This window comes from Haemaphysalis longicornis, unplaced genomic scaffold (assembly GCF_048455015.1).
Source record: "Haemaphysalis longicornis isolate Haplotype H1 unplaced genomic scaffold, Haemaphysalis longicornis Haplotype H1 scaffold_4, whole genome shotgun sequence".
In the NCBI taxonomy this organism is placed as follows: Eukaryota; Metazoa; Arthropoda; class Arachnida; order Ixodida; family Ixodidae; genus Haemaphysalis; species Haemaphysalis longicornis.
In genome coordinates this window covers 37,145,434-37,399,345 of record NW_027526361.1, presented here as the reverse complement: position 1 = coordinate 37,399,345, position 253,912 = coordinate 37,145,434, and the positions used below count along the sequence as shown (strand labels likewise).

Genomic DNA, 253,912 nt, shown 5'->3' with positions numbered 1-253,912 from the left:
TCAGAAGGAGATTGCTAGCTGCGGCGGACGCCAGATAGTATCAAGGGTGTGCACATTAGTTAGGTGGGTAATTAAACTCTACTAATGAACTTCTTAATTAGTGGAGTTTGGTGGTTGTTGTCAATGGTAATTTTGTGGCCCCAGAGAAGGTGATTTCATATCAGTTTTTAAAACAACGAAAAAGTCGGTGTTTAAAGCCCTGTAGCGTGAGGAAACCTGCCGTTGATTTCCGCTCAAAAACGAAACTCGGCGCTGAAGGAGCGCTAAAAGTCTTGAGCGAACGCGACGTCGGCTGGTGACGTGTTTCAATGAATGTGGCGGCGCATTCGAAATGTAAGTGCAATTTTCCCTAGCTAGGAAGCCTCAGCAAGCAGCCACAGCCGCGAAAGCCCTCCTCGCCCAGCAAACAAACCTTTCCTTTGTCTGATGCGCTTTCTAACACGCAGCGATAATAAACGAACAGCAAATAAACCTAACGAAAAAAAAAAGGAACGGATGGTGACGTTTCACATCTTCCACGTCTGGTAGCCGCGTCAGATGTGGTTGAGACAATAAAAAAAGAAAAGCACAACTGTCGCCAACGCCCACTAGGACTCCCGAAACGGGCGACCGTGTTGTGGGCAATGGCTAGCCTCTTTCTTGCGCCTACCAACGAAACAAAAGATAACGCTAGCCGTGGTATAAGGTGAGCGTTGATCATTGAAAAAATACAAGAGGCGATGGAGTTGATATCAGCTGATTCCCTAGCGTGGGGAATCACCAGAGCCTTTTTGAATTGGGCGACACAGTCACTGCAACACGTCATCAGCGGATGTTGCGTTTGCACTAGACTTCTGGCGCACCATGTGCGCTGCGTTTCGGTTTCATGGGGGAAAAAACTTGATTTTTGCGGGCTGCAGGGCTCTACAGAGTGCATTTTTCTTTGCTTTAAAAACTGGTCCGTTATCGTCGTCTCCGTGGCTACAAACTCGCCACTGGCAATAACCGCCAATCTTCGCTAATTAAAAAATTCATTACAGAGTTTTAGTTAATTAGCTATGTAATTCGCATGTTTCTCATAACTGCTGACGTCCGCCGAACCTGATAGCTTGTTCCTTAAGATAATTCCTATTTTTCTTGAAAAGCCTACCTTCAGGAATTTTTGAAAGTGTTCACTGAAACACCCTGTATATGTTGCACCGTGTGTCCTTCCGCTTGCACGCTTTGCAATCCTTGCAAAAACAGAAAGCGAAAAAAGAACAATGAAAATGATTTTATCACACGCAACAAAAAATTTCAATGTTACGAAGGGAAACAAAAGAGCGTGATCCAGCGTACAAAAATTTATTTTTTCGCGCTGCGATGTGCAGCACACGGAGGAAACAGAATATTGCCACGTAGCCAAGAACGACGCAAAGCTTTTCTGAACGCAGCGAACTAGCGATCTCCTGCACTACAAAAGACTAGAATGAAACACAAACGTCGAAGAAGCAGTCCGCAGTGTGACGTGAACAGATGAACGTCGATAAAGTGAGTTGCGCGGCGTTTGCTATGCATGCATTACTCTTGGAGCGTTATTAATTTCAGATCCATGGAAATGGGATCGAGTACATTGTCGGAGAAACAAAAAAAAAATCAAGTTAGCGACAAGGTGGCACCCTTTCCATATCAAACAATATTGCCCGACGGGACGTACGACAAAAAGAGCAAACGGGCACTCTGGTTGAAACTGCAGATAAGAAACCGGAATCGGCCACGCGCGGTTACAAAACAAACAAAACGAACCCTAAGGGATAATTCGCGGAAATATGAAAAGTAAAACCACAAGGACGTCCCAAAGCTTTTTTACACGCGAGCCTGAGCGCAATGTAATACAAGTTTGCAAACAGGCAATGAAGCACCGCTGCAACCTGACTGATATGACACAAATCCGGCTTTAAGTTAGCCTTGTACAATTCTAGGTCCACGATGCTCTCAAAAGGGTACATTGCTTTTTTCATTCTCACACGCAGTGCATTTGCACACACTGTCGCACACTTATAATCGAAGCTGAAATCTCCCGTTGCTTGCCTTGGAATGGCGCCACTCCATTTGTCACACAGCTGCCCGTCGCTCGGTCAAAAGAACAAGGAAACATTTTCTGTGGTATCTTTGTACAAGGAACGACACCCCGGGACGCAACTCATGTTCAACATCGCCGTTGCACTACTTAAGTCGCATCACAAAAGCGCGATATGCACGTTACATTTTTTTCCCGCACAAAACAAACACAACTCGTCGCGGCTCCGCCGTTCGAGCCAGCGCAACGCCGCCCGAGGAGTGACCTCAGTGAGAGGGTGGCGCCACCGCGCGGCGGCCAAACGCAGCATATAAAGCTCTCCCATTGAGTTACGGAGCAGTTTCGTGACCAGTAAAGCATTGAAGGACTCTGGTATTACTAAGCAGCGGCTAGAGTACTGGTGGAAAAAAAGCAGGGAAGTCGATAAAATGTCATCCCAGTCAGGGGTAGCGGCAGGACAGAATCAAAAAGAAATCCGAGTTGAGGGACTAAATTTAAATTCAAACTACTAAGAGAGGCTAGATGGCGCACGCCGTCACCCCGATTCAAATGGGAGGCCTTTAATCATCATCATCATCATCATCGAAACAGGCTACGCAGATCTCGTGGTCACACTGATCGCTAAATAAAGTTCCACATGCGAGAAAGGGGATGATAGTGTGGTGAAAAGTGGTGTTACGGATTGTCATTCGCAGTTACACAGATAGCGGCGATTAAATATCCGCCAGTATGCTACGCCTAAAGTTCCAAACACCCGAGCCGACCCGAACAACGCAAGCCGGTTGCGGGCGGTTGGGGCTCAGCGGACTCTCATTGGCTGTGGCCTCACGACGATCGCAACGATGGCACGACTGCATCTGGCTTGCCAGTCGCACGTCGTGAGCCTCCTCCGACCAGCGAACGACGCCAAAACCGGTCCTAATAATCAATCGCAACAATCAGTCGCATGCGAATCGCGTGCACCAGTCGCACATGTGTCCAGCGCTTTAAGATCCCCAGGTGGTCAAAATTAATCCGGAGCCCTCCACTACGGCGCGCCTCATCGCCTGCGTTGGCACGTTAAACCCTACAATCAATCATACTGGCGCCTCCTGCAAACGAACACCTTTCCCCATCCGAGCAAGCTGCACTTCATCTCGACCCGCAGTGTCGATTCTGCAAAGCGCCCTGCACTCTATACAACATGGTGTGGGAGTGCCAGCTCAACCCCTCACTTACCGCGATTTTTAACCCCTCGTTTGAGCAGTGGGAGGGAGAACTGGCCAGCTCGAGCGTCGAAGAACAGCTTCGGCTGATTCACTGGGCAGAGACGGCTGGGCGCTCCAACGGGGTCCTGGACTGAAGAAACGGACCACTTGATTCTTTTTTTTTTAATAAAGTTTACTCTCTCTCCCTCTCTCTCATTAGAGGGTTTTAGCAGTCCGTCTGTTCCGTCATGTACGTCGTTACCGTGTTGATCGGGACCGGACTGCGCCTGCGCGCGCAGAAGGGCGAGGAGGCGCACCCCACCGTGACGAATGCGCGGACATGGCGAAGGCCGGCCCGCGGAACTAATCCCTCCATCGCGACGAATGCGCAAGTGCCCAGACGGGTCCCGGTCAACACGGTAACTACGTGCACGACGGAACAGACGGACTGCTAAAACTCTCATGCCCTTTTGTGGCGTGTCTGACGGCGTGTCAACGAGCCACCCGACGAATATTGCGAGAGAGGAACGCAAGACATCTTCCATCTTCCCGGCGGATCAACATCGAAAGGAAAAGGGGGCTCCGACCCCGGACGGATTGCCACGGCGGAGGCAACCTAACGTTCACCTGCGCAAGAGAGGAGCGCGTCGCTCGGTATGTGTGTGTATGTGTGTGCGTGTGTGGACATCACTCTCAGCGCCATGAATTTTGTTATTGGTGCATCCTGACGTCAGCCGAGAGAAAAGGTGAAGGGGGAGAGACCCTTGCAACGTGCGTATTTAATCTCTCGCGCGCAGGGGCGCACTGCCTGTTCCCTGAGAACGAGATGTAAATACTTATACATAAAGTTTTCTTCTCCTTCAACTTCGTCATCATGGCTGCCCTGGGACGACGCCAACCACGGTCCACTTCAACCACGCTGCCCCGGTTCGCAACAACGGTGAGAGGTTTCCTTTTTTGGGTAGGTGGAAGTTTTATTGTTAACATCGCTCCAAACGGACTCACGTCGTAAGAAGAAATATGAATTGCGGAGAGGAATGAGAAACCACCTTGGAACGGCGATGCTGTCTGGGATGTACCCATAACGAAACTCCTTACCCCGGTTCCTTGAAGAGGCGTGTTCATTGTATACTAATAGCAAAGGAAGATGAGGAAATGGCACATTTTTTCTACTAATATAAAGTCGCGAATATCAAAAAAAAAAAGAAGAAAGAAAGAAGGAAGCCCACATTAACGCGCAAACTTGAAGGTAGCGAAGCTGTACACAATTTTCACGGCCATCACGACGGATTTAAGTCCACAATTGCAGCCGGTTTGCTTCTTCGCGGCCGCAACTACTTCACTCCATCATTGTCGCTATAAGTGTGAGCTTTCAGCTTTTTGGAAATAATAATCACTGGACATTACCTTGGACATTGGACGTGTCTTTCTTGTTCCGAGCAAGTCTTGCCACAATATTGCGAACGATGGAGTTTTTTTGGGGGGAAGGGGAAGGGGGGGTTGCAGTCTTTGCAAATCTTCCTAAGTGGCTATGCTTGGCTTGACAAACGTGTGCTGGGGACGCTGGGCTGTTGCCGCGAGGCACTCACGCACGGTGCTCGGCATTTTCTTGTTTCTTTTTAACTGCCGGGCAGTCGCCGCGAGGGACGCGCTCACATGCGTGCGCTCACGTGCGCTCGACATGTTCTTGCCATTTTTATCTGCGGGTAAGCAAAATAACAATTTGATAAACAACTTAGCGGTTAAAAGGTTAGTCTATATGGTCCAGAAAATGAGAAAGTGTCAGTTAAGTTGGTGCATGTCATTGATGTATGTTACCTTGTTGTGGTGTACGTTTTGCGAGTAGGGGTCAGCGTACGTCTTTCCTGTGTCCCGAGCCGCTTTGCAACGCGACGGCAGTGTGCATTGTTCGCCTCCCACCGCTGTCACTCGGACGGGGGCTGCTTGAGAGGAAAATTGCCCGGGAGTTGTGCCCGGCGCCTAAAGCCGGCGGCGGCGGCGGCGGCGGCGCAATGCTTTGCTGTTTCCCTCACTGTTGTTGTTGTCGGCTGAGGACGGTACCGGGGGCGCGGGGCGGCGAGATACACCGAGTGCTTCCGTCGTTAGCAGGACGAGACGTCGCCGTGTTGATCTATGCTCGACGCCGTTTGACAGCGGACGCGGCGCGCGTTTGTGGCGGATGATCTGAGGAGCCGGCCTTGTCTAGCAGTACTTAGCCTCAGTAAGCCAGGCGCCGGCGATGGCGTCGCGGTAACGTTTAGTGGCTGTCAGGGCGTTGACTCTTCCTTTCCCGTGAGAACGTCTTTCCTCCACCTAAAGGGGCAGTAGGGTGAGGAGGTGACGGGATTCAGGCAGGACCAATGGCGAGGATGAATAGTCGGGGCGAATGGAGAGTACCTGTGTTCTTGGCTGTGATTGGGCAGCATATGAAGTTGTGATTTGTGTATGCTGTGTTTGATGTTGATCGGGGGATTCTGAGGGAGACGGCGGTGGGACGACACGAGGGACGGTTGTGTTGGTGCACGCCGGGGTGAATGCCGTCGTCTCACGCACTGTTTACATCCCTGACTCTCCGGACATTAAACTCTACTGCCACTGGAATAGGCCTCGTTGTCTTCGACTGCACCACCGGTTCTCGGATCATCGAGGGGGCGCCAATCCAAGAACAACGGAATTACCAACAATCCGTCTATCTACATTTAACTGGCGCAGCCGACAGGATTGGCTAGCCCCGCAGTTCGAAGACAGGGGAGCCGAAGATCAGCAAGGCAAGTCGACGGCGGAGAGATTGGGAGGCGTCATAACGTCGGTGCCTGTCACGAAAGGTGCAAGTGTTGGTGCACTGCACGCGTAAACCTCGACGTTGGTGCGTCAAGGAGCCGGGTGGTAGAGGAGCGTCGGAAGGAGGAGATTCCTCGGAAATCGTCAGACGTTGGTGCGTCTGACGGATGGCTGCAGCTGTTGGTGCACTGCATGCGTAAACCTCGACGTTGGTGCGTCAAGGAGCCGGCTGGTAGAGGAGCGGCGGAAGGAGGAGATTCCTCGGAAATCGTCAGACGTTGGTGCGTCTGACGGATGGCTGCAGCTGTTGGTGCACTGCATGCGTAAACTTCGACGTTGGTGCTTCAAGGAGCCGGCTGGTAGAGGAGCGTCGGAAGGAGGGGATACCTCGGAAATTATCAGGCGTTGGTGCGTCTAACGGGTAACGACAGCCGTTGGTGCACTGCACGCGTAAACCTCGACGTGGAGACTTCAAGAAGACGCCTTGCGGCACAAAACTGGACTGTGTCTTCTTCGTGGGGGTGTAAAAAAAAAAAAAAAACTGCTCGTGGCGGACGAGTGAACCTGGGAGCGACCTCGACGTAGCGGTACTTCTTGGGATGCCAGAAGAGGAGTGCTTTGCAGCAGTTGTTGCTCTGCAGAGGAGGTGACTGGAGTTATCGTGTGCGTCGAGAGAGCAGCGGAGCCCAATTCCAAAGATTCACGGCTGTGGGACTGGAGTCGTGGCCTTTCGTCAGTGTTGGCGGTGGACCAGTGTTTGCTAGGACGACTATCAGGTGAACGTTTCGTCGACGAGATCAGCTGGACGGAGCGTTGCTGTCGTCTTCCTGAATCACAAACTGGCGTGTGTTACTATGTGCGGACAACCGGGCGCTACGCATCGCACGTTTTCTGGGTGAGGCCACACATTTTTTTTTTTTGCATCTCCTGAGGTCCTTTTGTGCATGCAGTTGCGTTCGGGAGCGCGTACGGAGTCAGAGAAAATGGATATCGAGGTTGTCGAGTCACCTGCCGGTACGGCAACAGACCTTAGTTCTGATAGCGTGCAAACAGAAATGAAGCTATTGAAGCTGCAGCTCGAGATGATGACGCTCAAAGCCGCACAGATGTCACAGCGGAACAGCGAGCTCGAAAGTGAGAGAACTGGCATCGCGCGGCACGCAAAAGATCTAAAGACCGCTCTCGCCCCGATGCCGACCGAGAACGCTCTTATTCCCGCGTGGTTTAAGACGGTGGACGCCCTTTTTAGTTCCCTAAACATTCCTGAAGAAATTCAGGGCACTATACTTCTCCCGTACCTGAACGAAAAAATTGGCGCATTCATCGCTAACCAGGCCAACGGTAAAATCATGCCGTACAAACAACTGAAGGAGGTAGTCCTCGGAGAGCTTCGTATGACCGCACACGAATACCGCAGAATGTTTTTAGCGGTTGCCAGGCAGGAGGGCGAGTCGTGGAGCCAGGTGGCCACGAGACTTGAAACAATGTTTTCGTGCTACCTGCGGAGCAGGAACGTTGAGACGTTTGAGCGGCTTCAGAAACTTCTGGTTGCTGATAGGCTAAAGCAGCTAATGCCAGAGAATCTCAGAGCCTATGTCACCCAAAGCGAGCTGAAGGGATGGATGCCGGCAAAAGAAATAGCCGAGATCGCGGCAAACTTTGAAGAGAGTGTCTCGTATTCCACACAGGGAGCGTCACCACCGGTCGGCGGCGGGCAGCAACCGAGTGGAATTGGACAGGTCTCCCCGCGGGCCAGATACGCGTGCGAACTCAGTTCGTTGTTTTGGGTGCGGCCAGCACGGGCATTACAAGAGAAACTGCAGGTCGGGCTGGAACCCAGACGCGGATGTTTTAAGAGTGGTGGCCGGAAACTTTGACAACCGGCGAGAGAAAGTCAAACGAGTGAGTCGCGACAGCAACTTCAGGCTCCCAAAGAATGGCCCGTGGGTAGAGGTACTCATTGGTGACAAATTGTGCACCGCTCGTGTTGACTCTGGTGCTGACATCACAGTAATCAAAGCTGGTGACGTGCCCACTGAAATTTTGGGGCAGAGTAGCGGGAAGGTGAAGCTCACGGGTGCCTTTGGCAAGTCAGTCACGGCAGACCTTATGTATATTCCTCTTGGGGTCCCCGACGCATCGGGAAGCGCAACTCAGCGGATGGAGGTGCTCTGTGCAGTGACAGAGGAACTTGACAGTAACGTGGGGGCCCTAATCACTCCCGATGTTTTTGGAGACCTGTGTGCGAATGCGCGGGATCTGGAAACGGAGCTAAGGGAGCAGGTGCGATTGGAAGAAGAAATTGTAGCAGAGCAGACGATGCAGGAAGCTGCCGAAGGCGTGAGTGGGAAAGATAACGCGAGCTCACTTCTGTCGGGACCGGTCGGCGATACCCCGTTGGGGGATGGAAGATTGTAGTACCACAAGTGCGTCGGCGGCTAGTGGCGGCTCAGGGACGCATGCGGATTCGTACAAGCCAACTTTTCAGCGGCCAGCTGACGGGCTTAGCTGCATGCCTAATGGAAGTGCCGCCGCTGTGACTTCTGAGGCGACGACCCCTAAAGAACCGTTGCCCGCCACTGTTGAAGAGAGAGGAGATGTGGTTCGAACGCGCCCGGGGAATGTTTTGACGGCCGGGAACGGTGAGCCACTGACGGGCGAGGGAAGCGATACGGGTTACAGCGAGGCCGAGGGTTTCCTCCCCGAAACTGAAAGGTCGTTCGCGGCGGAGCAGAGGAGCGACGAGTCCCTCGCAGAGTCCTGGCGCCAAGCCAGGGAGGGGACGCACGGTATGATAATTCAAGAAGGGCTGCTCTACCACAAGGACGTGGTAGAGGGCAAAACTTGTTTACAACTCGTGGTTCCCAAATTGCGGCGCGCGGAAGTGCTTGGGTTAGCACATGATAGCCCATGTGCCGGCCACTTCTCCCAGAAGAAGACGAAGGGGCGTATAAAAAACTCCTTTTTCTGGCCGGGGGTGGCTTCCGACGTCCGACGGCACTGCCAAACTTGTCATGGCTGTCAGGTTCATTCGCGTAAACTCGTGACAGACCGAGTCCCTATTACGCCACTCACGAGACCGAGTACACCATTCGAAGTGGTATACCTGGATTGCATAGGGCCGCTCGAGCCAGGTTCAGCGCGGGGTCATAAGTACGCACTTAGCGTGGTCGACCTCTGCACCAGGTGGGCGGAGGTGATTCCGCTGAGGTCCTTAACAGCAAAAGCCACTTGCCAGGGCTTGATCGAGATTTTTTCACGATGTGGCACGCCGCAGCTAATATGTAGCGACCAAGGCACCAACTTCACCGCCAAGTTGACTGCAGAACTCATGGAGAGGTTGGGCGTAAGTGTGCGTTTTGCGACTCCAGAGCACCCTCAAAGCAATGGGATTGTCGAGAGGTGGAATGGTACCTTCAAGGCGATGCTTCGCCACGTGATAGATGAACACGGCGGTGACTGGGATCGCTATGTTCCATGCCTACTCTGGGCCTACCGGGAAGTGCCGCATGATGTAACAGGTGTGTCACCTTTTGAATTAATGTACGGCCGAGTTCCCCAAGGGCCTCTGAGCATTCTGCGCAAGTCATGGACCGGCGAATGGGCTCCCCCATCGGGTCTGAATAAGCCAGCGGCTGGCTATCTCATGGAACTGAGGGAGAGAATGAGCGCTGCGGCTGAGGTGGTCAACGAACGAAGCTCGAGACTTCAACAGGCCTATACGCAGAAGTATAACCTGCGAGCCAGGAAGAAGGAATTTAGGGTAGGGGATGAGGTTCTGGTTGTGCAGATGGATGCCGGTGGAAAGATGCAACCAAAGTGGACGGGTCCTGTCACAATAAAAGAGAGGCAGCGTAACGATAGCTATGTAGTACGTGATGAAGAAGGTAACGAGAGACTTGTCCACGCGAACAAGTTGCGACCGTACTACGTCCGAGCTAGCAACGTAGGCGTGGTGTTTGAGACAGACGCAGAGTTTGGTGACATAGAAACGGCCCCGCATATAGAAGAGTCGGCTAAAGCAGAGAAAACCGACTTCCAGGTGACTAGTCTGGACGCCATGCAGGCAAGGCAACTTAAGGAAGTCCTGGTGCAGTTCGGTGATGTTTTTTCGGATAGACCAGGGAAGTGCATTGTAGGCGAACACCGCGTTACGCTAATTCCCGGAACCACCCGGGCGCGCCCGCCCATGTATGTACAAGGTTCCCATGGCGATGAGAGAGGAGGTTGAGAGACAGATAACCGAACTTTTGGAATGGGATTTTATATATCCTGTGCACAGCCCGGGGGCGCACCCGATTGTGTGTGCACTGAAGAAGGATGGCTCCATAAGGATCTGTGTGGATTACCGAAGCCTTAACGCCATAACGGTAGCAGATAGCTTCCCAATGGGGAACGTGACTGAGCTTCTGTATAGCATAGCTGGGGCTAGGTATATTTCCGTGCTTGATATGACCCGTGGGTATTGGCAAATTCCCCTTGAGGAGGAATCTCAGAGCCTAACCGCGCTTTTGCCACTCATAATGGCCTGTATGCGTGGAAGGTCATGCCTTATGGGCTCCGAAACTCCGCGGCAACATTCCAGAGAGTAGTTAACGGACTCCTCGCTGGCCACCGCCAGTATGCGTGCGCCTACATCGACGATGTGGCGGTGTTTTCGGAGACTTGGGAGGACCATATTTCCCACTTGACTTGAAGTCTGTGTTACAGACGATACGGGACGCAAAGCTTACGGTGAACCCTTCCAAGTGCCGATTCGCGCAGTCGCATGTTAAGTATCTGGGTCACGTGGTGGGATCTGGTACGCATGCCCCTGATCCGGACCTAATTGCGGCGATCGAGCAGCTGAAGCCACCGAGGACGAAGCGCGAGTTGAGAAGCATACTCGGGCTCCTCAATTATTACCGTGAGTACGTTCCCACCTGGTGCTTCCGCTGACAGCGCTTACGGGCAAGCGGGTCCCGAATGTTTTGCCTTGGAACGGGGAGGCACAAGCTGCCTTCGAATCAGTTAAGGAAGCACTAACGGCCGTCCCGGGAATCACTGCGCCAGACCCCCGCAAGGATTTCTGTCTTGCGACAGACGCGTCAGAGGTGGCGATCGGGGCATGCCTCTCGCAGGAAGAGAGCGGAGTTAACCGGGCAATAGCTTTTCTGAGTAAGAAGCTTACCCCAGCTCAGCGGAAATGGTCCGCCATAGAAAGAGAGGCGTACGCTATCGTGTGGGCTCTGGGCTGCCTTGACACGTGGTTGTTTGGTAATAAGGTGAAGATTTTGACGGACCAGGATCCGCTTACCTTTCTAACCCGTTCCGCGCCTTCTAGTGCAAGGCTCATGCGCTGGTCCCTCGCACTTCAGAAGTACAATTTGGAAATCGCCCATGTAAAGGGTGCCTTGAACAAGGCAGCGGATGCCCTATCGCGGCTAGGGTATGACGAATAGCTCTACGCGATTAACCCAGGCCCATTTGGGTGGTTATTAAACACATGCGATTGCAGTAACGGGTTCTGTTGGGCTGATGATAGAATTGTTGACCTAAAGAGTTTTGATTCCCTTGATGCGGGGTTTGTGTTGTGGTGTTATAGGAGTGTAAGGTGTTTTTGGGTGATGTGTGTGTGTGTACGTTGGTGTGCAGTGAAGCAGTATCGTCTGTTTTGAGGGGTGCTATGCGATTCCCAAATAGACCTCAGGAGCATGCCGTGTGGGCCTCTCCAATGGTGCACGCTGCATGGTTGCATGTTCGGGTTGTTGCGGTGTGTTGTATATGAGGCGTATTTGTGTTTATCTTACTTCACGTGTACTTTCCTAAAAGTATGTTTTATGTTATCTTGATTATTAGGGGAACAGTGTAGAGTGATGCTTTTGTTTGTCCAACGGTTATGGAGGGCTGGAGTTTGACAGATGTAATGGTATTGCAACAGAATGAGTAGATTTATTTTTTTTCTTGTCATGTTACACGGACAGCAAGTGTCCGGTAACATTCTTGAGGGGGGAGGAGTTAAGTTGGTGTATGTCATTGATGTATGTTACCTTGTTGTGGTGTACGTTTTGCGAGTAGGGGTCAGCGTACGTCTTTCCTGTGTCCCGAGCCGCTTTGCAACGCGACGGCAGTGTGCATTGTTCGCCTCCCACCGCTGTCACTCGGACGGGGGCTGCTTGAGAGGAAAATTGCCCGGGAGTTGTGCCCGGCGCCTAAAGCCGGCGGCGGCGGCGGCGGCGGCGCAATGCTTTGCTGTTTCCCTCACTGTTGTTGTTGTCGGCTGAGGACGGTACCGGGGGCGCGGGGCGGCGAGATACACCGAGTGCTTCCGTCGTTAGCAGGACGAGACGTCGCCGTGTTGATCTATGCTCGACGCCGTTTGACAGCGGACGCGGCGCGCGTTTGTGGCGGATGATCTGAGGAGCCGGCCTTGTCTAGCAGTACTTAGCCTCAGTAAGCCAGGCGCCGGCGATGGCGCCGCGGTAACGTTTAGTGGCTGTCAGGGCGTTGACTCTTCCTTTCCCGTGAGAACGTCTTTCCTCCACCTAAAGGGGCAGTAGGGTGAGGAGGTGACGGGATTCAGGCAGGACCAATGGCGAGGATGAATAGTCGGGGCGAATGGAGAGTACCTGTGTTCTTGGCTGTGATTGGGCAGCATATGAAGTTGTGATTTGTGTATGCTGTGTTTGATGTTGATCGGGGGATTCTGAGGGAGACGGCGGTGGGACGACACGAGGGACGGTTGTGTTGGTGCACGCCGGGGTGAACGCCGTCGTCTCACGCACTGTTTACATCCCTGACTCTCCGGACATTAAACTCTACTGCCACTGGAATAGGCCTCGTTGTCTTCGACTGCACCACCGGTTCTCGGATCATCGAGGGGGCGCCAATCCAAGAACAACGGAATTACCAACAATCCGTCTATCTACATTTAACTGTGTCCATGCACGCCGTTGAGGCGTTGCACAGAGAAATATAATTAACCGACGACTACTGGAACCCCCTTGCAATGCAGTCCGTCATTCCAGAGATGTGCGAAGGATGAAAGTTGTTCTGAGGTGTCCAGACCACATGAACGCCACGCGGTGGTGTGCTACATCATCTTGAGCCAAAAGCTCATACGCAGTGCTGCCTGAAAATGTGAACTTTCTCGTGTGTGGAGCTGGGTGAACTTGCTATGAACATCGGTCACTCCACCATGTCAGTCGGATTGCAGTGAAAACCCCCGCGAATCGTAAAATAATATTTTAGCTGCTGTTTAAAGCCGATGAAGCCGATTGGCCGATCAATGAATCGATTAAAGCTTGCCGATTAATACGCTTAATTTTTAAAATCGACACTCATCTCAATGGGACGATCGACACGGCAAAAGTAGCGGCGCAGGACATCGCCGCACAAATGTTCGAACAGTGTCCGATAGCGGGACGGGCTATTATTGCACGCTACTGACGCTAGTAATAAATTTAATGCCAAATGGGAGGTGGCTAAACATACTAACGTTACTCAAATTACGATCGTAGCGAACACTCACCTTGGGGATTTAAACGGGAGGGCTGGTGGGGTGTGACGACTGTCACCTCGCTTTGCGCAATGCGTGGAGCCACTAGATCAGGTTTCCTTATTATGGCTCTGCTTGTGCGTAAATCGGAATCTGGGATTACAAAAATAGTAATTTCGGCATTCACATGATAGTAAAAATGTGTTACGGTTGCTTAGTTTTTCAATAAGATATTTTCAACGGCAATCCACGCTATCTATATGGGGCCTGAGAATTTAAAAAAATGGTTTGTAAAAAGGTAATGGAGTTCGTACCTTGTGATACTCTGGTAGAAAAAAAAAAGCTATATTGAAAGGCTGTTTCAGTGTTATGTAGGTTCAAAACCGATTAAAAAGTGCTCTTCGCCCCCCCCCCCCCCCTGCTGAAAATTTAATTTTTTAGGCTCCAAAAATGACATAATAAATGTCGTTCTGCTCCAAATCAAGGTTCTTCTTCTGCTTCAAAATCGAGACTTCACTGCTCCAAAAACTTTTCCCAAATCCGATTCAGCTATCTCACCCCTGTTAATAGTATAGTCTCGTATGAATTTACATTTCTGGACAAAATAAATTTGACGTTGCAACACATGCGTGGTCTGAGCTTGAGCCCATATCAAGTTCATTGAGCCGGTGCACACTCTTCAGCAATGTCTAAAATAATTTCAGCTGATTACACAGCAAGGGAAATATAGCGCCTGGACGACATGTCGCAGCTGAAAGAAAAAAAAAACGCTGCAGGGGATCATTAAGCATACTCATCAGATTGGTGTGCGAAAACTTAAGCGTTTTTTCTGGCTAGGTTCATCGACAAGCCTTCTGCCGACCTTGACATCGGACTCACTGTATCTCCTTGTTGCAGAATCACTGAACACGCTGCTGCAACACTGCACGATTCCCATCACAAACCCACATGTTGTGGAAGAGGTAGCCTTAGCCCTGGCACTTGGACACCGGCCACCCCACGATTGTGCGATTAACGGCCATCGGAAAATGTTGCTATGTGGCAACATTTCCTGATGGCCGTTCATTAAGCCGCGCCGTCTAGCCTCACACGTGACTAGACTGCACAGAGTAAGCTCACAAAGCAGCAAAAGCACTCTTCACCCGCGCGCCTGGCGAGACCTCTTCCTGCCACGAAGCTCACACCGCGAGGGACACTTATCGGAAGGTCATTGAGCACTGCTGTCTCTCCAGCAGCACGCTATCCCCGGCTCACCCATTTCTAACCACTTCAGAGGAACGACTCTGGCGCCTCCTCCAAACGAAATCACTTCGCAAGCGAGCCCGCCTCCATAGCACCCACCCATCGTGATACCCCTCTGCTCGCGCTGGGGCGCTAAATCCACGCCTGCCCCTCTGTCCCCAGTCCCACTATAACCTCCCATGACTCTTGGGCGGAGGCCCTGGGCAGCTCGGAGAAAGACCCCTAGCGCCCAGTGGTCGCCCGAGCTCAGGCGGACGTGACGTCCCTGCTGGCCACCATGGTGGCCCCCCTCGCAGATGGAGTCCCTAGGATCTCAACGTTTCATGGAACGCATTTTGAGGTACAGAAAATTGGTGGCACAAAAAATAGGAGCACGAGCCGGAAGAGCGTGCCGTGAAAGGAAAGCAACACCACCGGAGGATGGTTCCGGGAAGAGGCGACGAACTGGGCTCGGAGCTGCATTCTACATTGCTTTGCTAGGGGTGACGACGGGTATATGGATTATGAATGCGCCACCAGGGCAGCTAGTCACGGTTGCGGAAGATTGAAAAAGTACGCCACGGCGGAACAGGATATAGAGCAACTCAAAGGGCCTCTCATCGTAACATCGGATCAACAAAGGGTCCAACTAGACTTTTGCCTTCTCATTCTTAGAAAGTTCTAAGCATCCCCCGTAATTTTGTATCTCCCTCTCCCACAGAAGCTGAAGGCCAACCGAGACTGCTGCTGAGATGTCTGATCCAATTAAGAGCTTTCTTTGTGCTTTAGTTTTTTTATATTCATGCGCTATAGAACGCGTCGCAACCAATAAAAATTGAGCGCGCGCCGAGTGTTTCTTCGTGCTTATTTTGTCTACTGCACGCTATGGAACAGTGCGCTCCAAATAAAAGTGCCCCCTCTCTCTTTGATTGTTGCTTTTACAGCGCAGCTTTTAAGCGCTCGCTTCTGTGGTTTCGCGTCGCCGTCGGCCTCGTTGTAACCGAGCAAAGAGGACACCGAGGCATGGAGGACCTTCTATTCCCGAAGGCGCACCCGGCGACCCAACGTGAAAACTTCGCCCATGTGATCCATTACCTGGAGACGACTGACCTCACAGCGGCTGTAGCCCGGACTGCCTTAATGCTTGATGTGCCCTGACTTCATGAATTGGCCTTATCTTTTATTATTTCTTCTTGCTTTCTCTATCTCTTTAACTCTCTGCTCTATCCTTGCACTCCCCTCTACTTCCCTTGCACCGCACTGGGTTGTAAGCAGGTGAGCTCCCTGCCGAGGTCAAAGATATCCTCAGTGCACTTCCTTTCCTTTTTCCTCAAACCACAAACCAACCACGATAAACGAGATAGAGCGAGCAGGAAAGTGGAGGATGAAAGTATGGCGAAAGTGTAAGGGGGAGGGTGGTATGCTCAGGCCGCGCGAGGCATGCTCGGCGGCGGCGACGCGCTGCGAGGTAACGCTGGAGTAGCGCGCGGCGTCGTGCGTTCGCCGATGACGCGATCACTTCCTGAGGCGCAGCAGCCATGCGCTGTCACCGAGAAGACTGCAGATCGCGCTGGGCTCAAATTTCGCATTAGGGAGTATCATGATCGTTAGCCAATTATTATTATTATTATTTTTTTACCTGTACCCAGGCTCCGCCTGTGCTTTATTTCTGTCATTTTCACTACTTCAATTTGTGTGTGTCTTGTCCTTGTTTGTTTCTTGCTATATGTTTCTTGTATTTTGTTTTCATGTAACTACCCGTGCGCCAGCACTCAGGCCTCCGGCTGTTCCTGGGCACGTAAATAAACATGATTGATTGATTGATTGATTGATTGATTATGCGCGCGATTTGTTACGGCTGACTTGTGAGGCCTTTCCCAATCCTTATTCTTTCCCCCACCCTCCTCTGTATTGAAGCCATTCATTCATTCATGGCGCACAGACTGCTACGTGTCTCAGAGCGCACGCCGAGGGTTAGCTGCTGTGGGCGTTTTTTGTGTGCACCTTCTGCGGACGCCGGTAAGCGCACGCTCGGCCGGCGTCCGCAGAAATTTCGCCAACCTAGTCGTCAAGTCACATCCTCACATTAAAAAAAAGGAAGGAAGAAAGGATGTGATGACTGACGGTGACCGTGACGTGGCCTTGGCCTAGCGCGAGTACGCCTATATATCTTCGTTTACCTTTTGGCACAACCTTTATAAACGGGTTGTAAATGCAGACTTCCTTGACCGTCGCAGCCTTGCCAGACCGGCATCGGCTTCGCGATCCTTCGGAACAAAGAGCTTGCGCACAACAAAGCGGTGCGGGTTTCCATAGTCTTCGCGCCGACGCTTAAATTGTGCGGTGCATGTTGTGGACTGCGTAATGGAGCGAAGCAGCGTTCTCGTGGTTTGGTGGTTACTGGTGTCCGCGGGCAGGAGTGGCCCGCAAGATTTGAGCCCAAGCGAAGAGGCGGCTGAATTGTATTTGCTGCGTGAGCTGGAGTCTGTCCAGAACGCGATGTGCGGTGAGAGCGCGTCTGCGCTTTGGAATGCCAGCGTGGAGTCAAGCGCACGCAACACACGTCGTCTGGTAAGCTCATCGATAAGCAGGGACGTAGCCAGGGGAGGAAAGAGGGTTGGAATCCCTGAAATTTTTATCAGGCAGCGTGTATACGCGAGAGCCAAAGTTCATTTTGCCATAATATTTTTTCGATCGGATTATTGAACTAGAAATTTCTTCTAGCTAAAAATAGGCAGAATTTCCAGGTGGAAATTCCGTTTCTAGCTTATTTCTAGCTGGATTGAGATTTCGTTCCGGCTGGAAGCTATCACTTCCAGTTAGCATTTGTCAGTGCAGCTGGAAGGAAAAAAAAACCTGCAAGCTTGAAATAGTCGTCTCTAGCTAGACTAAGAATTTTTCTAGTTAGAAGCTGTCGATTTCAGAGCCGGAAATTATGAGTTTTGCTATAAATGCCCTTTCCATTTTCACGGAACTTCCCAAAATTCATCGCGCCTGCCCCCCCCCCCCCCCCCTTTTCCAAAAAAATCGTCTGCAAGCAGCGTGCCAGTCACTTCAATTCTTCGGCAGTGTTTTCCTCAAAGGTTTTTGAAAGCCTGTCTCGGATAGGCCTTAGAAGGCGAGTAAAAGGGGTGAGTAAGAGTGTGCCATTCATGGTTGTTCTCTACAGTTGCAATCATTTCCCCAATAGTAAAAAAGACTTATGGCTAATTGTTGCACTATTATGGCAAGTTGTGTGCGCAAGGGGCAGGGGTAAAATGTGTCATCGTTCAAAAAGAGCCCAAGAATGCCCATGAGCATGACCACTGCCACTGAGTAAATACATATGCACGAGCTGCAGCTTGCTGTATTGGATATGAGAGGCACGTAGCGTGGCGTGAACATGATTCAGAACTTAGCAACTGCAGGCTGCAGTACGTACAGTCCCTCATCTGCATGCGAAACAGCTGAGCAGTTTTTTTTTTTTTGCGAAGAAAAACGTGACTCACGCGTTAATAATGAACACGGAGCAATAACAAGATAGGAGGGGAAACGAGGCTTCCTAGCGCGGCCAGATAATGTGACAGGCACTCGTCATATGTTAGTTTATAGGAACTCGAAGTTCTGATTTAGAGTTCCTCTATATAGCTCCTTGCGGGAGCTATATAGAGGAACTCTATTATGACTTATAAGCTAGCGGAGTCTGCCACGGGTGAAGGTTCTGCGCGGCCTCCACGATTGGCGTTTCACTGCGCAGCCACGGAATGAATTGCGGCCGCTATCATTTCGTCCGTCAGGTACCGCCACCCCCTTCGACGTCGCAGCTACGAAGCTTTGTGGTCCGCCTGGGTGTTCATTGTGACATTCACTCGCTCGCGCTTGCCGCAATGGACCGTTTCCCCTCCTACATATTCTTGCTCCGTGATTATGACAGATAGTGCGTGAGGGCTAGGTCGCTCGTATTGCTTGTATGATATCACAAAGTGTTTAGTGACGAAATCAGCAGGGCAGAATTGAGAGTGGCATCTTGGAGGAGGGGGAGGGGAAATACCAGGGGGGGGGGGGGGGGGGGGCACTGTGTTATGATTCCGCCGAGAAAGAATAGAGAGGGTGCATGCATTGCATACTTACCAGTGCAAGATAGGATGGTACTCCGACCCCTCTCTCGACTGGATATGCCATTAGAAAAAGGTAAGCACAAAGTATAGATGTATTGCAACTCACGCTTCTGCTTATCTGCTACTCAGACTGTAATGGAATCTCCTTTATCACAGAAGAGACATCACGTTATTATTCTGCCCTCCAAAAAGGAGATGCTACAATTTGTACTTTATTTCGTTCCAAGGCTGAAACCTTGCAACGCTACTCGGCGCTCTCTTTGGAGATTCTGGAAAACGTGAGCCGATGTGCCTGGCCCACGTTCACGAATTCCACTCTTCGTCGTGCGTTTAGCAAGCTGTCTAGACCCGGCAAGTATGCGTTGGACGATGAAAGCCTCGCAAGGGTGAGTAGTTCTTCATTGTCTGCTGCCGCAGCATTCTGGGCTTGTTGGAAGTCTCAGGGGAGACGTAATGGGGTGTGCACAAGGTGCGGCAGCGCTCACTAAATCTCGTTGCTGAATATATGTACTTGGACATTGGCCTAGAAATCGAATTTTCTCTATTATGGGACCTATAGCTCCTCTTTTTGCATCACCTCTCGACTGATTGATTTTCTCGTTCGTCCATTTATTTATTTATTTATTTATTTATTTATTTATTTATTTATTTATTTATTTATTTATTTATTTATTGTGCCTCTAAATGTCATGAATAAACTGCAAGCAGTCCGAGGACTTCCCCCATCAGAAGTCGTCAGAAATACCATGAAAAACAAATTAAGGATCGCGTCCAATCCGTGGTGCATCCAGGACTTTTAACCAATAAGGCCCAGTAATATTCATCAGTCTGCCATCGTACAGTTTCTCCTGTCCGGCTAATAAAAATAAAAATACACGGGAACGGCTCGGAGCGAAAAGAGCGCTCATCAGTGCAGTTCCTGAGCCTGCCACAACAGCCGCAGCTTTGTTTCCTGAGTTGGTTGCCGATGCATATTTCTGTTCGCACTCGCAAGCCCGACGGAATTCTGCGAAGCGCCTGACTATATAACCTGAGAGCGCATCCGCGAGTGGAGATAAAAGCGTAATTATTTTATACCACCGATCGACTATAAAAATAAATATTAAAGACCCGAAAAGTTAATGATATGCTGTTTTAATAAGCCAAAAATAGTTTTTTTTTAATTTAAAGTTTCCAGCTTTACTTTTACGCCCTGGGTAGTCGAGGTAAATATCTTCTATTTTTAGCAGTGTGGTGTATGCTATATTGCCTAAAAAATTTTGCATAAAAGGCAATTTTTTGTTTTTTTCCGCATTCAATTTTTGTCGAGAAGGAAAGCACGATGAACAGGGAAAAGCACGGTTTATCCAATGGACTAATTTGTGCTTGCTGCCGACGCAAAAACTCCGATGTCTTCATGAGCGTAACGTGAAGTGCCGCAATGCCTTTTTGCTTGTTTCTTGTTTCGCTTGATTGATCAGACGTAAACTTACAATACAGGTTGTCGATGTTATGCTAAGGTAATTTCTTGCAGATACGTAGCATGGCGCAACTACTCCTATTACTCACTGTTCTCAACAACGAAAAAATAAAAATAGAAAAGCAAAACGGCAAGCTGCACGTAATTATCTGCTTTCAAAGTACCTTCATTTAGAGGCCGAGCTTTCAAGTGGCCTGCCAAGCGTCAGAGTTTGCCAGTACAAGGGTGTCTTTAAGGATCCTGCCACGGACTGTCATCTTACGCACTCAGGTAGCTATCAAACTCTAGTGAACTCATTTAAATACGAAGTCTTTGGCCGAGTCCCACGAATAGCTGACGTCACTGCTTTTTGTTCGCAAGATATTAGACGCATCTACCGCATGTCGAAAAACTATGTGGAACGCCTGCATTACTTCAAGGAATGGACAAAAAGGACGCGCCGCTTCGTCCTACCCTTCCTCGAAATAGTAAACGTCTTCACTGTGGAAAGCCAGACCAACGGTAATATGACATCATGCTCGATCGACTAAAGCATGATTGTAATAGCTGCCTACCTTTTCAGGTTTCAGCAAGCCGGCTGGTTACATGATGAGCTCTTACGAATGGTCGAGCTTCAGGGAAGACACCGAACGTTTGTGGAATGCCCTGCTACCGCTTTACGAGCACGTTCACGCCTTTGCGCGCGCTCAACTTGTCGATAGGTACGGCGAAAATCACGTGTCCCGGACAGGGCCAATACAAGTTCATCTCTTAGGTACGCTTCATTTCTTTTACGTGCAGAGCACTTTAGGGGCTGGCCTTGTCGTAGCTTGATCGCTGGACCCAAGTAGAGGCACAGGTTCAGTGGACTTCCTCAAGTTCGGAAAGCTCGCAAGTTTGACGTACCGAAGGCATACTTCACGAGGGAAAAGAAGCAGTTAGTTAGAACAGTGCAGTAGCTAGCATTCGATTTCGAGATGGGCGGTCTGCAGCCTTTTCAGCGCCAAAGTCTGACCGATTTCCTGCCTGAGCTATACCAGAGTCCTTCAATACTGAAAAGCATTGAAGGACTCCGGCTATACTGAGTTAAGTTGTGTCAGCGCTAGGTCACCGCGTTTTATTCTATTTTCCGTGATCGATAGAGCGTTTTGAGGCTGGATCTGGTTTTAAGGCTTCCAGTTCTGAACCCCTCAAAATTAAACTTGTCGCCTTCCTCTAGGCACGCAGGGTCACCTGACAGCTGCAGATATGACAGGGGAGATGACCACATCGCCTCTGGGTGAACACACCCTCATAAATCCCGAGGTATGCATGGCTAGCTATTAATCTGCGTAGTGCTAACGTGTTATTGGCGTTGAAACTGATATCTTTGGGATAGGGCTTTTGCTACCATTGTTTTTTTTTACACAGATGACAAGCGTCAACGAAATACAGGCGATGTCTTGACCCCTCGTTTTATTTCAGTTGGCCAACTCTACTGCGCTCAGTACGTTTAAATTGGCAGAGTCCTTCTATGTTTCCCTCGGCTTCCCCAAGCTGCCTTCAAGTTTTTGGGAGAAATCTATATTAGAGCGCCCATCATCCAGCAACACCAATTTTTCATGCGAACCGTCTGCGTGGGACTTCTGCGATGGACGGGACTTCAGGTTAGAATAGGTAGTGCGGCTGGGCGCGCGGGAAGGGCGAGGGGGCGCACCACACCGTGGCGAATGCGCGGGCATGTCGAGGGCCGGCCCGCAAAACTAAACCGCGACGAATGCGCAAGTGTCCAGTTGGGTTTCGGTCAACACGGTACGGACGGATGACACGGAACATAAGGAGTGCTAAAACTTTCTAATAGAGAGTTTTAGCGTACGCTGACCGCGACCCCACTGGGCACTTGCGCATTCGTTGCGGTAGGGTGGATTAGTTCGGCGGGCCGAACCTCGCCATGCCCGCGTGCGCGGCGCAGTCGGGTACCGGTCAACACGGTACGAGCGGAACAGACGAAGTGCTAAAACTCTTTAATACCTGATTTGTGCGCAGTAAAGGTGCGCCGCGAAATGCTTGTCTTCTATGCCCCACCGAAAAAATTGCTCATACAAAATAGGCAAACGCGCAGCTGTAAAAACACTAGCTTTGAGAGCGTACCCATAAACTCTTATCAGTTTGTATGCTGTCAAGCTATTATAATCTCTCAATTCTAAGCACCCCCTTTTCTCCGAACCCGTGATGCTTACATTTTTCGGGAAGGACGTTTACATTCGAAGAGCATCAACTTTTATAGTGCATCTGTCAGTGGATCGAATTGGTCGAAATTTTTTGTGTCGTCCGTCAGCGTCTCGTGGACAACACCATGCACTCATCAGCTTCCTCAAAGGTGGGTGGACATGGTGTTGTGTACTAGTGTTCCCCTCTCCATCACGAGACACAGCCCCCGGACGAGGGCGACGGCCTCGGCTGCGGCAAAGTGGCGAGTGCTGCAGTTCAAATTGTAATTGATTGATTGATTGTTTATATAGGGTTTAACGCGCCGACGCAACGCTGGCGATGAGGCGCGCCGTAGTGGAGGGCTCCGTATTAATTTTGACCACCTGGGGATCTTTAACGTGCGCCGAAGTCTCGTACACACGGGCGTATTTGCTTTTCGCCTCCATCAGAAAAGCGGCCGCCGCGGCCGGGAATCGAACCCGCGTCCTCATGCTCAGCAGCACAACGCCTTAGTTACTGAGCCACCGCGGCGGGTCAGTTCAAATTGTAATGCAGCGGCGGGGCAAATGAACGGACCATGCGATGACTTAATGAACAGCCATGAGAGCAGGAACAAGAAGCTATAGGCGACACACTATCATTCGTCTTCTTCAGTTCCGGTTGAATATGGCGCAGTGAACTGGCGCAGTGTGCCAGTTCACACCTCCACTTCGCGTAGTGACCCAGGCCGAGCCACAGCTATAAAAGGGCGCAATGACCGATGGGATGAAAACAATGAATGAAGGAGTCTTTACCGCAGGCGATAGAGATATGATGAGCTGGGTGAATGAACACTAGTATATAGTCCCAGAACAGCCACACCCGCCATGACCGCAAAGACATGTTGAAGCGATGGAAGTTACCTGCAGTACATGAAGTCAGGGCCAGGATGTCACGGTAAAGTGCTCTAGTCTGTCGCGGTTGGTCTCGTCTTGGCTTGGTACTCGGGTCACGGCCGGGTGACAGCGACTTTTCCACATCTTCACTTGCCAGTCATGTCAGCAGGGCTGAGCGTCGAGGGGAGGGTGCTTAGAATAGGAAGTAGATGGTGACAGGACTTCTTGGACGAAAAAAACAACAACATTGAGTTAAAAAAAATAGTTTGCAGAGTTTATGCAACATTTGTGAGATTAGAAATATATGACGCATGTTTACTGCTATGTAGAATTAAGCTTGCTCGGGCGCCGCTACAACTTTCTCACGCCGTGCAAGAATACACGACTCCAAGACACGCGGGTTGCTCATTTGTGAATTTGTTTGCAGCGCGGTTAATAGAAATCCAAACGCGCACTTCAACATTCCGCACGCGCGCCCCACTGACAGCTGCGTTCTGGTTCGTGTGCATTTCGCGTCCATCGCGAAGGATCAGGATGTGCGGAGGGGCCACGGCTGGCGATCTTCAGACGGCGCTTCACGAGATGGGACACGTTTACTACTTCATGCAATACTCGCACCTGCCACACGTCTTTCGAACGGGGGCAAACCCAGGTGAGCGAAGACAGAGCCTTACGCCTGGTTTTGTTAGGATAATTATTGCCGTAGCAACTGGACAAGCTCCGTGCATCACCCGGCGCTGACTCACAGGTTATAGAGTTGCATTGTACTGGGCATTAGGCCCCGGGTTCTATAGTCGAACACGGATATATCGAACTCCAAGGGGATCGCGAAATAGTTCGCTATATGAAAAATTCGATATAAAAAATATGGGCTCTGAGACGTCACCTATGACGGACGATCACTTACCGATTCCGCACTCACGACGCAACGGGACGCTTTATTTCCGTGAAAAAAAAAAATCGCTGATCTTGGCCTGCTTCTTCGACCTGGAAATGAAATTAAAGACGCTGGTCTCGATCTTCTCGAGGCTGCACAACTAGAAAATTCCAGCAGTACGCTGCGCCTTCGCACACCATGCACAACACGCACGCAAAAGAAGAACAGCGCGCACGTACCACAAGAACTTTGAAGGTAACAATTCCAAGGCTCTCTGAACGGACTCCAACAAAGCGCTCGCGATGGTCATCTCCGAGAGAAACAGTGATCTCCGAAAGGTGCGGGACAACTCGCCGAACAGCAGCAACAGCAGCAAAATGCAAAAGAAGCAGGAGGCTGCCAGCGCCTTCGTTCCCTCTTCCCTTTCCCGTTCCCTCTTCCCTTTCCCGAGACGACATCGGGGGAAGACAGACCCAAAGAGAGAGAAAACAAAACTCTTTCGGCAAGCCTGGTAACGTACGCAGCCGCAAAAAAAAAAAAAAAAAAAAAAAAAAGAAAGGACGTGCGCATTCGGGGCATCCCTACCTCGCACTGTCACATTTTCCGAGCGTTCGGGCTTGTGTGCCTAGGGAGATTTAGCATACCGGGCTCCGTCCGCTAACGCTACGGCGGCCGGTAGCGGGGCACGACTGGGCAAGCGCTAATTCGTTCCGGTAGGGGGGATTATTCCCGCGAGCCAGTCTTCGCCATGTCCGCGCATTCCTGCACATCCTCCCCAACCACAATATACCCAATTCGGGAAAAATGCGGTTCGATATAGACGTACGAATTCCCATACTTTTACACAGAATTTTCAAGGGTATAATTTATGAGTTCGATATAGACAATAATTCGATATACCCGTGTTTGATATATCCGTGTTCGACGTATTCCAGATCGCTGCATTTGTTTGTTTGTTTGTTTGTTTGCTTGCTTGCTTGCTTGCTTGGTTGCTTGGCTTTATACGGCATTTTTTTAAACGTTTGCCTCTCCGCTAGCGAGCAATGCGGCTACATGTACAAAAACATACATTCAAAAAAGAAATACCAATGAATTTTGCTTCAGTGCCATTTTCTCTTGTTGCGTATTTCCCTGTGTCCTCCCGGTCTATTTATTCTTTGTCAAGATGTCGCTGCGTGGCACAATTTTGCAATGAATACTGGCATGGGTAATTCTTTGTGGTCCTCCTATTAAAAATCCGGAACGTTTGATTTCACAAATCTAATAACTGTAAAGAAAAGCTTTAAGGACGTCTTCAATGTTGCTTCAGCCTGCCGTTGTAACTATTGATATTACTAAATTAATTGTACATTCCGTTATTCTTTCCTCCTAAAAGCATTTCACGAAGCTGTTGCAGACGCCCTATCTTGGTTAGCCATGCGTTCACCAACATTTCAAAGACTTGTTGGTCTCAGACTGTCAACCAACGGTAAGTAAGAAAAGAGTCCTCGTGAACCTGTAAAATTACTTTCATGGATCATTTTTCTACTACAGACATGTACGCTCTCCCTCTATTTAGATTGTTGACTCTTTTGCTTTCACTGGCTCCTGGTGGATAAGTATTTCGAAAATTGCAGATGCCGCGATGCAGCGCTTTTTCGAACTGGCCACCGGCCACGTCGGAACACTTTTCCACGAAATCGCAACCAGCACTTGGTTATGGAAAGTGCTGGACGAGCCGAGCGTGCACGATCAAGTTGACTCGCTTTACTGGGACATGAGGCACGTACCGAGCGCATTCTGTACGACGAGTGCACGAAGTTTAGGGTTCAGGATGGTCTTCCCTAATGTCATATATTGGTGTTCTAGGCTTAAATACGAAGGAATATCTCCACCGGCAGAGCACAAGAAGGATCACACTTATCCTCCTGCAGACTACGATTTCGTGGCTCACGTGGGCCGAATGAAGTAAGTACGAGGAAAAGCCTGAAATATAAAACTTAAAATTCGATCCAACGAGTGAAAACCTATGCTAAGTCAGTCGTGCGTTTTAGGGGCGAAGCTCCGTAAGTCATGGGTCTGTCCATCCCTTGTGTCTCGTGGTACGTGACCGCCGCATGCTTTCGGAGATGTCGCAAAGTGGGCCGCGTTGCACGCGCAAGAACCGGCTGCAACCGGCAGCGCAAACTCGGCACCGGGAGCGCGAGCTTGTCTGTGTTCGCCAACGGAGGCGCGAGCGCACGTGCACTGCGAGGGGGAGATCACGCAAGAGATCACGCCACGAACGCAGGCAGTCGTTCTCGGAGATCGAACGAGACGCAAGGACCTTTGCTCGTTTCCTCTCGTCTTGTTCGGGCACAAGTTCGCCCTAAATGAAAGTTCTTTCTTTACCGTTGTGTCCCATCCTACGTGACAAATTGTGGTGGAGGTGCGGGGTAGTCCTCGATGGCGCGGGGTCTTTCACCAGGTCTGGGCCTGGGAGCATTGACTCCGAAAATAAACGTTGATTTGTACAATGTATGCACACAGTCTTACGTCTTTCTTAATGATGTAATGGGCGAACTTTCACGGGAGAGTTACGGTTACCGATGATCTCCCCCTCTGGAGCTTCGCCCCACTTATCATCATTCATTCCGTGGATATGGTGTGATTTTTTTAACGTGATTATTTTACTTGATGGGGAAGGGGGGGGGGGGGGGCAGGCAATCTAGAAGAAACTAAAAATTAGCTAATATCAGAACAAAGAAACAGTCATAACAGGGCTCGATCTGAGACCCACACGTGAGAGAGAGATGCGATAGCGATTAAGGCAATCAACAATATTTATGTCTTTGTTGAATGCTTTCGCGCGTATTTAAGAAGCGCAGATAGGTGATATGAAGTAGAGAAAAATGAACAGAGTCAAATCTCTGTGGAAATGTTGTTTCAAATTTGTTCCAAGTGTGATATTCCAAGTTTCAAAGAAGCATGACATAAAATCGGAAGTGTAGAGCCTCTCCGCTAAAAAATTAAGGAAACTCACGTACATGTTAGATTTTTCTTAAATTTTAAGCGAAGTACTCAAGCAAAGACGCTGCAATATTTTGCCTTCTCTATGTACAACTGAAGAAATGAGTGCCTCCACAAAATAGAACCGCGTATTCTCGTTTTCTACGCATGCATGCTCTCAGCGGTAACATGTAAAGAACACTTGAAAAAGAAAATATGAACGCGGGCTTGTCTTTGTTAGTAACGTCGTGAAGTATGTTGCTGCTGAACATTTTTATTATCTATGTGACGTAAATAAGCAACCTGTCTCATTTAATTTGACAGTGCGCAGGTCGGACTGCATACCGGTTTCAGCATTTCGCATACAGATTGGCTATTAGGGGCGAAGCCTCTTAGGGGCTCAGGATGTCGTCGTCTCCTGTCGTCGTCGTTTCATGTAGCACCGCCACTAAAACACCGGGACACTCGTTTTCCAACGCCTCGCGCTAGAACACTTCGTGCTTCAAGCGAAACTGTATACCTCTACCCCTACAAAGGTTTCATCTCCGTGGGCAAAAGCGCCAAGGTGCCAAGAATACACTTTTACACTGCATGCTTCGCCCCTCAACAGGTTTCACGTTAGTGGAGATGTTTGATTGTTTTGGACGGTGGCGCCCATGCCATTGAATGTGAAAGCAGGAATGTGCTGGACCCGCCGCGGTGGCTCAGTGGCTAAGGTGTTGCGCTGCTAAGCACGAGGTCGCGGGTTCGATTCCCGACCGCGGCGGCCGCCTTTCTGATGGATGGCGCACGTTAAAGATCCCCAGGTGGTCAAAATTAATCCGGAGCCCTCCACTACGGCGCGCCTCATCGCCTGCGTTGCATCGGCGCGTTGAACCCTATCATAAATCAAGGAAGGTGCTGGATTTTTTTCATGACGCAATTTCCCCCCCCCCCCCCTGTCCTAAGACACGAACTCCCAGTCAATAGCCAAATTAGATTTTTCTCTGCATAGCAAACCAGCAAATATAACTATGATCAACTGCTTCCTTGTGCCTAGCTAGATACAAACGAACTCCTTCGTGCGTAAATGCACCCATACCATAGGTAAATATGCCTTCCTCAGACTTACAATTCATTTTTAGAGAAAACGTTGGTGTCAATCCTGTTAATAGGCACGGCCTACATTCTATTATATAAACAAACTCACTAAAATATTAGGTGTCATTTGCAGCTACATACCAAAATGGTAGTGTTCGTGGAGCGCGAGAAACGTACAACCGACACGTTTGGCGTTCAGTCTGAGATTGCCTTTATTTTTCGGTTCCCCTCCCCGGGTTGCGCCCTCGTAATTCCTTCGTCGGGCGGGCCGAGCCGCCGGCTGCGTGCCGTCGGCTCAGGTTTCCCTTCCGTCTGGGCATAAACACACAGCACATCTTCCCATCTCAGCCTTCCCTTTTACAAGCGCTGGACAGGCTTGACTACGCGTCCACCCCGTGTCTTGTAGCCTTGTGGAGCGGATGAACTCTCCTGGGGTTCATTTTTTTCTGGTGGCTTTTGGTCGTCTTGAACCGGCGCTTCGCCCACCTCACGTCTCCTTGCATCTTGCGAAGCTGGCGGGTTATTCGCAGGCGTTGATTCATGCGACGAGTGTGGAACCTCAACTTCAGGGACTGGGGCTAAGTGGATTCCGTTCCTTCTCAATGACCATTCCAGAACACCATTCTGTTGGCTCCTCAACTGGCTCGATAACATCAAGCTCAACCATCTCCTGAAGTTTTGCTTTGGCTTTCGACATTAATGGTATGGCAACGTTTCGAGGAGTGGCCAACGGTAACGGTACAGCATCTTCTTTAAGCTTGATCTTGTATGCGAGCTTAATTTTACCAAGACCGGAGAACAGCTTGGGAAACTCACCCTGTGGGTTGACAGCTTCGCTTTTCTGAATGATGACTTGATCAAGACGTTTTACAATGCCTAGTTCTTCGCTAGCTTTCCTTGACAGGAGAGGCACCTGAAGACCATCCACAACGTAGATGCTTCCTTTCGTCGACGTGTCGCGGTATGACATGGCCGTTATCATGCGGGAAACAGAAAATTCTCGCTCATTGGGTCCCTTCAAAACCTTTTTGGTTTCTGGAGATAAAGATCCCTGAAATATCTCCGGTACATTTTCACAGGAATCACAGTCACATCAGCTCCAGTGCCCACTTTGAAGGTTACGGGCGACCCATTGATGTCCACACAGTAGCCATCCACTTGTCGTCGCAGCTGGATGAGACGGCTCCGAGAAATGCATCGTTGCTACCTACGATCTCGCCGACTGATGCTCTTCCTTTGCAGACACGGGGAAAATGTCCCTTTTTGCGGCATTTGTTGCACGTCGCGTTTTGTGCAGGGCACTTCCTTGTAGTGTGCTGCGAGTAGCCACAGAACATACACTGCTTTGCTTCAGATTCAGGCGGCTTCTTGTCTCGTGTTGCAGACCCCTTTCGATTTCTTGGAGGTAGAGTCGTTTTACGAGTCTGGCCGACTCTGTCCACGTTTCCTTCCTTGTGTCCGTGGAGTGTAGCAGCTTGTTCTTTTACGACTTCAGACTGTCGCGCCATGTCGGTGGCCTTTTGGAGGGTCAGCTCCGCGTCCAGCTGCATTCGTTCAGACAGCTTGCGGTCCCTGATGCCCACTACTATCCGGACCCGGATCATCTCGTCATGCAGTTCGCCGAAACTGCCCAACCTGGCCAGTCGGTGTAGCTCAATGACGAACTCTTCGACACCTTCTCCTTCTCGCTGTTCTCTTCTGAAGAATGTCACTCTTTCGTACACGACATTTCTTCGAACTACGAAGTGGTTCTCGAACGCCTGCAAAACATCGTTGTGGCTGTTATTCTTCTCCTCTGTCAACTTGAATGAGGCAAGGATGTCTTCTGCCTTGTCTCCCATAAAGTAGGCCAATGCGTACACTTGTTCCACCGCGCATTTCGAGGCGAGGCCACTCAAGATGCGAAAACGTTCAAAACGCCGCTTCCATTGCGGCCACTCACTTGGGCTTGCGAAAGTAAATTCCTCCAGAGGCTTGCATTGAAAACTGGACATAGCCATTTTTCTCTCCTGGGCTTGCGACCCCTTCATCGGTGCCTTCGTAGCAGGTTCGAACGTACGCTGCCACCATTTAGTGTTCGCGGAGCGCGAGAAACGTGCAACCGACACGTTTGGCGTTCAGTCTGAGAGTGCCTTTAGTTTTCAGTTCCCCTCCCCGGGTCGCGCCCTCGTAATTCCTTCGTCGGACGGGCCGAGCCGCCGGCTGCTCGCGGTCGGCTCAGGTTTCCCTTCCGTCTGGGCATTGACACACAGCACATAAATGTTCCACTATTTTCTCGCAATTGGTGTTCGCACTGTTTTTCTGGCTCACCCCATTAACAGTTTGAATCTGATTTCAAAATTTACGAACATAGGTATACCAATAACATTTTTGGAACCGTTGCTCTGATCCCTTGTTCATTTATATTATACTAATAAGCACCCCACATAGAGCGTTAACTTACAGTCGTCGGAGCCATTTTACAGGCTTTTTTTACTTGTGCTAACCATCCATAGTAATGTTGTTTTCATGAAGCGGATTGCGCAATCGTATCTGCCACGAACCTTTCAAGGTATAATCAGTACATTTCGAACTTACAAACACTTCTGAAAGCAATTTCTGGCGTCCGTATCGGAAAAAAAAATCTGTTCATTTCCACTCCGCTAAGAAAAATGACCAGAGAAGCTCGGTGCAATGCAAAACAAAAACAAAACAAAACAAAAATAAGTTACAAGTTACAAAACATAAAGTTACAAAACAAAACACGTTTTGTTTCGATTGGGCATAATTCCAGGCTATTTAGCTGAATGAAACTTGGAAGAATTACAGTTTTACTCTATGGGACAAACGTGAGGCTGTCCGTTGAAATCGCCCCCCCAGCAGAACGGGGATGTCAACGGTGAGGTGGAGGTGGAGGAGGAGGAGGAGGAGTCCGTATGAAGCAGTTCGCCTTGGGGAACGGTCCTTATTCCAGGACCTAACGGTGAGCGCATGAAGCCTGCCTGCGCGTAAAACCACCCCGCCTACCTCCCCCCGCCCCCCCCCCCCTTCAAAAAAAAAAAAAGAATAATGCATATATAAAAAAATTAAAAGCCGTTCCACTCAATGTGAAATCCGCCGGAAGTGCAGAGCAGTGATTTGCCATACTGGGCTGCAGCGCCGTTATCCTCTTACTGCTGCGACCTAATGCATTTCAAATTTCCCGCCTTCGCAGTGTTCGCGCTCCCGCTGCATGAAACTGCGCCAGTGGAAGTTATGTTCTTTTAGTGCTTGCTTTAATTTCGTATGCTGTACATGTTTTGCGTCATTTCGAACGCGTCATTTTTTTTCTTGCGCGGCCTATTTTTTCGCTTGCTATCGTGAAAACCAACCCAACGAGCGTTCCTAACAAAATGAACGCGGGGGCTGCCGGTTATATACGTAGATTTTGCCTGAAATCTTTGTGCTAAACAATGGGTAGATGTATGACAAGCGCCAGCGGTTCACGAAACTCGAACCGTTATGACTATTTAAACCGCGTGGCTTTTGAAGCCTCAGCGTGATCCCTGACGGCGGTACATCAGGCTCTACTTGGGTCTGTTATCTCGCTGCGCCGCCTGATTCCGGCAGTCGCTTGACCGTCTGTTAGCGAGTTACGACGACAAGGCGAGCCCATAAAGTGCTCTGCACTTAAAAGGCAAGAGTGAGATATACGCCGCCCGTGACGAGCAGTATACACGACTAGGAGAGAAGCGGCGGCGATGGAAAGAAGTACGAAGTGGGGCTGTAACCCTACTCCTTCCGTAGATGGGCATACAACTAATATGGGAAAGCCAGCTTAGAAAGACCAAGCTCACACCGATTTTCTTAAAGTCAGCTTCGCCTCTAAACACAGATGCTTTGCTGGGAAGATATTTTTCAGAGGCAGTATACGCCTCGAGCGCGGCCTGTAGGGGCGCCACTGAAATCCCCCTAGCGGTCCGTTTCGAAAGCAGCCGCGGGAGTCGCCGGCCCGCTCCCCACTGTCACCGTTGCTTTCAGGACCCGTTCACGACTGAGATTTACCGGTTGTAGGCATCGGAAATACATATTTATGTGCAGCAGTCACTCTGTTCGCAAATGTGGTGTGTTTACGAGAGTGTAACTGTGTGTGACGCGATCTTAGTCTAGCACATTCGGTCTGTACAAGCGCCAAGTGGGCGTCATACGTCGGCGTCGCGAAACCGGGATATGCATATGGAGATGATTGTGATTCCACTGCCCTGAAATTTACTAACAGTGTCTCCGTAAGCATAATATCCCCAGATGGTCATGCCATGACTATACACTACGATGTAAATAAGTTTTGTGCGCTTGTATAATCTAGTGGAGCGCTCATACCTGACAGCACGCCAGTTATGCTTTCCAATATCATACCTCAGATATTGATCACTACCCTGGACATAAATTTCACGAACATTCTACGAAATAAGTACGTTGGATAATCCAAAATTATACCCGGGATCAGCGCATGACAAAAAAAAAATAATGCTGGGGCGTCTTGTCGTGAGCTGAGCGCCCGCAAACATTCATATATGTTACATATATCCTCCGCGAGCAGGCCGGAGAAGAGCTTCTACAGTAATGCCCGTTCGCGACTACACGTTTCTTCGAAGCGTGGTCATATGACGCAGGGAGCCTGCAGAATCTAGCACAAACGGAAATCAGAAGGCCTTATCAGATATCCCACTCTTCTAACGACACCTTTTATCAGTTTTGAACTTGTATACCTCAAAAAATGCGTTCGCCGAGGGATCAGCTGCTAGTGGAAGTCTAAAAACTAGAGTGACGTGAACGTGTAGCTTGTGTGTGTGATTACTAAAACGTTCTTTCCTTGATTTCGCTCCGCAATCGTACACAACGATACGTAAGCGTCCCCCTCCCCTCCCCCCTCCCCATGTCTCGCGAAATAGCAGTGTATTTCGCACTCTAGTTGGTCTCGTAAGTCCTACTCGGCTTAAGTTTATACGAACGTCTTTAGCATTTCAGAAGCTGCACTGAGTTTTTTTTTTTCGTTTTTGTACGGGCTATTTTGTTTCTTCCGGACTTGCAGGCCATTAATTTTTCAGTGGTTTAATTCACTTTTCTTGGTTCTTGCTATAAGGCATGAGTGCACATCTTTCACGACGCAGAGCCTTGGAATATACTTAACATTTTCGCGTGGCTTATATTCTTATAAAAGGCACAAGTTGTTATCAGGTATTGGGTAATCACATCCCCGAAATATATTTTTCTTCGACGCATATATTCGTAATGAGGCCGCATTCGTTGTCCGCGCTATAAAACAAAACACACCTCTCACTGTGCCAGTATCAGGTTTAAACGAGGCGACAATAAAATTCACTTGTGCCGAACGTATTCGGAGGTGACAGTGGTGGTATGCTGCTGCCGTCGCCGACGCCAGTAACAGCGGCCGAGGAGGACGCAGAGCCGCGTTCATGGATACCTATTGTTGGTGTTTGAGCACCCTACCAAGACGCAGCGACTTTTGAAGTGACCTAAACGTACTGTTTACTTACAGACGTCACCATAACAAGTTTTTTTAGCGCTTGGAAGGGCAAAAAGAAGCGAAAGAGAATCAAAACACTGCATGAGCCCCTATGGGCCGCGCAGCGCTAATCCCGTCAACTGCGCGGAGAAGCGGCGGCAGGCGGCGCAGCGATCGCAAAGCTCGAGGCGTATAATACATCAAAATATGAAGGCCCTAAGAAATACCTTTTAAATGCAGAGCATTTGTATAACTCACGATGTCACCCGTGCGTCGGCGTCCGCAGCAGCCAGCCTCCCCCTACACTATAAAAAGAAATAACAGTTACCGGCGCCTGGTTTCGATCCCACGACCCTGAGGGCGAAACGCAAGGTACATGGTGCTCTACCCACTGCGCCACAAAGCCGACACAGAATGAAAGGCTACGAACGCGCCTTATATCCTTGACTCATTCAAACTACGTCAAGAAGCTTCTGATACAACGCATTCACTACCTGTGGGCGGAACGCGAGGTACATGGTGCTCTTCCCACTGCGCCACAAAACCGACACAGAATCAAAGGCTACGAACGCGCCTTATATCCTTGACTCATTCAAACTACGTCGTCAGCGGCGTGCGTTGGCGACTCAGCGGCGTGCTAGCGGCGTGATAGCTGCGTGGTGTACACGTGATAGCACCAACCCTCCAAACACTAAACGTTAACGCAATACACCCACCCCCTATGCGACGCATGTACTCGAGTCCCCCTCGCGGGGAGATGGGCCAATTTTTTCATTTTTAATGCGTCGCATTCTTTGCCGTACCCCCACAGCCAGGACCGTGTAACGCCCTGCATTCCCACAGAAATGAAGACATCGCGGAAGTTCCACCTGTAATCGCTATAACAGCGTAAATGGGGATAATTCGGTCGAACGAAATTTTGAAAAACTGAAAATAAAAAAGAAGGTATACAAAAATTTCGGAAAATGGCGGAACGTGTAACGCCCTGCATTCCTACGGTAATGCAGATTTCGCGAAAGTTCCACCTGTAATCGGTATAATAGCGTAAACGCTGATAATTGGTCGAACTAAACTTTGAGAAACTAAACAAAATGAGAAAAATGTAAAAAAGCACGGCAAATTGCGAACCGTAACGCCCTGCATTTCCACAACAATGCAGATTTCGCGAATTCTCTACCTGCAATCGTTAAAATAGCGTAAATGGAGATAATTGGTCGGACAGGATTTAAAAAAAAACAAGAAAAAAAAGGCTGTAAAAAACTCACAGTCAAGACAAGCGTCATAAGCATGCTTCGCATTAGTAGACAATTCTCTGAATTTCTGTAGAATTTTTTTACTCCTCCTCCTTATGAACTTTTCCATACTCTGGACACGAGCGCCCAGTTTTCGTTCCACACGGGCGCGAAAACAAGGGATTAGACATGTACAGCGTCGCTGTGCAAAAAATGCATCTGTATCAGGCTGCGCTGTGACTGAAGTGCGGCTGTGTTGACAGTTGATCAACCCGTGTACCGAACTCCGCGCGTTTCGATGCAGGTCCATGTCCAGCTCCGTCATACAAATGCAGATCATCAAGTTTCTGTGCAGGGCGGCAAACCACACTGGCCGACTGCACGAATGCGACATCTTTGGCTCTAAGGAAGCAGGGAAGCGCCTCACGTAAGCTCGCCTTAGTCTAGTAACATGTCCTGTTTGTCTCATAACGTTTCTCTCTTTTTTCAGTGAGGTACTCAAGCTGGGGTCTTCCAAGCCTTTCGCAGACGTAGTGATGATGATCACCGAAGATGGAGGAAAAATGGTCGATCCGTCGGCAATCCTGGAGTACTTCGAGCCCGTCTTTGAGTGGCTCAAACACAAGAATCATCACCGTCACGTTGGATGGACGGACAGTGCGAAAACTGTTTAATGCCTATTCCTGTAGTCGCTAAGATTGCAGCGATGTTATTTCTGAAAGTTACTGTCACCTGATCATAGATAAGCCGATCAGGAGAAAGGCGAGGACAATTTTGATACCTTAATTCACCTGCATGCACAGCAGTTTTTGTAATAAAATGTGGAAAGTATGCGATGAGAGAGAGAGAGAGAAAGCTCTTTATTAGAGGAGAAAGCCGAGAGTTTTGCCGGAATCGTACCACCGACATGCTACTCGGCGGGGGAATGGGTAGGGGAGGGTAGAAAAGGCCCTATAGATACAGGGCAGAAGAAAGAGAAGAGAAGAAGTAAAAAAAAAAAAAAGAAACGGGCATCATGTAGTTTGTGTGAACAGTTCGACGAACGTCATGTTCTGAGTAGTTTAAATCAGTTCAGTGACGCCGATCTCGTCCAGGTATTCAAACAACGCCTTTAGTGCTTTGCGTTGTGCTGAAGGAGTGTGCCAGGGGCCAAGGAGCACTTGTAGGCTGATTGGTCCTGGGCGTAGGTGTTCGATCTTCTGCTCCAAACGGCACCTTGCGAGCATGTAAGCGGGGCACTCTAACAGTACGTGTTCCACGGTTTCTGGCGATCCGCAGTTATCGCAGTAAGGATTCGAGGTGGCGCCAAGTCGAAACAGGTAAGTTTTTGTAAGCGCTGCATTGAGTCGTAATCGGTGATACAAAGTTTCTAGTCGGCGCGGAAGTCGCTCTGGCAGCTTAATCCTCAGCTCGGGGTCTATGTATTGCAAGAACGGATAGTGGTGCTCTGGAAGAGACCAGAGACGGTTCCGCTCCATTAAAACAAGTGCCTTCGTCATAGCTGAGGCATCATGTTTGGTGAAGAAGACCTTCCTCATATTATGCATTTGAAGGCCCCTGCGAGCTGCTTCATCTGCCTTTTCATTACCTGGAACACCACAGTGGCCTGGTAGCCACTGAAATGTCACTTGGTGCCCAGTGTCTTTGGCCTGGTGGTGCAAGTAAGTTATTTCACGAGAGGCGTGTTCGTGAATGCTGAAGCAGTCGTTGCGCAGTAGACTTTGGAGGGCTGCCTTGGCATCTGTGAAGATGGTCCATTGCCCCGGCGGTTGGCGGAGAATGTACCGGATGGCTTCCTTGATGGCGTGAAGCTCGGCTGACATAGATGACGTTGCCCGCTCGAGACGATAAGAGAACGTCTGTCCAGTGGACGAGATGAAGATCCCGGAGGAACTGCGGTCAGGCGTACACGACCCGTCAGTAAAAATTTGTTTTGTGCCTGAGTATAGTCGGCAAATGTGGCAGAGTGTCAACTGTAACAAGCCGCTTTGATTCATATTCTTTTTAGAGTCGATTCCCGGGATGTTGCATCTAATATGCAATGGCGATAGGGTCCAGGGCGGGAAATGAGACGGCATTGAATTTGGTGCCTGGGTGGGAATCGAAAGGTGCAACGACTTCAATGTTCGACCGAAACTTGAGTTCCCATTTTCTATCAGTCGGGTTATTGTACGGGTTTTGGCGTGCATCCGATGTCGCAGGTGTATCCGCACGGTTTCTTGGAGCCTAATCACGTCCAAGGGCAGACAGCCAGCTTCAGCGACAGTACCCAAGCACGACGACCCTCTGGGAAGTCCGAGGCAGATACGGAGGCAATTGTTTCTTGCCGCGTCTAGCTGTTTCCTGCTTGTTGGTGACAGATTTTGGAGGACAGGGAGACTGTAGCGCAGTATGCCGTCGACATAGGCTTTACAGAGTAGTATCATGGAGCGGCAGTCACTGCCCCATCGACTACCGGCAAGATACCCGACGATCTTTGACATCGCAGATATTCTCGTACGGAGCCTTTTAACCTCCGCAGCCCACGAAATACTGCGGTCTATTAAGATTCCGAGGAATCTTTGAGTACGTACATATTGCAGGGTACGGCCTCCGAGGACTAATGGATATTGCTTCATGTTCTTGCGAGTAAAAGCCATCGAAACACTTTTCTCAGAGGATAAATGCAGTCCTATTGGCGAAAGGTATGCTGATATTTTCGCAAGAGCTTTCTGCAGTCTTTGTTGTGTGGTGCGACGTGACCGCGCCGCACTCCAAATGCAGATGTCGTCCGCATAGAGTGTGATATGTACGCCACGTGGGAGGACTCGCTTTAGGTGGATGAGTGTCAGGTTGAACAGGAGAGGGCTCAAAACGGCCCCTTGAGGCACTCCTTTTTGTATAGCGTAGTAGGACGTTGGGCCTTCTGGAGTGCACATGAAGAGTTCTCGTCCCTGTAGGTAGTTTGCTATCCACGCATAAAGTTTTCCCCCGAAGCCAAGAGCAGCAAGAGATGTTAGGATTGCATCATGGAAAACGGAATCGAATGCCGATTTTATGTCCAAGAATACTGCAATGGGGATGTATCCGTTATGTAATTCGTCTTCTAGAGACGAAACCAGGGAAATTACGTTGTCGATGGCAGCTCTATTCTCGCGAAAACCGTTCATCTCAGGTGGATAAAGTTTTTTGCTTTCAAGGAACCAGGTCATTCTCCTGTGTATCATTTTTTCCATAATTTTACCGACACAGCTTAGCAAAGCTATCGGTCTGAAAGAATCATACCTCGTGGGTGATTTTCCAGGCTTCAGGATGGCCACGAGCTTTGCTAGTTTCCATTCTGAAGGTACGGTGCCAGTGAGCCAGAGTGAATTGTAGTATTCCAAGAGACGTAATCGAGAGTGGTGAGACAGGTGAGATATGGCCTCGTAGGTGATTTCGTCTTGCCCAGGCGAAGAACGTTTGTTGGCACGGGAAATGGCTGCGTTGAGTTCTTGCACGGTAAAGGGGAGGTCGATGGCGGGGCAAGCAGCTGGCGGTACTTCGGAGGAGCCACTTCTAGGGCATGTCGGAGGTACTGATTTTGTGGTCAGGATTCTACAGTACTCTTCAGCCGCCTCTTTTGGGGAAATGCCAATGTGCAACGATAGCGCTCTGAATGGGTATAGCTGCTGAACATTGCTGCGCATTCCCTTAACAACGCGCCAGATGCGTGACAGAGGTTCGTGGAAGTCTAATTTTGAGCAGAAATCACGCCACCGCTGCGTTCTCAACTTTTCCAAGTGACGCCTCACCTTCCTCTGTGTTCTTCGAGCCTCTCGTACATCTTCTAATGCCTTAGTGCGTCGTGCCTTTCGTTCTGCTCGCCTGCGAACGGCTCGTAATTTTTCGTAGTCTTGGTCGGTCTTTACATGTAAATGTTTCTTCATGGTTCGGGAGGATTCCTGAAGGCAGTTGGTTAAAATTGGTATAAGGTCTTCGTCCGGAGTTGCTGCTGTGATTCTGAGGTCTGCAGACGCCCTGTAGCCTTCCCAATCTGTGCATTTGACCCTCAGTTCACGTCGAAACATAGCTGCACTGGGAGAGGATATAAGGATGGGGTAGTGATCACTCCCTCTTGTTTCGAAGTCTGTGCACCAAGCAAATTTTCGGATGTAATGGCTTGAAACGAACGAAATATCAATGCAGCTGGTGACCTTTGGGTTTTTTAAGAACGTCACACTGCCGTCATTGAGCGGTTCAATAGAATATTTTACCATCAGCTCGGCGAGTCTTGCTCCGCGAGAATTCGTAGAAGCACTCCCCCAAAGTTCGTTGTGTGCGTTAAAATCACCGCAGATAATGTGAGGCGCGGGCGTGCTGACGATGATTTTTTCGAGTCTTGAAGCATCAAAGGCAGTCCCTGGCTCCAGGTAAGCACCAATGAGTGTAAATGGTTGTTTTCCGATAACAGTCTTGGCGCAGACGTATTCTTCAGTGTGATGAGGTGGCACGGCCACGGCTGCAGCCGACACGTCGTTGCGGAAACCTATAAACAGCCGGCTTACGCCATTTAAACGTTCCGAATGATAGATGTGGTAGTTTTTTAGACGAAAGAGATCCCCAACACGTGATTCAGATATCACTATGAATGGGAACTGATATAAATGTACGAGTTCACGAAAGTCTGCAAGTTTCGAACGCAGGCCACGGGCGTTCCATTGAAAGATGGTACAACCTCTGAGGTGGGCGTTTAGAGACACTTTCGGAGATGTCGATGATTGCTGAGTCATCATTGTTGCGATCGGCCGGCACGCTGTTGCACCCTGAAAGTAGATGCTATGAGGGGTTCTAAGGCTAGAACAGCCTCGACTTCAGGGAAGCGCTGAGAGGAGGAGTTGGCACGTAGCAATGCCTTGATCGCCGCAAAGAGCATCGGAACAAGCATATTCACAATGTCTGTCTGGCCGGTCTGATTTGCTGATTCATCATGGTCCTTATGGGAGCGCCGTTTCGAGGGGGAAGATGCGTCCTTAGAACCAGCATCAGAAGGGACTTTTGAATTTTTGGTCGACGATTGTTCTAGGACGACTCCCGCATAAGACTTGTTCGGGGGCGCGCTACTCTGAGCAGGTGATTCATGCGACGATTGTAACGCAGTTGTAAAGACGAGGTCTGGGTTATGCGAAGGTTCGCGCCGACTAGGAACTTTGCCCTGGATTTGCTCCACATTGCGAGCAAGAGTTGCGGCCTTTTTCTTCGGGCAAGCTCCAAACGACGCTGGATGTGGGCCATTGCAGTTTGCGCATCGTGGTTGGGCGCGTGAGGTGCAGTCTCTGTATGAGTGAGGCCCAGAGCAAACTTTACATCGTATTGGCCCTCTGCAATTTTTTGCGATATGGCCATGCCTCTGGCATTTGTAACACTGCGTGGCTGCACCAATGTATTCTGTAACGGGAAAGCTATAGAAGCCAAGAAATACTCGCCCAGGAAGTGGTGTGCCCGCCTTGAATTCAAGAATGACTGATCGCCGGCGGGTTTCAGCAACGACACTGTCCTCGTTGCGCGAGTAGGAGACTTGCCTGCGGGCAGATAGGACGCCTTGGTCACGTAGGTAGCTCCCAAGTTCCTCATCCGTGTATTCGAGAGGGACCGCTTGAATCCTTCCGTAGGTAGCCATGTAGGATTGTGGAACCCGAGCTTCAACCGCAATCCCAGCAAGGGTTGACACATGGAGGAGACGATTGGCCGCAGAGAGAGAAGGCACGCTGACAACTAGGCTGCCATCCTTGTTCAAGCGATGAGTTAGAACTTTTTCTTGTGCCGCGGCCACAACCTCCGCTGCGACGACGTTGGGGTTGGCTCTCCAGAGACTGCATCCTGCTTCTGTCGGTTGAAACACTACAGGGATTCCCGTGGTTCGCTTTTTCTTGTACGATACAAGAGTGTATGTCTGATCCATTTCTTCCACGTTGGCATCAGGAGCGTCAGCATCACCTGGAGTTCGGTCGATCGCACGCTTTTTAGTGGCTGGTGGGCTCTCTGTGGTTGATGTCGAGGCAGGTGTGTCGCACGACACAACTGAAGGTGGCTCGTTTGGTCCGGACGGTGCGACCATGATGTGGCCTAGAGAGTCCATCACGGCAGCATAGAGAGCAGGCAACGGCGGCACCCTGCCGAGCAGCAGGGTGCGCTCGCTGGTCTCAGCAAGCCGTTTTACACGGGGTTTTCGATGAAGTGTGCCAGCATTCGGGGTGCAGCATTAATTGCTGCTGTTAAGTGAAGTTCATTATATATGCCATCCACGTGATCATAAGCTAAATCCATATATAACCATATATAATTTTAGGCAGCCATATTTGGTTTACCCATGTATGGTTTCACCCATTTGTGGCCACATCAGGAATTGGGCATATAAGGCCATATATGGCCATACATGGCACATCCATATATTGCCACGTCAGGAATTGGGCATATAAGGCCATATATGGCATGTCCATGAATTGACACATGCCCAATTCCTAATTTGGCCATATATGGTAATGTTTATATATGGTCATATATGGCATTTTCGAGAAGGCGTCGCCTTCGCTTCCATTTCCTCACTGCCGCTACCGCTTTGCAAGAGAGATGACGTTTCAGAATGCTTACACAATTAAAGCCGCTTTGGAGTCGCCAAACAGTGTTCGTTTTTCTTTCCTCAGATGAATCTGAAGCAGAACGTCACGAACGGCTCACGAGTAGGGCGGTGATGATGCGCTCGTGACGTGATTCCTTCGGAGCAGCTGCCGCGCGTCTTGTTCCCACGAAGCAGCTGGAGACCAGCTGGTTGCTCGGGGTCATCAGGCGTCCCACTAAGTGCGCCCTGGGGCCTTTCTTTTTTAATCGTCCATCGCGTACTCCGTGAAAAGGCGCGTACGCTCAGGTGCGCGTCTCCTGACACACGATGGGAAACGAACCGTAGCAAGCTTCTTTCAGAGGGCTCTCTCGCTGCTGCTCACCTTACGTTTGCTTCTGCTTACACGTTCTGGCTGTGCCGCGCCTTCCACGCCTACCCTGTAGCGTCGCTTGATGAGAACGCCCCCCTGTCAGCTCTAAATCGACGGGGAGGAAAAAATGCAGGTATATTCGGCAGCGACGAAGGCGTAAGTGATTTGGTTCAAACTGTTTTTGTAAAGGATATGTGGCGGGTCAAATACTAGGCTACTAATTTAGGTACGCCCACAGGAAGTGTGGCCTCAGGCAAGTAGTAAATGTATAAACTACGTATGCGGCGGAAAGGATGGTGCAAGCGAAATGGGAGCTTCACGCGACCTAATGTGGGATTTTGTTCGAGGAATGACAACACCGACTGTACAATTCATTGTCGTCAAGGGGTTGATTGATTGTTTCCGCGTCAGACGTCGTTCGTTAATAAAAGCATGGACGAGCACCGTTTATTTACTCTGCAAGGTGTCCACTGGGCGACTACACGGATCAGGTGAGTAGTTCGCATTCAGCAAAAAACAGAATAGGGTGGAAAGGTGAGGGTGGCAGCAATCGAAAGTTGTAGATCTGATTCACTTGCACATTTTACACGTAAAGACAGGACTTGCCTATACGGGTTGTAACTTGATAATGTAATAGCTTTTTCTAGCTACTTTTGTCAAGAAGGGCCCAGGATATTGTAACGTAGTATTTTGGTCACATACTGCCGCTACTATAGCATGAAGATCGGAAGGAAGAAGTCGAGACGTCGAAGAAGTTTTAAGGTTAACTTGTTTACTTTACTGATGACATTGATGAAATTTGGCACATACAAACTTGAAACAATTACACTTATTACATAGATGAAAAAGACAGTCAAAGATTCAGAGTACTTAGCGGGACATAGTTGGCGGGCGAATGGCTCCCGGCGGGAGGGCACGACGACGAGCGGCAGAGTGCGGCTCTCCTGGTGTTGCTCGCTCTCTCCCCCTCAATCGCCAGAGGGGCCGCGTTATATTTGCTTTGGGGGGACGCATTGGGGGAAAAAGCGCATCCTAGCGTGTGCGGACCGGGTGGGAAAAGGCTAAGGCCCACCCGCAGCCAATCAGGAGGACGCTTCTTAGCTCCAATCAGACATGTCCCCGCCAAAGTGAAAAGGACCAAAAACACAGACACAAGGTTCCGACTCGAAAACGCGCGCTTGGAGAATTACGGGCGTAGAGCAAGTAGTTAGACAAAACACACTAAAGTAAACAGGGGAAAAGGGAAGGTCGTCGGAAGTACACAGCGGCCCGCGTAGGCGCGCAACGGGGGTCGGAGACGCCAGTGCGCGCGGTAATACAAGACGAGGCGAGGGCCCGCTTCCCCCAACAGCCGTCGTCTCCCGGTCGGCCGACGGGCAGATACACGCGCCGGAGCCGATTCTCAGAAATAAGGGCGCCAGGGCCCAGCCGCGTCCGAAGCGCTTTCACACTAACACTTGGGAGGAAGAGCCCCGGCGGCCGCACAGAACTAAAAAACAACCAGAAAACATCAAGGGATCTCCTCTTCGCGACACCTTCCCCGACGGAAAAAAGAGTGCCCTCACTCTTGCACAAAGTTTAAAACATAAGAAAACATTTTCGCCAACTCAAAGAGATACTGAAATGACATGGTATGCGGACTCGGGAAGAAGAAACATACTTTCTAACATAAGAGTCAACAAACTATGTCCGTCGAATCAGTCAACGCACACACGGTCACTTGATGGAGTTCCGTTTTCAGTTCACGCACGCATAGTCTCTTGTGCAGCACAGGCGAAAAACATTCCATTCATACGACACAAGAAAATAACAAGGACCCCATGAATAACATCGAAATAACATGTGCATTCTAAAAGCCACATCAAGACACCGTGAAGCTCTCCGGCATTCATGCCATATACAAAGTTCTGAGGAGCTTGACGCGAAACAAAATCTCTCCTTAGACAACAGGTCGCATAGACCAGAACACAAAATAAATCAAATCGCTAGCCAACGAAAAGTAATCCTCAAATAAAACTCAGAAAAACTGTGACGACAATCGCTACTCCAGTAAATGCCTTACAGAAACGATTACAAACAATTCATAAGAAGGCACTACAAGACAGAAATAAAATTATGTACAGGAGCTCACTCTATTGAAGTTATATCTCACGCACACGCGGAAATATGCGTACATCCGCCACTGTTGGGCACTTCACTCGACACTACATATCTGTATTCGACTCTGCTCTTTCTGTAACCATCCTTACTTGTATCACTTGAAGTAAATCCGCACATTCCTTCCAAAATGGAAGGCAACAAAAAGAAACCGCCAAAAACTTGTTAGGAGAAAACTGCAAACCATCGAAACATAGCAGCTACAAAATGTAAAACTTGCCGGTCGCGCATATAAGTGTGATACCAAATAAACATTGGTGCCTGACGAAGCCCTTCAGAACAGTTCAAACGCTCCTAACCGCTCAATACTCCGATACAAACAATAAAAGCGAAAAAAAAACATTCATACTTGTTCATTAACGCGAGCGGAAATGATACTGGTAAAACATGATAAAATATTTGCACACAAGACTTTAAAAGTATACGTATCGGCTACCCTACATGCTAACAAAATAAGAACAGAGACTGCCGAATATCAGCAGTGGTGAGAAACTTTAGCCAACCCGACGCATTCGCAGAACTGCATACCCGCTAGCTCCTCCCGTCCGCGGCATCCCGGGCACCCCTGCTGGTGTCTTTGTTTGTACTTCGAGCAGCGGCGTGCTGCGGAAACATCTCTCAACTCCTCGTTTCCCTCAGACCCCCAACCCCGAAGTGGCTGCCGTATTTGATTCAAGACAAAACCTAACTTCGGTGGAAAGGAGCCGAGGAAACGGATATCAGCAATCTCTAATATAGCGAGATTTGCGCGAAAATAAGCCTATTCATAGGCGCGTGGGGGCTTATTCTTCGGGGCTCCTTCGCCGGGAGAGCCGAACGCCTGTGCCGTTAAGATTCTGACTACAAAGCTGTCCAACTCCCGCGCGAAGAGCCCACATACCCCACGAAAAAACGGCTGCACGCTCATAAATTATTGCTTCAGCATCCACAGCGGCTAGTTACATAAGCAGGCTGGTGCTGGCAAAACAAATGAACCAAAGACAACCAATCAGTGGGCGCCCCGGACACGCGGAGAAGAAAAGCCTACAGGCCCACAGTCATGCGGTGCGCCGAGAGGCAAAAATCTTTCACCTTACTGCGTGCGCGGAAAGCTCGCCGCCCCGATGGAGGGTGGCGGTCGCGGCGACGCTCGGTCCGCGTCGGGGCTGGGTGGTCTTCCTCGCAGGAGCCGGTGGCGAGCCTGACGGGCCCGGCTTGCCTCGGGCTGGTAGCGCGGGGACGGCCGTGAAGCCGCAAAGTCTCTTCTGCCGTCGCACATGTCGCTTGCCTGTTGTGCCCGCGATGAACGGGCGGATGGCGCGAAAACTGAAGATTCTTGCCAGGTCCAGTAGAAGGAGAACTTGAAGATGAGCAGTAGGAAGCCGAGCGATGAGAAGGGGGAGCCCATGATGGCAGAGGGGGTCTTCGCTACCCCGCACCTATCACCACTTTTGTAACGTAGTATTTTGGTCACATACTGCCGCTACTATAGCATGAAGATCGGAAGGAAGAAGTCGAGACGTCGAAGAAGTTTTAAGGTTAACTTGTTTACTTTACTGATGACATTGATGAAATTTGGCACATACAAACTTGAAACAATTACACTTATTACATAGATGAAAAAGACAGTCAAAGATTCAGAGTACTTAGCGGGACATAGTTGGCGGGCGAATGGCTCCCGGCGGGAGGGCACGACGACGAGCGGCAGAGTGCGGCTCTCCTGGTGTTGCTCGCTCTCTCCCCCTCAATCGCCAGAGGGGCCGCGTTATATTTGCTTTGGGGGGACGCATTGGGGGAAAAAGCGCATCCTAGCGTGTGCGGACCGGGTGGGAAAAGGCTAAGGCCCACCCGCAGCCAATCAGGAGGACGCTTCTTAGCTCCAATCAGACATGTCCCCGCCAAAGTGAAAAGGACCAAAAACACAGACACAAGGTTCCGACTCGAAAACGCGCGCTTGGAGAATTACGGGCGTAGAGCAAGTAGTTAGACAAAACACACTAAAGTAAACAGGGGAAAAGGGAAGGTCGTCGGAAGTACACAGCGGCCCGCGTAGGCGCGCAACGGGGGTCGGAGACGCCAGTGCGCGCGGTAATACAAGACGAGGCGAGGGCCCGCTTCCCCCAACAGCCGTCGTCTCCCGGTCGGCCGACGGGCAGATACACGCGCCGGAGCCGATTCTCAGAAATAAGGGCGCCAGGGCCCAGCCGCGTCCGAAGCGCTTTCACACTAACACTTGGGAGGAAGAGCCCCGGCGGCCGCACAGAACTAAAAAACAACCAGAAAACATCAAGGGATCTCCTCTTCGCGACAATATATCGCTTTTTATGTTCTGTGAAGAACATTATTTTTTTCTGTGCATTAAGACGTTCTGAAATAGGATAAAATTAAACTTAAAAAAGAACGATAGCTTCAATAAACCATAAGCATGCTCGGTCTGGGCAGAGTAAAAACTACTTATAACCAGGGTGTCGAACCGGAACCGAACCGAAAACCGGAAACGAACCAGTATTCTTGCCGGAACTGAACCCGAACCGGATTTGAACCGAAAAAAGAAATAACGGTTACCCGTTCACGACGAAACGGTTCGACATCGGTTCGACGAAACGGTTCGAAACGGTAGACGAAACTGTTCTTTGATACAGCGCAGTCATTTCCATCCAGGCCTGTTTTCGTTCACTTATCACCAACTTCGTACCCTCTCGCGCACTTCCCACTCAGACCAATTAAAACAGTATCAACAATCTCTTCGTGGCAACAGGAGAAAGGAAATAATGCGCACCATTGTAGCAATGGTATGTTGCTGCTGGTATAGCGCGAGCAGAGCGCAAGGCTGACCAAACGAAATGTCTAGCTCGGCAGTTTTCAGGTGATATGAAAAGACTTTACCTTTCCTTCGCTTCCACTTTATAGGGGCAATCAGGCTGCAAGAGTGTTCCACTGTGCAACGGCGAAAACTCACGCCCGATGTATACAAACTCCCTGCATTTCATAATTTCTTTAAAAAGGTTCCACACCTTGAAAGGGTAAATACGTATAAGTGTGACCGCAGGAGGTGCTCAGCGGTTAAGCAGTTGGCTGCTGACCACAAGTATGCGGGTTCGACCGCCGTTCCCCGCGACCGTTTTTCTTAAGTAGCCCTAAAACGAAAACGTCCATATGCCGAAATTTCCACCCACGTTAAACATCCCCAGGTGGTTTAAATTACTTTGCCGCCCTGCAACATAAACTGCGCCTCTGAGCAAAGGGGCAACACGGGGCATCAAACACTCCAATGTTTACAAAATGTGTTTACACGGAAAAATAACAAAAAAGAAAATGCACATCACGTGGTTTTAAATTATTATGAGCCAAATAAGTAAAATTGAATAAGCAAAACACCAAAAGGTGGATATTGCTTTATACTTTTTATTTGCTCCGACCTTTCTAAACCAAACGCGACATCGTTGCAAAGAAACACGTGTCGTGGTGCTTTAAGTAAAGTAGAGCTGGCAAGTTCGGTTTTGTACAGATGCAAATAACAAGATATAGCAGGGAAAACTGTTAGCGTTTAAGCTAGGGCACCCCACGCCGGACAGTTTCGGGCCCTTTTCACCAATCTCTCTCTCTCTCTCTCTCTCTCTCTCTCTCTCTCTCTCTCTCTCTCCCTTAAAGGGGCACTGACACAAAAATTTTACATCTTGTTTTTTTTGTTGCGATAAGTAGCTAGTGACCTACTTATAACCTGTAGAAACTTCATTTGCTTCAGCGTGCGACGGTTGTTTAATTAGAGGCATTTTCAATGCGGCCAGTCGCAGTTTCGGTTTCAGCGAGTGCCGCGAAACGATGGATTTTGTGGATTTTGTGTGAACAAAGCTGACCACGTGACCGTGGGAGGGATATCACAGTTACAGAGCAGAGCCGCCGTAGCACTGTCGAATCCGCATCGACGGCAGTTTCTGCGAATGCCCCCCCGTACTGATCTCGTGAGGCGCCTAATTAAAAAGCGACCGTGGATGTGACGCAGGCGCTGCGAGTGCAAATGCTACCGCGGCTAACGAACGACGCGCGACGCTCGAGGCGGTGGGTGGCAAGACGCGCGCTGGGAGCAGCCGGCCGGTCTGCCTACAGGTCCGCCTACAGATGTGTTCGGCTTAGCAGTGCGGCGGATATTCGAGTGCCGCTCTCGTAAGCGGTGCAGATGCAACCCGCCATGGCATCATTAACTCCTTTCTCATGTAAGCCACCATGGTCGGGACTTGGGGACAATTTCGTGCAGCGGTAACAAGCTATCACTCGAGCTACCTGCGCCGGCGTGGGCCACTTCGCGGCCGTGGCCGCCGCCTGCACAGCGACCGTGCGGCTTGCTCAGTGGCCTTTTCGTGCCTCCGGCGCGTTTCCGCATCCAATGGTAATAAACAGTAATAGAAACAGAGTGCCTGGAATCGCTGTAGAACTTTGGTCGCGGCCAGCTGCCCGATGAGCTGACGAAATCACGGCGCCTCCGCCGCCAACGATCGGGTCGTTCGTTCTCGAGAGCAGAAGCTCCGCCCTCCGGCCCTCCGATTGGAGCGGCGAGCCGGCAGTGCGGAAGCGGCAAACACAAACTCGTGACGTGTTTGGATGTTGTTTATTTACACTTGCGCGTGGTCCTCTGCTGGCCGCTCGGTTGCGTTTCGCACACTTCAAAATTGATTTTAAATATGTTCTAGGCTGTATTCACCGCTGATATTTTGCAGATGATGTATATGTGTTCCCACCAATCTATCTCCGAAGTTATCTCGCCTTCAAAATTTTGTGTCAGTGCCCCTTTAAAACCTCATAGCATAGCTTAGCTATGCTCCGACTACTGGCGAAAAAGCCATATCGGGATCTATGGGCGTAAAAAAACGGCGTGTCACACAGTTCGGTTGGCTGAGACGTGAAATGACGTCACTCTTTAAAGTTATTACTACAGTTGCGGCAATAGTCTGAATCCGACCTAAGGTGCACACTTATACCTTTTGCAAACAACTGCATCGCAGTTGTTTGCAAACAACTGCATCCTTCGTTCGTCTTGGAAGGAAAAACAGCACTAAAGCAGATGGAACACGCAGAGAGGCAGACCGATCCCACATTGTCCCGTTCTCCCAGCGCTCATTCTTTCTGCTTGTTCAGCAGTTTTCAGCCCTGACTTGTTTTCGGGGGTGCACTTTCACTGATTGCCCAACTCGCTACTCAACTTCTATAGCAATTCGTTCCGATGGGGGAATACTGCTGTCGACGAATTAAAGAGCGGCTGCCCAAAAAAGTTTAATCTCGTGTTTCGCGCGTCAAAATACCCTTTCAGTTTGCAATGGCATAATCTCTTATAAGATTCCGCAATTTAGCGGATGGAACGATGGCCGTGGGTCAGGCGCTACGATGACATATTCCCTGAGACACACACATCCGTGATAGCTATTGCAAAACGCATCACAGTGGCGAGAATAACAATGCAGTCACTGAGCGTCAAGTAACGCTTACTTGTAACAAAATTGTGGCTTACAACCTCGAGAAGGGGACAGCTAACAAATTAATCTAGGGGGCCAAATAATCGAATTTACGTGGCTGTTGTAGGATTTCTTTCTTATGCTACAACTGACAAAAAGTGTGCGGCACTGGTATTAAACGGTGGTATTTAAACGCGCCAGTACACAGAACGAACATTAGGGTTTGGCGGCTTGGGTGATGTGCGGTTTCAAAGCGAGGATTGCGATTTCAACAAGAAAGGAAACGGAAGAAAATATATTCTACCGTCACATCTCTTGGCGGTCGGGCGTTATGTATAAGTAGCTAGGACAACACAAAGTCTGGGCTGGAACGAAGCTGGTAAATCGTCACTACTTCATCTGTTTCCTAACATCTCGTCCAATTGCTTAAACTAGATAAATCTTTTTTTCTCACTAACCTGATAATTCAACTCATCGAACCGGTTCGCGAACCGGTTAGGTACGTGATTTTGTCGAACCGGACCTGAACCGGAACGAAATGAATTCGTCTGAACCCGAAACGTAATCGAACAGGCATTTTTTCCGGTTCGACACACTGCTTATAACCCACCGTTGAAACAACGTGAGTTATAACCAGTAGGTTATAAGCTTGGGTTATACCGTGGGCCATACCGTTGAAAACCCACTGTCTTAATGAGCATTTAAGCGTTTTCGGCATAGTGCGTCAGAATAGTAAATAGAAGGATAAAAAAACTCTCATTTCTCGGAATTTTCCTACCTTGCGGCAAACTACTGGCACCATTAATTCATAATTATTAGGGGCAGACATCTAAATTTGCAAATGTATTCAAAGTACGCCCATAACTTACCTTCGTTAATTTAAATTTAGGTATTTCGAAATTTTAGGGCTCGGCCTTAAAATGTTGCTGACCGGATGTGCGTTTGCTGTTTGTGGCTTTCGGACCGGCGGGGTGGCGCCAGAACGCCTGAACTGAAGGGGATTAGGGGGTTACGACAAGCAGGCAGGATTAGTACAGCTGGCAATACACGTGTTTACATTATTTGCCGTTCGTGCATAGTACTCTCGCACGAGCCGATAAATGGGCGCCAGTTGCTAAACTCCTCCCATCCGCATGGCAGACCTGTCGGAACCCTTTCACCATATTTTAGTTTGTCTTTGGCGATTATTAATGGAAGAATTGGCATAGGCGACCAGTTTAGGGGAAGCCCCTTTGGTGGAGGAAGTTTCTGCGAAGAGATCTAGCTGACATCCACATGAAATGCAGTTCTTTTTTTCTTCAACAAACTTTTCTTCAACTGTGAAATTTTTAGCAAACTGTATAGCTTTCCTTTGTAGCCGTCTGATTGCATTTTAGGTGGATGTTGAATTTTTCCTCCGCACGCGATTTCAGAAGATATTTTAGAAGAGAAGTGAGAGAAAAGGGAAGGGGGAGATTTTTAAAGGGGTAGCAACTGTAAAGAACTTGGGAAAAGTATTTGGGAGTTACAAACGTGAAACATCATGTTCGTTTATCTATTTAGTTATTTACGGTGAACTGGCTCTTCCAGAGAAAAAACCAGACTCAGGCGGAGTTCCTACGGACTGAGTGTCGTCACTAGTCAGTATCCTATATCACTAGCCGTCTCCTTTAATCTCTATCACGCAATCTTGAGGCTTCTTGCATGCTCCGCGTCGGTTTTTACCTGCTCGCTCAACTGATATATTGAAGGAATATTTATTCTGTTATCGTTGAAAAAATATGCCCCGTTCAATGAAAACATTCCATCGTCCACGAAGCAAAGCTACTTTATTTCGCAGGAGACGCAGTACAAAAATTCCAGTGACCGACGAATGGCGTGAATTGACCATTTAAGAACAGACTAACATAACACTAAGTACAACATAATTTTGTGGGTTCGTTTGCGTGACGCAAAGTGCGCAATTTCAAAGCGGGCTCTAACTACGTGGAAAAGTCAAGCAGTTTTGTGCAGTCCTTTCTGTCTAACGGCGGGCACCGAAATGCCTCCCTGAAGTCGGGCGCACGTTCCGCCAACGACAGCTTTATGCGCGCTTTGCGTCGGTCGTCGACATCAGCGGCGACGTCTGGCGCACAGCCGCGGTGGTACGCGTAGCGCAAGTAAAAAAGCTCGCTCTTGGACGCTCTCCCAAGGCCCCGGACCGGTCGCCGATCGTGCCAGTCGCCTCCCTTGGCCGCCAACGCAGCAGTCTGGACAGCAAGCGTCGCGATGAACGAGCCGTTATCGCGGTCGGTGCCTTCGAGGCAGGAGCGCAGCCTGTCGCCGAGACGAGGATCTGAGTTTTCACCCAGTGCGACCCTCCATATCGCCTCCGCGACGTCCACTCCCAGCGCCGCCATATGCTCGAAGCCTGCCTCACGGCTCGTCGAACCGATACGACCGATCGCGACCGGTGGAATTAAGATGTAGCCGCCGGCGATTCGGACTGAGGCATCGAACGGTTCTCTCGGTACAATTTCTTCGATCCTCAAGTCGTTGGTGCTGTCGTTATCTCCGAGCCTCGTAAGCCACGCTGTGTGACGCAGTATGTTAGCGAAGAAGTTTTCGGATACGTTAGGAAAATGCGAGATTGTTAGGGCGGCTCTCTTTGGAGCGAGTGGCTTTAATTCGGACATGATCGTCTTGAGCCTCAATACGTCGCTCTCTTCGAGAAGAAGTGCGGCTTCGCGAGCCAAGGCCTTCTTAACGCTGCTGACAGTAGACAGCGCCACCTCATCTTTCGCGTCGTTTGTGTATCCAGCAGTGTTCGCAAGAAACAACAGGACAGTAGATGAGGTTACATAAAGCGCGCATCCCTGCATCCCTCTAGCCACGGTGAAATGTGTCCGTTGAGAATCAAAATTCTTATACAAGTACAGAGCCGTTTCAACGACCGCGAATACTACCCCTATTGGCTGCGACTCTGGCTTCGTTAAAATACCGAGTCGGTTTTTCACGACGTCGACCGATGTTACTATAACCGCACTGACGTCCGTTAAGCGACGGTGGCCGTCTAGAACACTTTTCAGTGTTCCCGACGGCGCTTCCGGAAGCAAGCTGTCCAGGACAGACATGTCTCCGGATGTAGTGACGTAGTTGGCTGACGCTGCAGGAATGTTACTCAACAGGGTCGAAATATCTTTTCTCTTAATCTCCAAAGACATCAGCTTATTTATAGCCTGTAGTATGTGATCAATTACGGCGCCGCTTGATTCGTACTGCGCACGTGGCGGACGTGCCGATATACGTAGGGTTCGCTTGTTACTGTCCAGTGACATATCCACGAAGGGAAAGGCTCTGTAACTGTAAGACAAAAGGGCCACGATCCGCAGGCTATCTTCAGAATTAAAGGGTGGCTTCGTGGGTGCGATCGCCTCCAGGACCCCTTCGGTGATGACCTCCTCGATGGGGCCTTTACGTTTCGCAAAGGTGGACATACAGGACGCGTGAATTCGGTGCAGGATTTTGGCGGCTCCGCTACGCGCGGTACCTTGAATGATGGAAGCAATAGTTCGCTCTGCGATGCTTTGTGGTGGAGCAGTGCGCCGGCCACCGCGGTCTTGCTTGCGGTAGCAGGCGTAGTCGTAAAAATGGAGGCACGGATTCGCAGCGTGGTTCACTACTGATGAGAGCGGTTTTGCCAGCTCGGGACAACAGAAGTCGTCTTCAGCAGACACGGGGTGCGCTGTTAGGTCCGGAGAAAGATCCGAGTGAAGTCGAGTAGCACCCAAGAAGAACACGGCGGCGCCGATGGACGCGAAGAGGCGCATTTTGAAGCTGAAGACGTGGCGGGGCATAGTGTAGGTGCTGGATGGTTGGTTGGTTGGTTGCTACTGGAAGACTGCTGTCCCACTGCTGCTGCTGATGATGATGTTCCTTGGTGAATGGCACATACCCAAACAGTGGATCGGCCAAACCTTAGGGGTGTGAAAAAAAATGTTATCTATTTACAGGCTCCTGTAAATTGTAAATTTAGATATGTTGAAAATTCTTTTTGAAAGGAAAATCCAAGATAAAAAATAAAGAATTGGGAAGACCTCAAACCAATTATGCCAGTTGCCAGCGCAAAGGAATCCAATCACAGCGGGAATCGATTTGACATCATCTACAACTGCGGAGTGTATAGCGATTGAGGCGGCCTTGAAAAAAATCAAATCGCTTCGGGTGCGGCGTGCCGTAATTCTTACGGATTCCAAGTCAGCCCTACAACTTTTGCAGCTTGGATTTCCCGCAGGTCAAACTTGCCAACGCTTCGTACGTATCCTTAAGCAGCTAAATGAAAACGGGATTAGCGTTCGCTTCCACTGGGTTCCTTCCCATGTCGGAGTTTTTGGAAACGAAGCCGCGGACAAGTTGGCCCGTGAAGCGACATCTTGTACTCGTTTTCTGAAAGTTGCTCCAGACGAACGGCGAATTGTAAAAACCATCATTACAGAACACTTCAGATCTTTTTGGCGACCACAACACCAACATTGTGTCACCAAAAGAATGAAGAAGACAGAGGCATCCTTACTGTTCCGCATCCGGACCAACTCAGCGCGGACACCGGCGGGGCTTCATAAGCTGAACCTTGCCTCCACACCTCTGTGTGCAACGTGTTGTGTAACAGGTGATATCGGCCATTTTCTTATGAACTGCCGAGAGCATGCGACGGAGAAGTTAGCTTTGTTTAAGGAACTTCGAAGGAGAGCCGCTCCGCATGACTCTTTGGATGGTATCATTTTTCCTATAGGACATTGGATAGCCAGGAGAGACATTTTGCGCCTGATCCTCTGGTTTTTAAGTGACACACGTCTCAGTGACTCCTGGTGATTTCCCTCGCATAGCGACAAGAAGGTGTTGATCGGGGGAGCAATTGCCGGTATATCACGCAAGGCTATGTCCACCCGTCAATAAACATCATCATCACCACCACCACCACGACCACCAGAGTTTTCTATGAATCCCAGAAGGGCTGAGCACACGTCCGGGTGGCAGAACCCCGTTTCAGACGCCCCAAGAGAAAGGAGACTCGGCACAGATAATGTAATCCCCAGGCTGCGAAGCGGCCCCTGAAGAAGCTGCAATCTGATTCTAGGGCGGCAGTCTGCTTTCTCTTCGTTCACGACAACGGCCTACAACCGACGATAATGATAGTTATTTGTAAGTTGCAGCAGATGACCGCCTTCATTTTCAAAATCAAAAGCTGTGGAGTGGTCAAAAGATCTCCTGCGATTACCAGCGTCAACTTACGAATGACGACGAGGCGGAAGGGGGGGGGGGGGGAGGTAAAGAGAATTTATTATAACCCACATGCGGTATAGCCAGGCACCTCCCGTCATCCCTTTAGGCTCTAAAAGGTTCACTTAGCTTCCTGGCCTGGCTTCCTCGCAGTTACCACGAAATAGTTGGTAACTGCGACGTTTCGTTTGCCGATACGTACAATCCCGGAACTTCTTGCACTATACGGAGCTTCATTTAAATTTAGTTTATACAGAAGTTAATATAAATTTAATTTTAAGACTTACCGAACCACCATTATCTACGAAAACAATGCATATAATTTGCTTAGGAGGACGTTTCTGCAATGACAAAATCACGGGAGTTGCCAAATTTGATTGAATGAACTTTGGTATGTGTGTTGGACAAGCTGCTGGACAAGCAGAGTATAACCGTCAAAGTCAGAGACATCACAATACTGCCCGGCGGGCTGCATGCGGTTGCAGGGGTGGGCGCTTGCCGAATCCAGTATTTTATTAAGGCGAAAGACTTATATGCCTCATTGGAAGGTGACCTTCAATGACCCCGGTGTCGACACGAACGGTACAAATACCCAATTAAGGCCAGAAGCGAGCCAACGCATGGCACCCGTGTATAATAGATGATTAAACATCAACAAAGTTCATTCACGGTTGATAGGTCATTGATAATAACGATTACTAAGGTTGTTTGAGGGGAGATTAGGGTGGATTAAGGTGTATTAGTGATTGATTAGTCATTGATAGCAAGGATTAGCAAGGTGGGATTAATGTGAATTGGGATGCATTAAGGTGGGTTGAGGTGGCTCAAGATGGATTGAGGTGGAGTTAAGGTAGATTAAGGTGGATTGAGACAGATTAAGGACGGTAAAACGGCCTGGCTGCTGTGTCGACCGGTGGACGCATGCATAAAACGTACCATCCAATAGTGCTCCAGGCTCTCGCATGCAAAGCACGTAAGCAGACTTAGGTGGCCCGAGAAACTGTTTGAGCTGATATTCATTATGCGCACAGGGCTTTACAGAGCCGAATCACGTAGCTTGCAGTATCCCCGCAGGGAGAAATTTCTCCACATGGTTATAATACATACACAAATTTGCCTCGCACGTTTCTATTCGGAACTATTCAACGCTTACGAGAATGGGCTTGATGCTCTGAGATTGAAAACGCGCTGTGTAGGAAAGAAAATGACGCCTAGAATAAAAGAAGTCTCCTTCGCGTAACCCGCGCGAAAGCCGCCGCCTCCCCAGATCGGAAAAAAAGAAGGTAGCGTACGTGTTGCTCATTTCCCGTTGCTCACGGATATCTGTCAATCACTAAGTAATTGCCCGTCAGCCATCAGAGCCTCACTGCGAATACGAGCTGGCAACGCAGTGTTCCCACTCAGTCGTAAACACGGAGTCCAGTTCCCTTCCGACGTGCGCGTACGACCAGATGCTGCAGCGATAGACGTGTGCTTTTCGGCAGCACGCGTACATCACCTGCGGCCAGGCTCGCTGTCGTCTCGCCCGCAGCACCGGACGGTCAGGTCAGTGGGGTACGCAGGATTTGATTTCGAGGGAGGCGGAATGGAAAAAAATAAATACGAGTGGGAGAACTGAGAAGTAAAAAAAAAACGTAAAAGAAAAAGCTCAACAGAGTCAAAACAAGAAACCCCGTCAAAAGTAAAAATGTAGAACATGAATACTGAAAGAATGAAAGGGGCGATAAACATACGAAGACGAATGAGTAGACACAAAGAACGCATACAGGTGCCTGGGTGTGTGCCTTGGGTCTACTTCATCTTCGCCTGTTTAGCGCCCCTTTTATTCTTTCCAGTAAACATGAACCAACTAGCTCAACAAGTTTTGTTAAAACTTGAAGATTCAGTGGACGTGCTCGGGGTAATTTTCAAGTTTTTTTTATTATTTCAAGTTTGTTTTTCTCTGGCGCTGCTGTCCAATCCTTGGATGTCCAGCTCTGGCTTATACCCTGGGCGGCGCGGGAAGCTGAAAACCACGGGTTCTTGGTCTGAAGAAGCCGACCAGAACTGCAATAACCGTTTTAAAGAAATGTTTATTCAATCAATCATCAACGGCGAAGGTAGACATCGAAGTCTTATAACCTTTGTGCATAGCTTATGACAGAAAAAATATTATCAACAGTGGTCATTTGATGGTAAGCAAAGTCAGTAGTCTCTTACACATACAAGATTCTTCGTAAGATACAAAGAAAAAATCCAGTGGCTCTTGGTCGGAACTTTGTTAACGTTTGTATGAGTGGCATTCAACATAGGTGAGTGCTCTGGTAGGAACCTATTTTCGCGGAGATCAGTATTTATGTGATTTAGTAACGTAAATAGTTATTGCTATCCTTACAACGAGCTTACCTTTGTCGAGAATTGAAGTAACACCTTCGTAATTGCCGTTATATGCATGAATGATGAATGTTAATCGTCTGCAGCTACGGATCATTTGTTCAAAGATGCAGATGATTAGAGTAGTGAATCAGACATTCGAAAAGTAATTTAAGCTATCTGTTAACTGTGACCTGTTGAATAGCATAAACTGCCGGCATTGTTGATTGCATGCATTGCAGTGACCAGCTATTTATCTTCAAGGATAAATAAAAGCCAGGAAGAAACAGCATAGACGAAGTTTCCGAATGAACAGAGGTGAAGTATTCCGAAAATTTTTAGTTGCTTTGTTAGAAATACGAGCATACAGCAGGTCACATCCACGGTGGTGATTTGCCGGTAGCTTTGTTGCTGGAATATGACTCATTCGAGCGGGTTGCTTGTAGCGCCAAATATGCTTAATGGGCGTGTATAATAAGTATGCATGTACAAAAAATGGGCATATATAACCAAAATCCAGGAACGTCTTGTCCCATTAGAGATTTCACCACCCACAGAGAAAACACAAAAGCCCTGGCACTCACAGACAGACAGACAGACAGACAGACAGACATACAGACAGACAGACAGACAGACAGACAGACAGACAGACAGACAGACAGACAGACAGACAGACAGACAGACAGACAGACAGACAGATGAAACCCAGCGCCTGTTTAAAATCGACCACCGCCTTGATTTTAAAAAGAGCCGTTTCACACTGTTCTCCTTTCACCGTACTCGATTCATGGGGCTCCTACAATATCGTTTTACTAAATTCGTCTAACGTAATTGCTCAGCCAAGCATCTGTCATAAACGACCACTAACGTCGAACACGAAATTAGGTTTGCCGCTCAGTGAAACAGCCTGGTTATTGAGTCAAAGTCGTTTGTACTCGAAGTTTGATTGATAGACACGCGTTTCTTCTCCATTCGATGACCGTTTACGTTGTTTTTAGCGTGGAACGTTATTAGGCTACTCGTCCGGAATTTTCAAAAATCAGAACAGTGAGATGACCGTTTCAAAAATATCTCTTCTTCATCTGGGTAGCTCCAAACCACGACACTCTCTATCGTCAAACGCGCATGATATCCACTGTGCCACGGAAGCGGAATATTGTTCGTATTCAAATAGTTGGGGGTGGCGGCTGCGCGTTTCCGTGGACGCCGCGGTTTCTAGGACGCACTGCATGCCGGGAAATGAGCGAATAATTTGCTGGGATGGAGTTGGATTGGATCGCAGTAGCATGTGGTATGACGTCACGGAGGAACTGCAGGAGTTACCGACGGTTTAACTCAGATGCTCTATCACAATTAGCCTGAGTTGCAAACTCTTTCCGTATGCAATACAATTGCTTAACGGCAATTTTCCTTTTTTTATAAGCTGGCCACTCATATCAGCAGACTGGCCATACAGGCAAACCATGCAGGCAAACCGTACTTTCTGTCTAAGACGTGTTTTGAACGTAAGAGCGTCTGCTACGGTACTTTGCCCGCAGGACGCACCAGCCATGATGCACAGCGCCTGGTTAAAGCTGGGCGTTCTACTAGTTCTCAATCTGCAGCCTGAGCTCGTGCGATGCGGCGCAAGAAAGCCGGCTGAAGGAACTATCGAAGACGAAGAACGCGCGAAGCATTACCTGGACGAACTGGACACCCTCTTGAATGACATGTGCTACATGGAAAATGTTGCCCAGTGGAACTACGAGACGAACCTCAACGAGGAGAACAAAATGAAAACGGTAAGAACGCAAATTCCGCCAGCCAATTCTGCCACGCAGCCACTTTGGCGACATCCAGCAGGTCGACAAACGCTACGGGAAAAAAATATCCTCGGAGCAGTACTACTACTACTACTACTACTACTACTACTACTACTACTACTACTACTACTACTACTAGTTAATAGCAGTAGTAGTAGTAGTGGTAGTAGTTAGTGGTAGTAGTAGTTAGTAGTACCAGTAGTACTAGTAGTTAGTAGTACTGGTTGTGGTGGTAGTAGTACTACTACTAGTAGTAGTAGTAGTAGTAGTTAATAGTACTAGTAGTAGTAATTAATAGTACCAGTGGTAGTAGTAGTTAGTAGTATAAGTGGTACTAGTAAGTAGTACAGGCTGTGGTAGTAGTAGTAGTAGTAGTAGTAGTAGCAGTACTAGTACCAGTAGTAGCAGTATTATTAGTATTTTATAGTACCAGTGGTAGTAGTAGTAGTAGTATTAGTAGTAGTAATAGTTAATAGTACCAGTGGTAGTAGTAGTTAGTAGTATGAGTGGTACTAGTAGTTAGTAGCACTGGTTGTGGTGGTAGTAGTAGTTGTAGTAGTAGTAGTAGCAGTTAATAGTACCAGTAGTAGCAGTAGCAGTAGTAGTAGTAGTAGTATTAGTAGTAGTAGTAGTAGTTAATAGTACCAGTGGTAGTAATATTTAGTAGTATAAGTAGTACTAGTAGTTACTAGTACTGGTTGTGGTGGTAGGAGTAGTAGTAGTAGTAGTAGTAGTAGTAGCAGTTAGAGATAGTAGTAGTAGCAACGTGTTGCTTGTTGAGGCGGACTTAGCCTTGCATGAACAGGGAGTATCATACACAGAAAATTACCGCTCATAACTGAGTATCCTGATCTGTAGATGAATATCCTGTCGATCAGCGGCACCAACCATTTCACACCCTACGCTCGTTCTAGAGAAGACGTATACGACAAAGCCAAACGGATATAACAAACCTTAGTTCTGCTTTTCGCTCATTTAAATGAAGTAAGGTTCGCTTATAATGTACACCTTTCTAACCAAGGGGTGAAATTTGCATCAAACCAAGGTTAGTGCCTCTAGGAGCTGATTTCCTGTGACTGAGCTACATTTCGTCGGGCACAGAAGAAGTGGGTGCCTGAAACGCTGCCAGTGCTGTCGCAGGCAAACGCGAAGACTTACAGTCGAGTGTGTGAGCATTCAACTTTCTGTACTATTATCTTTTCGTGTGGTCGCGATCAGTCCTACTTAGTAACACGGATAAAAAATATACGAAACTAAACTCACTCGATTACTTCCCGTGGTAGATCATAAAATATTGACGCCGTGCAGAATTTTTGATGGTGGCTTGTGCTTCTATCGGGTTGTTTTGCACAGCGCAGGGTTCACATACCATGAATACGTTGTGACAACCGTAAAACAGCGTTCATAGTCTGTGGCAGAGTCAATCAATTAACAACGTAATTAATTCATTCATTATTATGACTTCATTCCCCTTCAAGTAGGACACTTTTCTCAATGAGGCCAAAAACGTGTCCGCCTCTACTGATTGACCATTTGTGCTCTTGCCGCATCTTGTAAATCAAAATTACGCACACCGATTAAACATTTTCGCTTTCGTTAACTATTACAACATAATTTTGTGCAAATAATATTATTCTGCTAGGGAATGTTATTGTGCTAGGATAATAAGTTTTTTCTTTCGTATAGAGAGCAACGGCATTGTTAACAGGCCACACTCCTGACATTGTTTCTAGGTGAAGCAAAGGTTTAGGTCCGGTGAAATGACCAAGGAAGTGTGGAAGAACATCACGCAGTTCAAGTGGACTTCGTTCAAAGACCCTAACACCAAAAGGGTCTTCAAGTTGCTCTCGGTGATCGACACTGCCATCCTACCCGAAGACAAGCAGAATGAAGTGAGTCGGCATCCCCATGCTTTTAAGTGCAGAGCACTTTAGGGTGCCACCTTGTCGTCGTAGCTCGTTCGCTGGACCCAAGTAGAGGCGGCGTTCCGTCGTAGCCGCTGTCATCGCGGCGTAACCCAGAGGCTTCAAAAGCCAAGCGGTTTATACAGTCATAAGGGTTCGAAAATCGTAAACCGCGGGCGCTTGTCATACATCTCCCCGTCGTTTAGCGCAAAGAAAACTGTAGGTACATTTGAGGCTATAAATTTACGTAATTAACCGGCAGCGCCCGCTTCATTTAGTTAGGAACGCTCGTTGGGTTGGTTTTTACGGTCGTAAGCCAAAAATTCCCCCGCATTTCCCCGAGGGGGAGAATGTACAAGTGCGAATGCACGGTTGTCGGCCCGCTTGCGGCGCTTGCGCTCGGCCCCCGCAGCCCACCGCCTCGCCGCCTTCTCTTCCATCTCTTCCATCGGGTTTGTAGTATCACGTGTACACCACGCAGTTATCAAGCCGCTATAACGCCGCTGAGTCGCCAACGCACGCCGCTGACGACGTAGTTTGAATGCGTTAAAGATATAAGGCGCGTCACTAACACTGATATCGCCGTACGCGTCCGTGGCTTGGTCGGTAGAGCGTCGCGCTGCGGCCGCAAAGTCCTCGGATCGAAACCTGGCGCCGGATGCTGTTTCTTTTTTAAATATAGAGGAGCACTGCGGACGCCGCCGCCGCCGCCGCCGCCGGCGGCGGTGGATGGTTTGGGGTCGCTTATAAAGTGCATTCGCACTTAAAAAAAAATTGGCAGTGCATGCAACGCTGGCACGTGCGGGAGGAATAGCAAGCACAAAAAGAACAGAACTCCCGCTGGCGCAGTTTCAGGCAGGGGGCGTGCGAGCACTGCGAAGGCGGGAAATTTGAAATGCATTGGGTGGTAGCAGTGAGCGGATATCGGCGCTACAGCCCATTATGGCGAATCCCTGCTCTGCACTTCCGACAGCTTTCACATTGAGTGGAACGGCTTTAATTTTTTTTTCTTGCCCAAGGTTGCACTTCATCATATGCCTGTGCTTTCTGATTGCATGAATAGGCTTTATTTGCAAGGAGGAACCAAGCCATGTGAGGGGGAGGAGATTAGCAAGAAAAGGGAAGCAAGCGGATGTGATCAAAGTTCGTTGTGACATCACAGGTCTTTCATTAACGTCTGTGACATCACAGGTTCTTCATTAACTTCTTCATTCCAGTTTCTGAAAATAGTCAGCGACATGCTCGGAAACCACGCATCAGCGAAAGCTTGTCCGTTTCCACAGAACAGTCCCAAACCGGACAGGTGTACGCTTCCCCTCGATCCAGGTACTCCTTCGGTGCTTGCGAACACGTTTCAAGTCCTGTACTCGAAAGCTACTCCTCGAAGCTACATTTGTTCTTTTTTTCTTTCGCCACAGACATCAAGGACATACTCGCGCACTCCAGAAACTATAACGAGTTGTTGCACGTATGGAACGAGTGGAGAAGGGTGGCAGGAAAGCCAATGAAGACGAAGTTCCTTCGCTACGTTGAGCTCATTAATGAAGCTGCGAGGATGAACGGTAACGTTGAAAGAAAACGCGTTTTTTGTTGTTGTTGTATTAGTTTAACTTTGAAATACTTGGCTTGGAAGACGTGCGTGCTAGCTATTTAAAAAAATGTCTTTCTAAAAAAACTGTATATCCGTCAATTTAAAAACTGTCTATCTATCTAAAAACTGTCGCTATCAGTTTTACACCTTACGCCAGTGTTCTGTGAGTTCGGAACGTTTTTTTTTTATTGCGGTGTACACAAATTACTACTACCATTACATGCTAAGACATTCTAGAAAGTATAAGTCTTTTCGTGCTGGAGAGTCCTTTTGTATGCGAACTTCCATATAATATGACACTTCAGATAGTCACATCACGCAAAAAAGGTGGGGATATAGACTACCAGATCAGGGGTTCCCCATATTTGCGGCCGTCATCCGAGTTCATCCGAGTTTGGAAAGTGCTTATAGCACGTCCCTGCCTCCAAACTCCGCGAGGGGAAGCCGCTAGAGTTCATGGTGGGAAAAGCGCTACGACGACGAGGACAAGTACGCGGGACATAAGCGCTACTAGCAACCGAAAATTTATTACGGGAAAACATAAATATATACATGGAATAAACGCCACCGCCATAACATCCAAATTCACAATCTACCATCCGACAAGATCACGACGCACCAACAATGAAACATTATATACATAATGAAACCGCACGTGTGCTGACAAGAACGAAACGCAACACATTTTATCAACTCTGATTCAAAAAGGCCTACTCAGTGTCAGACAGCAAGACCGATGGTTGGATAACAACCAAACATTCTATACATAATCAAGCCGCACGCGTGCAGACAAGAACAAAACGCAACACATTTTATCAACTCTGATTCAAAAGGGCATACTCAGTGTCAGACAGCAAGACCGATGGTTGGCTAACACATTCATTTCCTTCTTCCTTTATACGGAAGGCTTCTATTATTTCTCTTGTTAACCGTTTTTTTGTGTTTATCAGCAATTAACGTGTCACGCAGTTTTGTGCGGCACTTGCAGTCTTTGCAATGAACGGCTAAATGCGAATACGGTGACCCTTTAGCGAGCTCTGATGTTCTCGAAGGCGTACGTTCAGGCAGCGGCCGGTCTGTTCCACGTATTTCTTTCCACACGTTAAAGGGAATATTGTAAACAACGTCTTTTTTGCACTCTACAAACTTCGTGCCGTGTTTCCTACCACATCCCTTCTTCCTTGTTGCATTCTTTTCTGCCACCCTTTGCACCACTGGGCAAATTTTCGCCGACTTGTTTTGCGCTAAAAACGCCACGCGCGCCCCATATCTTGATGCTATCTTCTTTAGGCGATGAGACGTGCCATGAAGGTACGGAATCACCGCTATCTTCTCGCCCCCGGAATCTGCTTCTTTTCCCCTTCTCTGATCGGTGCTCCCTGCCCTTTTAACCTCTCGAGGATTCCTCTCGCACGCCAACAAAACACTTTCATCTGGAAACCCGGCCGCTCTTAACCGGTCTACCTGAGCGCGACACTTGTTCCACCAAATTTTCGTAGGATTTTGTATATATGTATGTTTTCCCGTAATAAATTTTCAGTTGCTAGTAGCGCTTTGTCCCGTGTACTTGCTTAATTGTCTCCGTCGTCGTAGCGCTTTTCCCACCATAAACATTTACCAACAAGCCCAGCTCACAGTTATTCTAAAGGAGAGAGAGAGAGAGAGAAATTCTTTATTAAAGAGGAAAATGCAGAGAGGTTTGCCGACATCAAATCAGCATTCGACTCAGTTTATCACGATGCCATACTAGCATTTCTTATTTCACTTGGACTAGGCGGAAGATTGTACGCATAGATTTCCAATTACCTTGAAGGACAAAAACTCTTCATGTGCACGGCAGAAGGCCCAACATCATATCATGAAATAAAAATAGGAGTACGTCAAGGAGCTGTATTAAGCCCTTTACTGTTTAATCTCACACGACTACGGATTTTAAACTTAAGCGCGCGAGCGTCCAGCACCGGTCCTTCATTAAAGCTGCGGACAGCAGCAATCAAGTAATTAAATTTAACAGTGCACATTTAGGGTGCACCATACAATTTGTAAACTTGACATTATAGCCGGCAGGCAAAGAGATGCATCACGGACTTCTGACGTCGCGTGAAAAGGCGATGAGGGATATAACGCTTCAAATTTTCGGTTTTTTTAACCTGAACGTAAATTTTCCTCCCCGGCCTTCTCCGCGAAGAGAAACCTTTGTTCGCGCAAATGTGAAACCCACCGCACGGAACACCAGCGCCTTAAAACACGTGAACATTTCACGGACAGGAAGCTGAAAACCTACCAACATGTGTTATCGGATCCTTTAAAAAATCGTTCACACCCATGAAGGGGTATACTGTACACCCCCTGAAACGGACAGCAAAACAATTCAAATCAAGGAATCATGTGTATTGTTTGTTTACATCAAATTGTGCATTTTCACAGAGCGTTTCCCCACCTCTTATGTAATTCTCTCTGGCCTTTAAGGATGCAATAAATGAAATAAATAAAATGAAACGAGTTACAATAAAATAGAAAGTTGAACAAATAAGTAAATAAATCGCAATCAATCAGTCAATTTATCAATCGGCATCCATTAACAAATAGTACCAGTCAGTAGTACCCGTACCTGACGGCAAAATTCCTGGAACCATTCCTTAAAGGCAATTTGCCTAATCTTCTTAAAATGTCTAATGAAATAAACGAGGTCAGCTAATTTGTCAGAATCACTCAATCAATCAACCAATCAACCATGAGCCCCTTCAGCATGTAGTACCTCCCGAATTATTTTTTTTTTCCTTCCAGGTTTTCATGACGCCAGTGAACTCTGGCAGAGTACGTACGAAAGCGACGATTTCGAGGATAACATGCGACAGCTGTGGGAGCAGTTGTTCCCGCTGTACAAGCAGCTGCACGCCTATGTGAGAGCCAAACTGCGCAAGATGTACGGAGCAGATAAGATAGCAGAAGACGGCCCGATACCGGCTCATCTTCTAGGTATACATACTGCCTGAGACAGCTCGTACCTCTGAGGTGTACCAGCCTACTCGCGTTCGCTGTAAATCAGGGGGAACGGCTTGTTTTCAAACAATTTGTAATACATTGAAAGCGCAGAATAGACACACACGAGTATTGAAATTCTGGCCACGGCGTACACAATGCGAGTTAAAGAAGTTACGTTCAATCTGGACATGGAACTCAAAACGTGGTTGAAGTACCGAATATCAGATAAGGAAGACAAGGCCGGAATGCGCCAGGTAGAATTCCGTTTTTCTGTTATATACTATCGTCCCGGATTCGTCAGGGTCATTCGTATGCAAATGTTGCCTTGATGCGCATAAAAAATTAGTAGGCGCTAACTCGATGGCGGGTCGAAATAACGGAATTCGGGGTGAAATAATGGACTCGAGTAGCGCAGAACAGGAACGGCTGTAGGTCATAGGGATAGGCCTTCGTCTTGCAGTGGACCTGTGTGGGCTGTTGTTGTTGTTGGTGGTGGTGATGATGATGATGATGATGATGATGATGATGATGATGCTGATGATGACGATGACGACGACGACGACGCGTTGAGGCAGTGATCAGCGACCCTGACGACAAAAATAGAAAAATTTCAGGCACCGACGTCGTTTTTGGTAGCATGAATGAAGTGCTTATTCATTTCTGATTTCAGAAAAAACGAGGGAGGGGGTACAATTCGCGGCCTTCGTAGAGAGGGCTATCAGCGGACGAAATTCGTCAGTAAATTGTCCGGCTTTTTCTCGTGGAAGCAACTAAGGGAAAGGAAGCGTTCCGCTACCATCCTAATTAGGCGACGTGGTTTTTAATACCAAGGCATTGGACGGGGCTAGTTGGTACATGTTTGATTAGATGGAAAAACCAGCGGTAAACACAGGACACAGAAGAAAACGACGGGACAAGCTGGCACTAACAACTGAACGAACAAGGCACTTGAAAGGTTAGAAATACCTTCCGGCAACAGCATTGCGCATGCGTGAGTAGCCATGCGTCGCATGAACGAAATCTTAACAAGCAACCACAGCGTTTAGAAATTAAGCTCATCTCTTTGCCAGACATGAGCACTGACGTGTCATTGACGCAATTGTTTCCGCCTTTGGAGGCTTTCTATATAAAGAAAGGGGGAAACAATTGCGTCAGTGACATGTCAGTGCCCCTGTCTAGCAAAGAGATGAGCTTCCTAAAAGCTGTGGTTACTTGTTAAGATGTCATTCATGCGGCGCATGGCTACTCACGCATGTGCAATGCTGTTGCCGGAAGGTATTTCTAAGCGTTCAAGTGCCTTGTTCGTTCAGTAGTTAGTGCCAGCTTGTACCGTCGTTTTCTTCTGTGTCCTGTGTTTACCGCTGGTTTGTCATCCAATCAGGCGTGTTTTGTCACGTGGCTGACCAAACTCTGCGCGCCCTCTCAGGCTGTGCAGAGCTAAAAATGCCGGCTACATCGCTTGTTCAGCTATAACCGACAGACTTGTAATAACTGGCTTGTTCAGCTATAACCATCTGACAAAACAAGCTGTAATTTGTTATAGCTTGTTCTGTTAGATAGTTCATTTTCGCAAATGATGCACCCGACAGCTTTCAAGTGTGTCGTTCTCATCGCATATGCGACTTCGCGCAGGTACCATTCACTCTCAACACTGGTACCCTCTGGGGAAGGAGACGCAACCCTTTCCAGACAAGGCAGCAGTTGACGTAACCGCTGCTATGGCTGAGAAGGTGAGAAAACTGTTCGGCCTTGCATCAAATACCACAGTGTTCGTTTTAACACGAAAGTGTTTTATTCCGGGACACACCAAGATTTCACTGACGTCATATCCGTCATGGAAATGACGCCAGTACAACAAAGCAAGCGGCCTGTAAAAGGTGCACCCTTGCAGACAGGGTCTTCTTATGGGGAAGCAACCTTTAGTACTTAAGAGTACGTTATACTTTGGGTTTTTTGTTTTCGCGTTTTATATTTTAACACAAAAGTGTTTTATGCCGGGATACACAAAGACTTCACCGACGTCATATCCCTCACGGAAATGACGTCAGTACAACTTTACCGAAGCGACTCGCCAGCAGAAAGTCGCTCGCCAAGCACACCCACAAGACAGCCGCCGAGCCGCAAATCATGCTCAGGTGCAGATTTCGCTGTACATTTCACTTTCGTGTTTTACCGATTACTATGACAGAAAAATCAACCACAGTTTTTTTTTTTGGCCAGTAGCAAGAACAGCAGACTAAGCGGCGAACAGTGTAAAAAATCCCAAATCAAATGAACGCAAGTACACTTATACACTTACACGAACATTTACATGATACTCCCACTACGGCGTTACAGGGTAAACATATGTTCAGACTTCCTCGTGTATTTCGTAGGAGACATTAATTGCTCCGTAGAATTTGGACCGGCGTAACACTTTCTCTTGAATACCTCCATTTAATAGGTCGAAAAGAGAGCACGAACTGCCTTACGTGCCACTGCCCCGAAACTACAGATCACGTGCCCAGTGTTTGGCTAAGCTGCAATAGCGAGCGAAAGAACCTTGGCGCAGAATTACTGCAGTGGGACACTTGCCCTCTTTCGGAAGAAAAGATTGAGGGCACTTCGACTGACGCCGGTAAAAGACATCGTACTGCGACACAGCTCTTAGTCTGCACTGGCAAAACAGATCTGCACAACATACTATATGTACTGCAGGTTTTTTTTCTTTCTTATTATTCAATTATTTTTGGTCCTGCTCATGCGCTGGGATCTGAGTATGACAAGCTATTTGCTATTTTTGTTGCCCAGTGGCTTATTGGACGTTCCTTACGTTAATAGCTCCCCGTTAAGTTCATTGTCGTCATTTGTACCATCCTCTTCACCTTTTTTTTTGTTCGCGATATCTTTGCCCAGTAGAGAGAAAGGGAGAGGGAGAACGCTAATATAGTGTAGAAGCTTCGGCCCAGGTGCCGCCGAGCACGTGCCTATGGGACTTCCTACTTCATGAGCCATGAAGAGAAAATAAAACTTCGTTTAATTTGAAAGAACTAGGATTTAGTATCTCACTCAGCTCCATTACAGCCCCAAAAGATGTTTTTTAACGAAAAAAAAGCACGAAGTATTTAAAAACTTTCATATTTTGCGCCACAGTGACGTGTTATGAGCAAGAATGACGTCATACGGGCCAACAATAAAACATAATTTTCAGTGCGTTAACTGCCATTAGCATTCAAGTGATGCGGTCAAATGGAACTCGAGGCCCCATTACAGACGTCCAGTCATGTGTCGTCGCGACAGGTCAGTTAGGCGGCCGCCAATCGCACAACCAAGGTTCCGTGACGTCATAGAAAAGTTGCGGGAAATTGGATAGGGTGTTGCGACTACTTCACACGTTTTCTTAATATATCCGTTATTTGTTCGAAGATTGCGATGATATTGGTATCATTGTTATCGGGACTAAGCAGTCTTTCTAATAAACCCAACTTGTATTTTGTCTTCATGGCTCCTTTAAAAACCATCGTCCACAAATACGAAATGCTTTACAAATACATGCAAATGTTCCTAAGGGCCTAGTTTGTTTCTTTTAGAAATACAGCCCATCTTTACTTTAAAAAATGAACAAGAAATGCACTTTAGTTTATGTAGTTTTCATTATATGGCGCTAGCGCTCTTCCATGCGAGAGTTTTATTGTTTTGATTTCATTAAAGAAGGAACATATGTCTGAAATAAGCAAACTAGGCCGTTGTTAACATGTATATGTACTTTTAAAACTTTTCGCATTCCTTCACGGTGGTTTTTTGAGACCGTGGGTTACGAAGTCGAAATTCCCATAGAAATGTTAACAGGTGAGTCCGCTTAACGTGCACGGATAAGAAATGTTTTACCAATACGTACAAATGTTCACAACAGCCTACACTCTAAGCTTTTTTTCCACCCATATACTCCCTAGAGGTTCTTTTTCGCCTGTCCTCTAGTGATCCTCCTTGTAGGAGTTTTTTTACTACATGGAACAGGGAGGTTTTGTTTACCTCCTCAAAACAGGGTGTTTTTAGGTGATAGAAAGGAGGTAGTTAGGGAGTGTTAAGAAATGTTAGGGATAATTTAAGGAAATCAAAATGGAGTATTCTTTGCTTCCTCAAGGCGTTTTTAAGTGATGTTTATGGACTTTTTAGGCGGTTGAATAGGAGCCTATTATGGCTCCCTTGGGAAGTACTTATGTTATTTTAGGGGCGTTTTGAGGAGGTTCAAGGGAAGCATTTACTTCTTTTGCATGGAGTTTTACGTTTTGTAGGCCTCGCGAGGGGAGTTTTTAGGAGGTTCAAGGGAAGCATATATTTCTTTTGAATGGAGTTTTGCAAAGTTGGGGCGGTTTTGTAGGCCTTCCGAAAGGAGTTTTTTCAAGGCCACAAGGGAGAGTTTCTAGTTCCCTGCGGGAGTACTGATTTCACACGGTTTTTCTCGGTTTCAGGTTTATTTCAAACGAACTTTCGCATACAAGTTTACATGGTACATGGTGTACACAAGGGGGCTCCGAAATAAAAACTTAGGGCGACCTCCTATAAGAAAGCAAAAATGGTAAATTGCTAAAAACACGCCAGTTAGGAATGGAAGACAGCAATAGAATGCTAGTTGAACAAACCGTAGAATTAATATTACTACAAGAACTGGAAATACGCGAAAAACATATAGGCACAAACACAACGGCATGGTAAGTGACATCATTATATAATACTAGAGGATTGAGAACGCGTGAGTACTTATCAGTACGCTTCAGTACTCAGTACACAAAGTGAAAAAAATGGTTGCAGTGGTTTAAAACAACAAAAAATGTTTTCAATTGGTGGTGAAATGAGCGAGAGCTGTGTAACGATTTGATATTGAAAGGTAACCAGAGTTTTGTAGATGGTAAAGGCACAAGAGATAAATGATGTAGGAGACAGACAGCAATGAGATGGCTATGGATAAATGAGTAATATAAAGAACGAGAAATATGCTGCGGAAAATACCAGTGCGTTTTGATAAAGACACAAATGCGCCAAGAAAAGTGACCCAGTCTGAGGGGTTAATTGCAAGGATATAGAACAGAATGGGTGGTATCGCGACAGCTTCTTCAGAGTGAGAAGAAGCAGCCATGTAAGATGTGTTTTTCCGATAATTTTGAGTTGATTCATTTGGCATCAGTTCCCAACATTATTTGTATAATTGTTTCAAGTTATATTAGTTGGTTAATATTATTGCTTCACTAAAAGATAGCTGTATTATCAGCATACAGAAGGGACCATCAAGTATCCCCTATTCAGTAAAAAAAAAGAAAACGTCAGAAACATAATACGAAATTCTTTAAACTACTATCCAATGATTACAGGATTGAAAACAAATAAAATATTGGTGAGGGATATTGATGCGATAAAAGTTAATTAGTTCTAAATCCTTCACACGTGGTTTGGTGCTGGCAAGGTCCAAAAAGGCATGTTCCACAAACGTTAGAGCTCTGTGTGCCTTCTTGGGATATTGAATGTTGAAAACCCAGAACGATGCAAACAGACTACACAGTCCTCCCAGTAAAGATGATGCAGTCAAGACACTCTGGCCATCGATGCGGAGGCTAATTTCCCCGTTCGCGGAATGCAGGCAGAAAGTCAAAGGAACATCTACCTGAAAAAGCAAAAAAGAAAAAAAAATGCGCCACATGTAAAATTCAAAACAGACACTATGGTTAAATGAACTTAATAATTCGGTACAGTAACAAAATTGTTATGCCAGGTTCCCTGCGAAGATTCAGTACTTAAATTAGGAATGCAAAGGCTTCATAAAACCAAGTGCCAGTACATTAACCATCGTAGCTTTTGCAGCAATAAAAAAGATATTACTTCCGCACAATATACTCGAGCACAACTTTAAATGACAGTGAAGTTAAAATGCAAGTCTCTAGGTTGATAGATTAGCTCACGGAGAACACTATTATACCCCTCTTACACCTGGCATTTTTTTTAAAATAAGGTTGAAACTAGCAAAAACACGTTTTCACCGGAAGGGCTTAAGTGGCCTGACGCGCACAACTTCTTTCTTGGCTGCCGCTGGATGGTGCTACTCGTCCATACTTGGGGTGGCAGTACCGCTTTCCAAGGGAGCATGCGAGCTACGCATGAGAAAATCGTTCGACGCCAAAACTTGCGGGGCCTCAAAAGGCCAATGTTTTTCTTCAGTGAAGCGTAAATACTGATCACAGGTCCAATGGAGAAACATTTTGCTTAGTGGTCTCGAACGGCAAATGACAGGGGAGTTTGGGGAAGCATGAGCGATTTGACCGGAACTGACCAAACTGCTTGGTACGTGGTAATGTTGTATTCAGTTGCTTGTATACTGCTATTAATCACCGCTGCTTCACTTGCTTCCGGTTTATCCTGATGCAAACTGCGACTGCAGTCGTGTTTGCGTCACGTTTGATGAGCAGTTGAACAGCGATTTCTCAGCACTTAAGGCATCTTGGCACTAAATCAATGCTGAAATGGCTATGCGGAGGTCCGACTTCCGTTTGAAATCAACTTGCTGGTTGTCTTCAATGACCCTTTAACAACAAGTTACCCTTATGCCTCATCACTGCAACCGATTGTTCCTCCGTGTGGTGCAAAGTGTGTTACTGTGATTATTTTCAACGTGAAACGAACCGTTTCTGTGATTTGTAGGACTGATTCTGCTATTAATTACTGCAGTGACAACAAGCTATGAAAGAAAATCCCGCCATCTCCACGAAGTGAATGATGATGAGAGGGGCGAATCTAAAATGCTTATCAGCAGACAATGTGACGCATTAAGTGCAAGCTGCTTTCATAGTGTGTGCATTGACATTAGGATATGGCCCCCTGGCAGAATGATGCGCTGCGCGAGATTTTGCCGTACCTAAAAGGTCAGGCAACTCATTTTTACGGAGTATAGGATCTGTAAAAGGATTGCGAGTTAGGCGAGTTGGTAATTATGCATTGCGAAAAATAAACTGCGCGCAAATTAACGAGGACAAGAACACATGAAGACGGCACAAGCGCACACTCGCAACTAGTTTATTATTGCACAATTCAAAGCTTTATATGCCCAAGCGCCCAATTGCCGCGCCCCCAATGCGTCACAGTTCTCGGCGCACTCAGCCGAAAATACTAAAAAACCGTAACAACAAAACCACAAAACGAACTTTGAGGCGTACGAAACGCGAAAAATCAGCAAAGATAACCGCATCATACATGGATTAAGACCCCCCTCCCACCCCCAACACGCATTCCCAGAAGAAGCACCGAAATAGCGCTCAATGTGCGTCTAAATATGCGACTTCTCGATTAAGCAGGGCGATAGAGGGATGACTGATACATTCGGAACCAGCTTTTCTGATGTGGCTGGCTTCTACAATTTCTCGCGTTTGCTGGTTCTTATGTCGCAAAAGGATGGCTGTGCGCTCAAACACAGGGACACAATCAGGTCTGCATGCGCGGTAATGAGAAGATAAGTGGCTCAGGTCACGTTGAAAAATGAAAAAAAAAAAATATACGGTACTTTTAGACGTCGTACGCTCGAGTTTGTGACAACGTACCCGTGTGCGGCTCTGTCCTGAAGTTCGGAGAAATGCAGGCGGGTTGTGTTATATTTCTCGTCTTGCATTACGCTTTCTTTTATATATTAGCGCCCTCTTTCCCGATCTCTCTACCTTCCTTCCCGCTTCCGTCTGACTGCGCTGATTTTCGCCAGCACGAAGTAACCGTCACGTTGCTTTGAAACGACGCCGCGCGCGACAAACGATTTTATCTCGAATGCCCTGTTACAAACCGGCCTACAAAAGAATGCGAACGCATACCCCAAAACCCACAAACAAGTAAAATAATACGAGTGTGCGCTTTTTTCTTTGCCCGTGCGTGTACGAGCTGTGAGCGGCACGGGTACCCGGGTACTTCGCTGTTAACCCTATCCAAACGTTTGACAAACGCATCGACTGATGAAAGACCACTTACCAGCGAGCTGTCCACACCTGTCGCCGTATCCAAATGCTGTTTGCGGCTGTTCCTCGTGTGACAGGAGCACATGAAAATCTTTTCACCAAATGGCACTACTAGTCCTTCACAAATACGAAAAAACGACGGCCCAAGGCGAGGCTTGAAGCTCCGGCCGCGCCGAGTCACCGGCCGCGCTGCGTTGATAGCACAGGGGCGGTATTCTCGTAACTGTCCCTTTTGAAAACGTCCCTTTTTAGTCCCTTTCGTCGTGACGTACTCCCGGTTAAGCAGTGGGCGTTGGCAGTAGGTTTGCCGCGCTTGCGTTACGTCACTTCCGGTAGTTTGCTTTTAGCCAATCAGGGCTCGCCAAAAGGGACACTTTTGAAAGGGACGCAAAAGGGACAAAAATCGAGAATACCGCCCCTGAACTCGTTTACATCCGGGCAGCCAGTCGTGCCGCCAGGGCAAGTTGAGTCGCTGCAGTCGGGTGCGTTGGCGCGCTGGCACGAGAATTTAAATCGTCTATGTATGCGCAAGCAAGCGAAGCAGATGAACATTGCAATTGTTTGCAACGGCGAGAACTGCCTCTTCGTTAGCAGCAGAGTTTGACAACACCTATCGCCAAAATAAACAGATTGAGACAACACGGCCGCGCTCTCTGCCTCTGATCGCGCTGGTTGAAGCATCTATACGGGTATACGTACGGTATTGGTTTTGTAGCTGCGTGCAACCGTCGCGTCCTTCTCACTCGTTCTAATTAGCATTAGGCCACGGTTGAAGTGCTGGTGCCCGGAGACAACAGAAGACTAACATGGCGACCGCCCGCTTGAGATGATTACCTCAGATAGGGCGTTTATTGTGGACGTGGTAGTATACAAGGAACGGAACGCCATCTCACAAATGGTGTTAAGTAGTTCTAAATCCTCCCTTTTGCTACCCGGATGGGCAACGGTACTACCATGGAGGTTCGTCCACTTCTTTAGATCATGCCTAGGGAGTACATTTTTTGCTATAGGTACTTTTCAGGGCACATTACTTGATTAAAACTCCATTTCCGGCTAGTTTGCGTTTACAGTGTAGTCTGCTTATTCTAGAAATGTGCTAGTTATGAACTGAAATAAATATACAAAATTTTACTTTCTACATAGCGAGTGCAATCTAGTGAAGACTATATAAACCAAAATGTTTCTTGTTTATTGTTTATCTCGTTAAAGAAGCGATATATTTCTAAAGGAAGCAAACTAGGTCATTAGGAACATTTCTATGGATTTGTAAAACTTTTTGTATTGGTACACGATGCTTTTTAAGCCCGTGAATCAGGGATTTGTTAAATCCCGTAGGAATGCGATCAGGTGTATCCCCCTTAAGTTTATAACACCGGCGGGTTCGTGTCCACGTAGCTGGCTTCGATGGTCTTCTTGGCCTGCTGATGGGGTCGCGTTGATGTCCGCTTCCGCCGGAAAAGCCAGCCTGATGCCTATTAAATAGGAAGGACCAGTCAAAGAATAATGGATTATGTCGACCTTCCCTCCTTTGAAAACATATTGCTTTCTCTCTCCCTCTTTAAGTTCCGCTATGTAGCGCTCAATTCAAAATAACTGTAGCCCAAAACGAGTTTAGTTCAAAAGCAGCTCTCAATACCGTGCATATTGGTGAAGGAAATTTGGTGTAGAATAACGGGGTCAAACCTGTCTCCAAATGTAAAACATCTACTGAGATTGCAAACATTCGCAGAAATATCATTTTTTTTTAAATCGTCACTTGTAACCTGCCTCCTACAACTGACGAAAATTGTTAGGCCTAATACACCTGGTAAAGTACACATCTGTAGTATTTTGCGGACTTCTGTTTCAAACCTCGGGTTGTACAAAAAAACGAAAAGCGTTACGAAGAGTCTGGTTGTCCTTCTTCCCTTCCTTCTTTCTTAGCTTTTTGCAACCAATGATCGAAGTTATCTTTTTCTTTTTAGCGCGGTGCTACTGAAATAGTGAGATAAAATAACCGTTATATGCCCCACCCTTTTAGCGCCAGCAACGCTAACGACCAACTTTTTCTTTAAGTTAGAATGTCATCTTGCTTGTTGTCCACGCGGGGAAACTTGGAATAAATTATGTCGTCATTCGTTCTTTTGTAAACCGATCCAGTGGCCAAGATATGTCCACCTGTTGCGGTTACGCGGAAATGTATATATTTTTTTACCAGCTGAGTTTTAGCACGGTATTGCAAAACCATGGATTCGATTTGGTAAGAACTGCACGTTTAGAGAATGTTGCATTCTACGCGCCTTCACATAAAACAATGTATTTACCACGGATCTATGGCGATGCTTATAAACTTGGACAACGTGGCTTGAATTACCAGAAAATGTCCGTGCTGGACATGTACAAGCTTGCCGAAGAGTTCTTCACGTCGATGGGGCTCCCGCAAATGCCGGAGTCTTTTTGGAAGAAGTCCCTCCTCGTGAAGCCGAAGGACCGAGAGGTTGTCTGCCATGCGTCGGCGTGGGACTTCTGCCGCGATAACGATGTCAGGTAAACGCCCGTTCCGGGCGCTTTACTGTTAGTTACCGTATTTTCTCGATTCTAAGCACCCAATTTTTTTCTTTATCGTAATGATTCCCAAAGTGAGGGCGGAGTGGCTTAGATTCGAAAACTAGATTACCCCCCCCCCCCCCGCTCTTCGCCGTTTTTTTACGCGGCTGTATGTTGACATACGGACGGGTGCAAAGAATATGATGTTGTATTTGGTGAACATTATAAGAAAAAAAGGTATAAACAGTGAACCCACCGAACCCACCGCTTACGTACGATACTCAGTCGCCCTCACTGCCATTCCAGCCCATTGTGCCGCTTGGTCCGAGGTCATCTTCTGTTCTGTTAAGTTGTTTTTAATAGAAAACATCATAATTGACGTGGTCGCGACGTGAAGTTTACCTTGTGATGGCTGCTTAGCAAAGGGGGTGCTTAGATTCGCATGCAAACTATTTTCCAAATTGTTGTTCCGATGGAGGGGATGCTTATAATTGCAAAAATACGGTACATACGTGTGCATGAACAGAGGGAAATGCATCCGCAGACAGACCTTCCAACCCAACGCAGATGTTTCTTTGGAACGGGCTTCCCTGCACGTTCTTTTTTATCGTAGAATGCGGCGTGTGCTGTGCTGCAAGGGAAACGTCTGTTGCGCATGTATGTATGTAGGTGCGTGCGTGTTTGTGACTGTTGTATAAATTATTATAGCTGAATTCGTTATAAATTATTATAAAAATTAAAAAACAACCAAATTATGACAATTAGATTTTTTTTTTTTCACAGAGACGATGAAAGTAAAGTATGAACGTTTAGCAATCTCTAGTATTTTTCATTTAAGGCATTTCTTCAAATAACGAAATCGTTTTGAGCAAAATGCTGCGTTTACCTAGCTGAAAAAAACGAAACACGAATTAGTGGGCAGCCTCGAAGACAATTACTCGGTCACTACATTCGATTCCTCAGTTATAACTGTGAGGCTGGCGCTAGCTCTTAGTTCATGCTGTAGACATGGCAAGAATGGCATTTGAGAAATCTCTCCCGTTTGCAAAAAGAAAAAAGTGTGATTTTACGTCCAGGATCAAGCAATGCACGGATGTGGCTATGTCTGACCTTCTCATTATTCACCACGAAATGGGACACGTGGAGTATTACCTGAAGTACGCCAAGCAGCCAGAGTTTTTCAAAGGAGGAGCAAACCCCGGTAAATATCTATGAGATAGTTTTACATCGGATATACCATTTTTCAAACGTAATACCTAGTATTTTTGCACGAGTTGCTCACACAAAAATAATTGTATTTAAGCATGCTAGCTTAGTTGCTGTGTAACTTACAATCCCTTCCGCGAGGGGAATCACATCCCAAAAAGATTGCGCGGGTGAAATCTTGGCATACTCTGCCTCCGTCGGATCTTGCTTCATCCTTGTCCATGGTAGTCAGCTTGTAAACTTTATCAACGATGTCAGAGCATACACTTAACCTGTGTAGATAACCAGCGTTAATACTACCTGTACCGCGATTTTTTGTGTCCGTTGTCCATATCAATTCACAAAAAAAATTGGTCGCATACAGAACACGTTTCAATTTTTCAAGAAAGAAAAATCCTCGAGACGTCCAGTCTCGGCGGCTCGGCGTTACCAATCCAGTTGCGCTTTGTGAAGATGAACTCCGCAATCTTACCGTTTCCTATGCCTTGCCGTTATTCGGCCGTTATTCAGCCGTTATTCGGTCGTTATTCGGTCGTTATTCGGCCGTTATAACTGCTGTCACTGCTATTTGGCCGTTTACCTGTAATGGGAGGCAGAAGAGAAAACACTATGCGCCATTCACGGCCTACCTTGCGGCAGCGAACCTGTCATCCAATAGCCCATTCCTCCTAACCTATACCTACAATCCTACAATCCTACAATCCTAAACCTAACCTAAACCTGTACTTTGTGCTCCAATCTATTTCCAGGTTTTCACGAGGCAATTGGCGACACCATTGCCCTCTCTGCGGCGACACCGCAACACCTCAAGGTTATTGGGCTACTTAAAAACGTGCCCGAAAGCGAAGGTACGGAACAGGAAATTCATTTCGCGTAACTCTTATTTTTGAGGCCTTCTGGGGGTGGGGGGTGGGGGGGGGGGGGATAAGGAGGAGGAGAAGGAGGCAGACCCGGGCAGAACCACCCAGGCAGACCCATTGTATCCAGTAATGGCACGGGGAGCGAAAAAAAATTCAAGCTTCATTAATCACATCATAAAGGACATCCCCCCTACATTCCCAGTCCTACATCAAAGATACCAGCCATTTTTTTACAGGAAATTGCTGGTATCATCATCTCCCCAGGGTGTTTTCTGGTGACGCTGGACGTGTGCTCATTGTACACAAATATTCCCCACTCGGAAGGTATCGCCGCGACCGTGTCAGCATTTATTGGCTTAAACAACCCATCAATACATATAGAGAGCGAAACACTCGCAAGGGTTCTAACTATTGTACTAAATTATAATCACTTCGAATTCGACGAAAAGCACTTTCTTCAGATCAGTGGCACGGCGATGGGAACTAAGATGGTTCCAAATTACGCCAATATTTTTATGTCATCATTGGAAGCTCCTTTCATTGAGAAGCAACAAAAGAAACCACTGTTTTACACGCGTTTCCTAGATGATAAATTCATGATACGGAACCACGACAATGCGAGCCTTCTCGACTTCATTTCAAAATTTAACTGTCTCCATCAATCAATCAAGTTCACCCACGACATATCTCAAGATACTATCAACTTTTTGGATGTAACCCTTCAGGTACATGGAAACTTCCTCTTGACCACCGTCTACAAAAAAGCACGGATCACCAACAGTACCTACATTTTGACAGCAACCACCCAAGACATTGCAAAGTTGGAATACTATACTCGCAGGCATACAGATACCGCCGGACCTGTTCTGATGCCCACGAATTTGACTGAAACGCGAAAAATCTAAAGAACGTCCTTCTGAACCAAAATTATCCAGAAAATATAGTTGATGACGCAATCAATCGGGCCCGCCGAACAGACCGCCAGTCAGCTTTGTCAAAAGCCAATTCACAAAAAAGGAAAATACCCCAGACTAACCTGGTATTTACATACAATGCGAACATGCCACGAGTAAACAACATACTGAGTAGGCATTTCAACATGATCAGACAAAGTGAGCACCTGTCAGCTATCTTCCCCAAACCACCCCGTGTAGTGTATCGTAAAGACAAGAACTTAAGAGATATGCTTGTTAAGGCTAAAATTGGAGTCACGAAACAGAATTCAGGCTGCCGCCCATCCGGGAAAACGCGCTGCAAAATTTGTTCCCTCATCACCCCAATCGACACGGCAAAATCTAACTTTTCTAAATTTTCCTTCCGATTAAAAGAAAGCCTCGACTGTGATTCCAGTAACGTCGTATACATACTGCACTGCGAAATGTGTGGCAAGGACTATATTGGCCAGATCGAGAACGCATTTCGGCTCAGATTCAACAACCACAAAGTCCACATCACCTCACAGCTGGATCCACCATTCTCCAAACACATGCGCCTGCCCGACCATTCCATTGAGCATATCAGAATTACTCTCCTGCAGTCCGGCTTCCGCTCTTCCCTCGAACGAGAGCAGAGGGAGTCCTACTTTATACACAAATTCCAGGAATTCACACATGGCATCAATGAGGATCCGGGTCGGCTCTTATTCTTGCGGCAAAAAGCTGCGCCATAGGCGGAAATATCAGGGCCTTGCGGGCGGTATATAGAGGTGCTGAGTGCGGAACCGGGATCGTGTATACAACTAAAAAAAGCAAGAAAGAGAGAAAAAAAAGGAAACCCTGTTTTAGGGACTAAGCCAAGCAAAAGAGACGTGATAGAACTTCCCTCCCGCCCGTTCGGCAACCATTACTCGTCTCATCAGTGAACTTGAACAGCTTGTGGGGACCCTGGCGCCCGAGCCATTGCGCGATCGCTGGGTTTGTGCCATTGCGCGGCGCTTTTCCCCTCTCTCCTCGAAATTCCGGCTCATCTTGGCGCCACTGTGTAGAGCCGAGCCGTCTTCTCAAACTCTTGCGTGAGATGAAGGCTGCAGCGACCGTCGCGGCGATAAAACACTGTCGCGCAGCAAGTGCTCCGCCCTGGTAGTCGAGCTAACCTCACCTCATTGGTCCATTTGAACGATTCCCGAACCCCCCTCTCGCCGGGACGCGAACGCGCGCCCTGCGCGGGGGTCCGTTTGGGGAGACGCTTCCAGGACGCCGAAGGCGTTGGCCGAAGGTATGTGACGCTTTCTTTACCAGCCGGCTGCAACTCTGTTGCGCCGGCGAAAGCCCACCAGCCCTTCCGGCTGCCGGCCCGTGCCTTAAGGCTGCTCCTGTTGTCCCTACGCTTGCATATAGTAAGGCCGTACCTTGCTCCGTGGCCGTACCTACCACTCGACGAACACGCCGTGCGGTACGCGCCTGTGAGCGAATGGGCCGACCTGGCCAGCACGGCGATGCGCGCGCGCACAACGGCTGCGCCGCGCCCCGGATTTTGCCCTGACCGAAGAGCCCACTGGCTCTGCGCCGACGACGCGCGCACACTTGCGCGTGGTGCCACATCGCCCCTATCACCTAAAGGGAAGTGCGTACCTGTACTGTAAATTATGTAACTGGGACTTTGGTGTAAATTAAACGTCTTCCCTCCGTACCCTGGGCATATTCCTTTGTCGCCCCTACTCCACCTGCCCAATAAAGGCGGTGTTGAGTTGGCGCGACGGCGCTTCAGTATCGTGAGCGTGCTCAGTAAGCTCGAACCCACGGTGGTTCCTCGCAGTGTGTATGAGTGCATGCCTTGTGCAATGCTAGGGTTATGCATATTGTGAGGTAGAGAGACCACAAGCTGTGAGCGCACCCCGTGGGCCCCCCGACGCACAGTGGCCTGAATTATGACCGCCGTACCGCCGACAGACAAACAGCCGAAGAATGCCGCCGCAAACGTAACCAAATCCCAGTGTTACTTGTCCCAGGGCTCGCTGGCCGCGCGGCAAAGCTTCACTACACCCCCCAGTTTCGTCGAAGTGGCGTCAAGACGATACCAGCTGTAGCCTTAACCAGAAGCTAAACAAAAGCGAGAATGGACAGCGAATTCGGAGTATGGCGCAGGGACCATGCGTCGACTGGGCGGGCCGTGCATGCATGCGGCCTTGCAGTTTGACCGAGAATCTATGCCTGTGCCGCCATTTTATGTCCGTCTCCCTTCACTCCCTTTTTTGCCCCTTTTGCTTTCCCGCTGACTATTTTTACATCATTTACCAAGCACGCAGGACTCGGTCTTGATTTTGATTTTGTGTTTGCTTGTGTGCTTCTTGTTATCGTGTTTTCGTGCTGCCTTTTCGTCCGTGTTCTTTCCCCTTCCCTTACCTTCCACCTTCTAGCCAATCGGAATGCCTCACTTGCTCAAACTGTTTGAAACACTCTCACCCGCGACCTCTCCCGCAGGGATGAGGGGAATGACCCTCCCTCACAGACATTTTTCTATAAAGGCAAAAAAAAAAGTGAGCAATTAAAATACAGCCTTGAAGAACGAGTTTCCAACTCCGAAACTCATGGCAACAAAAACGGGAAACGTGTCAGTCGACTTGTTTCACTATTTTTATACTGGCCCATCGAACCTCAAGGTCTCTCTCTCTCTCTCTCTCTCTCTCTCTCTCTCTCTCTCTCTCTCTCTCTCTCTCTCTCTCTCTCTCTCTCTACACATATTATATATATATACGTATATATAGTTGAGAAAATGGTAGACGCATGATTAAAAACAAAAACAGTGGTTTAATGACGTTTCGACTGGAGGACCAGTCTTATCTTGAAGACTGGTCCTCCAGTCGAAACGTCAACCACTGTTTTTTTTCTGTTTTTGTTTTTAATCGTGCGTCTACCACAACTATTTCTTCTGGCTCCTCGAGAAGTTTCTTCTAGTGCTATATATATATATATATATATATATATATATATATATATATATATATATATATATATATATATATATATATATATATATATATATATATATATATATATATATATATATATATATATGTATACGATGCATGACTTATCATTTCACTAGCGTTTGTCAACTGCTCTTCAGAAACGGACCTGAACCACCTGTACAGCATTGCTCTCAACAAAGTGGCGCTACTGCCTTCGGCCTATTTATATGACCTTTGGCGTTGGAATGTCTTCAGAGGCGTGTACAAACCAGAAGACTACAACAACGCTTGGTGGGAACTACTGTGAGAATTTTCTTCTTTCACACGCCAGTCACATTATTACGTAAATCTAGGAACGTCGCCCAGAGCAAATGCGAATATGAAGGCGCGAATTACGCTGTTCCGTCGCGTGATTAATTAAACTAGCAGCTGAGAATCATTGAACTCAACAAAAAAAAAACATTAAAGGCAACTTGATCAATGTATGAATGAAATTAAACACGTTTAATTTCGTTTAAAAAGAGAGAACAAGAGGTGTGTATGCACTTTGATGTGGGTTTTGTTATGGGAAACCTCTTTTCATCTGTGGCGTATGCATGCGCTTAAAAGAGAAAAACAAACAGCTAAAAAACGCTGCAGCCAAATCCTGCATTCAGGACTTATCTAATGACGAGGTCAGTAGGACATAGGAATTTCTTTACTACAAGCAGAAATAGTGTATGCATTTTTGTTTGATGGAGGAAGTTCATGAACGCCAGCATTTTCTTTCGTATTCCAGTCACTTATCCCATAACAAAAACCCGAGTCGATTATAACTATACCGGGAAAAACATTGCAGACTAAAGTACCAAGGAATATGCCCCGGTGTCCCTCGCTCTGCCGATGACTTCGACCCACCGTCGAAGTATCACATATCCGGGAATGTACCCTACATAAGGTAAGGCGTCCCTCCTGTTTGGTAAACAACTTCTGAGCGCACGAGTGCTCGGAAGTTGGGAGACAGCGATAATATGCAATGCTTAGCATTCCCCATGATAGCGTGCTCGGTATGAAGCTAACAATGAACAGGTGGTGATGCTTCTTGCTTTCTTGAGCCGCGCATGCGCGAATGGGTGTCCTACCTTATACCCTCGTTATTCTTTGTGTTACGAGAATTGCCTGTCATGCACCGAAGCACCGGAATTTACTCGTCCGGACTTCGGATTCTCTGAAACGCATTCAGGAGTTTTAGCTGGGCCACATGCACACATTCATTAAAGGGACCCTGCAACACTTTCTTCAACTTTTTTTTTTGAAATCTTAAATGCTTTCAGTGCGTCGTCACCCAACACACCCAGTACTTAGATTAAGGAGTCGCAAACTACCTCAGCCAGAAATTACTGCTCTGTGCCCATCTAATAACTTTTAAACTCGCTCAAAAGATTTTTCTCTCTTTCCCGGTCTTGACGCGTTCTTCGACGGATCGAAGTACGTCACAAGGCCATGTAGCGGCTGTTGGCCGGTTTTCCTTCAGTTGCAGCAATGAACGCTTTTCGATAGCAACTTAAAGAAAAAGCCACAAGAACACAGCAGAAATGGAAGGCGTATCTGGTGCGACGAGTAAATCACGCAGTGCCGCTCCCGGTGCTGGCGATGAGTATAGCTTTTGCAGTGCTTCTAGGCGCAAAGAAAAGAGTGAGAGTGCTATCGAAAGTGTTGCAGGGTCCCTTTAATTAGCAGAGCGACTGCTGGTGAGCAGCATAACACAAAATGCTCGTTGAATGAATGAATGAATGAATGAACAGGAAAGTCAGAATAAACGCCAAGAAATACGTTAGAAACCAACGTGTTTTAATGTGAATGGGCGCAAAGGTTACATGTATGATAAGACAAGATAGCAGAGAAGAAGAAGCGCTGTTTCTGTTGAAAGGAAAAGAATACTGAGCGGCAATCACGCTGAGCGGCAATCACGCTGAGGTAAGGCGAATTTTAGCGTCAGCGGAATTATTTCACAAATTATTCGAGACTTTTACATGACACTTTCGCCTGTGCATAGTGGGAGGAGGGGAGGGCGGGTGATATGTACAGTATCCGTCAAAAGTTTCTAAATTATGGCAAAAGTTAGTAGGCCACAAAAGATTCAACGTACAACCTTACGTCTCAGGTCAGATGGCGAAAGCACCTTCCCAAAATAATTTGACTTTAATTTTTTTTTTCTGGCACAAAAACTTTTGTGCCAGGAAGTCGCTGAAAATGCGACTTCCTTGAACCTTGCGAAAATGTATGTACACTATGTAGAGGCGTTCATGGGTCCATTATCTGTTCGTTCATTGTCCGCTGCTATCGCGTCGACAGCAGTGCCATCTCGTAGCCAATGCTAATATACCGTGGCGGGATTTGCGCCATCTCTCGGCCCGGATCGGTAATGTTACGGGATACCACACCTGTTGCGAATTAATCACATGAAGTTACTACACCAGCCCAATTTGAGGGTACGTCCCTTCCGGTACAAATTAACCACTTCTTGGAAAGCAGTCTTCCGATTAACCACTGTCTGGAAGTAGTCTAAGTTACGTGATTTGTGTTCCCCCTTTTTCAGGTATTTTGTCAGCGTAGTTCTTCAGTTTCAGTTTTACAAGGCCCTTTGCGAGGAGGCTAACCACGTCGGGCCTCTCCACAAGTGCGACTTCTACCGCTCGAAGAAAGCCGGCAAACTGCTCGGGTTGGTCCATGCTCTCTCTCTCTCTCTCTCTCTCTCTCTCTCTCTCTCTCTCTCTCTCTCTCTCTCTCTCTCTCTCTCTCTCTCTCTCTCTCTCTCTCTCTCTCTCTCTCTCTCTCTCTCTCTCTCTCTGCTGTCAGTGCCTTTTCCTGAGAATGAGAATGGTGTTCTTATCCGCTCCTCTTTTAGTCTTTCACCACTAATTGATCGAAAGCAAGTATAAAAAATGTGGTACGATAACTCGGAAGTGTGATGTCCTTGCTACCAATCTTTGGGAGATGTCGTCTTCACTGCGTTAATTTTAGTGAACCCGTGACTTTTTCTGAAGAATATCTTTCAAGTGGTACGCGCTTTTACACTGTGGAATGGAAGAGACTCCTGGGCCTATTCATTCGGCAAAATGTTCGCACACACACACTTTGTCACCAATACTTAAATATTCAAGTGTGACACAAAACATGGAACAAAACAAAACAAGTGTGACACAAAAATTAAGGTCATGTAGCGGTCATATACATCGCACAAAAAAAACGTTAAAACACCGGCAGAGGCTTTTGGTAACTTGTCCTAGATCCTACAAGGGATCCCATGCCACAATTAGAGCTTTTACTTTTTGACACTTGCTGACCGAACACGCTTCCTTCCAACTTTGTATTTCTTCACGACAACCCCTAAAGATCGCTGTGACGGAGCTTACACAACCAATCAATCCAACGCTTATTCGGCTAAAGCTACAGTAAAATGGATCCAATAGTCATCAGTCAAGCACGTCACTCTCGCGGTCACGGTGAAATTAACTGCTGTCGTTTTAATGCGTAGCATTCTTTGTCAAGTACCCCCACAGCCAGGACCATGCAACGCCCTGCATTTCCACAAAAATGCAGATATCGCAGAAATTTCACCTGTAATCGCTATAATAGCGTAAATAGAGATAACTGGTCGCCCGAAAGTTCGAAAAAACTAAAAAATAAGAAAAATATAAAATAATTACGAAAACTGGCGAACCGTGTAACGCCCTGCATTTCTAAAATAATGCAGATTTCGGGAAATTTTTAAATGTAATCGTTATAATCACGTAAATGGAGATAATTGGTCGCACGAAATTTTAAGAAACTAAAAAAATAAGAAAAATATTGAAAAATTACGGAAAATAGCAAGACGTATAACGCATGGCGTTTCCACAATAATGCAGATTTCGCGGAAGTTTCCCCTGTAATCGTTATGATAGAGTAAATGGAGATAATTTGTCGAACGAAATTCTGAAAAAAGAAATATTAAGAAAAATACGAAATAATTCCGGGCAATTGCGAACCGTGAAACGCCCTTCATCTCCGCAATAATACCGATTCAAGAAAGTTCTGCATTCGTCATAATAGCATAAATGGAAATAATTGGTAGAACAAAATTTTGAAAAAATAAATAAATAACAAGAATATGAAAAAAACACGGAAAATGGCAAACCGTATAACGACCTGCATTTCAACAATAATGCAGATTTCGCGAATATTCCACTTCGAAACGTTATAATAGCGTAAAAGGAGATAATTGGTCGGGGAGTACTTTGAAAAACCAATAACTTTTAATGCAAAAACTCGCACTCAAGACAAGCTGAATAAGAATGCTAGGCATTAGTAGATAATTCTATGAATTTCTGCAGCATTTCTTTTTATTCTTCTCTATTTTCAGCGACTTCCTTGCCCTTGGAAAGTCGAAACCGTGGCCTGAGGTTCTCAGCATGCTGACCAAGGGCAAGACAAGAAAGATGGACGCCACTGCGATGCTGGACTTCTTCGACCCTCTGTACAAGTGGCTACAGAGGAAAAACGAAGGAGAATACATTGGTTGGAGAAGTCACAATGCCACTGCCTGCCCGACCCCGAGAAATCATGGCTAAAATTTCTGAATTAAAAAAAAAACGCACTCTCGGTTAATTTCTCCTTAGTCCGTCAGCATCACCTCAGACGTCTACTCACGTACGTTTACATATAGCGTGACTACTTGCGAAGAGTTGACTTCGGACGGACTACAAGGAGCCAAAGGTAAATATAACTGTTTATTCACGGCGAGATAATTAGCAAGAGGGAGTTATAAGCCTATATGGCAGAGTTTTTGGGAATGGCGCTCGCTCTTCGAAAACTCAGCGAAGAGCATTCCCAGGTGATCATTGTGACGAATTCTTTTCTGGTCCGCTCCGCGTTATCTTCTCCAACCGTTACTTCACTTCTCCGACCGCTGTCGGTGTTTATACCGGCACATGTCAGGGAAATCCGTCTGGTCAGGGTCCCAGGGCACAGAGGTACTGAACTTAACGAAACCGCTGATTGCCTGGCAGGAGTAGCACTGAATGGTCCTCTGGTTGATATTGTGCCCCCGATAGCCTACGTTGTTGCAACTATAGGTTTCGAAGGTACAGTTCACTGAACAGCTTCCCACCAGACAGTATCTCTGGCTGCCCTGACATTAAGCATCTCCGGTACTCTTGGAACTGTGACTTTGCGCAGTCTCGACTGTGCGAGGTCACACTGGAATTCGCTGATGAACGCTTAATTGGAATTTTTATCTACACCACGCACGCATCGCGCCATCGTTTATGCGCGCATTTTGTCAAGAGGAAGAAACAATTGACCATTTCATGTTGTCTTGCCGGCGGTTCTCCTCCCTCCGAAATCGTTACCTGGAGGTTCCCCTCCGGCGCCTGGGTCTCGCCTTGTCGGTGCCTAATTATTGCCATTTGGGGCAGTCGGGCTTGGTTGGTGCAGCGGGGATGTTTGCGGCGCTCTTCACTCGCTTGCCTTGTTAATCAATCGCATCAACCAATTTTTAATCGCTTATTAAAATACCTGTTGTTACAGCAGTATTGATTTTTTGTTCTCAAATTGTTAGCATCACTGTACCCACTACTATTCCACTTCTATTTTCCCTTAGTTTTGTTTCACAAGCTTCTTCAACAATGAGACCACAATTAGACTTGGCCAATCCCCCACAGTGGGTACGTGCCATTCTTGTTATGGCTCCAACCAATCAACCAATAAACAGTGATCCCTCAGCAGACAGCACCCTTCTGTGTCCAACGCGCTCGTCGTTGTAAAAAGGCACCAAACCGCCAGGGTCACGGGTAAACACGTTAAAAGACGTTTAAAGATTACCCACTGAAAGTTTTCCACGCTATAGAGCATGCAGCAACTTAAACGCAACACCCCTAACATTAGTACGCCTCTGCGCCGCTGCACGGTGGTGATCGCGAGCTTCGCGCGCTCCCAAACCCCTTCTCTACGCTCTACAAAAATGATTCACTGGCTGAGCAAAAATAAGATGATGATAAATAGCACGTCATTAGAAGGTCACTGTGTACATCTTTACTGATGAAAACAACGCGATCAACCCTTGGTCGAGGATATGTGGTGAGGTTAAATGAACAGGTGGGTTAAACGACGCAATTAGACTGACAACGTCTAGTGAGCAGGGCAGTGGAGCCGTGGTTGCGCGTCCGGCCGTCGGCCTTGTAACGGAAGACGGGAGCATTGTGCTTTATGGCGTGAGGGAAACATACGGCCCGTGGCCAGCAGGCGCTCTCGCGCGTCGTGCGCGCACTCAGTCACGCGTGCGCACGGGCGCCCCGTGAGAAGAGCTGAATCAGAATCCGCCTCCAAATTCTACGTGTACCGCTCCCTCGGCACTGTACGACCCCGGCGTTGAACGGACCCTACACCAAAGCAAGAGCCTCTCTACCACTGGTCTGCATTAATTCCGCAAAGGGGTAAGTGCTCGTTGTAAACTGAGGGTTGCACTGAGTGCGGCAGAAAAATGGGACTGTCGCGGAATGAAGGGTTACGCCGTCAGATTACGGTGGTGCTGTTGTTCTGCGTATCCCTCATCCCAAGGTGTGTGCAGGTGCTACGGAGGTTAAGTAAACGATTGGATGCTCTTTCCTGTGCAGAGACGGTGTAATTAAAAAAAATGTCAAATGTAGTCAAGTACATTGATGTACATAGTGCGGCACGCACGAGAGAGAGAGAGAGAGAGAGAGAGAGAGAGAGAGAGAGAGAGAGAGAGAGAGAGAGAGAGAGAGAGAGAGAGGAGAGAGAGAGAGAGAGAGAGAGAGAGAGAGAGAGAGAGAGAGAGAGAGAGAGAGAGAGAGAGAGAGAGAGAGAGAGAGAGAGAGAGAGAGAGAGAGAGCTTTTTTTACATGAAGGGTTAGGGCGCGGTGGGCACGACCCGGAGGGTGGCGACGACTTCAGCCGCTCGAGCACAAGCTATGCATTGTATTTGACGTGTTTTAATTTATTTTTAATGCGTTAATGCGGTTTGAGGGTCTTCTTTTTTTTGGTAAACATTTACTGCGTACTTTCATGTGAATTTTACCGACTGTTCTGGAGCTGGGGGTCCGAGCGGCCCAACGCCTCCATCCACTGGTCGGGGGAATTAGTTGGAGGGAATGGGTTCTCCGCACAAGCCCACATTTGGTGTTGGACCATGGCCTTTTCACCGCAGCGGGGGCAGAGTGAGGATGGGTAGAGGGAGGGGTGGACATGATGAAGGACGGCTCTGCAGGGTAGAGATTCCGTTAGGAGTTGACGCCAGAGGCGTTCCTCTTCCAGAGTGAGGGATGAGTGAGCGGGGGAAGCTTGCGGCGGGAGAAAGAGAGGGAGAAAATCCGCTATACAGTAAACCAAGTCATTTCATTCGAAGTGTTTTTTGTGGTCCCTACTGCTGTGCACAGAGAACGAGCCATTTCCGGTTTTAACGAAGTATCGCTTATAACGAAATCAGATGTCTGTCCCTAGGACTTCGTTATAACGAGACTTTACTATATATATATATATATATATATATATATATATATATATATATATATATATATATATATTTCCTCAGGAACAGATTATACCATTTCTTTCCTTCCGACAGTCCACTATACCAAAACATAACAGTTTCACAAATTCTTAGTACTATGGGTGCTTCATTAGCACTCAATAGTCCATACAACAATAAAATATTGTTTCATCATCTGTGATCACTGCAAAACAGTTCATAACTGTCTAGTGAGCTGTCTAGGGAGAACACGGAAGCCAGAGTGTATTCGACAAAGGGTTCGTTGTTGTCTGCTCTATGTCAACGTGAGACGCTTCCAGGGCCGATATAATTTTAGTTCGGCTTTGCAAAAGCCGCTCGAAGCAACACGGCATAGCCCGTGCTGAAAGAAGAAGCTGTTTGTAACTCTTAGACGTAAAACCGCACACGGACGGGACAGGGAAAAGAAGGGACAGAACTCGCGCCCGCATCAGTAATGCGTAAAGAACGATCTCTTAAACATGTTTTGTCCACGTATAATACTTACGAAGGCACGCTACAACGTACTTATTCGAACGGCATTCTTGCTTATTATGAAAATATCGTTCGATATAAATTGTCCACACATTCTTTAAACTTGCAAATTGTAAACAACTTTCGGAGCCGAGCAACGGAAACAACGCCAGCCGCTATAACCGGTTCGCGGATGCGAAGCGCACCTCTTTCTTCGGTAACCTGGAAACCATCCACCGTAGTTCACGCTCTGTAACAATCCTGATACAAAGGAGAGACGGAGGGAGAGGGGTTAGAGGGTGTCTCTTCCATTCCCACTCCCCCTCTGCCTCAACTATTGGCATCCTCTCACGAACCGCCTCTGTTCGACAACATCTGCGGGCATTACAACCGCTCGGCAAACACATTCCCAATTAACTGATTGATTGATTGATTGATTGATTGATTGATTGATTGATTGATTGATTGGATTGATTGATTGATTGATTGATTGATTCTTTTATTTGGAGGAGGAGGAGCGGCGGTCGAGGTCGCTGGTTTGTGGCAAGTTAAAAATATCCAAGTCTTGCGGCGTGGAGAATCAAAATGATTACAACATATACAAATATGGGAAAACAGAAAGGAACGTCAGCAGCCTAGAATTCAAGGAAAACATGGGGCATTGTTTGTCCGTTTCAAAGTATACCCTATGCTTTCCTTGACATTCTAGACTGCTGGCTTTACTTTTTGTATTTTTTTTTCAGAGCCCTTGATTCCTGCATGTATATAGGGGTATATATATAGATACCCGTATTTTTGTACCCTTGTACCTTTGTACCTTTCATACCCGCATCTTTGTCAATTCCGTTTTATCATAACTCTTGCGTAGCTTTTTTTTTTTCTTCATGGAATGATACCTGTGTTCTCAATCTTGTACGCCTGACAGAGTTAAGGAATAACTTGGCCTAGGTTCTGGGCGCCAAAACCGACACTGCTGGCGCGTCACCTGCTACGAGTGGAGGGATGTATGTACATAGCGGGGTCAAGGCGAAGCGGTGTGAGCTCCTTTTACTCGTAGCTGATATGCCAGCAGTGTCAGTTTGTATACGCCCAAAAGCTCGGCAACTGCGCCGCCGATTTTGCCTCCACGTTACTTCCTCAACTCCGTCGGACACTCAGAAAGGCACTGACTAAACCAAAACCACTGGCTTGACAAAGACTACTGGCTGAAAAACAAGAACCTCTCCAAATGTTACGGATATGCGGAATTCGCAGATGCCGGAATGAAAAGTGGCGCGAACTGTCGCTGACAGCCTCAGCTGCGTCTTCCTCGTTTATACGCCCCCGAAGCTCGCCGCAACGCTGCGGGTCTTCCTATCCGCCCCCGGAAGGGCCTTGTTATGAACTCGCGGAAATAATTTATAGCCCCTATCCAAAAAAGTTGGACGTCCAGGACTGCGAAATGAGCCTTGTGTAAGCGCGACACAGCTAGTCACGCGCGTCGATCGACACACAGGAAGACGATCGCGATATCGAAGACCTTGACGCCAAAGCGCGCCCATGCGCGCCTCGTGAGGACGTGCAGCCCTTGGCCGTGTAGTATGCAGCGCACGCACGGCGCCGTCGGCTGGAAGGCCTGTGATAAACATTTCTGATGTGGCCATAGTATTGCAAAAGGTATGCCTTATGCCAGGTACGCCTTAGGTATATCCCTTACGCCAGGTCTTCAGTTTCTCTCGGAGTCTCGAGGAAGCGGACGCGGTCGCTTTTGCTACTGGATGAATAACTGCGGCGATTCGCTGCTGAGCGAAGAACGAAAACAAGAGCACTGAAACAGGACGTGACGTCGTCGTGACGGTAAGAGCTTTTCCTTGCGCGGTGTATTCAAAGGGAGGCAACCGAGAGCAGCCTCTAGTTTTCTGATGTAAGCAGTCCACCTATTTCGGCAAACGTGGTTGAATGGGTTGCACTCGGCAGCAACACTGTATCTGGTTGATTCCCGTGATTTCTCGGTATTCCTATCATTTGATTGAATCTTTTCCTCCGTCAACGACCGTATTTGCGTTTATTCGGCGCCCTATTCATAACCGGCCACTGAGCCAGAGCCGAAACGGTCAACGATACAAGCTGCGTTGTGATGCGTAACGCATTGTTCAAGACGGGTTGTTCAAGAGAAAAAACAACACGAAAAGCAACAAAAGCTCTACGGCCCCTTTTAAAGCTAAGGGGCTATGAAGACAAAATGAGACTCTGTTGGATTTAAAAGAGCTAGCCTTTCGTACCTCACTCGGCTTCATTCCAGCCATGAAATATGCTCTCTTTTAACCAAAAAAACGCAAGAAATATGAAAATATTTCAAATTTCTAGCTACACTGACGTATTATGGGCAGGAGTGACGTAATAAGGGTCAGCGCTAAAAACGTAGTTGTCAGTGTGTTAACTGCACGCTAGCACGCAAGTGACACGATCAACCAGAACTAAAGGCCCCACTATAATCGTCTAGTCCTGTTTCTACAGGGTGACTTAGGTCTGCGGCCACCAATCACACAAGTTTTTGTGACGTCACAAAAAAATCGCCGGAAAGTGGCTGGGGAGTCGCCGCTGGTTCATACGCATTCTTTAATATCTTATTTATTAGGGGCGGAGCCCCTTAGGTTCTGGGACTGTTGGCGTCTCCTGTCGTCGTCGTCGTCGTAATCGTCGTCTCATGTAGTCACGGTACTAAAACACCGGGACACTCGTTTACGCTTCGCGCTGGAGCGCTTTGTAACGCGTACTAAAAAAAACACCGGGAGACTCGATCGTTTACGCCTCGCCCTAGAGAGCTTCGTGCTTCAAAGACAAGTAATTTTTACAGCGAAGCTGTGCACCTCTACCCCCCAACGGTTCATCTCCATGGGCAAAAACGCCAAGGCGCCAAGAATACACTTATACATTGCATGCTTCGCCGCGCCCCAGGTTTCACGTTAGTGGAGATGGCCCGGGTTTTTTTGTTCGAGAGAGGGAGAGAGAAAACCTTTTAATTATCTGAGAAGTTTGCGATAAAATTTGTATTATCGTTATCAGGACAAGACAGTCCTTTTAATGAACCAAACTTGTTATTTTGTCTTCATGGCCCGTATGAAGAACCGTTAGCAGGTTTTGTGTGACTACAACTGGGCGACCTGATGACGTTAGGCACCCTGGGCTCACTGTCAGTCCCACGACACTTCTGTATCGATAGCAACATCATTACTATTTTCAATGCCTATTTTTGCATGGACAGCTTTCCGTCCACTGGTTCTGGTTTTTAGCTAACATCTAACCAAATTTTTATTTTTATTCAGTAAAACCGCCCCTTTGCTTCGAGCTTGCTTGCTGCTTGCCTTTTCTTTTTTTTTTTTTGGAAAACGACAATACTTCGACCAAAAAAAAAGAGCTTCCCGCTCGATGAATACAGGACATTATTGCAGGAATACGATGCAAACCCAGAAAAACTATACGGTCAAACCTGACGGGGACGCGAAAAAAGTACGTACTAACCGGCACTGCGGTTTATCCGAATGCATTAGGTTAAAGGGAAACCGAGTCGGGGATTTCATTTATTTCATTTATTAGTTCCTTAAGGGCCCGAAGGCATTACATAAGGGGGGGGGGGGCAAATACATATAGGGAAGACAACAAAAAAGAAAGAAAAAAAAAACAAAAATAGTGACTGACATGCATCAGTCAGCACAACTAACAACAACAAAACAAAAAAAAAGCAGATCAGAGAAAACTAATACCAAATTACCAAATACGCATGTATTTGGTAATTCGCCTTCTTTATGTATAAAAAGCAATAACTGCTTATGCGGGTACCGTTTAACGAGATTCCACTGTACGTAGATGTGAACGCTCGCATTTGCGTCACAAATAGTCGTCGTTGAAGGCAATATTTTTTTAACAGCGTCTTTTGTTTCAAAAGTGCTACAAGAACATCAACTTCAGAAATTACACGCATCTAAAAAGTACAATCGTCATTGCGAAACTTATGCACAAGCCGCTTTGTGTTTACCTAAACTGCTTTTCTTCGTGAGTGATGACGCCGTCGGTGGTGTAAAAACTGTTCCCAGACGCAACGTCGATGGCAGAACATCATTGCCTTGAGTTGTTGGGCTGCAAAGGCTGACGTTCGGTGGGCAAAACAGAGCTACTGTCTGCAGGTATAGCTGAGCGGCCACCAACCTCCGTGGGGATAACGACGAGGTGAGATTGACGAAAGTGGTCTTGGATTCAGAGTGGGTCCAAAGCCCACGGGTACTCCGCTGGCGTCTGGTCGTAAAACAGATACCGCCGTTTCAGTTTTCAATACTCGCAACCAGAAAGGAATTCAACGGGCCGCGTTAAAACCTGCTGCTCGTTCAGTTTTGTTTTTTAGCTACGTCTTTTTTTTTTGTGTGTGTCTGCTATGGAAAATCTTAGCAGACGTATACCTAGAATAGAAAAGATTAAGTCACGTACTCCGCACGCCAGCGCTCTGTATATCCGCATTCTGTGAAGCTCTATTTCGCTTTTAACAAAATACCTTGGGAGTAACTTGGTATCGTACCAAAACATCTGAGCCGATATTTGATTTTTTGAAAGTAAGCGAAGTAAGTTAAATTTAGAGGTTCTAAAAATAAATTGGTTAAGTGGTATGCTGTTGCCCACATTTGTTGCTGCTGCCGTCCATTTACTTGCTTCAATGGTTCATTCTGTAGGAATGCACGGTGCTAAAAACGGAAAATCAGCGCGCTTCAGCATATGCAATGAGTGGAAGCGGTGCTGTTTTTCGGGAGAACAAATTGCTATGCAGCAGAACCGAAATTGTCTGGAACAGTAAACTTCGCCTCGGGAAAGGAGTGATAGTGCTGGTAGTGGAGGGCATTGGTGAATTAGTGAACAGCTTTGCCAATACAGCGTCGCTAAACTTGACACCTACTGTCAGCAAGCTAGCAAAAACATCCAGATAGTCGTAAAACCTTGCCTCACTTATGGCATTTTAACAGTTCGCGCAACTGTAAACTAACAAAAATGGGAAAACTGAAGCACAGGGCTACACCTTACGAATATGAGAGCTTTTATGAGTGTTGTTCCCCCCACCCAGACCGGTGCATCTCCCAAATAGAGCGCGACTCGGCTATTGGCTCATACCCTGTCTTCTCTCTCGCGCGTCCCACGCTTGCATGCTCGTTAAATCACTTCCTGTCTCCATCGGCGACCGCTGCTTTCTTTTTGCTGGGCCCACACACTCGGCGTCGTAAGAACGGAAAAGGCCCTTGACGACCGCGGCAACAGTGGAGCCGAGCACGAGGCGAATGAACCAGGGAGGAACCGGTTGAAGGTCGATTTTTTTCCAATAGGGCGGGACTATAAAGTGGCCGGGCTCTTCACTTTGGGGTACCAGGAACAGCAGGAGCGGCTGCTGGGGGCACCGCTACTTACGAGGCTCAAGTCACCCGCCACCACCGCCTGAAGATGCAACCGGCACCTCTGTGGTTCCTGCTGGGGATCTTCGCGGTCCTTGGTGCAACGCGATGCGCTTCCAGGGAGCCCCTCGAAGGCAGCATCGAGGACGAAGAGCGGGCCAAGGACTACGCCTGTTACGCCAACGAAATCGTCACAGAGATGTGGAACAAGATGGTTCTGGCAGAATGGAACTACAACAACAACCTCACGGAGCACAACAAGAACAAGACCGTAAGTAGTGCTAGCTTGCTTTATTTCTTCGGTTCTTTCCAGGAGTAGAATGTCCTTTTTAAGAACGGTCGAAATATTTGCCACCAGTGCCATCGCTATGCGCCGTGACCTCAATCCTGGAATGCTGTCGACAGCAAAACTGGTCGTGAATGACCGTCTGCAAGACATCAAAAGGTGCTTCGCGAATCGTGTAAAACCGTTTTTAGGAGCACCCGAAACGGGACAAAAAAAAATGCCGAAGAAAAAAATCAGCACTGCCGAACTGTGTTTTCCTCGCGCACTTATCGCTACTAACATTGCTGCCACTTCGGCCGAAATACTTGAAACTGTTTCTCAAGGCCCGTGTAAATAAGCGGAGAAACGTCTACCCTACGTAAATGGTATTGAGGCAGCGATGTAGCTGTGCGGGCTTCCTACTTTCTCCTGTAAACCTTATGAACGCTGTTAATTTAAATTCTATAGCTTGTATTCACTGACGAGGCACGCATACAGGCAACCATGTGAGTGCGCCGTTACTGGTTCCGTCTAGCTCCGCAGGATGGCGGTACTTGTCCGTGCTAAGCACATGATTTGTGTTGGACGTTCCAAACTCCACCCCACCGAACGCAAAGTAATGCCTCGAGTTCAATGTGAGTGCGATTAATAACATCTCTGTTGACACCACCGTTGAGAATCGGGTTGAAACGGGGCAAACGATGCACGCCGATGTTTTTTTTTTTTCTACTTCTTCGGCGCGCGCGCGCAGGGGCACAAGCCGCGCTATTTCCGCGGCGCATCGGCCATGTCCGTGGCCGTTTCCAGTGTTGCCAAACAAAGAAATTGACAGCTAAACTTTTCAATAAATACCACCTATAGCTTAAAGTTATTCACAGCTTAATTTAGTTCTACCGACAGAAGTCTCAGATAACGAAGATACCGGGGGTGTGTTTAACGTTACAGATGACCTAACGTCTATCTCTCAACCTGGTTGATGTTCCTAATATGTGTTGGCATAATAATAGCTCATGTGTAGTTAAGCCTATTTTGTTCACCCCCTTACTCGGGCAGCAGGTAGCTTTCAGATGCGGGGTTATTGACCAGACACACCGGTATATGGACACACGGAACCGGACTTAGTGGTGAAGCCACGCTTGTTTGGAGAATAATGACTGCTTACCTGTTACGCCGGACACTCATATATCATGTGTCCCAATCACGTACGCCTGGGCATAAACTAGTCTGGCACAGACGCGATGCAGAAAAATATAGTTTTTATGCGGAGAAATACTATGGAGTAGAAGGAGATTCCTGCGGACAAGGAGACGCGAACGGGAATTCTCGCGGAGAATGACTAAAACAGGAAAAGATCGCGAGGGCAATATTGTTCTTGGTAAAAATGAAATACCGGATAAAAGGGACGCAGCTGCAGATCAGTCGTCATTGAACAAAATTCATGCAGACCACCGACGCGATTAATGAGAGAAAAACATTTTGGACACAAACGTCAAAAGAGCAGAAGGACGAAGTTCTTTTGATGTGTACCCGTCACGGTGGCTCAGTGGCTAAGGCGTTGTGCTGCGGAGCACGAGGACGCGGGTTCGATTCCCGACCGTGGCGGCCGCTTTTCTGATGGAGGCGGAAAGCAAAAACGCGCCCGTGTGTTCGAGATTTCGGCGCACATTAATTGATTGATTGATCAAACTTTATTATGCGAAAGAGTGAGCCTACCCGGGGGGGACTCGCCGACGGGAGCATTAAAGATCCCTAGGTAGTCAAAATTAATCCGGAGCCCTCCACTACGGCGCGCCTCATCGCCTGTGAAGCTTCGGCGTGTTAAACCTCACAATCAGTGAGTCAATCGGTCGATCAGTCAGTCAGTCAATCAATGAGTCAATCAATCAATCAGTCAGTCAGTCAACCAATAAATCAATCAAATGTTTTGATGCGTCATTCATTTGTGGTTGCTCCGCACGCGCTTTTTCTGGGAGATGGAATGGCGTTGTGTAACAAATGTCAGTGTATTTCTTGTTATATTTTATTGCAACCTTCCACTTTAAAATCGTACAAAATTCCACCGCTCTTCATTCTTATCGATGGAAGATGAGCGAGGAATAACTCCCTCTACTGCGGACCGGTATCGATGAATATATATAAAAAAACACTCTAAGCGGCGAGGGATTAAGAACAGGGCCAGGAAGCGAGCGGAAACAAAAGATAATTTATATCCAGTTCGGCCTTACAATACCCACAATGCAAAGCATTCATGTCTTCTCAAATAACGCTGCCAGCGTGGAAATTTAAAGGGGCCCTGAAAGGCATTTTGAGCACACTAAATGAAGTAGCGCAACCGTTAGATTGGGTCGTCAAGGTCACCTGGGCCAAGTATTACTCTTTTACGCGCAGCGGAAAGCTCACACATTTGTTGCAAAGTTTGTCGCTTTTTTCTCACCCTTTCCTTCGTGTTTTTGGACGCCGCCATCTTCACATGTCTACATCATCGATTCCCAGATGTTCGTCATGAGCAAGACACCCTGCTATTGGGCGGCTTTTTCACGCACTTCCGGCAAAGAGACGAGTCGTCTGCTCAGCGTCGACTCGCCGGCTGATCTGCCAGCGTAGTGCCGGAGTGCTTGGACATTTTACGACAAACGAAACAAGTGTAAACAAACGCTTAACCGTTCGTATTGAATGCAACACGGCCATAACACGACATGGATATTCTCTTACGGGAGTACGTTCCATAAAGAAAGCGTTGAAGCCCCGTGGCACTTCTTTTTTGCAATCGCAGAGAACGCCCTGAGCCGAATGCCCGGGTTTGACGGATACATTTTTTTCCACTTCAAAACAATCCAGAGATGCGTTTCGAACGAACACAACGTCACAACATGCGTTGCAAGTCTGAACCACGATTGACAGACGATGGGTTGCCTCCTCCTGCCCGTCGTAAATTCGGCCCTCACCTCGCGCGCGGTTTGCGGGGACGAACAGCAAGTCACTTAACTCTGGCGCGCAAGCCGAGATGGCTTGTAGCCACGCACTCTGCACATACCCCATGCGAGGTTAAGTCGTACGTCGCTCGCGAAAGATAATCCAGACCATGGGAAGCACTATCCACCCGTAGAAGCACAACGTCGCATTTCATCGCGAAACAAAGTTGACAAAGGCGTCCACAACACACACACCATCGCCTCCTGTAATGCCAAACGCATCTCACACTTCCTAATGAGAGTGAGTGGTACGTCTGCAGTGCCCACATGTCGCGAGGTGGGGCCCCGAGCTGAACCGGGATCACGCAACCGTAACTGACCTCTGGGGCGGTTTGTGCCTTGTTGCCAAGGCAACCGATGTTTGAGGTTGTCAAAGAAAGGCGCTAGCTCCAGGGCTAGAAAGCTCAGAGCCACGCCGGAGCATGTTTTGCCAACATTGCCGCTCTCCACCACGCGTCGCCCCAAGCTGAACTGGTCACATGATTGAAGCGTTTTGTGCACGGGTTCTGTATCGGTTTAAAATGTCTTTTTCACATGGCGCCCGCAGGAATTACCACCACCGCAAAATAAGACTCGGCACCAGCGGGGCCACATCTGATACGGCGCTTTTTGGATAAACAGTGCGCGGTGCATGAAAGGGACCGAGCGCAAGATACTCCCCAGCGGCTGCGAGTTCGCCGCCGATTGCAAGTCACGTGCTGCACTGCAGCAACGCACACCGCGAAAGGGCAAGGCCAGGCCACCGCACACATGCGGCCAGATTTTTCGTTCGCTTCCTTGAGCGGAGTGCGGAATTCATGGTGTCAACAAAACTTGCCCGTAGCAGACGGCAGTCGGAGGAGCGTAATGCGGAAGTACGTCACCGCTGACTAGCGCAGCATCATGGGAGGGAGTGCTCGCGCGCCGTCAACAGTTGAAAAGAGGAGGAAACGCGGCGCGACGATAATGCGCGGTTTTTCATTTACGACTTCTCAGCTAATACTCATCGCTTTAACAAAATTCTTGCGGGAGGAGATTGCTAATACATTGTCTTGTTTGATTACATGTACATCCATGCATCGGCGGAAGGTATTTCAGGACCCCTTTAAAATACAATGTGTAATACTATTAGGTACCTGATATGTTCAACAGAGTGTGCAAAGTTTTCGCAAGTTCCTCTTATCAACGGTATCATTCCTGAACGAGCTGTCCAGGCTATTCGCACAAGTTAACCGCGTTCGCGGTTACGCAGAAAATTATGAAAGCCAGCCCAACTGAATGCGCTTCACGCTTACAAGCCGTCAGTTACGGCCGTCGAGGATGCCGGCCGGAGCCCGATGAAACGCGCAGACGGAGACTTTATTAGGGGCGAAGCTCCTTAAGGCGTGGGTCTGTCCATCCTCGACGTATGTATGTAGCCACCTCTAGTTTAGTTCTTGGATTGTTTACTAGATGGCGTGGCTACCTCTAGTTTAGTTCTTGGATTGTTTACTAGATGGCGGTACTTGTATATGATGAAAAGATGCGCTTGGATTGTTTACTAGATGGCGTGGCTACCTCTAGTTTAGTTCTTGGATTGTTTACTAGATGGCGGGGAGCGTTGTAATAAAATCCGTTCGCTGTTGGCGCGCGCTCGGAGTCGCCCGATGGATAAGGCTGCAGATGTGCGAGCCCGCGAGGCAGAAGCGCTCCGTGAAGCTGCGCGACGCCGCCGCCAAGATCCTGCCGTACGAGAGCGGGAGGCCGAAGCGTGTCGTCTGGCTGCGCGACGACGCCGCCAAGATCCCAGCGTTCGAGAACGAGAGGCCCAAGCGTCACGGCAACGGCGCGAGGACCCTACCGTACGCGAAGCGGCACGGCTGCGGCGCGAAGAGGATCTCCAAAACGTCAGAGAACGGGAAGCGGCGAGAAAGCGCGCGTATCGGCAGGCAGACCCCGATGCAGTGAGAGCTCGTGAGGCGTCTGCAAAACGCATCAGGCGAGCTCAGCCCCAAGGTGCCGACGCGCGGTTTAAGCGAGACTTTCTAGACGTTACGTTCGGACACAGATGTAGTGGGCGAACTTTCACTGAAGAGTCACGGTTTTACCGATGATTTCCCCTCAGGAGCTTCGCCCACTCATCATCATTCACCCCGTGGATATGCTGTGAATTTTTTTTGTTCGTACGGGCGGGAATTGAAGATACAAAGTAAAGTACTTATTTCTTACAAAACAGTTAGAAAAAAAAATCCTACAGAATATCTACAGTAGGCTTCCTCGACATTTCGCCGCGCTAAATATGCACCTCGATTTTTAAGTAGGTTTCGCTTATGTTATCGGCAGGGGTAAATCAGACCCCTCTGACATTCGTGCCGCACGTCCGTTATGCAGTACAGTGAGGAGCCATAATACCATGAATTAAAGAAAACACAAAAAAAAAATGGCGATGCTTGCTCTAAGTCGCGCAAGGTTCGAACCATCGTAGTGAAGCTGCACGATTTCTTTCTACGTGAGCACTGCAGGACACATCACCACGCAATTGTACAAGCTTGAAATTGTTTATTTAGACGTTCCGTCGTCGCTTTGCACTGTGCTAGTAGGGCATCGATATGGTCCTGTTCCTCATGCCAAGCATTACATGCGCGGTAGCGCTTGACGACAGCTGGGGCGCAGCGGCGGCGCGTACGTGCACGACGCATATATGCGTGGCGTTCCTGGATTAGCGTCGAGGTTCCGTTGAGCAGGTGTTGCGCCAGCTATGTCATTGTTGGTTGCTAGGCAACGCGGGGCGCTCCTCGAGGTTTTCTCCAGTTTATTATTATTTTTTAAAGCAAAGCTTTCTACCTCCAGCAGCCAACGGTTCTTTCGTGGCGTGCGGGACAAGAAGCTCCCAACGCAGCTGCGGAGGAAAGAGCGGTTTTCACTCACGGAGCACAGTGTAGATGGCGCGGCGAATTTGCCCAGCGTTCCCCGCGCGCTCACACCGGCGGGCGCATCGGCGCGACCCGGCTTTGTCGTCTGCTTTAGCGACGGTTGTTTTGGGCCTGTTTTAGGCGCAGCTTCGCATCCATTGTGGCGCTTCCTTAGCACGGTTTGATCAAATTGTTCGACAGCACCTCTCGGGTAACCCGGAAACGACGGAATCAAGTGGTCGTACGGCAAAAATACGTTAAAGATTGGTTTGCAGGGCACGAAAACAAAATGTAGAGACCACATACAGACATCTGGGCGCTAAACAAACACTACCTTTTGCGCACTGCTTGCCACGAATGGGACTCCGTTTTCTAAATTGGTGAATACCAGTTCGGTTTTTTTAACAGGTATTAGAAAAGGCGAAAGGAACAACTGGTTCTGATAAATAGAGATTATAAGAGTTCGTTCAGCCTTCTCGCAATTTTCAAACTTACTAAACTAACTAGTTTAAATCGGTATAAATGGGAATGCACTAAGCTACCATGCCGAATTGTTTCGTTGTCCGCGCTTGTGTCGCGCAGTAATGTAGCCCCGAGCTAGCACATCGGGCTTGCTAGGTTCCGCTGCCTCACCATTTGAATGACGCTCCACGCCGTTTTCTTTCAGCCGACACACGTCCGGGCTACAGCGGCGGCGTCCGCCGCTCTAGCCCGGCCGTGGCCGACGCTGCTGCGTTCGGGACTCCGCTCCGCGAATTCCAAGTAACGGCTGGCAGAATCTCTGGTTTCACTCTTTGTAGAGCCACGTGTGTGAATTCAAGTGACGTCACATGGGCAATTGTGGATGTCGTTTACAGCTTTGCTTTCCAAAAACCTTCACAGCGTGGATTGGGGCCAATTTTTTGCTGAATCCACTGTGCGTGCCGAGGACGCTCGGCGGTCGCCGCGAGGCACGCGCTCACGAGCGATCGGCATTTTCTTTGTATTTTTAAGGCGTTACGCGCAACACATTACGGCCAGCCACAACATCTCCGCTGTTTAAAAGCACCATGTTTGCGTTCTTGACGCTCGCGGGGCAGTGACGCTTGGTTTCAAACTACAGCGACTCGGCGTTGCTTTGCAGGTGGATCAGACCCTTGCTGCCCACAAGCTGGATAAGGAAGTGTGGAAAAACGTCACGCAGTTCAAGTGGACGACATTCAAGGACCCCGTCACAAAAAGAATATTTGAAAAACTGTCAGTTCTCGGCACAGCCATCCTGAGCGAGGACAAGCAGGACGAGGTGAGCGACACAATCCTTGTCTACCTACAATCCTTATCTAAAGAATTGATGGCTTGTTTTGGGTCTTCTTTTTTTCCGCCGTGACACGGACTCACCACTCACAGGAAAGTGTGCTTTTCAATGAGTGCCCCCCCCCCCCTTCCATTTTCAGTTCATTAAATTAATAGCCGACATGCAAGAAAATCATGCCAACGCGAAAATCTGCCCATTGGTCAGGAAAACGAACAAGCCTGACGAGTGCACCTTGTCCTTGGAACCAGGTAGGCATTTCTTCCTGACGCCAAGGCTGTGCTCAAAGAACGGTCAGGGACTGCAGGGGTTATGATATGGGTTATGAGCGCCTTGTGTGTGTTGACTCGCTTGTCCCGTTGTCCTACCGATTCAATCCATTGTCATGTTCTACCAACAATTGATTGATTGTTTAACGCGCCGACGCTACGCAGGCGATCAGGCGCCGTAGTGGAGGACTCCGGATTAAGTTTGACCGCCTGGGGATCTTTAACGTGCGCCGAAATCTCGTACCCACGGGCGTTTTTGCTTTTCGCCTCCATCAGAAAAGCGACTGCGGCGGCCGGGAATCGAATCCGCGTCCTCGTTCTACCAGCAAGCCCAAACCAGCACCGTCGTTATGATACCCATGAGCTGTCACCAGTGATGTTACCCCTTCTTGTTACTGCTGATTTAGACGCAACGGTGGTAACGGTGCTCAGTTAAGGTCACCGCTAAGCACAGCAAAAACCAGATAAAGGACGTGGCAGACAAGGACCGCGGTTGTCCTTGCTTGTCTAGACCTCGGAGTACTTGAGTACCAACATGGAATGCTAGCTCGTACCCATACGTACGTTATTAGTGATAGAGTTACAATGTCATCCAAATTAATTCTACACATAATTAAATAAATAACTGTGTGAGGAAAATTTAGTTGTCAAAGATAAATAGCTTGCGAGAGACCGTAATCGGGATTCAAGATGAGGCGGGGCTCAGCGATCGCTCCATGGGTCGTTCAGTCTCGCGCCAATTAGACTTCGTCATAACGAGGTTTTGCTGTACGTGAAAACCGAGCACTGGATCGTTCTCGGACAATCCGCTGCGAGTCCGGGGCTGATAATCAAAGCGCTCTATATACTGCCGCCAGAATGCCGCGAAACGCGGCGGCTTTCGCTTTAAAGCGAAGCTTTCTGTGGATCACTGATGGCGACATTGCACCAAAACGCATTACAGGGAAGCCAACTTTATCTGACGATGATGCCGATCATGGTTGAAATAAAATATGGTTGAAACGCGACACTTTCTCCTCTAAGTCCAAAATAGACATCGTTACGCGTACCCAAAGCGCACTGCAGGAAAGCCAACTCTACAGAACGGGTTTCAAAGAACGACGATAAGCGAAGGCACATGAATCGTTCCAAGAAAAAATTGGCCCCGTATCTGCTCCTTTCGTTGCAAATGTCGCCAAAAGACGATAGTCTTCATCGACTTTTGCCAAGTAAATGCCTCCCTTCGCTTTCCCGCTCACCTCTCATGTTGTTCCTCTTGCGTCGCGCTCGTCCCAAGGTAAAGACGCCAAAGGTTTGCTTAAATCATTTTAAATTTCCCGCGTTCCACTGCTCCAAACCGGGTGTCTCGATGCGAACGCTGCCGTACGGCGAAGACGCGCCTTAATCGAGATGACCTACTTCAACGTTTATAGAACCGCGTTTCCCTACACCACGTGCTTTGCAAGCAGATCGTTGAACCTATCTAGTGGAACCTTTCGTAACCGTTGCCGGTTGATTTCTTAAAATGGCGCCAGAAGCTATAGTGGCGCGGGCGACAGCAGGCGACGGCGGAGTGAATTCTTTTTCTGCAGTTGATAAAGTATTTAGTTTCGCCAAAGTCAAGCATGTATGATTTTTTATAAAGGAACACTGCAAATATCACTTCTGTATAAATTTGTTGTCTTATAGGTGCGTAATGACTTGTTCTTCTTCAACAATGTTGACAAGCATGAACATTACACCGGACGTAGACGAGGCGATATAGCTGTGACTATATAAGACTATTGCGCAGGCCCTGTTTTACTTTGGCCGGGTGGCTGAATCGAGTCACAGACAGACAGACAGACAGAAAGACAGACAGACAGACCAAAATTTCTGGGTTTAAGTAGCCCAAGAAAAACTATCGATCGTCTTTAAAAAACAACGCTTCCCGTGGTCAGAAAAGAACCTGGGCCCCTCGCGCTATGAAGCCGACGTCTATCCGATTGCGACATTCCGAAACGGTTTACGAGGCAGTGAATTTTGCACTTTTAATGAGGTTGCATGTGAGAAAACGCGGCGTTTTAACCATCTTTCTAGTTAAGAAAGGGACTTAGGTTTTATGTTGACAGTCAAGCACGCGCCCTGTTTCTTGTTTCGTCCCCGCGCATCCACCACTGCAGAGATAAAGAACATCCTGTCAGACTCCAGGAACTACGACGAGCTCCAGCACGTGTGGAATGAATGGCGCGAAGTTGCGGGGAAGCCAATGAAGCAGAAGTACCTGCGCTACGTCGAGCTCACCAATGAAGCTGCTAGGCTGAACGGTAAGTGTCCGCATCCCAGTAGCACGAGCTTAGGGTTGTAAATGGGCAAGCATTATGTGTCTAATTCCCGAACGGACATGTTCCTCGGGGATAAGAGGAGCAGAAGCGGCCGTAGCGACGGCAGGGAAAGCGGTGGTGCGCCACGCAGGGCGCTCCGTCTCACTGATGACTGATGAGCCGCCGGGTGAGGTAGCCTAACGTCAGGCCGACCCATACCCATCCCCCCCCCCCCCCCCCCCCCCCCCCCCCCGCTGCGGTTTTCGTTTGCGGTGGTGACACTTGTGATAGGGTGCCTCGATGCCAGCACCGCCGTACAGGGTGGAGACACCCTTTGAACGGTCCCGTGCCGCCGCAATTGGGTCAAAGTGCTCAACGCGGTGTTCTTTTCATTTCCCACAAGACCCAGCAACGCGAAACAGATAAGATGACTCAAACTTCGCCAGTAAACCGCGTTGCGGCGATAATTATAGCGCGGTTTTGATACAGTGACTTGCTGCGGCGGCGACCGAGTGACCCAAAATGGCGGCGTCAACGCATACGTGTCTCCACCCTGTACGGCGGACGCGCGTGAAGCGAGGCACGCGCAGTGCTGCGTTGCTGGGCTCGGCGGGACGCGTGCTGAAACCTGCGCATGCTATTTATTTGTGTTTTATTTTATTATTGCGTGCGCAATATACGGGGCATTGCGAAAAAATTTCCCCCGTAGGTCCGCGGACAGAGGATCACACAAGAACAGAGAACGACAAGGCCCCTCCTTCTCTCTCTCCTCACATTCCCTTCACCATGACCAATGCTCCGTCTTTTCTTTCTTTGTTGATCTTTATTTTTCCCCTTTCCCATACGTTTGCTGTTTACCCATTCCTGCTACCATATCTCCATTTCACCATTCCCGTCCCAAATTTTCCCGTTATTCTTCACCCTCTCCTCCCACTTGTCTTCCCCGTTATCTATACCTCCGTCTTCCTTCTCCCTTTCTCCCTCAAATTACACTTCTCTTCACTGCTCCCTCCTTCATTCCCAATACCCTTCCTTATCTCCCCCTGCTCCAATTCCACTTCTCACCCTCCACTTCACCATCTCCTTTCAACTCCTCCCCCTCGCATGTATCTTTTTCCCTCCCTCTTCCACTGCCTCTGTCCCACTCCCCCCCCCCCTCTCCAGCCCTCGATAGGTACTCCTCACCAACCACTCACCCTCCAACCCTCAGAGGGATGGCAACCCACTAGTGAGCAAGCTCATCAGTACTAACCATCCTGGCCGGTTCACGTTTAGATGGCCCAGGACAGACTGTTGTCTTTGATAAATCCAATGGTTTTCTTCGTCATTTCGCTGCACGAGATGTATTGCAGTCCCTCATGAGGACCGTGTGGTAGTGGTGGCAAAATGCATTGATTAAATGTCCAGAGACTTGCCATTGTGCTCGGCACAGTTTGCTATTTAGAGGTGGGGAACTAAGCAATGGGAGAGGCAAGGAAAGGTGTAGGGAAATGTACTGCTCAAAAGATATGACACCACGCCATTTTACACTAGTGATCCATGCATAACAGAGAATAATGAACAAGATCGGTCCTCACTAAAACAGGAGGCAGGATGGTCCCCACTTTGATCGATGAGGATGCCACGACTTTACATGCGTGCAAGCACCCAATTTTTAACGCGAAAGCGTTTTGTGCCCCATGAAATGATTGATTGATTGATTGCGGAGGTTTAATGCGCCGACGCAACTCAGGCGATGAGGCGCGCCGTAGTGGAGGGCTCCGGATTAATTTTGACCACCTGGGGATCTTTAACGTGGGCTGAAATCTCGTACACACAGGCGTGTTTGCTGTTCGCCTCCAGTGCCACATGAAACGAAAAACCCAGCATCGTAAGCAGTGGATGGCTGCGAAATTCCATGCTGTTTCCATGGAAACAGTTCTGAATCCACAAGGCATCCACCACGCTCTATGATAGAATTCATCTGTACATATGTCACGATGAACATCGTCATCACCATTGTGACCTGCTCCTCATTAGCTGGGGCAGTGACTATACTTGGGGGATAACTTCCCCCACACTGACCTGAAAGAAAGCAAAGTGGGGAGCCGGTAAGGGTGACCAATGAGTGGACAAAATTACACGCAATCATCCATCAGTCTTATCGCGGGGAACAATTTGGCATGCCGTAACAGACGGAGTGCATGCGTTTGCAGGCATTTTAATGAAGCTGTCACCTGTTATGACCTCCCTTTTTCTTTATCCTCTCCCTCTCTCCTTTCTTCTTCTCTTTCTCTCTCACATCTTTTCTATTCACTCCTAACCTCCTACCTCCTCCCCAGTCATTTATCCCCTCTTCCGCCTCCCCCCGCACTGGGTTGTGTGCAGGTGAACTCCCTGCTGAGCTCAATAATATCCCCAGTGCACTTTCCTTTCCTCTCTTCCACCCAATCACTTCTCTCTGTCTGTCTCGCCTGTTATGTTCCATGTTTTGCCAATTTCTTCAGAGAGGGAACTAACCCTAAGGTCTCCCCAAAAATCTTCAGTTTCATGTAATGTACAAACAGCATAAAATGCACTGTATAATGCACAGCTCCAGATAAATTAGGCCGTCTGGGTTTACTAATGCAAAAGCATAAAATGGCCCATTGAGCAAAACAAGCTGGCATTGGTGTAGGCGTTGGAAGCCAAGAACGGTGCCCACACAACTGCTAAGCGTCCCATAGCATGAGCTTCGTCGGCAGTAATAAAAACACAAGTAAAGGTGCGCATTGCTAGGCAATGTAATGTGGAAAGCCAAGAGTGCAGCTTTGGATGTGCGTGGTTTGGTCAATGGCATATCAAGCATAACTCCGCTAACCTCACACAGCACTGCAGCAGTCACAATTACTCGCAGCACAAAACTGGAAGAAGCACTCAGCAGCGCTCAATTGTACGTCAATGCTTCTGCATTCACAACTTATAAGGTGTGCTTAGGTGTGTCTTCAGCTTTTTTTGAAGCGTCCACATGAACATTTTTTTTTTCAATTTTCTATCCACTAGGAAGCGCAGCTTTCTATCCACTTTCTAGGAATCACAGCTGCTGCAGCCAGAAATCGAACACACAACTTTCTCAGCAGCAGCATTTTTCTTCCCTAGCCTCCTCTCACTGGGGTAGGCATAAGGGATGGGCAAAGCCACAGACTTAGCCTATCATCAAATAAAAATAATGGCTACAGACAACTCCCTTTGCCACAAATGAAGCATCAAGCTTACGCAGCTTTGACGTGCGCTCTCATTATGGAGGTTGCCCATTTTTCAATACTCCTAAGAAAGACCAAAATGAAAAATGCACCTAGAATGTTACGTAGGCTATGCCCACTGCATCTAGAAGTTCTTTTTTTCTTGTAAATTCTGAATTGATTTGTTTACTAACTTCATTCTCTCTTCTTATCACATTATCTATTTTGTTTTCTCTTTCATGGTTACAACCCCTCTGACCGAAACGAAATCCTGCGCACGTCACTGCCTTCACTCTTTTCAGGCTTCAAGGATGGCAGCGACATGTGGCTAGATGTCTATGAGTACAATGGTCTGGAGGACAACATGAAGAGGATCTGGGAGCAGTTGTTCCCTCTGTACCAGGAGCTCCATGCGTACGTGCGAACCAAGCTGCGAGAGGTCTACGGCCCCGACAAGGTTTCTGAGGACGGACCCATCCCAGCTCACCTTCTCGGTACGAATGCACAGGCAAATCTTTGTTACAGTCAACTGCGCTCCAGTTAAATTTATGACTAATTGCCAGATAAGGGACAACATAACCACAGCCTGTCAACTGACTGTTCAAGGCAACTTTTCCGTAAAAAAAAATTGGGGCTGTGAATTACAATTCAGCTAAAGTTATTATTATATGAATCATTGGGTGAATGAAATCAACCAATTTAGGTTCACTTGATTAGCCATTTTTAGGTTCACTTGATTAGCCGAGCCTTAACATCGCCACTGTGGGTACATCCTTCCTTGTTGGCAAGTGCCACTGTTATGGAATTTTTTTCTGCGAACGACTACACCATGCACCATGAATGCAGAACTTTGGGCAATGATAGCTTACGCTGTAAAAACAGCCAATCCCTGCGAAGCAAACTAAGCAGGGTGCTTGTATGGTGCTACAGGCCTCACTAAAAACTGTGAGAATGATTGGAGTATTTCTTTCAAAGACCTAGTGATGTAGTAGATGGATGGAAAGTGACTGTGATGGTCAACATGATGCAGTATGCTTTACAAACAGTTCATTGCTTTTTCTCACATGTTAAATGCGAACTGTGTTTTATAGAAACACCATAATTTAGCTAGATGCACAAAATCACAACTAAAGCATTGTTCTCGTATTTTGCATTCTTCTTCATTACGCTTTGGTCATAACGTATAGTGCAGCAGTTGCCCAGCACTTAACAGGCTAAATGGTTGAGCATACATGCAGGCTATTCGAATATTGGTGCCCATATTTGAGCTTGCGCCATGAATTCTTATACAATAATTTGCCCAAGAAAAATGACTGGTCCTTTGGACACTTGCTATAATGGCAGGCGTGGTTTATTGCATTACGACAAAGTCTTAGATCAATACAGTGGGTTTATACACTGTCTCAATGCTGTCTCGTCACATCACTGCCTCACTTATTTTTTTCTCACTGCTTCGTTATCGTATGACAGGTTTGGAAGGTTGGAAACCCAAATATGTGGATTGATGCGGAGGAGGAGTGCTGCCGGTTTTTGGAACCAAGTGACAAATAGAATTATGGGCATATACCTCCCCTGAAAACACGTACAGCGAGTGATTAAATAGCTGTGCATAACAGCTTACGTCTAAAAAAGCAATTGGTTCACTATATGTTCGATTTACGGATTTTTTGTCTCACCTGCACCTGTGCAAATCAGTGCAGACACACGCTGATGTTGTCACATCAAAATACACTTTTCGAGCTACACCACTTTTGCACTGTGCTAAAGAATTAGGAAATGTGCGTGCACCGGAACTGCCAGTGTAGGCGGAGAGATATCCCTCGTGCTTAGTTGCACTGTGATGAAAGCAAGCCACGGCTTCTGGCTTGCAAAGTTCCTGCTTCTTACTAAGTCTTCATATCGCTGAAAATACGCATGATAACAGGAGACTGCGTGAGCAGGGCTTTATGGGAACCCGAATGAATGTGCCGCTATTATGTAATGTGTCTATGGTTCGTTCATGCAGGCCACATACATGCCCAGGACTGGACCGCAATAACCGAAATGACCCAGCCGTACCCGAACAAGCACCCAATCGATGTCACAGCTGCCATGAAAGAAAGGGCAAGTGTACACATACTGCCTCATTGCTCTGCTAAGCTGCACAATGGTGAATCTTAATCGGGCCTTTAAGGCTATGTTCCTTCAAGCCCATTGGAGATGAAATTGCTGGTTATTGTGACCTTTGATATCAGGTTCACTGTTCTGCTATACAATCCTTTTTTACCCATTCTTGGAACTCGCCTTTTCCTTTCCCTTGGCTGAACCTCCAATCTTGTTTGGTTGATTTACAAATGACAAAGAAAAATGTTGTGCTTATTGCTTTCTTTTTTAACAATGACCTCACAAAATGTAGGTCTAAAAGCCACCCATGGGTTCCAATGGACACGACAGAAACTTTGTGCCTACACAAAACAGCAACTACCGGCATGAACATGCATTCATGCTTACAGAAGCAAGTAGCGGTAGGACAATGCAGTATTGTGAACACATTGATGAAATAGAAAAAAAAAATGAAAAGAAAAAAATTGGTACTGCTAACATTAGAGCCAGGCTTTAGTGCAAGGCAGGTTAGCGCTTTTAATGATAACACTCATAGAAGAAGAAAGTAACTCTGTTCCCACAAGGAACCCCTAGTCCGGAGTTCTTGGATAGTTGACAATTCAATCAGGTGAATCAGTTCCCCTCAATCACAACCCTTTGCACTTGCATGCTGAAGTAGGCCAACCTTTTTCCCCTGAAGTAGGGGTAGGATTGGATATGGGCATAAGTTTGTAGTTCTGTGTACATGTGCAGAGAGTATGATAAATGCTGGGGTAGTCCCGACAGTTCGGACATTTGGGGGTCCCCGGTAATCGCTGGAATCGGCAATCCAGAACGTTCTGCCATAGGAATGCTATAAACAAAGGTGGAACTGTGCTTCCTCCACCAGCAGTACCAAATCCTGGCTACACCGGTGCAATGAGTCAAGTATAAATTACCACTGCCTGTCATGCAACCACTGAGCCAGGTCGTTACTTAAAAAGAAAAATGAAAAAGGTGTGCCCAGCCTACCTCGCACTGCTGTAGTATTGTTCACTTTCCCTTGAAGGAGCCATGAAAATAAAATACAACCTTGATTAATCTTAAAAAGCAAGCTTCAGTAACCCACTAAACTTCACTACAGCTGTGAAAAACGTCTTTTTAACCAAAAAAATGCAAAGCTTATTTGAATCGGATGTTTAAATTGGGTAATAAGCAACTCATTTCCAACTACGGGCCTATTTCATTAACGTGTACCTGCTGCAAGCTTTTAGAGCACATAATTCATAAGCATATACTTCCGTACCCCACTGATAACAACGTATTGTCGTGTAATCAGCATGCTTTCCGCTCTGGTTTTTCTACAACTACACAGCTCATTGAATTCACTCGCGACATCGCTTTGGCTCTGAATACTCAAGGTCCGGTTGACGCCATATTCATAGATTATAGCAACGAATTTGATGTGGTGTGCCACAGAAAACTTCTCATTAGACTCAGAAATGTTATTAACGATGACAAAATACTAGGCTGGATAGCTGATTGGCTACGTTTGAGGCCCCAATCTGTTACTTTTGAGCATGCGCAGTCATCGTTGTGTGCAGTCACTTCCGGGGTACCGCAGGGCTCGGTACTTGGGCCCCTATTGTTTGTCATTTACATTAATGATGTCACACAGGTCATTAAGGACACACCAGTGAAGCTGCGATTGTTTGCTGACGACTGCGTTCTTTATACTAGTGTAAATAATGCACATAACCAAGGTATTATGAACAAAGTATATTCATAATTTTGTGGTTGGAGCACCACGTAGCAAATGAGTATTAATTGTCAAAAAACTGTTAAAATAACATTTATCAATAAAAAACAGCCGCTAAGGTTTAGTTATAGTTACAATGGGCACTACCTAAATTCTGTGAATACATTCAAATATCTTGGTGTTACCTACACTCAAAACCTAAAGTGGCACCATCACATCGAAACAATTTGCATTAGGGCACTTAGAAAACTGGGATACATAAAACGAACACTCAAGCACTCTACAAAGGACTGCAAATTATCCGCGTATAAGTCGCTTGTCCGACCATTACTAGAGTACACCTCAGCAGTATGGTCACCCTATATACTGCACTTGACATAAATATGCTCAAGGACATAGAGAAAAAAGCAATACGGTTCATTTTCGGCTGGTATGACCGCAATTTTTCTCCCTCATCCCACGCATGCTCGTTGTCGTTAGAACCCCTTGCTTTTCAGCGCACACTCGATTGTATCACTCTGCTACATAAGATTGTACACGGCCGCAGTTGCATTGAAGCACCAATTACTTTTTGACAATCAGCCCGACGAGCCATGCACTGGTCTCACCCACTCAACATTGCTCCCTTCCAGCCATTTGTAAATTGCTTTAAGCATTCCTTTTTTCCAGCTGGTGTTGAAATTTGGAACCTAGATGGTTCCCTGCACGAAAAACCAATTGAACTGTTTTTGAAAGCACTGCCTCACCCTATTTTGTAATATGTTTTAAATGCTTTGTATGTTCCTTTCATGTTGCTTAATGTATGTTTTTTTTTCCTTTCTGTTTCTGATGTACCCACTCCTGCTATGTTTCGTGTATCGAGACAGCAGTATCTGTAAATAAATGAATAAATAAATAAATCAACTTTCAAATATCGTGCTACACTTCAGCAGTGATGCGATAGTGGAAAAACTAAAAACTTAGTCATCAACGTGTTAACTGTGTGTTACAATTCAAGTGAAATGATCGACTGGAACTAGAGGCCCCACTACAATTGCACAATCATGTTTTTTTGGTGGCAGCCTTTGTCGGTGGCCACCAGTCATACAAACAAGCTCTTGTGACATCATAAATAACCAGCTAGTGAGTCACCACTGCTTAATCGGTTAAATTGGTATCGCTATGGGAACAAAGCAGTCTTTATAATAAACCAAACTTGTATTTTGTATTCACTGCCCCTTCAAACATGCTGCGTTTCTTCGCTTACTGCAGAACATGACTGTCCTGGACATGTTCAAGCTCTCCGAGGAGTTCTTCACATCACTGGGTCTTCCACCGATGCCGCAAACTTTCTGGGAGCGTTCCGTTCTCACCAAGCCGACAAACCGAAAAATTGTGTGCCATGCTTCAGCCTGGGACTTCTACAAAGACAATGACGTGAGGTAAGTACTTTACAGCAGCAAGTGATCCTCACTTAAAAGAAAGGAGAAAGTAAGAACAATGTTTACAAGGGTAAACATATACACAGAAGTTTAAAGGGGACATGATGACAAAATACAATTGGGTTAATTAAAGAGCGCTTTGTCTCAATAACAGAGATACAAATTTTATTAAGTGCAGAGCACTTTAGAGGCTCGCCTTGTCGTCGTAGCTCGCTCGCCGGACCCAAGTAGAGCCACACGGCATTCTGTTGTCGCGGCGTCCCACAGAGGCTTCGAAAGCCAAGAGGTTTATACAGTCATAAGCGTTCGAAACTTGTGAACGCTGGCGTTTGTCATGCACCTCCCCGTTGTTTAGTGCAAAGAAAACTGCAGGTACATTTGAGGCAAAATATACGTAATTAACCGGCAGCACCCATGTTCATTTATATAGGCACGCTCATTGGATTGGCTTTTACGATAGTAAGCGAAAAAAAGTGGCAGTGCAACACCGGCACATGCGGGAGGAAAAGCAAGCACAAAAAGAACAGAACTCCCGCTGGTGCAGTTTCAGGCAGGGGGCACGCGAGCACTGCGAAGGCGGGAAATTTGATTTGCATTGGGTAGTAGCAGTGAGCTGATAACGGTGCTACAGCCCATAATGGTGAATCACTGCTCTGCACTTCCGACAGCTTTCACATTGAGCGGAACGGCTTTAATTTTGCAAACTTCAAACAAGCAACTGAGATGAAGCAGTGGAGACTCCCCCGGCTGCTTTCCGATTATTTTTCGACATCACAGAATCTTGTTTGTGCAATTGGCGGTTGCCGACCCAAGGCACCACTGAGAGACTTGATTGGGCAATGGTAGTGTGGATTGTAGTTCATTTTGCTCACACCAATTCAATGCTACCGTGCAGTTTACACACTGATGTCTATGTTCTTACCGCTGACCTATATTACGTCTTTCCTGACCATATTACGTCAGTGTAGCACGAAATTTCAATGTTTTTCAATATTTCTTGCATTTTCTCAGTTAAAAATCACTTTCGTTAAAAAATCACCAAAAATTCGTTCTTTCAAAATGAACAGGATTGCATTTTGTCTTCAGGGCCCATTTAAAACACATTCCCCCCGTTAATGGGTTGACAATTAGTCCCCAGGTAAGCGCGTAAATTTGTGAGCAAGGCTATTCGCACTTAGCTTGCAAGCCTACGAAAAAAGTTATCTGACCAGTCCTCCTCTCAGCGCCTTTTGATGTGTAAATTTGTGAGCAAAGCTATTTACGCTTAGCTTGCAAGCCTACGAAAAAAGTTATCTGACCAGTCCTTCTCTCAGCGCCTTTTGATGTGTAAATTTGTGAGCAAAGCTATTCACGCTTAGCTTGCAAGCCTGTGAACTAAGTTATCTGACCAGTCCGCCTCTCAGCATTTTTTGATGTGCACAACACATATACAGCTACAGACACCTCTCATTTTCCCTTGCCACGTAGGATCAAGCAATGCACCCAGGTGAAGATGGACGATTTGCTTGTGGTGCACCACGAGATGGGCCACGTAGAGTACTTTCTCAAGTATGCTAAGCAGCCCGTATTCTTCAGGACAGGGGCGAATCCCGGTAAGCACGCTTTAATTCTCTGCAACACATTGTTTGCAGAGAAAAATTGCAATCATGTTCATTCCCCAATACCTCCTCTTGAAGCATGTTAAAGATAGTCGAGGGGCTCAGGCAATGTCCTGGAAGTAACAATAAACACTGTGTTTATGTGCGCATAAATGCCACATGACTGTAACCCATTTTCATTTTTTTGTTTACATGCCTACAAGGGAACCTATCAATGTGAGCAGCCCTCAATTCTAAGCATAGTGTCTTTCATTCACTGTCAAGCTTTGTCAAGCTTGACAAATGTCAATGTCAATGTCAAGCTATGTAAATCTCAAGCTTTAATGCATGCGAGGTTGCCCTCTGCCACCTGAATAGCTTTATTAGTATGTAAAAAGAAGTTTAAAGTTATCAGGATGCACTTAGATAAAGAAGTTACCAATGACACATTTCTTTCACAGGTTTCCATGAGGCGATTGGTGACACCATTGCTCTTTCTGTGGCGACACCAAAGCACCTGAAGGCTGTTGGTCTGCTCAAAGAAAGACCAGAGGATGAAGGTATGGGACCATAATGAGCTTAAGCTTTGTTCATAGACGAATTGCCAGACATTAAACAAGTGCAGTAGACTCTTGATAAACAGAAATCGCTTAAACGGAATTGCCGCTTAAACGAAATAGCAGCCTGCAAGTTGGTTGGTTCTGTATTCAGATAACATAAAAAAAAAATTCTTGGTAATCGGAACTGAAATTTCCATGTCACCGTGTAAACAGAACCAGAAATGGAACTTCCTGTGAAACCCATTGGCATAATAACCAGCCTTTTACGGTTCCGGCTGTCTTGTTTTTGTTTATTTTTCTTCCTCCTTCTTTTTTTTTTGCCTCGTTGGCCTTGTAAGCCTCGTCTCGTTAGTGGTCAGCTGTGTTAGCGCAACTAATGCAACATCGCAGTTCTTGTTCCAGTCGTGCGGTCTCGATTCAAGACGCCGATATTACAGGGCTCAGCTCCTGCCGCCTTGATCATGCTATCGTGGTGCTATTTGTGCTTCATTACCGTGTTGCCATCTTCTAAATTCGGTGGCTCGTAAGCACTCGCGAAGTTGAGGCCTCTAGCCTTCATGAAGATGCAGTTGCAAGGACTCAAACAAAAATAATTGATGCACTTCGTAGTGCACAACGATTCATTGTTGCCAAATCAACTTTGTGAATGCTGTGCCTAAACCTTTTGTAGTTTTCTTACTTTGTGAAAAACTATCAGCTACATTCACCTTCTAGTGCTTAGAGTTCCATGAAATGGTTTTACGAGTGTGCACACACATAAATTTGCACTTTCACACATCTATCTCAGTAAACGGAACTCCTGTTAAAAACAGAACTAATTTTTTCAGTCCCTTGAAGTTCCTTTTATCGAGTCTACTGTAAGACCAATGCAATTTCTTGTTGAGAAAAAAATGAAGCTAACCGAGTGTAATCGTCACCACAGCATGGAGTAGGGCTGAGTAATCTGTTGGTTCTCACAATTCCACAAAGTAACCTAGTAAACAGCAAGGTGCACTATTCTTGATCTAAATTCCAGAAACCGACATCAACTATCTCTACAGCATTGCCATGGACAAAGTGTCCATCATTCCATCAGTCTACATTTTTGACCTATGGAGGTGGAATGTGTTCAGGGGCACATACAAGCCAGAGGATTACAACAAGGCTTGGTGGAATCTGCTGTAAGTATAATGGTTGCAAAACCACCGCGAGATTTTTTTCATAACATGGGAAGAACACCTTGCAATTCCAAGGAATGTCACATCTGCAGCGTCAGCATAATTGTACCGCTGAAGCTGTGATCCTGAAATTTGAAAAGAGTGTACAAGGCAGAAACAGTGAGATAATAAAGGACTGCACCATGGTTTGTTCACACTCGCAGAATATTCAGAAGAAAAGCTTTTACGAACAGTTAAACTACAAAGCAAAAATGTTCCAGATAGAAACAGAGGGAGAAAATTTAAAAGCAGTTGGTACAACTAAACTTCTTGTATGTTGGCTCAATGTAAAACGAGAATACCATAAGACACCAGACAAGCAGCAGTTTGAATAGCCATACATAAGAAAAGGTAGCCCCCACAAAGTATAATTTTGATTAGGAATCAGTAAATGCTAGTTAAAATAAAATATCGTAGTGCATCAGGAGCTTTATGCAAATTTTCAGAAAAAGCTAAATATAACGCACCAGCACCAAATTATACCCCTAATTGCGCATTTCAAATTTTCAAGCCTAACATCATAAACAGCGAGTGATATTTGAAACACACATCATTTTTCACCTAGAAGCAAACCTATCCAATTTGTGGGCTTGGTTTCAGGATGAGCTACCAGGGCATTTGTCCTGGAGTTGCCCGAACACCGGAAGACTTTGATCCACCATCTAAATACCACATATCCGCCAATGTTCCATACATCAGGTGAGCCCCTACTAGGTAAAAGTGACACAGAAGCAACCTCTTACATTCTCTGCCTTTACTGCAGGTACTTCGCAAGCGCAGTACTGCAGTTCCAGTTCTACAAGGCGCTGTGTGAGGAAGCCAACCATACGGGCCCACTCTACAAGTGTGACTTCTATCAGTCGAAAGAGGCAGGGAAACTATTCGGGTAAGGTTGAAAGCATTCTGTGACCCCTGTGCAAGAAAAAGCGCTGCCCAATGAACTATTCAGCCACCTAAAAATGATAAACCATATTTATTCGATTATAACGCGGCCAAATTATATGGCGAGGGTGCAGTTTCGAGAGTAGAAAAAATTGCCATACATGAATACTGCACTTCAAATATAAGGCAGGATACGGCTTTGACACTACGGATTTTGGTAAAAAACCTCGCCTTATATTCAAATAAATACAGTGGCGAAGGCAAAGAATGAGTTTGAATGCGTTTATCAAATTAGACAGGCTGCTTCATTGAAGACCAGATTCAAGGAGCAGTTCTAAATGCACGATAAGAACTACCTATGTGACCATGCACACACACAAAAAAAGAGATCAATTTTATAGAAGCTTCGCAACGTAACGCAATAGAAACGACGCTAAATTGAGTAACGAAAGAAACTAAATTAGCTGCTGCCCTGTTTTGTAACATTTTTCAATAAATGCTTAGTGCCTGGCGCAGTTCAGCTGCCTGCCTAAATTCCATCAACAAATGCGAAGATGTTTTGATAAAGCATTTATAAGAGTAGCATGACCCCCCACCAACATATAAGAAACACCTAATCTGTGGAACTGTGAGTCTGAATCTTGGTGACAATGTCCTCAAAATTAAAAGTGGGAAAAAAAAAACATCAAACAACCCTGCTGAGTGCTGGAGCTTTTGCCACATGTTGAAGACACCTGGTTGGTCTAAATTAAGCCTGTAGCTCTAGACTGTGGCCCACTTCACAGCCCAGCAGTAGCTTCACTGAGTAAAGCCTCTATATAAACTCTTGAAGCACTCAGTCTGAGCATCACACCTCAGACTGGTATCTACTAACTGCTGTGCAAGTGTTACTCTCAACTTGTTTTCAAAAAAAGAAAAATATATAATGGTGTTGAAGCTACACCTAAGCTATAAGTAATGTTTGTTTTCACGTTTTATATATTTTTTAATTTGGGCGGTAAGAATCAGGTTCTATTTTTTCAAATTAATACTCGGGTAGAAATCAGGTTTTATTGTAAAAACATGCAGAAATTCCTGTTTTCTGGGTTAAATCTACAGATGCACTAATCAAGTAATAAATTCAGTTTATTTTATCAGTGGGTACCACGAGCTTCTTTGCTCTAACGTGTTAAAATTGGTGTTTGTTTCAAGCTGGTAATCGGGAGATATCAGGGTTTTCTATCAAATACTCTAAAAAATTTGGCATTTGTCTGGAAATGGATTAGTAATGATGACAGTGAAGAACATTGATAACTTCTAAGAAAGGAAATAATTTAGTCGCAAAAAGCTGGTCACATCCATTTCCCAGACATCCTTGTCTTTGTACATTATCATCCACATGCTCGACATGTCGGTCTCCATTCGAGACCTGTCTGACCGCTGAACGTATCTCAGCTGGGAGAAAGTTCTCTCGACATGACAGCTTCCACTAGCTAGGCACAAGAATGTCAGTGCAGCACTTGCCAGCCCGGGATAGCAAGCCGTAATTTGTAATTATCATGAAAGTTGCAGACTTTGTTATCGTTTTTTGCTCTCTGCAAGTTGTAAATGTTTGTGCTGCTTGGTTTTCATTGCTTGTCTGTAATGTTCTGCTGTTTGAGATTGACTTTGTATAATTTACATCTGAAAGCAAATCCTGCCTACCAATGTATGTAACCTGCCATTGAATTGAAAGACGGCTTAATCAGATTTACGGTTTTGTTGTTTGCAAATTCCGTATATTGGATGTATGTATATCATGTTCTGTTATGTTACGAAACCGCCTAGAGCTTTGATGTCGGTCGTTATTGCCATGTAACAGTTTGCTGGGCCTCGTCAAGCTGCTATTGCAGCTTTTAGCTCAGCAACTGTGCACAAATTTATGGTAAATAAAAGAAAGCTACTTGTCCCCCCCCCCCCCCCCCCCCCAAAAAAAAAAAAAAGCGGTAGTCATGCCAATACTCAATGAGTTCGAAAGCTGTGTTAGTGCGGCTTGCTTCCAGCAAGTACTGGTCGAGAACGTTGGACCGTCAGGGCACAGTTGTACACATCGCTACACTGAGAAGGTCCATTCGGGGAGAAAGCGGGTTTAAGCCTATTACCCTGAAACATGTTCGGGGTGTAAAAATAAGGTAAAATCGTGTTTTATTTAAAAATGAACCACCCTAGCTATAAGGTGCACCGTAGCGGAGGTCTCTAGATTAATTTATACCACCCGGGGATCTTTAACATGCACCGAAATCTCAAACAAACTGACGTCATTTTTTGCCTCCACTGGAAAAATGACCGCTGCAGTGGCTCTATGCGTTAGCCACTGAGCCACTGCGGCAAGTTCAAGTCGTTTCCAATTTCTCCTTTCACAAGGACATCTACTTTTCTTGCCATCAACCAGAAAGGAGCCCTTGCATGCACTTGTTTCCCCTGCGCAGGGATGTCATGGAGCTGGGTTACTCGAAGCCGTGGCCCGAGGCCTTAGCCATGCTGACCAAGGGCAGGACGAGGGAGATGGATGCCGGACCGCTGCTGGAATACTTCGAGCCGCTCTACAAGTGGCTCAAGGAGTACAACAAGGGGAAGCCCGTCGGCTGGAGCAGCGACAACCCGACTGCATGCCCATCCCCGAAAAAATGCCCCATCAGGCAAAGCACTGTAAAGAAATAAACGTTACGAGAATTTCGTACGTAGGCGTTCAAGCATGAGGATTCAGCCACAATGCTTGCCCGTTTGGGACAGCCCATGAACCTGCTTCCCAAAGTGATGCCACAGAGTTGCAGTGGTGCTGGTTTTGATTGCGGCTGGCGGCAATGTGGTGGCATTGCAAAAGAGTAGGCATTCTGGTGGCAGCAAGTGCCCGCCTATTTCCTCCGTAGTGTTTACAGGTGTCCTCCGGAGAGACATGTGATTATCATCATCATCATCAGCCTATCTATGCCCACTGCAGGGCAAAGGCCTCTCCCATAGATCTTTAATTATCCCGGTGCTGTGCTAACTGCGACTGATGTACCCCCGCAAACTTCTTGCTCTAATCTGCCCACCTAACTTTCTGCCGCCCCCAGCCACGCTTGCTTTCTCTAGGGATTTACTCTGTTACCCTTAATGGCCAACGGTTATCTTGCCATCGCATTCCATGCCCTGCCCACACCCATTTCCTCTTCTTAATTACTACTAATATGTCTTTAACACCAGTTTGCTTCCTGACCCACTCCGCTCTCTTCTTGTCCCTTAATGTTACACCTATCATTTTCCGCTCCATTGCCCGCTGAGTCGTTCTCAATTTAAGTTGAACCCTCTTAGTGAGCCTCCAAGTTTCTGCCCCGTAGGTGAGTAACGGTAAGATGCGGCTGTCATACACTTTCTTCTTCAGCAACAATGGTAGGATTCATTATCTGAGAATGCCTGCCGAATGCACTCCACCCCATTCTTATCCTTATAATCATCTCTGCCTCATTGTTGGGATCCGGGGTCACAACTCGGCCTGAGTAGAGATATTCGCTTGCCACTTGCACTGCCTCGCCACCAATCTCAAACCGCTGTGCTCTCCTGAGGTAATTCAGCGTTTTAGTTTTCTGCATATTAATTTTCAGGCCCACGGTTATACTCTGCTTGTCCAGTGTCACCACAGCCAGACATGTAAAGCTGCACAATGTATAGGGGAGCTTCGAAGCAAATGCATTGCTCAGCCAAGTGCGATGTCATGCTGGTGTACGGAAGACCCAAGGTAAGGATGGGCAAGAAAGGCGAATAGCCACGAGTATCGTTAAAAAACTTTTTGGCTGATTGACATGAATCTTAGATTGATTGATGATTGATTGTGGGGTTTAACGCGCCGACGCAACGCAGGCGATGAGGCGTGCCATAGTGGAGGGTTCCGGATGAATTTTGACCACCTGGGGATCTTTAACGTGTGCCAAAATCTCGTACACACGGGCGTTTTTGCTTTTCGCCTCCACCAGAAAAGCGGCCGCCGCGGCCGGTCATTGAACTCGCAACCTCATGCTTAGCAGAGCAATGCCTTAGCCACTGAGCCACCGCGGTGGGTAACATGAAATCTTTGGCAAGTCGGTGATGCAAATGTAAAAAAAGTGCAGATAGATAATGATGTTGGTACAGCATTGAATTGTTGCCGCCGTCATTGTCCTTGCACATTAATTTCAGTTTACCCCTGATGGACAAACGTGAAGGAGTTGTAAATCTGCGGCAGGTTACACAACTGACCACTACAGACAAGTACATAAAGGCAGCGATGATGCATCCTTTTTGAGCAGTGTAGTCAGGCTCTCATTATTAATGCAAAAGCATCACGTGCCTCATTACACAACAAAGGCTGGCATTGTGGGCAGCAGATGGTACCAAAAACCGATGCAGCACCATATTACCAAAGAGGGAAAAAAAAAAAACAAAGCAGTAGGGATGTGAATGAAACCCCGGGACCGACAGTTTATCCCCTGCATTACGCCGACACCATGTGTAACACTGCTTTTGAGGTACTTTAAATACAAATAAAAGGGTGCTGCATTGTGTGTGTCATGCTGGTCCCTCGAGGCCGCCATAATACAGATAGTAGGTTCTCCGTACGGAGTTCTGAATGGTTTGCGGTTTGGTAATAAATGATGACAAAGAAAGGAAAGCGAAGAATGGGATGGAAACACAATGCAGCTGTAAAGACGTCTTTGATAAGTATTGCCTGGGGAAGCCATGCGGCTTTCACTTTCAAAGAATGTGGGAAGACTCAAGTGCCTCAAGGAATTCTCGGTACAGCTAGAAACGAAATATGGCTATTCATGCAGAAAACATAGGTCTTCAAAGAATGCCACCTGCTGATGCGCTGGTGAACAAGGATGGAAAGGCACGAAAAGAACAGAAAATAATGAAGAAAGCTAAGAATTGATGGAGTCGGCATATTCTGGACACTTCGGTGCAAACTGCAAGAAAACATTGAGCTTGGTTAGCTTATGCAACATTCTGTGAACAAGCACATCAGAAACGTTACAAGGGTACAGGGGGCATAGATCGGGCATGAAAAATCTGCCTACCGAGTGGACTGCTCCCAAAGGAAATTTTTCTTTGCTCCTGCTATGGTATATAAGAAAGTTTCTGTTTCTGTTCTGGCTAAGCTATGTTAGTTTGAATTAAAGTTCAGGCAGGACATGGCCCGATCTCAGCAATTGTCTACGGGTAAAGCAGTCAGGCGTTCATAAAGCAAGTAAATTCGGGGCATCCCATCTCTGTGCCTCGTAAAAGAGCTATGTCTATTTCTTGTTCATGGCTGAAGTTGAAACTATGTTCACATCCTACATGCGCAACTTTACAGAGCAAACATTTCTTCCTCTAGAAACACAAGAGTTTCTAATCTTACCGGATTTTGATGTTACTGAGTTTAGCTGAGATGTTACTGATTGCTGAACTGAGTGCGCTTTGCCTCCTGTGTTACACGACCACGGTTGATACCTGCTGCAAGAGGGAAATGGTGTGCTGGTTCCACATAGCTACAGCATTAGTAACCGTGTTGCCCTACTGAGGGGCCCCTGATACTGTTGATTCTGCTGTGCCCGGGTTTATCATTCAAAGCTCATTGGTCAGACGCTGAAGCATTATCTCTTTTCGAAAGGCCCCACATTCATGTTCAGTGCCATGCAACATACCTTGATTTGACTGTAGGGTTTAACGCGCCGACGCAACGCAGGCGATGAGGTGCGCCGTAGTGAACGGCTCTAGATTAATTTTGATAACCTGGAAATCTTTAACAAGCGCCGAAATCTCACACACACGGGCGTTTTTGCTTTTTGCCTCAACCGGAAAAGTGGCCGCCGCGGCCGGGCATCGAACCTGTGTCCTCGTGCTCAGCAGCACGATTCCTTAGCCACTGAGCCACTGCGGCGGATATGCAACATACCTTGATGTATGTATAAAGTCGCTAAGGGCACAGGGTAAGCCCTATACTGCCCATGCATTTTTGGCCACTTTGAAATACCTTTTTCTTGGCATCTACTAAAGGTATCTACACAATGCACACATCATTTTCTTCCAAACATCGGGCTCTTTTAACTGTACCGGAGTTATTAAAATCAGACCAACACTAAATTTTTTATGAATTATTTTTGTGTCAGTGCCTAAATTTTCGCTTTATTTTCATCTTGAAAGTTGTGTAACAAAAAAACCGTTACTTGCGTATTTTCAATTCTGGCACGGTAGATGTGACAACTTATGTAGATGACAGGGAAAAAGAAAATCAGCTGGTTATCCTGGAAGATATAGGAAGTAATGGTACCTCTGTAATAAGAAATATTTTTTTGAGATAATTGAGTTTAAAGAAAGAAAAGAGGTGCAAAACAATACAGTAGAATCTCGATAAACGGAAATCGCTTAAACAGAATTGCCGCTTAAACGGAACAGTAGCCGGTAAGTTGGTTGGTTTTGTATTCAGATAACGTAAAAAAACTTCCGGTAATCGGAACTAAAATTTCTGCATCACCGTGTAAACGGAACTAGAATCGGAACTTCTTGTGATACCCCTCGGCATGAGAATCAGCTTTTTACGGTTCCGGCTGTTTCGTTTTTGTTTTTTTCTTCCTCCATGTTTTTTTTTAGCCTCGTTGGCCTCGTAAGCCTTGTCTCGTAAGTGGTTGGCTGTGTTAGCGCAACGAATGCAACATTGCAGTTCTTGTTCCAGTCGTTCGGTCTCGATTCAAGACGCCGAGGTTACAGGGCTCAACTCCTGCTGCCTCGTTCGTGCCATCGTGGTGTTATTCGCGCTTCATTACGACGTTGCCGTCTTCTAAATTCGGTGGCTCGTAAGTACTCGTGAAGTTCCGGCCTCTAGCCTCCGTGAAAATTCAGTTGCAAGGACTCAAACAAAAATAATTGATGCATTTTGTAGTGCACAGCGACTCATTGTTGCCAAATCAACTTTGTGAATGCTCCACCTAAGCCTCTTGCTTTCTGAAAAACTACCCGCTACATTCACCTTCTAGTGCTTAGAGTTCCATGAAATGCCCTTACGAGTGTGCACGCACATAAATTTGCACCTTTGCACATCTATCTCAGTAAAAGGAACTCCTGTTAAACGGAACTAATTTTTTTGGTCCCTTGAAGTTCCGTTTATCGAGAGTCTACTGTACTATTTTTGCAACAAACACCACTCAGGTCATTCATTTAGTAAGCACCAGCTTCGTAATCACCGTCGAAGTCATATTTTCACTTTTCAGCCTGCCGTCTATCCCGCCTTGCCTATTTTGTGAGCTGTCATGCAGCTCTGTTCGCAAAGTATCTTCGCTTGTGGTCAACCTCCTTTGGCCACCTGATGGCGGTGTTGCACCCAGGGTTCAATCTGAATGATTTCAAAATGCTGGCTCATGCGATGCTACCATCACTGAATAAAAGAACAGCATCCAATGTTGCATTCTTGAGAGCGTGAAGCCAAACAAAGACATTTTTTGGTGCGTGGCTCCGAAGCACATTTGTGTAAAAAGAGTGCACAGCGTCTTTGGATTGGCTTGGCTGAAAAATCAGCTTTGCCATGGTACCCAAAGAACTTAATACAGCTGGTTCCAGACAAGTGTTTTGATCTGGAGCTGGAAGTTTCTTGATGGAAAAAATGACAATAAACACACAGCACATTATAAAAGGGGACGTGGTCACTCACTACTTGCTTATGAAAAAACTGTTTTGGAGCCACAAATACGAATTTCTAAGAAATGTGCGATTAGTATGGAAAATGAATGTGCTTAAGAAGATGAACTTTTCTAATTGCAACGAAAAAAAAAATATTTTTTTTTTAATTTCACCTTACCCCGTGCTCTTAACCTTGTTCCAGAGTGTTGTGAGCTATTCTAATTACATGCACAGCTGCCCAACTTTTAAATATCAAATGAAAACACCCGACCCTATCATTGTGCACCACCATTACTGGTCACTCTAATGGGCGATTTACAAGGTCTGAAAAGAAAGATTCACAACATCACAAGGAATAGCTAAATCTTTAGAGCCCAAAGGTATAAAACTCACAATCTTAGTGCTCATACAGTGTCAACTGCTGCAAATGGGTGTTATTATCCACACAATACCAGGACAAGTGGGAGAATAGCAAAAGAATCGCCCAGCCCACTCTAGAACCATGCAACCTCCCCTAATTTCACACACCAGCCAAAAAAAAAGACTCCTATTTTTAAGCCCTTCATTTAAATGTGCCCTGGCAAAAAAAGCATTTCGCAATTTTTAAGGCTTGTCTGGGGTAAGTGGCATGAGATCACAAGGGAGGCTCTTGCTCGGGCTGAGCGTCCGACGGGCCTGTACAATCATTCACCGGCTAAGTCCGCCGCACCTTTCTTTAGTCTCTCTGCATCTGGTACGTCCGCTGTGAATTCCCTGATCGGAGAAGGGACTTTATTCCAACGTTGCATAAAATTTTCAGGGTTGGCGTACGTCTGACGTATTTTTAGCCGCTAGGGTAGGAATATGTCCAACGTACCGTTCTTTAATTTTAATTTACTTCGAACTCTAGACACTGGCTTAAAGTTCCGCCGGACGTAACTTTAGCTTTCAATTCTGGGTTCCATTGGACGTAACTTTAGTTTTCAACTTTGGGTTACGGCGGACGTAACTCTAGACACTGGCTTAAAGTTCCATCAGACGTAACTCTAGACACTGTGTAATTATTATGCTTAACCATGTGCCCTCACTTCCCCTGTACTGCACTGCTGATTGCAGGAGTAGCCAGATGGTTGCCGCAATCTCGTAAATTAATGGCCGTAATAGGCTAAGCAACTTCAGAGCCCACACAGCTGCTTGGCCTAGTTTGGCTACTTTGCCAGCAACAGTACGGCCCGTTGCATATCAGTGGCAAAACTGGCACCCTTTTTTCTTGTCTACAAAGCGCAAATAAATTAAACACCTACACTCAGCTCAAGACACACAGCTAATGGCAGCCGTGGCAAGAAGCCAGCACACGCTAGAGGAACAAAAAGATGAGTGTGAAACAAGGTCAGTGAAGAAAGAACAACATGAAATGCTATTATAGCTGTTTGAACCACCTCTGACTTCCAGCAATACCTAGATGCCATGCAAGTAAAGATGAAACCAGATTGGTTGCTTTACCATCTACTGAATAACAGAATTAAGTTAAATAAGTTAACATAATGATATAATTAAATAGAAATAACATACTCAACTATATATAAGTAAGTGATGCAATTACAGTGCATTGAATGTGCAAGTCAATACACTCCCTCATCACTGCCGGCATCTTGCAGGCTTGCTAGGATTTTGGCAGGCATTCAATAAAAAGCTGAAGCTTTTTCTCAGTTTTTCCCAGTGAAAGTTGATTTTTCTGGAGCACTGCATATATTACACCCGTGCCTGTTTCTCTACAGTGCAGTTGAGGTCTTAGGACCGGAAATTTGCCAAAAAAAATCAGTTTTCTGTATTAGTTTTATTTGCAGTCTACAGGTTCCAAAGAGTGTAACTGCAAAATATTATAGCTGCACTATAAGTATTTTCAAAGGTGTCGTCCTTTGAAGTTGCCTAAATAACCATTTTCACCTGTTTCCAAACTTCGTGCCTTGTTATCTCAGGAAAAACTTTTTTCCTGCGAGGTCACCTGTCGGGTACAACATTTTGGGCTGTACTGGCCAGATTTGTATCATTTTTGCTGTATTAGAGAGGTTATGAACGTAACAGTGCAATAAAACCACAAAAATATAGAATTTAATTTTGCAAGGACACTTTTTTGTCAAGCTCATTTTATGAAGATTGATAACTAATAACATGGCAATCAGTCTACAGCAATTGCAGAAACAATGCTAAAATTACTCCTGTGGTATAGTTGCGCCCCCTGGTCCTTCTACAGTATAAAGGGATAAAAAGTATTCAAGTATGTCATACATAGATAATGAAAAAATTGCCCGAAATGGAATGGATACTTGTGGATACAGGATGTTAAAATACACTTAATGTGTAAATCTCAAGCAAATAGGCTGAAAAGTAACAAAAATGTCCTCAAGACCAGTGTCCCCCCTTAAGAGGAGCTACCATCTGAAAGGAAATGTGGGTGCTAGCACTGTGGCCTACATTGCAAGTACCGATGCATTGTTGTTCGTGCTCCCGTCCCCATAGAACAATCAGTAGCAGTACAACACTGTTTCCGTCGCTTCATCGACAAAAAGAGCCCATCTGCACAGACAGACACAAGGTGAGCGGGGGACAGCACCTAGAAAAGACACACAAATTTAATGACAGGCAAAATTTAGTTTGTCAGCTCTATGAGGGCCTCAACAACATTCCCTTGGTGCTCACGGAGTTTGAGCTCTGCAACGGACCGAGGAATCTCCATTTCTTGCATCTGAAAGGCAAACAACTCATGGTGTAAAATCGAGCAATCGTGCATCTTCTCTTAGAGGCCAATTGCACTCAAAATTTCAACCTCTTGAAAACATTATTTCCGTATACAGTTGAGCCTCGTAACAACGAACACTGATATATTGAATTATCGGCTATAGTGAACTAAACACAAACTTTGGTTGGTCACGCTTTATTTCAGTGACACCTATTCTTTTATAACGAAAGTAAAACCGTGAGAGCGACACGTGATATCGGATATAACGAAGAAATATTTGACCAGGAGGCTGAGAAGCTACTTGGAAAAACCAAAACCCCCCATAGTCAGAAACTGCAGAAGTATAAAGGCCTACTGTTCGTGGACACTGTGGAAAACTCCATCCTGGTCAGTGCTATGAGTGGCCACCAGACAAAGATCGCATCCTTCATCAAATAAATAAGGACGCAGTCCTATATTGTCAATTGAACTTCGTTCTGTTGCAATTTCACGCACTCATGTTCCGGTTCATTGAGCTTGAAATGCAACAAGGAGAAACGTAAGGGTTGCCTTGTTTACAGTAGGTTCGAAGATTAAAATAATGCGTTCTTGTATCAAGAATTTTTTCACAAGCCAGATTTTCTATTTGTTATAGCTGATTTTTACCTCTACTGTTACAAGAAATATAGCTTATAACGAACAATTTGCTGTCCCGATACTGCTTTGTTATAACGAGGTTCGACTGCAGCCTGCCCAAAAACTACAAAAAACAAAATATGACAACTGAAATACGCGTATTCGCAGTGCAAACGACCATTAAAAATCAAAGATCTTGAAACAGAAATTGATGAGAGTGGGGCTGAAGTGATGTTCCCGCTGGCCCAGCCGGCAAGCGAGCGGCGGCACGCGGCCAGCCAGCCGGGGCAAACCTGCGTGCAATGCTTCGCCTTCACCGCAGCCCTACGAGAAGCGCGCACTGCAGAGCTCGACCGGTTCTCCTGGCTGGTCATAGGAAAAAGTGCAGGGCCGGCTGAAATGTCACTTCCGCTTCATGGCTGTTCGCGTGATCCACCAACAGGTGCACTGTCGCCTGTGACGGAGCTATTTTGAACGTTTATAACTAATTAACAACGGATTTCATGGAGATACCAGTCATGTTCCAGGTGGTTTGGTGGTACATACTGTATGTCCAAAGTAAATTTGGCCGAGGTGAAATTTGAGTGCAGTTAGCCTTTAAGTTGAGCATCAGCAGCAGGGAATCAATTGTGCGTCGTTTAGCGTGTCCACTTACAATCAGTTCTACGTCTTCTTTTTTTATAACAACCTTGGAAAGCTCCTTCTGTCGTGCTGCCTTCTCTGCTGTTTCCTTCGAATGCCGGTCCCCAATCATGGACATTGCCTTCAATGAAAAAAAGAAAAACAAAAAATGCGGTTAGACGTGCAAGTGGAGCAGCATTTCTACAGCACTTTGACCTGTAATTTTAGCATTATTCTTCCTTTTTCTTTGCTGGCTGAGGAAGCAAACTTATGTTTAAGGTAAGCACAACATATTAGTACAAGCTATGGAGAAATAAATGCAGTAAGAAAGCTATAGATATAAGAGCTCATTTCACCTGCAATGGTTCTCTAAAGGCTGCACGGGTCAAGTGTGTTGATGTCATCAGAATACTTTTACACCATAGCGTCGATACAGTGTACTAGATGATACCAGTGTGACATCTAGGGAGCAAAGCAATGAAAGGTCCAGACCATTCTTGTGAATAAAAAAATTGTAGGTTACGCTAACTGCACTAGGAGTTCCCGCGCTACCAACTGGTTTTTGATTGCTTGGCGCTGTCACTTGCTTCGCAACACATTGCATTAGGCACCAACGATGTTCAGGCTTCTTGGTGTTCCCTTGTTTAAAAGGCTATTTTTGAAAGGCGAAGCCCCTAAGAGGCTCGCGTCCTGTCATCGTCTTCGTTTCCTGTAGTCACGGTACCAAAACACCAGGACACTCGTTTTCCAACGCCTCGCGCTAGAACGTAACGCGTACTAAGAGAACACACCGGTACACTCGTTTTCAAAGCCTCACACTAGAGCGCTTAGTGCTTCAAAGACATGAGACTTTTACAGCAAAACTGTACACCTCTACCCCCCAACAATTTCATCTCCGTGGGCAAAAACGCCAGGATGCCAAAAATACACTTGTACAGTGTGCATGGATCGTTCCTCCCCAGGCTTCACATAGATGGCCCGGCATCTTTTCAGCTATTAAAGCTTCGCTGTGAAAATTGATGCCCTAAAATTGAAAAGTAAGACTACTGATGGCCGTGAATGAAAGATAGACTGCGGCAGACGAAACTTGTGAAAATGGTGCGTTGTTTCTGCATGCGGTTTTCCCATATTATAACCGGAGTTTCGTTGTAGAACTAATACCCAGTAAAAGCATTTCTATTGGGAATAGTGCGTGAGGTGGCGTGTGATATCCTGTAGGTCATTCTGGTGTTGAATGTTTCTTTTTCTGGCAACAGGTTTTCTGTTCTTCACTTCGTAGTGGAGTTCTTGGCACTGTTCAAGAACCTCGGATTCACGTGTTTCTCTGGTCGACTTGTATGTGCTCCATTTATGGCATATTATGTTTAGGGAATTTCGTTACCTTTCCAGATCAGCCAATGGCATTCCGCATTAGTTGTTAGGGCCCATTCTTGTTGCAACAGTTCTTCGTAAAAAAAGCAGTTACCACTGCTCGGTGCTTTTAAGGTGAACCATACATTAGTGGGTAAAACAGAACTAGTGTTTCTTACACCAACGAAAACTTCGCTGCCAGAGATTTCACAACTTTGTCCACCTATATTTACAAATTTATTTAAACTTCAGCCACACACGACCACCTTTAGCTAAGCAGTTCATAGTGAACTGAAATGTCGTTAGGATGTCGAGACACTTATTAACTACTAAACAATACTATCACTTCGCATAATATGCCGAGTTATGCACCAAGCCGGTCAATCGCACCTCGAGGCACTCTGTCGCCTCTTGAAGTGGAAATAAGGCACGGTGACTACGATAGCAAACGACAAATAGCCACAAGCTCAGTGAACATTGCAGGGCGAAAGTGCGGGATTTCAGATCGAACTTAATCAGAAGTTACGTAAACAGACCGAAGTAATCATCGCGATTCAAAGCCAAATTGCGTCCTTACGTGATTACGTTGCTGAAACAAACGTAATTCATAGATGACATTGCTTCGCTGCAAAGCGGGGAAAATAACCGAGAGAATGAATGATGTAAAGGCGTACTTACACACATAATGTCTTGGGAACGAATTTCTTTGTCTTCAGCATAATCTGTTACTTTCTCTAGGTCGGCTGCGCCGCTATCATGCTTTGCCACTTTCTTCTGTGGCTTCTGCTGCTCGTCGCCAGCTGCGTCTTCTGTGTCGTCCGACATGCTTTCCCCAAGCTTGCTGGACTCGAGACGATCAATCAGTTCGGCGACAAACCACCAATTTAAATTTAACGGGCTCCACAACGTTAACGGCACGCGTGCTCACGCACAGCACTAGGCTGCCATTTTGAAACCTGCGTTCCCCTGCCGGCGCTGGTTCGAACGAAGCTAACAAACAAATGTGCTGATTTTGGTTTCAACTTTCAAGTCAAGTACTGCTGTCTTTGATTACTTTTTTGCTGCCGTTATTTTTTGTTTTTGCTGCCGTCGCTTTGATAACTTCGGCGACGAGTGTTTTTTATGCAGCGTCATCGCGTCATACCCCAACTTACAGGCCAGCTGTTTTTAGTTCCCCTTTAAATTGGATTAAGCTTCATTAAGATCAGTAAATAAAAGACTGCCTTCATAAATGTGCCATTATGTAATACCAGTGAGATTCAGGAGACGTAAACGAATTGATCACCGAGGTAAATTCGCTGGCTCCATGGCTGGCTCCTTTATCCCAGTATTCAGAAAAAATGGCGCGGTGCAGGGCCGACGCTAAGGCAAGGGCAAATCAGATGGACGGGAAGTGCATTCATGTCAGCGCATGAAAGCGAATAAAATGTGACATCGCGCTACTGCGATGTGGGTGGGTGTGCGTACCTTTCTCCCATGAATGATATCATACTTTATGCACGCCGCACACCACCGCCGCTATAGCTCAGTGGCAGAGCGCTGGTCTTGTAAACCAGCGGTCGTGAGTTCGATCCTCACTGGCGGCTTGAGTTTTTTTTTTTTTTTTTTTTTTTTTTTTTTTTTTTTCTCTTCATTGTAGAGGGGGGGGAACAACATCTTTATTTGCCGGCTAAAAGGTAACGGTGGCTCTCCCTCGCTAGGAGGGGGGTGCCGGCCGTGACTGCTGGCGTGTGATCACCGCCAGCGCAAACTGCGCGGCGGCTTTCTGTGCGGCCTTGTCTGTCTCGCGCACCGCACGCGCGAGATGGGGCGGTAGTATGTTTGTTTCCTCTTCCGCGTCGTTGCACTCCCACATCATGTGGGTCATGGTCGCCCTCGCGGCCCCGCACACCGCGCACTGGTCCGTCATGAATCGTTCGGGCGTGACATGCACGGCCCACACCGGGGTCCACGTCGCTCCCACTTGGAGTTGTCGGAGGAGCGCCGCCTCCTGCCGGGTGAGGTAGAGATGCATTACAAATACAATGGCGTGTGGTACTTGGCACACAGACTAAACACTGCAAGCACATGGAACCTTCTAACACACCTAGAAACGTTGAGATCGTTGTCAAACAGGCACACGTCTCTCTCTCATATTACAAAAGGTGCGCGAACGCCTAGCGCATCCCGTACAGTTTTTGAGTTTGCAGGCTAGTCGACGTGATTTGAGAAAATTCGCATTGTAATAAACCGAACTCACGCTAATCCCTAATGCATTTACTCGTCGGGGTATTCGTTCAAGCTGGAATTCACTGGAAGCATAGGATGAAACAAGGGGGCAGTCTATCAATCACGCCAGCCAAACCACCAAAAAACAGATTTGCGTTTAAAAAAAAAAAAGGAGGATCAGAAAATTAATTAAGAAATTCATGTGAAAAGCTATCTGGTTAATGTGCGTATAAAATATTGCTAGTTTGCAAGGCGATATTTCTTTCTTTTTTTTTTCACGGATTCCATGTTTGTTGAATCCACGTGCACTACCTGAGTGGGAGCTAGGTTCGTGACGGTACCACAAAGATATATCAAGGATGTAAGCTTCTTGCGAGTAATAAGTCACATAATAAACAGCCTTGCATGCATGCCTTTTCGAACAACGAGAAACCAGGGCAACCACGCATTGTCGGGCCAATCCAAGACCCATGAACCCGCCCGCATCGGGTCTTCTAGCTCCATCTCAACAACAGTCAGTCACTCACAAGGAAACGCACACGTCTATCTCGTACCTTATTATTTATTTTCCCTACTACGACTTTTTGTAATTCTAATGTTCATATTTTTAATTGTACCTATACGTAGTTCATTCAGTGGCTCTAGGGTATCCCGCGGCCGATATACCATGTAGGCATCACGTCCTTTTTGAATTTCACCACTAGATATATTTTTGATGGTGCAAACTTAGCGAGAAGTCAGGGATCCTTTCACGGCTATTATCCAAATAGTATAGTTACAGATCTACTTCAAACATGCCAAAAGACAATTCAGGCCCTTGCATTGCCGACAGATCAACGTGCAAGTGCGGGTTCAAGGAAGCATGTTAAGGTCCCTAGACAGAACTATTTGTTGCAGTGTGTGCGTGTGCGTGTGTGTGTGTGTGTGTGTGTGTGTGTGTGTGTGTGTGTGTGTGTGTGTGTGTGTGTGTGTGTGTGTGTGTGTGTGTGTGTGTGTATGTGTGTGTGTGTGTGTGTGAGGGGGGGGGGGAGTTTTGCCTAAAGAAACCCTAGCACTCGCTTACGCGCTGTCCAGAAAAAAATTCCGGGGGGAGGGGTGTGGCGGGTTCAACCGCCCCCCCCCCTCCACCCCCCTTGCCTACATCCCTGGGCGTGTCTTAAGACCCTCCCCCCTCCCTCCCCCCCCCCCTACCCCGTCCCTCATGAAGAAATTTAAAGTTCATGGTTCCTGAGAGAGAAACAACTTCAAGGAATGTAGGAAAATATATTCCCTAGGTTCTACGAGAGCAGCTGTACCTGTCAAGAGACGAGCTTACTCGCAAGGTCGACAACACTAGCTGTATTTCACCTTGATTGGATGTGTGGAGTTGTGACCGAGCTTTTAAAGGGACCCTGCAACACTTTCGATAAACGCTTTCACTCTCTCCTTCACGTCTGGAAGCACTGCGAAAGCTACACAGTTATCACCAGCACGGAGCGACACTGCGTGATTGCTTGTCGCACCAGATACGTCTTCCGTTTCTGCTTTGTTTTCATGGTTTTATTTTTAAAGTTGCTTTCTAAAAGCGTTCACTGCTGCAACTGGAAAACCGGCCAACAGCCGCCCTCAATTCGGGTCGTCGAAGAACGTCAGGACCAGGGGAGAGAGATTAAAAAAATCTTTTGAGCGAGTTTCAAAGTTATATGATGGACATAGAGCAGTAATTTTTGGCTAAGGTTCTTTGCGACCCCCTAATCTAAGTACTGGGTGTGTTGGGTGACTACGTTCTGCAAGCATTTAGGATTTCAAAGGAAGTTGAAGAAAGTGTTGCAGGGATCCCCTGTAAAGACCGTGTCGGGTTGCGGGCCGGCATGAGATTCGATTATAGGTTTTGGCGCGCCGTATAGTGGAACACTCCGCATTAATTTTGACCACCTGTGGTCCTTTAAGGTGCGCCAAAATCTCGACACACCAGCGTTTTCACTTTTCGCCTCTATCTGAAAAGCAACTACCGAGGCCGGGGGCGGGCGGGCTTGCACTGCAGAGAAACTTGCGTGTGAATCACAAGACACGCTAAATATACAGGCTCTTCGTATAGTCGATCCATCCCTCTCGTTTTTGGCATTGCTTGAAGGCGCGGGTATGTTGCGCTAGCGCCGGTTCCACCTTCATAACACAGGAAAGATGCTCTCGGTACAATGGTAAGGCATGGCGGGAGACAAAGAAGCTTTATTTAAGGGCAGCTACATGAGACTTCGTGTCAACAGATACTTACCAACGGCGTGCTGTGTAAACAAGTAAAATGCATCCCAGGATATTTTTCTTTGCTCATGCGTCAGACGTCGCTGGCAACGCGAACTTGTTTTTTTGTAGTACCGTGAGATGTTGACTCGTGGCCACGCAGTGTAAACAACACGCAAGACTACGCCAGAGGGCATGTTTCCGCGCTAAAAATATATACGCAACAGGACCGTCCTTGAATAGATGCAGCTTTGGGTCGCAAGTGAAAAAGATCATGGTGAAGCTTACTTCATGCAGGCGAGCAGCTGCGCAAAGTAAAGACACCGCGGGTCGGTCCAAAGGGTGGTTTTGGGGCTCTTCGCACAGAGACGCCACAGCGAAGAGAGCTGTAGCATCAGTCCTCTTGAACGCAAACACGAGTGACCTCGTCTTTTGTCCTTCCTGTGGTCGACAAAAATTGTCCGCGGGCATCACTGTTGCTCTTCCGTCATACGTCTGTATCTCCTATACACCGGACAAGGCCGTAAGGTGGACTAGCACGGCGGGGAAGTGAATCAAGAGCCGTCTTCTTTAAACGGTACAGTTTAGGTAGGCTTTAATTTGTTTCCTTGACTTCATAGTTTACAGTGAGCCCTCGTTGCAAAGTAATTGCTATTTTGTGATCATCTCTTTATTCGAAATTATCTGCGGTCTCAAGCCAACTTACATATGTTCAAATCACCACCAAACGCTGTTTATAACAAATATTTTCTTGTTCCGAGACCTCGTTATAGCTGTAATTTAGGCTAAAAATAAATTAGTTGACATAAACAAGGCAAAAAACAATCTGTATAGAACGCCTGCCTTCCTGACTGCCTGCCTGTCTGTCTGTCTGTCTGTCTGTCTGTCTGTCTGTCTGTCTGTCTGTCTGTCTGTCTGTCTGTCTGTCTGTCTGTCTGTCTGTCTGTCTGTCTGTCTGTCTGTCTGTCTGTCTGTCTGTCTGTCTGTCTGTCTGTCTGTCTGTCTTGTCGTTCGGAAAAAATCAAGTGCAAGCTCGCCGATACCTTAACTTTGGTTTCAAATTTCTACAGGAATAGAAAGAAATATTCTTACCGGGCAACTGGTTAAATCTATCGCGGTGACGGCAGAAAGAGCTGTCGTAGACTGTCCTACAAAATGTCTAATTCTCCTTTAGAAATTGTTAACCTTCCAGCACCTTGTGCGACTTTCCGCACAGTTGCAAAAGAAAGAAAAAATAATCAATGCACCATAGAGGCTGAGATGTATGCCTTAGCGTGATGTGTCATTTAATTTCTTTAACACGGCCGGCGCAAGGGCTTAGCGAAGTAGAATACGCACACCATTATTTAGGCGAACCTGAACGAGTGGAATTATACTAAAGAACCTTAACACAGCAGTATACTAGCATCTTAAGACGCTTCATTTTTTACGAAGATGACGCAAATCGGGTGAAATGAGCGTTTTGTCACGTCTTAGGAATCGTCACCATCAAGATACGACGCCGAGGATGCCTCGACATTTCCGTTTTTGTGCAAACCAGTCACGTTCACAGCTACCCTTTCAAAAAACCTCGATCACGCGCGAATACAACCAGTGGTTGCGCAATTCTCCTGGCGTGTTGTAAACAAGCCATCACTTTCCAAAGAGAAGATTTCTCAGTTGCAAGTAGTCGTCTGCAGAGGAGGTCAGTTAACTGCAAGAACGAGGCGGTGGTCTGTAGATGCTTGTGAGGGCCCGTGTTGACCGTGGAAATCGTCGGAAGGGACAGGTAACAGAAATTTGAGGCGACGCTGCTGGTTATAGCATGGCGGTAAGATGGGCCTGTAGGGTCCTGAGGGGCCTTTTGTTTGTAAAGCTGGCTTACGCTTTTGTAAACCGACGAGCTGAAAATGCCTTGTTCACTGTTCTGAGCGGTTACGCTGCGCTAAGCCCAAACAAGGTGGCAACTGTGGGTGAGTCTGCAGATATTCGTGTGCACTGAAACGTACATAGTGACCATTTCAGCTGCTATTCTTTCAAAAAAAAAAAGGCAATTTTTTAGCAAAAGTTTCATCTCAGTGCTTGGAATCCCAGCCGAATAGCTCTAACAGGACGAACCGAAAATTCACATCTGTCTCCGTTAATGGCGGCAGCAGTTAAGGTTTAGCCATGATTAGGAAGAAGAGAATTTCCGGGTCCAGCCGACCGGGGCATTTGTCTCCGTTAATGGCGGCAGCAGTTGCGGTTTAGCCATGAGGAGGAAGAAGAGAATTGCCGGGTCCAGCCGACCGGGGCATCGCCCAAGATTGTCTTAAAAAGACAACAAAAATCCCGCCACAGTGCAATGACATGGAGTGGGGCAAGGAAACGAACATTATGCAGCTGATATGCATTGGTTTTCAGCGCCAGGCCTCCAACCAGTTCCGGTCCGTACCTGCGACTCTTAGCAAGCTGCACCCGAGACGCCGCGCCTGCCAAAGTGAGGCTAACGAACCAGGAAACCGGTCTGCCCCCAGAAAAGTTTGCGCGCCACTCCGATTTTAAAAAGCACCACACGCTGCTACCTTGGCGTCAGTCGCAGCATCGCGGGGGCATCGCTTCGGACGCGCCCTCTCGACTGCTGGGATGAGGAGTCTTCTGTATGCGTGGCTGCTGCTGGCCGGGTGCGCCCTCGTGGTTCCCCGGGCTGCCGCTAAGAGGGTTCCGGTGGAAGGCACGATGGAAGACGAGGAGCAGGCCGCGGCTTACCTGAAGGAGGTCGAAGGGCTACTCAAGGATGGCTGCCTCAGAGTGGCCAACGCCCGCTGGAACCACGCGACCAACCTCACGGAACACAACAAGAACAAGTCCGTAAGCACACGTTTACAGTTTACGGTCAGTTAGATGATGGGAACGTAGAAAAGGTAGCCATCTTTGATTCTGTTAATTTTGTTAGCGTGGCAAACGCTCAGCTATTGGTGGCATGGGACTTCCAGGTGAATTGAACACCCAAATTAGGACCTGGACTTGGGTCCTGCGTAAAATAAAAGTTGGTTCTCTCTCTCCAGGTGACTTATCAGCCTGTTTAAACATTGTAGTTGGAAGCTGCACTTCTCCCAGGACAATATACCAACCAAGCTTTCGACATTTTGTTTTCTACTGCGGTCACATTTGCCTGGTTTAAAGCATTGAAACTGGCTCTAATCGTGCACCAGGAGCATTGAGGTCTCTACTACATCACCGATGTGTTTTTCTTGCAGTTTATTCTTTTTTTCTGCCTTCCTGTTTCTGTTTTCTTCCTCTTTCCCTCATGCAGGATATTCTGGCTATTCTTTACACCGGTAATTAAAAAAAACAATAGATTTCACAGCTCTTAAGCTGTCGCTGTACATGCAGTTTTAAACTCATTTACGCAACAAAAGAAAAGTTAACTTTTGGGGGGCTTACAGTCGGTCACTTGACAAGGATTTATTGATTCGATTGTCTCTACTGGTTCTTTATTCGCTTCTTTACTGTAGGTCATTGAGAGAAAGGAGAAATGGAGTGGTGTTTAAGCGCAGGGCTAAATAGAGTAAGGGATGTTGCCTCTTCTTATGTACTGCAGGTAATCAACTCTTGTAGACCTATTCCTGCTAGTGGTGAGGATCTTGGCAGATGATGCAACCGAGCCTGAAGTTCTGGAAATCGGCGTGATGTGACAACTTTTCGAGCGCTTCTTGACGATGTTGTGCTAAGGCAGGGCAAATCTGCAGAAGGTAGTAGATGTCGACGACGACATGGACGTTATCTGGCGTTGAGTACTCTTTCATAAACCTAGCCGGCTTTCTGGGTAGTTGGGAATCCAGGCTGTCACCTATGCGGATAACTACAACTTTGGTAAACAGCTTCTAAACAACTGAGAGTAGGCTGATGGGTCTACAATTCTTGAGGTCCTTGGGATCTCCCTTCTTATGAATCAGAATAATGTTGGAATTTTTCCAGGCTATGGCTACTTTTTGAGTCTTCAAGCATCCCGAAAATAGTAAAGTAAGCTTTTCCAGAACAATATCTCCTCCCTCCTTCAAAAGATCTACGGTTATGCCATCGTCACGTGCAGCTTTTCCTATTTTCATGCTTAGTGAAAGCAAAATCCGCAGAGTACACTAAACCCCTTTACATCGCCTTTATAGATTACGAGAAAGCGTTTGATTCTCTACTCGCTGCAGCCGTTTTAGAAGCACTAAAAGACTAGGGAATAGATGAAACCTACATGAGACTTCCAGAAGACATATATAAGAGATGCACGGGTAGGATAATCCTCCACAAGCAAAGCGACAAATTTCTGATCTGAGAGGAAGTAAGACAGGGAGATACCATCTCTCCAAAACTATTCACAGCATGTCTGGAGGGGGTATTTAGAAAGCTTGACTGGGAAAACATAGGATTATGGACAAACGGGGAATACTTGAGCCATTTGAGGTTTGCGGACGACATAGTCTTGCTGAGCGAGACTGCAGAACACATGCAAATAATGCTTGATGATCTACAATCAGAAAGCACGGTCGTGGGGCTAAAATAAATATGAATAAACCTAAAGGAAGGAGAAATAAGCATGCCAAGAACGTCTTCTTCTGCTTAGGAAATGAAACGGTAGAAGAAGTAAAAGAATTCTATAACTACCTCGGACAGATGGTTAGTGCTGACCCCATCCACGAGAGAGAAATCCGGTGAAGAATAGATATATGGGGTGCGGAGCACTCGGTAAGCACTCCCAAATAATGAGAAACAAGCTGCCTCTGTCACTCAAAAGAAAAAAAATCTAAAACCAATGCGTATACTGCCGGTGATGACATACGGACCTGAGCAGGCTGATGATGAGGATGAGTAGATGTCGTTAGGAGTTCGCCGTGCATCGTCCACATCGAGCGTGCTTTTCCTAGAACGCTATCCCTGTGAGAAGCCACCGTGTGCGGGCAGCAACCGCACGGGGAAATTCGTGTGGTAGTGGCGCCGGATATCTAAGAAGCTATCTCGAGGGTTTGTCTGTGTTAGATTCGGACCTTAAAATTCTCTATGTCGGGGTCCTACAGAAGGTTGTTTGAGAAGCTGAAGGGACCTACCTCACCAACCTGTAAATTGCCGTGTTCGTTGCTTATTCAGCTGTGTCCTTGCACCAAAGCAACAAGCTATCTTAACTGCGCGTTATGAAACCACCTCCGTTTCATGGGCACACAGTTGAACCCAATAATGGTTAGTGGCTTAAGTACTATGCACCGTAATTTTCTTCCGCAACAGGTTGAAGCGACTGTGGAGATAAACCAGCTGAACAAGGAGATTTGGAAGAACATTACTAAGTTCAGATGGACTACATTCAAGGACGAGAAGACCCGAGCAATCTACAGGCGCAACTCGGTCCTGGGAGCAGCGCTTCTCCCGGATGAAGAGAACAAAGAGGTAATCTGCGCCTTCCCCGCACGCGACGTCCCTGACTTTCACGTGCCCTTATGCCCTTATGTACCTGAACGAATTGCATTCCCTATGAAGCAATGCATTTGGAACGTCATGTAACAGGGAAGCGAAGTCATCATGGGACGTTGCAGGGAAAGAGAGGTGTAGCCAATAAAATTATAAGGTTGTCCTTGCCCCGTTGATGTAAAATGAAGGGGAAATAAAAAAAAACAGGTAATTGATTTCCTCGAAGAAGGAAACATCCGGGAGTGCGAAGAACGGGGAGGATGCAGTTTTATCACCTTGAAAAAAAATTTAGTTTTCTCTCAGAAGCACTCTAGACCTCCGACAGTGCGCCAGTTAGCCGAGCCAGCTTTAATGAGACATATATAGGCTACAAGAAATGTACTTTTCTGTTTCGAGTAGCATCTATAGCTGGCAGCATGACTATATCCCTGGTTTTATGACTTTGTCAACACACATTTTAAACAAATATAACGCCCAGGCAGCACAGTACTGTTTGGACTAACTCAAGCCGATGTACTTTGGCCAGTGATTTTTTATCCGGCCTTTTTCCGGCAGTAGTGTAAGGCCCGTGTCCAAATGCGGGCCTTTTGGCCATGTAGTACGGCCGTACTCCAGTGACTGTGTGTCATCCCAGCACTCATACATTCTACTGGAGGTAGCGTTGAATATTTTATCGTTGCAAATCATTATGGACAATGAACTTTATTGACATCATGTACATAGTACACAATGCCGGAGGCCGGCAGAAAAAGCCATCTCATATAGTACTTGTTTCGTAATTATGATGCTTCCCGCTAAAAGTTACAATTTTGATAAGCAAGATTGTTGTTTAAGAAAATGGGACTGGCTTTAGTTAAGCAAATACGAAATAGGCGCCATGGAATTCCTGCTCTATGAAGGGAACCGTTTTACGTATTTATAGTAGTCCACAGGGAATCGCAAATTCTTAAAGGAAGAAGAGGTGGTTATTCTTGGCTCAGCCTTTCGGTAGCGAGCCATGCTTAACCGGTAAATAAATACGAAAAGTATGGCATCACGTTTTCTTACAAGTTTACCTGCACTACAAGAACTAATATATATATATATATATATATATATATATATATATATTATTATATATATATTATATTATATATATATATATTATATATATATATATATATATATATATATATATATATATATATATATATATATATATATATATATATATATATATATATATATATATATATATATATATATATATATATTTTTTTTTTTTTTTCGGGTGGTGGGATGTAGGGTGCACGTTTTTTTATGAACAGCGAAAATTCACGACTGTTGGACTGTTGGCAAGATAAAGCGTAAGCTTGCATGACATACCTCTTGCCCAGGAAATTATTTGGCTTGCTTTCTCTCAGATGTACCCCGGTGTATTGAGTTTACAATTATTGGCGACAGATTATAATAATATGCCCCCTGCTTTTTTATAATGTGTTGCTCAAACAAAGCAATAAATATTGTTAGTCGCGAAGAGTAGGGGGGTACGACTTTTCAGATTCGCATTTGTTACGTCGACAAAGGGGCGAATTGTAAACTACGACTGGTTTCGACTTTCGAAATCGAGGCAGTTTTCACTGCTTTCACCTGCGTGCGATATTTTTACTCGTGCTCTTTGAGATTCGACTTATTTCTCCAAAGCTTCATGTAGTCTCACCAAACTGATTAGAATACCACATAAACACTCTCGTTATAACGAAATCGCTATTAATATATTCGAAATTTCACAACATCTGAAAATATTTACACGGTCCCAACTGCCGTGCAGGAGGATTAATATGTTCCGCTTTTTACGAAGCTCCCCTTATAATGAAGTCCCCTTCACGTCCAGCGGACTTCGTTGTAACGAGGGATTACTGTGTGCCACCTTATAGACTTAGAAACTGACCGGTAGTTGTTTGCGGAATGGGCGCTGGAAGTTTTCGTCAATCAAGATAAGATTAGGGTATACTTTGGAATAAAGTTTGAAGAATTTTAAAGACGATAGTCTTTCTTGGGCTACTTAAACGAAGAAATTGTGGTCTTTTTTTTTTCTTTATTGCCGGTCTTCGACATTACATAACAATGGGCACACACAAGTTATACAAAATCACACGTAGGGCTGCCAGCCTGACTTATGCTGGCCTTATCATTTAAAATTCCTTAAGTGTCATTGTCTGTCTGTCTGTGACTCGATTCAGCCACCCGGCCAAAGTGAAACAGAATCTGCGCAATAGTTTTATATACTCACAGCCAAACCTAAACCTAAGTCCGGTGGCAATGTTCATACTTTTCACCATTGTTGAACAAGAACAAGACATTACGCTAATGTAAGGCAGAAAAGGAATTCTTAAGTGATATTTGCAGTGTTCCTTTATTAAAAAAATTATTTATGGACGCTTGTTTTTTGCGATATCATATCACCAACTGCAGACAATCGTCTCCTGCTGTTGCCCGCGCCACTATATAGCTTCTGGGGGAAGTTTGAGAAATCAAACTGCAACAGTAACGAAAGGTTCCACTATCTAGATAGGTTCCATGTTCCGCTTGGAATGCACGGCGAGCAGGACAACGTGGTTCTATAAACATTGTAAAAGGGTGCCTCAACTCACTCTCGTCTCCGCCGTACGGCAGCGCTGGCATCGAGGAACCCGGCCTGGAACAGTAGAACGCGGTAAATTTAAATTGACTTGAGCAAACCTCTAGCGTGTTATCTTGGGAGGAACGAGACGGGAGAGGAACGGCATGAGAGGCGAGCGGGAAGGAGAAGGGAGGCTTTTACTTGGCAGGGGCGCCAGTTGACGATCGTCTTTCGTCGGCATTTGCAACGAAAGGAGCAGACACGCGGCCATTTTTATTTCCCGTCAACCGATGCTGGTCCAGCCTAATAAACGCACAGCTTCATGGCATTAACAGTGCTCCATTTTTTTCATTCAGCTCGTTCAGCTAATTGCCGACATGAGCGAGAATCACGCCTCGGCCAAGATATGCCCGTTCAAACGCAACAACGATTCAACCGGGGAATGCAATGTGCCTCTGGAACCGAGTAAGTTCTTCCCTCACGGGCCACTCTTCTACCATTACCTGCCGCGGTGGCTTAGTAGCTACGGCGTGGTACTGCTGAGCACGAGGACGCGGGTACGATTGCCGGCCGCGGCGGCCGCTTTTCTGATGGAGGCGAAAAGCAAAAACGCCCGTGTGTGCGAGATTTCGACGCACGTTAAAGATCCCCAAGTTGTCAGAATTCATCCGGAGCCCTCTGGCGCACCTCATCGCCTGCGTGGGGCGGCGCGTTAAACCCTATAAATAAATAAATAAATAAATAAATAAATAAATAAATGAATAAATAAATAAATAAATAAATAAATAAATAAATAAATAAATAAATAAATAAATAAATAAATAAATAAATAAATAAGTCTCTTCTACTATTCATCTTGGCACGAACAAGCCCTACTTTGCATCAAAATTTGTATGTTTATAAAGCACCCCAGCTATTGGTGTGGGAGCGAACTTGTCGCTCGTTTTGTTTTTGTTTGCAATAAAATTTACCGTGTTATTTGCTTCCTTTTTTATTTGTAACATGCAAATAATGGCTGCACATTAGTAATGAAACTTGGATATATTAAGTGTGCAAGGACCGACCATACACTTAGCCACGCAGTCGCGCTTTCACTTTCGTTTGTAAGTACTTCGCCTGGTTTGAAAACGCTGACAAACCTCTATAGTGCCCAGCAAGACGCACGAAAAATTTTCTGAAAGTGTCAAACCATACATTGAAAGGTTGTTGCTGGAAAATAGCGCCGAAAAATAAGTAGGTAACGCGTCGGTTTCCAGTTCATGGTGTGCACCACGTATTTGAAGAAGGCCTTCAGTTAGCTTAAGATTGATCAATTACTTTATGTTCTTGAGGCTGAGTACAGGTTGAAGTGATGTTATTGTGCTCAATCAATGTTAGGTGCACTCACCTAGGGGGACTGCAATCTCAAAAGTGAGGTTGAAATGCGGTCGGTGAAACTAATCTTAGTCAGAGCGGAAGCCGAAGTTAGGTCGTATTTCCACCTTTGGTGCCGCCTATGATATTGACTGCCAACGTTGGTGTTTTCGCAATGACAGCCATAAAGAACACGCTCGAGGATTCCAGGAACTACGACGAGCTGCTTCACGTCTGGAATGAATGGCGCGCAGTGTCAGGAAAACCTGTGAAGCAGAAGTACCTTCGCTACGTCGAGCTGGAAAACAAGGCTGCCAGGCTAAACGGTAAGTACGAACACGTTTTACACTTCGCGAAGCTTTTATGCACGTACAAAAAAAAAAAAACACGTACCGAATTCGTAGCCATATGAGCACGCTATGTAGTTATGAGCACGTTATTTGCTAAGTGTAACAAAAGCAGTGTAAGAACGCATGTTAACCTGATAAAAATTCAACCGAAATTCATAGAATTGTATTGCGTAGTATTCTTAAGCCGTTTGTCTTGAGTGTGAGTTTTTTAGAGCCAAATTTTTTGGTGTTTCTAAATCCTGTCCGACCAATTGTCTCCATTTACGCTATTTTAACGATTACAGGTGGAACTTTCGCGAAATCTGCATTATTGTGGAAATGCAGGGCGTTACACGGTTCGCCCTATTCGTAATCCTTTTTATATTTTTTATATTTTTAGTTTTTTAAGATTTCGTGCGACCACTTATGTCCATTTACGCTATTATAGTGATTATTACAGGTGGAACTTCCGCAATGTCTGCATTCTTGTGGAAATGCAGGGCGTTACACGGTCCTGGCTGTGGCAAAGAATGCTACGCATTAGAAACACGTAGAAAATCGGTGCGCTGAGCCAGACACCGCAGCAGGCTTGGGAATCCCCAGGACGTGCTCACTCGGAAGCAGACCACTTACTGGCCATACGAGTCATTCATAACTTTCTGCCTCTGTGGCTTGGTTAGGGGGAAAATTCTGAACTGGATTTTTAAGTATTAGTCCAAGTAATGGTTAAGAGCACGCAACCAATTTGAGAACATTACGGGTATAAGAGGCGTTAAAAAATTTACGTAAAAAAATGTATTTTTCACACTCTTCGTGGCCAAATTTCCTGGAAAGTTTCGCCATATCGATCCCCTGCGTCAGAGAAAGAATTCCTTCTTTGAATTTCAAGTTTCTGTGCTCAGCGGCTTGGGCTGCATGATGATTCCACGAAACAAATAGCTGCACATTAACTATCTGCATGCTAAAATTTTGCCGATACTTCAATTCGTTTCCAAACCTTGTGAGTACTCTTAAGACGCGAAAACCAATTCAAAATAACTCCTCAAACAAGGAGGTAAAAAGTACGGCCGGATGTGCTTACGGACCTGTGTGAGCTAATGCTGTACCTTAGCTTTATTTTAGGGGTGAAGCTCGTTAGGGGCTCGGGCTGTTGGCGTCTCATGTCATCGTCGTAACCGACGTCTCATGTAGTCACGGTATTAAAACACCGGAACACTCGTTTACGCCTCGCGCTGGAGTGCATCGTAACGCGTACTAAGAAAACACCAGGACACTCGCTTAGGCCTCGGGCTAGATAGCTTCATGCTTAAAGACAAAAGACTTTTGCAGCAAAGCTGTATACCTCTACCCCCAACCATTTCACCTCCATTGGCAAAAACGCCAAGGTGCCAGGAATACGTTTACACACTGCATGCTTCGCCCCTCCCCAGGTTTCACATTAGTTGAGATAGCCCGAGATTTTATTTCTCTAATTTTTTTTCGGGAACCTTTGCAAGAAATGTAGATATTATAGACGGTTTATTTATTTCAAACTAATCACAGGTTCACAGCGATTCCATAAAATATTTTCATCTTCACATGCAAAACAGCCCCTCCTACGTAAAAGCAGCAAAATTTTGAATGTTTTATTTTTAAAGCATGGCTAAAATGGAGCCTTTGGGTTTTTGCCGTATGAGCCTGAGGCGGGTGAACCATGCTTACGCGTTAAACTCGCTTGGAGAGCTGTACGAGCATCCGTGGCTTTTTTGCGTCCCGTTTTCTCCCCAGCGCTCCGGCCAACACCCGATGCCAGGCCGGCGACACTTTCAGCTCATTTCATTTCCCTCACTTTCTTTCAAGGACGTTCGGGCGTTACAGAGACGAGTGGAGCGTACAAAAAATACAATATAAGAGAAAGAAAGGTCAATAAAATGCTGGGTTAGGGCCTACTTGAATCTGTCGTGTGCACGCATGGAGACTATGGAGGCAGGAAGGCTTCTCTAGCCTGCAGTGGTCTGAATGAAAATAGAAAGTAGCGTTAGTTCTTAGCACACCAATTTATAAAACTGGTGGTCAGTACGAGAAGAACGGTACGCTCGAGGTGCTCGAATCCTGTTTGCTTTTTGAAACTAAAAACAAACTTTTCATGGCTGTAGAATCGTTCAAGTTGGTTTTGCCCGACCTTTTCCCCCGATATATATCCGCATAGAGTAGTCACTGTTATTAATCCTTCCAGCTTCGAGCCCTGCCATCGGCCGCATCGTAGGCGATGATATCTCCTGTATATTATACGTTTCGTTTGTATTTTGTTGAAGGTTTTGATGACGCCAGCCAGATGTGGCAGGAGACTTACGAGTACGAAGGTTTCGAGGAAAACATGGAACGGCTGTGGAAGCAGTTGGAGCCCCTGTACAAGGAGCTGCACGCCTACGTGAGGTCGAGACTGGTCGAAGTGTACAAAAACAAGATAAAAAAGGATGGCCCCATTCCAGCTCACCTACTCGGTACGTGGTGTCTTTTTTACCTCACTATATACAAAGGAAAGAACATCAATGTCGCACTGAACGGTCGTATTGAAGTAACTTCATGGCCACCATCAAGTATCATGATGTAGTGTTTGGTTTCGGTTTATTCTTACGCTGTGGATATCGTTTGCTTGTAGCGTCGCGTAAATCTAAAAAAAAAAGGTTTTATTACACCTTAAGGGAACCATGTCTACTGAACTGCTTCTTCCAGCAGAATTGCACTGTATATTATCAGGCCTTGCGTTTAAACTGTGAGCCGCCCTCTAGTTCGCTTTTAGCCAAGCTTCTTCACTACGTAGTACACATAGCATCGTCCTTTAGCCAACCATATTCGCAGATGTATAAACAAGATTTGATGGTCTTCAGGATTGCTCAATATCGCGAGTATTTTTCAGTCAACGAACCATCTATCCGTTATAATCGGAAGCTTAAATATGGCGGGAGGTTCTTAGGCCAACCGTTTGATTTATTTACCCTTAAAAACGACGACAACGCTGCTGTGGTAGAGTTGAGTGACGGAAATGTATTCCAGAAACCTCGTGTTTAATTTCAAATCGCAGGTCACATCCATTCTCAGCACTGGTCAGCCTTGAACGAGCTCACACTGCCGTACCCGGCGAAAACGGCCGTGAACGTAACCGTGGCGATGAGAGAGAAGGTAAGCGGACAAAGCAAAGGCTGCACAAAAAGTTGGTTCCTGCAGTGCGCGGCATCCTACAGCCCCCAAACCGGACGGGCAGATTACAAGGACGAGATGATAATTTCTGGCTTGCCTTTTCTGTTCTGGCCGTTGCATAGCAAGTCAGTGGGCGAAGAACCTTAGGACCTCGCTTTGTCCGTGGCTTGTCCCTTGGCGTCCGTGTGCGTATGCACGAGGAGCATTGGATTGAATTGGATTTGGATTGGATTGGATTGGATTAAATTGGATTGTATCGAATTTGATTGGATTGGAATTGTATATACTGTACAAATGCGTTAACACTCATTTACATGCGCGAGTGGGCAATGCCACGGGTGATTTACGGTAAGAACGATCCCCAGTGCTTCGCCCACTCGTCATGATTCACTTCGTGGAGATGCGTGAATTTTTTGTCGCTGTGAGAAGGGACATGCAGTAGGGACGATAGTGCGTAGGCTACCTTAGCAGTGGTACATCGTTGCCGGCGAACTTTCTCCGAAGGGTCGAGCCAGTAAGCTTGATTCAAAGCAGCCGCTAAAAGCTCGGACTAGAATCCATTGTAACAACAATTAAACGGTTGGCGTCTCGAATGAAGACCGATATCACGGATGCGGTCGACGCATAATATAATTTCATTCCGCACATAGCATATTCGTACATTCCACACATTCCGCACATTCCACATTTCACAATCCACACATTCCACATTTCCCCCATTCCACATGTAATTCACATTCCACATTCCACATTCCACATTCCACATTCCACATTCCACACATTCCACATTCCACGCATCTCACATTCCACACATTCCTCATTCCACACATTTTACATTTCACATACCACACTATTCACATTTCACATCCCACACATTTCACATTCCACACATTTCACATTTCGCATATTCCACATTAGGCACATTTCACATTTTATATTCCCCATTCCACACATTCCCCATTCCACACATTCCGCACATTCTACGCATTATATATTCTGCTCCGCAAATGAAAATTTTGATTTTACAATGCAGCGCGAAACACCATGAGGAAATAAGTACGTTTGCTAAGCGCAGTTACAAATCTTCGTGCGATATACGTGTTTCGCGCCGCAACAGTAAGCGCGCTCCAACTTGGCCCTGTTTTTCTGCGTCATGATTTTGGTGGCGTCTCCGTTTCCAGAGTCATTGTGTCACGAAACGTCCTGGATTCCGAGGTTATTATATGCGGTGTTGAAACCTGCCGTACGTCCTCCTCTCGAATGATGAATAGCTTCATTCATTTATTTTCAGAACATGACTGTCGTCGACATGTTCAGGCTCGCCGAACAGTTCTTCACATCTCTCGGGCTCCCGCCCATGCCGGAATCTTTCTGGAACAAGTCGCTTCTCGTAAAGCCAACGGACAGGGGCGTTATCTGTCACGCCTCCGCGTGGGACTTTTGCGGCACCAATGACGTCAGGTAGGGTCAAGAGTTACTCACTTCATCTGTCTTTTTTTATTATACTTGTAATCTATCCAGTTGGCGCAAAACCGTCTGCAATGTTATTGGAGAACCGTATTGCTTGAAAACGCCTCTACATTGCTTGAACCCGCCATTTCTTATTCGAGAAGTTTTATTAGGCATCGGGAGACAAAGGTTGCAGTGGCTCAGTAACGCCACGTTGACAATATCATCGCTGTGCGTCTCTGCGTCAGGTGCGCCTAGAGCCCCGATAATACAAAATTCTGTGGGATAAATTTTTGTAGAAATTTGTGTGTTTCCTTTGCTAATTGATCTCATCTTAATCCACCGCATATTTTCAGATAATAAACGTTGGATTGAATCACGTGGTTTCCACAAATTTCTACAGTTCTTTCGACCTGTCACAAGAGCCGCCCCTAAAGAGCAAAAAAGAAAAACTTTCGAACATGTATATGCACGTCGTGCAGGAGACTCGGGTGTTGAGTTGACGCCAGGATTTTAACAGGTTTATTCCGCGCCTTAACTTTGGGAAAAAACGTGGATCTTTGTGTTCGGCTACTTGGCAGAAATGACAGCGCCAATTCAATTGCTCTCGCCTGTTAGATAGCTGTGGAAGCCACGCCATGGAAAACACGCAAACATCCGTGCTTGCTTTGCTAAGTCGGCATGAACTGTTTAAAGAAAACGAATTTCAAGAACGACAACATTCTTATTCCCACCCGCCGCGGTGGCTCAGTGGCTAAGGCGTTGCGCTGCTGAGCACAAGGTCGCGGGTTCGATTCCCGGCCGCGGCGGCCGCTTTTCTGATGGAGGCGAAAAGCAAAAACGCCCGTGTGTACGAGATTTCGGCGCACGTTAAAGATCCCCAGGTGGTCAAAATTAATCCGGAGCCCTCCACTACGGCGCGCCTCATCGCCTGCGTTGTGTCGGCGCGTTAAACCCCACAATCAATCAATCAATCAACATTCTTATTCCAGTGAGGGTACGGACATAGAACGAAATCCTTCGATTTTGTAGGCACCTGCCGACGAAGCCGTGCATGCGGTGACCAGGAAGCATTGTGCGCTGCGGGCGGCATTGACCCGTTATTGACTTTCTCCTCCGCAGAAGTTTTCTGGGTGGGGGAATGAGAAGTATTGCTTTGTAAAAAATAAAATAAACGCGTATATTTTTTGGAAACCAATATGATCAACCATTTAACTTCCATTATAATAATTATACGAATATTGTTTATATACTCGACCTCAAATCCAATATCCAGAGAGAAAGGATACACCTGCACCCCCCTCCCTTTTTTTGGAACCCCATGTCTGCAGATGAACCCTCTGTCTATAGGGATCCGGGAGCATGCAACGCAAATAACTGCCCTTTTATTGTACCCCCCCCCCCCAAAAAAAAAAAAAAAGAAAAACAATCGGGCCACACGATAAAAATCTAGTGCTGATCTCAATGCAGCGCACGGTTTGGTATCAATCACATTAACAAAATACGCGTGCACGATAGAACGCTCTTAGTGCGGCGTGAACAGTATGCATGGTTGCTCGATTAATTTACGTGCAGTTAATCCCTGACCACTTCCAGAATCAAGCAATGTACGCAAGTCAAGATGGATGATCTCCGCGTTGTGCACCACGAGATGGGACACATCGAGTACTACCTCCTTTACGTCAACCAGCCGATCTTCTTCCGAACAGGGGCTAACCCAGGTAAAAAAAAAAGTTAGCACTCATAATTGGAATCGGGCAGTTGTCAATCAGTAACGTGAAAACATACCTATCAGAGCCCACACAATATAATTTTGAACGGAGCCTTCAACCGCAACGTCACTTTTAAGTGCAGAGCACTTTAGGGGCTCGCCTTGTCGTCGTAGCTCGCTGTAATGGTCGATGTCAAGCGACTGCCGGAATCTGGCGGTGCCGCGAGATAACGGACCCAAGATAGATACTGGCGTTCCGTCGTAGGGCGTCCCGCAGAGGCTTCGAAAACCAAGCGGTTTAAATAGTCATAACCGTTCGCTCGTGAAACGCTGGCGCTTGTCATACATCTCCCCGTTGTTTAGCGCAAAAAAAAAAAAAAACTGCAGGTACATTTGACGCAAAACATATGTAACCGGCAGCGCCCGCGCTCATTTAGTTCGGGACGCTCGTTGTATTGGTTTTTGCGATAGTAAGCGAAAAAAAGTGGCAGTGCAACGTCGGCACGTGCGGGAGGAAAAGCAAGCACAAACAGAATTGTTTCATTCAGGCAGGGGGCACGTGAGCACTGCGGAGGCGGGAAATTTGAATCGCTTTGTGTGGTAGCAGTGACCGGATAACGGCGGTACAGCCCATTATGACGAATCACTTTCTCTGCACTTCCGTCAGCTTTCACGTTGAGTGGAACGGCTTTAATTTTTTACTAGTAACGTGCTGCAATGTATTTTGGCTGGCGACTTTCTTGCGAAGTCTTATTGTCTTTTTATAACACTGCTTCTGTTCCAATAATAACAAATGTACGCAGGTTTTCACGAGGCGGTGGGAGACACGATAGCGCTGTCCTTCTCTACGGCGAAGCACCTGGCAGCAATTGGCCTCTTGGATACCGATCCTGACGACTATGGTAAGCATACCTCACTCCTTGTAAGTTGGCGCCACGCCGTTGAAAGGAGAAGACGCCTTCTGATTCTGACGCTGTGATCGTTCCGGCAAGCTGCTTGCGGCAATCTTCCATTGAAGAATGGCGTTGGGAAACTAGGGGGCTTGCTGTAATTTAACGTGGATCTGAGTAGTGTGAATATATGTCTCCTTGCATTTATATCTGGCTTTGTTTTCATGATGTATGAAAAAGCCTGTCCCTTGCAAGTTCGAATAGCTCAAATAACTGCCTAAAAAAAGGTTCATAACCCACGTTTTTACGCCGCGTCTGCACTGGCAGCTTGTCGATAAGTGTCATTGCCATAAATTAGGTAGGAGTGAACAGCGTTTATATACCGTAGGACGATCACACCTGCTCGTCACAAATTTATCAGGAAGGTTTTTGTTTATTTAGTACATATATGCTCTGACAGGGCAGGTTGGTGCACGATGCCCAAATATATATATGAGGATGGCTATATATACGAGGAGGAAACCGACGAGGATGAAACCGGGGCGCAAGCACATTTCTTCAGTGCGAAGCCAAGTTGACTTCGCACTGTAGTAATTGTGCTTGCGCCCCGTTGTTAGGTGAGTGCGAGTCATTACCAGAGAGAAGAATAAGCGCACAGGAGAGGTTATCGAAACGCTTGAAATTTGGCGGCTTAAAGAAAACTGTGTAAGCTTGCCTTCGGTTGCGCTCTCGCAAAAGGAAGGGGATTATCTGGTGCAACGTTTGTAACATGCTGAGGGCGAGAGTATAAGGGTTGACGTCAGGCTGTGTGGGATGGATGTGCGGGGGTTTGTGTCTTTCTTTCCTGAATGAAAAAAAAAATCAATTGTAGTTCAGCGCCTTACCCTGTCGTTTCTTCCTTCTGTGTACCCGACTGCGTGCGCTGGTAACCTTGTTAACCCAAGTATATAGTTCCAAACGCATTATATAAAAATACGCATTTATTAAAAAAAAAGCGAAAGGAAAACACTAAAATTAACTTGTGTCGCTATGCTGCGTACAGATCGTTAATTGAATGCAGCGCATGCGGATTTTCGCATACCGTCTTTAAAATTTGAAGGGGGCGCGTTCTTAAAAGGCGACCATTATTTCAGCCATCCATGTTTTGCTTGTGCTACGGTATATGCGTGTGCACGTCAGCTGTATGTTTCTTCTACCCCTGGGTATATTTCGGTAACAATGATTAATAATTTCCCCGGGTTACTCTATGTAAATGCGTGATAATGATCGGTTACATTTCCGATAGTTCTGGTGGGCTCCACACGCGACGTTTAAACACTTTGTCGCAGAGAGAGACATCAACCACCTGTACAGAGTCGCCCTGGACAAAATAGCAGCCCTGCCGTCGCTGTACATTTACGATCTCTGGAGGTGGAACGTGTTCAAAGGAAAGTACACGCCCGAAGAGTACAACAAGGCCTGGTGGGATCTCCTGTGAGTCTATATGGCGCACGATCCGTCTAGAGTCCGTGCTTTTTTTTTTTTCTTATTTCGAACGCATGCGTATTTAAGCTCTATGGTAGGCGCATTTAGGCACTACATACAGTTACGTAGCGAGAAACTATCGCGAACTGTATAAAATTGGAGCATGCATGTTGAACCGAGCTTAATGCGATGATGATTTCATTGAGCCGACAAGGTCTTATGACTATAGTATTACGACAAGGGGCGGAAACTATGAATAAATAACACAGAGCTTAAGCTTTGTCATGAATTATGCATAAGGAAAGTAGTAAAGCAGAAAGTGTAACCTAGGAACCAGGGTACATCCTAACCAGGGTACACGAGAGTGCATCCTAAACCCAGCCGAATGAAAAAAATTGCTGCACCTTTGTTAACTCCCCTGTCACTCCCGTTAGGCTTTGCGTCAGTGCTGTATGCTGGGCCCAGTCAGTCAGGTGACGCTTCATCACAAGTTCAGGCTGCAGTGACTATCGTGTACGGCTGCCCCTTGACTTCCTGTCTAAGTTGGGGTAAAGATATCTTCCAGGTTAATTGGATGTGAATTGTATCACAATTTTATCTCTTCAGACAGAAACCTTGCAATCGCTTACAAACCAAGGAATCGCTTGAGAAAAACTAAAGCTGCGGAGGCATTCAGCATTTTGAGTGGACATTTCAGCACATAGAACGTTGAGCAAGTAGGACCACTGGTGCACAAAAGACGTTTTACTGGACCCTGACTAAAGCCAGTACAATCTATGGCGTAAAAAAACGCAGTTATTAAAATGTTTTCCAAATAAAGATTAGCTTAGAATGAGGCTGCACTTGTTCCTTTTACATTGGATTCGTTCCTTAAGCTCTCGTGAAACTTCTCGCCACTGGCAGAATATAAAAAAAATGGCGGAGCCCCTGCCTCTTCTGCGTACGATGAAGCACAAAATTGTTTGTCGCATACTCTCACCATACGACAACTAAACCTCCGTTGTTTTTCCCTCATATTAAGTCTGTATATATGCACTATCATTTGTTGCGTCTTGGGATGTACTTTTTTTTCATAATATTTGTGTTCACATACACTCTCTTGGCATTCAGTCTGGCACTACCAAATTATTCATAAATTTCTGTCGGGCAAAATACGCTACGTGAGGGATGTTCTCTTTTCTTGAGTGTGGCACCAACATAATATTTAGCTTGAACCTAACTCCAGTGCCACCATGCGACTTACGTTATCATTATTTCTGTCAGGTTGGAATACCAAGGTATCTGCCCCGGCGTAGCGAGGACGCCAGAAGATTTCGATCCACCTTCGAAGTTCCACATTTCAAGCAGCGTTCCCTACATAAGGTAACACAAAACCGGTACATCGCTCTGTATATTGGTGCACCCAAAATGCCGTACGTTTCTTTCCTAGGTACTTCACAAGCGCGGTGATGCAGTTCCAATTTTACAAAGCAATGTGCGAAGAAGCCAAACACGAGGGTCCACTGCACACTTGCGACTTCTATAATTCCAAGGAGGCTGGGAAGTTGTTCGGGTGAGCTTGCCTTTATCTTTCCTTGTTGTAGTTTCCTATCTATCTTCCTCTATTTCCTTACTTTGTAAAAAAAATGAGAGGTTGACTGCAGGCATGCGCGATTTCCGAATCGTTTCAAGTGCATTAGAATAGCATTATCAAAAAACGCTACTAATACAAAATCAAAAAATACAAGATTACAGATTCATTTTTTTTACTGCCGACTGTCAGCCGTTTTTTCAACTATTTTAGTTTTTGATGAGGGGTGTGTCGGAACTTTAGGGGTATACTGCATCGGAGAAGGAGATGGAACTTTTGGGTGGCTCAATATTTGAGGTAAATTGACTTTAATTCGACTCTGGTGGGATTACTAAAATTTTGTCAAATAAAACAGAACTAGCAGAAATTTTATATTCATTACTTTTACCCTCACAGGAACTATAAATTTATTTAATTAAACAGTGAAATTGAATTAACTGAGATCGAATTAAGAGAGCCGGCTTTATAACCACCAAGGAAACGACTTATTGGGATTTTGAGCTTTACTTTTCTTTCCTAGCACCCGTCTTACGTGACAAAATAGTAAACAGCTTGGGGGTTTACATCACAACACTATTTTCTGCTCTCTCTTCAGCGATGTCCTCGCGCTGGGCAAGTCCCGCAAGTGGACGGACGCCATCTCCTTGCTGACGAAAGGCAGGACGAGCGAGATGGACGCCGGCCCGCTGCTCGAGTACTTCCAGCCCCTGTACGAGTGGCTCAAGCGCCAGAACCAAGGTCGCACCACCGTCGGATGGCAGAGCGCGAACTCCACGTCCTGCCCGCGTGCCTGCGAGACGTCCTGAGGACGGCCGACGCTTGTACCCCTCGTTCGGACGCCTTCAACACAGAACGACGTAGGCGGTTAAAGGTTGATGCTTTTAAATTAGAACACAGGTGAACTGACGACATTGAATTGCCTAAAGTGTTAGAATGTATACGCTCGTCATACCTCCCAATGGTGGGAAAAGCGCACCAGCAAAGTACAATAAAGGGCAGCTCATGTTAACCGAGATTCCCCTCTTTAATTTGGAAAGCTTGTCAAAAGCGGATATACAATAAGGGCCTTAGTTTATCATTTATCAGCTTTAGCTCTAGTATGGCAAAAGAGGAGGCCTAGGGCACTTGTATGCGTGGAGTTGACGCTGCAGGCAAGAGGCATCGGCCGTTTCAATGCGTTAAACTTTTTTTTTACAAGCCCATCTTGGCGTACCCCAGTCTGATTTATTGGCGTAGATTTTCTGGCGTCGCTTTTTGGAAGCGATTTACAGCTCTATGGGACCGTTTAGTGTGGCGAAAAATCACTTATGCCACAAAGAAGAATCTTCACGGTGTTGCTAAAATAAATGAGCGCATTAAAAACGTTATTCTGGAAAAGCGGATTTCTTGATTAATTACGTGGCATGGAGGTCGAATTTAGTGTGTATTTTTCTCTGTAATATTCCAAGCAATCCTGCTTCTATAGATTTCTGCAGCCTATGAAAAACCCAATTTCGTCCATGGGCGCAGTATAACCCGTTCTGTTTTTTTGCAGGTATCCGCATAGGCAAAGAGTTAATCCGGCCAGCGGTTTTCCCATAAGCGAAAACTGGTTTTTGTATATTTGCGAAAAAGCGAAAGCACGTGCAGGTGACACGTGTTATTTTGAAACAAGTTAGACCATGCATTGAGACAATCGCGCCAAATTTCTAATCATCCAGCGCTTTATAAATGAAGGTGTTTGAAGACGCTCGCCTGTTGTTTCAACACGCTGCATGTACGGGGAAGACGTTTCGCAACTACTTGCCCTGGGGCACGGCTCATACGCATCAACATTGCTAGCGCAAAATAAATATTGGGTGTATTTGAGTCAAACATAATGTAAGCACATAACCCGGAATGCCAACGCTCTTTTAATTAGAAATGCACGTCGGGTTAAAACAGCACGTCGGGTTGAAATCGCGTTAAAACAGCGTCAAAAGAGGCAAGATAAAGGCACAACAATAAATAAACTACATAACTATAAATAACAATAAATAAATACATAAACTACATAACTACATAGTGACCCTAGTTTGCGCCTCGCAGGTCTGGTCAACTCCGCTCAGTCGACGTTTAGTTGAGCAAAAAAGAAATGGCTGCGGCTTACCTCGGCTAGCCCTGGATACGCAAAGCGAAAGCTTGGCTCAGCCTAGTTAATTCTTGGTTTGACTTGATTAACCTTCGATCTAGTTGTTATTAGTATGCTATTCGTCCGAAGCCTGCCTTTGTCTACGGTTGTAGGCCCGCTCACTGCGTTTTCCGAGCCGAACGGCTCGCCGGGCAATATCCGCGGGGGGGTCAGACACGCTTGCCATCGACGGCTCAAAACCTCCAGCTCCCGCCCAACGCACAGGGAAGACGTCTCGGCCTCGCCGTCATCCATGGCCATGCTCGTATGCATGGGGCGAGTCACGTGGTAGGGCACGAACTAGCTGCGGAGAGCGCATGCGCCAATCCGGTAGCCGCAGCGGTGAACCACGACAAAACCACGAATCAAAGCAGGTTGTGCGGCGAACGCGGATGTCAGCGGAGCTCGGCCCGGCGAGTCACGTGGCGCGTCGCCGAGGATACGGCTCAGCTGCGGTCAAATGAAGTTCAAATTTACCGCGACGGCGGAACCGCTCGACCAGATCAGTAAAGCTCTCTTCCATGCGATGCCGCTGCCTGCATGAGACACGCTGCTAACGTAGCCCACGGCGCTGCTGCTAATGGTTGCTTGGGGCTTCGGTATACTGCGCCCCCCCCCCCTCCCCCCCCCCCTCTTTCTGTGCCGCGACTGCCGCGATGCAAGTTGGAGCTCGTGAAAATGAACATCATACAGTCACATCGTAACGACTTGTTTTATCAAACGCGACTAACAATAACTCACGGCGAGTGTACACCTTCACCATTTAAAGCGCGGAAACACGTAACACGTGTACCAACACGAGCTCAGCTTTCTGTTCTAGTGAAGTGTATGCCATTTTAACTATGTGCTTCTAACCCCCTAAGCCACAGTCGGAGAAATGTCGCTACTAACGTTTTAGTAAATTCCTCTTCTAATTTTGTAAGTCTTCATATTCCGCCTTGCGTGGGCAGGCATCAGGAACAGCTAGCCTACGGAACAGGGGATTACCAATTTCAGAAAACTCACACTCGCTGTTGCAGCCCAGAAGCTTTTTGTGTGAGTGGTAGTTAACTTCTATGTTCTTCTAAAAGCACGCACATTAGATGCCGAGGTGCCATGCCGAACGATGTGCCATGCAGTCGAACGACTAAAAAAAAAACCCCTCTCTATTCAAGCCATTCGCATTCTGATCACTCTACAAAGCCCCCCCCCCCTTCCCCCCCTCCGAACTCCACATAATCTGGACCCCAGGCCACGCATCCCTCGAGGGGAATGAAGCGGCCCACGCCGCTGCCCGTGAGCATACCTGCCGGGCATTATCCTCGTTGGAAGACCGGTCGAGGACCTACAGCGACAACAATTCAAAAAGATACACGGATGTCCTCGCCCATTACCGACTGCAGCGCCGCATCTACCCCCCCCCCCCCCCCCCCTTCTGACACCCCAGGATGACCACAGAGGAAGCCATTACCCCCAGACAGCTGCAAACTAGCACCTACCCCCCCGGAACACTACTCCATGCCATCTACCAAACAGCATACACATTGCTTGTCAACACTGCCCCACAACCAACACTCTTTACCGTATGGTCTGGGAGCGCCGACAACCACCATCATTAAGCCCCCTAGCAAACCCCACCCTGGAGCAGTGGGAGGACCAGCTGACCAGCTCACGCCCTCACGAACAGTAACGACTGGTGGACAGGGCCCGCTGGGCAGCCAAAGGACCAAGGCTTCCTGGACTGAGGCCTCCCACAACGGAACTCATACAGTTGAATAAATGTTTATTCCTCCTCTTCCTGCCGCTCAAAGGGCTATGTTTAAACCTTCAGTAAGTTTCGGGACTCGAACAAAATCGAAAATCCCGGGAACAGCGTTGGAAAGGGCGCACCTCTACGGGTATGTGCTCTTTCACTGCTCAGGAAAGGACGACATTCGCGTCCTCGTACTAGCTGTTGCCACCACGGCTAGAACGCGTTTTTTAACATCATAGACAGGGTTACTCGCAGTAGTCACTAAACGCGGCCGATTTATATTACTTTCGTAGTCTTTCACTCCAGTGTCGCTTGCATTAAGACCAGACGCAAATAAAAATATCCGTGTAAGGTACATCGGTTGCTCCTCCAAATTTCATGCGAAACGTTGTCAGTCTGCTCGCCCTGTCCTTCCGTGTCGGCGGCAAAACAACGAGGTCATATGGAAAGGAAAACGACAACGAGTGAGGGAGAGAGGCGCGCAGACAGGGCGATGTCACGTATATTAGAAGACAGGCCTGGAACACTCTGGAAGGTCGCGCGTTGCGTGGACGCCATGGTCGCTAAGACGCCCTGCACGTGGAGGAATGAGCGCATAATTTGCTTGAATGGCAGGTGCTATGCCGTCATGGAGAAACTGGAAGTTAGCAGGGGAACGCGGGCCGTTCAAAAGATTGTCTCGTTAGAATCATACTGACACCACTTTTAACGTAAACTTCGCTCAAATAAGCTACATAATTAGGAAAAACGGGAATGGTCATGCGACCCACCAGCTCATTTCCCGCAACAGAACCTATGATGTCACATGAGCTAAGCTCTGCGATTGGCGGAGGCTGGCAGAAGCAGACGCAAATTAGGTAGAGCTTACAAACTAGACGAACGAGCGATTTGCACTTAAATTTAGGGCACATTCTTTAGAAAGCAATAAGAATGATGGAACAAACAGTGGAAGTTACGAAAGCACATGTAAACATAGAAGTACTGATGCGTTCTGCTGTTCGTACTGCGCACAGCATGCTTGGTTTAGCTGCACAGCACTACGGGGCTTGGGGCTGTCTCAGACGACACTGGCCGATTGACGCAAGCAACGGTGTCTTACGTGACCCCATTTGTCGAGCGAGCACTGTTTCAGGGCTTTTTTTCCTGCTTTTCAGGGCTTTTTTTCAGGAAAAACGTTGTCAGAGACCGAGCGCAGCACTTTTCCTGCTACATCTGCTTGGCTTCGGATGGCTTCGAATAAACGAGTTGCAGTTTCCTGACCAGTTTGACCCAGTGCTTGAAGCGACAAATGCCAATGGTGTGTAGGGCCTGCATTGCGTGTCTCTTCATAATACAATCCGAGAAGAAAAATAACTGTTAAAAGTGCATCAGTGTCTTCCTACATTTTTTATATTTATAGCCTCATCGGCCGGCAACAAAATCCGGCGCTAATGCCTTGTGATCTTCCCTCCGTAAAAAAAAAACAAAAAAAAACATTATTTTATTGTGGAAAAGACAAAGGTGGAAAAAACAGAAGCACTACAGGGAACTCGAGCTGAAAATCGCCGCCATTACAAAGAACGCACAAGAATATGGCGTCCTACTCTACCGGCAAAATTGGGACAAAGCAAGTGACTAACTTCAGGGCACCCGCAGCACGAAAAGGACCTGGAACATCTTACGAGGCCTCCTGGCGATCCCACCGTCAAAAAAGCAGCAAAAGCAAGACCTCATAATGCAAGCGCTCGTGCAACAGATCTACACGACGTCACTGAAAACTGGGAGGCACTGCTCGTCGACGAGGATCCGGAGAACCAGAAAAATCTGGTGAACCAGGTGAAGACGGCAGCTACCGCCAAATGTTTCCTGGACTGAGGAGGCCTACCACCTCTGACCGGCAAGGACCAAGTGCTATCTGGTATTTTCAGAAAATAAAATTTTATTTCTCTCTTTCTTATCGCGGCTTTTGTTTCCACGCCGTTATCCTTCATGCCTTACTTTCCTTTTGTGTTGGGCCGGTGGCTTGACCCCTGATAAAAGTAGCTGCTGATAACTCAAGCAGGGCGGTGAAATTTGCGTAGGCAGTGACGTTGACGCGACCTTTTGTAGAAAAAATTACGCCCCGCGCTACCATAAGAGCGCCTGTTGGCCGAGCGGCAAACATCAGTGCAGAAAGATCAGCTGAGTCGTTTTAGTTGACTTCCTGCATTCAACACGTTTAGCCAGCAACCAAGAGAGATATTAACACTGCCGGCACTCAACGTTTCTCTTCAAGGCGGTTTTGGCTTTACCTAGGTTTAATATTGACCGCGACACGCAATGCCAGCGAAGGCCGACCGCCGCGAAAAAAAGAAAAAAACTTACTAACGCGCGCTCCGGTTGGGGTGGGTATATATATATATATATATATATATATATATATATATATATATATATATATATATATATATATATATATATATATATATATATATATATATATATATATATATATATATATATATATATATATATGTATGTATGTGTGTGTGTGTGTGTGTGTAGAGAGAGAAAGAGAGAGAGAGAGCTGTCAACTTGCTTAGTGAGTCTCTTTACATGCTACACAAATTTATGCGGTTTCTTGGAAACCAACTTCAATCCATACTTTCCACAATTTTGCCCGTTGCTTTCTTTCTCTTTTTTTTTTTCTTTTCCACAGCGCTACACGGCTGCGCACCGAAATGAATGACATTCTCGCCTTCCCGCTAGATAACTGCCCTTTTAGCTCGGACACGAGAATGGCGTTATCTGACAATCACGTCGGCTGCGGGCAGTGCTCTTCAATTGTTCTCTCTCGCAACGCAGAAAACCGCCGTCGCCGCTATAGCTCAGTGGCAGAGCGCTGGTCTTGTAAACCAGCGGTCGTGAGTTCGATCCTCACTGGCGGCTGGCGCTTTTTTTTTAAGTCCTTTTTTTAAAACTTGCGCTACCTTTTTCCTTGGATCGGGCTATCCCATTTAGATGATAAAATGCGATTTTATATTGGTGTAAAAAAATGGAAATGAAAAACGTCTCTCGAGGTTTTCATTGCAGTAAGAATGTATTTTTACGTTCTTACTCGAATTCAAGCTCACCACAATTTGTATATATTCAACTAGGGTTGCCACCTTTCCCCGAACCCCCCCCCCCCCAAAAAAAAAAAACAGCCCTTTGGGGGAAGGGGGGGGGAGGGGCGTGGTATTTAGAAGGTTGAATTTGTGGTGAAAAAAATAATCCATGTTTTATGACATGCAATGCCATATGCATTGTAGCGTTTTCCTAGAGAGGAATCAACATAACGTTTGTACTGAAAGTTACTGAAATTTTGGTTATTGCTCTGAATGTGCTGCACTGAAAGGTAATCGCACATACTTCGTCCATTAAAACAACATTAAAAGCTCTTCTTTACAGCTCGCCCGCGTTCGTCCGCATATTTTCTCCGCTCGCGTGTCTTTGCGCAGCTTGCCGACTCCTATTTATCATCGTAGTGTCTGAATTAACGCTTATAAAATGTCAAAAAAAAAAGAAATACTCGCGGCACGATGGCCCAGAAACCGGCCAATGACGGCCGGTTCTAACCGGCAACCGGCCCGCTGTCGAAAAAAACCGGTCGGGCCGGTCAAAAACCGGGCAAGTGGCAACCCTATTTTCATCAAACTTTCATAGCTTCTCATGGAATTAAAAATGATAACATTGTTGATGGGAAACAATTTCATATCACTGTTGACTAACAGTGGCAAACAAAAAAATGTTTGATTAGGTATTTACTCAAGTAAAAGTATTTTCTGCAGAGTTCAGGCATGAACATTTATGAACTTTAATTTTTGTTACTTCGGGGCTCCCCGAAATCATAAAAACTAACGTGAATCGGCAGGTAAAAAAAAAAAAAAAACACATGGCGTTTTCTGGTCTTGCAGTAAATAGTTTTTCAGCGCCAGTTGCCACAACAAATAATGATTTTCGACGTTCGTGCCTTCGGCAAGTCTCCCCGTATATTTTGACCTCGCATAGTTTAAAGGGGCCCTAAATAGGCTTCCGAAGGTGGCCATTTCAATCGCGCAATCGCTAGAGTACCCCTTCACGACAACGTGTACCAAATATTACACCTCTGCGTAAAGCAGGGGCCGCACAAACACGAAAAAAAGATTTCACTTTCTCCCCTGGCTCACCAACCATACCTTGCCGCCACACTTGCGCGCTCTGACGCAGTTCTTTCCGGCTCTGACGCGCCTCTATGACGCACGAGACACTGCCCAGTGCGGCGCCGCGAACGCGAACCACAGCGACAGCGCTCACCGTTCAACCGGAATCTGGTGGGCGGAGCATGCGCGTCGAGTGCTAAAAAAAAAAAAAAATCGCGCGCAGGGCTTGGCGCAGCCAATGACTGCACGTACATCAAGGAGGGTGATGGATTGCCCTGTTTCTCTCGGTGGTCTTGCGCCGGGTCGATGACGTCGCGGCTTCCACAGTGCTTCGGAGGAGCTACTAGAGGAGGAGAGCCCCAGGCCTTATGGGTGGCCCCTTTTAATGAGCGATAACTCGGCTAATACTTAACGCATTTAAACCATTTTTGCGGGATGACGTTCCTTGGATAGTACTCCAGCGACGGCGCACGCAAAATCGTAACATTTGGCAGCCTATTTAGGGCCCCTTTAATGTACACGTCTGGCATTTTGACTGCACCGTACACGTTATCGTTTTACGTTATTTACTTGAAGCTGGACTTTCTCGCTTTGAGAACGCAATTGTCAGTGAGGTTTGTGCACCAAGCCGACGGGAACTGCTAAGGCGCTTGGAGGCCGCTATAGCTCAGTGGCAATAAAAAAAAAATAGCTCAGTGGCAGAGCGCTGGCCTTGTAAACCAGCGGTCGTGAGTTCAATCCTCACTGGCGGCTTGGTTCCCTTGTTCTATTTTTCTTTTTGTCAAATCAATTTTGCTTAGTTTTTTGTATTCGTCTTTGTAGGTCAGCGTGCTTTTAAAAGAGCTGTTCTTATTCGAAATATTTAGTTTCAAGTTTTATCCTTTTCGAGATATTTTTCTTTATGTGTTCATTAGTTTGCGGTATAGTCTGAACCGCAACATATAGTAACCAGGCTCTACACAGTGTAATTACAAATTGAAATTGTTACTATATTGTAGCAGCGGCTATTTGATAGAAATTCACCCTTTCGTAGTGATCAGAAATTTCCAAAAAAATTATTTAATACATTTCTTTCGCAGCTCCTGCCCCTCTTTCTGTGTGCACTCTCTTTGTGTTGCGCAGGGCGAAGAAGGTGTTCTGCATGTTTTAGATATGTTGATTTTTTAGGCGTTTTAAAGAACCAGGATTCTTTTAACTACCCGGAAGAATTCAGGGTTTCCTGAGACACTTTTAATCAGCACAAGTAGGGTCTATAGCTGTTACGCATGAGTTTCCGTGCTATGATTCCTTGCAGTTTTTACGCATTAATATTAGGTTTTTATTCGACAATGTTTGTTGTATTTACTGCCGCGTGCCCGTAAACAGCCCTTGCATTTTGCATCTGCCCATTCCAAGACAGCAAAAAAGGGTTGTCGCGTCTCTGGCTTTTGATTCCGCACTGACTATAAGTTGTTGCGTATACGCACTGCTTAGGAGAGCTATAACTGTCAGCTCATGAGAGGGCAGTCGGCTGGTTACCCGAATTATGTCTTGGTTTATTCTTTACTCGGCTAATTGTCCAATTAAGAGAACTGAACAATATTGCTCGTTCGCAATATTGCTCGTTCGCAATATTGCTCGTTCGCAAATTGGACGCTTGGTCTCAACGCGGTCAGCCATTTTGCGATTCCGCCGAAAATAAAAATTGGGAATACACTATAGGCGACTGTGTTCATTGGCATTGGTTCAGTCGCCGATAGTGTACCCTCGATGAATGCCGTAAGTTTTTTTATTGATTTTAAGTTTTCTTTTGCGTTCCTTGCCTTATTTTTTCCGCCTTCCGCAACACCCCCCCCCCCCCCCCCCCCTTCCCATTTCGAAATGAAATCTTGCGTACGCCCTTGGGCCTAACGTATCGCTTTCTTCAGCCTTTACCCCACAGCGTGACGTGCAAAACGAAGTGGGTGCCGGTTGACGGCATTAAACGTTTAAGTATGACGTTAGGCCTAACGTCGGGCAGTTGCACAGCCGCGTCGCTCCCTCCCTCTGCTGCGCATCAACATTTGCGCAAGAGGGTTACAAACTTAAAATTACGGGAGGCTTCCCGAATGAGGCTTCGACCCGTTCGCGCGAAATATGTCGAGCGGAGGGAATACTAAAATCAACCTTTCATTTTACGGACACTGCTCTACGTGATGGATTGTTACTCCTCGAGAAATTACTGTTTACTGGGAGGTGAGTCTGAAATATCATCCTGTGGCCCTGCAAGCCAATAATCTTGCCCGAAATATTTTTTTTTCTAAAAGATTTCCCAGCTTCCTGACCCAGGGCATAAATCTTTTTCAAACGAGGACGAACCAAAAAACAATGCGGTAATATTCCATCGTGAAGTATTCAGGTAACGGAAGAATCAGAATATGCTTATCGCAAAAAAGGGAAGAAGAGAAAAAAAAATGCTGGAAAGCTATTCGCCTTTTCGTTAACCTTGCCGCTTTGTTCGGTTAGTAAGCGCGTTACCGTCGATGGCGAACACCACGAAATCAGTCGCTTGCAGGTTATATAATCAACGTCACTGCTCCGGTGAATCGCCGTCAGCTTTACATTGTGGTCGTAGTGCTTCAGAGTAGCGTTACTTAAAGTCGTGTGCACGTTATTAAAATTTACTTTGTTAGTATCAATCAACTTATCAATGTACTAACCATGTCGACGAGAAAGGCGTAAGTTTTTCTTTCGTAAAATGCTACACTAGTAGTATGAGCCATGGCAGGATGACGCATAATTGCTTAGGGGATTGGCTAAAGCAGGTTTCACAACACCCAACAAAGGGCACATGCAACAGCGAATCGCTCTCCTCCGTAAGAACGCCACGAACCGGCCGTGGCCGCCGTGCCGCTATAGCTCAGCGGTAGAGCGCTGGTCTCGTAAACCAGCGGTCGTGAGTTCGATCCTCACTGGCGGCAGTATTTTTTTTTTTTTGGAAGGGTTGTCAAAGGCTTGAAACTACCTAGGATACAAAGTTTTTGCGCTTTACTCATTGCTGCATCGCAGATCTTCGTTAACTAAGTCAATGCACACGCTGAGTGATTTGTTCTGGCTAACTCTTGGCTTCGCGCTTTAGTCGTGCCGTTATCCGTTAGCACGCGGGGTGGGGTTTCCGTTTTTTTAACTATTAGCTGAAACTGAATATGTCTGGCTAAGTATGGGTGGCTTCTGCGCGCTAACAAAAAAAAAAAGTGCACGCACGTGTTTGGAGTTAGCGAAGGGGCGTAGGGTGACGGATACGGTATCAAGAAATTTCCAGCTTTATAGATACACCAAATGAAAGAAAATTTGCGTACCTTTTTCGCTTGCTGCGACCACTTTATCACTGCAGGCACAATGCCAGAACGCCACGTTATCACGTGGCGTTCTGGCATTGTGCCTCGCCATGGTTGCTAACCTTGCAACAGACTCGGGGAGGGACTCGAGAATAGAGCAAGCAGTCCTGTTGCTGCTTGCTCTATATTCCGGAACCAATCACCGCTGAGCTCACCTAACGCCTGGTTTGTAAGTAACTCGGTCAGGTCCTTGGCCCTACGAAACTAACGTTTCGTCCCTATGAAAAGTAAGGTATAAATCCTTAGCGGCAGCTGATAAGCCATTACAGGATGGCTTATCAAGGTTTAAATCCACCGACCTGCTACTGTAACAGCTTATACGTCGCAGTTCAGTGAAATTGGAAAGGATTGCTTTTTATTGATTGTAGTCTATGAACATTGTCAGTCTGATTTTCTATTGCCGCTGATATTTCGCGGAGCAATGGTACACATTCCAGGCATACCCTAATTTGCATTCGGTTTGTTAAGCAGCGATTGACGGTCCCTTGTTTTCTGCCCATTGGTAAGGAGGAATAAATCGCGATAAATGCAGCGTGCTCGCTGCGTATGTCATAAAAAAACGCATAGTACACTACGTGCTGATGTATTCTTCTATTAATGATTACCATGAACTCATTCCTGATAGACGCTTGATAAAATAACACATTTTCACAATGCCAAAGTGGCTACTCGTTGGGGAACATCCTAGAGCCCTCACGGGGTCCTTGACTCATTGTTTAGATGAAACGACAACACAAGGAAGAACAAGGAGGGGGGTTCACTTAAACCATGGCGTGCACTAACACCGGCGTGAGGTCTAAATTAAATGAATTTATAATGGCTTATAAATGAATTTATAATGAAACAGGTCAGCCAGACACCACCCAGACGTGCATTCTCGAGTGTTTCAATTACCCAGCAAACGCCTACGTTACACAACGTAAGCAGTAACAAAGGCAGGGGGCAGTTCAAGGCGGTTTACCGCAAAAATCGCACTGGTGATTGTCGACTGTCAATCGTTAATAGTTTAGTTACCCAGAGCATGCATGCGTTCGTGCATACCCGCAGCAGAAAGTACGCTAGAATGCAACAAAGCTCCGACAAAAACAGAACTCCTGAGCTGCGCTGCCAATCACGCGACCGGATGATGCAAGACGCCCCGGGCTAGTTGAACATGTGCCAAGATGCAAGACAAAGAAGCGAGCGTAGCGCCGCGACGTCGAGGAATACGGGACGGAAAGCAGAGCGGGGGGGGGCAGGCGTCAGGACATCGTTCTAGTTCACGCTAGAGTAAGCTTCTGGAGTACGAGGGCACAAGTACGTGAAGCAACAACGGAATCAATTACGTCACTGCCAGTGAGACCTAAAGGGAGTCAGCGTATACTCGTGCACGTTCCGGAGGCGTGAGCGAGGTTTCCACGCAATATGTGGCCTTGGAGCAACACGGAACCCACGCTATGTTATTACGGCCTCTGTCCCGGTGCAAGGAGCTCGTTATTGTACACACTGGTGAGAAGAGAATTGCAGAGATAAAAAAACAGTCATTGTTTCTTAACGCTGGGGAGGAAACAAGCGAAGAAGAGTATTCGTCTCGACACATATCCCCTGATGCCCAACAAACTCAGAGCATCTCAAGACACCATAAACCTTAGTAGGGCATGCAGACGACAATGCAAAATGACACTGCGAGAACCCCTGATGTATAAATCACTGACACACCTAACATTTTGCGCTCGCTACGCCGAGAAGCGGGACCAAGTCCAAGTACAACACTCATTCTTCCCAGCAACGATAAACGACTGAAACAGCCTAGCAGCCATGCTTACTAGCAGCAATTCTTTAAATTTATTTTCATCCATTGTTGAAGAACATTTGCGTTGGAAACCCTGAAACGCGCTATTGCAGTCATCCTTGCAAAAATCGATTGTTTTAGACTGTTTTATTCTTTTGACTCTCACGCTCGAATCATTTGGATGTAGTACAATTGTTATGTTAGAACTTAGTTGTTAGAACATGGTTAGAAATTGTTAGAATTTCGTTGTTAGATATTGTTAGAACCTGGTGAGCAACAATGTAACGCGTATCCTAAACGATGTATAATTTACGGATGTTTTTATTTTGTGTTTTTCCTATGGTTGTTAGAAATTGTTAGAACTTGATAAGCAACAATGTAACGCGTATCATAAACGATGTATAACTTACGGATGTTTCTATTGTGTGTTTTCGTATGTCCTTTCTCAGGAGATCCCGACAAGGGATTGACAGTATTTTGAAATAAAGAATAAATAAATAAATTTGTAGAGCACCATATTTTAAGGTACCCGCAACTGAAAAGAGACGGCAGCGTACAGTTGTCAGAGTATACGCAACGGGCCTCGCGCTTTCTGGGTTGAGCACACCGAACAAAATTTGCTGCATTGCAAATACTATTGCCGGCACGGACTATTTAATTACATCAATGTTAGAGGGAGCCGGCTCAAGCAACCATAACTAAAAATTCAATTTTCATTGCGAAACCACCCAGTTTTCAAGGAACTTTTATTCTTCATGATAGCTTACTGCTTTGGTAAATATGGCAACCATTTCCTTTTGCAACTTTATTATTCTTTGTCCACAAACATCCAAAATACCCTGTTGACGTCGACCTTTGTGATGTCCCTGCGGCGTCATCAAAGAGCTGCAAGGATTTACAAGAAACCGAACTGTTCACCATCCGATAGAGTTATTCCACCTGATGTTCTCTTGACGCAGCCACGAAAAAAGCGGTTCATAATATTCGAGCAAGGCACCCGCTGATATCCGTGGAGTGCCTGTCGCCATTTGCAGTGCCTCTTGCCAGTTGATAGATGCCCCGAACGACATCATGCGCCTGAAAATGCAAAACGAAACAAAGAAATCAGAGCGGAATCTGGATTCACCGGTCTTGTCCACGTAGCAAACTCTCTGCCAAGTAATTATACTCTGCATGCCTTTAACGGCTGCCCCATCCGCCCGGCTAGCGCGATAAATAACCATTGTACTGCCACAACTAAGGTCGCTGGTATTAAACCGGATTGTGGCGGCAGTTTCCATGATGGAGGCTAAAAAAACTACAGAAAAAACTTATTCCCGACCAATATCAGGGGCATGTTAAGGAACCCGACGTAGTTTAACTTAATACGCCTACCTACATTAGGATGTGTCTCACAGTCCATAGGCAGTGTCGGAGTTCGAAACGGTGACTTAAACACTTTAAGCTCTGCATTTTAAATAGCTTGCAAACCTTAAGAGAAAGATAGCGATGTGTTTGATAAGATCACGAGTCTTGGTGTCTAAAAAAGTTATCTATATATGATCAAGCACACAACCTGAAATTATCCCGACGAATAACTGAAGAACACCCATATTGAATTGCATTGAGATGAACTGTAGAAAAAGCCTTTGCATACAGCGTGCGTTTCGACAAGGCAGGAAGCGTTGTAAGAAAGCAGCAGAACTTCTATCGACGTAGCGCGTAAAAGTGACGACAAAACTACAATTCAGTCCCACGCTGTGACTTTAAACTTTAGTTAGCTGCGGGGTAAAAATCAAGTGGGTGGAGGTACGTAACATACACACACAAAAATTCGGGCAACACTCCCGATTTTATTTTTATTTATTTATTTACTAATTATTTATTTATTTATTTAAGTTTGTAGGCTTACTCTTTACCAGCTTCCTACTTTGTGGCGTTATTGGTTACAATGTTGCTAGCGTGCCCCCTTTTTTTTTTCTTCAAGGGGTGATTAGTCGTCGAAATATACATGCTAGCTGTATGCACTGGCAGTGTGTTTCTATGTTTTCCAGCGAAGCTGTTAGCCTCTAGTTGGTCACCCGCCGCGGTGGCTCAGTGGCTAAGGCGTAGAGCTGCTAAGCACGAGGTCGCGGGTTCGATTCCCGGCCGCAGCGGCCGCTTTTATGATGGAGGCGAAAAGCAAATACGCCCGCATGCACGAGATTTCGGCGCACGTTAAAGATCCCCAGTGGTCAAAATTAATCCGGAGCCCTCCACTATACTCATCGCCTGCGTTGCGTCGGCACGTTAAACCCTACAATCAGAATCAGCCTCTAGTTGGTGGGGAAATTTCGTGTCGTAAACAAAAACCCAGGCAGGACCCAGCAGTTCTCGCCTAAGACGCTGAACGTATGCGCCAGGCTAATCAGGCAGACAGCATAGAGCTCAGTCTTCATTAAAAAAACAACACAAAACAAGCATCGAAACCGCGTTATGGATGATAAGGTGCCTATGTTACAAACTGTAAAAGCTCAAACCGTTCTCGGGCAGACATTGGCATCAAATAAGCAATAAACACAAAGTACGGCTGTGGTGCATGGGGCGTCTGCGGCAAATTTTCCAAGGAGGGTCAAGCTGCAGCTGGAGTATCCACGGAGGACAACAGGGGTTGTGAGAGCTTGGTAACCCGGACGAGTTCAGTGCCTCCCAACGCAAGTTTCAGTCGACGCTCCGGGACTGGGTCAGGCCATTTTCCCTTATCCGTTATTTTCACGGACTAATAGGTTTAAAAACGTGGCAAAACGCTAAGGCACCGGCATGTCTGTTTTTTTTTTGTCTGTCCGTAACTCGCGAAGTTGCGCCCGCTGGGTTTGGACCCATTGTCGTCACGGTGGATGTAACATTCGTCATGCGTGGACGTTTGTGCTATCCGGGTATCGTTTATCAGCTTCCATTGTCTTGCGGCGAGAGCTACGTGAGACAAAGCGGGCGTTGCTCAGTGAGCATCGGTGATTACTTAACACTGCAGCGCGAGCATTTTAGCCCTATAACACCGCACAATTCTTTCCAGTCACCATATTTCAAGAGAAATCATAGAAGCGTTCGACATTCGCAGAATCAGGGAGGGCTGCGTCAGCCAAACTTCCAGTAATGCTCACTTGATAAGGAAATCGAGTTCTCTGATACCCCGTGTCACATATCTCGAATGTGTTCCTTTTTAGAGATCTCTGCATGTTTCGTCTGTTTGTTTTACTCGGGGAGTGGTTTCTTTGTATCCACACATGTAGTGGGGGGGGGGGGGGGGGGGTTGACGGGTCTTCAGTTTTGTTGTGGTTGTCCTTTGCTATTTACGTTGAAACCCAGGGGCATAATATGATTCCTGCTTTGAGCAAAATAAACATATTGTCACTCAGCACTCCAGTAGCCTGCCTCTCTCGCCCTTTTTAGTTCTTTCGCGTCGTTGTTAAAAGAATAGACGAAGTTACTGTCCAAGAGGACTGCGATTTGGGCGAGCTGGTGAACGTCCATGATTGAAAATCAGCGCGGATAAAACACAGTACAAAAAAGAGACGAAAACTTAGACAGGACAGCGTTGCTGTCCTGTCTAAGCTGTGTGTTTTTTCTGGGGGTGTTTTTCCCGCGCTTATTTTCAATCATGAAGTTACTGTCTAAATAATAACACCAGATATAATAGCACTATTAGAGGCATTTCTAAACGAACAATTAACTGATTTGGTCAATCCGTGGCGCTTTGAACGCTCGCCATCAAATCCAGCGATCACCCGTCCCCATTTTCCTCTGTTTGCAAACACCTGTGGTGCGCATGATGTTTCCCGCACCATGCATAACGAGCACTCATGTGCAGCTTTCCCGCTCATGGCAGTCCTTTCAACAGTGATTACCCTGCAATTTTTCAGCGAAATGAAAAATTCTTTTGCACAGCTAATATTTGGGCTGAATACTTGCTTTGTGCACAGTTTCAAGTCGCGCACGTTGCGCGACTGGGTTCCTGATCCATGGGAACTATCCCATAGAAATGCATGGGGAGTTAGATTTGACAGCGAATTACACAAACAAATAGCCAGAAACCTGAAATGTTCTTTTAGCGTTTTAATCTTCACGTTGGATTCTAGCTTTATGCCAAATATAATTTTCCTACAGTGGTTTTGCTAGGTTCCCGAGAGGTTGTAATTTTGAGCGAGAAAGATGGGTATGGAAATGTCCATGCCAATGTGCGAATGTGCATATAAGGATAACGATGTTACAGAAAAGGCATACGCACCTTATCCTACTTACGGCGGTCGTTTCCTTATCAACGCAGCACAGGAAGATGGGTAGTTCAGGGTGTTGCTCCGAGCACATCGCCTTGAGTAGTTGGTAGTCCAAGAAGCGAGCAAAGAAGTACCTGTACAGAAGCATTCGCCAAGTTAACAGATCGAAAGCAGGACATCAATCGCTGGGATAGATGAAATGAAATAGCACTTGCTAATTTGGCGTTCCGTCGGTCAGCTTCGTTGATATGCTTAAAAGGACCATCAAAACAAACCGCAACCATGTTCAGTTTGAAAGCACTAGCCACAGCTCTATTCCAGCCACGAAAGATGTTTTTTATACCAAGAAAATCCCGGGCCAGCTCCACTCAAGTGAAACCTGGGGAGGGGCGATCATGCAGTGTGTAAGTGTATTCTTGGCGCCTTGGCGTTTTTGTTAACGGAGATGATACCATTTGGGGGTACAGGTATACAGCTTAGCTGTAAAAGTCTTTTGTCTTTGAAGCACGAACCTCTCTAGCGCGAGGCGTAAACGAGTGTCCTGGTGTTTCTTTAGTACGCGTTTCGAAGCGCTCCAGCAGCGCGAGGCGTAAACGAGTGTCCCGGTGTTTTTTAGTACGCGTTACGTTCTAGCGGGAGGTGTAAACGAGTTTCAAGGTGTTTTAGTACCATGACTACATGAAACAACGATTACGCCGACGATTACGATGACGACGACGACAGGACACGCCAACAGCCCCAGCCCCTAAAGTGTTTCGCCCCTAAAGTGCTTCGCCCCTAAAACAAACGCAAGAAATATTGAGAATATTTCAAATTTTGCGCTACGACGGCTGCAGTGAAAAACGTATTACGGTAAACATCAAGAACACGGTTATCAGCGCGTTAACTGCGCGTTAGCATTCAAATGATACTATAAAACGGAACTAGCCACCCCCTCCCCCCACCCTCCACCCCAACAATCGCGCAGTATGTTTCGTGGCGATGGCCTGGCGGCCGCCGGCACAATGTTCCGGGCCGCCGTAGATAAATCGCCGGAAAGTGGGCGGGTATATCGCCACTGCTTCATATGTTCTCTTTAATATCCAGATAATTCGTTCGAAGTTTACGATGAAATTGGTATGATTGCTTTTGGGACGAGGCATCCTTTTGAATGAACCCAACTTTCATTACGGAATTCTTCCACTGAATATGAAAAAAAAAAAAAAAATCGTCTGCTCCGACGCGGAGGAGCAGCGTTGTAGAGAAATATGAGCTGGCTTACAAGGCGGCGTCTACTTGATTGATGCTTTCTATTACTTGTGTGTACGCTTTTGAAGTCAGTGACGTTATATGTTGTAAACAATAACAATACAGAAATATATGCAGTGCATGGGTTAAGCGTAAAGGTTAACGAATAAAGTGCTGTAAAATGCGCTGTTTTGCATGCTTAGAGGGAACTTGGGGCCTTATATGCCTGCTAAAAGAACCGCAAACGATCGCCCCAAGATGATGGAAAGCTCCAAAAACTTAAACGTGATACGACCTTCAGCGACAGGTGTCTGTCGACGTGTATCACGGCGCGATTGTAATGATTCTACAAGGACAGTAATGCGCACGGTACGTCTTAAACTATCGCTTTATAAAAAATCACGGACGTAGAAATGCGCGATGTGCGCGTATGTGGTGTTACGCTGGGGCAGCTGGCTGTAAGGGAATACAAGTACGGTATTACCGGCCTTTGCTACTTTTGGTATATCCCCATGTGAGTATATTTCTCCTATGCGAAGGCAGAGGTCTCGACAAGGGACGACATGTACATCTGGTGTTTCTGTTGCTGAACTTGCGGCGACATCTACACAAGCCACGATAATTGTTTTTTGCATCTCCTCAGCACTGGCAGTTAAGACACGCCACAAAATGTTTATACAAAACGCAAAATTATATATTTTTATTAGCCTAGGGCAGGCCACCGACTCCAGATGATATAATGTGTTGCCTCCCTCCAAAAGAGGCTCTGATGGGATTTCGGGCATTTTATGCTCCTTGTATTTCAAGAATCCTGCACGCCAGGGTAGCTCCCTTATGGTTTTTTTTTTTCCTAATTAGCACAACACCACAGACAGTGAATTATCGTGTAAGGTTGAAAATTGCGGGTCATATTTCCTCAGTGCAACGTCGACTATAAATTGTTTGATAGTGTGTTGGCTTCAAACTTATTTATTTATGAAGTATTTATTTTGGTCATCTATTGTCAGAGGTGAGCAAACATGAGATAGACTTCACGGTCCACTATTCGTACTAACATACCTGTTGCGTGGTCTACGCATATGCGTCAGAACACGTAGGTCAGGCCGATCTATTGCAAATTTACTTTGCCGTAGCTTTTGATCGTGTCAATTACAATGATGTTTCGCATTCTTCGAAAATCGAAAATTAATTGTACCAGGACATTCTTTAATGCAGCAGATAAAGTGCAAAAAAGTTAATAAACAATCACACGTTAAAAAATATACCGCTGTAGTCCTACACGAGACAAAGATGCCACCTGTGTCCCCCTTTTTTTTTCTTTTTTTTTAGTTGTTCGTAAAACGCACGCGCACAAGCCCACGCGCAATGAAAGAAAGTAAGAATAGAAATCAATAACAAAAATGAAATAGTTACTAAAGATAATAAAAGCACATAAAAATAATAAAGTAATAAAATAAATAAACTTATAAAGATAATCAAAAAACATTTTAAAACAGAAAAAAAAAACTCGAAGATTACCTATCCCAAAGGTCTAACTAACCCAGCGCTCTCGTGCGACTAATAAAGAATGCTCTCAGATTTTATAAACAAGCACGTAGTGATTTCTGCGTAATTTTTTTGTAAAGTTTACTGATAAACTATGGTCCCAGTCTTTGGCAGAATTGTGGAGTGACGAATTACATCAGTAAGGTACCCAAATACATCCAGAAATAATAGCTAGATGACCGAGAACGGCCAGACACCACGAAAGTAGAAAACAACACATTTGTAATGGTGCTTATCTCGCACGGAGAACGAGAAAGCCCTCTGACCTGAAATAGGGTATGAAGTGGGACACGTGGTGTTTTCCTCCAGCGTCGAAGTACTCCCTCGACTTCGGCGTAGGTGGTTTCACTCCCTGATACACTTCTCTACGTGACGAGGAAGGAGAAACATTACATAAGTACGGCAAAATACCACCGGAAAACTGGAGCGGTACGTTTTGATAAGGAATGCCTAATCGACTTTCTCGTACCGTTACGATTTCTTTGGTGGAACACTCATCAAATCGTTTCTCTACGGCTTTCAGGGTAAGCTTTCAAGCCAAGGACGTCAGGAATATTTGCATTTTGAAAGTCGTCATGCAAAAAAGCAGTGCGTTCGGCTCCGATGGTGGTTTTTATTAAATACCGGTATACTCGGGGAAGACCGATGTATAACTTATAAGACATTCCCCGGCAGTAGGCGATTACCTTTCAGTCCACCCCATTTTTTCCCCGTCGCATCTTACGAACACCTCCAAGACATGAGAGGTTTGTTTTTTATTGTCTTTTTGCTCACTTTTTTTTACGATGGTGCAAAGTCGTCCGCTCTTCTTCACGCTTTTTTTTTAAATTTAGGTTACTGTGCAAAAGGAAACACGTCGACAGCTCCGAGATAACGCCGAGAGTAGGCAGGCTTCCTAGTCTAGGGGTTGTGTGTCTCTCACGAGCGCCGGCTCTCGATCTCGCGTTGATGTATAGTAGCGATAGACCGCGACAAATAACTGCACGCCGCTCGTACCGGTAGCTCCAGAGCGAAGACGCCAGACTCCCGTCGGCAACGCGGCCTTGAAAGAGAGCGTAGCGCCACTTCTCCACGGAGAGAATCCAGGGCAACGGCACGAGCTTGAATAGCGCCTCCCTCAGCAGACGCTCCGTCGTGTCACGACCGCCGGCGCCGTTATCCGGCTTCCCCGCTCCTGGGCCGCATGGTACAGAACGACGACGACGCACGAATCAACAATCGACAACGGCGTGCGGGCCAGCAGCTCAGGAATGCACGCCAACGCCCAACTTAATCCGGGCTACCCTAGCTGCTTCGGTTTGAAAGTCCCACACGCCTACGCGAGCGTTAGAAATGCGCGCTTTCTTTTTCTTGTTTAGCGGGAGTTGGTGGTTTTAAAGATGTAGAAAGAGATGGGATGAAGCAGAGGAAATGCTGTAAGTAGTATTCGGGGCACTGGAAACAATGTTATCGCGAACACTTTCAAGTCGGTCCTTGACTTTACGTGCTGTCCCGCGTGCGGCTTGCAGTCGGAGGGAAACCATTTTCCGCCTTACGTAGACTCGCACTGGAAGGCTCTCGTCAAGCAATTGATTTTTATAAGAGGCAATGCGTTCACAGGGAAAGCTCAATCGTGGAAGGGTGGGAATGGAGCCATGAGGAGTACGGAGAGACACTGAGCGCACGTGGCTTGTTGGCATTCGGGTTTTTATTGCGTCGCGAACAAGTTTCGCTGTTTCGGAGCTGATACGTGGCAAAGGCAGCCGCGTTGTCCTTATCTGTGTAACCACTTTCTGCTCGCAAGTAAGATCCGGCGTGCTTCTGTGGCCGCGTGTACTGAGGGGATTGGAAATTAGTCGTCTGGTGGCTGTCTTAGTGGAAGCTGTATACAACTGCTTGTTGGAATTGTTTCACGGCAGATCTTGGGCGGAGTGTTGGAGAGATCCAGATTAGATTGTCTGTGCCTTAATCTACACTTGATTGAGTATTCTCTCCAACGCTTCTTTTTTCAGCTATACCTTGGGTCCTTGTACGCGAAACACTCGACCAAACCATCGGCATAATTAAGCAGCGTCTCGCCGCACGTGGCAAAGAGCGCGGCCATTCACGCGTATATACCAGAGACCAGACGTCCGTCCTGCTTACCCGTTCAAAAATTAGTTTTTTAGCCTATTCTCCCCAAAACGCCACCAATCACTGATTCTTCTCTAGTTCTATTATGTAATTCGTTAACCGTTTCCCCAAAACCATTTTTTCAGGCTGATTGTATAGGGCTATGAGGTGGGCGTTTTAGCCCCAAATAGCCACCCCGTTTCTTGGCCAATCCCCCTCGTGGGTATGTGACATCAGAAAAGGTACGACAACAACAACAACAACAACAACAACAACAACAACAACAACAAAGCGTGCTCGTACATGGTATACCCGGTAACATTGGCAGAAATGTTACAACAAAATATTTCAGCCACTTGTTGTTATTGTAGTGACGACTTAAGGTTCTTGTAGGAAATAGCAAAACACGGAAAAAAAACTGGGCAGCCTCTTTAGAAAATTCAGTGAGGCTGACATGCGTCACCATTCTTGAATAGCAGTGCCAAATATGCCTCACTCCTTCGATTGTGTTATGAGGTAAATTCACCAATGCATTTTTATGTGCGATGGGACTGCAAACTTTTTTGGAGGGCTTCATGCTTCAGCATTGAGTAGCCGTAATTTGAAAGGTATCCGTTTCTTTCAAATGCATTGCGTCACCGTGGTTGTTTGGGGTTAAGGTTGGAGCACCAATATATATCCTCTATATATAAAAAAATGAAGGTTGGAGCACTAATGTATAGCCTCTATATCAAAAAGGAAAAGCAAGAAAAAAGTGTTTCCGCCCGGGATCGAACCGGGGACCTTGCGCGTGTGAGGCGCACGTGATAACCGCTACACCACGGAAACTTTTTTTTTTTTTTTTCTTTATTGCCATACTTTGACACACAAACAAAACACTACACTCTTAAAGACGCTAGCCAGCACTTGACTAACAGAGTAATGGCTAAAATTGTTTCATGTTTGTTAAAGTTTCAAACACGGGCAACCATTCCGGAGGCTCGGGCTGAGCCCTCCACACTTCAATAATCAGACGAACAGACTCCGAAAAGTACTCTTTGGACCGTTTGGCATCGATGTCGCGATGGCGGATGGCCATGCGCGATTTCCAAATGCCGTGCAGGGCCAGAACCATGACGAGGTCATATGGTACCCCATCCTCGCTTTGAATGGGTAGAAACCTGATCCCGTAGGCATCCAGGGGGAAGTCCTTCTTTAATGTGCGCTGAAGCACATCCCAAAAGAAGACCCCATCCCAACACTCCAAGAAAACATGTTCAACCGTCTCGGGTTTTTTGCATGGGTAACAGTCTACCCCCCATGGAATGTATAGACCTTTCTCTTTTTGCCAGGTTTTTACTGGAAGGACGCCAACGTGAAGTTTAAAAAAGAACGTTTTAACCCATGGCGGCACTGCCATTCTCTTTACTCGTTTAAGTACGTCCTGCCCAGGCCCTGCACGGTACATGGATCTGTACATCGGCTCAGGCAAAACAATATCCGCAAGGTCATGATACAGTCTTTTGCGCGTCACGTTTGATAAGTATTCAAGCGTGAAGCGGGCCCGTAAAAACTTTGTTGCCAGTACCACCTCCCGAAAATATCCTCTGGGTGCACCAAAAGTAAAAAACGCAGAAGAAACAACAAAATCAGGTAGCGCCCTAGCTAGCCTCATCTGACACACAGTGCGCAAGAAAGGATCATTCACGTCACGCAAAAACAAAAACCGATTGACAACTTGTCGCAAAAACAAATGCGATAGAGAAAGACCCCCGACGCGCACCCGCCGAAACAAGTTCGTCCGGCTCGTTTGCTCCCACGTGGACCCCCATATAAACACTGCAAACACACGATGCAGAGCCTGTACGTTCTTACGCGAACAGTGAAGTACCTGAAGAATGTACCAGAGTTTGCTCATAAAAAACACGTTACACACTGAGGCCCTGGCAAACATTGAAAGGCCAGAGCCTTTCCATTTCTCGGCCTTTTCTCGCAGTTCAGCAGCCTGCCTGTGCCAATAAGGATCACTATCAACATAATTTTCCAACGGCACTCCCAAATACTTCGCTGGCGTCGTCTGCCAGCTAATGCACTCAAACACACTCGGTGTAGTGTCCCAGTAGCCATGCCAAAAACCCAAGCATTTCTGCCAGTTTACGCCACTGCCACTGTACTTACAGAAAGTCTTAAGCGTGTTTACACCAACGCTTATACTGCTCCTATCGACACAAAAGAGAGCAATATCGTCCGCATACGCCAAAACACGCACCTCGCATGACTCGAGTAGAAAACCATTGAACCTTTGACTCTTAATAATACTCAAACAAAAGGCTTCAATGTAGACACAAAAAAGCAACGGCGACAGCGGGCAACCCTGGCGTACAGACCGTTGAACTGGGATGGGTTTGCCAATTGTTTTGTTGACAACGAGCTTAGTTGTACACCCTGTATACGCCATGCGCACACCATCAAGAATAACAGACCCTACATTTACTTGCTCTAACATGTTTAAAAGAAGTTCGTGCGAAACCTGATCAAAGGCCTTTGCCAGATCAATTTGAAGCATTGCTAAAGTTCCCTGGACGCTATCGCAACATTCCAAAACACTCCGGGCCGTGTGAACATTCGTTGCAATCGACCTCCCTTTTATTCCGCAAGTTTGGTGCGGTCCAACAATGTCTTTGATCACAGTCTGCATGCGGGAAGCCAATATTTTCATCAAAATCTTGTAGTCTACATTCGTCAGGCTAATGGGGCGATACCCAGAGATTTCTCTCAGTTTAGCGTCATCCTCAGATTTCGGGATGAAAATGGTATGCGACTCTAAAAATGAAGGCGGAAGCCTGCCATTCTGATAAGACTCCAAATACACTCTACACAACACCGGACTAAGGTCTTCTTTAAACTTTTTATAAAAGGCTGCGGATAAACCATCGGGGCCCGGTGTCTTTCCAGTGTTCAGCTCGTCGATGGCTCTCCTCACCTCCTCTACGGTGATATCCCTTGCGAGAGACTCTATGGTTTCTTCAGCCAACTTTGGCATTAAACATATGAACTCCTCCTTAAACTTAACCACGTCGACAGGGTGACGCGCGAATAGCTTTTCATAATGCTCACAGAAACACCGCTCAATATTGCTCTGGTCATTGTACACTACCCCATCGGACACAATTTCGGCTATCACATTCCTACGAGCGTATCTTTTTTCCGAACTAAGTGCTCTTTTTGTTGGCGCTTCGCCAAGCAAGAAACGTTCCGCCCTTGCCCGTACAATTGCACCGTGATAGCGTTCCCTGTCGATGACTTCAAGTTGCGCTTTTAGAGTTAGAATATCATCTTTAAACATGCCAGGTGATTTACATTCTTCCTTTACAAAAAACGTCCAGACTACTCCGCAGCCAGGCCTCTTTCCTTTTCTCCTCATATTTCATTGCAGACGACCTTTCAAGGGCTTTCATTTTAACCCTCTGTTTAAAATGTTCCCATTTAGAAGCATAGTTAACGTTGTCATTACTGCAAAAATACTCCCGTCCACATACGACGACGGCCTCAACAAATCCTTCATCCTCAAGCAACTTGTTATTAAATTTCCACAACCCCCAAGAGAACGCGTTTCTTCGCTTTCCGATCCTACCAAGTGATACCGACACGAGACAGTGGTCGCTAAACGACACCGGGGACACTTGGTAATCGTCGCACTCAGGCAGAAGCTCAAGCGACATATACAGTCTATCCAGACGAGCGTGACTATTGCCCTGAAAATGAGTGTATTGTACTGTCCCAGCGCCACCAAGGCTGTCACCTACATCTTCCAGCGCGAAATCTGTGACAATGTCGTTCAGCACCGCCGTACTTGCATCTCGGAAATTGGACAGGCTGCTTTTATCACGCGCAGAACACACGCAGTTAAAATCCCCCAACAAAATCAACAGCCGCTCAGTGTTACACCATGTTCGTAAATCCTCGAAAAAAGCCTTTCTTTCGGCACCGTTGTTGGGCCCGTACACGCAAATAACACGCCATTCTTTTAAACCCAAATCAAAGTCACACACAACAAACCGGCCCGCTTCCGACGCAGTGACAGCCTTTAGAGTCGCGCCTAAACTACGCCTTATTAAAAGCACGCAGCCCGCAGACAATCCGACGGCATGAGAAACACAAACATCGTAGCGAGCCATGAAGGGCCGTACCATACGGTCGGTCTGGTCCTCGCTCTCAACCTTGGTCTCTTGCAAGGCCACAATGTCCAGGTCGCCGTCAGTCACGAGTCGATACAACTGGTTTTGACGCCTACGGTCAGCAAGTCCCCTGACATTTAGCGTGGCAATGCGCATAGGCTTGTTTAAAAAAACCATGTTGAGAGGAGAAACAAACCTGTCGCTCAGCGGTTGCCTTCAACACTACGTTGCCTTCAACTTACATCAACCCTAAACACAAAACCAGTCTAAAAACTGGAACGCCACCCGCGTTCGCTTCTACCAAGCAATGCGAGACCGAGCCAACACAAGAGCATAGTCCTCACCGACGCCAGCGTCCCTACGGGCTTCAGTACACATTCCTTTCGAAGCCCCGAAGTGGTGCTATGAAGGTAAACCCGGTGGCGTCCGTCGGTCAGGGGGCACGTTAGGCTTCGACTTGAAGCCCGAACGACGCCCGGGTACCGCTTTCGTAGGCGGTTCCTCAACGCTAGTAACCTCGGTGCCTTGGCTGGTGTCGTTGCCTTCGCGTTGCCGCTTTGCGACAGCACCACCGAGCTCCATGTCCATGACGTCCGCTACAGGAGCTGGCGTCGTCGTCGTCATCACCTCCTTCACCTTGATGCTGCTGGCCTGGCTCGACAAAGCGCACGGGGTTGGCGTCTTCAGCTGGCCTAGCTGGTCTTTCGGAGGAACGCCAGAGCCAGCGTCTGCCACGACCGGCACCTCCGGGACGCGCGTTGTCACCACCTCGTCACTGGTCCCAGCTGCCGTCTCCTCCGCGTCCTCTTCGTCCATAAGGTTTTCACGGAGCTCTTCGTCCCTTACAGGCCCGGTGACAGTCGCGTAGGACTTCACGCACGCACTCGCCTCGTGTCCGAAACGACGGCACGACGAACACCGCGGCACCTTGCACTCACGCCTGATGTGCCCCTTGGTGTTGCAACGTAGGCACTGGGGGGCCCTGCCTGCGACAACAACGAGAGCCCTGTCTCCCGCAACACGAAGTTCGTGTGGCAGGTCGTCTACCGTCACACCCGCCTTCAACTTCAGGGTCACCGAACGCAGCGTTGAACCTTTATCTTGGATGCCATCGACGCGCCATCGCTCCCTACGCACCTCGCAGACGCGCCCGTAAGGTGCTAGCGCAACGCGGACGGCGTCTTCAGGCACGTTATAGAGCAACCAGTGAAGTTTTAGGCGAACCTCCTGGTTTCCCGGATCAACGACGATGCAGCGCCGGTCCTTTACCTTTACGTCGTTCGCGGCCAAAATCTTCTTCACTCCTTCGGCCGACTTGAAAGTCACTGCCCATACGTGACTCATCTGGTATGCCCCCAATGCGACAACATCGGGGAGCAATGACAGACGAGCCAAAGTGTCACGGAAGTCCTCGACGCGATAGGGGCGGGCACGCATATCAGCATGAAGAAACACAGTATTTAACACTGACTGACCTGTTGGGAACTGGGGCAAAAGAACTTGATATTCATCGGTATCCTGGGCAGAAATCCTGTTACCGCGGGCCGAAACGCCCGCCGAAGCCGCTCCTTGGACGGAGCTCGCCATCCTGCGTCCGCTCGCTAGCGCTACCACGGAAACAGGCCTGGCAGGGCTGGCTAAAAGCTGAAAATGAAAACGTCTATATTGGATGCTTAACGTTGATTAACGGTTCTTATTTACTTTGTACAATATTATGCACATATGAAAGGTGGATTAAATGCAATGTAAGAACGGTAGAGGGTGGTTCAGGGCTTCGAAGCACCTGTTGTCTCACCACCCTTCATTCAGTGACCGATATGGCGACTGGCTCAAAACACTTGGCGGTAAATTCAAACGCGACCGGCGAGGCGACGAGCGTTATTTCAAGGATTCCATCACAAGGCCACTGCAGATGGGTGGGCGCTCTGGAAGTGGCCCGGGGGTAGAAATGTCTTGAAAGGCTCTATTTCCGCAAATTGCGTATCAGAACTATTCCTCACAACCAGGCTAATGAAACTGAGAGAGAGAGAGAGAGAGAGAGAGAGAGAGAGAGAGAGAGAGAGAGAGAGAGAGAGAGAGAGAGAGAGAGAGAGAGAGAGAGAGAGAGAGAGAGAATAATGTACAAAATAAATAAGAACCATTAACCAACGTTTATAAACGTTGCCATTAACTCCTCTCTGTTAAAAAAAAAGCATCCAATATAGACGTTTTTACTTCCAGCTTTTAGCCAGCGCTGCCAGGCCTGTTTCCGTGGTGTAGCGGTTATCACGTGCGCCTCACACGCGCAAGGTCCCCGGTTCGATCCCGGGCGGAAACACTTTTTTTTTTTTCCTTTTTGATGTAGCGGCATTAGTCCTTCAACCTTTCCCCCAAACAACCACGGCGACACAGTGTTCTTGAAATGAAACGGCTGCCTTTCAAAATACGGCTGCTAATGCTGAAGCATGAAGCAATCCAAAAAAGTTTGCAGTCCTATCGCACGTAAAAATACATGAGAGAGAGAGAGAGAGAGAGAGAGAGAGAGAGAGAGAGAGAGAGAGAGATCGGGCCAAGAAACGGTTTGGCCCGTGATTGCAAACGCTGTTCTTCTAAAATTCGCGATTTGCAAAATTTCCTTAGTGCTGAAAGGTTCCTAACCATGCTGTCACTGCCATCGTGTAGCAGTGGAAATGTGGAAAGACACAAGTAATAACAACAAGTACCCACCTCGACAATTAGTTATAAAAACTTGCTTGTGGCTTATCCTGAGCGGCAATGTCGATCGACTGATTCGACAACTTATAATCGTATGAATAGTTTCCAAATATACAAGCATGACGCTTAAAAAACAAATAAACCTATATGAGCATTTCATTCTCGTGAATAAAATATGAAGTATAGTTGTCGTATTCATACCAACCTGACAACATTCACAACATAAGGGACTGACGCTACAACATAGCCCCCATTCTCCTTGTCTAACCGCATCTCAAAGGGGAAATATTGAGGAGGAGGCGAGAACATATCAGCCATTTGAATTACTGACCCAGAGAAGGATCATGTTTGATTGTGAGCTTCACGCGCACCTGCGATCGACCATACGGTATAGACCCCTCGTTATAAAAAAATTGCTTTATCCGAATTATCGCATTATTCGGGGTTTTCTACGGTGCCAACTGCAGTGCCAGGAGAGCCAATAGACTCCGCGCTTATAAAAAAATCACTTTTCTGTCCCAAGTACTTCTTTATAATGAGGGTTCACTGTACTTACAAATAGGCAAACGTTACCTGCAGTCATCGGTACATAAATTCTACGATATTGTTTAGTGGCCGCACTACGCTGCAACGAATGCGAGAGAAAAAAAGAGAGAACTGACAGGATTTTCTATCTTTCTAAGGAATATTTCTGCACGCATCGGCAGGAGAGCACGGACGCTTGGTGAGGAAGAAGATTAATCCCACCTTCCGCCCTAGTGAGAGCAGCGTGGAGTGGGAGAATTGAGAATTTATGCTAACGTAGAGGCTTGGTTCATGACTGGCTGCAAAAAAAAAAAAAAAAAAAAAGCACAGCATGAAATGAGACGCGGGAAAATATGTGCGGCCCCGAGAGGACAGTGTCGTGATCTCGCTGTTTGCGAGGGCTGGCCCCGAGTTTAATCCTTGCCCTTACTACAGAGCGAGGTGCCGAAACAGGCACTAGGCCATGACCCCCGTCCTCATTCGAGATGGAAGCTAATGCATATACGCATATATCAAAACGTTTGACAAGATAGAGGTAAAGGAATTTTTTTAAGGAACCGGACAGGCGAGGTCAGAGATAATATGGCACGAAAAGCTCGCTCTCACACACAGAGAAATGTGCTGATACACACACTCAGGCGAAGCGATCGTATGGCTGAGCCTTTACAATGTCGAGCCCAAAGTCCCGAATAAATGCTAACAGCGCCTTCGTAGCGTGACATGCCGCTCGTGTAGTTGCCAACGGGCCAAGAAGTTACCGTAAAGGGGTCTGAGCAACAGACAGGGGCTGGTGTTAGGGTAAATTTTTTTAGGAGTTATCTTTGAAAAAAAAAAAACATGTCAGTACAAGTACCCAGTAATGCTTCAATCCCTAAACTAGAGAGACCGATCTAGTAATTGTATATACGTTGGTGACCATTCCAATCCCGTCTGCTTTATGGCCATTACTTTAAAACGGGGCCTGTAATTTTAGTCACTGGCCCCATCCACAGCTGAATGCATTACGCGAGCGTACCGTGAATAACTGAGTCCGCTTCGCACGTTGCCGCGTGTCCGAAGGCTTCCCCGATGGCTTCGTGCAGTGCCGCCAACGGCGCTGTCCTGAACAGAGACCTCCGATCCCGGTAGGCGAGAAAGTACTTCAGGTGGCCCATTTCGTGGAACGCTGTCTCCCGGTCTGTCTCCGAACCGCCCAGGCAGGCCTTCATCCTTGGCAGAAAAAATCACCTTTAAACAACTGCCGAATCATCTTCTCCTGGCGTCACGATCACTCGTTCTGTTACTTGTAATTTTCTAAAGAATGTATTTTTGCATCCTGTTTTTGTTGACGTGTATTTTGTATACTGCTTTGTGTTTTTCTCGCGATATGTTTCTTGGTGTCGTGTTTTTTTTTTTTGGTCTCTGTTTGGAAAATGAGTATTTATTGTGGTGTTGCCAAAGCGATAAATTAGGCATTTTTCTTTTTTATGATGCCGTTTTTGTGTTTGCAAGGCAAATGTTCCTGTATTTCGCAATGCGAAATTGATTATTTGTTTCTTGCATTGTACGTACCCGTTTATTACACCTTTACCGTGTTGATTGCTCATTTTTCTCGTAGATCTGCCCGTATGCTTCACTCGTATGTATCACGCGTATGCTTCCTTTTTTTTTTAAGGCGAATGCGCCAACATTTTTCGCATTTCTGAAATTTATTTTTTGTCCAAACATTACACGTTTGGTTTTTCACACAAGCACACTGATGATTCTTCTTGTCGTAAACCTGCTTATTTCACGCGTATGATTCCGAATATTTTTTTTAGAAGTGTGACGGCTGCTGCCATGTGTTCAGGGACGGGGGAGGGGGGCCTGCGGCCTTGTCACGCTGGCATCACGCCAGCTTTTTCTGCAGGTCTCCTGCATCATGTATCCTTGATGCCAAATTAAGTCATTATCAAGTAATTATCAAATAAAGGACGATCGTGCGAGTTTCCTCGGTGTATCTGTTTTTTACAAGGGCTACACTGCATCATTGCTGCGCCATAGTGCTACACTCATCAGTGCTCACTTCACTACAGTATGATGTAGTGTTACTGTGTACCACTGTAGTTAGTGAGCACTGATGTAGTGTAGCCCTATGGTGTAGCACCGATGCAGTGTAGCCCAAAGTAAATGATGCAGTATAGCACTACAGTGCTACACTGCCTCTCGTGTCTGCTGATTCTTATGCCAAAATAACTCGGCTGTGCGCTCAAACACAAGGGGCCCAATCAGCAATGCACGCGCTGTAATGGTTGGATTAGAGCTATAAAGTCACGTCTCTCCTGTGAATAATTATGTTCCTTTAGCCTTGCATTTACAGAACGTCCCGTTTGACCGATGTATACATTCCCACAGGAAAGCGGGATCGAATGCACAACCCCTGTAGCACACGGGGCGAACTTCTTTTTTTGTGGTTAAAACCGCATGACCCCTGATGGTTTTCTTCCTTTTTGATCATTCTTGGACAGATTCTACCTAACTTATTAGGAGACCAAAACACCAAGCTCGCATCACACCTTCCTGCAACTTGTTTTATTCCGTAAGACACCTTGTGAACATAAGGCACCACGGCAAAGTTCTTAAACTTCTCTTTTGGTTTGTGTGCCTCCTTGTCCGACTTTACCTATTTTACCAGCTTGCCACTGGCCCTAGAAATTATGTGGTCAGCTTTTCTTAGCTGCCCCACCTGCTCTGAGACGCTGGTAGCCATTGAATGCTCTCAGGATTTGGATATGGCCGACTTCAGGCAGGAAAGTGCAATGCCCTGCTTTACCACTTTTGAATGTGGCAAAGCATATGTAGTAAACCATGGGTTCCTGTCCCCGTCAATTTCGCGCAGTTGTTTGTAAGATGGACATTATATGCGACTACAAAATTACATTTTTTTTCTTCTTTCGTTGAAAAAAAAAAAATGATTACTGCTAAAATTCGCAATGCTGTCCGGGGCTTACTTGGTTCGAACATCACTTCAGCTTTTTAACCTTATGGGGCCGCTTGATTTCGTGCGTAGATGCTGGTTCAGGGGCAGCGCTTGGGCTCTCCTGCAGTTCTTTCCTAAGCAATTACTCTGGAGTTTCTCGGCCTAGTGCAACGAATTTTCGCACAACTAATATTGAGGGCAAAATATTGCTGTGCGAAGAGTTTAAAGATAATAACATTGCTTTAATTACCAGGTTTCAGAGCTATTGAAACTATACCGATGAAATATCTGGGCAGTAACTTTGTACAACGATTTACACAAAAAAGTTTTGACAGTGCTGCAATAAATGTTTTACCATGTATATGTCCTTGCTCTGTGCGAAGTACCCCGCTTCTACGATGGTTATACTAGGTTCCTGAGTGGTTGGCTTTTTGAACCGGAAAGTTTGCGATATGTGCTAAAGATGTTAGAGGTCAGGAAAGCGTACCTAAAGTCTTTGCCGTCAGCAAAGTCATACGCCGTGGCGTGGCATTCCATAGAGGAGGTGTTACTAGGCCGTTCAAACAGGGACTTCTTCCAAAAGAGCGCCGGCATGGGCGGAAAGCCGAGTGACTCAAAATAGGCCTCGGCTTCTCTCACGGTGTCAAGGGGCGAACTAGGCGGCCTCCGCCGCGCAGCAGGGCTCCGGAGACCCGCCGGCACGACCAGGTCCGCGACGTTTCTCCAGTTCTCGCCGAAGAGGTTGCCTGCCGGGAAAGCGCCAGCCCGGCAGCCACTCTCTTTTCACATACATTCAGACCGAGTAGTAAAGGGAAACCAAGAGGTGCACGGAGGCCCGTCTGTTCGGGAAAACTCATTGCAACAATTAATTGCGAACTCTTTTGTACAATTTCGGGTAACTGTTGCCAAGCATAAAATTTCTGCATATCTTACAGGAATAACGCATTGCTCCTCTCCTGTGAACTGCAAAGCCTGCTTTAGCGAATAATGTTGGTTACCGTACAGAATCGTGCTGCGTAAATAGGGAGCCTGTATTTTGTTATCTTAACAGAGGGAGCTTCGCGTGACTGAGACAGGAGCACACATTTTGTGCACCAAGACTAGAAAAAAAAGTGTCTTAATCTACAGTGTAAACGGCCGCTATAAACTAGAGCTTGTGCCTTAGTCGAACATTGTTACTATAAACATCGTTTTAGAAAACTTCATTTTCAGAATTTCTGGATTTAATGGACAAATCCAGATTTTGGGAAGTTCCCTATTGAACAAAATAATTTGCGGGTCCAGGTGATGTCGTTAAATCGAGAATCAGCTATCACGTTTGGGGAAATTCGACAAAGTTTTCGCCGAACACTTGAGCGCACGCTGGAATCGAGTAGAAAAAATTCGTGAATGCTCCATGGAATTTAATCAATACTTCTGTTTTAGATCGTCAGAGCATGAATTTTCAGTTTCAGAAACGACATCATAGTTGCATTGGAGCGGTGGATGACTATAGATTTAGCTGCCTGCTGAAGAAGAGAAAGAAACAACGGGTATTTACCTAAGAGGTGAACGGGAATGGGTTCGTGTGGCTGAAATTCGTTGCTGTATCGGCGCCAAAGCATTCCTCGGACGTAAGCATGGAGCTCCACGTAGAGTGGGCGGACCTCCTCCCAGAGACGAATACTCTCTTTCTCCACGTCCAAGCCTTCATTCCAGCTGTCGGTGTAGTGCCTGTAGCCTGCGTGAGAGTTTCTTTTGTAATTTTTCGCGATGTTCTTAACGTCTAAAAAGTTGAGACGTGGTTGAGCTGAATGGGGGCAGACAGAGAGGTATTTAGGCGTCAAATGAAGGAATTAAATATGGCTCTATTTTGTTATGAATGGGAGTGGCATTGTTAACATCTATAGTAATAAGCCTCCGCTATTCCTGCTGAAGTATCTGAATCTCGAGAACTGTATGCAGTTATCTCTTTTTAGCGATTAACTATAAGTAAGGAATGACAATGTCAGCAGTTTTATTACTGCGTGTAGTTAGGTTACGACAGCGTCGTGCTAAGCAACACTACCGATAAGAGGCAAGAGGTGATGCACTAACATTGGTAAATAGGTAAATATGTCTGGGCTAAAATTTAAAATGTCAGTATAAATTTCTCGTTTAGTATGTGAACCACTTACCATTGGTGATGGCAGCTGCATTCAGCATGGAGACCAGGGATTTAAAATAAACTTCCGACGTGTTCTGCCATTGGGACCACTGAAGCCATCGTGATTTGAGAAGTTCCGGATTGGTTGTTTCAGCCATGTAGCGCTCTGCGGCCGCATTGGTCGCACTGGCCGAATAACAGATCATTGCCGTACGCAGCTCTGAGACCCGCCTGTAGCAAACGCAGAGACAACAGCGACAAAGTAATATACAGTAAACCATGGTAATAACACGGGAAGGAAAACCGGCTTCGTTGAAATAGATATTCCGTTAAAAGGTGCGACGATTTGCCCTCAATGCACTACAGCGGGGGCGAGTTTTCTTCGCATAAAGCGATATTTCGAATAAAGCGAATTCGTTGTAACAAGCGTTTACTGTAACTATTTTTGGTGGCGAACAATTCGTGGTGCCTGCGCGACGCGCTAGTTACATTTACTGAGATGCTATCTCAATGTGGCGTGAAAAATGACATCCGTTAAAAAGGTCCTTGAAATATAACCGTCATTACAAAATATTGCGTGGAAAAGGCACATCAGAGTACGTAACAAGTCGACACGTAGGCTTTTTGCTGAACGATATACGTACCAAAGGTTACTGTGCAGAAAGAAGAAATCTCTAATAATTTAACTTTTTTTGATGGGATGAAACAATAAGAGACGGCCGAGTATGTCACTTTAGTTCGGCGTTAATATAATTTCACGCTGTGCGACTCTGATATAGAAACTTAAAGGGAACCCTCTGCTATTACGAGTGAGCTGTTATTTTGTTTTTGCTTGCGCCAACGACCCGAACTCAAATGCCCGCTTCCCTCCCTCTCCCACCTCTTTCTCTGTTATACTCAACGCCTACTCTCCCACCTCTCATCTGCAAAGCAGTCTGTAGATGTTCGCATATGCCGGCAAACGACTCAGATTGTGAACAGAAATGTTTCTTCCTCTTCCCCATTTTCCCCATTTTCCCCATTTTTCCGTGTCTCCCTCCCCTTCCTTCTTCACTCCGGGCCATGCGTAGTCTGAAAAGTAAGCCCTGTCGATAATTAGGTTATTATGAATCTCCCTTGCGCAACAGCATCAACGGAATGGTTTTGGTAAATTGCTTGCAAAGAGTTGGAAACCGATCGTCTTACTTCGCGATAAGAGGATCCCGCATGACAACACCACTCCGCATCACGCCTATTAGCTCCATGGTCCGAGCAGGGCACGTTCCCGAGTAATCCACGAAGGTTCTGGCCCACTTCTTCCAGGGCCACATCCACGCGTTGAACAGGGGCTGAAAGTTGTCCCGCGCTGCTCGGCTCTCGGGAGTCATGTTTGTCGCGAAGTTCCAGTGCACCGTTTGGAGCCGGTTCATCATCTCTCTGTACTCGACTTCGAAGGCAGCCAGTTTTGCTTCCGCTGGACACGTTGAGCCTGAATAAAGAGTAGGATTAGAGAAGGTCACTTTCGAACTCGATAATTATAAGCTGCCCACAAATGGATTCTATGCACGCCTTGACTGCTTCAGCCCTTCTCATAAAACATTTATAAAAAACGACGCAAATAAAGAATGAATTGAAAACACGTTGTCGTACTTGAAGTACAACTACTACGAACACCACTACTACAAACACAGTAAAATAAAGAGGGCACTGCCTTGGTTTTAATATTCTTGTGTCGCTGTATGCCCCTTTTACGAGCGGGTTACAAAGCGAAGCTGAAAAATCTTAACATACGTGTTGTATCCTAGCAATTGTACTTAAGCCGGAGCGTCGTTTATATTTTACCTTAAAAAACATCGCTTAATAAAGCCACATGATCTAATACTTGAAATGCTCTGGGTCCAGGTTAAATTGCAAGAGAGGGTAATGCATCAAGTAATTAGTAGTTTGTGGCTTAAGTAATGTTTTTACCTCGAATATCTAAGTTCCACAGGTTATGTTTTGATTCTCATAAGCTCTATTTTTGCAGCATTTGATTTCTTGTCCCAGTGTGAACAGTATGCAATTCATGAGACTGTCATGATCTTGGCTTGATGGTTGATGCTGTTAACTTGTACTGAGCCTGATACAAACGCCTTCGGAAGGCCTTCTTATCAATTGTCTATCGAGTGGCGCATTGACCATCATTTAAGCGCACTTGTAAGTAAGCCTTCAACTGTCTATTGAAAGTTAGCATGTGGCACAGGCATTGTCCGTGCATTACAAAGGTAAAAAACGCTGTCGTTTATTCTGTGACGGGAAAGCTTGCGAATTAAGTGCATATTTTGATTCCGCTGCGCAAATTCAGAGAGAATTATTGGTGCCTTACCTTCCTCCCAATGCGCACTTGAGGCTGTTAACCATAATGCAAATACCAACGAACGCAAGGACATCATCGACGTGACGATCCTCGTTCTTGTCTGAAAGAAAAGAGAAGAGAATAATAAATTAAAAGCATGCTGTTAGGGTCTATAAAAAGCGTTAAAGCTGTGGGCGTGTCAGCCTACGAACTTACCACGGATGAAACAGCAACTTCCTTCACAGATCACGAGTTTTAAACATCTTGCTTGGAGGATTTTCGCACACCTCCCGCGCAGCTAGTTTCCCCGTGGCATCGGCTTTTCAGGGCGGTCCTTATCGATAGTGTTACAAACACTTGCGATATTCTAAGCACCACACTTGTGAGAAACGTTTTGGATAAGTGGTTCCTCATTGGCTGTTTTTCAGGTGGGTGGAGCCTTAAGGCAAAAGAGCAAATTCCGGCTTTATTCAGTCGCAAAATGCAAGACAGAACAAGCAGTCTTCGTGTTTGGTTTTTAGTTGGCCATGTGGCAAAAACTGACGCTTCAGCAGCCTGCGAAAGGGAACGGAACGCGCGTCGAAGTACGCTGTCACTATTGCGGCAGTTGCCGTCAGCGTCCGTGACAGCTGACAGCGATAGACGTACTCACTGTAGGCGGTATAGCGAAAAAGCGAAGCCATGTTGTGTAATAGCAAAAAAAGCCCCAAAATAAATGAAATGGCTGAGAGGTAACGGTAGTAAGCAATGGATGAGTGTGGAGGAGTGACACCCACACATAGGATAAGAGAAATGAACATTACGGAGTTACACGCGCAAGCACATCGCAAGAAGAAATCGCACTGTCGGGGTTCGACATTCCCGCGCTGTCTGCAGTTGCGTCTAAAGTAGCGAGTGACAGACCAAAAGCGAAATCGGAAGCTTCGGAGCAAAAGCCAAAGTTTCAGGACGCCAGTGTTTTACGTTGCGCGTCATTGACTCCTATCGACCTGTCAGGAGGGGCGAAGATCCCCGAGTATTACGAACACGACGTGACCAGCTCCTTCTATTATAGTCCACGACGGGATAGCTCAGGAAAACAAGCTGGAGGTGCTACTCTACTCACTACCACACGAGGGAATAATGACAATCACTGCGTGGATTCACCACACGTTTACCTCTCCACGTTTGCTTTAACAGCCCATAAAGCACGTCGACTGCTCTGTCTCACTCACTCACTCACTCACTCACTCACTCACTCACTCACTCACTCACTCACTCACTCACTCACTCACTCACTCACTCACTCACTCACTCACTCACTCACTCACTCACTCACTCACTCACTCACTCACTCACTCACTCACTCACTCACTCACTCACTCACTCACTCACTCACTCACTCACTCACTCACTCATCAAACGAAAATAAATAATGTGATTGTATTAATCAAGCTTTGAGCCCCTATGAAAACTATTAGAACACTACAAAGCACAAAGAAGTACTGTTATAAACCGAACCTTGATTCGTCAGTCCCGTCCGGTTTCAAGGTGGTCTCGCTGTCGCTTGTAGTCTATTTCGCACGGCTTGACGAGTGAGCCCGGAGTCAGCTTGAAGCAAGTCCTTTCTTCCCGCGCAGGCGCAGTAGCGGCCATGCCCCCCCCCTGTCTTTTTGGCCCTCGTCGTACTCAACACGTACGCACAGACGCACGCGCGCACATACACAATCCTGCATACAGGCACACATGAACACACACACAGACGGGTGCACTAAAGCACCCACGAAGTGTGGCTAAAAAAACAAAATCTGCGTCAGCGTCGTCATCAGCCGGCATCTAATGACTTCCGTGCTTGCGGAGCTTCAAAGAAAATATTTGCCCTGATACTCGTCAGGCCTCTCTTTCGCCTCAACCCACTCGGGCCTCCACATACTTTGAGGGGACGCCACCGTATGAGGCAATAAGTTGAAAAATAATAACCGACGCCTCTCAAGCAGCGTCTGCGATACGGGTCCCACGGGGATCGCCAGAGCTGTCAGCCTGGCAACACGTCGGCCACTTTCGACGAAGCTACAGCGCGCCGCCGTGCTCGATTAAAATCGTTCTCACGATCCGCAAGATGAAATTGAACCATCTTCGATGTCACTTTTCAAAACGCCACTGATTAGTTTTCGCGCTGTCCTCAAGCGCAGATTAGAGCAAAGAGACGGCCACTGGTCGATTTTTCAAGAGAAGCGCACCTGTGCTTTGCGCGTTTTTATGTGTGTTTATGTGAGTACATCCATTAAATCTAAACATAGCAAACTAAAGGTGATGCTGACCCGTTTCAACGGACTCCTGCAATGACGGCAAGAGATTTTGTGTTTCTGTTTTTCGCTTTCACAAAAAAAAATCTTCAGCTCAACTCCAAAGCATTTGTCAACTATTTTGGTGAATATGCTAAGCTAACTGGAGCTCATATATATTGTGTGCCCTGTATCAGGTATGCAGTGTGTTTAGCAGTATCGAGATGATATTGCCGCGAATTTTGATTTGGTTTGTCTAAGTATGTGTTGTATTTTACTGCCTGGCCGCACCCGGCTGTGTTATCGGTGTGCCAAGCGAAGCCTGCGCGTTCCATACTTTCTTTTTATGCCGCACGGGTTATCTCATTTGATAGAGAGAGTGTTTTGCCCTGTCGTTACTGGACTAGAATAATCTCCTGGAGCCTCCAGTGTTCTCGATGTAATTCGGTGGTTCGAGAAATGATCACGCCGAAAGATAATTGCTCGCCGAGCAGACGCCGCGGCATTCATTACTCCGACACTCGCCTGTGCGCCTCACTTTGTTGACTGCTGCTTCGACGTCTCTTTATTCTTTGAGTTACTAGAGGAGCACAAGTTCGCTTTAATAAACTTGCTTTTCTTTCGTGACAGCTGCGTCGTCTTTCGCTACGTGACAACATGAATAGCCTACTTCTCAGCACCAACGTGCCCACGCGCGGAAGTTGACGCCCTTCCCGGGTAAAGGCCAACTGCGGCGCGTTACCGTCTAGACGTCGTCTGCTGAGCCCATTGCGCTGACATCTCGAAATCTGTTTCAAGGTCCGCGTGAATAGTTTACAGCGACCCGCTGCGTAACCTTCTCGGAACCCGCGAAAAATTGCATTGCCTACGGCGCGAAATACAAAATCAGAGAGGGAGGGGTAAAAGCGGAAATGCGACCCCTTTTAGAGCTCCAGCTACGCCAGCACGGGCTCGGTGAGCGGAAGAATCAGTAGAAATTGCAGGGCTCACTACTTTCCTTCTGCAGCCCACGCCCCGCGACACCACGGCGAAGACACGGCAACGGACACACGCTTGTCAAAAAGTGGTTGCTATAAAGATATGACTTTTCCAGAGCAGTCTTTAATTGACAGGAACGACACCAGGACACCAAGATGTTGTGGGAAACAAACGAGCTCATGCCGTTGCCTGCGAAAATCCTTTCCTGAGCAGGCTTCAGCCTTCTCTTGATGCACACTTCATCGCACTGTCGGGAAGAATAAATGCACATATCCTCCAGGACAATCGTGAAGGTCAAGATTAGCAGGCCGATGAATAACTAGGGATCCTAGAATCTTCGCGTAAACGAGAAAGGTCAGCATGACTGCCTTAAAGGAAGTTTGACTACGTCTTGTTTTCATGCGATTCGATAAAAAGAGATTATAGTACTATGTTGTTGGTGTATTGTAGGGTGTTCTACAGCGTAAACGGCTAGAGCGTTTCCCTTCGTAATGGCAATCGGCCCTTAGATGACCTTGGCCTATACCGGGTCAGAAATGGTCTTATTGCCTTGCTTCAAACCCTGGTGGAGAGAACAGACAATACTAGCCAGAATCGCGCTGTTCACTTTAGAACTCTACCGCGTGCTCTATTAATGGTTGTGTGGAGAGCTCTTTTAAGTGTCAGAAAATAAATGTTTGTGCACTTTGTTTTGCGCCAGTACGGCGCGAACTCAGACCTGCCACTTGGAGGTTCAGTTGCGCAAGGGATGGTGAAACCCAGCTGTTGCACCATAACTTCGTGACCGTCATGTTGGCAACACAGCCCGCGTGCCCGCGTCCGACGGACATGTGCTTCGTAATCCTAGAAGCAGCCCTGGTGCCAGACGTAACGGCAGCTGCCGTGCGCCCTTTCACAAGCTGTTAAAACAAACACGCCTTGCTGCATCACCTTCGAGACAGTATCAGGCCAGGAGGCTGCGCCGTCACCAGTCGTAGGCTACGATCACATCAGATAAACCCTTTGTACCATCCAATCCTTACCAAAACGTGTCAGTGATAACAGCTATATATAGGCATTACACTGCTAACGCTGCCATTACACTGCCATTATACTGAAAACGAAAGCCAGCTGAGCGTCTCGACTTAATCAAAGCTGGCGGGTGTCGTCTTTCGGTCCGTACGTGCAGCGATTTGGCGCGCACACCGTGTTCTGCGCACTGCCCGGTCCTGTTGGGCGCCGTGCACGCGCTGCACGCTGCGCGAGGAGGTCGAGGACGTGAGAAGGCCGGAGAAGGTTACCCGGTTTTCTCCGGCACCGTTCGGCGATTACCCCGCCGGCTCTTCGCGAGGAGCCAGTCAAGGTCCAGATGGGAAAGGGGTCAGGCGCGGGCCGCTCGCATCGCAGCGCGCCCGGCCGGCGCCACACTGTAATCTAGAAGACCTAATAGGAACGCTCGCCCCGGTCTTGCGCACATGCGTCACGATTGAAGCTATGCGGGCTCGCCGCGGGCAGTGCATCCAAGCGTGGAGGCAAGGGTCAGTGGGCGCTTTACGAGTCCGTCGTTACAGACGCTGCAGACCCGGACGCGCTGGACAAGCGACATCTAGCAGGTTGAAACCTGGACTTCGCTAACATCGTCTTCGGAACCATGGAGTATATGTTGCGGTGGAGAGGGGTGGTTGGCGCGTTTTCGTGCGCATGCGTCGTCACCAGCGAGCCGTCGCAGTGGCGCTGTCTGTAGTGTGGCTGCGCACTTTCCTTTTCTTAGCCACGTCCCCCGCTGGGGCTAACAGCATTGCGAAACATCCGTTATTTGGCGCCCTGTTTGCAGTTATTTGGGAACTATTACAGGCTGTCTGGCATCAAAGCCTACCCATCGTTGATAATGGACAGTTCCTTTTTCGCATAACTATTTTCTCCTGCCATCATGCTAACCCTAATAGAAGATAGAGTTGCGAATAGGAAGATAGGCAAGCAGCTAGGTGTTCTTTTTTCTTTCAAGTGAAGCACATGCAGACCGTTCCGCTTTATAGGCCCAGGTAGTAGTTTTACTACTACTACTATTTCCTCCCGTGTTCTGAGATGTCGAATATGTATGTATATATATATATATATATATATATATATATATATATATATATATATATATATATATATATATATATATATATATATATATATATTGGTCGGGGGTTACTTCTTCAATGGGCAATGGGCCAGTTCAGCGTAGAGCATAGTAAGGGAGACGATAGCGTTTGTCCAGTTTCTTAGATTATTTAATACCCAACAGTTTCGAAAGGAGGACCCTTTCGAAACTGTTGGGTATTAAATAATCTAAGAAACTGGACAAACGCTATCGTCTGCCTCACTATGCTATATATATGTATAGTTTTAAAGGAAAAGTCCCCGTTGCGAGTAATTAAATGTGGTTTCAGCGTATGGCAAATTTAGATGTTTTGCGCCATGATTTAAGCCTTCCTTCCTCAGCAAACCTCACTCATTTCGTGTGGTCATGTCCTACTTTTGCCAAACACCGAACAATAACGCCACCACAACTGCACCCTGATCCCCAACAACTTGACATAGAATTAATCTATTTGGTGGATTAATTTTTTGTCAAGTTGTTGGCACGAGTTGTCTGAGCGGAGACCTCACCGGTCCTACTCACAATGGACTATCTTGCCCGGCCCACCAGTTGCGATGGACTCATTTCAAGAGTGAAGCTGAAGAGAACTGAGCCCTCATAAGCGTGAACAAGAAGTTACGCAGTGAAATCCAAAAACTACACTACTGCCTCAGTGCTTTTATTAGCCTGTCCCATTTCCCTTCCCCTGCTAGACCAGGGGTCTCCCGTTTCAATAAAAGTTTTAGTACTACTACTACTACTACTACTACTACTACTACTAGTTCCGTCTTTTCTTATTCCGAAGGCCTTGGGAAAGTTCCCGCGTGTCCGTCCTGGCAGTTCTGCTTACTGGCGGAAGCTGGTGGTACTAATGAAGTTCAAGGGCATAATTTAATGCATCGTAAAATTACATCCCATACCGAACGCCAGACGCAAGTGAAAAAAATAAAGGCCCAGCAAGAGGTACAGCACCCTGACCTTACACAGAAAGCTCAAAGCGGGGTTTATTTCCATTGGTTACGTAAACTTAGTGTGCTTTTGTACTATCCTTATTACTTACAAACAGTTCTTTCCCGCAACTTGACCAAAGAGAAAGTCACCACCTACCACCGCCCTCAACTGAACACATCCTCCTACACTCGTTCCTTGCCCCCTATACCCTCCCCCTGCTATGAACAGTGGGAAGGCATGCTAGCCAACCCGGATCCCGCTGATCAGTTAAGGTTTTCAAAGGGCCTGCCAGACAGCGACCGCCCAGTAACTTCTGGACTACCCATCGCCATGGGCTCAAAAATTGTCGATCCAAATAAAGCTTACGACTCCTCCTCCTCCTTCTTCTTAGTTCATGTAGATGAAGGTAAAAAAAGCGGAAATTTTGACCAAAATGAGGGAAATGCCAGCGCGACGTATGAAAACCCAACGGGTGCGCGCAGCTGTACAGAGTGGGTTATCCTACCGACGCTGGAGAATTGCTTGTAACTGCAGCGGAACACGGCCTTCTGCTTGTCCTTGTTTCTGACGAACCGAAGAAAGCTCAATATTCAACTGCAGCTTTAATGCGAAGAATTCCGAAGGGTTCCGAGCCTCGGGGGATGCGAGGGCCGCAGGAGCAAACGACGATGTGCCCAGTATTGGCGTCATCTTAAGTAACGACACTATGTCACTGTTACACTACTCTCGGGGATGAAAGGGCTCTCTCGTAACGAAGATTTCTCCCTACTCTACGCCCCTCACAGTGTACCACGGTGCTGAATGATTCGAGGAGCGCGATCATGAACTTTGCAACGGACAATGTGTCCCCGCGCGCGGCCAGGGTGTGCGGGGCCCTAAGGCACAGAACGATGCCGGTCATCGTGAAGTGGTCCCCGCCCCACATGGGGCCGGTGAGCACCGCCCAGCGCGAGGCCGTCCAGCAGACGTTGGTGGCCCTCGAGCGACAGAGGCCGAAAGCGCAGCCCTGCGAAGGGGCGGTGCGAGTAGGCAGCTGAAGCCGAGCGGCCCGCCAACGTGACATTTAGGCCGCGTCACAACTTGCCGGAAATAAAGATGTTGTTTCTCTCTCTCTCTCTTCCTACTCTACGCCCTATTGCTATGTTCATCCACGCAAGCCTAGTCATTTGATCCCGTAAACAAATGAAAATGAATAAATGAATAATGGCGGGAGATATTAGAGAAGGTACGTTCAGGCGAAAGGCGGGTTCGCTTCGTAAAAGAACCATGATTTTTTAACTCGAAAGCCTTAAATATCCATGCTTCAAACACGTGCGCTCTGAGGTGCAAAAGATAGATGGTCCAAAATAGTTGAAGTTGCGGGAGCCGGAGAGAGTGATGCCGGGATCACGCGCCAGGAAATGGAAACGACTGGGGGCCGCTAAGTTCATCAGAAAGTTCAATAGCAGATCATCAGAAGGTCCAACTAGGCTTTCTCCTTCACATTCTTAAAAAAAACGTCTATGAGCATCCCGCGTAATTTCTTGTTCTTTTATCTGAGCGGTATTAGATGATAATATGGGATGTCATTTGCCATAGTTCTAACGTGTTGACACGAACTCAAACGTATTGTAACCGCCAATTTATTTTTCTAGCAGAACAAGGAACCGTTAGGGGTACTTATTCACGAGCTGAGATTTATTAAATGTTATTTGGTTAAAGGCCACTGCGTCAAACTGAAATAAGACTCGAGCGAGGACAGCCAGTCGAAGTCAAGGAATCAGGACTAGGATGCCTCTCACGGGGCGAGGCCCACAACATCGGGCTCTGCTCGACGAATAAAGATTTATTCCCAATCTTTCTTTCTCTCTCTTAGAGGTATACACGATTCTTGACGTCCAATGGCAGTGGCGAAGGGAAAATATCTGGGTTTGTTTCTCCTCTACATTGGCCTGTTTTCAAGCTACGTCTATTTAACGCGTCTATTTGTGCATTCTATACCCCTTATCAATGGGAACACAAATCTTCAAATGGAGTGCTGTTTCAACATGAGGCCTAGCCGCATGCTTTCATGATTACCGGGTAACATTCTAATATCATAACAATGAATGTTATCGTTTCGGTGGCCAGGTTAAAAGCTAATAAGCATAGGCTTGGTCTCACAAAAAAGCCCCTGGGACGTCGCTATGACTGGGCAAGAAAGTTGGCGGTGATTCACCACTACTTTATCTACTTTCCTCATTATTTAGATTAATTGTTTGATGTTTGTATGAAAACTGGCAGCATTAATTTGGGAGGAGGAGGAAAAAACTTTATTTATCCCATCTGTTGTGATTGCGGTCACTCCGGATTAGTGAGGGGTGTCCTTAGTCCAGGACTCCCTGGCTGTAGCCGGCCTTCCGTGCCCTATTCATCATTGGAAGCCGAAAACCAAGTTTTTTTGTGACGGAACCAACTGCCTTAATGGTACCTCTAAACTTGTGTGATGCAACGCCCCCGTAAAGTACAAAGCATTTGGAGCTTCATGTCTGCACACATAAAGTGATTCGTGGCGGCTCGAGCAGCTCTTCCTCTTTCATGCGTGCGAAATATCACGGCCAAAATGGCATTACCCACAAAACGCCCACCAATGTTCCTGCTGCCACCACCACGCCCCAACCGACCTCAAATATCTCATATGGCACTGCGCCAAACTTTCTCGCTTCCGCATATTCAGCCCCATACCATGACAGCAGAACTACGGCCGCTCGATGAAAAGGACCTCCTTTCCATCGAGCGGCCGTGCCAGAACGTATATAGATCCAACAACACTATCAATCGACACCATATTCAACATAATCATTTGTTCCAAGAAAAGCGCCTTAGTACGAGCCATTTAGCCGGCGTCTACGTCACAAACTCTGCCCTTATTTCACATTGGCACGAATGACTTGTCAGGTGTTCCCACAGTCAAGACGACCACACACGGACTGAACTTGCCCTAGCTTACTTCCCTACCAGCTGGACACTGGCGTTCCTTCTCATTAAAGCTTGCCGCCACCATATAGAAAGGTTGCGATGATGATGATGAATAATAAACTTTAGTGTTTTTAGTCGAGGGGCTGGTGTTAGTGTGCCCGCCCGGATGGAGGCGTTATTAGTTCAGGATGCTTTGGTTCTTGCCGGCCTCCCGTGCCCCCTCCCCCAGTCGTCGCTGGTCTGTGATGCCGGCGCTGGTCATCCGCTCCAAAAAAACAAACAAAAAACAAAGCAAAACGGGAAAGCATGGGCGTTTATTTCTCGTCTGTATACGTTCATGGTTCACAGAAGTCGTGTCCCGCTTCTCCATTGTGTCGCGTGGACAATTTGGCCGTATACTATGCACACGGACACTTCCGGCAACTCGGAGACCCGTGACAAGCATCACGGGCCATCTGTGCCACGTGACGGAACAAATCGCGTCCACGGGCCGGGCTCGGTAGATCCCACGACCTGCCAGGTCACAGCGATGCGGGGCACGGCACGGCGCTCGTGTGGCTGGTGTTCCCCTCCGCGCACTCTGAATGACAGGCATGTAGCACGTGCGTACGTTGCAGCCGGCCAGCACACTTTCGCCGCTCCCTGTGCTGGGCCCCTCTGGACGGGTGCAAGGCCCAAGCTCCCCGGGATAGTGAAATGAAAAACCGATGCCGCGCCAAGAAATGTTGCTTTCAAGGCGCAGTGCCACCGATATGATTCCCGACCTAAATAAACTTGCCTTCGTCCTTGGTCAACAGGGAAGCCTACAAATCACGAAATTTAGAGCAATTACGCTTACGCAACATGGATATTAATCCTAGGTTTTTAGAAAATTGCACCTTCTAAGTTCTAGACTTCCGGTACTGTAGTGGGTAGGGGGTTAGAGGGATGAAGCCCAAAGACCGGGCAACCAAAAAGGGAAATGTAAAGCATGGAGGAGGAGGAATAAACGTCTCCACGGAGCAGTTAGCCTTGTGAAAGAGTGCACGCTTGTTCCAGAACCCTCATAACAAATTTGCGCTCACTGACAAAGTCAAACGAATAAAGTTGACGTTTCGGGTTGTGATCGAAGATCCCGTATAGGATCCGAAACATCAAATTTTATTCATTTGGCTTGGTCGCTGACCGCAACTTTGTTATGAACTTACAACCTTACCAGACGGACTTCCGTCGAACCCTGGACTATTTCAGGCCGTCCGGCTTCTTGGGCTCTCTTCACCAGCCATAGCTGGTCGTTAGGGTCCGAGCTGGACATGTTGCTCTCTCCCAGTGCTCAGGAAAGGGAAAGGGAAGCTCAGGTGCCTCTTGGCCAGATAGCCCGGCAAGATATCACTCATGAGAGATATGGTGGTCCGGGGTCTGGAGAGTCACAGACTCGGAGGGGAAAGTCGTGACTACCGATCGATGACACCTGAAATTTCGCACCCTATAGATGAATGATCGCGACGTTTGATTTGCCGGTGCCATTTCAGGCAACCGGGGCATGTTGGGGCAACGCACGATATTAAGTTGAGAGCAGTTTCAGGAAGTGCCCAAGGAAACTGAGTTTTCTGGACGTCCCGCAAATCACCCTCGAGAGCTGAAGAGCGTGCCGTTTGCTGGACATAACATGCGAGGGAAGATTAAGCTTGCAACTAAACACCACACAAAGGGTGAGTGGCATTTGAATTAAAATTTTAGGCAGCTGCAGTAAGCCTTCAAAAGAATACTGCAAAGTCACGCGGTAAATATCTCAATACCTTAGCTTTCACCGCACTCGATATAGGTTCGTTCTCTTTACACCAGTAACTAAATCGGCTAACATCACCAAGTGAATAAAGCATAAATGGAGATTTTGTTGTACATCGCAGCAAAGCGCAGCCACAACTGTCATCCGAGTCCTTGTATACTTCAAAATAGGCTGCGCCCCAGCCTGCCGTGAGAAATGTTGCGCGATCATTAAAAAAATATTATAATTACCACTTTAGGCGCCGCAAACTATACGGATACGAGGGGCAGATTGTTTAGCGGCGACAGCCAGTCATAGGAATTTCAGTCTGAGCATTGAGCGTTGTCGTCTGCGGCACGAAATGTCACGTGACCACAAGGAGAGCGCGCGTGCCAGCACGTAACGGAGCGCGACCTGTCGTGTGCAGGTGTCGAAGGAAATCAGCACGCGGGACGCCTCCAGCGGGCGTGTTCGCTGACTGGAAGAGGAACTTGAGATGAAGCCCAAACGTGCGGAGGTCGAGTGAAAACACCGGGAGCAGCATACAGAACACTGTACGCTTTACAGACCACCAAGGAATGCTTCACACAGCTTAAAAATTCGTCGGTGTACTTTATGGGCCATGAAGAAAAATTACAAGTTTGGTTGGTAGAGAAGACTGTTTTGCTCCTATAACAACGATACCAAATTTTTCGCAACTTCAAGCAAATAATCGATATATTAAAGCAAATGTATACAGTACACTCGCGATAATTCCCACTCAGATAATCGAAACTTTCATTTAATTCAAACAAATTTCAATTTTTTGGTTGGCCCGCCATGTTTACAATGTATTTTAAAGCCGCTTAATTCAAACTGCTCCAAGTGGAAACAGAACTTGAGTTTTGTGGGTGAATGTTGCACTACTAAATGTATGGAAATGTTTCATTACAACATAAGTTAGTATGTTGCACCGAGTCATATTTTATGAGAACTGATAATTTAAGCAAAATCGTGGGGTCACTTCGAGTTTGAATTATCGCGAGTCGCGACACCCCAGCCATTTTCCGGCAATTTTCTATGACGTCACAAAACCTTGTTTGTGTGCCAAGAACCATGACTGGGCGATTGTAGCGGACATCTAGTGCCGTTTGATCTATCACGTGAGTGCTAACGTACAGCTAAAACACCGATCACTGTGTTTCTAGTGCTGGCATCTATTGCGTCACTTCTGCCCATTTCGCGTCACTGTAGCGCGATACGTGGAAGTTTTTAATCATTCCTTGCGCTTTTTCGATTTAAAAGACGTCGTTCGGAGCTGGATCGGACCTGATTCAGTTTGCGGAGGCTAGTTCATTCAAATCGAGCAAAGTTGTATTTCGTCTTTATGACCCCTTTCGGTCTGCCTACGTTGTTTGTTCTTTTGAGGCGAAAGCATTGTGGCAATTCCCTTGGCGATACTTATCAAGGACTGCTGCATCGTCTGCGCGGCTATTTTAAAGACGATAGTCTTTCTTGGGCTATTTAAGCGCATAAATTTTACAGGCGACTGTATCTCATTCACTCGCCTTGTCCCTCCATACGGCGTTGTCGTTGTCCGTCCACACCCCTCCCCCATTCTCCTCGCCGCGCGAGCTGCGCTCTCCGCCGCTCACCCCCTCTCCTCTCCGATAGCGAACACTCTCTCGCGAGGGGCATTGCGTTGGATTGGCTTGGCTTGGCTTGGCTTGGATTTGGATTTGGATTTGGATTGGATTAAAGTGGATTGTGTTGGATTGTGTTGCGTCAGAGTCGCGCCACGTTGCGTCATAGCCGCGGCAGGGGGTTTACGGCACGTTTCACGCGATGGGAGAATCAACCTAACGGAAACAACAACGGAACCCCCTATGCGTCGCATCTACACAGGGGTTCCCGCGAGGGGAGGTGGGAGTAATTTTGATCTGTCTGTATGTCTGCCTGCCTCTCTTTGACGAGATTCAGCCACCCGGCCAAAGTGAAATTGAAACTGCGGAATAGTCTTATATACCCACAGCCAAATCTAAACGTCTAAGTATGGTGTCAATGTTCATACTTGTCAATGTTGTTGACTAAGAACAGGACATTATGCAAATATAAGGCGGGAAATCAATACATAAGTGATATTTGCAGTGCTCATTTACTAAAAAATTCATGGATGCTGGGTTTTTGCGATAGCAAATGAAATACTACATCAACAGCAGAAATCCGTCGCCTGCTGTTGCCCGCGCTACCTCCTGGCGGCATTTAAGAAATCAAACGGCCACAGCAACGAAAGGTTCCACTAGATAGATTTGCACGGCAGCGCTAGCATCGAGGCACCCGACCTGGAGCAGTGGAACGCGGTAATTTAAATTGACTTGAGCAAAACTCTAGCGTGTTATCTTGGGGGGAACGAGACAGGAGAGGAACAGCATGAGAGGTGAGCGGAAAGAGAAGGGACGCATTTACTTGGCAGGGGCGCCAGTCGACTATCGTCTTTCGTCGACATTCGCAACGAAAGGGGCAGATACGCGGCCATTTTTCTTCGCCCCCATTTCCCCCTTCGGGACTCCGTCTGTGGGACTACCAATCTGTATTATGGTAGTCTCCTAGAACCAGCATGATATACACGCGATGTACCAGTATATTGTCCCCAGGGGAAGGCATAATGCTTTTGCATTAGAAGCTGTAACCGGACTTACGTACTGCAAGGAATTTTTTCTTCTCTTGGCACCCTTTCGATCCCGTTTAAAGTACGTCGAAAGCCGTGTTCCGCGTGGCGGCGACGTAAGGTAGGGGTTAAGTCAGTTGACTGTCAACGCGCGCCCCTGGGTTCGACTCTTTGGTTCGTACTCTGGGTTCGACACGGTTTTCTTCGATTAGAAGATGGCGCGCCCGTTTTTGGTACCGTCCGCCACTCACAGCGCCGGGTTTCTCGCCCCATGGGGCACATAATGCTCTCACATTAAAAAGCACACCTGATGGGAGACACGTTTCTAGAAGATAATGAAATGCCGACATTAGTGTTGCATACATATATTGTTACTGAGTGTTATAGTATCAGATATAAAAAGTATAGTATCAGATATAAAAAAATAGTATTCTTCAGTAGAGCGGACACCGAGATGCGGGTCTAGAAGAAGAAGATGGCCGATTACTCGATGGAGAGACGAAATAAGGAATTTCGGAGGCAAAGAACGGACTCGAGCGGCGCGATACAGGAGCGGTTCGAGGTCTACGGGAGAGACCTTCCTCCTGTAGCGGACCTAGTGCGCTGTTGGTGATGGTGATACTCAAGCATAGTTTACTAAACACAATGTAAACCAAATCCCGTTCGTGTTTTCAGTTCATTCATTTTTGCGTAGAGCAGGGAATCCTCAGATTCGTATTTGTAATCGGGTGAAACCGAAAAGTTTCACCTGATTGCGACAGTTGTGGCGCGTGACCATCATCGGAGCTGGACAGCCGAACGTGCTCAACAAGGGACGCATACAAAGCCTGCGAAGAAGGGCGCCGACGTCCCATATAGGCGCCACAACCGCCCCCGGCGGTGGACCATCAGATGGCCAACCACGTAGCTGCACGTATACAGAGGAACGGAGCCGCGCGCGGCCAGGTTCCGCCCGTTGCGAACCCGCGTCGGTGGCCCAGTGACCCCAATTTGGACGCTCTGCAATCACCGAGAAACGGGCACGGACAATCATAGCTAGCCCACGCGCGGGAGGCGTGCGAAAGAGCGTCGGGAGCCGAGAGACGGGGCGCCGACCCGGAGCCCCCGATACGGAAACCGAGGGTCCGTTCGATTCCCATGCGCCACGTGAACCGTTTCAGGCGGCGCAACGCTTGGCCATTCGTCTCAGTGTAGTGCAGCTTGCGGCACCTGAACTGCGCCGTTCGATTCAACGGCGGTGTAAGCGAATGCAGGGTGAGTTCACGACTTTGCCTGCACTCCGGGCTGAGGAGGTGCAGAAGCAGACCGAAAAAGCGCTGGTCTGGTCCCGTTGCTGATGTAGGATGGCGGTACCGGCACTGAACTGCTGTGAATTGGTTCAAGAGGTGCAGGACGATTCGAACGGACACTGAGATCCCTGCACACGTACGTTCGCCTCTGTCGACGTCGGCCCCATCACCCAACTGCGCTGGTGGCTGGCCGAATGATAGCAGGGGCTGGGACTGTTGACGTCCCCTGTCGTCGCCGTCGTCGCCGTAATCTTCGTTTCATGTAGTCACGGCACTAAAACACCGGGAAACTGGTTTACGTCTCACACCAGAACCAGAGTCCGTCAATGCTTTACGAAATTTGTACGCTGCGCGAACTTGCAGTCTTCTCGGACTCTCAGTTACGGCGCATAACTGCTGCGCCTCAGTGAGTGATCGCGTGATCAGCGAACGCATGGCGGCGCGTGCTACTCTGTCGTTATCTCGCCGCTGTTGTTGTAAATCAGTTTGAATTTACGGACTCTGCCAGAACGTAACGCGTACTAAAAAAAACACTGGGACACTCGTTTACACCTCGCACTAGAGGGCGTCGTTCTTCAAAGACAAGAGACTTTTACCGCAAAGCTGTATACCCCTACCCCACAACGGTTTCATTTCCGTTGGCAAAAACGTCAAGACGCCAAGAATACGCTTATACACTTCATGCTTCGCCTCTCCCCAGGCTTCACGTTCATGGAGATGGCACGGGATTTTTTCTGGCCCGTATGACATTAAAACTGATGCAAGCCCGCGCAAAATCGCGATGAGATTGTTGTGAACGATGACAGGTGCCAAATAAGTGGCGGCAAGGAAAAAAAGCAGCGCAATAAATAACCAAGGTTTGGTTGTAACCGCAGTACAGACGTTGCTGAAGCCGGTGATGCACTGAGCGTAAATATGCGGGAGATCACAATCCGCAGCTGATACGTGCAATCTAAGCGTGCATGGGCTGCTTGCTCCGCGGCGTTAAGGAACTAGCGGTTGCCTTGCGAATGCCTCGTGCGTGTTACGAGGCCGTGCACGCAAGTGCCCGTTAAAGGTGCGAGCAAGCGACAAAATCAAAATGCAGTCATCCGTAAGCAGAGTGCCTTACGGTAAAACTTACGGCATCTTAGATACCTGCAAAGATAACAGTCCCATTTAAATGCTTTTCTAGCATCGCACGTAGACGAAATTAAGGGGGGGGGGGAAACTAAAGCGTGGCCTCAACCCGTCCCGTTACCTCTTTGAAATTCATTTCCCGGAACGGCGCGGCGAGCATATCTCTACCGCCTGAATAACGTCCGGAGGCTTAAAAAACCGCGAATATTTTTACTTTTTCGTCGTTCCCGTATGGGACTACGGGAAAAGAACAGTAACTCCTTCTTAGAGCAAGGAAAAGACGCGCGCCTTTCCGCCTCGGACGTGCACTGCAGCAAGGCACTGCAAACCGCAGGTGAAAGTCCGAAAACAATGCTCAGCCCTTAGCTTTCCTCAGTAGTGATAACGGTACCGCCCGTAAAGGGGTGAAAGGTATGCACTGAAACCTGCTTGAAATCGGAAAGTACTACGCCGGGAAGAGGGGAGGAGGAGGGAGCTTAGACATCAAAAGCAAAAGAGCAGAGGAGGATATTCGGTCAGCGATGAAAGTGTGATATTAAACGCGACGACACAATCCGGGTCCGGCCCGCACGGGGGAAAGGTACGGTCTTGAAAGTAGACCGACCAGTCTTTCCCCCCCTCCGGCGATGGCCCACCAAGGAGGAACAACGGAGGACGGACGAGTCGGCCGCGCAGGGGTCATTCGCGCATCGGACTCGCTGAACGAGGGAGCAACGGGATCTGCTAGCGCGTGAGTACTACGGTGATGATGCGGCCCGCGGAGAAGGCCGACGCGCACGCACGCCTCCGGTCAGACAGCCCACGGCTGTTCACGATGCATCGCTGCGCTGGTTCCGTACTATCTCCGCTGTTCTTTTCTTATCGAAATTCCGGATAAAAAGGTGTATAAGTGTAGACACCTCGCTCGGGTTGTGAGAAGCTCTGAAACGTTGCGAAAAGCTTTGGAGCCCCTGGGTTTTTCGACGAGTTATCTTGCTGCCACGGACGCTCTTTTTTAGGAACCCTAAAACGTTGCGAATAGCTTTCGAAAACGACGGTTTTTCGACGAGTTACCTCAGTGCCACGGAATCTCATTTTCGGAGAAACCTTGAAACGCCGCGAGTAGCTTAGAAACCTTAAATTTTCGACGAGTTATCTCGGCAGCAGGAATGCTCATTTTTTGAGAAACCCTGAAGCCTCACGCATAGCCTCACACATAGCGTTAGAATACGTCGCCTTTTTGACGACTGATTTGGGTGCCACGGATGCCCATTTTTTGAGACACCTTGAAGCCTCACGCATTACTTTACAATACGTCGTCTTTTTAACGACTGATTTGGGTGCCACGGATGCCCATTTTTTGAGACACCTTGAAGCCTCACGCATTACTTTACAATACGTCGTCTTTTTAACGACTGATTTGGGTGCCACGGATGCCCATTTTTTGAGACACCTTGAAGCCTCACGCATTACTTTACAATACGTCGTCTTTTTAACGACTGATCTGGGTGTCACGGATGCTAATTTTTAAAGAAACCAGGTGTAAGTTTCCGACTCACCACAGTTCATTCAGAAGTTATTTCCCTGGAGTCGTTCAGTGTAATGCAAAGTGTTTTCGCACAGTTAATTTTGAGAGCGAGAACTTTCTCCGTGCGCTGTGCTTCATCAGGTTCTAGAGCCATAGAAATTATAAATTTTAAGTATATGGGCAATAAATTTTGACAACGAATTTATTTAGAGCTGCGCAAAGTATTTTTACAGTGTTCATATACAAATCGGCTCCTTGATTTATGCAAAACATCACTTTTCTTTGATGGTTTTACTAGGTTTAGGTTTTTGAGTTGTTGGCCTTTTGAGACAGAAAGCTGGGGCGACCTAAACGTTGCGAATAACTCGGGAACATATAGTTTTTTTGACGAGTTATGTGGTCGCCAGTGTTCATTTCCCCCCCTTTTGTTCCCACGGTAATATTACCAGTGGGGCCAGTGATTAAAACCGTGATCTCGTACGGTATAGCAAAAAAGCGTAATCGAAGCTCCTCCAGCGTTGTATTTTACCTACATAGTGAGGTGGCCTTAAAAAGCTAACTGAGCGATGAATTAAGGGAACGAACAATATTCAACTTTCCCCCGAATAAGAAAAATGCGGGGCGGGTTATACATACGTCAGCGCTACGCTGCGTTAGCCCACTGCACCAGCATCGTGTGTCAAAAAAGATAGCTCTACAGGAAATGGCCGCTTTTCTTGACGCAAGGCCACAAAAAACAATTGCGACTGTCGTGTTTTCTTTCTAGCGAACAATAGGAGTAAGTGGTTTCGAATTAACAGTGGCGATTATTTTGCGATAATCCCAGGGGTGTAAGGTTGTACGCCAGTCAACAGGTCAAAGTATATTGACAAGTATCACCCCGCTATGAGGGTTTTGTGAGGTTGACTTCGTACTGCAATCGTAGTAATTTTTGAAAGAGCGATTTGTGTCAGTATCATAGCAGGCGCAACATCCCGTGTTGTTGCTAAAGCGACGAGTAAAATGAAATCCGAGGGAAAATTGGCTGAGCAACGAATACACGGTTAAACCGCTATCAGAAATCAATACAAAATTCAAATTCAACTCTTAGTGGTTTAGCTACATCTGTGCAATGAGGCGAGCCGTAGTGGAGAGCTCCGGACTAATTTTTGCCTCCTAGGCACCTTTGACGTGCGCCGGAATATCGACACGCAGTCATTTCCGTTTTTCGCTTGCGTCAGAAAAACTGCCTCTGAATAGAATAGAATAGAATAGAATAGAATAGAATAGAATAGAATAGAATAAAATAGAATATAATAGAATGGAACTCGCGTCTTCGGGATCAGAGGCACAACACCTTAGCCTTTGAGCCACCGCGGTGGTTGCCAAAGAAAAAGTACAAAGTGGCAACTGCAGCCACTCATTGTAGGGGGCCATGTATCAAGCTACGCCTTTAAGGTACCCTTTGATAACTAGCTCCTAATTGTATCTCTGACAACCAGAAGCATTGATTAGACAGCCAGGAAAATATGGAACTGAGATTAGTGCGTACAAACCCGCAGCAATAAATAAAAATATTTTTATTTTCTGGAGGTCCAGCGCAAATGGTACTCTGTTCATACAGGCCTCACGGGCTGCACAATTTCTCTCTCATTCGAGTTTGTATGTACAGACGCGTCGGAGAACCGTTCGAAGTATAAGACTTCGTCGTTGCGCACGTGGAGCGCTACGGATTAGGACCAACTAGGATCCTTCAAAGCGAACTCCAGGTGGTGCATAAGGGAGTTGTTTCTTACTCGCCTCCGGCTGAAGGGAGGCATGCATCGGGACCTGGTCGCAATGAAGCGCGGAATTTGTGCACAGTGATAGAGCGCCGTAGCCACTGTAAGCCACCGCGGTACAGTGTACTAGAAGAGAAGTGTGCCGTTCGGGGCCGATTAGGAGGGTCCCTTTTGCGATTAACATTTCTGCTTAGGAAATCTTGTTGTAAGCAGCGCCCCTAGCGGCCGCTGCTTACCAGTTGGTTTTAGAAATTTCGTTTGTATTTATTGCCATAAATAGTCTTATTTCTTTATTTCGTAATATAAAGTTTTATGAAACCCGTCAAATAACTGTTTGGTTTGGTTTAAAAACTTATAGGTGGCGCTGGCGGCCACAGGAGTTCTCTAGGGACCGCCTGCGCTCCATACAATTTTTCTCATCGCAAAAGGGACGCGCGCTCTCCATTGGTTATTCCCCCGCACGACACACCTTTACCTTATAGTACACTGTAACCGCGGTGCTTAAGCAGAAGAAAACCAAAGGAAACAGATCTACCAAGTACGGGTTGGCTCTTTCTAGCGTAAAAACCCGTGTAGCTAGGGCAGTGTAGTTTTGCGGGAGGCACAGAAATCGAGCAGAATACGACGAAGTGCATTTAGTTACGCATTTGTGATCACACGTCGATCGGCGCTGGTTGCACTGAACGTATGCTCTCAGAAATGACTAAATGGTCCTCCTTGCGATTATTTTCAACAACTATCAATTTACGACCTATCACCAGCAAGTGCGCTGGTTGTACAGCCGCGTACCAGTCGGAGCACAAAAATTTGAACCACAGTAATGGCTTACTTGTAACTGCGCATTAACTCGACTCGTGTGGAAAGAGATCACGAGAGATTTGTATTTTTTGGTTCATGTCGAGGTTGAGATATGGGCAGCAGATAAAGTAAGGCAAGCAGTAGTGGCTCACGCTTCTGGCATGAACAACGCTCTTGTGTCTGTGCTAACAATCTACCCTGCGACACGGTTAATCAGATCCGTTCGCAAACTACTTCGCGCTAACGCCCACAGCGCAAAGTTAGCTGAACAGGTTGTCGAGGAACTATAGGCGATATCCGCTGAACCATTTTAAAGCCGGTAACAGGCGTTTAAATTGCGCAATGTCTCCCTTCCGCCACGGCGCCCCAGCATAGCGATAGGTGGGAAGAACGCGGCTGGGGGCGTATACGGGTCATTCTAATCCGTTCTAAATCTGGCGAGGAAAAAGTATTATTGAAAGGGTTTGTAAAATACCAGAGCGGCTGGCACTCTCGCGCCGTTGTAGAAAACCTCGTCTGAGGGGCCGCGGTCGGAGATAAGGTCGGCAGATCCCGACTTCAGCGCTCTGGCGTTTCCTCGAAGAAACCGGATCTTTTCTACAGGAGGCGCCGGAATTTATCGCATCTGGGTCGCCGCCTCGGCAAGTTTGTATTGTTTGTTTCAAAACTGTAACAATTTTCAGCGCTTCTTTTTAAGAGCGAATGCTCTTTATAAGCGACCCCAAACCATCCACCGCCGGCGGCGGCGGCGGCGTCGGCGTCGGCGGCGTTGGCGTCCGCAGTGCTGTTTAAAGAAAAAAACAGCATCCGGCGCCAGGTTTCGATCCGAGGACTTTGCGGGCCGCAGCGCGACGCGCTACCGACCAAGCCACAGACGCGACGGTGATATCAGTGTTAGACGCGCCTTATATCTTTAACGCATTCAAACTACGTCGTCAGCGGCGTGCGTTGGCGACTCAGCGGCGTTATAGCGGCTTGATAACTGCGTGGTGTACACGTGATACTACAAACCCGATGGAAGAGATGGAAGAGAAGGCGGCGAGGGGGTGGGCTGCGGGGGCCGAGCGCAAGCGCCGCAAGCGGGCCGACAACCGTGCATTCGCACTTTCACATTCTCCCCCTCGGGGAAATGCGGGGGAATTTTTCTTGAGCCGCTAGAAACGCGATGTGCAATGCGCCGGACACATCAACAAAACTTCGAGATGTAGTGTGGACTAGACCTCAGCGTTCTGGGTTTGTAGACTTGTACACCGTTCGTTGTATACAAATAGACTCCGTCGACGTTCGACAGTAGTCAATATAAACTGTTCAGGTCATGTTCGACCGTTGCGACGCCTCGGCGGTGTCGATAAATCCGGTTCTTATTTCGCGAGTAATAAATGGGGCATTTTGGCAAAAATTTTCGCCGCTAATCCGCGAGCAGAGAGGCAGAACAGAGAACGAACGAGAACGCGCGGAGAGCACTGACGTCAAGTCGCACAGGTGTCGGCCCAGTCGTAAAATGAATGAAGGAAACTTTATTTCAGAAAAAAAATGGGGTGGAAGGGGTGAAGGGGGGGGGGGGATGAGTCAGTCATAGACAAAAAAAGAAAGCCTAGTTGCTTGGAAAGCCGCACCTCCTCATCGCTTCCCGCCTCCCCTCTCCCGGCGTCCCAGCTTAAAATGGAGTGTGAAGCGACTGCACGGCCGAGCAGGCGCAAAATAGGATGGAATGGGAATGATGGCGACGAAATGCGGATACTGCTGGAGAGGCAGCCAATGCCGCTGCTGAAGCAAGCTACCGTGACGACTGAGACGGTTAGAGCGCAAAGCACGGCTGGCACAGTGTGTGAAGGGCGTGCGAGAAACGCCCTTCGAGAAACGGAACGAGTCGCGCGCACCGGCCCGAGCCTCAAGAGCACAAGGGAGAGGGCAAGATGTCCACGCATTCCTAAAGAACCGCCACTAGCGCTCCATTATTTTTTCTTTATCGTTGTGCACGGCAGTGTTGGTTAATTCCTGTTTCCTTCAAAGCCACAGAAAGCCCCTCATGTTCAGCAAACGTTCTCGGAATGAATAGCGAGCCCCGCCGTGCTCCGTTTTAGACACGCGGAAGTGCAGAGCCCCGATCAGACACGCATCTTACAACATTCACGCGAGGCGTGAAAAGATGAGCCCTGGGAAAACGCGGCGTTGTGCGTGGCGGTCAACGACATTACACGGCAGTCTATTTAAGGGGCGCCGCGATACCAAGTGGAGGAAAGTCTGGCTCCAGGGCCATTACGCGGGATGGCGAAGACGGAGGACCCTTTGGCCGCCGATCGAGGAAGAAGAGGGTTTACATAAAGTACCTCATGTGACGTTAAGGCCAGCAAGGATAGCAGTCAGGCTAGGGCGCCCTATATATAGGAAGCCCGCCGGGCGGCGACAGCCAACACAATACGGGTCATAAAGAAGGGTCCTCATTTTTATTTTATTAATGAAAAGATTGTCCAGTTGCTGCTACACTGGACCACTCATTAGGATAGATGACTGGGTCACAATATATTATTGTAGCTCATAGCGAAGCTCCAGCAAGGCACGTAATTACTTCGAGGAGCACATTTCTAGTAAAATACCTCATCAGCTAACAACTTTTGCGGAAGTCAACGGCATAGTTTATAGAAACATTACTACTACCCGCCGCGGTGGCTAGTGGCTAAGGCGCTGTGCTACTGAGCACGAGGACGCGGGTTCGATTCCCGGCCGCGGTGGTGGTGGTGGTGGTGGTGAAAACGTTTTATTGGCGGCCACTTTTCTGATGGAGGCGAAAAGCAAGAACGCCCGTGTGTACGAGCTTTCGGCGCCCGTTAAAGATCCCCAGGTGGTCAAAATTAACCCGAAGCCCTCCACTACGGCGCACCTCGTCGCCTGCGTTGCGTCGGCGCGTTAAACCATACAATCAGACAATCACGCTACGTCGTAGTAACTACGATAAGAAATGTTATTCTTGAATATACTTATTTTTTTCTTTCAATGTGGAAATTCCACCCCAACAAACGATTGTCCAGTGTTGAAAAGTGTTTATTCCTTAACATATATTCCCCCTCATGTATGTACACGTTAGGATACCTTGAAAGTGCAAATGATTGTTTTGTATTGTTCGTTTTTTATGAAATGCCCTTTCTGCTAAAATCCCAAATGGGACTGGCAGTATCTGTAAATCAATCAATCAATCAATCAATCAATCAATCAATCAATCAATCAATCAATCAATCAATCAATCAATCAATCAATCAATCAATCAATCAATCAATCAATCAATCAATAAATCAATCAATAAATCAATCAATCAATCAATCAATCAATCAATCAATCAAGAAACGTTACTAGAAATACATCTAGTAATGTTGGCTCACAGGTGGTCTATCACGAAGTGTCGTCTACAGCGGCATTTACATTTCTTCAATCAAGGCAAAGCTTTATTGTTTCATCGTCGCCATCTAGCATCCCTCAACTTATTTGCTTGCTTGAAAGAGTGACTCAGCATAACGGTTCAAACCTTCTAAATTCCCTAAATTCCCTAATTCCCTAATTCCCGCAGTGGGCGCGTGCAGAGAGCGTGCGGTACGATGACGAAGACACCGCTGGTGCTGGTCGTCCTCCTGGTGGCTCGGGCAGCCTGGGGATTCCCCGATGGCGCGCCCGTGGGATCCTGCGACTCCTTCATGCCACGGCACGGCACGACGGCCGCCCAGCCCAACCCCACAGCGCCATACGCCGTGGTTCAGTCCAAGGCACACTACAACCCAGGGGACATCGTCACGGGTACGCTTTCGGCACAGAGACCTAGCAGTTCTCCTGAAGGACGGAAAAGGGGGGCATCGATGCGGAGATGAATATTGCGCGTTGTACTGTGCCAGCGGATTCGAGTAAGCGGGATTTCATGTCAATTCCTTTTCAGCCCGGAAAGGAGCTGTACGTAAGAAGTTATAGAATACAAAAAAAGTCAAATGTACAGTGGACGGTTGTGGGTTCGGAAATCCACCCAGAGAGCCAATTTTTCTGTATTTTATTTCTTCCCTAACATTTCAAAATTTTTATTTTCACACCAGGGAGAGGCGAACTATTTCCCCGTATACCTTCGTTAACGACCTTGACTGTTGCCTTTCCTTTCTATGTCCGTTCGTTGTAGCAAAGCAGCCGGCAGGTATTCTGTATGAAGTGTGTGCAGTTTGAGTAAAGGCGTTTGGATGTGTTGCTTCCTTCCGGACTTTTTCTTTTCGTGCTCTAACATTTTTACAGAGAAGCTGTATATGTCTAATACCTCCAGTTCTCGCGCCCGTATAGAACGAAAACTCGGGAACCTTGAATCTTGAAAAGTTCATAAAATAATTAAAAAAGGTCTCAGGGCCCACATATTTTGATAAAATACATGTTACTCGATAACTGAAAAAATGTCTTCGTAGCAAAACATTTGGGCGTAGAAGTGAAGCCGACTTTAAGGAAATGGGTGTAAGATTGGTCGTTGTAAGGTGGCCTTCACGAAGTGTGTGTTGCGCAGTGAAGCATGACCATCTACGGAGGGAGTACGGTTACAGCCCCGCTTTATACTCCTCTCCTCCACCGCCACCTTTTAACACGGAATTGTTTTATGCCGGGATACATAAACATTTGAGTGACGTCATATCCGTCACAGAAATGACGCAATGTACAACGAAGCAAGAGGCCTGTAAAGGGTGCACCCCTGCACACAGGGTCTTCTTGCGGGGAGGCAGCCTTTAGAACCAAAGAGTACGTCACACTTAGGGTTGTTCGTTTTCGGGTTTTATATTTAAATACGAAAGTTTTTTATGCCAGGATATACCAAGATTTCCCTGACGTCAACCCGTCACAGAAATGACGCCAGCACACTTTTGCCGAAGCGATCCGCCAGCAGGACGTCGCTCGCCAAGCACACCCACAAGACAGCCGCCGACCCGCAAATCATGCTCAGCTGCAGATTTCGCTGCACATTTCCCTTTCGTGTTTTATTGATTCCTATGACCGAGGAATCAATCCCCCCCCCCCCTTTTTTTTTGTCGAGTAGTGTATTCTGCTCGCCACGCGCGGCCTCCACCTCCCCTTTTCCATTTCGCAATGCCGCGCTTTCCTTGGCGGCCACCTGTGCGGCGCACTAGAGCCTGCGCTCTGATTGGCGTAGATTGGCTATAATAAAACGTCATTTTCTTTACCTTACACTCGTGTCTGTGACGTAGAGATCGGGTCACTGTCCTTATAATCCGATATAGCAAATCCCAATATTCTATACCCCAACACAGCAAATCCAACCAGACCGCATAATGGAGCTTCGCTGAACTTCCCTCTTCCCAGGGTGGAAGGGCTGTGATTACTTGTTCCTAGATTTTTCTGTGGGACTTTGTCACGTATACGCAGAGAGTATTCTAGTCACTTTCCAGGCGAGTTTGACAAAGTTTTCGACAAATTCCGTGCAGTGACCGTGACGACAAGCGGGCCATCGTTCAAGGGTTTCCTCGTGCAAGGCTTCAACCCGCAGACGCGCGAGGTGATCGGGGAGTTCCTGGGGGGCCCGGGCGTCCACGTGGTCCCGCAGTGTTCCGCCATCACGCACGAGAACAACAGGAACAAGAAAGCCGCCACACTCAACTGGAAAGCGCCGCTTGGAAACTCGGGGCCCGTGATGTTCAGGTGAGCGGGTACTGTCGGAAGAGTTCTTTTTCCTGGCACGGTCACGTTCAACAGACATTCACGTCACCTTATCAGACTCCCTGAATCATACGTAATAGGTCCGCTGGAAACGCCACTAGAAGCAATAGTCGACCGTGTTGCGTAACTGGCCTTTCAGAAGTCGATTGAAGCCCGAGCCTTTGAACAGGTGTTTTATTTGTAGGATACGCCAATGCGCGCAAGATCCCCAGTAATCCGTGTCGATAGGTATGCTTGCCGAACGGAAATTGCAGACCGCCAACAAACGGGAAGGGGGTAACTGCGTTTAGATATAAATAGAGCACCGCCTTTCCAGCTTCTTTACAAATAGATGATTACCAAGAGGGCTTTGTGTCGTTCTTTCTAAGGTAGCCGCCACGCGTATTGAGTACATCTGTGCGCTCAAAAGAAAGAACTACCGCAGAAAACAAGGGCATCCATCTGTCCTGTGCCATTTGTCAGCCTCCTAGTCACCGTCAATGGCTCCGTGCCCCGGAGACCCAGTTTAACCCACGCAATGGTACTGCGGCCGGTCAGGGACCCCCTCTGGTTACTGCATTGTCTGGGGCCATCGCAAGTGTATTTGTAAAACAACTCGTACAAAATACGATGAAAACCAGTTTGTCCTTCGCATGGTCCGCCGCGTTACTGGTACATGTTCATTTTAATGAAAGCCTTCAATTACATAAACCGCGCAGCTCTCAAGCTACGCAAGCGCAATCGGGAAGACGACGCAGGCTGCAGTACTGCATTATAGCCCCAGCTCCTACCTCACGTATACATATACAGCCCCAGCTCCTACATATATATACTACTCACAAACTCGAATCACTGCTTTGCTGAACGGAAAGTCACCTAAGAAACCTGCTTTTAAACTATGTTGTTCAGATAATCTTAAAATAGCCCTTGCACCATAGAAGTAAAAACATAAGTCGTTTAAAAAATCCGTTGGACAGTGTCAATTTATCGCCATTTAACAGAAGAAAAACTTTGGAGTCTACTCTGCCCGTTATAAGCAGCTACAGCCGGTAAGCACATAAAGGGCATTGTACTCAGTACAAGCACTGCGCTCGTAAATATGAATACTCCAATCAATCAATCAATCAATCAATCAATCAATCAATCAATCAATCAATCAATCAATCAATCAATCAATCAATCAATCAATCAATCAATCAATCAATCAATCAATCAATCAATCGCGCGCCGGCCATCCGCCAGATTTCGTCACTCGGATACAGGGTCCCCACAATGGCCCCCTGCTCCAATTCCTTCGGGAATCGAAAGTAGTTTTCTTTATGCTTCATGACAAACTTCCGAGAGAAAAAAACACTAGAAACAATTCCTGCAGCTTCATTGCACTTGCGATTATAAAATGGTTCGTAATAAAAACATCTCAGAGCTTGATCTTGAGCCTGAAATGCGACTACATTTTATAGCTCTTCATTATAGGCTACACCGCTTGTCTTCATCACCATGCCAGTGCATTTAGATTGCACAGAAAAAAGGTACTGTTCTCAGAATTTCAAGCCTGCGCCCTTACCCGGCTTACGGCAACCACGTTATTATTTTCGGCGGGGCTGACCTCGGCTGAGATTACACTGCGTTTCAATGCGTTTTCAGGCCACGCACTGCTAATTAAACCTTCGTTTCCTGCAGGGCCACCGTCGTCAAATCCTTCACGGAGTTCTACGCTAACCTGCTAAGTCAGAGCGCGGGTTACTGAGGAAAAGACTCACCTCCCCAACTGGACGCCACTGGACGAGCAGGCTTCCGCGAGATTCGGCCAATGCGCCAGCGGGCGCTCGCTTCCTTCGCCAAACACATACTGCCTTCTGTAAATAGACCGACTTTTCCACAACAAATGCCTCGAACACCACACTGTTTCACTTTATTATAGGTCTTCGTCGCTCCTTTCACTCTGTGGGTACTTTCTCGTCCAGCCAGTGCTTGATGACGGGGTAGAACTTTGCCTTCCACGCATCGTCGAGCTTTCTCTCTTCCTGGGCCTGCCTGTATCGCCATTCTGGCATCGTCGTCGACTGCTTGTTGCGCTTGTAGAAAGAGGTGAGCTGAAACGAGGTTTTCACAGTGGTGTTACAAAAATAAAACGTTAACGCGTTAACGCGTTGAATCATTTGCCATCAAAGGATGAGGAGAATTAAAAGTAATCCTTTTCGTGAAGCTAACGGCCAGAATTTAGCGCGCCCGTCCAGTCAAGCATGCGCGCGTACATTAAGAGCACAGCAGTTTATGCTAAAACCAACTGTTTATGAGCAGGATTAGAAACCGCGCACTACTTGGTGCGGAAAGGGAGCATTCCCAGTAAATCACCCAAGGGGCTTTGACAATATACCGCACCTCGACTTGAGTATAACTAATTTATAAACGATCAGGCGACGATTCCTCGTCAAGGTCAATCGTGTAAACGACTTTTGCTGGTCGATTTTTTTTAGTTTGTTGAGCTCCGAATTTTAGTGTTTGAAAATAAAGAAGCTGAAAGCGAGATAAAAAGAAAGGCCATGACCCTGTATAGTACCTCTGATTGGGTCCAGAGCCAAGTATACATACCTTTCTACACAATTTATTGAAGATTCACACGCACGAATCTTTCAGTTCTTTCGCGGAACTCGACAGCAAAGGTAGCCACGTGAATATACGAGAAAAAGTAATGTAATGCCGAGTTACTTACAATGTCCACCTCCGAGTCCTTGCTAGCGGACTCAATCAGCGATTCTTCGATCTGGAAAAGGACCTCCGGCATCCGCTGGAACCTGAAATAAAAAAACAACAAAAAAGCGGGCTGTTGGGCACAGTACAATCATACTCGTTCTGTGCACGCATGACAAAATTTTTCAGGCTTGTTTATATAGTGCACTGTTTTTTTTAATGACAACGACAACGAAAAAATTAAAGCCGTTCCACTCAATGTGGAAGTTGTCGGAAGTTCAGAACAGTGATTCGCCATAATGAGCTGTAGCGCCATTATGCGCTCACTGCTGCCACCCAATGCAATTCAAATTTCCCGCCTTCACAGAGCTCGCGCGCCCCCTGCCTGAAACTGCGCCAGCGGGAGCTCTGCTCTTTTAGGTGCGGATTACCTTAGGACCGCACAATGTCCGTCCATGTCCGTGCGCATAGCATTTACAATCGCAAAAAATCCCACAGGCAGCAGCAGGATTCGAGCCTGTCTCTGGTAGACCAGACAGAGTTAGTGCCAGTCATCTTACACACTGGGCTACGACCGTGAGTTAGTACCCGAGCGTCAAACGGCTCACTCCCTCGCCTGTAACGGTGCGGAGTACCTTAGGACCTCCCAATGTCCTTCCGCGCCCATTCGTGCGCACATCACCACCAAGCGTAAATCAAGCGAAATTAGATTTAAGCCCTGAGTTGCAGTTTCATTTAGGGAATAATCAAGGTGCAACTCACGGCTCAAATCGAATGACGGTCGGGGCGCAAATCGGATGTCACTCGGGGCGCAATTTGGATGGTATTTTGAGTCCCCGTACTCCGCACCCTCGCCGCCATCCACGCAATGGAGATGCTGCCATTTTTGTGCTTGCTTTTCCTCCCGCACGTGCCGGTGTTGCACTGCCACTTTTTTTTTTTCGCTTACAAAAACCAACCCAACGAGCGTTCCCAACTAAATGAACGCGGGCGGACCTACAGTTTTCTTTGCGCTAAGCAAAGGGGAGATCTATGACAAGCGCCAGCTGTTCTCGAGTTTCGAACGTTTATGACTACATAAACCGCTTGGCTTTTGAAGCCTCTGAGTTACGCCACGACGACAGCCGCTACAACGGAACGCCGTGGGGCTCTACTTGGGTCCAGCGAGTGAGCTACGACGACAAGGCGAGCCCCTAAAGTGCTTTGCACTTAAAAGTCCGAGGACATCTAAGCACTATATATAGTGCATTCTGAATTTGAAAGAATTAATGTCCAATTGAACACCTGCGACACATTGCTTCCGCCTCGTGTTCTCGGACAGCTTCGTCCTCTTGCCGCATGAGACGCTCTGCTTAGCGTTCCGCTTCCAGCTTACGCGTTGGAAAGGGATCACTTATAGTGCGTTTCTCTAGAATTCCTCTATATGGCTCTGTATAGAGTTCCTATAGAGTTCCTCTCTATATAGAGGAACTCTACGTTGCTCCGCTGCTCGCTCCTGCCGCCGTGCAATGACAGTTGATGAGGACGGCGGACTTCGCTGCCTTTTTGTTCGCTAGATTGGCTGCGTTCCTCTGGTCCCCTATGTTACCTATGGCGGGCTGGCGTGGACGGCCACATTTCGCCACTGCCGGATTAAGCCCGTGCTATGGAACGAATCGCGCTAAGGAACGCCTCGCGCTATAGAGCGTTTCAAAGACTCGTGGTCGAAGAGCTGGTTCGCTGCTTCCGTCGTCGCCGCGGCCAAACTCCTCGCTCAATGAGTCATTGCTCAATGCGCCTTTTCGCTCAATGAGCTTTATGATTTAAAAAAATTAAACCCGTTCCACTCAATGTGAAAGCTGTCGGAAGTGCAAAGCAGTGATTCGCCATAATGGGCTGCAGCACCGTTATCCGCTCACTGCTGCCACCCAATGCATTTTAAATTTCCCGCTTTCGCAGTGCCCGCGCGCCCTCTGCCTGAAACAGCGCCAGCGGGAATCTGTTCTTTTTGTGCTTCCTTCTGAAGCTGTTTTGCGTCATTTCGAATGCGTAATTTTTTTCTTGCGTGGCTGGAGCTTTTCTGCGCCATTTCGAACGCGCCATTTTTTTTCTTGCGCGGAGGCTTTTTTCGCTTACAATCATAAAAACCAACCCAACGAGCGCTCTTAACTAAATGAACGCGGGGGCTGCCGGTTATATACACAGATGTTGCCTGAAATGTACTTAGTTTTCTTTGCCTAAGTTTTCTTTGCGCTAAACAACGGAGAGATGTATGACAAGCGCCGGCGGTTCACCAGGTTCGAACGGCTATGGTTATTTAAACCGCGTGGTTTTTCAAAGCCTCAGCGTGACCCCCTGACGACGGTGCACCAGGCTCTACTTGGGTCCGTTATCTCGCTGCACCGCCTGATTCCGGCAGTCGCATCGACCGTTAGCGAGCTAAGACGACAAGGCGAGCCCATAAAGTGCTCTGCACTTAAGAGAAATACATTAAGACACCTAAACGATGAATTGAGTTTGGTGCGTCCTTATCGTCACAGGTGCTCGGGAGTGGTTGTCAAGGAGCGGCTGTAACATAAACCATTCTTTTCTGCACGTAATGTCAAATGACCTAAACTACATCCCAATACATCCAACAAAGTAGGCATGTGATACACGGTAAGCCGTACTTTCATAAAGAGCGAAAAGAGAAGTTCGACAATGGTGCAAACAGTTGAGGTGAAAGGTTGCTCACCGCCGAACTACTGCCTTTAAACAATACGCAAAAATCTACTAAGACTCAATTACAATGTAACATTGTTAGAAACAAAACCGAAACAAATACGCAGCCGATGTTCAAGGATTATCTAGAAACGCGACTTGGTGATTTTGCAAATGAAACCGCAGGCGCACTTGCTTGAGCGGAAATGGCGGCCGACTCAACTGGTGGTGTAAGCTCACCTTTTATGGATGGCTCCCCATTCGTTGCTGATGAACCTAAGGGCGACAGGTCTGACTTCATCGTTGCGCGAAAATGAAGTGAGCATGCCTGGCACGTCCTCGTTCCGGATCACATCGCCAGGCGCCACTGCAGACTTCAGGAAACTGCCAAAGTGAGAAGACAATTTTGTGGTGATCAATGAGTTCGTTAGGAACCCTCCAGGCCATAGGCGTATTCGATTCAGAGTCACGGATAACGTCGAAGTGACCGGGAATCCCCAAACCGCCAATCACTGATCTAGGGGTTGCCGTGACGTATTTTTCCCTGCGAAGGGAGTATTGGGATTGTTCAAAAACTATCCAGGACATGGTAGTCGAAGAGACCCTATACGCCATCAAGCAAAACTTATAACTAAATGGACGGCCATAGTAAGAGGTTCTGGGCCCGTTATAAGCTTTGCTCTCTACAAGTTGACTTCGAACTGCCATAATGCACACAGCGACAGTTATGTAACATTCTTTCCTGGTGTTCAATGAGTTCGTTACGAACACGGACGCTAAACAGGATTGCACACAGTACATGGGCACGCTATATGAGCACACCCGGGCGAAAGTTTCAAGTCAATAATCCTTGCCGTTGTCTTCAGAATATTCTGCAGCAGAAGCTAAGTTACAACCGGTTTACGAACAAGTCCTGCGTGGTTTTCCCAAATCCAGTGAAAACCACAGCGGCCGGTAAATTTTTGCGTCATGACTGTACATCATTAGTTGTCACAGGTTACAAACACTATTGCTTGCGCCTAAGGGAGAAGTATATTGCGAAATGGGCCGTTTTGTATACTATGTTCTCAATAACCGCATTGATATACATTGGTACTCTGTATACTTCAATCTTAGACGTGACAATCCAGGTTAACGTTTAAACCCATACACTCCATTCCCGCCGTCCCAAAGACAAGTCCACGAAGCCGCAACCCTTGTGATTGCGAGAATTCTAAAAAAACCCGCATCTTTTCTTTACGGTGTTTCACACATGATAAGTTCAGCACGGCATCTTTACAACAAGTCAACTGTCTTAGTGGAAACCACAGTGTTCATGGCGCCGCACATGAATGAAAACGACTGGAATGATAGGCCATGCCGGGATGCAGTGGCATTCATATGCCAGTGAAGTGACTCTTAACGTGCGCCCCCTCGTTTGGGAGCGCGATAATCGTAAGTCGATCCGCTACAAGCTCCGGCCCGAGGTTGTCCGACGAACATTGGCTATACGGCCACGAACTGACGTCGAAGAGACTCTTGGCTCCCTGCGAAGCATCGCCAGGGACGCTCCGCAGCAAGCTACGCTTAAAGGGACCCTGCAACACTTCTTTCAACTTTTTTGAAATCCTAAATGCTTGGAGAACGTTGTCACGCAACACACCCAGTACTTAGATTAGGGGGTCGCAAAGTACCTTAGCCAAAAATTATTGCTCTGTGCTCACCAGGTAACTTGGAAACTCGCTCAAAAGATTTTTATCTTTCCCGGTCTTGACGTTCTTCGACGGCCCGAATTGCGTCACTGAGGCCATGTAGCGGCTTTTGGCCGGTTTTCCTTCAGTTGCAGCAATGAACGCTTTTCGATAGCACCTTCGAAAATAAAGCCATAAAAACAAAACACAAGCGGAAAGCGTATCTGTGCGACGAGCAAATCACGCAGTGCCGCTCCGTGCTGGCGATAACCGTAGCTTTCGCAGTGCTTCCAGACGCGAAGGAAAGAGTGAAAGCGTTTAAAAGTGTTGCAGGGTCTCTTTAACCCCTTCCTGTCTTCTCTTTCCCAACTAAGCCTGGCGTTATCCCATTTAGTAAACCATGCTACCATTGCTAATCTAGCGACACTCACGTGGATACCCGCTGTGCGCTGCGCGAGCAGCTAAGCGCCTTGATGATGTCCGCCCGCTCACTCGGGTCCTCAGTCTCCTGCAGGCGGTCCCACAGGAACTTCCAGTTCTTCTCGCCGCCGGTCTTCACCGCCTGGCAGAACACGGCGTACCGCAGGTGGTTCGGCATGCTGCGCGCATGCGCGCCAGGCGTCGTTAGGTATACCTTCAACTCTCGGTGCCCGTTAAGATTGCTACGGCTCCTAGCGGCGACATTCTCATCCGCTGCCGGTGGAAGTTCATTATAGAGCATGACGTGTGCCCGACTCTAAACAAAGATATGTCCGGGCGAGCATGAGTATATAAGTCCCGAAGCATGACCATGAGCCAACCTCACTGAGTGCGGTTGCGCGCTCCTCAAGCTTTGAAGCTTCAGGATGAGGAGTATATGGTCGTGATCGTGATCTTCATAATAGGCATCCTCACCTTAGTAACGTATCCTCTCATCTGGGCTTGCGCGTGTTTAATCAGCAATGCCATGAGAGCATCTGGGCTTGCGCGTGTTAAAGGAGCAAAGGCATGAATTCATCGAGGTGCAATTCGAGGATGAACTCTACAGTTTAACTCAAGTAACAAATTATTTGACTGTTTAGCGGAAGTCTACAGCGTTCGTTCATCTGTAATTGGCAGCTCTACCGCAACAGAAGGTTGTGATTCACTTCTGATTGCTCATGGGCGGGTGTGTGACAGGCTGACATGCACAGAAGTAACATTTCTAAACTGTACACCTCGAATCCCGGGCCATCTCCACTAATGTGAAACCTGGGGAGGGGCGAAGCATGCAGTGTATAAGTGTATTCTTCGCGCCTTGGCGTTTTTGCCAACGGAGATGAAACCATTGGGGGGTAGAGGTATACAGCTTTGCTGTAAGTCTCGTGTCTTTGAAGCACGAAGCGTTCTAGCGCGAGGCGTGAACGAGTTTTCCGGTGTTTTAGTACCGTGACTACATGAGACGGCGATTACGACGACGGCAGGAGACACCAACAGCCCAAGCCCCTACGGAACTTCGCCCCTAAAAAAGTAAAGCAGCTTCGCTCTAGTGGCGTGAAGACTGGGAAAACAGCGAAGCTAGCGGCCCCACCTAGCTTATTTTTGGTTCGGCTAAGTTTATGCGTGGTTGTGCTTGGAGGTTGTGTTGCTGAGCCCAAGTATGCGGATTCGATCCCGGCCATGGTGGCTGCTTCTCTGATGGAGGCGAAAAGCAAATACACAGGGCCACTTATTTAGTGCACGGCTTCCTGCCTGCGGAGCCCCGCTATCTCTATCCTTGCGCCAGTCGACCTTCTTTTATGCCGCACGATCCCCCAGTAGAGTGGAGCCCGGCTGAATGGCTAGCTCTCGACGCTGCTATAAGCTGGGTCCGACTTGAGTTGAGCCCTGCTTGGAGGCTTGGCCGGGAGGCTAGCGTGTGCCCTCTGCAGTTATCTGACGCGCGCTTCTTTCGCGCTATCCCTCCTCGCCAGGAGACGCCGCGTGCATCTTTTTGTCTTATTTTTGTTTTGCATACACCGGACCAAAACCGTTGACCCACAACCCCCCTGAATTACCGCAGTCATCACTAGCATTTTTATGGCCTGTACTACAGGGCTGTCCTACGAGTTTTACGAGAGGCTGGACATATATAAACTAATAAATTAACGTTGAAAGAAATTTGCAATTTAGGAGAAGTAGGAGGAGGAAAGAATGAGAATGAGGATGCTGACCAGTGTTAGAGGGGTTGAAGGAAGGTGGTAGGTATATAGAGAGCTGTGGATTAACTGGAATAATGTCTGGAGACAGGGAACAATAGAGAATGACTGATTTAAAAAAAATCACATGCTAATGTAAGGATCAGAGGATCTCCCGGAAAGCGGTTGGAGAGGATTCCAGTAGACTCATGGAGGGGCGAAATTTCCAATGTACCTTGGCTCCTGTCCAAATGCAAGCTCGAGCATGAACTGACTGCACCAGAGCGCGTGAAAGCGTTTAATCCGCACATGCTTTAGTGAACTCTTTAAAGTGCAAGTGCGCGTAAGTACTGAACTTTGCCCGCGCAGATTATGCGCAATCGGCACTTGCGCTTACTCTTCGCCCACTTGTGTACTCTCTTGGATCTCCTTGAACATCTCCATGGCCTTGTCGATGCAAGGCTGGTAGCCGTAGTAGCAGGTGAGGGATGCGAGCTCGGATTCGAGTTCCCTGTGCGATTTGGAGTACAAGACCGAGGCAGTGAAGAAAACGGGCAGCTGATCAGAAAAAAAACAGACAGACAGACAGACAGACAGACAGACAGACAGACAGACAGACAGACAGACAGACAGACAGACAGACAGACAGACAGACAGACAGACAGACAGACAGACAGACAGACAGACAGACAGACAGACAGACAGACAGACAGACAGACAGACAGACAGACAGACAGACAGACAGACAGACAGACAGACAGACAGACAGACAGACAGACAGACAGACAGACAGACAGACAGACAGACAGACAGACAGACAGACAGACAGACAGACAGACAGACAGACAGACAGACGGCGATCTTACGCAGGTAGGGGCGACGTTTCGTTGGAGTCCCACGATATGTTTGCGAAGTTTGCGCTCAAAAGAGATGACATGTATCCCTGAGGAGAGAAAAAAATTAAAGCAGTATTGATATGAGATGAGAAAACATGCAAGGTTAAATAACTACAGTAAAGACGGGCATTCATTCTGAACTGAATAAACAGTTGTATGCTTTCATATACAATGCCTGCAGCCTTCAGATGTATTTTCCAGAACATTTGTGTCCCCAAGGCCCCCAGACAGCGACATCGCTCGTGCTATTGTGTGCTCTGAGGACATCCTGCCCAGCATACTAAGACGTCATGAGAATATAATTATGTCTGAGGATATTCTGCAAGAGTCATCCCCATCTAGGGCATCTCTAATGAACGCTAATCAATCGCAGCCATTTCCGCGCCTACCTTCCACTTCGAGTACGACTCGGTCGACTGCAGACGGACACCAACATCCTTCATCTTCTCGAACGCAGCTTTCCATGGGATGTAGTCCTGCTCCCGAAGCAGATACTTCGTGGCTTCAAGCGCGATAGAGTAGTTCACCAGGCCAGCCCTGCGTTTACAAAACGGAAACGCAAATGTAAATAAGAATGCCAGCAACTCCACTCGAAGGGCTGAAGTAATAAAAAAATGTATCAGAACTCATATCAACGTACTTTGCCAAGTCGAATAGGTCGTTCTGAATCTGAGCACGGTTCAGAGGATCCACATACTGAAAGGCAAAGAGCGAACGAGCATGTAAGGGAGGAATATAACGGCGATACATGTTTTTTTTTTTGTTTATTCTGTAAGCTCCTATCACATAAAACTGTGAACGTATTAGGCTTACCGTGTGGTTCCAAAGCAGCTGCCGAATGATGAGATCCCAGTTGTGGACGTCGTAGTTTACTTTGTAGTACGAAGCGAACTTGTTGTTAATGAGAATCCAATGATGCGGGCTCGGCAGGTTTTCCAGTTGGCCTGCACGTTCAGGTCAAAATTAACATCGCCGTGGAGAAGGAAAGGAGGAGGAATGGGTGCGCTGTGTTCCATGGCAATTATAATATTTTTTGCCATTAAAATACGAAGCAACAAAATAAAACATGTAATTTAGAATTATCGAAAGCCTAGAGTTTCGAGTGCTTTTATGAAGACAGAGGGCGTGCAGACGGGTTTCATAATCATTTCAAAAGGACAACTAAATCTTCTTTGTCCCAATTCCGCGGTAAGAAGAGGCAATTCGTCCCTAGCGTGGACGCCCATGATCGTGCATTCCACATGTCGGCGTAAAACCTTCCAGAACGGGTTAACACAGGCATCATTCACACAGCCGTCACCTTCTCCGTCGCGGCACCGTCACGTCAAGAAAGCACGACGGAGACGTAACGGAGTAGCGTTCGTACTGGAGCTCTCCGTCAGAGTACAGAATCATTTGCCTAGTGATCAGATTAGCCTAGAATCAAGCATGCTTAATCTGAAAAGTAAAGAAAATGTCGTGATACATACGATACAAGGTGACTATAATTGCTATAAAGCAAAAATAGATAATGGCTAAGATTTTTACGTGTGCTCAGTTTTCTCTAAATTTTGCCGTAAAAATTTAAGCTTTCTGATTGGCTGCTTTACCGCGGGCTGTAGTCCCGTCGCGTTGACGGAACGGAAACGTAGAGCTCGGCTTTTCGTCGCCGTCGCACCGTCTTCGGCGATTTCTCGCCCGAGAAACCGTCGCCCATGACGGAAGACGGTGACGTGACGGGGTGAAAAACGGCTGTGTGAATGATGTCTTACAAGGATGAATTCCGCATCACATGCACTTCCAGCTCCGGTATGACTGAAAACCTTTCCGGGGTTCCAGCGTCACGCTCAATATTAACTTGAGTGCTCACAGCTAGTATCACCTGCATCGCTCGTTATCGAGGTCTCGAAAACAAGCACGCATCAGCTATATAATTTCCTTATCCTTGTGAAGCATATGTTAGCAAGCGAGTTTTTTTTTACGTCTTACGTCATTACGTCGTGCACGACACGCAGGTAAAGTGTCACAATCAGCAAACAGGCCGAAAAAAAAAAATCAGCTCCATTGCATTTTGTAAAAGTGGATGACCAGAGAAAATGTTTGTGGGTTATTGGTTGGCAACAAAGTCCTCCTCAAACCGCGCCGCCGCGCCGGGAAAGCGTTCAGCAGCGTTTATGTTAGTAGGCTTTACTGTGCAACAAATAATACGGGAAAGCCAGCTTGCAACAACCAAGCTTACACCGATCTTTCTAAAGTCGGCTTCACCTCTAAACACAAATGCCTTGCTCGGAAAACATCTTTCCTGGGGCAGCATGATCCATTGTATATCAAACTATGAATCCCCGAAAGAGGAGAAACTTTTCTCGTTCTACAGACGCAAGAAATGGATGAGTTTGCCTAACACAGCTCCGCTGTAAAAATGCCGTGTGTGTCCCACCTTCCTTTTCAAAGAGCCAAATCGTCGGTCTGGTCGCATTGAAGCGTCTGTCTTCAGATGTAACAAAGGTAATGGGAATGGGCCACGTGGCGCTGAAACAGAGAGAAAGGCATTGACGCTCACGGCTTCGGGGGGTATAGACTCGGCGAGGAGAGCCTCTGGCTGGACGGAGCTCACCTGGACTCGCGCTCCTCGGCTTCCAGGGCGAACCTGCTCTGAACGAGCGTGGCCGCGTTCTCGTCGTACACGCGGTTGACCGTTAGCACCGGGAACCCTGGCTGGATGACCCAGGGCTCCATGATTTTATCCACATGTAGCGGTTGGTGCTTGGGCATGGCCTGGAACGGTAGCCACAAGTGGGGTTGAGAACTCCAGCACCTTTTTTTAACGTATAGGCGCAGAACACGGCCAACCCAACTAATGCTGTATTCGGGTGATCGTTTTAGAGCGCTCTGGAGCACTCCGGAAAGCGACTCCGTGTTCGGGTGGTCGAAATAGAGCGCTCGACGTGTGTTCGGTTGGTCGTCTCAAAGCGTCGCCCTCCACTCCGAGCGCCTCCGAGCGCCTCCGACTACTCTGACTTCGAAGTGGGAGCGCCGCCGAAATCTGGAGGCGATCGGGTCATAAGTTTTCAATCCTCTACCCTGTCGGAGACGTCAGTCTAGAGGATGGCTGTGGACTTGCGGCAGGAATATATAAAACATAAATGCACCGGTGGTAAAATGCCTGTTTAAGAACGACGGCCTTTGCCACATAAATCTATAAATATACGTCACCGCTCCATTCGTTTAGTAATTTATTCAATGCTCGTACGTGCATTATTTACAAACAGGTAGGAATGACTTAATGATATTCGCATCACAGCTCGTATGACCAGGCAAGGTGAGTTACAAAAAAAATGTCTAGACGGCTACGACGCAAAAAATAAACCATTTTATTTTGTCCTTGCTTATTTAGATGAAAACTGAAGTCAGTGTCTCATACCTATTACCGAGATCAGAACACTTATTATAAAGCTGAAGTAAGCGTTAATCTCGAACCTACCCCGCTGAGGGCATCGTGCCAGCAAACGCGATAACCAAGAGCGCATTCTGGCAAGTTTAGCCTCCTTAAAAGTAATTATAAAAGATAAATTAGCTAAATATTTTATACCAGTCACATATGTTTGTAAGAGTTCTAGCAAAGCTTCAGAAGCACGCAATAAAACTGTCTGAAACAAGCTGCAACTTTGCTGATACAGTTTTCTCTCTCCCTCATCCCCTTTTTTCGGGTAAAAAGTAGAGAGTAAGGCGGGACCCCAGACAATGTCATCACATGAAAACAGTGAACTGTCCGAGTTTATGTAATATACTCATTGAGATAGCGCCAATGGTAAACCGGCCGGCAGGAACAATCAGACGGCTGCATTTGTTGGATGTTTCGTGCCCGTTTTTCCCAGGCGCTGTTACGATGGACAATATCAGCCCAATTTAATAAAATAGCTAATCTGAAGCTTCGCGCTCTTCAGATTTTGGGCATCGACATGCTCAAAACCGGGAGTTCTCGAAGAGAGTTCTAGCAAAACGGCCTGCGGATCTTTTTGAGGGTCCTCCGAGCGTCTCAGTCAATGCACCTATCTACCTGGCTTCACCTTTCTGAAGCGGGTTTGTTTTAACACGAGAGTGCTTTATTCCGGGATACACAAATATTTCCATGACGTCACATCCGTCACGAAAATGACGACAGTACAACGAAGCAAGCGGCCTGTAAAGGGTGCATCCCTGCCCACAGGGTCTTCTTGTGGGGAAGCGACCTTTAGTACTAAAGAGTACGTTATATTTGGGGTTGTTCGTTTTCGGGTTTTACATTTTAACACGAAAGTTTTATGCGGGATACACCAAGATTTCTCTGACGTCATATCCGTCAGGGAACTGACGCCAGTAGACCTTTGCCGAAGCGACTGGCCAGCAGGACGTCGCTCGCCAAGCACTCCCACAAGACAGCCACCTACCCGCAAATCATGCTCAGCTGCAGATTTCGCTCCACATTTCCCTTTCGTGTTTTACCGCTTCCTATGAGAGAGGAATCAACCGCCACTTTTTGTGAGACTAGGCAAGAGTTCCGTCCCTCTTTTTAACATAGAAGGCTCAGAGCATAAGGAGGGTGGATCCGATAGCAGATTGGAGACTGGGCCAGAGATATATACATCAACTCACTACTGCAGGAAAAAAAAAACTCTTGCGATAACAGCATCTTCAGTTTCATCACGCATAAGCCTTTTTTGATCTCATCACGCAATCCACTCGAAAGAGGAGGTTGGCTTATTGGTGGCTTCGGGGCCGACATGGTCGAGAAGCTCAGCTCTATAAACACTAAAGCACTCCTAAGTTCGTGACTAGACGCAGTAGGTCTGCAATACGTTCTTTTTACGCATCTACGTGTTACCTCCGGCCTGAAATGAAGTCTACCAAATCAATCACCCCCAGAACCTTGCTTTCAAAGGGCATAATATGCCTCTTGTATCTAAAAGAAAAGTCCACACAACGAAGAAAAATATATCGCATCTCGTCCCGTCCTGCTGCTTCTGTGTGGCGTTCGAATTTTTAGAAAAAGTGTGCGCCAATTTACCCAACAACGTGTTTTTGTATTGCGTGCGTTTGTGGAGTAAGTTTTCGCTACTGACGGCTAAATAAAGTATGTATTTTTAATTACCTGCGTGAATGCTTCCCAAACAAACTTCGATGTCACGTTGCCGAACATTCTGTTGATGAGGATATTCTGCAATGGAAATACATGCGCGATTGCAATGATACAGCAAAACGTTCGAAAGAACAGAATGCGCGAACACGTTAGCTTCCGTTTTTCCCCCTTGCAACACAAAATATGCCTTGCGTGACTCTTGGTGTCGGTCTAGTTGTACGAACATCGTTTGCAAGACATCTTTATACCCAGCGTAATCCCACAAACGATACTTTGCGTAACTTGGGAGGAGCGAATTTTAGGTTCGGAGTACCTTAGGTCCTCACAATGTCCGTCCGCGTCTGTGCGCATAGCATTTACAATCGCCAAAAATCACACAGGCACCGGCAGGATTCGAGCCTGTCTTTGGTAGACCATACAGAGTTAGTGTCAGTCGTCTTACCCACTGGGCTACGACCGTGAGTTAGTACCCGAGATTCAGACGGCTTACTCCCTCGCCTGTAACGGTGCGGAGTACCTTAGGACCTCCTAACGACCGTCCGCGTCCATCCGTGCGCACACCACCATCAAGCGAAATTCGATTTTAGCGGTGAGTTGCAGTGTCATTTAGGAAATAATCAAGGTGCAACTCACGGCTCAAATCGAATGACGGTCGGGGCACAAATCGGATGTCACTCGGGGCGGAACTTGGATGTCATTTCGAGTCCCCGTACTCCGCACCCTCGCCATCATCCACGCAGTGGAGATGCTGCCATTTTTTAAGTTGTGCGAAATAAACAAATGTATTTATGTGGCTAGCGTCATTTAATGGTGGTGGTGAAATGACTCTTACGAACCGACGTGCGATCAAAGAAAAAAAAATGGCGCCTGTATAAGGAGCTTTCAAAAATGTTATATTGACAAGGTCATCAATACTACCGTTCCCGAAGTTGGAAGGATTTAAGATGAACTTAACTTGAACCTGTCAAATAATTACCGCAGAGTGTTTATATTTCAGCCGCTATGTTTATTCTAAGTCACATGACGCTGCGCAAAACTAAAATAATCGACCTTGAGTGGTCAAGAGCCACTTTCTTAGATTTTGGCGGGTCGAAGAAACAACACGTATATAGCTGGCCTAAGCTGGGCTACACCAGTGGCGTAGCCAGAAATATTTTTCGGGGGTTGTTATACGCCGCCGTTAAAGGGACCATGCAACACTTTCTTCAACTTTTTTTGAAATCTAAATGCTTGCAGAACGTAGTCACCCAACACACCCACTACTTAGATTGGGGAGTCGCAAAGTACTTCCGCCCAAAATAACTGCTTTATGCCGATCAGATAACTTATAAACTCGCTCAAAAGATTTTACTCTCTTTCCCGGTCTTGACGTTCTTCGACGGCTCCAATTACGTCACTAAGGCCATGCAGCGGCTGTTGGCCGGTTTTTCTCAAGTTGCAGCAATGAACTCTTTTCGACAGCAGCTTGAAAAAAGGCCACAAAAACGAAGCAGAAATGGAAGGCGTATCTGGTGCGACGAGCAAACCATGCAGTGCCGCTCTGTGCAGGCGATAACTATAGCTTTCGCAGTGGTTTCAGACGTGAAGGAAAGAGTGAAAGCCTTATCGAAGGTGTTGCAGGGTCCCTTTAACGATGCCAAACGTTAGCTTTTCCGCTAAAAGAGCCATTTAGTGCTATCGGATTTTAAGAAATCCATTAAGCCACCTAGATAGTATAGAGAGTTTTTAATGCGCCTCTTCTTCACGGGTGCTCGCGCCTGGTTGTCAAGGAAGCTCTAACATGAACCGTTATTTTCTGCGCGCAATATCAAATGAATTGAACTGCATCCAATCATGTCCAACAAAGTTGCCATGTACCACAAGGTGAGCCGTACTTTTATTTTAAGAGCGAAAAGAAAAGTTGGACGTTGGTGCAAACAGCTAGAGTGAAACGTTGCTAACTGTCAAACTGCTGTCTCGAAACAAAATGCGCAGGAACTACGAAGGCGCGGTTACGATGGAACATTGTTAAAACGGATACACAACGAAACAAATATGCATCCGATGCTCACGGGTTTTAAAAGAAAAAGCCGTTCCACGCAATGTGAGAGCATTCCTAACTATATGAACGCGGGCGCTGCCGGTTATATACACACATTTTGCCTGAAATGTACCTGCAGTTTTTTTTTAGCTAAACAACGGGGAGATGTATGACAAGCGCAAGCGGTTCACGAGGTTCGAACGGTTGTGACTATTTAAACCGCGTAGTTTTTGAAACCTCAGCGTGGCTCCCTGACGGCGGTACAGAAGGCTCTACTTGGGTCCCTTATCTCGCTGCACCGCCTGATTCCGGCAGTCGCATTGACCGTTAGCTAGCTACGTCGACAAGGCGAGCCCATAAGGTGCTCTGCACTGAAAAGCGCGACTTTGTGGTTCTGCAAATGAAATAGAATGACGGTGCAAGCACACTTGCTTTAACGGAACTGCTGATCCAGCCAACTCAGGCGGCGGTCTACACACACACACACACACACACACACGCACGCACGCACGCACGCACGCACGCACGCACGCACGCACGCACGCACGCACGCACGCACGCACGCACGCACGCACGCGCACGCACGCACGCACGCACGCACGCACGCACGCACGCACGCACGCACGCACGCACGCACGCACGCACGCACGCACGCACGCACACACACACACACACACACACACACACACACACACACACACACACACACACACACAAAAGATTCATCCGTGAATGTTCTATAGTCATTTTTCCGCTAAAGCCTCGTTCGCTGTAATATCTACATAAAAATTAGAGTGCACAACAGACTCCCAGAAACTATTTTTGTCAACAATTTGAAACTGTCGTTATGTAAGGTTTTCCGTTATCATATATCTATGCGGAGCGTAAATATCGTTGGTGAAAAAGGGCTGATAGGAGGGCAAAGAAGGGATACATCAATCGGAAAATTTCGGCAGTGTTCTGACACCGAATCACCACCCCTGGTTACGCCCATACGCGCTGCTCTGGTTACTTTCGTTTTTTCTTGTTACCTTGCGCCAAAATCTCGCTAATACAAGGTTTTTTTTTGTATTTCTGTGCCCCTTCACCGGTAAAACAGCCGCCGACCAGCAATCGAGCCCGGGAGCTCGTGTCCTACCGCAGAACCAGGCACCGAGTCACCGCAGCGGTGAACCCAAATCACCTTAGCAATCTGTGCGTAACTTCAGCACTAGGTCAGCTTTTGAGGCCTTTGTTTGATGCATATACAGTGATACGACATTCTATGACTTAACTCCTTTACGATAGCAATAACCTCAACGGCTGATGGTGATGGATGTTCGAACTAGTTGGCACGCGGACGAGAGCAGTATGGAGGGGCTTTAGTTGGCACGTCAGGATACAGCGAGAAAAGAATTACGTAAAAAGGAGAAGTCAGGCTTTAAACCACAGGTATGTGATATGACAACAACAACGACAACACCCGCCGCGGTGGCTTGGCTAAGGGGTTCTGCTGCTGAGCACGAGGTCGCGGGTTCAATTCCTGGCCGCGGCGGCCGCTTTCCTGATGGAGGCGAAAATCAAAAACACCCTTGTGTACAAGATTTCGGCGCACGTTAAAAATCCCCAGGTGGTCAAAATTAATCCGGAGCCCTCCACTACGGCGCGGCTCATCGCCTGCGTTGCGTCGGCGCGTTAAACCCTACAATCATCATCAACAACAACGACAACACTTACGTGCACTCCTCTCTTGAAAGCACCTTCTCCAACAGCCAGGTCCAGCATGCGCAACAGCGCGACGGCCTAGGAAGAAAGCATTGCGCGGTTGGGATCAGAAGTCAACATCACACCAGGAACGGTATAACGGAATTTAAAAAATGCACACCATATCGCGCATTGCAGGCATCAATTCATCGGTGTACCTAGAGCCACTAGATGAAGTTTAGTGGCTCTAGGTGTACCGAATCATGGAAGATGCAGACAGCGATAGTCTATCGTCATCGGTGAGCATTGTGAGGGTTGCTTTAATCATAAGATGAATTCGATACCTAATATGGGGCACACATATAGCACAGCTGATAAAAGACATTCTATAAAGAATAAGGGATATAAAGTTTCAATGCCGGCACTTCTTTTTACGGCGAGTCTTATATGGCTCGGATACCGGAATCTTTCGTCCGTGTACAGAACGCTCTTGCCGCAAATTTAAGGGAACGTGAGAACAAAGTGCAGAAGCTAGCGATTGTGGCGCGCATGCGCTGCGCGCGGTTTTTGGCAGCAGAAGTCGCTCTACCGGTCCCTAAACATAAGCTCGTGGCTGTGCATTAGACACAGGCGATCGAAGACCGTTTTTATTTTTTTGGACTGCCTGATTATTCAACCCCCCCCCCCTCACCGGAACGAGGCTCACTGTACCGTACAGACAGTTCGACGAAGCGGGAGCTATTTCACCTTCTGAGTGCTGAACACGTTGAAGGCCTGGTAGATCTTGTACTGGGTGTCGACGGTCGGGACCACGGCCGGGGCGTACTTCATGATGTCGTGCTTCATGACGGAGACGATCTCGTTGACAACCATCAGGTCGTACTAGAGATAGGGGTTGGCGAGAGAGGGAACAAGTTAATTCAGCATCAAAAGGTCAGCTTATAAAGCTGACCTTTTCGCTGATGAAGCAACCGTCGTGATAGCAAGTGTCTTTCCACCTCGTGCTGCGTCATACCGTTTCTATCCCTCCGCGCCCATTGGTGAAACCATGCACCATCAGCGTGTCTAGCAAATTGTTTATTCCTCTTTGCACGCTGGTTTGAGCGGGAACGAATTATGTAATCCAGCGAGCTTCCAGCACGAGTGCAACATTGGTTGCCTTGGCAAAGAGTTCGAGATAGTCTATTAGCAAAATAGCGGTAATGCACTTAAAACACGACTGCTGTTATTTAGAAAATCACAGTGACCATTCAAATGACTGCCGGGGGAGACGGGGCATTTAATGTTTCGTTCAAAAATCGTCAGTCCCTCTCGAAAATGGGACGCTGAACGTCTTATACAGCTTTTTAAAAGGACCCTGCAACACATTCGATTAGGCTCTTCGCGTCTGGTTCCTTTGCGTCTGGAACCACTGCGAAAGATATAGTTATCGCCAGGACGGAGCGGCACTGCGTGATTTACTCGTCGCACAAGATACGCCTTCCATTCCTGTTTTGTTTTTGTGGCTTTATTTTTAAAGTTGCTATCGAAAAGCGTTCATTGCTGCAACTGAAGGAAAACCGGCCAAAAGCCGCTACATGGCCTTTGTGACGTAATTCGGGCCGTCAAAGAACGTCAACACCGGGAAAGAGAGAAAAATCTTTTGATCGAGTTTCCAAGTTATCTGATGGGCATAGAGCAGTAATTTTTGGCTAAGGTACTTCGCGACCCCCTAATCTAAGTCCTGGGTGTGTTGGGTGACTACGTTCTGCAAGCATTTCAGATTTTTTAAAAAGTGGAGAAAAGTGTTGCAGGGTCCCTTTAAATGAAAAGATCACTCAGTTATCTTCGGCAGTAGCTGGGGCTTCTTTGCATCCTGGAACGAACAGGTGGAGTGCTAACAGTACTTCCTTTTTGCAACACATGCGCACATCGATCAGCGCGCTCCAGATGCAAGTGCAGTCAGCTCACAAATGGACAGAAGAAAAACTTCGAAGAAAAAAATAAATAAAGCTAGGCCACTTAGTAAACGCAAGCCACCCCCACGTATATAAAACACGCAATACTGTACCGATTTCGGCGACTGGTCGAAGTATTCAAGACAACGATACTGGAAGTACGTCGCGAATCCATCCATAAGCCACACGTCATCCCACCACTCTGGCGACACCAGATTTCCGAACCACTGAAAAGAGAGAGAGAGAGAGAACATTATGGGGATATGCACTTCCCAAAGAATATTTAAATATTAGTGTATTGTTAGTGCCAGTACACTTTTAAACGAACCCACTGTTACACCTTGCATGCATGGGGACAACTAGTGTCACTAGGTAAGGTTACAGAGTATCGGCACTCTTTTCTCCTTTTGTTCCGGGCCACCGCCGCCATTATTGATCATTTCGCATCACGTGACAGATGTTTACACTGCGGCGGTTCATGGGCGCCGCCATTTCGTTGTTTATGCGTTTTCTGTCGGTCAATTGTGGTAGTCTCAGTTTGTCCTCCCTGCTCTGCGGCTGCGCACGACTGGCGTCGTTTCGAACGGGAATCAAAGATAACGCGCTTTTCAGCATTTAAGCTGCAGAAGTGTGTACAAAGATGCCGTGTGGCCGCTGCTTCGGCAGTACTGTTTACAAATGACCTCGTCAAAGTTAGCGGTGAGTCCGCAGAAGCGGCAACCTGGGAACACTGATAAGCACCAAAATGACCACCGTTGCTCACGTGCACCTCAATGACGGTACTCTGTATCTTATCTAGTGACACTAGGGACAACTAAGGACGTGACACCCGGGACGTCTGGTCGCCTTGAGCACGCAGTGCTATCGTACTCAGGGCTATCGTGCGCGTGTATCTTGATGGAAGATAATTGCACCCTTTATACCATCGTTGCTACAAAGTCAAAAGAAACCGAGCAAGATAAACGGAAACACGCCTTTATGGCAGCGACGGTAGCATATTAAAAGAACTCGAGAAAGGTTCATTTGAATTCACAGCCCTCCTCTACAGCACCTGGCAAATACGTATCACATTCATCCGGCATGTCAACCGCAAATTCGACCTTCCGGCATGTCAACCACAAAAAAATTTACCTTTTTGTCGCCAGGAAAGGTCATGCAGACTGGAAGTGAAACGTGACAGCACCGGATTAAACTAGGCCGCCACGTGGGGATCTTCGGGATGTCTCGACAGCTCGCACACGCAGGTTTGTTGTTGCTGGCCGTAATGTGTGCGGTGTGCGGCGTCATAAAAATGCTGGGTAATTGTTACTCCCTCCGTTTACAGCGCACGACAGGACGCGCCTTACGAGGAGCGCCCGGCGTCGTCCGGGCTTGCGCGCGACGCTCGCAAAAAAATACAAAGAAAACAGTTCACGTGCTTCCGCGCCTCAAGGAGGGAGCACAAGACAGCTCGCGCTATACGGACGCCCAGTTCGCGAAGCCGGTTCTAGCGCAAAAGCCCATTCTACATGGGGCGAATTTCGCTTGCGAATTCGCTGCTGCGGCACCGCTCGTGCACCAAAACGATCTATTCTCGTGGCTGTGGCGAATTTCCAAATGTTTGGAAGAGTCTAACTTCTCTTGTGAGCGCCGCTTAGCATTTGACAATATGTCGCAGCAGTGAAAAGGAAAATAAATCGTTTTGCCGCACGGGCGGCGCTTCAACTGCGAATTCGCAGGCGAAATTCGCCCCATGTAGAACGGGTTTTACGCTATAGGAGAAATGCCAAAGCCTGCGGACAAAACAATTCGGGCCCGCCAGTCAGGCCCGAGGAAGACGACGATATAGATGGATATGACGATGACTGTACCATCACAGTGAAAAGCGACGACGGAACATGTAACAGTTGCAAGGCGTGGTGATGTGACCTTCCGTGCTCACGTAGAAAGAAATCCACCAGCTTCGCTATGGTTCAAGCTTCGCACGACTTGCGCTTTCATTTCAGATACTGCAGCTGTCGCAACCGGGAATCGCACCTACGACCTTGTTGTTCCATGCGTGCAGCACAACCCTTTGGCCACTGAGCCGTCCGTATATGGTCTAATCGAAAATGACGCCATTAATGGCACAAGCTTCCTTGGATGACGTCACAAGTGTTCACAACGTCGGTCACTAATCGAGCATGAATCCGCACGGCCGCTCACTCAATCTCTGGAAGGGATTTTCCCGTAAGTTGGTGGACGAATATGCGCAACACATGACTTTGCAGCTCACCTCGTGGGAAAATGCGTGGCAGAGGGACAGCATGACGCTCTGCCTCTTGGCTATGGAAGAGTCTTCTGCGTCGTAGAATGCAACCGACTCGGGCAGGTAGAGCAGTCCCATGTTCTGGATGTCGCTGATGTAATGTTCCATGGCGATCACGTCTGCGGGAGGCAAGCAAGACGGGAACTGAGCAGCGAAGAGCTATGCAAGTATATACGAGCACGCATTTGGAAGGGGGCGCTCACCGGTTTTAGGTATCTGGTATGGCGCGTTGAAGTACGTTTCGTAGAAGGACAGTATCTTGGGGCCCATTTCAAGCAGGAAGTCGACGTCCTTCGCGGCGTTAGGACGAGCCCACAGCTTCATCTACATCGGGGCAAGAGAAAGAAAATGTACGTGCGCGGACTTTGCGTCCCTACGTGGTGCTGTTTTAAAGACGATAGTCTTTCTTGGGCTACTTAAACGCAGAAATTTCGGTCAGTCTGCATGTCTGTCTGTCTGTGACTCGATTCAGCCACCCGGCCAAAGTGAAACGAATGCGGCGCAATAGTCTTATATAGTCACAGCCAAATCCAAACGTTTAAGTCCGGTGTCAGTGTTCATACTTGTCAACACTGTTGAACAAAAACAAGACGTTACGCAAATATAAGGCAGCAAATCAATACGTAAGTGATATTTTCAGTGTTCCTTTATTAAAAAAAAATCATGGATGCCCGGTTTTTGCGATAGCAAATGAAATACTACATCAATGCCAGAAAACCGTCGCCTGCTGTTGCCAGCGCTACCTCCTGGGGGCATTTAAGAAATCAAACGGCAACAGCAACGAAAGGTTCCACTAGATGGGTTCTACGTTCCACTTGGAACGCTCGTGGAGTAGGGCGATGTGGTTCTGTAAACGTTGGAGTAGGGTGCCTCGATTCACGCCCGTCTCCGCCGTATGACTGCGCTGGCATCGAGTGACCCGACTTGGAGCAGTGGAACGCGGTAAATTTAAATTGACTTGAGCAAACCTATTGCGTGTTACCTTGGGAGGAACGAGACGGGAGACGGATAGCATAAGAGGTGAGTGGGAAAAAGAATGGAGGCTTTACTTAGCAGGGGCGCCAGTCGACTATCGCCTTTCGTCGACATTTGCAACGAAAGGAGCAGATACTTGGCCATTTTTTATACTCGTTTCACTCCCCTTTTCCGCAGTTCCTGGGTATGCTCTTCAAAGGGTCTCCCTGGAACTCTATCCCCTCCCCCACCCACTCAGCACCCCTGTATGAAGGTCAAAAAAGATGGCGCATTTGATTTCAGTCTTCTTTTAACACATGCAGTTCTGTATCTCAACCTTGTTATTTGGAAAGTCGGGTACTCGTATTTCCCGCTAACAATTTCGCCTTTCCCGCCAGCAGCAGCAAGTTTACAAAACGACTACGATCAAAAGGCTACCGCCGCGTCGCCGAATAAAACTGACAAGTGTAGACATGGGTTAATTGGTATCCTGACATCCTTTTAGGCACAGAGTAATTGAAAAGAGACGCAGATGGGAGACGCGGGCACAACGCTCTGTCCACGTCCCTCTTCTATGTCCGGTTTCAAGTGCACTATGCCTCACGAATTAATGCTTCATGAAAGGCAGGTGTCTGCTTCTATTGGGCTTGTTTTTAACAGAAAATTGTTTTATTCCCGGATACACAAAGATTTCAATGACGTCATATCCGTCACGGAAATGACGCCAGTTCAACGAAGCAAGCGGCCTGTAAAGGGTGCACCCCTGCACAAAGAGTATTCTTGCGGGGAAGCAACCTTTAGTACTAAAGAGTTAGTTATACTCAGGGTTGTTTGTTTTCGGGTTTTATATTTTAACACGAACGTGTTTTATGCCGGGATACACCAAGATTTCACTGACGTCATATCCGTCACGGAAATGACGCCAGGAAACCTTTGCCGAAGTGAACCACCAGCAGGACGTCGCTGACCAAGCACACCGGCAAGACAGCCGCCGACCCGCAAATCATGCTCAGCCGCAGATTTCGCGGCACATTTCACTTTCGTGTTTTACCGATGCCTATGACAGAGGAATCAATCACAGTTTTATGTGTAATCCGGGGTGGTTTCAGTCCCGAAAGCGCTGTTACTTTATCCTACTACGACTGGCACTGAAAAAAAAGCTTGCTCTCTGACGGCGTTGGGTTCATAAGCATGCATACAGCAACATTTGACCAATTTGCCTACTTTGGAACAGACAAAAAAAAAGGAACAAGCACAGGATGGAGTAACCACACACGTTAATCATCATTACAGCAACGCTAACGTGACGGAAGATGATATCAAGGTTTGTTAACTGCTGTATAGTTTGGATGCGTGCCTTCCAGCACGGGAACTGGCAGTAGTCGTGCATTGCCCATTCCCACATATCGGCGGTTGCCGCATTTGGCCAGTCTCCTCATTGCAACGAAAACCTGTAACCTTGAGGAGCACCTACCGAGCCGTTCCCGTAGGACACAAAGTCGGATATGAAAAATCCGGCACAGAAGGTTGACATTGGGAAGGATGTGATGAACACGTCCGTCTCTCGCTCGTTGCGCCTGGAAAGAAGTAGGGGAGAAGGTTGCAATCAGCTCGCACTAAACGCCTCCATTTCTAAACTGGCCGAAACCTTCCAAAACTTCACAGATGGCGTTTTTTTTTAACATGAAAGTGTTTTATGCCGGGGTACACAAAACTCACCGATGTCATATCCGTCACGGAAATGGCATCACAGAAAAAGTTCCATTGGCACAGCAGCGCTAGGTTTCGAGCACACGATCACTCTGGCCGCAACGGGAGGTGTGAAACGCTCTACCGACTCAGCCATGAAGTCATCATGCCCTGGCAGCTGTACGAACCCGCTTTATGTCCTTCCCTCTAACTTGTCCGTTCAGATGGGACTGCCGTCTAGGCGAGGTGAAGCGAAGTAGTACTATGACTCTAATGAGCGCCAATAATTGGCATCTCGATGGGGCAGCGTGTAGCAGCGGCAGCTGTTGTGTTAACCCGTCCGCCGCCTATGTGGAACGGCGCTCAGCTTGTGGAACGCCGCCGCAGCGTTCCACAAGCTGAGCTCGTCGCAACGCAAGCCTCTGGAGTACACGCCACGGAGAATGACCAATGTGGTCGCACCTTTGCCTGAACGACCCGACAGCAGGACGTCGCTCGCCAAGCACCCTTACAAGATTGTTGCGACCCGCAAATATGCTCCTTGTGACTTCAAACGATTCGTTGACAACCCGTTCGGTTTCGTTCGCACGGTTTGCGAGCGCCTGGGGTTTGCTCCGGCGAGTGTAACCCAGTGTCTAATGTTGATGCCTCTAACAGTGCCATACCGACGAAATATAAATAGCGATGTGCAAGTACATATCGATACGCAATGAACATTTAAATGCTCCTGTGAAGGCACATTTCACTTTCGTGTTTTACCGATTCCTATGAAAGAATGATCATCCACATTTTTTGTATTATTCTAGGACTGTGGAGGCGGTTTCTGCAACCAAGGTGCCCTCACACCCCCCGCCGAGCTTTCTGTGTGTGCGCGTGCACGCGTGCATGTGTGTGTGCGTAAAAGTACAGCTATCGAATCACGTTACGACCCTGCGCCAAATTGTTTGGCGTGAGCGCGCGTCTATTATCCTTCCGAAGACGAAGGCCTTCTACACGCAATATCTAATTGTTAGTGTCGCCGAAGCAGTATAGGAATTAGTAGTACATGCAATAGACCTTCAACGTGGTCGAAGGTATTCGTTACGTAATGCCACAAAAACGTATTGTATGCATTAGCGGCCCTAAATGATCCGTTCAAGGTGTTAAAAGCATATTTTTAACCTAGTGTCATGAATCAGGATTTTCCCGTTTCGTCGCTTCAGAAAGTAAACACTTGTGCGCCATGTTATAAATTATAATCGCCAAACAACTAGGATTTCCGGTCGTTACAGTGCAAAAATAGTAGCATCATTCTGAATGCAATATTACGAAATTGAATCCTTTATGTCACAATATTACCTAAATATCAATTTAAAATATGCTACATTAACTCATTCGAATAAATTAATCTGCGAAACTTCTTTGATAGCCAATCAATCCCGATTCAGTAGAGCTGAATTATCGATTCTGCTTACGCTGTCAATTTGCATCATGTCACGTGGTCGGCTCATATAACCTGTTTCACATCTATGAGCAATAAGATTTCGTTGCACCGACTTCCAGGGTGACGTAGAAAACCGGGCTGTAGTTGGTACAGATTCATCTTCACAGCGCACAAATAACGGGACAAAGGGGAGGATAGCACGGGACAACGCTGGTCAGTAGGATGACAACACTGGTCAGTGCTTGACCAGTGTTATCCCCCCCTTTGTCCCGTTATTTGTGCGCTGTGAAGATGAATTCCAGGGTAAGCCTCCCCGCATTCCGCATGCGCGCACAGTGAAGCATGCTTGGGAGTTTTCGGCCACGCCGACAACGAACTTGGATAACTCCCCCATAGTGCAGCTGACGCTGTAAAAAATGAGTCGGAGTGAACTTCCGGGCGCTACTAACAGGACATGACCTTGAACGTGCAGCACAAGTTATAGGAAGCCTGTCCAATCGCGGCTGCATTGTATGGGCCCTACTCGCTGCCTATGGTGCGCGAGGCCGGTTGAAATCACAAGGATGAAAAAAAAAATTGGTCCGTTAATTTCCAAACACACACACACACACAAAAACGGATATGTATATGCCTGGACAACTACACCTGCCCTAAAAAACGCAAGCCTGTGGGGATTTATATGTGCGAGAGAGCTTAAAACAGATTATCATTCCACTATTCAAATGTTTGGCTGGTTAATAAGCCGTTCTGTATCTGCTCGCGGAACGAACCCTGTATAAGAGTAAATATTTCACCTCTGCTCATCCTTATCTCAGCACCACGCAGCGTATCCAGTAGAATTTATGAAACAATATTCATGTCAACCCTAAGGGTGACTTTTTCAGTTCGTATACACAGAGGCTACTCCCGTCAAAGCGTCATGCATAGCATTTTTCGCGCTCGTTTAGATAAAACCGCGACATCTAAAACCACTCAGATCGTATGCCAATTAACCGAGCGTAACCGTTGGTATAATTACATCCTACAAGATGTAACAGTACCGGCAGTGACTCTGGCTCAATCAGCCTGCTTATAATTTCCCCGCGATAACTGTGACTACACCGACTCTATTATGTCCTTTTATTTCATCTAGTGCGTGACGGAAGGCGAAAAGATTGAACAGCGAATGCAAAAACTTACCGTTTGTATGTTGTCGCACGGGGCATGTTGGAGAGTGAATGGATATTTTTGGGCCGAGTGACTTGTATAATGTAGGCGGCCTTCATCCCAGGCTCGTCAAAACAAGGGAAAGCACGCCTGGCTTCGGTGGGAAGGAAGTTGGCGCCGTAAACCCACCTGTGTAAAAAAATAGCAGTGGCTTAGCTCGGCTATGCCAGGATATACGTAGCGTGAGCTAAGGTTCAGCCTGTTATTCTCTTAGGTTTCGTGGTTGTCTAGGATCAGCTGATTATCATGCTTTCTGCTGCTAAAGCGATTTCCAATCCAGTTCACCAGTCCAGTCCGGTCCGGTCCGGTCCGGTCCGGTCCGGTCCGGTCCGGTCCGGTCCGGTCCGGTCCAGTCACTACTCCTCGCGCATGCGCAGCACCGCTGTTCAGGAGCCACGCGAAACGACTATCAAGCGGGTCCGGCGCACCGTCAGACTTGGTTACTCCGCAACGGAGGTGCACAGCTGGGCACGCGCCGGCGCCAGTGCCTCTGCCGCGGCTATGACGTCACTCCTCTGGAATACGCAGACTGGCGAATGTGCAGACCCAATCTTCTACACACCCGCACTCCAATTGGATTGGATTTCCAGTCCAATTCAGTATAATCAAATTTATTCCAAGCCAATCCGATCGAAGCCAATCCAGTCCAAATCCAAGCCAATACAATGCTCCTCGCTCTTGCGCAGCACGGCCCTTCAAGGTCCACGCGAAGCTGCTCAACCTCGGCCAGTGTAGCTTACGCTACAAAACAGGAGAAGGAGGAAGATGCGGTGGAGGAGGAAGATGAGGAAAAGGTGGGGGAAGGAACGGTCATAGAGTTGAACACACGTTCGTTGGTAAAGCGTTCGATCGTGCCCAAGATCTTTCGAGCCACGCAAAACAAGGTTAGCAATACAATATACGATCGCCATGTTTGCGTGAATAAGGGCTTTCGGTTAGGAAAAATGCCGATGCATGCGTAGCGAGCTGTATAAAAAAGGGATTCTTATTGAAGTGGCGAGCATTCCCGCTGGTTTGTATTTTGCAACCGCTAAATCTCAACCCCGTGGAAAGATGAATGAAAAAAAAAAGCGGACAAATGCAAAACAGTTACGACCCAAGTGCGGCCGCATTTACACGTATGAGTATACTTCCGGCCAATCCCGATTGGTGCTGTGTACAGCGCAAACAGAAAAGCACGGCAGGGCGTATCGAGTTGTCTAAAAAAAATCCCGTTTCAGATACCTGCCTGCTGGAGTTGCAGACGTTAACTAACAACGGCATTTTCTTGTAGCCACAGACAGAGTGTCAGCAGGATTTCGGGAGTTTGAAGTGATACAATTCCTGCTTAAAGGAGCCATGAATACAAAATACAAGTTGGGTTTATTAGAAAGACTGCTTAGTCTCGATAACAATGATACCAATATCATCGCAATCTTCGAACAAATAACGGATATATTAAAGAAAACGTGTGCAGCAGTCGCGACCCGTGGTCGCGACCCCCTAGCCAATTTTCCGCAACTTTTCTATGACGTCACGGAACCGTGTTTGTGCGATTGGCGGCCGCCTAACTGACCTGTCGCGACGACACGCGACTGGACGTCTGTAATGGGGCCTGTAGTTCCATTTGACCGCACCACTTGAATGCTAACGTGCAGTTAACGCAGTGAAAATTATGTTGTATTGTTGGCCCGTTTGACGTCATTCTTGCTCATAACACGTCACTGTGGCGCAAAATTTGAAAGTTTTTAAATACTTCTTGCTTTTTTTTCGTTAAAAAACAACTTTTGTGGCTGTAATGGAGCTGAGTGAGATACTGAATCCTAGTTTTTTTTTTCAAATTAAACGCAGTTGTATTTTCTCTTCATGGCTCCTTAAGGCTTGGTTGTCCATTGGCCCTGGCCCTACGGGTGCGCTCATGCCCCGGTGACGTTACCAGTGGCCACGGAGAATAATTCTTGCTCCGTGCTAGTGGCCTTCAGTACGACTAGTCAAAAACACTTGTGTAAGTTTCCGCAAACCTATATTCCAAGCCCACTATATTCCACTAGAACTCGACAAGGCAACACCCGCGTGTGATTCTCAAGTATACAACAAACTTCAATATGAAGTTGCGTGCAGGTCGGCAATTAATCTGATGAAGCCTTGACTACCAAGATGACTCATCTTTCGAGTTCAGCATTGCAAAAGGGTAGTGTCCATTAGCCCGGCAACTGTGAGAATTACCGTCATAAATTTCTCACGGCAGTCGTCTGTCATTGGCTAAGCACGCTGCGCGGAGATTCTATGGGATAAATATTTCCTACGAAGCCGCTTTTGCAGCTGCCCCTGTAGCGCTGTGGTATAGTACTTGGTGTCTAACGGGAAGGCTAAGGTTCGAATCCGACAATGCGATGCGTTCTTTTCTTCAGTCTCCAGAATTTTTCGGTCATCGTGAATTTGTTGATAGTTTTTTTTACTCTGGTTTTTACTATATCAAGAGATCGACGCACAGGACTTTTATAATGGGTTGAATTACGTTTAATATAGGTTGTGTTCTGTGCCGTTGGGCTGGGTTAGATTAGGTTTGTTGCAGTTGGGCTGTATTTGGGTAGGTTACGACGCGTTCGGTTAGGTTACGCTAGGCTCGGTGAGGTTACGTTATGTTAGGTCACGTTGGAACGTAATATTATTCAGCAAATTTTATGCCAGCCAGCTTTAATGGAAACTGCCGTGAGGTTAGACGCAGCCTTGCACAAACAAACGGGGTTAAACGTCGAAGCCTTAACTTACACGGGATCGCCCTGCTCCCTCTCGTAACGCCTCACGTTGAAGCCGTTGTCGTAGAGAGCCGCAGTTGTGTACGGGATGTCCAGGTAGTACTTGTCTCCCGCCAGCAGGTCCTCGGCCAGATTGATGTACAGGAACTGGGAGTAATCGTTGCTGCGGATGCTCAAGATGTCTGGCCCGGGCGCGCCCGACACGAAGTTGAGGGTGACGTTGCTGCGGTCGATGGCCAGGTTGGCCGCGTGCAACTGGATCGTCTTGGTGGGCTGCAGGGCTTCGAGGGTGATGTGCACGTGGCCCCGGAACGACATGCTCTGGTCGTTGAAGATGGGCTCGAAGGTCACCTGGTACGTGAGGGGCCTCACCGTCCTGGGGAGGCGGATGTCCTCGACGTTGTGTTCGCTAGCGTCGTTCGGGACGGGCGCCGTGCCAAAGCGGTATATGGATTCGTTCGAGGGCGTCGGGTTTCCTTCGAAGAAATCTCTGCTCTCCGGGGGCTCCTTATCCGCAGCAACTTTGTGGACGGCCGTTTTTCTCGTCGCGACTACCGCCGCCTCAGTTTCGTTCTGCATGGTTACGTCCAAGTGCAGAGAGCCACTCATGGCCGCCGAGTCGACGGGAGCATGCCGCTCGGGTAGCGCCGGAGCATTCTGAACATTCGCTTCAGTGGGGCCGACCAGCTCGTCTTCGGAATCTTCCCGCTGTTTCTCCTCGGCGACCCTGGGCGGCTTCCGGGCCACCGGGGTGACGCGTTTGTGCTTTTTGTGGGTAGTCACTTTGGGCGCCTTAGGCACATGGTGCGCGGCCTTGCGTGCCACATGCTTCTTCTCGGCAGCGGGAGCGTTGTGTACGCCATGCGGTCCCCCTTTGGCATGTTCGCTCTGGGCTACAGCGTTGCGTTGACGCGGCGCACTGCGGTGTGACGTCGTCTTTACGGAGCGCCCCATGCTCGCTGCAGCCACGACAGCCGCTATGGCGATGGTTAAGCAGGCAGCGATCACGAACTGCCATTTACGCTGGCCAACGAGTTGCCTGATGTTCTGCAAGGTGCTGGGGCGAGCGGCGGCCCGACTCTTGGGACGACTCCCGATCACGCGCTCGGCGCTCGACTCGTACATGCCCTTTTTAGACTGCGACGTCGACCAATCGAAAACGCAGCAGTCCGCGCTCACCGGTCGACGCTTGAGAACTTCGGCAGGCCGCTCACAGCTGCAGCCCTCCGGTGCAGCAATCTGTGGAAGCCATTTTCCAGCACAACGCAACCACAAAGAAACGGAGCGCGCGGTGACGGAAGCTTCTTCCTCACATTAACTTACCTCCTACGACTGGGGATTGGCCAAGGCGGCTCCAGTCATTTATGCCATTCGGCTTCAGAGATTTACTTTCAAGAGTTGCTCTGTTACCTCAACATACGACGTCCACCCATCCGACTTCGGGAGAGAGGGGAGGCGCCCCTCCAGGATTTCCAGGGAGGAGGCTGAGCCCTCCCTCCGGCGGCGTATATGCGTTTCCTAGTCAGTACAGCTAGCCGTCACCTGAGCTTGCTAATGGGGGTTATCACAGCATTAACGTACCTAAAGCATACGAAACCACCAGAACTGAAATAACAGCCAAAACGGACCTGCAATGGTTGAAAACCACGGTGTAGAAAAAAATTCAACAGAAATAGCCGAAACCGAGCAAAAAGAGAAAACCCGCAAAAACGTGCACGAAGCATGCTGAAACTGACCAAAAGGCAACGAAAATACCCGAAATCCCATTTGTAATGCATAAAGATGTCACAAATAGATTATATGCGTGATAAAAATGTTAATATTCAGATATGACAAACCCTTGAAAAAGAAAGAAAAGCGGTAACGGGATTTGAACACGGGTGAGGACGTTTGCCTCGCAGGAGCGGAACTACTACACTACGAGACCAAGCGGTTCTGAGCGATTAAATTGAGGGTCACATGCACGTAGACATAGCGAACATAGCTTCAAACTTGCCCCCAGATGGCGCCATGCGTCGCTTGGCTGTAGAGCGCAAGAGTTGCGCGTCTGATTGCCACATGCCGCGGGTTCCAGTTCGACAGAAAGCCCTCTTTCAGTGCTGCGCACAGTCAGTTCTACTCAACTGGGCATCGGCGGTTGTGGAAGCGGCGGCCGCTCATCTGATAAGCGGTCCAATATCGTGCGCCAGTGCACTTTATAAGCGACCCCAAACCATCCACCGCCGACGGCGGCGGCGGCGGCGTCCGCAGTGCTCCTCTATATTTAAAAAAGAAACAGCATCCGGCGCCAGGTTTCGATCCGAGGACTTTGCGGCCGCAGCGCGACGCTCTACCGACCAAGCCACGGACGCGACGGTGGTATCAGTGTTAGTGACGCGCCGTATATCTTTAACGCATTCAAACTACGTCGTCAGCGGCGTGCGTTGGCGACTCAGCGGCGTTATAGCGGCTTGATAACTGCGTGGTGTACACGTGATACTACAAACCCGATGGAAGAGATGGAAGAAAAGGCGGCGAGGCGGTGGGCTGCAGGGGCCGAGCGCAAGCGCCGCAAGCGGGCCGACAACCATGCATTCGCACTTTCACATTCTCCCCCTCGGGGAAATGCGGGGGAATTTTTTGCCCGGCCGCTCTTCGCCACTCCTCCTCGCCACTGCCACTGGCCCGGTGGCAGCTTTTTTACGCGAGAAGGGTGGCTTTCCCGCACGACCTGGAACTCAAGATGGCGGATGGACGCGCACCTAGGGGAGCTATATACAGGAACTCTACTTGGCTGTAGAGTTCCTGTATATAGCTCCCCTTGGCTGTGCTGACTATGCTAACGCCCCCCCCCCCCCCTCCCTACTCCCCGAAGTTCCATTGCCAGTGATATTCCCCGCTGAGGTTTCTTTTGTGTTGCCGCTACCTTTTCACTTAAAATCCTATAGTGGCTAAAATTTCACTGCATCATTGCTGGCGCAAACCTGCACGTCTTACTTCCATACTGTCCATTTCATTCCTTCAAATCCTTACCATTGGGGCACAAGCGCTCTAGAAGCACCAGCGGCAGTTGCGTCATCCGAATTTTTATTCCATTTTTTAAAACTTTCGACTCTGAACGATACGTACAAACAAAATACATTTAAATACATACACAGGAATAATTTGTATTTTAAAGAAAAGGACGGAGCCTACAACCCATCCCTACCTAATGTTAGGAATAGCCTATGCTCAAGGAATGAATATGTTGCTGTATGTTCACCTCTCGTTAAATTGCTTTGCGTGCTTTCTTGAGCACGAAAAAAAGGCTGCAGTCTTCAGTGACCACTTCGGCAGCTTTTATCAGCGGCTTGTTAAACGCACATCGAGTATTGCGTGTCTCAGTATTGCTACTCTTCCCAGTAGGCAATCCTGCCGACTCGCGGAAAAAGAAGCTCTTCTAACAATTTACATTTCTTATGGACGAAGACAGCGTCACTTGCAGGCAGAGGTTATAAAGTATATATAATTCATTCAGTACTGAAAATGAGGCCAAGCCGGATTCGCTCAAAATCAAAATTAGATTCAGAGTATGGTGCACGCGCCGAATTCTGCACCAGGCTTGAGGCGCACTGCAGTGGAGGGCTGTGGAGTAATTCTGACCATGTGGGGATCGTTAACGTGCGTCAAAATCACGACAAACCTTATTATATACGCACGATGATGATGATAATGATGGGTTCATTTCATGATCATCCTTTTACCATCCCCATGCACTTGAAGTTGTATCTTTTCTCTCTCTCTCTCTATACATATATATATATATATAGTCTGAAAAGATAAAAACTCACACAGAGCGCGAAAAAATAAGGTTAGTAGAGACAGAGACACACGAGAAAGACGTAGAAAATAGAAATAAGTTTACTGACGTTTCAGGGAGAGGAAAGGGAGTCCTCTCCCTGAAACGTCAGTAAACTTATTTCTATTTTCTACGTCTTTCTCGTTTGTCTCTGTCTCTACTAACCTTATATATATATATATATATATATATATATATATATATATATATATATATATAGAGAGAGAGAGAGAGAGAGAGAGAGAGAGAAATGCGGGCAGCCCCCCCCCCCCCCCATTGGGTTTCATTTTTTCATTTTCCGCCTATGCGTCTACATACTCTGACACGTTTCCAAGCAACGTTTTTTCAAAGTGTACCCCCACCACCATGCAGCCATCGAATTCATACCGCTACAAGGAATGTCCAGGGTCGACTAGCGTCAGCAGACTAACCAATCCCTCGTACGAACAGCATTCGAAGGTGTGATAACAAGTGCATAGAATACAGATATGCCTTTCGCGACCGCAGCAGTTGTTTATTAATGAACATGTCGAAAACCCATAAGCGGCCGGGTATCCCCCGTGCACGTTGTACATTTTCTGCGTGCGACGACTTGTGACGCTGTGAATACTGCAAGGCTAAACGAGATTGGCGCAGCTTGTCATACCCGTTTCCTAAGAAGTGCTCCAAGGTAGGGGAATGCAGCGTAAAACAAATATTAACACAACTTTTTGCGCAGACGGAACTTCAGCAAGTATGCATTAGCACGCTTCTTCACACTGCGAGTTTCGGTTTCATTAGTTCAAGTTTCCATTTTGATAAACTGTGCTTCACTGTGTGCAAGTGTATGCGAAAGGTTTTTCTGTTGCCAGTCTATACATACATATAAAGGGTGCTTCACATAACTTGGACCACAGAACAAAATTACAAACATCGCATGCTCCAGCACCATAATAGAGTTCTAGTTCACTCTAACTCAGAGTACTGTATTCACGGAGGAGTGAACTATGTCACACGCTGCTTTGAACTTTAGTCACTGAATTAGAAAAAGTCAATTCTTAAGAAGCAGTGTAGTATTTTCGGTGCATAAAGACTTGATTTGT

The 253,912-nt window shown here is 47.1% G+C and overlaps 7 protein-coding genes and 5 non-coding genes across 12 annotated transcripts; 8 read left to right on the top strand and 4 right to left on the bottom strand.

Moving 5' to 3' along the window:
* Positions 1-16,660: 16,660 nt before the first annotated feature.
* LOC144178515 (angiotensin-converting enzyme-like) lies at positions 16,661-35,778 on the top strand. The gene is made up of 12 exons (XM_077706430.1): positions 16,661-17,275; positions 19,029-19,187; positions 20,422-20,530; positions 20,621-20,761; positions 20,823-21,014; positions 21,459-21,544; positions 21,704-21,885; positions 23,832-23,956; positions 25,557-25,649; positions 25,798-26,128; positions 35,250-35,372; positions 35,436-35,778. Exons 1-12 carry the CDS (start codon positions 17,069-17,071, stop codon positions 35,617-35,619), a joined length of 1,932 nt encoding a protein of 643 aa, XP_077562556.1. The 5' UTR covers positions 16,661-17,068; the 3' UTR covers positions 35,620-35,778.
* Positions 35,779-57,939: 22,161 nt separating this feature from the next.
* LOC144178513 (angiotensin-converting enzyme-like) lies at positions 57,940-86,418 on the top strand. Its single transcript, XM_077706428.1, has 13 exons — positions 57,940-58,846; positions 60,601-60,759; positions 61,989-62,097; positions 62,190-62,333; positions 65,150-65,341; positions 66,980-67,077; positions 75,668-75,837; positions 76,914-77,038; positions 77,793-77,891; positions 81,969-82,113; positions 82,649-82,747; positions 84,389-84,511; positions 86,195-86,418. The coding sequence occupies exons 1-13, from the start codon at positions 58,529-58,531 to the stop codon at positions 86,400-86,402; spliced, it is 1,989 nt and encodes a 662-aa protein (XP_077562554.1). The 5' UTR covers positions 57,940-58,528; the 3' UTR covers positions 86,403-86,418.
* A 4,636-nt stretch (positions 86,419-91,054) lies between these two features.
* Positions 91,055-156,524, top strand: LOC144179714 (angiotensin-converting enzyme-like). Its single transcript, XM_077708157.1, has 28 exons — positions 91,055-91,648; positions 95,199-95,491; positions 102,451-102,609; positions 102,761-102,869; positions 105,029-105,172; positions 108,672-108,863; positions 110,375-110,472; positions 113,441-113,610; positions 115,078-115,202; positions 115,649-115,747; positions 116,763-116,907; positions 117,544-117,642; positions 117,707-117,829; positions 120,273-120,501; positions 137,507-137,645; positions 137,715-138,016; positions 140,420-140,578; positions 143,558-143,666; positions 144,737-144,880; positions 147,178-147,366; positions 147,948-148,045; positions 149,355-149,524; positions 151,109-151,233; positions 152,027-152,125; positions 153,442-153,586; positions 154,841-154,939; positions 155,007-155,129; positions 155,743-156,524. Exons 2-28 carry the CDS (start codon positions 95,270-95,272, stop codon positions 155,951-155,953), a joined length of 4,026 nt encoding a protein of 1,341 aa, XP_077564283.1. The 5' UTR covers positions 91,055-91,648; positions 95,199-95,269; the 3' UTR covers positions 155,954-156,524.
* LOC144178514 (huntingtin-interacting protein K) lies at positions 128,049-131,731 on the bottom strand. Its single transcript, XM_077706429.1, has 3 exons — positions 131,438-131,731; positions 129,444-129,551; positions 128,049-128,179 (listed from the first exon to the last, which is right to left on the bottom strand). Exons 1-3 carry the CDS (start codon positions 131,582-131,584, stop codon positions 128,084-128,086), a joined length of 351 nt encoding a protein of 116 aa, XP_077562555.1. The 5' UTR covers positions 131,585-131,731; the 3' UTR covers positions 128,049-128,083.
* Trnat-ugu (transfer RNA threonine (anticodon UGU)) lies at positions 132,274-132,345 on the top strand. Its single transcript has one exon. It is a non-coding gene; the product is annotated as a tRNA-Thr (tRNA).
* A 5,339-nt stretch (positions 156,525-161,863) lies between the features above and the next one.
* On the top strand, positions 161,864-161,935 carry Trnat-ugu (transfer RNA threonine (anticodon UGU)). The gene has a single exon. It is a non-coding gene; the product is annotated as a tRNA-Thr (tRNA).
* A 4,099-nt stretch (positions 161,936-166,034) lies between these two features.
* On the top strand, positions 166,035-166,106 carry Trnat-cgu (transfer RNA threonine (anticodon CGU)). The gene has a single exon. It is a non-coding gene; the product is annotated as a tRNA-Thr (tRNA).
* A 2,555-nt stretch (positions 166,107-168,661) lies between these two features.
* On the bottom strand, positions 168,662-194,302 carry LOC144180311 (angiotensin-converting enzyme-like). The gene is made up of 11 exons (XM_077708681.1): positions 193,643-194,302; positions 192,173-192,263; positions 191,014-191,296; positions 189,860-190,059; positions 189,244-189,423; positions 188,191-188,449; positions 185,781-185,974; positions 176,295-176,472; positions 175,565-175,663; positions 172,538-172,660; positions 168,662-169,371 (listed from the first exon to the last, which is right to left on the bottom strand). Exons 2-11 carry the CDS (start codon positions 192,237-192,239, stop codon positions 169,209-169,211), a joined length of 1,746 nt encoding a protein of 581 aa, XP_077564807.1. The 5' UTR covers positions 192,240-192,263; positions 193,643-194,302; the 3' UTR covers positions 168,662-169,208.
* Trnav-cac (transfer RNA valine (anticodon CAC)) lies at positions 178,145-178,217 on the bottom strand. The gene has a single exon. It is a non-coding gene; the product is annotated as a tRNA-Val (tRNA).
* Positions 183,791-183,863, top strand: Trnav-cac (transfer RNA valine (anticodon CAC)). Its single transcript has one exon. It is a non-coding gene; the product is annotated as a tRNA-Val (tRNA).
* A 14,455-nt stretch (positions 194,303-208,757) lies between the features above and the next one.
* Positions 208,758-219,796, top strand: LOC144178512 (putative defense protein). Its single transcript, XM_077706426.1, has 4 exons — positions 208,758-208,911; positions 215,809-216,032; positions 217,700-217,913; positions 219,591-219,796. Exons 1-4 carry the CDS (start codon positions 208,808-208,810, stop codon positions 219,655-219,657), a joined length of 609 nt encoding a protein of 202 aa, XP_077562552.1. The 5' UTR covers positions 208,758-208,807; the 3' UTR covers positions 219,658-219,796.
* Positions 219,797-219,803: 7 nt separating this feature from the next.
* Positions 219,804-251,126, bottom strand: LOC144178511 (aminopeptidase N-like). Its single transcript, XM_077706425.1, has 20 exons — positions 249,027-251,126; positions 246,249-246,404; positions 243,432-243,534; positions 241,207-241,327; positions 240,971-241,122; positions 238,830-238,943; positions 237,527-237,661; positions 236,813-236,878; positions 233,089-233,154; positions 230,575-230,735; positions 230,398-230,489; positions 228,795-228,925; positions 228,622-228,677; positions 228,371-228,518; positions 227,952-228,028; positions 227,483-227,596; positions 225,382-225,549; positions 223,521-223,664; positions 220,624-220,705; positions 219,804-220,003 (listed from the first exon to the last, which is right to left on the bottom strand). The coding sequence occupies exons 1-20, from the start codon at positions 250,136-250,138 to the stop codon at positions 219,848-219,850; spliced, it is 3,354 nt and encodes a 1,117-aa protein (XP_077562551.1). The 5' UTR covers positions 250,139-251,126; the 3' UTR covers positions 219,804-219,847.
* Positions 251,127-253,912: the final 2,786 nt, after the last annotated feature.

Coding starts and splice junctions, on each gene's coding strand:
- LOC144178515 (XM_077706430.1), top strand. CDS start 17,069: ATGGAGCGAAGCAGCGTTCTCGTGGTTTGGTGGTTACTGGTGTCCGCG. Junction 19,188..20,421: donor ACGATGAAAGCCTCGCAAGG/GTGAGTAGTTCT, acceptor CTGCTTTCAAAG/TACCTTCATTTAGAGGCCGA. Junction 21,545..21,703: donor ACACCCTCATAAATCCCGAG/GTATGCATGGCT, acceptor GTTTTATTTCAG/TTGGCCAACTCTACTGCGCT.
- LOC144178513 (XM_077706428.1), top strand. CDS start 58,529: ATGCAGGCAAACCGTACTTTCTGTCTAAGACGTGTTTTGAACGTAAGA. Junction 62,334..65,149: donor TGAAGCTGCGAGGATGAACG/GTAACGTTGAAA, acceptor TTTTCCTTCCAG/GTTTTCATGACGCCAGTGAA. Junction 84,512..86,194: donor AAAGCCGGCAAACTGCTCGG/GTTGGTCCATGC, acceptor CTCTATTTTCAG/CGACTTCCTTGCCCTTGGAA.
- LOC144179714 (XM_077708157.1), top strand. CDS start 95,270: ATGCAACCGGCACCTCTGTGGTTCCTGCTGGGGATCTTCGCGGTCCTT. Junction 151,234..152,026: donor CCGAACAGGGGCTAACCCAG/GTAAAAAAAAAA, acceptor AAATGTACGCAG/GTTTTCACGAGGCGGTGGGA. Junction 153,587..154,840: donor AAGGCCTGGTGGGATCTCCT/GTGAGTCTATAT, acceptor TATTTCTGTCAG/GTTGGAATACCAAGGTATCT.
- LOC144178514 (XM_077706429.1), bottom strand. CDS start 131,584: ATGTCGGACGACACAGAAGACGCAGCTGGCGACGAGCAGCAGAAGCCA. Junction 129,552..131,437: donor GTTCCCAAGACATTATGTGT/GTAAGTACGCCT, acceptor TTTTCATTGAAG/GCAATGTCCATGATTGGGGA. Junction 128,180..129,443: donor AAGAAGACGTAGAACTGATT/GTAAGTGGACAC, acceptor TTTGCCTTTCAG/ATGCAAGAAATGGAGATTCC.
- LOC144180311 (XM_077708681.1), bottom strand. CDS start 192,239: ATGATGTCCTTGCGTTCGTTGGTATTTGCATTATGGTTAACAGCCTCA. Junction 191,297..192,172: donor AAGTGCGCATTGGGAGGAAG/GTAAGGCACCAA, acceptor CTCTTTATTCAG/GCTCAACGTGTCCAGCGGAA. Junction 172,661..175,564: donor CACTTCATACCCTATTTCAG/GTCAGAGGGCTT, acceptor GCTTCTGTACAG/GTACTTCTTTGCTCGCTTCT.
- LOC144178512 (XM_077706426.1), top strand. CDS start 208,808: ATGGCCCACCAAGGAGGAACAACGGAGGACGGACGAGTCGGCCGCGCA. Junction 208,912..215,808: donor GCAACGGGATCTGCTAGCGC/GTGAGTACTACG, acceptor TAATTCCCGCAG/TGGGCGCGTGCAGAGAGCGT. Junction 216,033..217,699: donor CCCAGGGGACATCGTCACGG/GTACGCTTTCGG, acceptor AATTCCGTGCAG/TGACCGTGACGACAAGCGGG.
- LOC144178511 (XM_077706425.1), bottom strand. CDS start 250,138: ATGTACGAGTCGAGCGCCGAGCGCGTGATCGGGAGTCGTCCCAAGAGT. Junction 223,665..225,381: donor AGCGCACAGCGGGTATCCAC/GTGAGTGTCGCT, acceptor TCACTTTGGCAG/TTTCCTGAAGTCTGCAGTGG. Junction 220,004..220,623: donor AGGACTCGGAGGTGGACATT/GTAAGTAACTCG, acceptor ACCTCGTTTCAG/CTCACCTCTTTCTACAAGCG.